This window comes from Cyprinus carpio, chromosome A3 (genome assembly GCF_018340385.1).
Source record: "Cyprinus carpio isolate SPL01 chromosome A3, ASM1834038v1, whole genome shotgun sequence".
In the NCBI taxonomy this organism is placed as follows: domain Eukaryota; kingdom Metazoa; phylum Chordata; class Actinopteri; order Cypriniformes; family Cyprinidae; genus Cyprinus; species Cyprinus carpio.
In genome coordinates, this window is record NC_056574.1 from 16,187,813 (window position 1) to 16,439,752 (window position 251,940).

The 251,940-nt window shown below is 37.3% G+C and overlaps 12 protein-coding genes, 3 long non-coding RNA genes, 1 other non-coding gene and 2 pseudogenes across 30 annotated transcripts; 11 read left to right on the plus strand and 7 right to left on the minus strand.

Moving 5' to 3' along the window:
* Window positions 1–67,612: 67,612 nt before the first annotated feature.
* On the plus strand, window positions 67,613–71,190 carry kdm8 (lysine (K)-specific demethylase 8). The gene is made up of 7 exons (XM_042720703.1): window positions 67,613–68,261; window positions 69,032–69,202; window positions 69,278–69,412; window positions 69,520–69,567; window positions 70,505–70,654; window positions 70,747–70,839; window positions 70,976–71,190. The coding sequence occupies exons 1-7, from the start codon at window positions 67,803–67,805 to the stop codon at window positions 71,138–71,140; spliced, it is 1,221 nt and encodes a 406-aa protein (XP_042576637.1). The 5' UTR covers window positions 67,613–67,802; the 3' UTR covers window positions 71,141–71,190.
* Window positions 71,191–71,811: 621 nt separating this feature from the next.
* Window positions 71,812–75,888, minus strand: nsmce1 (NSE1 homolog, SMC5-SMC6 complex component). Of its 6 annotated transcripts, none has more exons than XM_042720666.1 (8): window positions 75,787–75,888; window positions 74,935–75,073; window positions 74,590–74,711; window positions 74,287–74,364; window positions 73,736–73,882; window positions 73,506–73,622; window positions 72,895–73,021; window positions 71,812–72,188 (listed from the first exon to the last, which is right to left on the minus strand). In XM_042720666.1, exons 2-8 carry the CDS (start codon window positions 75,050–75,052, stop codon window positions 72,091–72,093), a joined length of 807 nt encoding a protein of 268 aa, XP_042576600.1. In that variant the 5' UTR covers window positions 75,053–75,073; window positions 75,787–75,888; the 3' UTR covers window positions 71,812–72,090. The 6 variants fall into 6 exon arrangements, with proteins under 6 accessions (XP_042576600.1, XP_042576627.1, XP_042576617.1 ...); XM_042720693.1 differs by having other exon boundaries at window positions 74,935–75,083; window positions 75,787–75,866; XM_042720683.1 differs by having other exon boundaries at window positions 74,935–75,113; window positions 75,787–75,863.
* Window positions 75,889–81,422: 5,534 nt separating this feature from the next.
* Window positions 81,423–86,221, plus strand: LOC109051533. 2 transcript variants are annotated; one of them, XM_042720717.1, is made up of 11 exons: window positions 81,423–81,678; window positions 81,822–81,880; window positions 81,979–82,054; window positions 82,687–82,813; window positions 82,907–83,067; window positions 83,203–83,363; window positions 83,452–83,608; window positions 83,698–83,791; window positions 83,910–83,976; window positions 84,068–84,153; window positions 84,265–86,221. In XM_042720717.1, exons 3-11 carry the CDS (start codon window positions 81,994–81,996, stop codon window positions 85,031–85,033), a joined length of 1,683 nt encoding a protein of 560 aa, XP_042576651.1. In that variant the 5' UTR covers window positions 81,423–81,678; window positions 81,822–81,880; window positions 81,979–81,993; the 3' UTR covers window positions 85,034–86,221. The 2 variants fall into 2 exon arrangements, with proteins under 2 accessions (XP_042576651.1, XP_042576644.1); XM_042720710.1 differs by lacking the exon at window positions 81,423–81,678 and having other exon boundaries at window positions 81,686–81,880.
* Window positions 86,222–87,527: 1,306 nt separating this feature from the next.
* LOC122136585 lies at window positions 87,528–89,350 on the plus strand. The gene is made up of 3 exons (XR_006154251.1): window positions 87,528–87,613; window positions 87,707–87,848; window positions 89,255–89,350. It is a non-coding gene; the product is annotated as an uncharacterized LOC122136585 (long non-coding RNA).
* A 1,186-nt stretch (window positions 89,351–90,536) lies between these two features.
* On the minus strand, window positions 90,537–92,709 carry LOC122136586. Its single transcript, XR_006154252.1, has 3 exons — window positions 92,482–92,709; window positions 91,742–91,811; window positions 90,537–90,710 (listed from the first exon to the last, which is right to left on the minus strand). It is a non-coding gene; the product is annotated as an uncharacterized LOC122136586 (long non-coding RNA).
* An 8,243-nt stretch (window positions 92,710–100,952) lies between these two features.
* Window positions 100,953–106,075, plus strand: LOC109080519 (annotated as a pseudogene).
* Window positions 106,076–107,170: 1,095 nt separating this feature from the next.
* Window positions 107,171–111,662, minus strand: LOC122138722 (annotated as a pseudogene).
* A 16,751-nt stretch (window positions 111,663–128,413) lies between these two features.
* On the plus strand, window positions 128,414–132,418 carry LOC109051538. Its single transcript, XM_042720729.1, has 11 exons — window positions 128,414–128,671; window positions 128,757–128,784; window positions 128,888–128,963; window positions 129,436–129,562; window positions 129,656–129,816; window positions 129,952–130,112; window positions 130,199–130,355; window positions 130,445–130,538; window positions 130,657–130,723; window positions 130,813–130,898; window positions 131,018–132,418. Exons 3-11 carry the CDS (start codon window positions 128,903–128,905, stop codon window positions 131,784–131,786), a joined length of 1,683 nt encoding a protein of 560 aa, XP_042576663.1. The 5' UTR covers window positions 128,414–128,671; window positions 128,757–128,784; window positions 128,888–128,902; the 3' UTR covers window positions 131,787–132,418.
* LOC109051101 (UNC93-like protein MFSD11) lies at window positions 131,695–147,317 on the minus strand. Of its 2 annotated transcripts, none has more exons than XM_042720744.1 (14): window positions 147,098–147,316; window positions 146,402–146,566; window positions 145,465–145,520; window positions 144,768–144,875; window positions 144,600–144,679; window positions 143,952–144,048; window positions 143,649–143,707; window positions 143,299–143,443; window positions 142,978–143,027; window positions 142,748–142,813; window positions 142,534–142,659; window positions 142,224–142,398; window positions 141,891–142,026; window positions 131,695–132,062 (listed from the first exon to the last, which is right to left on the minus strand). In XM_042720744.1, the coding sequence occupies exons 2-14, from the start codon at window positions 146,555–146,557 to the stop codon at window positions 132,003–132,005; spliced, it is 1,314 nt and encodes a 437-aa protein (XP_042576678.1). In that variant the 5' UTR covers window positions 146,558–146,566; window positions 147,098–147,316; the 3' UTR covers window positions 131,695–132,002. The 2 variants fall into 2 exon arrangements, with proteins under 2 accessions (XP_042576678.1, XP_042576672.1); XM_042720738.1 differs by lacking the exon at window positions 131,695–132,062 and adding an exon at window positions 138,536–140,849 and having other exon boundaries at window positions 147,098–147,317.
* LOC109050927 lies at window positions 134,825–137,838 on the plus strand. Its single transcript, XR_006154253.1, has 3 exons — window positions 134,825–135,235; window positions 137,609–137,735; window positions 137,829–137,838. It is a non-coding gene; the product is annotated as an uncharacterized LOC109050927 (long non-coding RNA).
* Window positions 147,318–150,116: 2,799 nt separating the features above from the next.
* On the plus strand, window positions 150,117–157,864 carry LOC109051090 (ubiquitin domain-containing protein UBFD1-like). 4 transcript variants are annotated; one of them, XM_042720791.1, is made up of 7 exons: window positions 150,117–150,193; window positions 154,694–154,975; window positions 155,724–155,932; window positions 156,047–156,112; window positions 156,372–156,477; window positions 156,556–156,638; window positions 156,815–157,864. In XM_042720791.1, the coding sequence occupies exons 1-7, from the start codon at window positions 150,178–150,180 to the stop codon at window positions 156,923–156,925; spliced, it is 873 nt and encodes a 290-aa protein (XP_042576725.1). In that variant the 5' UTR covers window positions 150,117–150,177; the 3' UTR covers window positions 156,926–157,864. The 4 variants fall into 4 exon arrangements, with proteins under 4 accessions (XP_042576725.1, XP_042576717.1, XP_042576738.1 ...); XM_042720783.1 differs by lacking the exon at window positions 150,117–150,193 and adding an exon at window positions 153,644–153,794; XM_042720804.1 differs by lacking the exon at window positions 150,117–150,193 and adding an exon at window positions 153,790–153,811.
* Window positions 157,865–166,460: 8,596 nt separating this feature from the next.
* Window positions 166,461–183,889, plus strand: mslna (mesothelin a). The gene is made up of 55 exons (XM_042720815.1): window positions 166,461–166,520; window positions 166,735–166,787; window positions 166,943–166,968; window positions 167,230–167,251; window positions 167,378–167,412; window positions 167,528–167,653; window positions 167,751–167,953; window positions 168,043–168,137; window positions 168,247–168,362; window positions 168,463–168,636; window positions 168,757–168,831; window positions 169,132–169,334; window positions 169,962–170,031; window positions 170,289–170,423; window positions 170,507–170,706; window positions 172,351–172,454; window positions 172,618–172,736; window positions 172,841–173,017; window positions 173,218–173,249; window positions 173,349–173,446; window positions 173,551–173,573; window positions 173,685–173,706; window positions 173,789–173,816; window positions 173,904–173,994; window positions 174,104–174,244; window positions 174,335–174,546; window positions 174,639–174,769; window positions 175,002–175,120; window positions 175,201–175,356; window positions 175,446–175,654; window positions 175,757–175,842; window positions 176,040–176,170; window positions 176,252–176,377; window positions 176,473–176,663; window positions 176,757–176,848; window positions 177,161–177,291; window positions 177,400–177,524; window positions 177,609–177,726; window positions 177,814–178,026; window positions 178,174–178,344; window positions 178,427–178,579; window positions 178,830–178,879; window positions 178,980–179,112; window positions 179,210–179,292; window positions 179,405–179,534; window positions 180,034–180,224; window positions 180,369–180,459; window positions 180,720–180,843; window positions 181,404–181,588; window positions 181,675–181,830; window positions 181,929–182,062; window positions 182,434–182,576; window positions 182,748–182,842; window positions 182,965–183,205; window positions 183,352–183,889. Exons 1-55 carry the CDS (start codon window positions 166,513–166,515, stop codon window positions 183,432–183,434), a joined length of 6,579 nt encoding a protein of 2,192 aa, XP_042576749.1. The 5' UTR covers window positions 166,461–166,512; the 3' UTR covers window positions 183,435–183,889.
* Window positions 183,890–194,539: 10,650 nt separating this feature from the next.
* On the plus strand, window positions 194,540–195,993 carry rmi2 (RecQ mediated genome instability 2). The gene is made up of 2 exons (XM_019123998.2): window positions 194,540–194,901; window positions 195,247–195,993. Exons 1-2 carry the CDS (start codon window positions 194,604–194,606, stop codon window positions 195,396–195,398), a joined length of 450 nt encoding a protein of 149 aa, XP_018979543.2. The 5' UTR covers window positions 194,540–194,603; the 3' UTR covers window positions 195,399–195,993.
* LOC109111029 (lipopolysaccharide-induced tumor necrosis factor-alpha factor homolog) lies at window positions 195,437–200,670 on the minus strand. Of its 2 annotated transcripts, none has more exons than XM_042720837.1 (4): window positions 200,542–200,670; window positions 197,126–197,350; window positions 196,090–196,246; window positions 195,437–195,992 (listed from the first exon to the last, which is right to left on the minus strand). In XM_042720837.1, the coding sequence occupies exons 2-4, from the start codon at window positions 197,337–197,339 to the stop codon at window positions 195,884–195,886; spliced, it is 480 nt and encodes a 159-aa protein (XP_042576771.1). In that variant the 5' UTR covers window positions 197,340–197,350; window positions 200,542–200,670; the 3' UTR covers window positions 195,437–195,883. The 2 variants fall into 2 exon arrangements, with proteins under 2 accessions (XP_042576771.1, XP_042576762.1); XM_042720828.1 differs by lacking the exon at window positions 200,542–200,670 and adding an exon at window positions 197,642–197,875.
* A 22-nt stretch (window positions 200,671–200,692) lies between these two features.
* snn (stannin) lies at window positions 200,693–202,404 on the plus strand. Its single transcript, XM_019082953.2, has one exon. It carries the CDS (start codon window positions 200,693–200,695, stop codon window positions 200,954–200,956), a length of 264 nt encoding a protein of 87 aa, XP_018938498.1. The 3' UTR covers window positions 200,957–202,404.
* An 815-nt stretch (window positions 202,405–203,219) lies between these two features.
* On the minus strand, window positions 203,220–222,685 carry zc3h7a (zinc finger CCCH-type containing 7A). 2 transcript variants are annotated; one of them, XM_019082947.2, is made up of 23 exons: window positions 222,543–222,685; window positions 220,147–220,252; window positions 219,798–219,837; window positions 219,511–219,708; window positions 216,105–216,263; window positions 215,947–216,027; window positions 215,727–215,780; window positions 215,612–215,651; window positions 214,338–214,633; window positions 214,008–214,251; window positions 212,749–212,786; window positions 212,491–212,662; window positions 212,218–212,376; window positions 211,929–212,134; window positions 211,497–211,597; window positions 209,116–209,297; window positions 208,963–209,033; window positions 208,746–208,882; window positions 208,341–208,446; window positions 208,107–208,215; window positions 205,129–205,259; window positions 204,196–204,359; window positions 203,220–204,108 (listed from the first exon to the last, which is right to left on the minus strand). In XM_019082947.2, the coding sequence occupies exons 2-23, from the start codon at window positions 220,212–220,214 to the stop codon at window positions 203,919–203,921; spliced, it is 2,946 nt and encodes a 981-aa protein (XP_018938492.1). In that variant the 5' UTR covers window positions 220,215–220,252; window positions 222,543–222,685; the 3' UTR covers window positions 203,220–203,918. The 2 variants fall into 2 exon arrangements, with proteins under 2 accessions (XP_018938492.1, XP_018938493.1); XM_019082948.2 differs by lacking the exon at window positions 222,543–222,685 and adding an exon at window positions 222,335–222,473.
* On the plus strand, window positions 210,595–226,535 carry LOC109065967 (phospholipase A2-like). 3 transcript variants are annotated; one of them, XM_019082950.2, is made up of 5 exons: window positions 210,595–210,861; window positions 223,804–223,982; window positions 225,060–225,228; window positions 225,699–225,805; window positions 226,228–226,535. In XM_019082950.2, exons 2-5 carry the CDS (start codon window positions 223,946–223,948, stop codon window positions 226,374–226,376), a joined length of 462 nt encoding a protein of 153 aa, XP_018938495.1. In that variant the 5' UTR covers window positions 210,595–210,861; window positions 223,804–223,945; the 3' UTR covers window positions 226,377–226,535. The 3 variants fall into 3 exon arrangements, with proteins under 3 accessions (XP_018938495.1, XP_018938496.1, XP_042576817.1); XM_019082951.2 differs by having other exon boundaries at window positions 223,807–223,982; XM_042720883.1 differs by lacking the exon at window positions 210,595–210,861 and having other exon boundaries at window positions 222,728–223,982.
* Window positions 226,536–244,393: 17,858 nt separating this feature from the next.
* On the minus strand, window positions 244,394–244,465 carry trnat-cgu. The gene has a single exon. It is a non-coding gene; the product is annotated as a tRNA-Thr (tRNA).
* Between the last annotated feature and the right edge of the window lie 7,475 nt (window positions 244,466–251,940).

Consider the following 251,940-nt stretch of genomic DNA (forward strand, 5'->3'; position numbering starts at 1 on the left):
GGTGCTTCTGACTCACAGAAATAGTCTAGTTTTAGCACAAAGTCTAATTGAGGTCTGTTTTGAAACATATAATTACTAAAATATTTTTAGGCAAAACACCCCAGGTGGATAGGAATAAAATAATAAATAAATAACACCATACTTTCCAAGTTGATTATATTGTGAATTGCCAACTTGATATATTTTTAAGTTTTAAGAAATGTTTAAATATGTAAATGAGGTATTATCTTATTAAATATGCACTAATTTGCATACATTTCCAGAACAGAAATCTGAACATTGGATAAAACAAGGTTCAACATTCTTATTTCATTTTGCTGACATATTAGAGTCAAAGGTTTTTACAAAAGGGATTGTTGATTTCTCTTTTTACCTTTCATAAATCAGAAAATACTGTCAATAGCCATAAATAAATAAATAAATAAATAAATAAAAACCTATATAGGAAAAAAAATTGTATAAAAACAATCAGCCAAATGATATTAACAAACCCCTTTGTAAATCCTTCAGACAGCTGGCCTAGATTTCTGGCTTGGTGCATTATAAAAAATTATTTTGAGACAACAAATAAAGAACAATTAAAATAAAGACTTAAAAGTGTGTTTTGGATGTCTAGAACAACATGTTATAAATCTAAAAACTTAAAAAAAAAAAAATGTTTTTGCCTGTAATGTCTTCTCTTAATTGAGTTACAGCTAATGGCTGCTTGATAGCAAAGCTACAATAGTTTATTGAAGATCATAACTTAAAGTGAAACAAATGCCAACTAAAATGGCATTTACGTCCCATGTAACATTTTGCTTATTTGTTTATACAAACAAATCATAGTAAAACTGACAATTACTGTCTAAAACATCCAGATTTCTTAATTTTAAACCATGACGTCAAGCACTAATGAAAGGAAAAAAGCTGTAACCTGAAGCAGACAAATACCAAAACAATATGCTCTGTGTTTTTCCCTCTCGCTGGAGTTATTGAGCAAATATTAGGCTGTTGTCAACAGGGATGGTAGGACAAATAGCCTAGTTTCCCACCATTACTATTAGTTGTTGCCCCCTGTGCTTACATTACCAGTGAAATCCATTCCATTTGTTCAGCTTAGTTTGATTCAGCGTGTTACGATTCTAAAAAATGAAATATGCCTTGTATATATTTCAACCATGCATTATATATGTAGAAAAATGTGCCAGGGGCCAAAATCAGGAACAAGGTATAAGGAATGCGGAAAGGTTTTTTTCTCTCTCTCTCTCTCTCTCTCTCTCTCTCTCTCTCTCTCTCTCTCTCTCTCTCTCTCTTTGATGTTTTGCAATATTTCAGTTGTTTAATAAAAGGTTTGTTGAAAAAAAAAAAAAAACTACCAAGCTTTTAATGTCAACCACTTAAGATTAGAGTGAGCTGTAATTTTTCTCACACATTAAACACAAAAGGTTGGTAAAATTCAGAGCACTTATAAGTAAAACATAGTCAAGTATTACCGTCAGCACACCGGAGCAAACATATACAATGTGACAAATATTTATTTGATCCCCCGCTGAGTTTGCCCACTTACAAAAAAAAAATGAAGGGTCTGTAATTTTTATGGTAGGTTTATTTTAATGGATAGAGACAGAATAAAAAAAAAAAAAATCCAGAAAAAAAAAAAAAAAAAAAAAAAAAAAAAAAAAAAAACCTTATATAAAGGTTAGAAATTGATTTGCATTTTAGTGAGTGAAATAAGTATTTGATCCCCAAGCAAAACATGACTTAGTACTTGGTGCAGAAACCCTGGTTGGCAATCACAGAGGCAAGACAGTATTTTGTAGTTGGTCACCAGCTTCATCTCAGGAGGGATTTTGGTCCACTCCTCTTTACAGATCCTCTCTAAATCCTTAAGGTTTCTTGGCTGTTGTTTGGCAACTCGAAGTTTCAGCTCACTCCACAGATTTTCTGTAGGATTGAGGTCTGGAGACTGGCTAGGCTGGCAAGCTCCTCCCATGTATGTCGGGGCTGATTCCTCACCTTTCTCATGATCATCCTTACCCCATGAGGCAAGATCTTGCACGGAGCTTCCATTTCCCAATAATCACACCAACAGTTGTCTCCTTCTTACCAAGCTTCTTGCTGATGGTCTTCTGGCCCATTCAAGCCTTGTGCAGATCTACAATCTTGTCTCTGACATCTTTGACAGCTCTTTGGTCTTGCCCATGGTGGTGGGAGAGGTTGGAATGGAAGATACAGACTGTGTGGACAGGTATATACCTAACGAGCTGACATTAGGAGTAACTTCTTAAAGAGACAGGACTAATCTGTGTTCCGTATGGGCACATAACCAACCTGTGGGAGCCACACTGTAAAAAATAAGTGTCATTTTAACTGTACAATTTTGTAAAAACGCTACAAAAAAAAGTGTTAATAGGTTAACAGTAAGTTCCTGTACTATATACAGGGAAAAACTGTAAAAGATCTAACCAGACATTTCATGTAATTTTACAGTAAAATGCTGTTAATTTTTACAGATTTTAGAAATAAAAAAAGAACAAATCAATGTATAATTTACAGTCAAAAACTGTAAACTGATATTCCCAGAATTCCCTGTGTGACGCTCCACATTTGAAAGTATTTTGTTTAAATAATCATGTTTTTTAATAGTTTTTTTTGTTATCAGTTGTACATTTGGGCTTTATGTTACATCTTCTGCTGTTTAATGAAAGTTTATTGAATTGTTTAAGTATCGTGTGTCACCATGATGGTGTTTTGTGTTTGCATGAATGACTTTGTGCACCTTCTATATATTAATATAAACTTCTGCTTGTGGCGAAGCTACTTGTGATGAACTTCGATTCTTCATGTGGCTTTCTCTTTTACCACCTGCATTATTATGGTGGTTGTCAGTATGTTAAAGGTACAAAACAGATTTTAATAGCAGTGTGCGTTGTTGAATTTACTGGTTTACATTAAAATTTTCTTGTTTGTAAATAACAGTTTTATACTGTAAAATTTACAGTTTTTGGCCGTAATTGTGTTTACAGTTTTTTCTGTATTTTTTACAAAAGTATTCTGGCAACCACAGCTGCCAAAATTATTTTGTAAAAACTACAGACTTTTTTTTACAGTGCAGAATTCTTGCTGGTTGGTAGGGGATCAAATATTTATTTCACTCACTGAAATGCAAATCAATTTCTAAACGTTATATATGTTTTTTTCTGGATTTGTTGGTCAGTATTCTGTCTCTATCCATTAAAATAAACCTACCATAAAAATTACAGACCCTTCATTTCTTTGTAGGTGGGCAAACTTACAAAATCAGCAGGGAATCAAATAAATATTTACCCCACTGTATAGACTCTCAGCCAAAGATCTGTCCAAAATTCTCACACATCTCTAAGACTGCAATGGTGGAATAACAAAAAGTAGATATCCCCTTTGGATGGCACTCATTGAAGGTAATGAGCCTGACAGAAGTGGCTGCTTACTGAGCATGGCTGCTCATGATTACACTGACCCTTTATTGCTCCATCTGACATCATTATCCCCCATCGCCATGGTCAAACTCCACAGTCGCTGCTCCATGTGTGTCCATATCACAGCTTTTCCTCAATTGTGAAGACATTCAATTCAATTCAGTTCAATTCAAGTATATTTGTATAGCGCTTTTCACAATACAAATCATTGCAAAGTAACTTTACAGAAAATTAAGTTTCTACAATATTTAGTAGTAGCTTATCAGTGGTGACTGTCAGTTTGTGTGCATATGGGAGAAATGTAAGGAAAAGTCAATTAAAGACATAATCAAACGGACGATGAACACTATTAACAGCAATTATTATATGATGCAATCAAACTTATAGCAAAATTTGGTAGTTCTGTATGTTGTTTCGGGGTTAGCATCATCTGAGGTCCTCTGAGGGGTTGGCATCATCTCTTTTCAGGTGTTCTGGATCCAGACTGAAGCTTGTGTAAATCCTAGTTACCATGGGATGTAAATCCCGTGGCAAAGCAGAGAAACAAATAGAGACATAATTACCAAAGCTGCTGTTCCAAGCAAGTAAAATTAATTAGTTTAACCCAAGCTAAAGAATAATAATGTGCATTTGATCAGATATAACTGCAGTCCAAAATTATGAGATGCATTATTTGAATGCTTGGCCAAAGAGGTGTGTTTTTAATCTTGATTTAAAGAGAGAAAGTGTGTCTGAAACCCGAACATTATCAGGGAGGCTATTCCAACGTTTGGGTGCCGAATGCGAAAAAGCTCTACCTCCTTTAGTGGACTTTGCTATCCAAGGTACTACCAAAAGTCCAGCGTTTTGTAACCTTAGGAGTGTGATGGATTGCAGCGTGGTAGAAGACTAGTTAGGTACACAGGAGCTAAACCATTAAGGGCCTTATAAGTAAGTAATAATATTTTGTAACTGATACAGAACTTAATAGGTAGCCAGTGCAGAGACTGTAAAATTGGGGCAATATGATCATATTTTCTTGACCTGGTAAGGACTCTAGCTACTGCATTTTGGACTACCTGTAGCTTGTTTAATGAAGATGCAGGACAACCAGCTAGCAGTCCATTACAATAGTCCAGTCTAGAGGTCATGAATGCATGAACTAGCTTTTCTTCATCAGAAACAGGTAACATGTTTTGTAGCTTAGCAATGTTTCTAAGATGGAAGAATATTGTTTTTGTAACATGGGAATTATGATTTTCAAAAGACAAGTTGCTGTCTAATATAACACCCAGATTTTTGACTGTAGGGGAAGTAACAGTACATCCGTCTAGTTGCAAATTGTAATCTACAAGATTCTGTGTACTTTTTGGTCCAATAAGTAATATCTCTGTCTTTTTTTATTGATCATCTTTTACATTTTTAACACACTCTGTTAGCTTAGATAATTTAGAAATCATATATATTCAAAATAACATATATAGTTGAGTATCATCAGTATAACAATGGAAACTAATCCCATATTTTCTAAAAATATTACCAAGGGGCAACATGTATATTGAAAATAGCAGAGGACCTAGGACAGGTCCTTGTGGCACTCCATCTTTTACTGGTGATAGATGAGATGACTCCCCATTTAAATGAACAAAGTGGTAGCGATTGGACAGGCAGGATCTAAACTATCGTAACTCCTGCCCTTGAATACCTGTATAGTTTTGTAATCAATCTATGAGTACAGTATGTCATGATCTATGGTGTCGAACGCGGAACTAAGATCAAGTAAAACTAGCAATGAGATGCAGCCTTGGTCTGACGCAAGAAGCAAGTCATTTGTAATTTTAACAAGTGCAGTTTCTGTGCTATGGTGGGGCCTGAAACCCAAATTTTAGACATAAATGGAAGATTTGAAATGGGTCTGTAATCTGCCAGTTCACTAGAATCTAGTTGTGGTTTCTTAATAAGAGGCTTAATAACTGCCAGCTTGAATGGTTTTGGGATGTGACCCAAAGATAACGACGAGTTAATAATTTTGAGAAGTGGTTCTTCTGCTACAGGTAACAACTCTTCAGTAATTTAGTGGGAACAGGATCTAATAAACATGTTGTTGGTTTAGATGCAGTTTATTTAGCTCTTGCTGTCCTATAGTTGTTAAGCACTGCAGTTTATCTTTGGGTGTGATGGATGAAACTGAAGTATTAGACGCTGTAGAATCTACATTTATTATTGTATTTCTGATGTTATCTATTTTATCAGTGAAGAAATTCATAAAGTCATTATTATTTAACTGTAAGGGAAAATTTAGATTGGGTGGCATCTGGTTATTTGTTAATCTAGCTACTGTGCTAAATAAAAACTTTGGATTATTTTGGTTATTTTCTATGAGTTTGTGGATATGCTCGGCCCTGGCAGTTTTTAGAGCCTGTCTATAGCTGGACATACTGTTTTTTCCACGCAATTCTAAAAACTTCCAAGTTAGTTTTTCTCCATTTGCGCTCAAGACTACGAGTTTCTTTCTTGAGAGAGTGGGTATTACTGTTGTACCATGGCACAGTATGTTTTTCTCTAACCTTTTTCAATTTGATGGGGGCAACAACTTCTAATATATTAGAGAAGATAGTGCCCATGTTGCCAGTCATTTCATCTAGTTCATGTGTATTTATTGATACACAGAGCAGTTGAGATAAATCAGGCAGGTTATTTGCTAATCTGTCTTAGGTGGCTGGAACAATAGTACTGCCTGGACGATAACACAGAGCCATATAGTTAATATCAGTAATTGATTTCTTTCCCAAATTACACTGACTATTCTGAGACATATGGAACTCTAATTTCCGCGATGCAGAAAACACAGTCTGGTTCGTAGAATCCAGTCATAAAAATGGAATTCCTATAGCCTAATGTGGACGGAATAATAAATCATGAATCATTTAGTCGTGACTGTCAATGCTTCGGCTGGTGTGCTCTCTGCGCCTCTGCCAAAAGGCTGATTTATACTTCTGACAACAACACAACCCTTACGAAAATGAACATGATCTTACTATAAATCTAAAGACAATGGTTACTATTGTTAAACCATGGTAACCACAAATTAAAAATTTATTTACAAATAAATACAAATGGTAATCCATTTGCCAAAAAACAAAAACAACAACAAAAACAAAAACATGGTTACTGTACTTTTACTATAATAAAAGCATGGTTAATTTTGCAAGGGAAAAACATGACTCATGTTCAGTATTAGGATTTTTCTATAAAGATATTGTAGTGATGTACTAAATTTGACATGTATGGGCAATTTAGAAAGTATAGTTTTGTTAAATCTTGAGTATTAAAGTCATGAGAGAGAGAGATATCAGGGCAAAATAAAGAAACTGAAAAGAAAAATGGTGAAGGTGCAGTTCAGGAGAGAACTTTCAATTATTTTGAATGTCCCCAACCTAAAGATTTAAACTATTTTTTATGTCAGGTCCATACAAAAAAATAGGGTTGTCCATGTTTCAGAATTTGTTTGTATGAGTTTGAGATTTCCCGGTCTTATATTCTTTCACAGTCCGCCCCTCATGGAAATTAATGGCGCAGACATGCGGTTTCATTTACTACACATAGGGCTACTGATGCTAGCAGTGTTTTCAGAGTCACTTCATGAGCATTGTACTTATTTTGAGAAAACTATCGTCATATCATATACAAAGAGACAGCAATGTTTCAAAAAGACTTCAATGTTTCAGGAGTTTAGTACACAGAATACTGTATTTGAGTTGATGTATATGCTTTTATTTATTATTATTTTTTAATTAACTGTTTTTTCCCCTCCAAACCATGGTTAGATGCAGTGTTTCCTGTAGTTATGCAAATATTTCGTTTCAAAAACAGTATCAGTAAACAATTTCTTATGATTCTAAATCTGCATTGAACTTCAGATCAATCTCAAAGTAAAAGGTGGTACTAAAGTCTGATTTTGTGGTGGATGTGTTCAAATTTGATCATCTTAATTCAAGTGATGAAGGATTTTGAAAGTCTGACAATGTTGAGCACTACTGTAAGGTTAAACCTGCATGGTGTAAATGTTTGAAAATGATTAACAGTTGAAAATAAACATTCATTAGAAATTTAGAAAAGTAATCAAAAGTAATCAGTTACATTAAAGTAATTGAAAAAGTTACACTACTATTACATTTTATATAGGGTAACTTGTAATCTGTAACCTATTACATTTCCAAAGTAACCTTCCCAACACTGTCAACGTGAATGTTAAAATCTCCGACAATTAGCCAGACCAAGAGATACGACAGATTGCTTTTGCATATCTGACAGTGTAACATTAAGCAAAAGTATTTTGAATGATTTTAAACCTGTATCATGTTTTCTGGGTAACATTGAGAATATCACTATATATTATATAAGACATCTCCTGTAACCCAAAACACATTTCTCAAAAATAACAACAACTAACTCAAAATCAAACTCTATATTTAAACACTAATGTGTTTTATCAGAGGAACTTCTGCAACTTTGCAACATAATACTACTGTCATCTAAATAAATAATAGTATGCGGGTAAAACTATACAATCAGTCCTGTAAAAAGTGCACTATTTTGGCTTTGTGCTTAGAGTTTTGTGCTTGTAAAGAGGGAGAGTCATTAGAAGGAAAGTATCTTCACTACTGGGGAAACAATGAGCTTGGATGTGAAAGAACAACATAAACATGAAAGCAAAATACTTGTAAAAAAAAAAATAAAAAAATCCCAAATATGCAACCAAATACAGTAAGAGAAAATGCTTATTTTATCAACCTTAGTTTGCAAGTGACTATTTTCATTGGCTTCCAATTGATTAGCCACAATAGGTAAATAACTAGAAGAATAGCAAAGTGAAGTAAGTTGTAAAACTATTTGTGCTACAAACCAGTATATTTACGATTATGATAAAAGAAAATAATATGATAAGAAATAGCAGTTGGTTAAATCAAGCAGAAGAGACAGGTTTTTTTTTTTTTTTTGGTTAAAATAACTGGAAGCAAATGACACTGGAAGTCTCACACATTCAAGTTACAAATGACCACAACCGCTCTGATATTAAGATGGATAAAGAATGTGAAATTATATTCACTCAGAATCAGTGTCTTGTCCCCTTTTGAACTTAATAAAATTCTCCAAGGTAACATCCTCCCAGTGCACCTCAAGGAAGATTTTCCTGCTCATGTAGATTTCTGTCATATACCATATATCCAGCTTTCTATAGAAAAGGACAACAACATGGTCAACTACAATGGCACAGTCCTCATGAGAGGCAAATGTTCTTTTTGGCCTTGCTTCCCCTCCTCCTCTTTCACTTGTATTCTTTGTAGAATCTGAAAACTGTCTACATAGTTTGCATTCAAAAGGCAACGGAGTAATCTGTGACCTTTTTACATATGAGGACACTCAGGTTGTGACAAAATAGAGAATTTTAATTTTGAATAATAAAAAAATACTTAAAAGGAGTTGTAGTCCATGTCACAACTTTGAGGTCATCTATATGCTAGTTTACTCCTAAAGTTACAGTTATGCTTCAGCAATCATTTAAAATTTTAATTTAGAATATCTGCTATGGTTTCATCTTCACTTCCCCTAAACTGTTAACATATTTTGATGCTAGTAGTGCTACTGATAATTTCTGCTCTACTCTTACTCTCCTTGTCTAGGGCCCTATGAATTCCGTTTTATTTTATTTTCCAAATTCCGTTTTTTCAGTTTTAATATTTCTAGATTCTGTTCTTTTTTTTTCTGTTTTAATTGTTCTCGACTTCTTTTTAATAGTTAAATTAAAGTTTATTAATCAAAATGCATGTCTAATTAATTAAAACCATGAAACATATACATTTTCACATCAATTTAATAAAAGTTTAACAAAAATTACATGTTTAGGGCCCTATGAAATGTTTTATTTTTTCTCACCATATTTTTTATTGTTACCAAATTCTGTGTTTTAGAATGTCTAATTATTTGAATGCATAAAACAACTTAATTTAAATTTTTTTTCTTCTTCTTCTTCTTCTTCTTAAAGTAGCCTTATGATTTTTTTTTTCCCCCTCAGAAATTCTGTGTTTTGTATTTAAATTTGTCTGGTTATCAAATGAAGGCATAAAACATTAATTTCATTTATCTTTTAATTATTGAAAATTAAGCAAACTTTATTTTTTGTCAAACAAAGGGGATTTACTATTAAAATTAGAACATGGAAGAAATGTTGTGTGATTATTCCTTAAAAAATAATCTTTGTTTCATTTTAGTAGTAGTAGTAGTAGTTTAGTCTATTTTTCTACTGAAAAAATAGACTTCAAATCAAACCAGACTTTTATTTTGACGGGTTGCCGTGAATACCTTTACAGTTCTGTGTATGTGATATGACGCTAGTTTTACTCAATTCAAATGGTCAAATGCTCATGAAGTGACTCTCAGAGCAGTTCTGTAGATGTTGTTCGTGTGTTTACGCCCTCATTTAGTGAGGCAGCAGACGCAGTATATGTGTAGAAAATGAAACCGCGCGTCTGTGCCATTCATTAACAGAGACACGCAGAACATGCAGTATTCATATTTAAATAGACTTTTGCGGCTTAATAGTTACAGATATTAGTCCATATCGTGATTTGATTTAAGTGTAATGACCTACTTTTGTTTAAATCATTCAAAATTTGTCAAATTCCATTACATTCTGTGTTAAACTGTGAATTCCGTTTTTATGACTGAATTCTGCGATTCCGTCCGCGTTTTCCACATCACGGAAATCATAGGGCCCTACTTGTCTTCCAGGCCAGCCCGTACCACTCCTTCTGCCCCTTGGTTATCTGATGTTCTCCACGAACATCATTCTAAGCTCAGGGCTGCTGAAAGAATGTGCTGCAAATCCAAAAATCCTACTGATCTTAATGTGTATCAGTCACTCCTCTCTTTCTTCTATGCCTATGTCTCCACTGCTAAAAGGACATACTACCATAACAAAATTAACAATTTGTCTAACTCTTGCATGCTCTTTAAAACATTTTCCTCGCTCCTTTGTCCTCCCCCTCCCCCTCCTGCATCAACTATAAAAGCTGATGACTTTGATACGTTTTTCATTAATAAAATTAAAAACATAAGTGCACAATTTTCCACACCACAATCTATCAAGCACATCTTACCAGCAAGCATACACTCATTCGCATCCTTCTCTTCACTCTCTGAGGCAGAAGTCTCCAAACTCATCCTTTCTAATCATCCTACTACTTGTCTGCTTGATCCTATTCAATCTCATCTCCTTCAAGCCATTTCTCCTGCAGTTGTACATGCACTCACTCACATCATCAAGATATCCCTTCAAACTGGTGTTTTTCCCTCAACATTTAGACAGGCTCGTATAACCCCACCACTTAAGAAACCCACATTTAACCCATCTCATTTAGAGAACTTCAGACCGGTTTCCCTTCTTCCTTTCATTGCAAAAACACTTGAACGAGCTGTGTTTAACCAAGTCTCTGCCTTTTTCACACAGAACAACCTCCTTGACATCGACCAGTCTGGTTTCAGAAGTGGACATTTTACAGAGACTGCTTTGCTCTCAGTTGTTGAAGCCCTAAGACTAGCAAGAGCAGATTCCAGATCTTCAATACTTGCTGGATCTGTCCGCTGCTTTTGATACTGTTATCCACCAGATCCTCCTGTCAACCCTGTTGGCAAAGGGCATCTCAGGAACCGCACTCCAGTGGTTTAAGTCTTACCTATCAGATAGGTCCTTCAAAGTATCTTGGAGAGGTGAGGTGTCCAAGACGCAACATCTAACTACTGGGGTGCCTCAGGGCTCAGTTCTTGGACCACTTCTCTTCTCTGTCTACATGGCATCATTAGGTTCTGTTATTCAGAAACATAGCTTTTCTTATCACTGCTATGCTGATGACACTCAACTCTACCGCTCATTCCACCCTGATGAACCGATGATAGCTGCTCGCATCTCAGCTTTGGGGCAGCTGTGGCCTAATGGTTAGAGAATTGGACTTGTAACCAGAAGGGCGCAGGTTTGAGTCTCGGTGCTGGCAGGAGTTGTAGGTGGGAGGGAGTGAATGAACAGCCCTCTCTTCCACCCTCAATACCCATGGCTGAAGTACCCTTGAGCAAGGCACTGAACCCCCAGTTGTTCCCCGGGCGCTGGATATAGCTGCCCACTGCTCCGGGTGTGTGTTCACGGTGTGTTTACTTCTCACTGCTGTGTGTGTGCACTTGGATGGGTTAAATGCAGAGCACCAATTTCGAGTATGGGTTACCATACTTGACAAATGTCACGACTTTCACTTTCACTTTCAGCTTGTCTAAAAGAAATTTCTTGCTGGATGAAGATACATCACCTTCAACTCAACCTTTCCAAGACAGAACTGCTTGTGGTTCCAGCAAACACATAATTTCATCACAATTTCACCATCCAGTTAGGCACATCAACCATAACTCCTTCAATAACAGCCAGAAACCTTGGAGTTATGATTGATGATCAGCTGACTTTTTCAGACCACATTGCTAAAACTGTCGGGTCCTGCAAATTTGCTTTATTCAACATCAAGAAGATCAGGTCTTTTCTTTCAGAACATGCTCCACAAATCCTTGTTCAAGCTCTTGTTCTGTCCAGGCTGGACTATTGCAATGCTCTCTTGGCAGGTCTCCCAAACAGTTCTATCAAACCTTTACAATTAATCCAGATTGCGGCAGCAAGATCCATTTTTAATGAGCCAAAAATAATGCATGTCACACCTCTGTTTATCAATTTGTACTGGCTACCAATAGCTACTCACGTAAAAATCAAGGCATTGATGTTTGCCTACAAAACCACCATAGGCTCTGCACCCCTTTACCTAAATTCATTACTTCAGACTTATGTGCCCTCTTGAAGCTTGCGTTCTGCAAATGAATGTCGCTTGATTGTGCCATCCCAAAGAAGCACAAATCACTTTTACGGACTTTTAAATGAAATGTTCCCTCCTGGTGGAATGACCTGCCCAACTCAATCCGAGCAGCTGAGTCCTTAGCCATCTTCAAGAATCGGCTAAAAACACATCTCTTCCATCTTTATTTGACCCTCTAACTCTAGCACTCTCTATTCTAATTCTATTCTTAAAATAAAAAAAAACTAACACTAGCTTTCTAATCTTTTTGTATTCTATTTGTTTTCTTTCATTTATTATACAATTAACAAAAGCAAAAAGACCTCTAATACTAGCTTGCTATATTCTTGTTCTATTCTATCTGTTTTCTTTTTATTTATTATATTATTTTAAAAACCCTTGCTACGTGTACTGCGTTAAGCTAACTGAGACTTGTTATAGCACTTGTATATCATTGCTGTTGTGTTGATTTTGATTGCTTCCATTGTCCTCATTTGTAAGTCACTTCGGATAAAAGAGTCTGCTAAATGACTGTAATAATCTAAATGTAAAATTTACAGACATTCTGCAGAGGAAAATAACATTGAAAAACATTGATGACTCATCCTGCACTATAGATTTCTGACCAATGAAATGTTTTTTAAAAAAAAATAATAAAAAAAATAACAACAAGTCTCTTGCCTGAGGCTGATGTAAAAATGGCCAAAAAACATAATTTCTTTACAACTGAAGAAAGAAAGACATGAACATCTTGGATGACAAGGTGGTGAGTACATTATCTGTATATTTTTGTTCTGGAAGTGAACTACTAAGCCTCTCATTAAAATAACTCAACTTGACCCCAAAGATCTAGTTAATTACAGACCGATCTCGAATCTCCCTTTTCTGTCAAAGATACAACAAAAGGTAGTATCCTCACAATTGTATTCCTCCTTAGAGAAAAATGGTATCTATGAGGATTTCTAGTCAGGATTTAAACCATATCATAGTACTGAGACTGCTCTCATTAGAGTTACAAATGACCTGCTCTTATCATCTGATCATGGTAATATCCCTCTACTAGTGCTACTGGATCTTAGCACTGGGTTCGACACTATTGACCACAACATACTTTTGAATAGACTAGAAAACTTTGTTGGCATTAGTGGAAGTGCATTAGCATGGTTCAAACGTACTTATCTGACCACCATAAATTCATAGCAGTGAATGAAGAAGTATCACATCGATCACAAGTGCAGTATGGAGTACCTCAAGGCTCAGTACTAGGGCCGTTAATTTTTATGCTTTACATGTTACCCTTGGGAGATATCATCAGGAAACACAGTGTTAGCTTTCACTGTTATGCTGATGACACTCAGCTCTATATAAAAAACTGGGCAACTATAATTTCCTACTACTAAATTCTGAAAAAACTGAGGTGTTAAATTTCAGACCAAAAACCTCAGCATGTAATAACCTACAACACTGTCTAACCGTTGATGGCTGCTCTGCCAATTCTTTGTCACCAGTTATAAATCTAATTGTGTGCTATATGATAGCAATCTTTCACTTTTGTTACTCCTCCTCTTATCCTTCTGGAGCTCCTCCGTGGGACTTGAGACCAGTGAGTGGTGCAGATGTCGCTCATTTTCATTTATTCCACCGGCCTCGCTCCGTTTCCACGGCTCACGGCCCCGCCCCACTCATCACATAGTCATATACACTTGTATACACAATGTAAATCAGACCTTGCAGTATTTAAAATAACATTAAAGCAATATAGATTTTAGAGATTTTGGGGGTAAAACTGGGCCATTTGGCTGTGACAGTTTGATGGCGAGGATTGAAAAATGGAAGCACTATGTGCTGTTACCAGAGTAGTGCTTTCATTCCTCCAGGGTCGAAACAGCAATTTTTAAAGCCATCGCTTTATTTACAGTACAGTTGCAGAAGTTAAAGATGGCCAGAGAAATCCGCTGCACTGTCCGATAGACAAATAAGAGCACTGCCAGGTGTGAGCTGATAGAACGGCCACAAAATTGTTTTCTCTCTCTTTCTCTTCCCTTCGAGTGGGGAGTTACCTTTACAACTACAAAAAAAACGCTATATATAGCTCCCTCATTTCACTGTGGTTTACTGTAATGAACAGTGCAGTACAACTCACACATGATATAACTTTAACAGCTTGGGAGAAAATACAAAAGCATGTATATTCGTCAGTTTTGGCTAGGCTGATCTACGGGTATTAAGTTTTCCATGAGTGTTAATAAACTGTTAATAAGCCACGAGTCATTGTGTGGGCAGCGATGTTTTTTTTTGTTTTTTTTTTCTCCAGACATGCATTTTAGAGATTCAGACAGTTTTGTAGTTTAATTTGGAAAGGGCTTGATGCCAAATTAAAAGCAGTAATGTTTGTGCAAAGTTTGTGCGGGTGAGCAAAGCTGGTGCTTCCCTTGTTCATTAGGGAAGAAAAACAGAGTATACATCAACTTGACACAAACAGAAGTCTTGTGTTGTGGCATAATTAATCATATCCTGACAGAGTCTCACATTTAATGAGCAATCTAAAATTTTAAATAGCCAATCAAGAAATGCTGCTTAAAAATCCATATTGCAAAAATATATCACAAATGTCAAATAAAAATATATGTAAACTTGATCAAACTTCAAATGTTGGGAGTGAACTTTTGTTTGGGCTAGATTTTGTCAGATGGCAGTTCTATAGTGTATATATATATATATATTAATAAATTTATAAAAATTTATAAAATTAATAAATACATTCACAGATTTATAATATATATTATAAATCTGTGAATGTATTTATTAATTTTTAATATACATTATTTCTTATCAAATGTCAATGACAATTTTGATTAAATGACACACAGTTTGAGAAATAAAAACATTCAACCATAACAGCAATCATACGCTATTCAATGATCAGCAATAGAAATTAATACAACTCTTTATTTTAAGGACCAATTCTCACTATTAATTAGTTGCTTATTAACATGCATATTACTACTAGAATATTGGCTGTTTATTATCAATTACAAATCACACATGACCGTATTTTAGATCACTTAATCCACCCCATACCTAAACTTAGAAACTAATTTACTAACTATTAATAAGCAGCAAATTAGCAGTTTGTTCAGAGAAAACGTCTCTAGGTTACGTATGTAACCCTAGTTCCTCGAGGGAACGAGACGCTGCGTCGAGCGCTTTGGGGAACGCGTCTAGCGTGAGCGACCTCTGAATATCGTGTGAAATCAGTCCAATGAAAGAGCGTGACGTCACGGCGCGGGGTGACGTAAGCGACCAGGAAGCTATAAAAGCACATGCCGCGCAGCTGGCATCAGCTTCGAGTACCAGCAAGCGCCGGCAGGGGTGCCGGGGGGTATGGCTGCAAATCTCCTACTCTCCTCAGAGAGGTAATGGCCAACAGAAAGGCGGTTTTAAGTGTCAGATGTCTGTCTGAAATATCTTGAATAGGCTCAAATGGAGGTCTGCATAAGGCCTCTAGCACCACAACCAAGTCCCACGGGGGGGAATACGGGACCTTACTGGAGGTCTCAGCCTACAGCAGCGCACCGCGGAGGAAAAAGTGTAACTAATGGGTGTCTTCCCAAAGACTGACCATCGAGAAGGGCATGGTAGGCCGCAACAATGGCCGCCAACGTAGACCTTCAACGTGGAGTGGGTCAACCCTGCAGAGAACCTGGCCTGTAGGAACTCCAGAACTGTGTACCGACTGGGGGGTTCAGTTTACTGGGTCTAGCTGGCTGGTTTCTGCACCATGAGGTGAAAAGTTTCCACCTCAGGGCGTACAGTTTCCTCGTTGAGGGAGCTCTGGATTGGAGGAGGGGCTCAACAACCTCGGTTTGAGAGACCGGATGCTATGAACTGCGCCCCCTCAGGGGCCACACCCACAGCTTCCACAGCTCGGGCGAGGGTGAATTATCGTGCCCTGCGCCTGTGAGAGTAGGTCTGTCCTGATCGGTATCGAAATCCCAAGGAGAGCCGTCGAGGAGCGAGACCAGATCTGCGAACCATACTCGGCCCCCGGCCAGAACGGGGCTACTAATAATAGAAGGACCCCGTCCCGGCGTACTCCTCGCCAGAACTCCCGGGAGCAGAGCAATAGGGGGAAATGCGTACAGACGAAGCCTCGGCCAGGTCTGTACCATAGCGTCACAGTCCCAGGGGAGCTGGATGAACTAGAGAGAACCAAAGGGGACATTGTGCTGTCTCCTGAGTTGCAAAGAGGTCCACTTGAGCTCTGCCAAAAAATTCTCCATATCTGCTCCACCAACCTCGGGGTGTGAAGCTTCCATTCCCCGGGCCTCGGCCCCTGCCTCGACAGTATGTCTGCTCCCACATTCAGTTTCCCAGGAATATATACTGCTCTGAGTGAGAGGAGTTTGCCCTGGGACCACACAAGGATCTGGTGCGCAGACCTCCCTGGTGGTTGATGTAAGAGACCACCGATGTGTTGTCGGTGCGCACCAACACATGGTGATCCCTTAGGTCTGGGAGGAAAGTGCTTCAGTGCACGATAAACTGCTAGCATTTCTAGACAATTGATATGCCATGTCAGATGGCGACCCGCTCCACAGACCGCGGGCAGGGTGGCCACTCATGACCGCACCCCAAACCAGTGAGGGAAGCATCCATTCCGTCGCTAGTGTTACACGGCGACCAGGAGCTCCCAGCACTGGGCCCTGATTCAAGAACCAAGGTTTCTTCCACATGTCTAAAGGCACGGAAGCGCCGCGTGACCTTGATAGTTCGAAGTGGATTGCCCCTCGGGGAAAATCCCTTGGTCTTGAGCCACCACTGTAGGGGTCTCATGTACAGCAGGCCAAAAGGTATCACATTGGACGCAGCTGCCATCAGACCCAACAATTTCTGAAATTGTTTGACAGTGAGTGAATGGCCTTTCTTTGACTCTCTCGACTGAGATGAGGATCGACTCGATACGAGCAGGGGAAGCAATCGTGCCTGCATCGTGGTCGAATCCCATACTACGCCTAGATAGGTGGTTCTCTGAACTGGAGAAAGTACAACTCTTCTTGGCGTTCAGTCTCAAACCCAGCTCCCCCATATGTGCGAGAACGACATCTCGATGCCCGAGCCGCAGCCTGCTCTGACTGAGCTAAAATCAACCAATCGTCGTTGTAGTTGAGAATGCGGATGCCCTGCATGCGCAGCGGGGACCAGAGCCGCATCTACACATTTTTGTGAACGTGCGGGGTGAGAGTGCGAGGCCAAAGGGAAGTACTCGATGTTGTAAGCTTCGCCCCCGAAAGCAAACCTCAGAAACTTCCTGTGTTGTGGAAGGATGGATAGTGGGGAAGTATGGCATCTTTGAGATCTATTGTGACAAACCAGTCCTCGGACCTGATCTGCGCTACAACATGCTTGATCGTGAGCATCTTGAACTTCAGTCTCATAACTGATCGATTTAAGACCCGCAGGTCTATGATCGGACGCAACCCCCCATCCTTCTTTGGAACTATGAAATACCGGCTGTAAAATTCGGATTCCCTGTCTTGAGGAGGGACCACCTCGATGGCCTCCTTCTCTAATAGGGCTTTCACTTCTTGTTCCATAACCAGACCCTGCTCGGGGCCGACTATCGTCGGAGTAACCCCGTTGAACATCGGCGGTGCAGAGCCGAACTGAATACGGTAACCTTTCTCTCACCGTGTGCAGGACCCATTGAGATCCATTTGGCAGTAGTTTCCACGCTGGCAAATAATCTACTAAGGGAATCAGTCTCTCGAGACTGACCTCTGGTGTAAGAGGCCCCCGCAGGGGTGGCGAGACGTCTCAGCCCCGATACCGCGACGGGCGGAAGATACTGAGAATGATGCTCGCTGGGGACCGCTGCGCCCTGGAACACTGGCAGGGTTGGGCAGACCGGCCCCCCAGAGGGCGCTGAGGCGAGACGGGCACCGTGTAATTGCACCGCTCTACCCCAGCAGAGGCTGCCCTCTGAAGCCCTGGCTCTCTGGCGTCAGGGCTTCTTGGCCGAGGCCTTCTTAGCATCAATAACTGCCCTCAAATCTTGTTTGGGCCTCGAAGACCTCGGCCGAGAGCGCTCTACTTTTGAGCCTCTCGGTATGAGGAGCTAGGGTGCGGCTGGGGCATCTCCTACTCAGATGCCCCGAGGGAGCGACGAGGGAGGAATTTATGGATGTTTGCGAGCCTCCTGAAACCTGTCGAACGACAAGGGCTGGATCGGGGCGTCCATAAGGCAGACCCTGTCCCGCTCTTTCATTTCTGACAGGGTCAACCACAATGCCTCTCCGCAGCCACCATAGCTGCCATGGACTCCCAATCGCTCGGGCGGTCTCCTTGGTGGCGCGGAGGGAGAGATCAGCGGTCCTTCTGAGCTCAGTAATGTCATCGGACTTGATCTCCTCTCCCTCATCAAGCTCCTTCAGCAGGGTCAGCCTGGTACGCCTGTAACACCGCCATGGTGTGCAGACACGCACCAGCCTGACCTGCTGCCGCATACCCTTTGCCCACCAAAGCCGAAGTTTGTTCTGAGCGGCTTGGAGGGCAATGCCGGGGCCTTCAGAGACGATGCCGTACCGGGGGACAGATAGCTCGCGAGCGTTGTTCCACCCGGGGCATCGCTCTGTAGCCGCGCTCTGCAATCCCCAACATTGCCGTAGTAATCTGAAGAGGGGATATACAGGCGGGCTGAGAATGGCCTCTTCCACGATCTAGCGATCTCTTCATGTAGATCGGGAAAGAAAAAAAAGGAAGGCCCCGGCAAGGAGGTGGTTGACTCGCCCGCAGAAAAGCGTTCGTCGAGCTTGCTTTTCTGCGGTTCGGTTGTTTTCTCGGCGGGGCCAGTCAAGACTCAACTTGGCCACCGCACGAGTCACCACCTCCAAGAGCTCCTCATACCTAGGCGAGTGGGGTGGCGAATCCCTGTCGACAGACTCCACATCGACCTCCTCGGAGGGAAGAGAGGCGGAGAGTGTCGATCCCTCTCCCTGGGTGGAAGGAACCGCAGAGCGTGCTTCCGACTCCAGAGATTGGGCGCCGGGATCTGGCAGAAGTGGAAGGAGATAGGGACTCGCCCGTCTCCATTCCCTCTGTCAGATCCACTTGCGAACCCCACGAGTGCAGCTGCCATTCTGCCTCGGCAGAAGCGGGGCCAGCACCGCGGGGAACGCTGGCGAAGGCTCCCTCCTCAAAGAGAGCCCTCCGGGAACGAAGCAGCCGCACCGACATCCTCTCTTGCGGACAGTCGGCCCCCTCGAGAGCCGACTCGGCATGCTTCGAACCCAGGCAGACCACGCACAGACTGTGTGTATCCCCGCTCGTAATGTAGCGCGGGCAGGGAGGAACACACAGCCTGAAACGCTGGAACGGATTCGCCTTTGGAATGTTTAGATTTCGCCTTGCACTTGGACATTGCTTGGAGCTCTACTGGACAGACAACAGTAAATAAGACTCACAAGACAAAATGACATGCACACACAGAGCGCTTGCTGGAGACGCGAAGCTGATGCCAGCCGGCGCGTGGCATGTGCTTTTATAGCTTCCTGGTCGCTTACGTCACCCCGCCCGTGACGTCACGCTCTTCCATTGGACTGATTTCACACGATATTCAGAGTCGCTCACGCTAGACGCGTTCCCCCAAAGCGCTCGTGGTCGAACTGCACATGAGAGAGAAACTCTTAGTTAATAGTGAATATGTGTTCCCTATTCTAAAGTGTTACCAACAATTCATACAATTCTTTGTGCGAACCAACCTTTGTGCGAAACGTCTGCTGGTCTAACTGCACATGAGAGAGAAGTAAATTTTGATTGCGAAGAGACTCTGTGGAATTGATTTTGTTGTCGTGAAGTGTTAAGATTAACTGGCCAGCTTAGGCAGACAGAATGATTGACACAAATCTGAAGACAATTCCCCGGGGTGAATCGTTGAGAGAGCATGGAGGCAGAGGGGAGAACAGTGTTTACTGGATTGTGCGCCTTGATGGATTTACGGTTTTGAGAAGAGAAAGGGCTGAAAAGCCATATAGCCCAATGAGATGCACATCCACTCAAGCCTCACAGACAACCTGCCAGCTATCATAGCATCCCCGACACTTGTCTGGTGGCATGACGAACGCTTAAAGCCGCCTGCTCACAGGACCCGTGCAGATTCAGCAAAGGCTTCTTGAAATGCTGTCTGGGAAACTGAAGCAGTCTGGACATTTCCATGGGCAGTAATGGGAGACAGGTGTCATCGGAGAGATTCCCTTTACAATGAGTTGTTAAACTCAAAAAAAGTGACCATTAAAGAATTTGTTCCACTCGGGAATTTATATCTGGCTCCATATTATTAACTAAATAAATCCTTCCTGGCAGGTCAGTGTTCTGCTAAACCTGGATGCAAAACAAATCCCTTAAATAAAGTAATATCCAGCATGTTACCAATGGGAATCTCAAACCAGTAACTCAGTCTGAGTTTTTATTGGATGTAAAATGAGGTCATATGATTAAATCAATCTCCATCCATCCAACCATCATGAACATTCTCAGAACTTGAGTAAGGTTTTCTCAAAGTTATGAACAAACATTCCTCCAGTAATATTATGAGAACGTTTGTTCAAAGTTATCTGGTCTTTAATAACATTTCCAAAATGTTAGCACAAAAACATTGATTTATACATCATTCACTGACTGTTTTTCTGAAACATGTTAGTTGGACGTTCATCTAACTTTTTGGAAACGTTAATACTAGTTTCAAATGGTTCAGAAAACATTAAAAAGTAACTTTCCCATAATACTTGCAAAATGATAAAACCGAACATTCCCTGAATGTTTCCTCTAATGTTCACATAACCAAGGAAAAACATTTTGTGTGTGCCTGTGTGTGTACATGTTTTTCTATACTGGTGGGGACTTAAACCTGATTACACACCAACTCATGGGGACTTTTGGCACCGTGGAGACCTAAATTGAGTTCCCCGAGGGTACAGAAGCTTATAAATCATACAGAATGAGATTTGAGATTGTAAAAATGCACAAAGATTTCTGTGAGGGGTAGGATTAGGTGTAGGGTTGGTGTAGGGCTATATATTCCTTGGTTTGTACAGTATAAAAACCATTACACCTATGGGGAGTCCCTATAAGGATAGTAAACCAGACATGTGTGAAAAATTTATATTTTGAATGTTCAGAGATAAATAAAATTACAGTTGTCAATTGTATTAATTTAATTACATAATATTTTTCATTTTTTCCAGCTTTTTCCTATCAATTCAAGCCAAGTGAACAATGAAGTTAATTACATGCAAAGCACTGTTTTTTTTCAAATAAATGAATAAACAGTGCCACCACATGTGTTACGATGTACATTTGCGCATGTGAACACGTTTTTGCTCAGATAAAAGTTATATTCTAACATTGTACAGCTTGAGGGGAAAGGAAGAGACAGCAACTGACAAGACAACACAAACATCATCAATGGGGCCTCTGGAGAACTGAGGGCACCCCCTCCCTCCGGGTGCTGCCACTACGTCTCTGAGACTCACTCCCAGCAAATAAAAATGTCTTGGACTGCAACCACATTAACAGGGATGGAGGGGACAGATAGTAGACACATAAAAAGAATGAACCACCCTAGAGCAAGCAGGCGGGGAACGGCAGACCATAAGCACAAAACTTGGTGCAAACATTGTTTTGGCAGGCGTCTGAGCAGAGGGAGCAGGGGTTGGACTCTGTGCAAAACACCTCGGAGGAGGCAGAGATGATCACAAAGACAGAAACGACTGCATCAGTGAACTTTTTCAGCAGATCCTCCATGTATCAATGTATTGATGTCTTTGTGTGGTGCATGGGCGTTAGCGGCCAAGACTATTAACTCAGTGAAAGCTACAAATAGCAGAGCAATTGACGGGTCTCCAAATGACTGAGAAGATAAACAGATGCACTCATGCAGAGCACATAAAATGGCAGCTCTGTATCTCAAACCATTATTTTCACAACAACAACTGGGTAATAATTATGGAGATAATGCTAGAAAGCACATAGCCTGGTTTATTCAGTTTTAGACCTTTTATTCATAAAAGATCATCCTATTTTTAACTTCAAAGTGATGTTCCTTCATATATTATTAAATATCGTAGCTATATCAACTACTATATAGCAACATCACTCAGATAGTCTTTAAGGAATTTTATAAGGAATAGTTCACTTTCAAATAAAAATTTCCTGATAATTTATTCACCCACGTGTCATCCAAGATGTTCATGTCTTTCTTTATTCAGTTGAAAAGAAATTAAGATTTTTGAGGAAAACATCCCAGGATTTGTGTCCATATAGTGGACTTCAACGGTTACCAAACGGCTGAAGGTCCAAATTGCAGTTTCAAAGCAGCTTCAATGAGCTCTACATGATCCCAGCCAAGGAATAAGTGTCTTATCTAGCAAAACCATCTGTCATTTTCTTAAAAAAATAAACATTTATACACTTTTTAACCACAAATGCTTGCCCCTGCTGGTAGATCCTGTAACTACACAATCAGGCTGTAAAAAGTTTAGAGTCAGTGAGATTTTTTGTTTATGTTTTTATTTATCAAGCATACAGTACATTAAATCAATTAACACTGATCATTATGACAAAATAGTTATATTTTAAATAAATGCTGTTCTTTTGAAATTTCTATTGATAACAGAATCCTAAAAAACATATCACAGTTTACACAAAAAATATAAAGCAGCACTAGTGTTTTCAACATCGATAATAATCAGAAATGTTTGTTGAGCAGCAAATCAGCATATTAGAATGATTTCTGAAGGATCATGTGACACTGAAGACTGGAATAATGGTGCTGAAAAATTAGCTTTGCATCACAAGTATAAATTACATTTTGAAACATATTCAAATAGAAAACAGTTATTTTAAATTGGAATAATATTTCACAATGTTACTGTTTTACTGTATTTTTGATCAAATAAATGCAGCCTTGGTGCAGAGTCTTATGTCAAAATCATTGATAAATCTTACCACCTGTATTCAGATGGGAACATTTTATAAAAACTTTAAAATATTAATATTAATGTGTTAATAATTGTATTATTAATTACTACTACTACTACTTATAATAATAAGTATTATTATTATTATATAAAATAATAAGTTTTTCTATCTTATTTTCATTTTATTTTAATTATTTTTCTTATTTCTATACATTATTTTAGTGATACACTTTTTTCTTGTAAAACCATTTGTGAGAACTGTTCTAAAGGTTCAATATGCATAAGGTCTGACTGACTTGCACAGAAAAAAAAAGCTGCTTGCAGACAGACAGGCGGCATGTAATTTTTGACTCTCATTGCTTGAGTTCTCCTCTCTTCACCCTCCCCACCCTCGTGCTCAGGAGTACATTCAGTAATGTTTTGTTATTCCCTTCGGTGCAGCAAGCCAGAAAATATGTCATTGTTCATCGTTAAATGACACTTGACTTCTGCCACAGTGTAGTTTGCCTCGTCTTCTTTATTAATATTTTGTCAGGTAGTGGCCGCCTTTCTTTCATATTGCCTTTTTGTCAAGCGCAGCAACAGACACCTGCATTTCTGGAAATGAGTTATGCAAATAGAATGCTGCAACACACCAATACGTGGACAGCAACGTGAACGAGTCCATCGTGTGTAGCAATAAAGAGCGACTGACAAAGAGAAAGGGTCAGCCATTGGTAATGCCCAAGCTGAAAGAGAATGTGCAAATGAATCATGCCTCTCCTCCGCTCCTCCCCTAAAGATAGTAATCTACTGTAAATCAATAAGCACCCATACCAGTTACACGTCTCCACGCTGACACAGCTTAATTACCGGCCAGGTCTGGTATTAAATCACACCAAATGAGATCAAATAAATAAGTTTAAGTGCCGCTGTCCAGGGGTCTCTGTCAAAATCGGCAAGTGCAAATGAGTTGCAAATTTATGGAGATACAACAAGCTCTGGAGGAACATCCTGCACTGGGGTTGACAAATTGAAAAGGGGGGAATGCCTAGAAACCATGTTTCTTGCTGCCAAATAAGACCGTTAATCTGCACAGACTCTCTCAGGCTGCTTAATTCACTATAAAACCTATAAAACTATATTGTTTTGCACTCACACTCCTCTGAGTTTAATTTCGAGATCTCAGATGACAGCCAATACAACAGGCTGTGTTTTCCCTCAGCAGGCTGATAGCTTTCCATCAACTGGTCAACGTGCAATAAAAACGGTATTTATAAATGAGAATACACTCTGTCTGTCTCACTGGGATTTCTTGATGCTTCTGGCACCTTACAGTGGAATATGGACTATTTCCTGGGAGAAGATTTTAAGTTCATGTCCATATCTTCTTCTTCACGTCTGGTGTGCGTTAAGAGCGATTACTGGGAATTTATAAAACGCTCTCAAATCTGCGTTCCACCATGATAGAACGCCTGTTGACAATTTGATTTAGATTTTTTGCTCCATGGATCCTGAGCATGAAGTTTGTCAAGCAAGCCGCAAACTCATTTGCAGAACTCTTCATTGATTTTATTCATCCACACATTGGGAAATGATTTGTGGGCACTTCAGATGCTTTAAAAAAGGAGTTTAGATATTGTTTTTCAAGGAGTTGCACCAGTGTTTCTGCTACTGAAAGCTTTATTGGGTCATTGCGTTGTCTCTCTAGTGCACATTTAAGCAGCATGTGCTGTACTGAAAAGGGAGTGAATCTCTACAGTAATAAAACATCAATGGTACTCCCATTTTGGACTGCCACCGATGAAAGTTACACGCTGTTGTAGACCTTAAGCTGAACAGTCATTCACAGTTTCGTCAGCAGTAAAGTGGGGTAAGCTTTGCCACAGACTACGTATTACCTATGTAATCATATGAAATATCTTTACAATTTAAAAATAACTGTTCTATGTTAATATATTTTAAAATTTAATTTATTCCTGTGATATAAAGCTGAATTTTTCAGTCTCATTACTCCAGTCTTCAGTATCACATGATCCTTCAGAAATCATTCTAATAGGCTGATGTGCTGATCAAGAAACATTTATTATTATCATTATAGTTGAAACTGTGATACTTTTTTCAGGATTCTTAGATGAGTAGAAAAATAGCATTTATTCAAAATTGGCCTTTTTTCCCCTTTTTTTGTAAAAGTCTTTATTGTCACTTTTGATCAATTTAAAGGGGTCATCTGATGCTGCTAAAAAGAACATTATTTAGTGTATTCAGTGTAATGAAATGTGTTTATGCGGTTTAAGGTTAGAAAAACACATTATTTTCCACAAACTGTACATTATTGTTTATCATCTATGCCCCGCCTTTCTGTAACGCATCATTATTTACAAAGCTCATCGGTCTGAAAAGCGAGGTGTGCTCTGATTGGCCAGCTATCCAGTGCATTGAAATTAGCCAAATGCCTCAAGCGTGTGACGGAAATGTTACGCCCCTTACTATACTGTGATGCGTGTCCCGGTCAGAACACCAGCACGACCAGACAAAAAAAATAAAACCCATTACAAACTAGCCATTTGTTGCATCCAGTGGGTACATGATTTCGGTTATAATGAATTATACTGTGTTTATACGCGTTGTGTTGCATCGTGCTGCGTAAACATAAAACCATGTCTGCATTTGTGATCGGAGAAACAACAAACAACAAGCGTTACTATACACCAGCGGTTCTCAAATCCAGTCCTCACGCCCTCCAGCTCTGCATATTTTGCATGTCTCTCTTTGTTAACACACCTAATTCAGATAATCAGCTCGTTAGAAGTGAGCTCCGTGCATGAACTGTATTCCCATTGACATGGTCCCTACACAGTGTTCATTGCTCCCTACTCCCTGAGCAGGGGAAATCTGTTGAAGTTTACTTCACTTCGGAACTTTCATTCATGGATTTGCGCTGCACAACTTCTTCACACACAGACAAGAGTGACATCATATAGCTTGGTAAATAAATACAATTTAAGTTCACGTCTCACACACTTCAATACACTTTGAATGGAACATGTATGTTCGCTTCAAACTGGAATCATGGCAGAATATCCTGTGATGTTCACTTCGCAGGGCACTTATGTTTGAATAGAACAAATGTCTAAAGCCATAAGAGAAACATACAAAATGTGCAGAGCAGGGGGGCGCGAGGACCGAAATTGAGAACCACTGCTCTACACTGCTCAAAACTCACATTTGAATCATCAGTGTCAAATCCTTTACATATGTAAACATAACGTACTTACAGACTGTGAGTCAGAATGGCCCGCATTGTAGTCTTCTCTCCCAGGATCAGGAAACAGTCCTCCATAAAATGTGCAGCACACATCTGAATATTTGGGTTGGACTGTTCTGGAACAGTGTTGTAAATTCAACTTAACCACTGATTTCTAGTTGTGTCCTCTTTTGGAAGGCCAAACAAAGTAGTTTTGTTTTCACAATGAAACACACAGCATCTCCACGACATGGTGCCGGTGGCAACAGTGAGAATCAAAGTTACGCAATCTTTCTTTGCGTGAACATTTGGGCAGTGTTATGCAAATCTTCCCACATCGTGAAGTAGATATGTGGGGGCATTTGAGGAGGGTGTGGACAAGTCTTAACTTTTATGAAGAATATCTCTTTGGGTTTGAGACTTTAGTCTTTGCAACTTTACAGATCATCTTTATGCACAAAGAGCCTTTAACACTCCAAAGAGAAAGGAAAACATGAAATCGCATCATATGACCGCTTTTTAATATTTTAATATGTTTTTGTTGAATAAAAGTAATAATTGAAAAAAAAAGAAATCTTACTGGCCCCAAACTTTTCAACGTTAGTTTCAAAATGTTCACTGTGATCAATGTCATTGTATTTTCTTGAATCGGCACAGTATCTGTAGCATCCTAATCACAGTTGATTAGTAATGTACACAGCTAACCTGCTGACACATCTTACCTCTCTCTACCCTGTACCTGTAATTAGTAGTCAAGTGTATGCTCTGACTCACACTGACAGTCAACACCTGAACACATGGACTCTGGAGTAGCTATGTTTAAAGAATTATTTGTGGTAGCTAAAGTGACAAAGGAAACTTGCTAAGGGATACAATGATTCATCTTCCTCCTGAAGACAGAAGGACCGAACAGCTGTTTCCTCTCGGGAGGCTGGAGCCTGAAGTCCCATGCGGAAATCGCACAGCTTTTTGTAGGCTTAAATCACAAACAATAAGACCAGTAATCCACTGTCAGTGGACAAATGACCCCAGCCCCAGAGAAGTGCATTTACAGCTTTACTGACCGCAACTCTTCTAACCTAAAATACTTGACCTGAATTAAAAAATGCAGTCATTGCTCTCCACTCACTATTCTTTTCATGCCAACTTTCCATCGGCCCTTCATACATAACAATTATGAAACACTTGCTGTGGGGTATTATCCAGCAGACACAAATAAAGTATACCAAAAGTGCTTTCATCTGCCCTGTGGGTCATTAAAAGCACCTAAGGAAATGCCTCTGCCGTTCCCTCATTTATCCGTTAATCCGCTTTAATTAATTTCGTTTCATTTACCTTGGTTAGCAGGAATCAATAGCACAGGTTACACTTAATTTGACAAATGTTCTTTCTCTTAATCCCACAGTGCCTTAATGGATTTGTGAGGGTCTTTCCGTAAAGTGTGCTGTGTTCTTAATGAGTTGGGCCATCGATCCACCCAAACTTCCAAAAATTTGCAAGCCTCTCATTTTGCTGCTATGGGCATAATCAAAGGCATGGTAGGAACATGGCCAACTTAAGAAAATAAACAAATGGCCCAAAAAAAGTTGTCTAGGTCCTTTTTAACAGTGCCATTATAAAGAATATAAGTTCATACCCCACAGCCTTGTTTTCATCCATATTAAGTTCAAAATGGCATCTAACCTGATTAAGTTCTACAGAGATCGTGCCAAAAGAGACTAATAAAGGTTCTTTATTGGCATTGATGGTTCCATGAAGAACCTTTAATATCCATGGTACCTTTTCATTGCACAAATGGTTCTACAAGGCCAATTCACATTGCACTGACAGACACAAACCAACGCGGACAGCCAACAGAGTACAGTAGGTCACTGCTCAGATGTTCCAAGACCAACAAACGACAATTCAACATGTTCAATCGTCGAAAACATGCCCTGACCAATGCCAACAGGAGTAACACACTGTTCCAGTAAAACTCGACAAATGTGTCTTGCCATTTGTCGATGTCAGTCGGGTGCAGTGTGAATTGGCCTTTATAGTGCAAAAAAGTTCTTTATATTTTAAAATGTGCACACCAAGAAAAAAAGATAGTTCTTACTTACTAAAGGTTCTTTGAGGAACCAAAATGGTTCTTCTGTGGCATCACAGCGAAAACTCCCTTTTGGAAGGCTTTAAGTGTATATGAGCGGGTTCGCCATGACTCAAAAAAGTCATATTTATTATGGTGGGGAAGAAAATGGCATATAAAATGAGAACTGTGATATGAGGAAATAATGTTATTTAGATTATATTACCAGCCTTCCACGCAATGACATTTTCTTAACACCAAATTTTGCATATTATTTTCAAGGTCCTATGACTCACTGCTTTAATCACTTAAAATTATAATCTCAGAGTTGTCTTCTGCCTCCTTGCAATATGTCTCTACCGACTTCCAAACCAAACCTACACTCTTAGGCATCATCTCGGGTCCTTTCTCTTATAACAAAGAAGCACCTGCGCCTCAAACACACCTGTTTCACATGCTAATTTACAGCAGAAGTTTCATGGCTGTTGGTGTACAGATCAAGAGTGTGGGATGTGATGATTCCTTGAAAGTCAAGAGTGTTATTTTAAAAAGCATTGAATTTTCATTATCATAAATAGTAGAAGTATGTTGCTGTTGTATTGTTTTTATTCTCATTTTAAGATAAAAAAAATTATACACACTATCATTCAAAAGTTTGTTATAAGCCTTTTTGTTGTTGTTGTGGTTTTACTATTTTTTAAATGGATAAATAAATAAATACTATTTATGTAAGGGAAAATATAGTTAAAACAGTAATGTTGTGAAATATTATTGCAATTTAAAATAACCCTTTTCTTTTTGAATATATTTTCATATGTAATTTATTTCTGTGATAGCAAAGATGAATTTTCAGCCGCCTTTACTCTAGTCTTCAGTGACAATATGCTGATTTGGTACTCAAAACAATATCAATATTAAAAACAATTGTGCTGCTTTTTAGAAAACATATGAAAACTTATGAATAGAAAGTGTTAAAGAACATTTATGTGAAATATCCATTTTTGTTTACTGTCACTGATCCCATTTCCCTTTTCAGTTATTATTTTGGGGACAAAAAAATTATACATTAATAATTAATTAATAATTAGTATTATTAATAACTATTAGCTTGTGTTGTCCTCCTCCTCTAAAACCATAAAAATCTAAAACTAAAAGAAAGCACAAACCAGACCACATTAAATAAAACAGGTTATAAAACTAACATGTTGCAGGTACTTTAAAATCTACATAGAAAATAAAAACATCTGAGTTAATAAAGAGATGCTGAACATGTTGTTTGGCTCTTGACGTAACTTGCCCTTTTCATAACAAGAGAAAAATCCCCTTTTTGCGTGTGCGTTTCAAATAGAAGGAAATCTTTGGTTGTATATGTTCAGTGCTCACAGTTATACATGGTTTTCTCAAGACTTAAAAAGCCAGTCCCAAAGGTTTCAATTAGGAAAGTGTGAGGCATCCTAGTGTATTCATTCTAATAGTAAAGACTGATCTCCTGAGTGTTGGATAAGGGCGTTGCTGGTAGTATTGCTCTCTGTCTAACTCGGGTTAATTGGGTTCGTCTTAGCTTTTGCCAAAGAGAACAGTGAGGGAGCAGGAAAAATCCCCTTATTGTGAGCTGAAGTTGTTATCCAAGTGTGGAATTCAAATGTGTATTTGTCAGTTCCAGATCCATGCCTTAATATTCCATGTAGGTTTAAAGAAGTGTCAGATACTCAACCCTGATTGTAGAGCTACTTGTTGAAGGCCCTCTTGACCATTCTTGGACTTCATTATTTCTCTGTGTGAGTACACAAAAGCAGGGGCTTAGCCCAGCACAGACCCTTAAGGAATGGAACTTTAAAACCCAGCAGAGTAATGTCTTAAAGTTTTTACAAGGAGATTTCGAAGTATCAGCCTATCCCTGGTCCTGTGGAGTCGCAAAATTTTACAGCTATCCACGAGTCTATCCAGAAGCACTCTAGGTATTCTAGGAACTTGTTTAAGCATAGTAATCCATGTGACCCAGCCCTACAAATTACCATCAATTGATGTAAAAGCAACTATTGTACAATACATGGACCATCAATCTGAATTTATTTCCTGCCACAAACAATGCAAAGCAGGAAGAGGTGGATGGGCAGAAATAAAGAAAAACATTTCATATTTATTGTTGGAATAATAAACAGTTTGGTGCACTGAAGCCTGAATTTTGGCGTGCTCAAATCATAAAAGCATCTGCATGCACCACTCAACAAACATTGGTAATCTCTCAAAATCATTTCAAAGCACATAGTCTGAAATAACTATGTCAAAAGTCTGATTTTAAGCAATGGAAATACAGATGTATTTCTGTGCAAGGATGGCTCATATTACAGCTAGTTGTACCTCAGCTTCAGCACACACACTGAACACACACTGACACTTCATTCATTTTTTACACCTCATTCAGCAACCTGGTAATCAAACAGGAATTTGCACCTGGTAGCACTCATAAAAAGTAAATTAAAGCCCGGCTGAGTTTATTTTTAATATTACCATAATTGCAGCAAACAATGACATGCAAATAATGAAGTTCCATTGATCAGTTAACAAGACACATCACTATGTTATATCTTGCACTTTATTTATGCCTCATAAAAGTGTGTATTGTACAGGATTGCTCAGTTTATTGCTTTAAAAAAGCTGCAATGTAACAGGTAACAGTTTTTTTTTGTTTGTTTGTTTTTTTCATATTGCGATGAACACCCGAGTGTAATATATTATTGAAAAACAAGAAATGTGGGGCGGGACTTCTGTGCATCGGTTGTTGTTTGGATTTTGAGATGTGAGGACTTAACACAAAAATGGAGGCAGATGAACACAAGTTTGCAGGTGCGGATTTAGGCTTAAATGATATTGAAAATAGAAAAGGTGGATTTTCATTTCATGCTGACATTTAGACCAGTTCAGTTAAAATTGTAATATTGTAGATGATTTAATAATAAGATTAGCCTATCCATGATAAAGGCAAATCTCATAAAAAAAATAAATAAATAAAATAAAATATAAATGTGCAAAGTTTGTGTACTGTTTGTGTTCATATTGGTTTCATATGGTTGGTTTTGAAAAACTTTAATACCTTTTAAGCAAAAGTGTCATTCGAGTAAAAAATAACATTTCTTATGTGTCAGACATACATACATGCACAAACACATAACCAATATAAATATAAAATATATATTATAATACAGTATGATTAAAATATGTATATATAAAAATGCAGCTTATATATGATGGCTTTTCACTGGCAGTCATAGGTTTCTGAATCATTAATAAGCAATGAAGAAGTTTTGTTCAAATATTTTTTTCTAAGAAATAATAATACCAATACCGAATTAGTTTTTATTATTAAGAACTTCGTACTTTTAATAAAATTTCTTTATTCATTATAATTTTAGGACAGTTGTATCATCTTGATTTTCTTTTTATTAAAAACATGGTCATGATATGCTGTATGTATTTTCAAGTCATTGTGTGTATAAATTGCACTGATAATGTATTTTAATATTAATCATAATAAATTTATTTGGTTTTATTTTTGGGTGGACTGTCCCTTTAATACTACAAGTGCTTTCAAAAGCAACTCAAAAAAAAAAAATTTGACAACACTTCAAATTCCGCTATAAAAAGAAACCTAAAAACATCTCCTTATAGAAATGTTTTTACGTCGAGTTGCACTGTGAAATGACACTGGCCCTGTTAAGCATACAGTGTTTACCATTGGAAGGGAATGAAAGACAACCTATTGAGCAATGGTAGTTATTTTGGTGATAGCACAGCAATGATTATTCAAGCCTTAGGAATCCCTCCTTAGATAGATGAACCACAAATGAGAAGCATACCACAGAGACTAAGACTTCTCACAAAACACTAAAAACATAGAGGCAGACAACAACATCCATGTTAAAACGGAAGTCAAATGCATATCAACGGAACAACGTCTCGACAGGTAGATTACCATATGGATCACGGAAAACAAACAGCCGCTTTCGCAACCAAAGGAATGACCTGACTTCCATCTTGAATACATTCTCTTGATTAGTATGGGGCAGAGGCTGTTAGGGTTTTTGGCCGGAGCTGAATTAAATGTAGATGGGAGGGTGTGGAGATGCTCCAGTCTGAATAACTGCAGATGCCAAAAAGAGGCAGACAGAGAGGGAGGCATATAATCTAAGTCATTATCAGACCTAAATGGACAGAATGTGCAACCATCTCAAACGAACAAAGTGATTTCACAGATCGCTGGTGCCCTTTTCTGGGGATGGCAAATAAATGCTGCCACTATATATTTTTCCCCCCACTGTGTAAGTTCTCCGTAGTGCAGTTATACAGAGAGCAGTGACCTCCCATCAGGGAGACCCAATCATCTCGCACCGCACCTAAATGGAGTTCAGTGATGGAGGTTGTGCTGATGAAATACTGAGTGTAGCTTTCTTTACCAATAAAGGGATCGTCCTGTAGGGTGATGGTACAGGTGATAATGGGATGTGCATCTAGTGCTCAGTGCGTCAACAAACTTGGCTGAAGATATAATGACTTTAGATGAGGTGAGGTTGTGAGGTTATGGGAATAGATCACACAAAAAAAAAAATTGTGTTATCATTTACTCACATTCATGCTATTCCAAACCCATATGAATTGGTTTATTCTGTGGAACACAAAATGATAAATTTTTAATAATGTGCCGGCTGCTCTTTTCCATGCAGATACAATGGTTCAAAACTGATGCTAAAATATAATAAAATTAGTCCATATGATTCATGCAATACATAACTTGTATACAGCTTTGTATGGCTGAAATCATGTTAATATTTTATTATTTACCCATAATCAACCCCTCCAGTGGGCCCTGCACTCTACCGATTAGTCACAGAGTCAGTTGAATGACCAACAAATCATTCTGTTATGTGAACTGGATCAACAGATTCACTGAAAACAAAAAACAAAAATAATAATAATATTAAAAGCAATAAGAAGAAGAAGAAGAAAAAGAAGAAGAAGAAGAATTGTAAAAAATAAAAAATCCTACTTGAAGATTTTCTTTACAAATAAGACAGACTTTGCAACTTCTGAACACACCAAGGTATATAGTTATATTCATATATTATATATATATATATATATATATATATATATATATATATATATATATATATATATATATATATATATATATATATATATATATATGCCATTAGCCCAGTACAGTCAATTACTTAAACACACCTATGATACAAACATCCAGAGTACATAATCACTAGCTCTTAATGTTTTTCTTCTAACATTTTTTCAATGTTTTGGTGGCAAATTTAATTTTTTTTCTGTGTACTGCAATATAGAGTCTTAAAAACTGATCTGACTGTACTGATACCTTCATTAAAAATTTAAATTAAAAACTGAAAGTTTCTAATACCCTTTTGTCCACATAAAAGTAATAATAATAATAATAATAAAAAGAAAAAACAAACAAACAAAAAAACAGAGATGTTGGTACACGGATGTCTGAAGGGATTTCTACTAGTATTATCACTGCCAGTAATTACAGACTCTGATTGTAAAGAAACATCAAACCAGCCCACCTTATTATAAAGCATTAATGAGTATTCACAGTAATATGTAATTCAGCTGATTATATTATCACAGATATGAATGTTGATGAGAACAAATTTAATATGCTCCTACACCACATCTAATCTGCCATGATTAAGCTTTATTAGAATGTAAAATGAGCACAGATGATCATATATAACATTTTCCAGGGCAAATTAAATCTATTCTTTTGTAAATAAATTGGCAATATATTTTGCCTTATGCTTAAAATTGTGAATGTCCTTCAAAACATATGGTCACGGTTAATGATGTTATTGGGTCACTCTGTATTGGTTTGAAGTGAATAAAGGGTTATACAGTCATTCACTTTGCTATGTAGCAACATTGTGTTTCTTTGCACTAAGTATTGATTTTTTTTCCTGACATCATTTTTTAAAGTGGTTTCTGATCCCCTTTTGTTTTTAGAGCCCCATGTCTCAAAGCTTTCAAAAATTGCTAAATGCTTTGAACTTTTTTCTAGTTAGAGTCTGACATGTCTACAATGGCAAAACAAAATGTCCATGTAGAATTCCACACCTTCAACAGATGCTTCCAATGGTGGATGATTCATCGATGGGGTCCGAACAACCGTTGTTATCCAAGAGGAATAATGTTTGTGAACCCCTTTTAGCCTAAACATGAAAACATAAGTTAAAGTTAAATTTGTGAAAATGTACTTGATAAGAATGACAGAAAAATCGCTGTGGAGCCACAAACATTTCACTAGTGATTATACTGATCTCTTATGTCAAACGCAGGAAACAGATCAATTTATGTCACGTTTATCATATTATATTATAGTATAGTATATAAGAGCACGGCTATAATTTGGCCGCAATTTAGTTACTTAACGAGTTACTTATCTTGAGGCCACGAGTTACTTATCTTGAGGCCACGAGTTAGTATCTTGAGGCCACGAGTTACTTATCTTGAGGCCATGAGTTAGTATCTTGAGCCACGAGTTACTTATCTTGAGCCACGAGTTACTTATCTTGAGGCCACGAGTTAGTATCTTGAGGCCACGAGTTACTATCTTGAGGCCACGAGTTAGTATCTTGAGGCCACGAGTTAGTATCTTGAGGATTAATGATCTTTATAAAGTAAATATAAGAATAATTTTATATTGTAGTAATATTCAAGATGAACACTCACCAGACTGACCAACGCTATCTTATGGCAATTCGTACATATTTTACGAGGTGGCTAATTCGTACGAATTCGTACGACCTCACTCGTATGATTTCATACGATTTGGCTAGACCCCAGTGACGGGTAGGTTTAGGGGCGGGGTTAAGGTGTAGGTCATTCGTACAAATTCATACGAATGTGCAACTTGTAAAATACATACGATTTGGCAAAAATCGTATGAATTTGTACGAGTGTGGTCGTACGAATTCGTATGAATTAGCCACCTTGTGAAATATGTACGAATTGCCGTGAGATCGGGCTGGACTGACGTAACTTTACTTGATTATGCATACATCAATTTTATAAAAATCATGTTAAAATGTATGAAATATGATAAATCAGTCTATTGAGGAATGTTTATTTGTTCATCTCTCAATCATCACTCTATTGCATTGAATCATATATTTTGCCCCACACCATTAAAACTACAGAGCTTTGATCATGAAACATTTAAATATCATCTAAGACATTATTAGAGTGACAACTGATATTTCTATGCATTTTGAGTAGTCAGTAGACAAGAGCCATAAAAGCCTGAAGTATCAATTAGGATCCTCAGAAAACCTTATTCCATTAGTCAGACTTTACACTTACTTTATTTGAAATCCACAGCTAATTTCAATATCAGTGTCAAAGGAGAAGATACTTTTTTTCCCCAATATGATGTAGTTCTGTCAGACTGACTGCCAAAGCTTGACCCATGGGATGAGAGGTATAAAGAAGATTTTCTCTGATGCACGGCAAATCTCAAGGTTTAAAAAGAGAGCAGAAAATTGCTCAGTGGGCCATAATTGCACAGTGATGTAATGTCTATAGTCCAGCAAAAGTGATGACTCATACCAGCTGAGCATTTAAAGAGCAGACTAATGCCTTGCAAATTAGTAGGCAAGTCTAATGATAAAAAATGGGTTTTTCTATAAGAAATGATCCAAGGCACACGTGTGCCTTCTTTTTCTGGTGCCGAGTGTCACTTCAGTCCTCATTTTCCTTCAGCTTTACTGGAAATGATTGGATTAGCCATACACATTTCATCTCCAGCGTGTTCACATTCCACCGCAATTAGTCATTCTGAACAGACAGGCAGCAGAATAAAGCCACTGAGCCACAGTCATCACAGCCACTCTTATCACACGAGTCACACCAGTTAGGAGAAATTTGCAGGGCTGGAGGTCCTGCTTAGCCTCAGACTAAATGGAAGACAAAAGCTTTTAGCTGTCATGACAATTAGATGGAGTCTCAGAGCTGAGTAGGTTTTGATTGCCTGAAGTTATTAGCTCGTTGTAATTAAGTTTGCATTATTCTCTCCCGACAGCAGTTTTGCTTCAACAGTAGTCTGTCCTCTGCAAGTACAGCCGATGCATGGACCAAATCCCCTTCTTTTTATTTTTTAGTATTATTCATTTGACCCTTTTGATCCTGGAAAAAACATACACTTCAAATAAATACAGTAATAAACAGTTGATGTGAAGAAAGCTAGATGGAAAAGGTCAAGTCTTGTTCAATAGCATGACCTGAAAAAGAAAATGTTTGACATTCATTGACCATTAAACTACTTTGATATTTTTGTTTTGCCATGTCTGTTCCAGAATAGTGCACTTACTGTTCCCTAGTGTGCATTATGGAAAATATAGTAAATATGTTGTAGTGTCTGTCCCCTCTCCTGCTGGAAATATGTATAAAGCTGATGGGTACTGTAGCTCTGGGGAGTGTGTGTCATGTTTCTCAATAACACACAGAGCAAGATTAACTTGTTTTGTGTTCCACAGAAGAAAATCACACAGGTTTGGAAAGACATGAGTGTGAATAAATGATTGCAATAATTTCATTTTTGGGTTAACTGTCCTTTTAAGCCTTGATATTTATGCTGGTGATGAAAATAAATCAAAGTGCTTCGGTGGAATCCAGCAGTACTTTCTTTGAAGTCTATTTCTGTCATAACTGAAACATTCAGGTATGTGATGTGCAGTTGTGACTTCTGTAGACATACTCCCCATGATAAGCCACATGAAAAAAGCCTGATGTTTATACTTAAAATGATACAATAAATAAATAAATAAAAAGTAAACTTAATTCATTACATTCTCTGAAAACAAGTCTTAATATTTTATCAAATGTTGCTCAAAATAAATGTACCTTGTTTCTTTAATTGTTTCAATATTTTTACCAGAAAATAAAGCAAAATACAAACTAAAAGAAGTTAAGAAAAACAAACAAAAAAATACTTTTCATAAAATTACATGATATAATTATAGTTACTATTTATAACAAGTTATGGAATACTGCTGATGATGAAAATAAAGTGCTTCAGACAAAAACAGTTAAAGTAATTTTGTTGTTTAAGTCCTTTTGGGGGGGGGGATTTGTGATTCTTGTATAAATATTCATATGCCCCATGAAAAAGACTGAAATGCATTTTTTCTAACATTTTAAGCGTAAATCTAGCTAAATCTATTGAGGCTCATGCTTAAAAAAAGAAAAAAAATTCCAGTGGCATGAGAAAAAAAATGTCTTAAAACAAGTTTTAATATATTTTATGCAATTTTGCTTCTTAAATAACAAATGTAATATAATCAGTTACTATTTACAATGAATTACGGTATATTGTGATGCATTACCTTAAAAATTTATGTTTTTAAAATGTAACTGTTCTCACACAATATTTTGCTACAGTAGAAAAAATGATACATATTTCTGACTTAAAATCTTACTTATTCTTTTTCCATATTTCTGTATTCTCTTTTCTCTGTATTCTTCCAATAAAGGCAGCAGAACAAACCTTGCTCTCAAGGACACTGCGACTCAGAAAGGCAGCACTTATAACAACAGCCACCTCCAAAGTCTGCCTTTCCCTGAAGCAGCAGCGAGCAAGGTGGGTTTTCAGGGATACTTTGTTCTTTCACAATCACAAGACGGGGCAACTTCGACTGGATACCTTACCAGTCACAAACTCGCCTCTAGGAGAGCGTCAGCCCCCAGGTAGAGTTGTGCAGGTGGGAACAGAATATGTCAGTGCCTAGATCATACTAATGCAAGCCACCCTATGTCCCCTCATTCCTCCAAGGGTGAAAAGCAATACTCGTCTGCAGTATAAAAAGAGAGTCGCAGGATAACAGAATAACTCCTCTGTGGTTATCACATCGGTGCCTCCACACACTTGAAGCAATAGGGACGCAGGTTTCCTTCAATCAAAAGCACAATTCCACAGCTGGATAGACATCAGTTAATTCACATAGTCAAAACGTTAACAGGTGACCCCAAAACACCTTTATTGTTAACATCTTTTTGAAAAGCATACTTTGAAGTGCCCAAGATGGTGCTCTGCATTATTATTCATGCTTGTTGTTTGGGTAGACGCATGACCTGTAGCTACTGCACAGAACTGCTTTGCGGTGAGTGTCAACAATAAACATTTGAGCGTTGCTTTGCAACTTCAAAGCCACTGAAAGACTCAGTACACAGCCCCCATCCCCTAAAGAGTTCATTTGAATTTCGCCTGCTTCTCTTTTAACTGCAACACAACAAAAAGCTTACCAGAGCTCTATATTTGTAATTCAGAGGCTTTTTGTTCAGGGAGAATGAGAACAATTGTTGCAAACACTAATTATTGGGATTCTTTCCTTTTTTGCAGAATTTTCCATTTTATTTTTTCTTAATTGATGCATAACTTTAAAAAGACCATGCTCAGCATGGGTTTGTTTATCGTATATAATGATTTGCATTATGTGAATTGTTCCCTCTTCTATTTTACAGTAATTGCAGACTGTGCTTTTATGCATTTTTTTTAAACTTCTTCTACTTGTTCTGTCAATGTTCATTTCATTTTATTTATTTACTCATGCACAAATAAACACAACAAGAGTTGACCCCTGTGCTGCACAAAAGAGGAAAGGTAAAATAAAAATAATAATTAATAAATATAATACACTAAAACATAAGTTCAGATGACACCAAGAATCATAATGAATTAAATGCAAGAGTAAAATGATGAGACTGTAACTTAGATTGAAATCATATACAGAAGATGCGGTTCTTACAGATAAGGGAAGACAATTCCATAACCTAGGACCGGCCACTGTAAATACACAGTCACCTTTCAACTTCAATCTTGATCTTGAATATGACAGACTAATACTGTATGAGGATTGCAAACATCTAGCAGACCTGTTCACATTAACAAGACCTGACAATAAGTTCTGACACACAAAGCTGAAGACTCTGCAAGACAGATATTGCCTGTTGGGTTAAAAATGGAATTCAAGATATTAAACAAAGTCCTAGGACAATTGGTGTTTTTGGAATTTATCACAGAAAAATAGTTAGACTTGGCAACTTTCACAGCTTTTTGATACGTTAGTAAAAACTCCCGTAAGATTTCTTAGGATACTTGGATTTTATCCTTTTTCGTATTTTTGGACAGTAATGTTGATCCAGGATCAACAAAAGATGTTGATCCAGGAACATGTCTTGGCAAAATCACTGACTTGACTTGGAAATAACGGCGACCATTACTGCTTAGCCATGGTTCAACTTTGTTTTTTGTTTGTTTGTTTTTTTCATTCTCAATGGGGCAACGATATCTAAAACACTGGTGCAAAAGGAATTAAACATGTTAAGAACCTCATCCACATTTAAGGTATTAGAAAGATAGTCCAAAGTGAGCAAATGACAAGCCTCGTTGAATGCTATAGAAAAATCATCTACAGAGGTTGGACCAAATAGGCCAACACATGACCATTTTGCAGGTCTAATGATTCCAGTAGAATGACAAGAAATATCAACAGTAAACATAAAATGTTTATAATCTGAAAAACTCAAATGAGAATATGGCCATGAGCATTTGTTGGTCCTGTCACCCACTGACAAAAAACACATGCATCTCATGAGTTCATCAGATCCAATGAAAAAAGTTGAACTTCAAAGCTTGTGAAAGTGTCCATTTCTATTATTCGGCAACAGAAGTTGTTTTTAAAAACAGATGCCAGTCCTCCACCCCGGCCAGACAAATGGGGAGAATTTAAAAAAAGTATAACTAAGAGGAGTAAGTTCTGAGAAAGGACTACTAATCACCAACAGAGAGCCAAGTCTCAGTCACAAATAAAAAGTTTATAAAGTCATTTAAAATAAAGGTCTTGTTTCCCAGCGATCTGGAATTAACTAAAGCCATTATTATTAAAGATGAGTCACTAACAATTTGCGAGACAGAATGTGATGCCCTACACAGTGGACAAAGATGATGGTAATCCACCCCACCGCACCGTAAACGAGGTGAGCAACGCTGAAGAAGCTGCATTGACGAGTCCATTTACAGAAGAATGATCAATTGATAAGGCAATTCCAGAGAACACCATGAGATGTAAAGGCTGCGATCCAGCTATGCCCAAGAAGCATCCAGACAAGGTTGACAAACCAGTTGAGAAGCCAGGCAGGATCTCAGCCTAACAGCAATGCCTCCCCACTTTCCTGCCCTCCTACGCCATTTCCTCCAGGAAAAGCACACAGCACATGGTGCAACCATACAGGTATATTCATCGGACCCGTCCCATCCTTATTGGAGCAAAGCGCTATAGTAGATCTTATATTAAGCAGTATCTGACGATCATATATTAATAGTGTAGCAACATTTTGACTTAAAGATTAAAGACAGAATATGTATAAAACAAAGAAGGCGGAGAAACAGACAGCATGCTGATGACATTGGTGCCATCTTTTCTCATATCAAACATATTTCCCATCAAACATTGCACATGAATGGCCAACAATGTGTTTATGGCACCGAAGGATCAAGGATCACACTGACAGGTTAAATTCCAGCAGTAGAACCCAACGTGGCCGGTTCATTTCATGGTTGAACACCAGTAGCTCCCACCAGCCTGCTGTTCCCCTTTTTTCAGAGGTCTTTGCCATTTAAATAACAGCTTTTCTTTGAACAAATCTGACAAATTCTGCTTATAGATGGCTGGCATAATGTAAATGTATTTTCACAGTCACATTCTGACTGTAGGGAACCAAGAGTTCATTCGAACAAATTTAGAGATTCAGAGCAGAGGTGGAGAAAAAGGCCAAGCAAATTACCCTACTTACCCTTGACTGCTCCAATGTCTTGTTAGCACTAATGAAACAGATTTTAAAGGTCACACTAGCCACACACATCATCTGTTCTCACCAAATACTGTAAGTACACTTCAGTCTTTGAATTTCAAACCTGCTGTTTGATCAACTATTATCAAATGACTGAGTGGCCTAGTGAAAACGTCACAAGCAGCTTCCTCTGAGCAGCTAAAAGAAAGAAAGGTTAAATATCCAATTTCACTTCGTTGGTTTTTCCTCACAGAAAGTAAATATACATGGTGAAATTGCTCCTGATGTGTTCGACAGAATAAGAGATTGTATTCGAAAAGGAATATAGTGTTTCTGGGGAGGGGGGGAAATCATTTCAATTAAAGAATTCATTCAAGTCACCCTGGCTATATAGGCTGTAAAATTGTATGCATGGGCCAAAACTTTCCCCTTCTCGATTGATCTAACAATTATATTTGTATGGCTCAGAAACAGTGGGAATGTAATAAGCTTTCTTCTAATATCACTGGAATGACCCTTCATGCTAGATGAGCATTTTGAAACACTCAGATCCATGGCATAGTTGGGAGAACGGGCTTTTATGGAATAAAACGCTGTGACTCGTCTTCCATAAACAGAGCATATCTTTGTGTCAGTGCACTAATAACTTTCGGCAATGCGCTCATGCTATGTAATGGGCTGGGGAAGAAATGATTAAGTGCATTCTCTTTCATTTCTCCTAGCTCCGCCTCTCCAAACCACCAAGTCAAATGAGCCCGATGATTTATAATTGATGACAGCTCACTGTCTATGGGTGAGAGGGTTTTCATTAATATCACAATGAAGCCATCTTCCAGCTCTCCTCGATTGTCTTCAGATCCCACAGAGACCAGATGTACTGTATAGCGGCAGACTGCACTGCCCTCTCTTCACAGCTTCTGCAAGTAAGTGTTGTTGCCATTTGCCATCTTCATCAAATCATTATCATTAAAGATATATCAGAGATTAATATTTCAGAGAATTACGTAAATGCTCTCTGAGTGATGCGGAAAAAGTTATGGGAGAATATTGAAAAGCACCAGACAGAACTAAGAAAACCTTTGAATTTCATTATCCAAGATGGGAAGCACAGTGTCTTGGCTTTCATTATAAGACACGCTGCGTCAAGTGAGTTGAGTAGCACCAGGCTATTCAGTTAAGAAGGCATCCCAGGGTTTTTTGGGAGAGGCCTAATGTCACTCCAGATATATCTTCCAAGTACAGATGGAGGAATCTATCCCTTTCCACAGATCCATTGGCAAGAATTTTGAAGCAACTTCAGCATGGGTCTCCCTTGCATTTTTGCATAGGCAGATTACTTTCTTATCATTATCTCTAAACCAAACCCTTTAATAAAGAAAAAAGACAGCACGTGTAAGGCACTTTGGCGCAAACACATACAGTATATAACTGCTGGTTTAAACAGCAATTACACCACAAGGACTGGAAAGAAAAGTGCATATTTGTGCAGGACATTAGCAGAGCTCACATTCTCTCTGTGGCAAGGACAAGATAAGTAGCCCTGCCATGGTGTACTGTCAACAGGGTAAGTGTGAATGATGACCACAGCAGCGCCCGGCTTAGGAACATCTCCTTCACCCCTGGCTCTGTCCCCTTCGCTGAGCTCTGAGATACCAGAGCACTGGCCTCATTTGGATGCTGGCTTCCTTTTCAACTCCCTGTACCATTGCTCACCACAAAAGCAGCACACAGATCCAATGACAGCATGCCGCCACACATGCAGTTTTTATTCTGAGCAACAAAGCACTCCGCCATCTGCAGTAATACCAGTTGTTATCCATATGCAGAAGTTTAGCACTTGACATGGCCAAGCATGCCACATATTTTAACATATACAACTTGTCTTTACTCTATTATGAGTCTTTTACTTCATTACACGATGTTTGGTACTAGTTGGCATAAAATGAACATTTTGCAAATGCGTGTTATTGATTTCGTGAACTAATCATCCATGGATGCGTTTCATTTTTAAGGGTTTTTTTTTTTTTTTTTGGACCTCAAAATTGAATCACTGTCATAACTCAATCTTCCTAGGAAACAACTAGTGATGCATGCTAGACTTCTCCAGTCCACATGAAATGGAAATAGTCTTTTCCTTTTGTGATATATATCCAAGTGAAATGGCTTTTTGAACTAGAAAAATTTTAGGAAGCGGCACTTGACTGTCCATCTGGAATTAGTAGAATCGTTAGATCAGTTATTTGCTAATTGCTGCTAATTCATGTGAGCTGGAGGGAAGGCACTGCTCTTGCGCTAGAGAACACATCATGAGAGAAGTGAAGTCAAGTTATTGCTTATGAGGACACATGCAATTAAAAAAATTATCTATTATTTATAATAAACACTTCAAAATTCCATTAAAAAATAAAAATCATCAGACAAATGTTGATATCACCATAACCTCCGACTCCACAATAGAGTGGGGGAACTATGACATCAGAATCCGAAAGAGTAATTCACCGCGGGTTCCTTCGAGATTTTCCTATGGGGTTTTATAATGGGGTTTTTCAATTAATTAGTAAAATAAAGCCTGTAATAAACATAACTTGACGATACTTTTACATTTAATTCTACAACATAAATTACATGCATCCATACTGAAGAGACAAATTTTGAAGCAGTTATGTTAATTTTTGAAAACGTATGTTTTTAATAAGTAACTAGATAAGAATGTTTGAGCTGTGAGTGTGTGCAGTTTACATTGTAAAACAAAACATAAATGTATTGTCAAGTTATGTTTAATGGATTTTGAGTGCACGGAAAGAAAACCGAATCCTCAAGTGCCTCGATACAAAGACATAATATATGTATTTATTATATTAATATGGAGCAGTATTACGTTTTAAAGGTCAAAAAAATTTTACATTTTATGAGCAAATGATTGCAGGGTCCAGTCAGCTATTGGCTTTCAATCAACTATGTTCAGATTCAGAGAAAACTGGGTGTGAAAAATTTACAACAAATCTTTAAAGCCATTTTTTCAGTTCCAGTGTTGGCAAAATTACTGCATTTTGCCTCTGTCACTCAGTACGGAGGTCTTATTAGAAGTGATTTGAAAGTTAGACTTCATGAACTCAAGAAAGGCTCAGGCTCTCGCTGCCCATAATTTGATCCAATTAAAAAGCTTTGATGAGGAAGCCTCCTTCAACTGTCATTGAAGGAAGATAATGGTTTGGATTTCTGATTATGGCTCAGCAATTCATTTATGGCAAGCAGGGGCAAATCATATTTAACGGTGTCTTAAACTGAAGTTTTTTGGAGAGGAGGAGGTATTATATTTATTCATTTTTTTCCTACAAAACTCATGGACAGCATTAGCTGCAACACAATAATGAAGCACCTCGCCCCCGAAACAATCAATGAGTACAGAGGGAGACAGATGGACTGTTTCACAACATGATCACACCTATCTCAACAGCTCAAATTAGACCCATCACACTTAGTCCTCCTCTGTGGACGTATCTTCAGCAACAAAGCATGTCTAATTCGGAAAGGAAAAACAAAAAGAGAGCAAAACGTTTAAATGAGCCGGAAAACATAATGCATCTGCCCAAGCCCAAGCCTCTTTAATGGGAGTCCATTGACTCCAATATGAATGTAGGATTTATGTGGCCATTTATGTATGCTGAGTTACAGCTGAAGGAGCATGGCCCTGTTCTATTACATGAGTTAACACTTCTGCAGAGATCACCTGAGACCTGCCTGACGCTTTCCCTTCCCGTGCTCACTCTCGCACTCCCTCCTATTCCTCTGTTCTGGAGTGTGCTAAATGCCTGACAAGATGATCACATTATCCATGGCAATTTAAAGGGGTCATATAGCGTTGCTAAAAAAAAACATTATTTTGTGTATTTGGTGTAATGAAATGTGTTTTATGTGGTTGTGGTTTAAGGTTCAAAAAACATTATTTTCCACATACTGTACATTATTGTTTCTCCTCTATGCACCGCCTTTCTGAAACACATCGATTTTTACAAAACTCATCGGTCTGAAAAGCGAGGTGTGCTCTGATTAGCCAGCTATCCAGTGTGTTGTGATTGACTGAATACCTCAAGTATGTGACGGAAATGTTACGCCCCTTACCATACTGTGATGTCATGTCCCGGTGCGACAAGACAAAAACAATAAAAAGAGGCATTTGTTGCATCCAGTGGGGACATAATTACTGGTTATAATGACTTATACTGTCTTTTTAAGCATTGCGTTGCGTATCGCGCCGTGTAAACATTAAACCAAGTCTGCATTTGTGATCGGAGAAACGACAAAGAACAAGTGCTACTCTACACTGCTCAAAACTCACATTTGAATCATCAGTGGCAAATACTTTAAATATGAAATCTTACTTACAGGCTGTGAGTCAGAACAGACGGCATTGTAGGCTACTCCTCCAGGATCAGGAAACAGTCCTCTGTAAAATGCAATGCACACATCTGTATATTTGGGTTGAACTGTTCTGGAACAGTGTTTTAAATGCAACTTAACCACTGATTTCTAGTTTTGTCCTCTTTTGGAAGGCCAAACAAAGAAGTTTCGCTTTCACAACGAAACACACAGCATCTCCACAACATGGCGGTGGCAATACTACAGCGAGAATCAAAATTACGCCTTCTTTCTTTGTGTAAACATTTGGGCGGTGTTATGCAAATCTTCCCACACAGTGACGTAACTTTTATAAAGAATATCTCTTCGGGTTTGAGACCTTAGTCTTTGTAACTTTAGAGATCTTATCTATTCACGAACAGCTTGTAACACTCCAAAAAGAAAGGAAAACTTGAAATCGCATCATATGACCCCTTTAAATCAGATAGACACTGGCAGGTTAAGGATTATCAGACGATGCAGTGCAGGAAGGCCTTACACTAACACCATATTCTAATATGGGTGATAAAAAGACAATTAAACCCTGGGCAGAGGGGTGCTTTAAGCAAGGAATTCTTTTAGGTGAAAAACAAAAGTTTAACGAGGTAGTTTCGTTCAGCTATTATAACTGTATATGAAATTTCTGGGCATATAGAATCATATTTTAAAGAGGGGGAAGTCCTTGAATAAAAGGATGAATTAAATATGATCAGGATGACAGACAGAGCAAGTTCAGATTCACTGTTTGCTAAAGAGCGGAAACTGGACTTCTAGGTCAGGTTTACTCCAAATATACAGCGCACAGACACTCTCTAGCTTGAGTTCCTGATGGTCACAACAGGTATAGATTTTAACCTATGCAATAACCATAAAATTTAAAAAAAATAAATAAATAAATAAAACAATTTATAATGCTATCATTGACGGTCTATAGAGTGCAACAGTGCCCTCCACTTTTTCAGTGGCTTTGGTTCTGCAAGTACTTTTGTTGAAAAATTATAAGCCATGAACCAAACCAATCAGCTACAGGGTGAACAACAACACAAAAAACTATTATAAGAAAAAAAATGAAAAAAAAAAAAAACTGGCAAAAATAATAAAGATAGAACACTGTGTACTTAACAAAATGAAAAAAAAGTTTATTTAAAGGATTAGTTCACTTTCAGAATAAAAATTTCCTCACCCACATGTCATGCAAGATGTTCATGTCTTTCTTTCTTCAGTCGCAAAGAAATTAAGGTTTATGAGGATAACATTCCAGGATTTTTCTTCATTTAGTAGACTTCAATGTGACTCGGGTTGAACGTCCAAATTACAGTTCCTATGCAGGTTCAAAGGGCTCTACACCATCCCAGTCAAGGAATAACAGTCTTATCTAGCGAAATAACAATCGGTCATTTTCTAAAAAAAAAAATACAAAAAATTATATACTGTTTAAACACAAATGCTTGTCTTGCACTAGTTCCGCAAGTGGGGAAGTCCGTAACTCCACAAGTGGGGAGTCGTGGCCTAATGGTTAGAGTTGGAGTTGTGTGTTCACTGCTGTGTGTGTGCACTTTGGATGGGATAAATGCAGAGCACTAATTCCGAGTATGGGTCACCACATTTGACAACATGTCATGTCACTTAAAAAGTGAAAAAGTGACATGACATACAGCCAAGTATGGTGACCCATCCTCAGAATTCATGCTCTGCATTTAATCCATCCAAGTGCACACACACAGCAGTGAACACACACCCAGAGCAGTGGGCAGCCATTTATGCAGCGGCACCCGGGGAGCACTTGGGGGTTCAGTGCCTTGCTTAAGGGTACCTCAGTCGTGCTATTGCCGACCCAAGGCTCGAACCCACAAACTTAGGGTTAGTAGTCAAACTCTCTAACCACTAGGCCACGACTTCCCCAAGTCCTTTCACTTTACCTTTTCACTTTCACTTCCGCAATGCTCGTCTGCAAATTCATGCATTATTTAATCACGTTGGAAAGATCACGCACGGTTAGCTCTTTGTCTGTGTACTCCGGTTCAAAAAGGTAGGGTAGGGTGAAAAACTCAATCTCATTTTCTCCTCCAACTTCAAAATCATTCAACATTGTTGTTTCACCTTTTTTTGTAAAGGGCTTTTGACTTTCTTTGCACGTTTGCTTTGTAAACACTGGGCCGGTACTTCCACCTACGTTATGCTTTTTTTTTTTAGAAAATGACAGATTATTTCGCTTGATAAGACCCTTCCTCAGCTGGAATCGCGTAGAGCCCTTTGAAGTTGTTCTGAAACTGCAATTTGGACCTTCAACCGTTTTGTAACTGTTGAAGTCCACTATATGGACAAAAATCCTGGAATGTTTTCCACAAAAAAAAAACTTAATTTCTTAGCAGAATGAAGAAAGAAAGACATGAACATCTTGGATGACATGGGGGTGAGTAAATTACCAGGATATTTTTTTATTCTGGAAGTGAACTAATCCTTCAAAGATGGTGTTTATATTGAAACAATATGTAATGTTTATTGCAAAAATTTTAAGTAATTTAAATCAAGTAGTTTAAATAAATATGTAAAATTAATAGGGTTTTTCATCCAGAACCACATTGTTGCACTCTATAGGCACTTGGTTTAAAGTTCAAATCACCCTGGCCGCGTCACCGAGTTTGCAGACACACAGACAAATGCAGATGAGTAAAGTTCCCTGCAGTCATGGCCTAATGGATAGCGAGTCGGACTTGTAACCCAAAGGTCATGGGTTTGAGTCTTAGGTCCGGCAGGGATTGTAGGTGGGGGGAGTGAATAATCAGTGCTCTCTCCACCCTCAATACCACAACTGAGGTGAGACCCTTGAGCAAGGAACCATACCCACAACTGCTCCCTGGGTGCCACAGCATTGGCTGCCCACTGCTCTGTGTGTGTGTGTGTGTTTGTTCACTGCTGACTGCTGTGTGTGTGCACTTGGATGGGTAAAATGCAGAGCACAAATTTCTAGTATGGGATGCCACACGTCATGTCCTTTCCTTTCCTTTTAATGAAACACGGAACTAATAATGATGGTGGCCATGGAAACTAAAGAGTGGTGGGAAATCAAAACAAAGGAAGAAATGAGGGTATACAAACTAAAAGTCTTAGAACAGAACTAAACTGAATATAATGATGACATGCTGTACATTCAGATTATCAAAATTCATAAAAGACATTTTCCTGTGCATGATTCTAATGTTTGGTGACACTTTAGAATAAAGTCTCATTAGTTAACATTATGAACTAACAATATGCATTTTTAGAAAATGTATTAACCTTTCTTTGCAAAAGTATTGTTCACTGCAAGTCCATGGTTAACTAATGTTAACAAATGAAACCTTATTGTAAAGTGTTTCTAAATTTTTTATTTTTTTTATATCTATATATATATATATTTATATATATATATTTTTTTTTTTTTTTTTTTTTTTAAAACCCTCTAACATAAAATAAGAATGTTAGAACAAACAATGTAGACTGACTTAGAAAAAACAAAGCTGAAAAAAAAAATGCTGGTTTTTACAACATTTCATAATGAAGACTTAACTTCATAAAAAGTGTAGTATAAAAGTTTTTCTTCATTTGTAAGCTAAGGCAGCCAGAATAATATTGTTTGTTGTTTTTTTCTACATTCAGAGGCAAGTCACCAAAAAAAGGAGTCTGTGTTGGCAAAGCAAAAACTAAATTTAAACTGCAGTAGTGGTAACAAGCCAACTTATACCCGTATCCACATACAGTAAGTTGTATAAAATAAACCTCCCAAATGACAAGATCGCTGTATCAAGATGGTTTTGACTTAATGGCATGGCATTGTTAGAAAATTCATCAAAGGTACTCACTTGATTCACAATCCAACCACTGACAGAGAGTTTTGGATCTACACGACTTCATCTCTATGATGAAGGAATGCTGAAGGAGCATTGTCAATTCAAGAAAGAAAGCAAATGATAGTAGTGGAATCTCCTAAGGACCCACTCAGACATGTAGGCCAAGAGTCGACCAGACCAGGGCTTCAGCCCATCAGACGAGGCCTGCAGATCCCTAATAGGGCTCAAGGAAACAGAAGACATCTTTCCTGGCTTCTGACCTCAAACACACTGCCAAGCCTTGGAACCTCCTTCCATTGGAGGCCGTGGTAGCAGATTGTTTCAATTACCACAATCCTCATGTACCGAAGTCCCCACTGACACTGGCTGCATCCATGTGCTCGAAAGGGATCTGGAAAGCAACAAGTGGCACCAGAGCACTAGAGGTCAACACTTGCCTACAACACCAATTTATATTCTGTTTGAACCCAGAAATCTTGCCAATCTCGTTGACATCCCCCAACACTCTCAGATTTTCCTTAGATCAAATGTCTAACCATAAGCATTTTTTTGTGGTTCTAAATTGATCTCTAAATGTATAGTGAAATAATTTCACCCACATCTGTGAGCACATCAATCTAAACCAGATACATTTTTGTTCTTATTTTTAGCTTCATGGGCATGGAATGCCAGACCATATATCTATGTGAACTGGCTTGGAGAATTGTCTATTCCTATCATAGATGTAGATTTCGTTATAGAATTTCATGAATTATTGAGTTATCCCTATATTTCTAGTAATTAATAGAAACAGTCTACTGTCTATAGTTTATGTTTTATATTGACATTTCCATTTAAAATAATATGTTCAGTATATTTTTTAATAAAATTCCAGCATATTCAAGTTTGAACACTTAAATTGTGCATTTTGTTCAAATTTTGGACCAAAAAAATGCATTTACACTACCATTCAAAAGTTTAGTCAAATATTTTTGGTTCAAAAGTAAAAAAAAAAAAAAAAATAATAATAATAATAATAATAATAATAATAATAATAATAATAATAATAATAATAATAATGTTTAATAATGTTTCTTTAGTAGCAAGTCAGCAAATTAGAATGATTTCTAAAGGATCATGTGACACTGAAGACTGGAGTAATGATGCTGAAAATTCAGCTTTGACATCACAAGAATAAATTACAATATTAAACATATTCAAATACAAAAAAGTGATTCTGAATTGTAATATTATTTCACAATATTACAGTTTTCACAGTATCAAATAGAAACAACCTTGATGAGAATAAGGGAAAAAGAAAATCTTGCCTTTCACTGACCTTTGAACAGGAGTATATATATATATATATATATATATATATATATATATATATATATATATATATATATATATATATATATATTTATATATATTCACTTTTACTTATATTTAATAAGTAAATGAACACATTAATTTTATAGTTATAGATGTCCCTATATAGTAACCAAAACTACGTGCTTTATTTCTACTTTTAAAATCATCACATATCCCGAGAATCATGCAACTAATTGCAGGCCACGGTTGACAAATTGACTAATTGTTCAAGGCCCTTAGTTGGTGGATTTCTTATAGCAACAGTGCAGGGATGGTGCAGGAGTCATGTAATTGACAGGTCATAGTGCATCTCTCAGAGAACAAGAGATCTCAATGGGCTCTTTTGTTAAGTGGGGGGGGTTACCTTTCCCCAGCCCATTAGATCTCAAAATGGGTTAGCCCAGTGCTGATAACTTGCCACAGATGATACAGTGTCTACAGTATGTCAGAAAGCTTCTCTGGATGAAGGCATAGCTCCCTGTACACCACAGATGCACATGGAAGATGTATGACTGTGCTTTAATGAAGGCAAGAAGGGAGCGTCAACCTCTAAGGAAGCATCTCTATTGCGCAGGTGGGGCGGTTATTGTGCCCCTGAGTGTGTGACGGCATTTCTGGTGCCTGAGGACAGGCTGCGATGCTACATAAAGTTCAGGAAACCTATTCTACCATTATGACCGTCAAACAGGGTGTGAAATAGGAACATGGAGTTCTTCCACTGTGGAATTGAATCGTTTAATGCAGCATTACTGTACAGAAAAACATTTGACAAGCCAAATTCACTTCACCGCGAACAGGAGTTGTTAATATACTGTATCAATAATATACCATTATTTGTGCCTTTGAGGGAAATGGATTGAAGTTATAGTAACAAAAGAAAACACAATCGTTTGTGATTTAATTGCTTCCTCTTCTATTTTCAGTTCAAGGAAAAACACTGACACAGATTCTTAAGCAATCAATATAATTCTTGTGGTGCCTGATGTCTAATTTCCATTGTTTCTCTGAGAAGGTGTTACGAGAGCTCCTTTGATAAGCATCTTTGATGTGCTTGTGAAGACAGAATGGAGTCATGTTTCTTTTTGAGATATGCTGTCGTCAAGGTTTAAAGACAATAATCTTTGACACATTCTGAGATGGCCACTGTAGATTTAAGTGATGGCAAACTGTCCAAGTTAAACATTGTAAAACACTGAGGTTTTGTTTTTCTGTGTCTGTCGAAAGAAAAAAGACATTGTTTGCATTCAAAATAGCTGGAGAGGTTTGATCATGACAGTTTTCAGGCCTGTGTTCCTTAAAGTTAAACAGTATATTGACAATGAAAGTGGTGACATTTGCCAAGTATGGTAACCCATACTCGGAATTGGTGCTCTGCATTTAACCCATCCAAGTGCACACACACAGCAGTGAGAAGTGAACACACCGTGAACACACACCCGGAGCAGTGGGCAGCTATATCCAGCACCCGGGGAGCAACTGGGGGTTCAGTGCCTTACTCAAGGGCACTTCAGCCATGGGTATTGAGGGTGGAAGAGAGCGCTGTTTATTCACTCCCTCCCACCTACAACTCCTGCCAGCATCAAGACTCGAACCTGCAACCTTCCGGTTACAAGTCCAACTCTCTAACCATTAGGCCACAGCTGCCCCCAATGGGAGAAATGACAGGGTTTATGCATAATCAAAAATAGGTTCACCTGAGATAACTTGGCAGGTGAGGCACCACTTTTTTGTGTTTATAGCAGTATTATTATAGCATCTATGAAATACTATTACAGTTTTTGTTAATATTTTGAATTTTATTTGTATTTTCTATTATCATTATTTTGTATTCTATTTGGGGTTAGGGTTTATTTAGTTTTAGGTATTTTAGTACTTTCAATTGAGACTAAACACAAATTAGAAACGTTGCCTTGGCAGCTAGCTAAAAAAATAAGTTCGAAAACCACAAATACAGCTACCTATGAGTTCACCTGCAGACTCTAAACTGGTCTGAAACATGTACTAGAAGACATTTAAGACCATTCCAGTGTTTCTATAAGAAAATAAGGTTTGTGCAGTCAGTGAAAATGGACATTTTCAAAATATCACTTAAAAAAAATAGCTAAAATCTAAGCAATGCCATCGTTTTAGATCATAAAGCAAACTATTAACATGATAGAAAGTACAAATCTGTCACTCCACTGGTGTCAAAGAATCAATCAGCTAAACTATTCCATAGACTGACAGCACACAGTGCCAATGGGAATGTTCATCAGCAGATAATAGAAAACAATTAAATAGCCGAGCTGTGAGGTTGGAGGTAGTATAAGGAGCTTATGGGGAAATGTGATCCTTCAGCCAGTTCACTTATAATTCTTCAGCTTAATTTCTGACTTTCCTTGATGTCCATTCAGAATGAGGCTAACCTCCAAACACAATGGTATTAGTAAGCCTCGTTGATAAAGAGGTAGAACTGTTTGTCTGTTTGCAGTGGACTTCAAATAAGACGCCTAGTGTGCAAGAATGTTATAATAAAAATATCGTGGTGGTGTGATTCAAAATGTGCTTTTTTTAAAGTAGTTCGTTGTTAAAGTGTTAAATGTAAGTGTTTGTCAGTGTGCAAAGTTTTAATTATAAACATTTAAGGCATGCATTATCATATAATTAGCATACAATTAACAGTATACATTTGAATATACAAAAATAGTTATAATAATCATTATGACTAAAATCATCATAACTGAAGAACTGCACCTTCAGACACGTTAAGATAATCTACTAACCCCATTTTCAAGTTTTAATTTTATTACTGTTCTAATTACTATTCAAAACTTCACCTTAAGGTGAAATGTTAACATTAATAGTCATAAAAACAGATTTTTTTTTCTTGTATTGATCTTGCACATATCGAACTTGTACAGATCTTGTATTGGCAAAATGTCTCTAAGTGTGGAAATAAGTCTCCTAAACGTAAATGTGAGAACAACGAATACAGAACTGAACAATGTACAATTAATTTTTTATATGCACACTGATACAGATCATTTCAGACATTTATAACAAACATCCCTCTATCGTACATTAGAAACATGTAGCAATCACATCTGTTTGAAGTGATCAAAGATTAATTTTCTAGAATTAGCTCACCATAAGGGTACAAGTCATCTACTTTGATGAAGAAGAAAAGACTTTCAAACTCAAGGCATATCTAAATGAATGATGTTGGTGCATCATCATCAAAGCTGAACTACAACCAAAAGAGCTCACTGTTTACTACTCGTATTGTTTATTATTCTCATCTTTTATCTATCCAGCAAGTTGTTATTTTTGACAGATTTCATTACCTTTTTCTTTTCTTGTTTCCTTGTTTCATTGATCACCAATTGGTAACTATGAAGTTTTAATAAATATTTTCTTACACTATAAGTCCACATCACAACTATAGCAACACCGACACAGAGAAACAACATCATTAGAATCATTTTCACAAAGATCTTTTATAGCTGATGAATGATAAAAATATTGATAGCCGATCAGAATTCGTACAACAAAAAGTTTGAGCATTAAAAGTGGCAGAGGACAAAACCGCAGCCTGCAACAGTGTTATCATTCGTTGACTACAATATAGTTATATTTATTATAGTTCTTGGTTATGAAACGGTCGTAACCCTTTAAACAACCCACTTTACCAGGATCTAGGATCACTTTTGTCTACACCGAAAAAAGGAAATAGTTGTAGAAATCACTACATTTCACAAACAATTACAAAAAATCTGCAAGTAACACATTGAATTAAACATGGAATTTTGAAGTAGAAAGATTATAAAACATACTCCGATAATCAGTTTTCTTTACAACTTTGGAAAATCATTTTTACAGTGTAGTACAGATAAGTACTACAATAATCCATAATAATTGTACAATATGATCAACTGAAAACAACTTAATGTTTGTGTGAAAGTTGAACACTACAATTCTCCACAATGCAAAGCCTATTTAATTTAAACAACTATTTAAACCACTGCGTGCAGTCAATCAAATCATTCAACCAGCCAATCAATTTTTGTTGCTCATTTCAAATGTATCTTGTCCAGTTGCTTTGTTTTCATCCTGAATAAAGCTACATAATTTTAAACGCTTCAGTGAACATGAGAACATGACACTTGGAGAGGTGTACTTGGACGTATAACACTAGGAGCTGAGTTTAAATGATCTGGTGGGATTCAGCGCCATTACTCCAGCAGTCTACTGACACATGAGTCAAGCACAACTAATAAGATTCAACTGTGCTCGGGGTCCAATCGAGACTTGGCTTCATCCGACAGAACTCATGACAGCCGGAATTGCACCTACGTACACAATAATGTCGCACGGCTGAAGAGTAGAACAAGTGGCCTAGAACAGTGTTTGCTGGAAAATTTGTCTGTTCTGTCACAGAGCATCTTCCTCATGTGGCCGTGATGTGACCAGGCAGCTGGCAGCGGCAGAAAGCGAGGCAGGTCACAGGTGCCAGAAGAATTATCAATCTCTCACTCCCACGGCAAACAAGCACAAACGCTTCCCCTCCCACGTGCAGCCTGAAGACGGGAAAGGCATCCACCCCAGGCATGAGATTCTTGTGCTGGAGAAGAGCACAGGCTCTGTGTTGCAAGTGAAGGTTACTGCTGACCCAGTTGGAAAATGGGCATGTGTCCCAAGGTCACACGCCCACACACCCAAAAGGTTTTGTTTGTTCGCAAACTGCCAAAAGCCATCTTTTGCACTCCTTATGCCAGGTGTGTACTAGAAAGGGAGTTCTCCGGGAGGGAATGTAAGCAACTGCTGGCTCAGTCGGAGTTACATAACAAAGTCTTGTGGGACATACGCACGTATAATGAATGTTGGCGTTATTTGTGAATTCTGTTGAACTGAAGTGGAACAACGGCATGACGCACTACGCTATTATTGCTCCTGCATCGATGCATTTATAATGCTCAGTGGAAAGGCCACCTTACACCAAGGACGATAACGATATAGTTACGTTATGTATAGTCCAAATTACGTTATGTATAGTCCATCTAACAACTGTAAAAATTGACCAAAACACTCATTTATAAAGAGAGCTGCCGACCAAAGTTTATGTAAATATTAAAATGTTATGCAAATGTGGATGGAGGAACTGACCTATCAGAGTGAAGACAGTGGGGGTCATGTGATCCATCTGCTGACTGATACTGTGGTCAAGTTTTTTGTTTGTTTGTTTGTTTGTTTTTTGATTTCATGTATGTATTGAAGCATGTAAAACGTGACTGAGATTGTGTTGCACGTGGACCCAGAGAGATAGAATTTGTACTTGCGATGCAGATAGACGCAATAGCATCTGAAAAGCACATTATTTTGTATTTGTACTTGGAGCAATCAGAGGGTGATGTTCACTGCCACTGGATTCAGTGTGACAGAAAATCAAAATAGTTGAAAACAGACTTCATACATGTGAAAAATGATAAGGAGCCATCCGCCATGAACATGTGGGTAAAATGGAAGATCCTTTTCCATTCTGCTCACATTTTCTAATGCAGTGCTGAGCCACAGGGTCTGGTGACATTGCTGCCACACTACTGCCCTCTGCTGGTCACATGTGTGTATCATGCTGAGAGTTGCACCAAACTCTATTAACAGTTTTGTCCTAAAACCACCCTTTGAAAGAAAAAAATAACAAAACAAATCAGAACAGCTTTGTTTTTGTTTCTCATTATTGATATCATCTTTCATTCCATAGCAAAGAATCAGTTCATTTACCACAATGAAAATTATAGTGGATCATTACATTTCCAACAAAATTGAAAATAGGAGAAAGAACTGACTTATTAGAAACAAGCTATACTGCAATAACTCATTGTTCTCACTGCTAGGAAATAACTGTGCGTGTAGCAGTGGTACTGAAGACAGTTAATTTCGAGAAAGTTAATTTAATGGGTTTGTGTACACACAACTTTTCTAATGATACCAGCCCAAACAGGAAGAATGCATGGATAAAAACTTATTCTAAACACAGTAAGGGAAAGTAAGGCCTTAGTAATGACATGTACTGAGTTAAGTCAACTATTACAGTCAATAGTTTAGTTCACACCAACGCAAATGTTTGATACAAGAATTCAGACAGATTTTTACATAAGATTAGTCCATTCAGACCAATGAGTAAAGGCAGATAGGCTGAATGAAAATGCAATTTCACTCCATGGCAGTAGGTGGCGCTTGCAAAAAAGCAGAAAATACCCCAGGGCATCTTCAATTTCTGACACTTGTAACAGAGAAGAAAGGGGTATTACTGGGGTATTTATACTCTTAAGCGCCACATGCTGTCAAAGACTGAATGTGTTTTCAATCAGTTTGTCTGCCGTTCGCAGTTTTGTATTCACTGTGGTGTTTATCAAACAACAACGAATACAAGAGTATGGAGACTAAAGCCGCTTCCTCTGATATTTAATGTTGCTTAGCAGTTGGGGTGTTCATGGCATACTTCACAACCATTAAAAAAGTTTGTGCAATATACATGTGTGTAGTATGAATGTAATCAATATGTACTAAATTCACCATGTTGTCATTGTCATGTGACCTATCAGTGTTAATGCATGCATTAATGCATGGCTTCAATGCCATTCACAAACCCTCTCCCATGGGAAAGTAAAGTGTCAACTGGATGTGCACTTCAAAATCTCGCCAAAAATTTAATATCATCCGGGTCCTTTTTGCCTACTGTTTTATAAATATTGTGAATTCGACATACTCCTCCTCACTTACTGTTTTTCACCTAGCAGGGAAGTATGCGATTTCAGATGCAGCCAAGATGTTATCACCCTGATTTTTTGCACTAAGCATTTGTCTTGGTGAGAACAGGCCTTAAGTCACCTATTAAAGCTTGCTGACCCAACATGAGGGAAGTGGACTCCATACAGAGAGCACTCTGTCACTGTGAAGCACCATTAAAGCTCTCTTAAACCGTTCCTTCCCCCCAGTGTCTCATGGGATTTTCCCTGCTGTTACTCTGAGTGTGCATGAAATCCCCCTGCTGCTCTGCCATTAGGATTGGCCACAGTCCCGTCAGTCTCATGAGTCAGTGGGTTCATGAGTTCATGACTTCCTCTATACAGTGAGCAACTGCTACAGATACATACTGTCAAACTACCACTCTCAATCTCACCTTCACATTATTCAGAGTCTGAATAATCTCTGAAGCATTTCCAAACCTTAAACATCTGAGACAATATTTAGACTTCAATAGAACTGAGAACCCAACTCTCTTGAATGATGAAAACCTTTACCTCTTGGAAATGTTCCAGATCTTTCCTCTTTATGCATCCTCTGTTGTGTCTTCTGACAATGGCCCTGAGAGTCAAAAGTCACTCATACTCATTGCATCTTGATTCAAAGGAGACATTCCGATGGGAGCGCAGGCAGAGGGGGTTTATTCCATAGGACTATCCTGAAACAGCTGTTTTACCTCTAATTAAAGGAATGTAGCAGGTGTCACCTGCACCCCAGCAGTGTGGGGGCACACCTGGTTGAATTAATTTGATCCAAAGTGGTTCAGACACGGCTGCCTGTGCTCTGGTCTGGCATTCAGATACTCAACACATATTAGGCTACTGAAACTGAGCACCTACTTAGCTGGAGTTGCAAAAGTGCCCCATGTAACAGCAAAAAGAGGCCTCTATCCTAACACTGACCCTTGGGACTCTGTTTAGAGAGGTATTGGGGAGGAGAAGCCTGTTTATATCAAGAAGGTATGAAGAGAGCTATCTATCTGCCATTTATCTCAATAAAATTTAGTGTAAAAAATTAATTTAAAAGTATACACTTTGTAATCATTTTGGTTTCATGTGGTTTTAGCATACGAAAATATAGGCCTTGTATTGTGAATGTATCTGCTAGTGTTAAGTAGACTAGACTCATGAATGCTATTTACTCATTTAAAGCTTTCCTTTTTGTTATTTCACAGTGCGTTTAACTTTAGGACCTTCATTTGTCACCTCTGCAGGGCATCTCCCATGTCCATTAGAAACAACGGTAGAAGTTTGCAACCCTTAACCGTTAATAGTTTTTACGCATTCATAAATTGCCTTCAAGATGCACAGGGGCACTGCAGTGGTCATTATTTACATTGACAGGCCACAGCCTGGAAGAAGCACCAGGATGCATTCCAACATAGTGGAATGGATCCCATCAAACATCTCAAAAAACCTGTAAGCATATCGACCTTCTTTTGTAGAGGACTAGACAAAAAATAAAATAAAAAAGTCAATTCTGCAACGTGATTAGGATTATTGATGTGCTGGTGTTGTTTTGTCATTGCGTGTGCACTTTGGTGTTAACATCTGCCAGGTATGTACGCTATGTCAATTTGTCTGAAATGCAGCCTGAGGAAATGCTGTGCATTCTAGTGCACTGGTTTCTTTTGTGCCACAATAATGCATTAATTTCATGAGTCAACAGGCTATGACTGGCGGCTTATGTAGAACTAAACAGTGTTTAATTGGATTCTGATCTGCAGCAACACAACTGCAGGGCTCTTTGCCTTTTTCCCCCCTTTTGCTTTTTTTCCAGAGCACCTAGAGCATGATGGAGGCGATTACTTCCCCCCTCTGGTGGCTTGGTGACTTGGTATTGTGAGCCTGGGGGAAGGTGCTGTTTACGGTCACACTTCACATTGCCCTGATGCCCTGGAAAAGAGCCTGGCAGCAGAGCTAATGCTGCTAATGCTGTCGGCTGCTGCATTGGCACTGTGGAGGCCAACTAGGTGTCATGCTGGGATTAACCTTAAATTGATTACGACACAGAGATCATCTGCTGGCTGACTGACATGCTAAGGACACAGTTCATTTCCCAATCCATGAGTGAAATCTCTAATAAAAATCAGGGTAAGTTTTCAACATTCAAGAGTCTTTCTACCTGTAATCATTAACCACATGTATACAAATCTACACCAATTTATGGATGAATATTTGATATTTAATATATTTCCAATCAAAAGAATCAAAAAGACCCGATTTGATTTCTAATGTTTAAAACAAGAAATAAACTCATGTAAATATAAGTGGAAAAAATATTTTTTTGTAAATAAAACAAAAAATAGAAAATATTACTTTAGTCTTTGTACTTCAAAATTTCACGATTAATTAAATGTTACTTGCCATTTCTTAGAAACTCAGAAATTGCTAGTATATTTCACAATTAATTAAACAGTAAATCCCATACCATTCTTTTTATTTCAGTGTAGTTACCTATATATTTTATTAAAATATCTGAATAAATACTGAAACAGTCATGAATAAAAAATAAAAAAAAACCTTTAATGATGCAGTTTTAGGAGACTTAATGGCCAAGTAAAATTGCATTAAAATCATGGCAATGCTCACAATGCTGCTTTACTTTAGATGAATTTAATATCACAAAAATATTGTTACATCACCCAACCCTATAATCCATACAAACCCTTAGTTACACCATAAAAAAATTCTATATCTTTTTATGCATAGGTCTATTTTCCTCTTTTAGTTTTCCTTTGTTCTCTGCAAATATCCACAATACCCATTACCCAACATTTGCCAGCCTGCAAGTATTTTCCCCTCAAAGAATAATACATTTTTGATGCTGTTATGACTAAGGTTAAGGTTAGGTGTAGTACAAATACATTAGATGCAATCCCCATATGCAGTTGATTGCTTATATACCTCACACGTATATCTACAAAATTCAGTGCAGCAATATTTCATACTCATATATACAATTGATACATTACAACAGGCCCACTACATAGCAAAAGCCATGAATTTATAACAGCACTCTTGTATTTTTCTTCACACTGCATGCTGCAAATGAAGCGGTAATTAGTCTCCAATAATGTCAGTATCCATTCCATTAATGACCTCTTCAAACTCATTGCAAAAGCCTCTTTTTATGAAATATGTTCATCTTCAGCAAAAAATTTGGAGCCAACTACACCACTCCAAGAGGCCAAACTGTGGCCTGCCCTGCTGGATGAGGCTGAAGCACAGGAAGGTGAAGTGCTGAAGTGTTCTCTGGAAAACGGCCAGCAGGTAATGTGAGTGTTGACAGCCTACGGACAGGCATCATCATCATCATCAGGCCCCCGACCTTCAACATAACCCCTCCCCTTCCTCCCCACAGTGTGCGCCGCATTTGAATAATACATTCTCCTCTCCAGCCGAGACAATCCAACCTCCTCCTAGCCAAGGCCAAACAAGTACAGTGTCTGCTCCACAGTACCATTCATGTATACTTCAGACCCCAATACAAAGCACAAACGAGGTCACATTTGTCAGCAAATGCACTGAAAGCAATGTACTTTTTCTCAGTAATGTCAACTATGATTATTTCATCACTTCCCATTGCCAAATGCTGCACACTTCCTATTGCAGAGTGAATGTTGTAACATTATTTTTGCAATCTAGAAGAACTATCTACCCTGGAAATTTAAATATAATATAGTTACACAAGTGCTTGACACAAATGTTAAGAATGACTAGAATGTTTTAAACAAAATGTCAGCTATGTATAATACCTGCAAAACAGGTCTGGAAAAGATCGCGTGATCTTAGAACGCACTTTGCAGTTTACAGGGGAAAAAATATGAGTGAAAACATCTTTTTCTTTTCCAAAAAGATATTTTTAGAAAATATCTTTTTCGAAACTAACAATACATTGGAATTTTTGTTTTCTGTTTATTTTAAATGAGGTATCTGCATCCTTGCTACCAAAAAATAATGGACAATGTAATAATTCATTATATTTTTTGGCATTAAATATTAAATTATTTTTATTTATTTATTTATTTATTTATTTTGGCATTAAATATGAAATTATTTTATTTTATTTTATTTTATTTTATTTTATTTTATTTTATTTTATTTTATTTTTATTTATTTATTTTTTGATGCCATAAAATGCAATGAAATGCCGTAAAATCTGATTTAAAGTTTATAAAAATTAGGGAATGCTTAATTCCTTTTAACAGGAAAAATCATGCAATGAAACATTTGCATACAAAATTTGGGACAGATAAATTGGCTGGGTTTTGATTAGTAAAACTGGTTTTGTTTAGTTTTTTTTTTTTCTCTCTCTCTGAAATGAATTGAATACCAATGCAAAATATATTTGTTTTTTGTTTTTTTAAATAATGTCATATGGTCAAGGCCTCTACAGTTAGACAGGTCAAAATATGCAATTTAATGTTAGCTAATTTTTCTTTACTTTTATGTAACATAGTAATACCAAAAAGATGAAGAAAAAATCAATGTGTACAGTATTCATGAAAAATATCTTTAAGACGCTAAGAAGTCTTTCATGCAATTCTTAGTCCAGTCCACAGATCTACAGAATCAAGAATTCTTTTCACTTCATCATGAGTAAATGAAAGCTATAGTAACAAATGCCTTTGAACAAAAACATCACCCATAAATCACCAAGCCTCAAACTAAACGTTGTATTGCACAGCAGCATTAAAACTACAATCAATAATTTATTCTGTTTTAAATTTTAGTATATATTATCACACATAATTCACATCACACGCTGACCTTGTTTCCAATCACAGAATCGATCTTCAAGAGACAGACCTTATCAAGGTTGTTTGATTGATTCAAAACGCAGGTCTGTTCACGCTGCATGAATTTTCAGATTTAGGCAAGCCACTTAATTACTGGAAAAAATGCATAAGGGGATAACAATCAATAACAATCTATATATTTGAGCCTAAATTTAAATATGAAAAATATGAATATCCTAATTTTAATACAAAGGTGCATGCAATGTCACCAAAATAGCAAGGAATAGAAAGTCACGATCATGTGACGTGATGAGTCTGTCACTATGCCCGAAGTTCACCTTTTATCCAGTATTAGAACTTTAGATGTACTTGGACTGAGCTCAAGCTGTGTAGCCCTTACTCAGAAGCAAAGGCTTTCTGTCTAACAAAAAGACACAGTGGGACCACAAAAGCACTTCTGCATATTAACCTAAGGCCTCCTCCCTGCCATTTAGAATTTTCTGAAGTGTTTCAGTGAGCAGATACTGGCTTACATCTGCAATGTGACAGACTTCTCTTTCATTTTATCATTACTTTTGTCGTAAGAAACTGCTGTCACAGAAATATGTACATTCATTTTTGATACATTATCAGAGTTTGACAAATTATATGATACCAGGTTGATACCATGTTTTTGGACATATTCTACCATTCAAAAGTTAAGGATTGGTAAGATTGTTTTATTGTTTTTGAAGGAAGTTTCTACTATTATTTCTTGAAATCTAAAATACAGTAAGAACAGAACTATTGTGACACAGCAGCATTTTACATTTACTGTTCCTAACAGCACTTTAAATGTGGATTCATCCATCCATAACACTCTTTTTTTATATCTTTTTAAGTGAGTTATTTTTCCATCTAACCCCTTTCTTCGAGCGACAGATGTGGCTTTTTCTTTGAAACTCCATCTAAAGTGCCAGTGTCTGAGAATGTTCTCTGATGAAGATGAAGATGGTGTTTAGTGTGTGTTGTTCAAAGCAACTTCCAGCTGAGCATCAGTAAGCGGTCTGCCTTCCAAAATATAGATTCTTATACTCATTGTTGTGCATCTAGGCTGACCATATTTATTTCTGTGCTAGTTAGATCAAGATTGCTTTTTTCTTTTGTATGGAACAGCCATCTCTCAACAGAACAACAGACTGATGAGTTTCTAAAGAACAAGTTTCTTTTTAGTCTATTTTAAAATCTAAATCTGGCTTGCAGGTGACTTGCAAGAAACTCAATACTCCAGCGCTGAAAAAAAAAAAAACACATTTTACTGCAATTTGCATGCTTCATTAAGTCACATTTTCAACTGTGCCAATAATAAAAAAGGTTTCTCCAGAACCAAATTAGCATATAAGAATGATTAGAGTGAAAAGTTTTTCTAGTAACCTGTAGTAATGGATGCTGAAAATGGGATTTTGCCATCACAGAATTTTTAAATGTATAAAGAAAACAATTACTTCAAATTGTAATAATAATTCAGAATAATTCATTATTAGTAGCACTTTTAAGGGGGTATAGTTTTGATCAATTAAATGCTACCTTGGTGAACAGAAGTACTGAAGACATAAAAATGTCCAATTCCAAACATAACTGTACCAAGTTACTAAAATCCGGGTCGTTTCCAGGCATAAATAGGCAGTTGTCAAGGGTGCCACCAGCTGCAGGAGGTGCCAAGACTTAAAGGTGCTGTATGTAAGTTTTTGACTTTACTTAAGCATAAAAATACCATAATATGTTTGCAGATATTTAAGAAACATGCTAAGTTAACATACTTGTTTATCTGAAAAACAATGCTACAGTCAGTTCTTCTCCTTTGAAAGTGGTCGTTCTGGGCCGGAATGTCAGTCTCTGTTTTGGTTTGTGAAACCCGCCCAATGACAGTTTACACAATTGTATTCTGGCACCCGGGTTGCCAGTTTGCGGAAAACACAGCATATTTCATTTCATTCATTGTCAAGTGAGCTCGTTCCTTTTGGTGTCGTCAATCTGGCAACCTGCGTGTGTGTCAAGTCTGAGGAGGCGTGGCTGGGTGAAAAAAAAATATTTTGAATTTGGACTGCAATACCTAGTTCACCCACTCGGTGTCAATCCTACATACAGCACCTTTAATGCCTCTGTTTGCATAATAACATGGCAAAAGTTAATGTTAAGTATATTTAAGCAACTGAATATTAGCATAAGAATAACAGAATTTTTTACATGTTATCAGAAAAAATGTGATCAGAAATCCAAATAGGTATTGTTTTGATAAAAACGAACGATGGCATCAGCAAAATAAGGACAGTGTTGGTTAGCATGACCAAAAAAAAAAGGAACCCTTCTACAGAAAACATGTCAAAACTCAACTCGTTTCTCATCGTGATCTTTGATAACCCGCTGACCTTCAAACACCACTGCAAAGACAGCTCAATCATGCATGTTTGCACTGTACAACATCAGAAAGATTGGGCCGTTCTTAATGAAGCATGCTGCACAACTTTGCATCTAGTCCCTTGTCATTTCTAGGCCAGACTATAGCAGTGCTGTTCTGGCTGGACTTCCATCATATGCAATGAAACTTCTATAAATGATCCAGAATGCAGCAGCATGACTGGTCTTCAACAAGCCCAAAAGAGCCCACATCAAACATCTCTTTATCTCACTGCAATGGCTACAGGATACAGCTCACATCAAGTTCAAGACATTGATGCTTGCATACCGAACAGCCACATGCTCCACACTCTCCTACTTCTACTCACTCTTATGAACCTGAGGTCAGAAAATGAGCAACACCTTTCGATACAATCTCAGACATGCAAAAAACACATTGCAGAACGTTATCACTCACTGTTCCTTGCTGGTTGAATGATCTTCCCACCCACGTCTGGAATGCCAGCTGAAAGTGTTTTCTTTTATGCTTTCACATTTTCTTAATTCCTCCCTGATCTAGCTTGTACTTTTCTGAACAATGTTGGAAACATTGCATTAATATCGCTTATTGCCTCTTTATGATAAGTAAGTCACTTCGGACAAAAGTGTCTGCTAAATGAATAAACATGTATGTTAATGTAAAGTGTTCTAGTAACATAAAATCTAAAGGTCATATTCTTACATTTCTCATATGAAATATTTTGAATAATTATATCATTAACCTTAAATGCATTACTTGCTTTCTAGATGTATTATATCCCAAAATTGTAACATAACTGTAAATAGCATATTGGGAATGTCATTCATCATCAGAATTCTAGAGCAAGATTTACTAAATTCATAGTTGTTCAACATAAGGGCATTAATATGTAATATTTATGTTTTCATTCATTTTATTTAGAATGTTAAGTCAATTAAACCATTTAATATATGCTTGGACTGGGACTAATCAATAAGGCATCAATAGGGATAAGATTCCAAAATGGTCAGAAATGGCCTTGACTAAAACAGTTTTGTAATGAACATGATGACATGCTGCATTGTTAAAAGTATGCAATATGTTGAGAATTCCTCAGCATGTTTATTCAGTGTATAGTACATAACAAACACAAAGTAACAACAGCAGTGTTCACCACCATTAAAATCTCATGTAAAAACCTCACTGTGCCCCCCTTAAACACACTCCTTCACAGATCATCTAGCTGCGCAAAAATCTGTTTCTTCAACAGCTGGCTCTTTTCCACAGAGCAGTCTGCTCAATGGCCATGGGAGAAATCAAGGGTAAATTAAAAACCAAACAAATGCTGTCATTTAAGTAACACGCAAAACAGATTATCGCAACAAAGAGTGTCCTTCCCAATTCTAGCGGTCAATATTTGCTCCATATTAAATCCTTTAACACGTCTACAGCGATGCTGATCCAAAAGATACAGCTGTATTACATGTGCAGCGACCAATCAAGTGACCTAGTTTGTAAACAGGCTTGCTGACTCAGCAGCAGAAGGTTATGAACACATCAGCAGAACACAGAGATAATCACTGTTTTCATTATATTATGTGCGGCAACATTTTTATTTATTATTTTTCTTGGGAAATGTAAATATTTCTTGAGGCTTATGGTTTCAGATCATTGTTTAGCCCTTCACAGTGCTCCTCATGAAAGCCAGGAACAAGGAATGAATTATTTAGTAGCTTTTTGTCTTTTACCTAATACATCACAGGGTTATCAAAAGGTCATATCTGTGGTACATATGGAAAATAGGCCTCAGATAAATAAACTATAGTTCTTATGGAAAATATACAAAAGATGCCCTCATTACACGCATTGGACACATTTCAAGCATGTACTTGAAACAACCAGGACTCTGTAATAAAAGTGACAATATAATTATCATTCATCTGTTAGTCATCATTAATAATCATGCGACAAATTCATTGTCAATTTACTGTCTAGAACCTGCAGGCCTAATGGAGCAGTGAGCAATAAAGGCCACAGGTTTCCTCCTAATTTGGGGCAATAATGGGAACAGTATATTCATGATGTTTCAGAAGAGAAACAGATATTCTATGCTAACAAAAAATCAACTAATTACAGAAATGAACAGAAATTACAGGTGGCAGCGTTGTGAGCTTTATAGAACTTCCCCCATCTAAATGTTATTTCTTTGGTCAAACCGTCGTTCTTTTTTTACCACTCAAGAGTTTTTTAGACTTGTTTTCCTGTTGCTTATAGGAAGTTGGATATTTGTCTTACAAAAATGCATCTTTTCGCTTAGGCCTTTATTATTCTGATTGGCTAACAATTTTCTTTAGTTTTATTTCAGAAGAGTTTTACAGCTATATCTTTCAGATTGAGCCTTAAAGGGATAGTTCACCTTCAGTTGCTGGTCCCCATTGACTTGCATAGTGTTTCTTTTTTTTTTTAACCCAACTGAAGGTGAACTCTACATATAACAGATCTTTCTATTTCTGCAAAAAAAAAATTGTTAAGACATACTGACATTTTATATATATATATAACAAATACTTTCATATTGTGTGTACACCACTTACGCAATGAAATGACTGACAACAAGGTAATGCGTTCCGGGGCGGAACGTTATATATCTTCTGTGTTTCTAGCCGGACATTAAAAGCTGGCACTACTGCCTTTCGCTTTTCTTTTTACATTAGTTGCACATTTCTTACGTAATTGACGCTAGCTGTTTATTATTTATTATAACAATTATGACGTGTACTATATACTATATTGGTATTTCAATACCTTGAGCAGATCGTCCATCAGAAACAAGTGATCTGCAAAAGTCTCTTCTGCTCATGGCTCCAGTCTGGACTGATGTTCGAGCTGTTTTGCCCTCGACAGTGTGTGAATTCCCGCTTCACTTCAGCGAGAAGATTGAACTGAGTGTGTTGAAGGTTCTCGAGCTGGCTAGAGATGAGGTGTACAGTGAAGCAGACTGTCCAGCTGCTGCTCAAAGAGCTCAGGTCATCATCGATTACTCCTGGGAGAAGCTCAACACTGGGACATGGAGAGATGTGGACAAGGAGTGGAGGAGAGTTTACTCTTTTGGCTGCTTGTTCAAAGTCTTAAGTTTATGTCATGGGAATCCATCTCAATATGATATCCAAGAGGCCATTAAAACATGTGACATGGGTCTGTTAATGGGAGCAGCAGTCATGGACAACATTCTGCAAAGGCTTGTTGGTGTCTTAAGAAATAAAATGAAAACGAAGAGTCCAAACAGAGCACAAAGGAGTGAAGAACCCTGTTCAAAGGTGAAGTCAACAGCATGAAGAATTTGTGACAGCTTGTGTACAGATATATCATGGTTTTTAAAATGTGCTTTCCCTGCTGTGAAGTTAATTAAAATTGTTATTTTAGAAATATTTAGATGCTATTATAGTATGTATAAATATTTTGAAGTAGCTTTAATTTTTATATTTTCATTTAAATTTTCTTTCAAGTTTTAAGGAAATTTATGTTTGTAAATTTTATTGTATATACGTTTATATATACTTACCTTTGAATGTGTTGTTACCTTTGAATACTCCAACATTTTTTTTTTTTTTTTTTTGTGCATTTTATGTTATTATTTTCAAAAACAAGCATTTAATGAAATTGTTGTCTTGGAATTATTATAATCAGTGTATAATTATAATAATGACATAATTTTCAGCTATTATTGTGAATTTTCTTTGTAAAGAAAACATAACATTTGAAAAAAAATAGGTGATTTTTTTTTATTAAAACAAGATTAATAATTAGTTTTAATTTAAAAAAAATACATGTAAAATTATAGATTTACAAATATATTATTTAAATAATATTATTTAAAATTATAAAACTTAATTTTTGTGTTTGTTGGGATCAGTGAGATTGATTGATTGATTGATTGATTGATAAGGTTTGGCCTGTGATTGTTTATTATCAATTGTTGATTCAGGAACACGTCGTAATTTACTAAATCATGCCATGCTCTTTAAAACCTTGTTCTAATAGCTTACTCAGCTGAACATTATTTACTTATTAAGCTTATCTAAAACAGAAAGTAAAACTGGACTGTGTCTCCGAGCCTGTAATAAACCCTGCACAAGCAGTGCCTAGGATTCATTGTCCATCCCTGGAGCGCTTCAGATCAGACTTCCTGGATCCTCAGAAGCCTGTGATAATAGAGGGAATAACTGACCACTGGCCAGCCTTCGCAGAGCATCCATGGAGGTACTGATAAAAATGTATTATTAGATTTTATCTTCTGAAACGTCTGTAAACAACCCTACTGTACACTCTCTCTAAGATAGACTACTTGCGAACTATCGCTGGCTGCCGGACGGTACCTATTGAAGTGGGATCCAAGTACACTGATGAAGAGTGGTCACAAAAACTCATTACAGTGAATGACTTCATAGACCGTTACATTATAGGAACAGTAAGAATCATTTCAGTTTCACTTCATTGTAAGACACAGTGTTTTTGTTTTGTTTTCCTAGAGAAGCTGTAAACTGTCTATAATTATTTTTGGTGGTTTTCTTATAGGCGGAGGATGGAGTGGGATATCTGGCTCAGCATCAGTTGTTTGATCAGGTCAGTTGCATTTCTTTATGGTGCTACTAGAGGACCAGTATCTGAATACTTTTCCTTTAAAGGAATAGTTTGCCCAAAAATGAAAATTTGCCCTGAACAATGGATCCTCTGCAGTGAATGGGTGCCGTCAGAGCGAGAATCCAAACAGCTGATAAAAACCTCACCATAATTCACAAGGTTATAATATAATATAAAATATAAACAACTCCAGTCCATCAATTAATATCTTGTGATGTTAAAATCTATGTGTTTGTAAGAAATCCAGACATTTTTAACCATGGTTATGGTTTAATAATAATAATAATGCTAATCCATAATAACACTTCCTCCAGTGAAAAAGTCCATCCCCATTGTCCTCTCACATCAAAATCCATACTGTTTTTCACTTATAAACGGTGCTCGATCTATGCAGATTTCTCACCTGATTCAGACAAGATGACTTTTTCATTGAAGAAATCAATATTATCAATTTCTTCAATATTATGGATTGATTTTAGCCAGAAGTATCAGTTTGTAGTTAAAATCATCTTATTGATGAATTTATTACAAACACAAACATTTGGATTATTTACATTACTTGTGGATTATTGTGATGTTTTTAGCAGCTGTTTGGACTCTCATACTGACGGCACCCATTCACTGCTGATGATCCATTTGTGAGCAAGTCACGCATTGTTAAATTTCTACAAATCTGTTCTGATTAAGAAGCGAACTCATCTACATCTTGGATGGCCTGAGGGCGAGTCATTCTTCAGCAAGTTTTAATTTTTGGTCACAATATTTCCTTAATTTTCTCGTAATACTGTTAGTAAAGTGCAAAGATTTTGTAATTTTTAGTTTGCGCTATAGCAGTTTTCTTAGACATGGTATTATACTAATGGATGTAGCATCATGCAAAACCAATAACCGTAACATTGGCTGTTATTCATCCTGAAAGGTTCCAGAGCTGAAAGAAGATATTCGCATCCCAGACTATTGTTGTCTTGGAGAGGGGGATGAGGATGACATTACAATTAATGCCTGGTTCGGGCCTGGAGGGACTGTCTCCCCTCTCCATCAGGATCCTCAACAGAATTTTTTGGCACAGGTAAACAAGAGACATGGTTCATTTGGCATTTGAAAGGCAAGGCTTTTGTTCCCCACGTTTCAATGCATTCTGGTTTTGTTTTTGGATGTCAGGTGGTTGGAAGGAAATACATCCGGCTCTACAGCCCAGATGAAACAAAATATCTCTATCCACATCAGTCGCAGCTACTGCACAACACCAGTCAGGTAGTAGAAGACCGAGTTTATAACAGCAGGCTTCATGTTCTTAAAGTGTTCTTAAATAATCAAATAGTCTAAAGCTGTTTTATATCTTAAAAAACAAAAAACAAAAAAAAACATAAGTTTGTTTTCCCACCACCAGGTGGAAGTGGAGAATGCAGACCTGGTGAAGTTCCCAGACTTCTCTAAAGCCTCATATCAGGAGTGTGTTCTCCAGCCCAGAGATGTCCTCTTCATCCCTCAACAGCACTGGCATTATGTGCGCTCCCTAGAGCTCAGCTTTTCTGTCAGTTTTTGGTGGTCCTAATTTGTAGAGAATAAACCGACATGCCCAGTGTGTGCTGTCAAGTCTTTGAACATTGTCTTTACTTGTACAAATGCCAAATATGTTATCAGTTTTAGGCTCAATGTTATACACATATAAATGTATTATTTATTGTAACTGACTATAACTCTAAATCATAGGATAAATTTATATATTATTTATACATTCTGTAAAAGTTCAGCCAGAAGGGGCTTCTTGCCCAAGGTAGGAGTTCATCTTACCCCAGTATAATTTTGAATAATTTTACATTTTGTTGTATCAACTAGAGCAACTGTTTCTATTTATTTCCATTAATAACACATTGGCTGATGCATCATCATATTCAAGCTATATATTTAACAGTACATGTATTTCTGTGTAATTTGCGCTCATGGTTTTGGTTTGCTTGCCTCATGTGCTACCAGTTCAGCTACAGGAACAGTATGTAGGGAACTAAATTAAATGGTTAACCACATTTAGTTGCAACACTTTGAAATTTACTGATAACTTGAAGTGATCCTTTTTTTTTTTAAGATTTTGCTTTGAAAAAAAATTTCGAAGGAAAACTTTTGTTGATTTTTATTTTGTTGATTTTGATTGCTTCCATTGAACTCATTTGTAAGTCGCTTTGGATAAAAGTCTCTGCTAAATGACAATGTAAATGAAGAGAGATATTTGAACAGTTTCTCAATTTTTATTTTTGTCTTAGCAACTGTACAAAATGCTAAAATTCAAAAGAGACAGCAAATGTTTCCATACAAGAGCAAATACATTTTATTTGTATAAACTGATCTTGAATCAGAATTCCAACAAAAATAATGTCAAATTGAAAATGAACCCTATCCAATAACAATTCTTTATAAATAGAAAATGCATGTGAAAAACTTTTAGACAGTTGAACAATCCTCATTAATGGTCAAAAGGCCAGCTGCAGCGATGATTCAGCAGGCAGATTACGACCTTCTTGACCGCCGTGATGGCGTGGGAGCAGTGTTCTCTTTGGATGACGAAGGCAGATTTTGCGAACTCTGTGACTGGGATTGTGGTATTTCTGCAAAGTAGGAAAAGAAACATAAAAACATTGGAATGTAAAACCCTTTTAAGTAAACAACTAACAAATTGTTCCAATTAGATCTATCAGTGGAGCCATGTTAATGAAGAACAGTTAACCAACCAATGCCTGAATCAGACAAATCTACAGTGAGATGGGAACATGACTTGGACATTAGCATTGAAGGGGAAACATGGGGTGAACTGTGTAAGGATGGTGCTACATCATACTGGAACTCTAGATACAGAATAATTCAACTTAACTTCCTTCACCAACTGTATATCAAACCATCAAAACTTCATAAGTTTAATAAAAAAAGTCACCTCTTTGCTTTAGATGTGGTGTGGAGAAAGTAACTTTTTCCCTTCCACATGGACCTGCCATTAAGTTCAGGAATTGTGGTAAAAAGTATTTAATTTTGGAGTTTGGAGTCTGATATCCATGGAGTCAATTTTCCAACAAACCCAGAAGTATGTTTACTGGGTAATTACTCCAATACTAGGCAATACTTCAATAGACCGGACGGATTCTCTTTTCGAGTGAGGTCTTACACTGTAACAATTATGATATCCCGTATCATCCCATTCTATTGTATTTTTTTTTTTGTCTTGTGCACAAAGTTATGTAAGATTTGTGTTTTGTGTATTTATGTTATAGTTCAAAAGCAAAAATAAATTATTGAAAAAGAAAAAGGAAAACTGTTCACCTGGAATCTCGTGAGGCCAGAATTCACTGCATTCCGGGCAACGAGGGTCACTGCGTGCTCTAAAATATCTAGCAACGCACGGGAGATGCACCTTGATTCCACAAATTGGGTTTTCACACATCTGGCACTAAATGTAAAAGAAAAGTTCTTGTTTGCAGTTTCCTCTGTTTGAAAATGCTATCAGGTAACCTCTATAACCAAGGCAATTCTATAGAAATAACATTTCAATACATGTAACATAAGTGAGGCTGATGATACACAGGGCAACTTTTTTTGAGCAAAGTTGCTTGGGCACTTTCCCATTGAGAATGGGTAACAAATTTCTATCTGGATACTCTGAATCGGTCGTGTGCCCTGTGTCCCATCTGGTTGTATGTTGGCAGCAACATTGTTTAAAAAGTTGCCCCATCATCAGCCTGATAAAAATTCAGCTGATCAACTATTAAACAAGCTAAACAGAAAACAACACGGGGGTGATGAAATGATTACTTTTTGGTGAGTTATTCCTTTAAAATTCCTTCTTGCATTTCAAACTAAATGATGGCGATCTAAATCCTGGATTTCCGTAATAAATAAAACTTTACAACCTTTACTCATGTTCATGTCTTTACCTGCAGGGCAATGTTGTGGCACACATGACACACTTTGATGAGGTCTTGGTAGATTGTGCGCATATACTGTTCCATCTCCACAATGCAGCGCACACTTAGAGTGTATTCACCGTCTTTCTAAAGCAGCCAAATAAAAAAATATTGAACTGCTTTTGGAGGTAGTGACTGGTGAGTTGTATATAATTTAACTTAGTCCAATATATGGGAAAAGTCAATTTTAAAATGAATACCTCATTTAACCATTTGTCCTGGACGAATTTGCTTAAGACATGCTCCGTTTCTTTTTTCTTCAGTTTCTTTGTCTGGAGGCTGTCGGCACAATTTAAAATATCGGTGGAGGAGGCAGAACCACTCTCAGAGTCTACAATCAGATCCATCTGAACACAGAGACAAAAAGAGATATGAAAAAAAAAACACCATGACATGAAACTGAGAATAGTCTTTTAAACTCTCATATTCTCAGGACAAATGAGACTCATGAAACTCATCACCAAACAAAAAAACACATTGTGGCTCATCCAGGCAACGAAAACAAAGGAAGCACACATGGCTTTGAATGTTTGATGGGATGTGTTCAAAAAAGACATAAAAGATTATAATTGTTTGTGAGATGTTAGTTTAAGCACCTTGTTTGTCTAGACATGTGACTTTGATGCAAATCTGCTAACATTTGATGACTAATTAATACAGAAAACCAACTAATTTCAATGGGTTTACATACTTTTTCTTGCCACTGTCAGTATGTGTGTGTGTGTGTGTGTGTGTGTGAATCAACATATACCGTTTTTCTGAATAATTCCAGTTCATTATCTGCATAATCAGATGCCATTCTAGTTATGTCCGTCTCTGTCACGTTTACCTGAAAAACAAACACAAGTATTTATTTCTGTTTTGACTTTTAAAAAAATCACATCAAGCACATAAATGTCATACAATGCTAATGTTATTCTTAACAAATAATATATAAAACAAAAAAAAAATACATAATATCAAATACAGAAATTTAACAGACATCAGCAAAAAAAAAAAAAAAAAAAAGGAAGAAGAAATCTCTCCATAGATGTGCATGCAGATTTCAACTAACCAAAGCATAATACTCGAGTCCATCCTCTTCAGACATGCCTTTCCTGATGTGCATAAACAAGGACTGCAGATGAGCGTTGATGAGATTAATGAAATCATCTAATCGGTCTGCCACATAGTGTGCTAGAAAGACAAGATAGATGCTTAATTCAAATAGGACACCTATATACAACTGATCTACAATTTCCAGGTCTGAGACATAGAAGTAATAAATCTAAAGAAAGAATAAATAGATTTGCTTTTTAACTTCGTTTTATTACATTTTGCATTCAGAGCAAAATAAAAACTATGAACACATTATCCAACTGAATTTTGGCTAAATTGCAGTCAGTGGTTTTCTTCATACCTCCGTGGGTCTCACAGCAGTGTTTGTGTAGTGCTGCAGCCTGAGATGCACTGATGATGCCATTGCTCATCATGGTCTGCAAGAAGCGCTTGTGACTGTCTCCCATTGGTGGGGACATTCTGCTTAATGTCCTCTTGAGCTGCAAAAGACTGTATTGAATGTACAGCACTCTCTCCCACCTTCAATTTAAACAATATATAATATCTTAATTACACGTTCAATTTAAACAATATATAATATTAAAATAGTAAATAGTAAAGGTTAACTATAGTTAAAACAATGCCTTGTTGAATCATAAATTAGCTGATACACATTTAGGGCGTTCATATATTGAATCTGGTGCATGTGTTAAAGAACCATTCACTAGGGTGACCATAAGTCCTCTTCTTTCTAGACATGTCTGGCAGGTATTTCTAAATTACCTTACTTCGTTTCCCTATCATTTTCATACTTGTTGAAGGATATGACTGAAAAGCAGTTTGACCAATAGCGTGCAGACATTGTACCTAATCGACCAATCGTGGCGTGCGAGTAGGTGGGATCAACAGAGGACGGTCAAAGCAACGCAAATACGCGTAACTTACATATAATGTAGATATTACGTCAATATGAAAACAAAGGCAAAACCCAGACAATATTTTTTCCAGTGAACATGCAAACTTGCGGTTGAATTACCGGACGAATTTACAGATATACCGCAAACCACAAGCTAAGTTGCACAACATCCTCAATACGACATGCTAACTTACTTTAGCCTGCGTTTGTCAGAGTAATCAGAGACCGACATCCGTCTTTGACCGAAACAGGTGTGTATTAAATACATATTGTGAAAAAGTGCTGCTTCTCACATACCCGTTTTCAATGTACCTCGCCGAGATGTCAATTCGTGCAACGTTCGCGCGTTCCCTCTAGAAACAGTACTTCCGGTCACGTGATCCATTCAGGCGTTTCTTGTAGAAAAACGCTTGTATATATTTTTAATATATTAATATATAGTATATAAGCTATTAATATATATTAGAATTTAATTAATACTTAGTAACAATATTAATAGTTGCGATGCTTAATAGGCCTTAAAAAAAAAAAAATTATTCCTTCCTAAAATATGAAATAGCCAACTTTATTTAGCTGGAAGCAACAGTTTAAAGTTAAAAAATGTCTTGGATGTTGGCTATTTATGTATGTATTTGTTTAATTTGCATTAATGTGTGTGATTTACTTGTGGATTATTGTGATGTTTTTATCAGCTGTTTGGACTCTTCTTCTCTCATTCGTCACCAGTACACGGTTGGCACTTGATAAAAGTGATTATATCAAAACCCATGTGTAAGGCATTTACAGCAAACACCATTACGTTTTTAAAATGTTTTGTGTTTGCTGGGATATTGCCTGGAGGCCATGCTGTATTGTGAAACTCGCCATCTGTTTTCAACCACAAGGCATCTCTAAGCAGAACCCGAGCGGAATGGAGGATGGAAGTAACATATTTCTCCTGTACAACTCACATAGAGAGAGAGAGAGGGGGGGGGGGGGGGGGGGGGGGGGTCTGCTGAATGAATAATAAACCCACTTATAAAAATTACAAACCCCTAACCTTAAGTAATGGTGTAATGTGATATAATTTAAACAATGCTCATTCCTCCAAAACAGAGAAAAACATCTTTCACAAACATTTAAAATGATTAGTGTATATAATGAGTGGGGTTATCATAGCACAATTCCCACCCAGACCACACTAATCTTCAAACCCTGGCTACAGCCGTGGTGCATTCCATTCCCCCAATATGTTTCTCCTTTTCACAGTCTGGCAGAAATGATGCGTGGTTCCAAAATACATGGTCACATGACAGTAAAAGTGTACAGTTGCCAAGATGCAGGGGGTGGGTCAACTTACCCACCGGCTCAACTTACCCCACTCTCCCCTACTTCCATTAAAGATGAGACAGAAGCAGGCTCAGAGAGTGAGGGAGAGCACAATTACATTAAACACTGGGAATCTCAAACACAACAACAAAGTAAAGTACACTATGGCAGACTAGTTTTAAGTAACATAAAAAACTGAGAGCCACTTTGTTTAGGTACAGATTCAGTGGACACATGATGACTCAGTGGACAGGAAAACATGACTGCCACAGGAAAAGAGGCTGTGTCCACACTGAATCCAGACAAAATCGAGACAGAGCTGCACTTTCTCGCAGAATGCACAAAATACTCACAAATTCAGTAAAACTTTTATCATGCATTTATAGATATACACACTGAAAAAAATGTTTCATTTATCCAAACAAAAAAAATTAGGGTAATGATTCACATCTATATTTTTAACTAACCCTAAGGGCAGGTTATTTATTTTTCATTGGCTCAAGTTAAAAAATATAGATCATTACCCTAATTTTTTTTAAGTGGATGAATGAAAAAAAAAATCCAGTGTAATGCTTTTTTAAGCTTTAATGTATTTCTTATTGTTTATTGTATTACTCTTAATTTCTGTTTTTGTTCTTTTCTTTATATTAATTTGTACTACTCCTTTCTTGCACTAAATACAAATTTACAAATATCAAATGTGTGTCATGCCAATTAACACCTAAACTGTGAAACTGTGTGTGTGTGTGTGTGTGTGTGTGTGTGTGTGTGTGTGTGCGAATGAACTCAATCAACCTACACATACATCCAACACACAAGAGAGACAAACAGAGCAGGAGAGAGAGAAAGCCCCGACTGTGTTCTCACTGCACAGAGGGACTCATAGAGGACGAACTACACTTCCTCACACACTGCAGCAAATATAAACACATTAGAGACACTTATTTTACCCAAATAGCTCAAATTGTGCCTGAATTCCAGCAAGCGAGCCACATAGACAAACTCTGTTATATTTTGGAAGAGAAAGAAAAGTGTATCCACCTAGCAGCGCAGTATGTATCCTCCTGCCATATTATGGGGGACAATGGCTAAACCCCCTTTTCTTTATTAATGCTCTCTGTAAATATTTACCATGTATTTTTTATTTTTACAATAAATATTTTTACAATAAATTTGTGTGTGTGTGTGTGTGTTGTGTGTGTATTATGTGATAATAAATGTACAATATGGCCATGAATAAGTTTCTCTCTCTCTCTCTCTCTCTCTCTCTTGCTGCTTTGGCAACATTCTGCTGTTCCACAGTCATGCCAATAAAGCTCATTTGAATTGAATTGAATTGAATTGAAGAGAGAGAGAGAGAGAGAGAGAGAGAGAGAGAGAGAGACCATGGCTTATTCTGTTTTTAAAATAAACCTCTCTCTGTCTTGTCTGCCATACTGAAAATGTGTTGAAGAAATGTACAAATAAATAATATAATATTTTGATATATTTTCTTTTTTAGATTGGGATAGGCTATTAATTTTGACATGGAACTGACATAAGTACAGAGGAACTGAAACTGCGTAAAAAGTGTCTCTGAAATGCACTCTCATTTTGCGGTTCCTTTTGCGAGCCTTGTATAATGATCCCCTTTGCGTTTGACTGACTCATAAATAACACGTTATAACGAAGATTATTCTTGCTTGGTTATATTTGACTTGGAAACGGAGGGTTTTCCGTGGAATTCCGGTGTGGTGTTTGAGCAGGCTAGAGATCAGTGTGAGCGCGCGTCTGTGAGGAACAATACCGTCAGACCTGGGGCATAACAGTCAAACCTTAAGAAAACTACAATCATGACATTCCAGAAAAGACTCAGATCCCAGGGAACACATCACATATTGACGTTAGGAACTAATCATAACACCCACATCACACTACAATACCTGGGTTTGAAAATCACATCCACAGGTAACTTTAATTCTGCAGTGAAAGAACTGAGAGATAAAACACACAGTGCCTTTTATGCCATAAAATGACAATGCCAATACAGATCCCTGTAAGAATTTGGCGGAAAATATTAGAATCTCTCATCGAGCTGATTGCCCTCTATGGCAGTGAGTTTTGGGGTCCAGCACTGACAAATCCAAATCTAGAACTTAGCAAATGGAACAATCATCCAATTGAGACCCTACATGCAGAATTCTGTAAAAATATTCTACATGTCCACTGAAACACAACAAATAATGCATGCAGGGCAGAAATAGGCAAATATCCACTAATTATAAAAATACAGAAAAGGGCTCAGTGATCCGACTCATAAAGCCCTGCATAAAGCATAGTTTCCTGCCCGCTCCACAGCATCACTCACAATCTGTGTGCCGCTCTCTTTGGAGATTGGAGACCACAGCCTGAAGGTCGTTGCATTACCAGGTAGATGCATTATGATCCACATTACAGTCAGTGTTTGATCCGCTGAATTAGTAATTAGTTGGTAGTTTGTTTGCAAAAGAAAAAAAAACATCATGATATTCTCTGTCAGAAACGTTATCAACGCTATCAAAACAATAATACTAGTGCAGAGATCTGTAAAACAAGTATGTTACGTCTATGCTATTTCATATTGTAGTTAAATTTTCACAAAGTCGTGCCAACAACATTCATAAGGGCACTAGATAAAGTTATCATCTATAAAGCAATGGTTATTAATGAAAACTATAACAGTAATAGGCCTATGTATTGCTGAATGAATAATAAACCACTTATAAAATTACAAACCCCTAACCTTAAGTAATGGTGTAATGTGATATAATTTAACAATGCTCATTCCTCCAAAACAGAGAAAACATCTTTCACAAACATTTAAAATGATTAGTGTATATAATGAGTGGGGTTATCATAGCACAATTCCCACCCAGACCACACAAATTTTCAAACCCTGGCTACGGCCGTGGTGCATTCCATTCCCCCAATGTGTTTCTCTTTTACACAGTCTGGCAGAAATGATGCGTGGTTCCAAAATACATGGTCTCATGACAGTAAAAGTGTACAGTTGCCAAGATGCAGGGGGTAGGTCAACTTACCCACTGGCTCAACTTACCCCACTCTCCCCTACTTCCATTGAAGATGAGACAGAAGCAGGCTCAGAGAGTGAGGGAGAGCACAATTACATTAAACACTGGGAATCTCAAACACAACAACAAAGTAAAGTACACTATGGCAGACTAGTTTTAAGTAACATAAAAAACTGAGAGCCACTTTGTTTAGGTACAGATTCAGTGGACACATGATGACTCAGTGGACAGGAAAACATGACTGCCACAGGAAAAGAGGCTGTGTCCACACTGAATCCAGACAAAATCGAGACAGAGCTGCACTTTCTCGCAGAATGCACAAAATACTCACAAATTCAGGAAAACTTTTATCATACATTTATAGATATACACACTGAAAAAAATGTTTCATTCATCCAAACAAGAAAATTTAGGGTAATGATTCACATCTATATTTTTTAACTACCCCTAAGGGCAAGTTATTTCTTTTTCATTGGCTCAAGTTAAAAATATAGATGTGAATTATTACCCTAAATTTTTTTAGCTGGATGAAAAAAAAAAACAAATTCCAGTGTAATGCTCTTTTAAGCTTTAATGTATTTCTTATTGTTTATTGTATTACTCTTAATTTCTGTTTTTGTTCTTTTCTTTATATTAATTTGTACTACTCCTTTCTTGCACTGGCAATACAAATTTACAAAAATCAAATGTGTGTCATGCCAATTAACACCTAAACTGTGAAACTGTCTGTGTGTGTGTGTGTGTGTGTGTGTGTGTGTGTGTGGAGAGAGAGAGAGAGAGAGAGAGAGACAAACAGAGCTGGAGAGAGAGAAAGCCCCGACTGTGTTCTCACTGCACAGAGGGACTCATAGAGGACGAACTACACTTCCTCACACACTGCAGCAAATATAAACACATTAGAGACACTTTTTTTTACCCAAATAGCTCAAATTGTGCCTGAATTCCAGCAAGCGAGCCACATAGACAAACTCTGTTATATTTTGGGAGAGAAAGAAAAGTGTATCCACCTAGCAGCGCAGTATGTATCCTCCTGCCATATTATGGGGGACAATGGCTAAACCCCCTTTTCTTTTCAGTGCTCTCTGTAAATATTTACCATGTATTTACTATTGTTTTTGTTTTTGTTTTGTGTGTGTGTGTGTGTGTGTGTGTGTGTGTGTGTGTGTGTGTGTGTGTGTGTAATAAAATACAAAAAAAGTCAAATAAGGACATAAAAAATTTTCTCTCTCTCTCTCTCTCTCTCTTGCTGCTTTGGCAACAATCTGCTGTTCCACAGACATACAAATAAAGATAAATTGAATTGAATTGAATTGAATTGAATAGAGAGAGAGGGAGAGAGAGAGAGAGAGAGAGAGAGAGAGAGAGAGAGAGAGAGACCATGGCTTATTCTGTTTTTAAAATAAACCTCTCTGTCTTGTCTGCCATACTGAAAATGTGTTGAAGAAATGTACAAATAAATAATATAACATTATGATATATTTTCTTTTTTAGAATGGGATAGGCTATTAATTTTGACATGGAACTGACATAAGTACAGAGGAACTGAAACTGCGTAAAAAGTGTCTCTGAAATGCACTCTCATTTTGCGGTTCCTTTTGCGAGCTTTGTATAATGATCCCCTTTGCGTTTGACTGACTCATAAATAACACGTTATAACGAAGATTATTCTTGCTTGTTTATCTTTGACGTGGAAACGGAGGGTTTTCCGTGGAATTCCGGTGTGGTGTTTGAGCAGGCTAGAGATCAGTGTGAGCGCGCGTCTGTGAGGAACAGCGGAGGCTCGAGCAGGACGGGAGTCAGTGGAACGACGGAACTGCTGCGTGTATTCCAGGAAAGTTCGAAACGCCCTTTTTCACGAGTTCCATTTTGCGAATAGGGAAGCATATGCTCATATGAATATGAAGCTGGATTAAACTACTTGCTGTGTGTGGTTGTGACTGAAACCGTATTTAACTGTTTAATTTGCCTTTACAGTGGTTAGTAGCCTAAACTCGGTTTCTTACAGGCAACGCACTGTAAAATACAGTCTAAAGGTATGAAAACGTTTCGTCTATATTTTGCGAGGAATAGTTTTAGTTTGTAACGTGTAATTGTTTGGAGATGTATGAGATGATATTTGTTTTTGTTATAGGACGTAGGCTACAAGATGTTTTCCACATTTAAGTGTCAGATCTTCCTCACACTCATCTGTATTGCATTGTGTTACGGTAAGTGTTTGTAGTTGTTTTTTTCTCTTTATGTATAACGTTACTTAGATATAAAATCTCTATATTTATATGCTGATGCCACTCTCACAATTGTGTGAAGACAAATGAGCTTCAGTAGAAGTATAGTTACAGGCAGGGGCACTGGACTGGGGGTAAAACCAGTACTGATTACCAGGGCCCCAAAGGAAGAGAGGGCCCTTGAAAAGTCTGGAATATATTTTATTTTACCTGGATATTTTCATGAGGGCCCATAAAGACTGCCTATGCATAGGGCCCAGGATCTTGTGCAACGCCCCTGGTTACAGGAAGGTGTTACAAACTTCCCCATCGGCTTAGACATGATATTTTTATTCATTTGTTCGTTAATTTCTTTATTTAAAACATGTTGATGAAAAGCTGACGTGGGTGTTTTTTTTTTTTTTTGTATAAATTAAAGAACGTGCTGATTTAGACGACACCAGTTCTGTCGAATATTTTACTTTTACTTTCATACCTCAAAATTTTGTAATGTGGCTCCTTTTTTTACACCATGTTTTACTGTAATAACTACTGTTATTTTTACAAAACAACTGTTTACATTGGTCATGTGTGATATAATTTGCTTTTTATTCAAAACTTTAAAATCACTGTAGAGCCCACCAAGGAGGACTTGAAGTGTTTTAATGACTATGAGACAGAAATGAAATGCAGTCTCTCCTCTGAGCGTCTCCAAAGCTGCTCTGGACACAAACTCAACATCACACATCCTGTATTCAATACGTGAGTGTTTGTACAGGCCTGTAGTTCCTCTATAACTAAATATTCTGCTGTTCATTTAGCAATCAGTTGACACAAATATCTCTTGAATGGCAGGTTTGAAAAGTATACATGCATCTTTGAGAGAAATCATTACAGTGACAATTGTGAGTGCAACGTTACAGTGGAAGGGTTTGTTGCAACAGAGATCTTCAATACTACACTTCTGGAAGGATCAAATGTTTTATTATACAAAACATTCATGACTTCAGACTTCAGTGAGTATAAATGTTGTTTATAAGTTCTTGCTAATATTTTTCCTTATTATTTCATGGATAAAGTAGGATTTGCATGCTCTTCAGTTTCATCCAGCCTTATCTGACACATTTACATATGTTTTCTATTTTCTGTAGTCAAACCTAAAAGTCCAGTCTTATCAGTGCAGAAGACTGAAAATGGAAACTTTAATGTAACTTGGGATGACCAGTATGAAAAACATGGTTTGGTAGCAGGAAATTTTTTTGAAGGCTTGAGAATAAATCTGACCTATGGCATCAAAGGAGGACACAAAGATGTAGGGAAGACGGTATATGATATATAGATAATATGAACCATATTATCTATATATTAATGCATATATATTTATAAATATGTTCATACAGATATCCAAGACAGTGCCGAACACTGTGAGATCCTATGAGATTGTGGCCAAAAATCTCCTGCCAAATACCAACTACATTCTGACAGCAACAATGAGCACTGACTATAATGATCATAGTATACCTAGTGACCAGAGCGCAACAGTTGAGTTCACCACCTGTAAGTCTATCTAGATTGTCTCAAATTCATTATTGCATGTGTGTTAATAGTCTTAAATAATGCTGATCAATCTACTGCATGTTTTACAGCCTCATCCCCAACTGAAATAGCCAAAATAATTATTCCATCTCTCTGTGTTGGTTTAATCGTCATCATTAGTATTATCTTCATCTGCATTTTGAGGCGAGTTCTCTGTTTTGTGGTTTTCCATCATTCGATAACAAAACATTTGACATTTATGCTCTTCCTTCATGCATCCTTGAAAAATTCAGTTCTGACACACTTAACTTCTTCATTACAGAATGAAGACGAATTGGTGGGACAAAGTCTCCAAGCCAAAAATAGATGGCAATCTTGGAGAGGAGAAGGTGGGAGAAAGATCCTGCAATAACCTTCAATAATGTTTATATTTCATCATAATGTGGATCAAAATAATATTTTTTTTCTCATGTTTAATAGGGTCATATTTTGCCTCCATCTGTTACAAAGTTCTCTCCAATCCAAGCAGAGATTCCAACACTGGACCTTCAGGAGGATAAGAAATTGTATGTTTGCTTGTTTGTTCTTTTTTTCCCCCAAAACATCAGAAACACATGACAGACTGGCGTCATTCTAATTCTGATTAATAATGACACAACATGTTTGTCTCTCTACAGGATCTCAGCATTATCAGTAGATACATACAATGAAAAAAGTTCCCACAGTGTTGAGTCAGCGCCTGTGGATTATGGCCAGGCTGGCCCTGATAGCACCACCAACATTGCATTACGAGTTGTGGATGCCTTGGATAAGTTGTTTGAATCGCATCCAATCCCAAACAACAGATCACTGTTCCCCCCCAACAATCCGGTTGCTATGGGCATGTCATACAAGAGTGTTAACGGTATCAGTTCCTCAAGAGAACACAACCGTGCAAACCGAGATTCGGGCAATTGCTCTGGCTCATCTGTTTTCAGCAATAAGTCATATTTGGAATCATCCACTGATGATTCTGTATTCCTGGATACAAGAGATATCCAGTTTAACGCTCCCACTAATGATACTCTGGAAAGCCCATATCAGGACTTCAGTCTTTTGGAAAAGGGAAATGATCCAGATGTTTGTGTGAACCTTTCAAAAGGTGTTGGTGCTGATGAGAAATCCATCATGAAAAATCTCATCACCAGCACAAATCCACTCTATCCTCCTCTGATTCTGGATGATGGCAATGTCACACCAAGTGATGAAGGATATCAGGCTTTTCAAGGCTTAACAAAGAGCACAGAAGGACAGTGGAGCACAAACATCAGTATTGAACAAGCCCTTAATGCATGTGGAGCTTTGAAATTCCCACACAGCACCGGCCAAGATCCCACATCTGTGCAGCAAAGTTCTTTGCATTTCTCATCCGTTATTCCAATGGACAATTCATATCAGTGTGTTTAACTGGGCTGTAAAAACAAAAGATAAGTGCATGCCCGAAACCTTTCATTCTTTTTTGCCTGCAATGTCTACAGTTACAATGAATTATTAATCTGAAAATATGACCAGTAATAAGGACTATGCGAACTTTGTTCATTGTTTGTACAGACTTAAAGCCAAGGCCTTGAATTTAGGTTTTGCTAGCTACTTCTGCAATATTATGTTGAAAAATGCCTCAAAAGGATTCTCCACCCATTACAATGATCTCATTTTGTCCCAGATGACTTTCGTTCTTCTGAGGAACACAAACACAGATTTTTAGAAGAATAATCCATCTCAGTGAGTCCATATAATGCAAGTATATGTTAGTAAACGATCAGAGAATATTCATTTTTTTAGGTGGAGAATCCCTTTAAATGCTTGTTGAGATCATATACAGTTACTATTCTTGTTATTCATACGTATTTATAATCTTTTATTTTACACACAGTGCCATAAGTGACACCAAGTCAAATTTGCAAAGGCAAATTTTAAAGGCATGATAACAATACAGTTCTTATTCGATTTAATAATGCTGTGAAAACAAATGATGGGTTTTTTTACATTTTAACTTTTGATCTCTACAGTATTACCAGTAATAAGAAACTTTGTTTAATAACTAAATCCAGGATCCACTCTTACAACAATAAGGGGTTATACAGTGACTTAAATTCTCTTGGAAGTCATGCATTATTTTTCTTGGCATTGACATTTTTATTACATTATACGACATTTGCTAATGGCATTATTAGAGGGTCTATACTTGCTGTCTCAGTCTGTGAATAGAACTTGTATTTTTCTATAGGATGTTGTTTCAACAAAAAAAAAGATATGTTTGTATATATGATACATTTAAATGTAGATGACACTTTTCTTTATTGTTTTGCTATCGTCAACAACAAAATGGTTTCCTCTTCAAAGACTCCACTCAGCACGTTCAGTTCATAAACAGTTATTGTCAGCCTGTGTACAGTTACTATGCTGTCAAACAGATAATTGGTACGTGCAAGAAACAATTTATTATTTTTGTATGTAATCATTATATCATTATACACTTACACAATGGCATTCTAACAAAAAAGAAAGCACTTCTCAAAAAGAGCAATGTAAATGTACGCCCTTGTTTTTACCTTTCTAAAATAAAACCTCAGAATGTTGAAACAGAGTCTGCAACCGAAGGCCTTCAGGGGAATTTCTTTTGTTTTATGCTGTGTGCCATGAAGGGTTTTTTTTTTAATGAACCAGGAAGCTAATTTGTATTTCCATGGAACGTGACGTCATACACTGAAGTGCATGTTGAGACATTTACACTTTATTAACGAATGATGATTTACGCAGGTATGTCTGAACAAGGGACAGCTTTGTTCTCTAGAAAGTGGTACTGTAATACAATGCGATATGAATGACATACGCAGCATTTATAGATTAGTCATTTGGATGATTGCAGCGCCATCTGCTGGGCGTTTGTGTGAAGTCACGACAACTGAAATGACATCAGACATTTCTACTGGTTTCTGTTGTTGCCCCATAATTGCCTAATCTCACTTATAAAGAAGAACTTCTCTAAACGCGGGAAGCACCAAAAAAGGTCAGTCCTGCTGTCCCAAATAACGAAACTTAGTCCCGCATGTTCTGCTATGTGTAGGGTTTAAACAGCTATAACTGGTCATTTTGTGTTTTTGTGAGTGAAACCGTATGTTTACTTTGGAAATCTTTCAGCTTTCTTCTTTCTACAGCACTATCACGATGTTTTCCACAGTTCTTCTGAGTCAGATCATCATCACACTGTTCTGCCAGGCACTTTGTTGTGGCTTTAAAACACAGTCTCTAAACCCTGAAAACATAGCGTGTGTATGTATGTATGTATTTATATATGTCACAGATGTGTCAAATGTAACTGTCACGTGTGTGTTCCTGTTTGTCATTATTTGTTATTAGTTATCCTCGTCACCTGTCTGCCCCTCGTTATCTGCCCTATTTGAGTTCGAGGCTGTTCTGTTCTCCCTTGTCTGGAATCGTTCATGTCATCCTCGCCACGTGTGTGTTTCTGTTTCCTTTTGATTATTAAATTATGGTAAAATTCTCCTACGTCTCCTCGCTCCTTTGCTCCTCGCTCCTACACAGCAGCAGTTCCGTGACAGTAACTCTACACACCGTTCTTTTCTATGTAGCCTCATGTTTGTGGCTCCCAATGATGAAAATGTTGTGAAATAGTATGCATCAAATTAAACTAGAAAACCTGATGATTCAGATAACAATTCATTGATTTGATCACAAAATAATAATCCAGACATAAATTGTTACTTGATCTTCTCCAAATTAATTTTGGCCCATGGATCCTTCATACATTTTACACAGTGTTTCAGTGTTAAACCACTTTTACTTTTCCAAAGCAAACTTCTGCTGTGCTCATTTGTGATAGTGATTTCACCCAGTCTTTTATTTTCCAATCACTGTAGAGCCCACAAAGGAGGACTTGACAGAAATGAAATGCAGTCTCTCCTCTGAGCGTCTCCAAAGCTGCTCTGGACACAAACTCAACATCACACATCTTGTATTCGATATGTGAGTGTTTGTACAGGCCTGTAGTTCCTCTATAACTAAATATACTGCTGTTCATTTAGCAATCAGTTGACACAAATATCTCTTGAATTGCAGGTTTGAAAAGTATACATGCATCTTTGAGAGAAATCATCACAGTGACAATTGTGAGTGCAACATTACAGTGGAAGGGTTTGTTGCAACAGAGATCTTCAATACTACACTTCTGGAAAGATCAAATGTTTGACTACAGACTTCAGTGAGTATAAATGTTGTCTATAAGCTCCTGTTAATCCCTCTCCATGCGATTTGTAGAATTTGCATGCTTTTTAGTTCTAAAATTATAATATATGGTCGGCGTGATTTTGCCAAGTAAGACATGTTCCGGGATCAACATCTTTTGTTGATCCTGGATCAACATTACTGTTAAAAAATACAGACTTAACCCAATCCCTACCCCAAAACATAATCTTACCCATAATTTATTCCTAAAATCAGAGGGAAATGATAGCTGATTAACAAGGATGCAGAAGCACCTAATCCTGATTGTAAGCCTAAAACTGAAATTTCCTGAAAAGTTTTCTCTCAGTTCTGATTGGTTGATTGGAATGACATTCCTGGATCAACAAGGATGATTGAAAATCATGCTCAACATATATATATATATATATATATATATATATATATATATATATATATATATATATATATATTAGTGATGGGAAGTTCGGATCATTTTACAGACTCAGACCTTTGAGTCTCATTCAGCAAAATGAGTGAATCTTTTTGAGTCATTTTGTTCATTTTATCAAGATATAATTAAAATGTTACATGTTACACTACATACAATACAAAACAATACCACACTACAAACAATACAAAACTATAATGCTATAAGAATCAGAAAAGATTCATTTATTGTTTACCTGATTCTTCAGTATGATTAGATCACCTCACAGCTAGTAATGGGCCGTTCTTGAACGATTTATTCATTTTGAACGAATCTTTAATGTGACTCGGGAAGAAAAAGTCATCACAGGGAGTGGATCGTTCAGTCGCGCATGCACAATATTCTATAGGTGCTGTACTGGTACTAGTAGTTCTGTTTCAGTCAATGCAGTCTGAGCCGGAAAGAGAATTGATTAGTTCATCTATCAAGTCCTCGCATTTGGCGGTGTGTTCCAAACGGGATATATCACCCTCCGAAGGGCACTTTGGAGTGAAAACAATCATGGCCGCCATATTGAGAGGTTGTACCAAACCGAAGTGCTCAAAACTGGCCACTTCAAAGAACCCTTCGGAATGAAGGATTTCGAAGGGTACAGCTGATGGACACTTCGGGCTCCCATGATCCTTTGCGCAGATTCTTTCAATGATGCACGTGGAACACACAACACTATTATACATTATTTATTTAACACACATACTTATTTACATTTCAAATTTGCACATATCATACCTGTACATAATTGTCTATATTATATATTTTGTTTTTGCTTTTTTGTACATTGTCTATTTTGTATATTTTTATATTATTATTTTATGTGTCCTGTCTTGTCACTGTCATTCTGTTGCACTGTGGAGCTTCTGTCACTAAAACAAATTCCTCGTAGTATGTGTAAACATACCTGGCAATAAAGCTCATTCTGATTCTGATGATGACAGCGCCTCCGTGTGGCCACGTGATAATGACGCAGAAGGGCATTTCAAGAAACTGTTGTTTGGTCCCTTACACCCTTCAACCCTTCGAAGCTCTCACTCCGGAGGGTATGAAGGGATTAGGGCATAGGGATGAGCCCTTCCGAATGGAACGCAGGGTGAGTCGTTCCTTCATCACGTGACAGCCCCATAAGCTTTAACCATAGACTGTATAAAAGGCTTTAATCTATTGTTCATTCTTTTTTCACCAGACGTGACAGCATTGGATATTCATTATCATCATTATTATAATTATTATTTACTCTTACACATACTGCGTTTATGGTCTCAAATAGTAGATTTTTACTTCTTACAGTTTATAAATGTGTGAATTTCTGTCATGATGGTTATTTTCCATACACTGAATGTTGTAACAATAACGAGTTGGTTATTATTAAGTCTCTTTCCGTCTTTGACTGCATAGGTTAACGCTTATGGGTCTGTCACGTGATGAATGAACGACTCGAAAAACCCGAAGACTCGAGAGATGAACTAATCAATTCTCTTTCCGGCACAGACTGCATTGACTGAAACAGAACTACTAGTACCAGTACAGCACACTGTTAACTATTTTCTTGTATTTTTACAGTACAGTACTGGCAGCACGGTTGCCAGCAAGTTACTGTATTATGTTTTACAGTAATTATACTGTAATTCAATTTACAGTACACAATGCCAGTACTGTAATTGTACAAAACAGTATTTGACTGTATTTTCACAACATTTTCTCATTTTAGTCTGCTTCTGCTGTAATTAATAATACGGTATTGTACTGCAATATCTATATTGATTCATTACTGCTAAATATTACTATAATTTTCAAAATAATTACTAATAATGTTAATATTATAATTATAATATGTAGTTATTACAGTATATAAAATCTATAGGAAGTAATATTATAATTATACTTCAGAATACCTGTGCAAAGCAAAAGACAACTCAAACAATGTTCTTGTCAAAAATGTTTTATTCAAAAATTAAACTGTTAAAACCATTTCATTTAAAACCATTGCATGTTCAGTGCATCAGCAATTTACAGGTATTAATGGCGTTTAAAGGATTAGTTGACCCAAAAATGTAAATTCTGGCATCATTTACTCGGCCTCATGTTGTTCCAAGCCTGTATGAATTTCTTCCTTCTGTTAAACACAAAAGAAGATAATTAAAAGATGTTAGTAACCAGTAACTGTTGCACACATGATTTAAATACAATACAAAAGCGAAATGCAGAAAGAAATTCACTTGCCTCTGAACAAGCTCTAAAGTACAAGCAGCAGACTCCTGGTACTCGATGTTGAAATGTAGTAGCTTGCAAACAGCACTGCAAAGGTGGTTATAAATTTGTCACTGCTGTCCAGTGTCAAGAGAACGTTTCCCTCAATGGATAGCATTCACCTGGATGCTGTCATAATTGAATGTCCTGAAAATAAAAGAACAAAATGTTAATTACCTACAATGTTTTATTTCAAAACATCATTATCAACAAAGTCCATAAATTAACTCCATTCTTAAATGGTGCAATTTACACATGACTGTTTGTACACATTCATCGAGTATATGTATGTGCAGTGAATAAAATGTTGTCTGTGAATAAAAAAACTTATGTTGATACAGCTGTGTGTGTGAGAGTGAGTGTTTGTGTGTAAGAGTGAGTGTGTATGAGTATGTTTCTGTGTATGTGTGAGTGGGTGTATGACTATATGTGTGTGTTTATATTAGTAAGTTTGTGTGTATGTGAATATGTGAGTGAGAGGGTGTATGCGTGTGAATGTGTATGTGTGAGTGTATATGAATGTGTAGCTGTACAACCATCTGTAAGTATGTACAGTATATGTACGTGTTTGCATGTGTGAGTGAGATAGTGTATGAGTGAATATAAGTGTGTATGTGTGAGTGTCTGTGAGAATGTGTCAGTGTGTTTATATGAATATATGTATATATGTATGTGTGTGTATATGTGTGTGTAGTTGTACAAACATCTGTTAGTACAGTATATGTGTGTATGAGTATGTTTGTGTGTGTGTGAGTGTATATGAGAGTAGCTGTACAAAACATCTGTGAGTGTGAATACTGTTTGATTATATTTGTGAGTATGTGTAAGTAAGTGGGTGTATGATAGTGAATATGAGCTTGTATGTGTGAGTGTTTATGAGAGTGTTTATGAGTATGCATATGTGTGAGTGTTTGTATGAGTATGTATGTGAATGTGTGAGTGTGTGGGTGAATGAGCATGTATGTGTGAGTGTCTGTGAGAGTGTGTGAGTAGGTATGTGTGTGTGTATGTATATATATTAGTATCTTTGAGAGTGTCTGAGTTTGTGTGAGTGAGTGTACAAAGTGCATGAGTATGTATGTTAGTGTGTTCCTGTGTGTATGATATGTATTAGTGTGTGTGTGTGTGTGTGTGTGTGTACATAAATAATAAATTGTAGTGAAAAACCACATACTTACCAAGAATAATGAGCCTGGGTGTGTCTGGTATCACCTGCTGTGCCTCAATGTCTGCCTGGGTTGCCCTGACCTAAACATATTAAAACAACATGAATCAAAGTACAGAATATGAATTAACTACTATACATAAAACATGAGTATAAGGAGTACAACTCGTTAAATATCGTCAGTGATCATTTTCTCTCTTAAAATACTTTTCCACTGCATATTTATTATTTGAATGAGAAGATTCTGCTTCTAAAAAAAATGTAAAGGTTTTTTTTTTTTTTGACTAATAGATGTATATTGACTCTAATGAAGTTAATTTATACCTTTATACATATTTTTAATTAAATATTATTTGTCATTGCAATCACAACGCTACAGCACTGGGTCTTCCGCCTAAATTAAATGCAATCTATTGAAGCCCAAATAACCTATTTATGTTGCAAATGAAAGTTAAGTATTTTTAAGCCTTGTTTTGACGATTTTTTTTTTTTTTTTTTCAACAACTTATTCAAATTGGTATTGACCGCGACGCACTGCAGCCGTCATCCGGGAAACAGTCATCTATTATAATACTCTAATTTCTTGGTGACAAACTCAAATCGAACACAATGCAAAGGATCCCTACAGCGACATATTAGTTATTATATGATCCTACCAGACTCCATTAGCAAATGCAGTAATTTTACCTCACAGGCCATCGTAAAACACACTAACGATACATTCAAATTCGACAGAAACAAAATAAAACTCACATTAACCATCTTGATTTGTCTTTTCATCGTTTCAACAATCACTAGGTCTGGTTTGGTCGAAATAAATCAGGTGTAATTCACCGAGTTAGATTAAATTGACGGGACAAGCAGGGAAACATCGGGTAACGCTAACATTAGACGAGTTAACTCTGTAACGGTGTTTTTGCAACGTTCGCCGGCTAAACGTCCACTGTCATTTCAAACTAAAAGATATGTTCACTATAGGGTAAAATCCTAAAACCTAATGATAAATTTTTTAAGTAACTCACCAAACTTCCAGATTTCCACCGAGAAGAGAATATCCGTGAGTGAGCTGCTGCAGTTGTGTTGTGACGTCTTCTGTCAGGTGACGCGCTGTTTACAGCAATTCTGTATTATTGCCTGGCATATTACAGCCAAGTTACAGCTTGGTTACAGCAACACTAAAATATTCTGCAAAATGTTCCCGCTCAAACCATATTACCCAGAATGCAATGCAAATTACAGTATATTACTGTAATATAAAAATGCAGTATAGGGCTTGGGAGTCGTGACGTCATTACTTGGCGTGGCCGCCATGCTGATGGCCTCCTTTACTGCTACTCGGACTACTGCGCAGTGTTTAGACATACTCCCTCTCAGCCGTGTGTCTTAATTTGATTAATTAAAAAATCTATTTCAACCATGGTAAACCGTTGCTGTACTGTGGGGTGTAAAAGCGCAACACATAATCGCCCTTTGAAAAAAAAATGGATTAACTTGCCACTGCTTTCCTGCTTGGAGGCGCGACCACGGAGACCAAGTGAGGTATAATATCTGAATATTAATTTATATAGCTTAAGTAAACACTGAAAATAAGGGAAATTTCCTGGGCTACTCATCCAAAAAACCGGAAAATTTCTACATCTTTCTGTTGCTGTCCCTCTGCTGACAGCAAAAATTCGTACTACAAAACAGCTGCATTAACTAAGCGAGATTGTGAAGCTATGTCTAACGTGACTTTGCTTACATTGGTGTGAAATCCTGCTCTCACAACAACCACGCTGTTATCTTAAAAAGGCCAATATCACGCTAAGGTTGCTTTCAAGTAACGTTAAGCAAAACGATGGTTTAAAAATATCTGTTTTGCTGGAAGGGCAACTGTGTAGCAACAGGACACAACAGTCCGATGGAAGGGCTAACGGGATATTTTACAGGAAAATACTACAACGGGAAGACAGCGGGAAAAGAGCTCAAATACATGAGAACCCCGGAAAAAAAACGGGAGGGTTGACAGCTACTAACTAAACTTTTGAAACACATAAGTTAGTTAAAAGTACATGTGAATGGTTGTTAGCACTAACGGTTACTAAACTAGCAACTAGGCGGAGTGCAGTTTACCTTTGTCCGGATTACTGTATACTGTTTGCCGGCTTTATGATCTGCAGCTCCTTAACCCATCCATTTGTGAACTGCACATGAGACTCCAATGACTTGTAGCTTCGGAACTGTTCTGAAGTGTAGGCGCTCACAAAACAAAAAAAGGTAGCCGAAGATATCTGTAATGCAAAAGTGCGGCAGCAACTCGTCGTCGGTGCTCTCCACTCTTTGTTGGGATTTTCATATTGATCCAAACCGTTAATAGTGCCGATTTTGTCCACATACCGATCCCTGGCATCCCTATTTAGCGTATCCCTGTAAATCCCACAACCTTTTCGCGATTTTAACATATTTTTTCTTTCTCCCAACTCTGTTTCTTCTCGTTCGACTTGCTGTGTGTTTACATTCACGACGCCATCAACATGGCCGCCACGTCCCAGAATGCAACGCGGCGCCCAAGCCCTAATAGGTTTTTACAGTAATGTGCTGCTAAATCTACAGCGACATTTAACACCTATAGATTATTGCGCATGCGCGACTGAACGAATCACTCCCCAAAACTACTCGTTCTTCCCAAAATAAACCAATCATCCAAGAACGACCCATTACTAGAGAGAGACCATAAGCATATGGCTCATTCTTATATTAAAATAAACGTCTGTCTTGTCTGCCATACTGAAAATGTGTTGGAGAAATGTACAAATAAATAATATAGTCTAATACAACATTTTAATATATTTTCTATTTTAGATTGGGGTAGGCTGTTAATTTTGACATGGAACATTAAGTTTGACATGAAATGTATCAAAATTCAGTGAGAGTAATGCTTAAAGCAAAACACCTGGTTATGAAAATTACATTAGAGAACATAATAATAATAATAAAATAATACATTTTCTGGGTTGGCATGACAAGCCAGATTAAAATGCAAAAATAATCAAATATAAGTGTAAAAATGTTGAAACAGATTTAAGCAACATCAAAGTGAGGGCAAAAATCTGAAACACACGAGACAGGGTTCACAAGAATGAGACTAGACAAGATTTTTACACTATTTTAAGAAATCTTAACTGAGGAAAAACATGCCTGAAAAAATAGTCTGCAGGTGCATTTGAAATATTGCAATAAATGCCATCTCAGTTCTGCTTTCTCAGTATGAATTATAATATGCAATAACAGACAATACTCAAGCACTGTAAAATATTTTGCAACAAACCCTGACTGACTTCTCTTTCGTATGATTTCATGAGTCTCTTCAGAATCTATAGAATTGTACTTGCAGGCTATGCGTTTTCCTATCTGAACTTTTTCCACACTGTTCATAAAAAAAGAACAGTTATTTCTAGTGCAACCATAATCAAAGTAGGCTACTCTCTCAATATTCAAATCAAAGCGCAAAAAGAAACCCAAATATTCTTCAATCATGATACAGAGCTAAGAGATGGTTATAACTACACATCAGCCTATGCAGCCTAATTTGCATGCATCAGGGAGCCGCAGCAGCTCTCAAACTGCTGGTATTGAAACCTTTTTAGTTTTGCTTTCAATTTCGCAAACAGGAACGGATGTGCTGAGCTTGCATTGCATTCCACACAATTTGTCAGACACTTACAGTGCATGTCCACGAACGTTTTTAATTAATTCCTGTGGAATTACAGCTTCAGAGAACGCTCCAGCTCAGCTGTGCTGTGCTGTTGCAATCTCCACCATCATCTCGCCTTGCTCCCGTGATTGCTGTCTGAACTCCTGACACTCCTGGTGGCCACGGGGGCCATATGCAACCGCTTATATCGCTTATTAGTTAGAACAGGTGTCCTGACATTTTATCCTACCCGTCACATTTTCCTACCAGGGTATACTGCGCATGCGCACATCAATATAGAGATCGCTAAGACATGTGACCAACTGGGCGGCAACGTCATCAGAACGCAAAGAATTATGGGTATGTTTCTCCAGTTTACCTGGGCTGGCATAGCAGGCTAGTGTTCTGGCATGAAAATAATGAAAAATTAGCGTGAAAAACAGAATATAATCGTACAAAATGCAGCGGACTAAAGAAAACATTGTCAGACCATACCGCCTAAAACTAAATCCTAATGCAAAGACGAGATATGACGAGAAAAAAAAGGGAATCAAAGGACTGGATCCTTACGAGCAGAGCGACTGGTCAAGGGACGTCAAACTGTTGCCCAACTTCCAGCAACCATATATTTACAACTACACGAAACTAAGTGTTAGTGCATACACACACGAAGTTTTCTATGGACTTTTTATAATGTAAATGTATTCATTTAAATGTATTTACATGTTAAATATGTAAAGAAACTGAAATTAAGTTGGATTGTTACTACTATTTAAGTTATGTACTTGTGTTTGCAACCAAAGAACACTGATTTTGCACAATTATTCCTTAATACAGATAAAGGAGCCAGAATTTCATTCAGTCTTTGTGTATTTTATTTACAGACATGGCTAAAAATCATTACATGTGAGAAGAGACATTACAAAATCTTTTGGAAAACAATAAACATTTACATATTAGATGTGAGCATGGTATATAATTCTCCAAAAGGGCTTGAACCGGTCTTCGTTCCTATCACCTAACTAAGTACGACCAAGGTACAGAGAAGGGGTCCAGTCAGGATCACACTCCAACATTTAATAGGCAGGTTTGCCTGCAAACACAGTCACCAAATAAATTGCTATGTAGCCTAGATGTACAACATTTAAAACTGATTAACGTTACGCTTTAGTACGTTGGTAACTTAAGCTCATCTTCTAGCCATTTCATGCTACTTAACAGTTAACATTGGCCTAACGTCAAATCTAATGGTCTGGTTGAGTCAAACAAAACACACTGGTTATTTGCCCACAACATATCATTTACAGAGAGTAATTGTAACTTACCTTTGTGAAAATGTTTTGAACACACCTTCGTGTGGAGTGTTATCGAAGGTAATCTTGGGCTCCTTACTGCTGCTAACGTTATCCATGCCATTCGTCAACTTTTTGTCACCTCTGAAACATGGCTTGTACTATTATTTTTCCACGCTGGAAAACGAATAAAAGGATATTCCGTTCTTAAGCTTTACGCCACTTCTATCGTGAGAACGACTATTCCAGTTTATAACAGCGTTCTTCCCTCCATGCATAGAAGTCTGGCGCGTTATGTTTGTGCCGCGGTTTCCCAAAATGCTTTGCGTTCACCACTGGGAATACGTCATGATGACGACACATTAGCAATCTCTATTGCGTCCTTTTTCTCATGCTGAACAACAACATTTAATGTATATTACTGTAAGGGTAGGTTTAGGGTTTGGGTAGGTGTAGACTTTAATAAAAACACAATCTAATACGTAGAAAAAATTATTTATTGTTGGTTTCCTGTAGCTGTATCTCTTCTAGCTACAACCCCGAATATAACACATAATTAGGGCACGAGCACCGGTGGTGCAAGGACTCTCTTGGAATTGCTCCATTTATTATTATTCTTCCGCTTCTTCTCCGAAATGAAATGCATTTTTGAGAGCCTAAACATGCTCCAAAACTCACGAAACTTTGCGCACACATCAGAACTGGCGAAAATTTACATCTGATATAGGTTTCAGAAGTGGGTGTGGCAAAATAGCTCGATAGTGCCACCTGTAAAATTTCAACGGAATGCGCCTAAAGTTAGGTTTCACGTACATGCATGAAAATCGGTACACATGTGTAACACAACATTACCTACAAAAAAGTCTCTTGGTACAAAATCCAAAACCCAACAGGAAGTATGTTATTTTGAATTTCCTGTACAATTTTTGTGCAGTTTTTGCCATTTCCATGCCTCGTACTCTGACGAACTACTCCTACAGTTTTAATCGGATCATCTTCAGATTTGGTGAGGGACATCATAAGACCAGAGAATGTCTAATATGGCCAGAAGTTTCACTCTCACTACACTTCCGCCTCTGAACTGGTTGCAGTTCCACTCTGATTCCATATGAGGGCGCTCACAGGACGAGTGCAGAATGAATGGAGGTCAATGGCGGTATACCCCCTCAAAATCCACTTTTCTCAGGATATAATTTTTTGTCTAATAATTTGAATGTTGTATTCGAAAGGAGATGCAAAGAAATTACACATTGCTGGGTGTTAGATTATTAAGAGTCACTTATTTGCTTTAAAAAGTCTTTTAAAATATCAATGACGTCATACGTTATACGTTCATTAGCAGAATGCTAGCGTGTTATGGGCAACAACAACACAACCTGTAAGAAATCGAAAGGACATAAGTACTCGTTCATTCAACTTTCGACCTATAACCCATGTTGAACTTGCAAAACCTACAATCAGATCTGAGATTTCTCAACGGCAATCGGGTGAAAAGGACAAATTTAGCCGTCTAGCCCCATAGACTCCCATTCATTTTGCACTCATGGCGATCGCCCCCAGTGGAACTCTGGTGGAACTGCAACCAAAATTCGGTACAATAGGACTTAATAGGGAGTGGGAAGGCTCTCCGTAGACGGGCTCTGATAAGACCTTTGTGATGTTAAATTGCAAAGCTTTTGAGTTTTCATCAAGGGGTGTGTCCCTGGCGGCCTGACAAAGTTTGATGTTTCGCCATGAAACAGGAAGTTGCTGTAACTCAGGCAAGCAATGTCCGATTTGCCCCAGACTTCAGATGTTTGATAGGTGTTCTGTCCTGAATAAACAACCAGGCCCAAATTCAGTTATAGTCATAGCTCCACCTGCTGGTAACAGGAAGTGACATTGTTAACACTGTTATGGACTCCTAGCAACATATTAAAAAGTGTCAGCAAGTGCTAAATACTCTGGCAACATGCTAGAAACATACTAAAACATGCTAGCAGAACGTTGCTAAGTGCTAAAGCATGCTACTAATGCAGTGAAAAATACAATGAAACAGGAATTTGCCTCAACTCAGGCATGTAATCCAAACTTCACACGTTTGACAAGAGTCCTGTCTTGAACACATCAACATGCCCGTATTCAGTTATAGTCATAGCGCCATCTGCTGGCAGCAGGAAGTGTCATGTTTAACACTGTTATGGACTCCTAGCAACATATTAAAAAGTGTCAGCAAGTGCTAAATACTCTGGCAACATGCTAGAAACATACTAAAACATGCTAGCAGAATGTTGCTAAGTGCTAAAGCATGCTATTAATGCAGTGAAACAGGGAGTTACTGTAATTCAGGCATGCAGTGTCCAATCTGCCCCAAACTTCACAAGTTTGATTAGAGTCCTGACTTGAAGACATCTACATGTTCATATTTGATTATAGCTATAGCGCCACCCATTGGCAACAGGAAGTGACATGTTTTACACTGTTATGCACAATTAGCAAAAAAAATAAATAAAAATAAGCCATTGTGTGCTAAACATGCTAGAGATATTCTCAAACATGCTAACAACATTTACTAAAAGCTAAAGCATGCTATTAATACTATGAAACAGGAAGTTGTTGTAACTCAGACAAGAAATTTCCGATCTGCCCCTAACTTCATACGTTTGACAAGAGTCCTGTCCTGAACACATCAACATGCCCATATTCAGTTGTAGTCATAGCGCCAACTGCTGGCAACAGGAAGTGTCATGTTTAACACTGTTATGGACTCCTAGCAACATATTAAAAAGTGTCAGCAAGTGCTAAATACTCTGGCAACATGCTAGAAGCATGCTAAAACCATAGACAGTAAAAGAAATGGACACAGCGACCCCGTTGGATTCAACGGAGACAAGTGAAGTCAATTAGAAGCACGCACTTCCTGGGGGTCGAGACTCAAACTGAGCTTGATGATGTAAATGTCACGTGAGCAACCTGTCTGACAATTGTAAGTCTTCTAATCGCTGTGCCAAGAGAAATCTGAATCACCCACCAAATCTTGCAGACGTTGTTGAATAATTTTGTCCCGTTGCTTTTATGGCCTCTCTATGGGCTTCTCCCTTGACTTCATGCCTCCATGTACCCCCGATAGCCTCATAGACAGTAAAAGATTGCCTGCGAGCTTCTCCTCCTGTCCATACAGTAATTTCTCTACTGTGCGACAGAGAGTCGCAGGTTATGATGCAATCGTTAGCCTATTTTTACAAAAACTGCTTCTACAGGGCCGTAACGTAAGATACAAGGTAATGGGGCCTTTTATACATTTTCGTGTTTCTTTCGAAATAATGAATGGACAAATGGAGTCTTTAAACGCCTCAGATGTAAAGTTATTCGCTGTCAAAGTGACGCCAAAATGAATGGGAGTCAATGGAATGCTAACAGCAGGTGGGGGTCCGCTAGCCAATGGCGGCGCCCAGGGATGCTTCAATAAAATATGAAACCCTGCCCCCTGGCTAAAACATGCTAGCAACACTTAGCTCAGTGTTAAAGCATGCTACTAATGCAATGAATGAGGAAGTTGCTGTAACTCAGGCAAGCAATTTCTGAACTGCCCCAAACTTCACGAGTTTGATTAGAGTCCTGGCCTGACCATATCTACATATTCATATTTGGTTATCGTTATAGCGCCACCTACTGGCAACAGGAAGTGACATGTTTTACACTGGTGTGCATTATTAGCAACACAGTAAAATATGCCATTGTGTGCTAAACATGCTAAAAATATTCTCAAATGTGCTAGCAACACTTAGTAAGGGCTAAAGCATGCTATTAATTCTATGAAACAGGAAGTTGTTGTAACTCATACATACAATGCCCAATCTGACCCAAACATTACTCGTTTTATAAGAGTCCTGGCCTGAGCATAACTAAAGGTCAATATTCAATTATAAATATAGTGCCACCTGCTGGCAACAGGAAATTTCTTGTTTTACACTAACTTAAACATGCAATGTCCAATCTGCCCAAAACTTCACATGTTTGGTAAGAGTCCTGGTCTGAGGACATCTACATGTCAATATCCAGTTATACTCATAGCGCCACCAACTGGCAGCAGGAAGTTTGGCACATATAAGGGAATTTGATGCATTTATCCAACATTAACCACTTTAAAAGCATACTGCCTACTGTTCGCTGTTTCCCAACAGCCACTGGGTGACGGTGAGCCCGGGTGCGAGGGCTCTTTCATCGCTGCTTGCAGCTTTAATTACTGTATTTGCATTACTGTAATGGTAGGCTTAGAGTTGTGGTAGGTGTAGACGTTAATAATCCATAACTTTACAGTAGCATTTTTCGTTGTGGAATTGTGCTACCCATTGTTTTAATGAGAGGCAGCAAAATCTGACAGGGTAGGACACCGGCACTGATAAGTACAGAGGAACTGAAACTGCATAAAAGTTTCTCTGAAATGCAGTCTCATTTCGCGTTTCCTTTTGCGAGCCTTGTGTAATGATCCCCTTTGCGTTTGACTGATTCATAAATAACACGTTATACCGAAGATTATTCTTGCTTGTTTATCTTTGACGTGGAAACGGAGGGTTTTCCGTGAAATTCCGGTGTGGTGTTTGAGCAGGCTAGAGATCAGTGTGAGGCTCGAGCAGGACGGGAGTCAGTGGAACGACGGAACTGCTGCGTGTATTCCAGGAAAGTTCGAAACGCCCTTTTTCGCGAGTTCCATTTTGCGAATAGGGAAGCATATGCTAATATGAATATGAATCTGGATTAAACTACTTGCTGTGTGTGGTTGTGACTGAAACCGTATTTAACTGTTTAATTTGCCTATAGAGTGGTTAGCAGCCTAAACTCGGTTTTTACAGGCAACGTACTGTAAAATAGTGTGAAAAGTGACGTGACATTCAGCCAAGTATGGTGACCCATACTCAGAATTAGTGCTCTGCATTTAACCCATCCGAAGTGCACACACACAGAGCAGTGAACACACACACACACTGTGAACACACACCCGGAGCAGTGGGCAGCCATTTTATGCTGCGGCGCCCGGGGAGCAGTTGGGGGTTCGATGCCTTGCTCAAGGGCACCTAAGTCGTGGTATTGAAGGTGGAGAGAGAACTGTACATGCACTCCCCCCACCCACAATTCCTGCCGGCCCGAGACTCGAACTCACAACCCTTCGATTGGGAGTCCGACTCTCTAACCATTAGGCCACGACTCCCCCAACACAGTCTAAAGGTATGAAAACGTAACATTTTGTCTATATTTTGCGAGGAATCGTTTTAGTTTGTAACGTGTAATTGTTTGGAGATGTATGAGATGATATTCGTTTTTGTTATAGAACGTAGGCTACAAGATGTTTTCCACATTTAAGTGTCAGATCTTCCTCACACTCATCTGTATTGCATTGTGTTACGGTAAGTGTTTGTTGTTGTTTTTTTTCTCTTTATGTATAACGTTACTTAGATATAAAATCTCCGTATTTATATGCTGATGCCACTCTCACAATTGTGTGAAATGTAGGACTGTTCTTTTTTGGAGCTTCAGTATTAGTATAGTTACAGGAAGGTGTTCCAAACTTCCCCATCGGCTCAGACATGATATTTCTATTAGTTTTTATTCATTTGTTTGTTAATTTATTTATTTAAAACATGTTGATAAAAAACTGATGTGGGTGTTTTTTATTATATAAATTAAAGAACGTGCTGATTTAGACAACACCAGTTCTTTTTACTTTCATACCTCAAAATTTTGTCATGTGGCTCCTTTTTTACACCATGTTTTACTGTAATAACTACTGTATTTTTACAAAACAACTGTTTACTTTGGTCATGTGTGATATAATTTGCTTTTTTTCCCTTTAAAATCTCTGTAGAGCCCACCAAGGAGGACTTGAAGTGTTTTAATGACTTTGAGACAGAAATGAAATGCAGTCTCTCCTCTGAGCGTCTCCAAAACTGCTCTGGACACAAACTCAACATCACACATCCTGTATCCAATATGTGAGTGTTTGTACAGGCCTGTAGTTCCTCTATAACTAAATATACTGCTGTTCATTTAGCAATCAGTTGACACAAATATCTCTTAAATTGCAGGTTTGAAAAGTATACATGCATCTTTGAGAGAAATCATCACAGTGACAATTGTGAGTGCAACATTACAGTGGAAGGGTTTGTTTTAACAGAGATCTTCAATACTACACTTCTGGAAGGATCAAATGTTTTATTATACAAAACATTTGTGACTTCAGACTTCAGTGAGTATTAATGTTGTTTATAAGTTCCTGCTCATATTTTCCTTATTATTTTGTGGATAAAGTAGAATTTGCATGCTCTTCAGTTTCATCCAGCCTTATCTGACACATTTACATATGTTTTCTATTTTCTGTAGTCAAACCTAAAAGTCCAGTCTTATCAGTGCAAAAGTTTGAAAATGGAAACTTTAATGTAACTTGGGATGACCAGTATGAAAAACATTTTTTTGAAAGCTTGAGAATAAATCTGACCTATGGCATCAAAGGAGGACATAAAAATGTAAGGAAGATGATATATGATATATAGATAATACGAACCATATGTGTATATTAATGCGTATATATATATATATATATATATATATATATATATATATATATATATATATATATATATATTCATTCATACAGATATCCAAGACAGTGCCGAACACTGTGAGATCCTATGAGATTGTGGCCAAAAATCTCCTGCCAAATACCAACTACATTCTGACAGCAACAATGAGCACTGACTATAATAATCATAGTATACCTAGTGACCAGAGCGCAACAGTTGAGTTCACCACCTGTAAGTCTATTTAGATTGTCTCAAATTCATTATTGCATGTGTGTTAATAGTCTTAAATAATCCTGATCAATCTACTGCATGTTTTACAGCCTCATCCCCAACTGAAATAGCCAAAATAATTATTCCATCTCTCTGTGTTGGTTTAATCGTCATCATTTGTATTATATTCATCTGCATTTTGAGGCGAGTTCTCTGTTTTGTGTTTTTCCATCATTCGATAACAAAACATTTGACATTTATGCTCTTCCTTCATGCATCCTTGAAAAATTCAGTTCTGACACACTTAACTTCTTCATTACAGAATGACGAACGAATTGGTGGGACAAAGTCTCCAAGCCAAAAATAGATGGCAATCTTGGAGAGGAAAAGGTGGGAGAAAGATCCTGCAATAACCTTCAATAATGTTTATATTTCATCATAATGTGGATCAAAATAAACGCCTAATTTTTTTTTTTTCTCATGTTTAATAGGGTCATATTTTGCCTCCATCTGTTACAAAGTTCTCTCCAATCCAAGCAGAGATTCCAACACTGGACCTTCAGGAGGATAAGAAATTGTATGTTTGCTTGTTTGTTCTTTTTTTTTCCCCAAAACGTCAGAAACACATGACAGACTGGCGTCATTCTAATTCTGATTAATAATGACACAACATGTTTGTCTCTCTACAGGATCTCAGCATTATCAGTGGATACATACAATGAAAAAGTTGAGTCAGCGCCTGTGGATTATGGCCAGGCTGCCCCTGATAGCACCACCAACATTGCATTACGAGTTGTGGATGCCTTGGATAAGTTGTTTGAATCGCATCCAATCCCAAACAACAGATCACTGTCCCCCCCCAACAATCCGGTTGCTATGAGCACGTCATACAAGAGTGTTAACGGTATCAGTTCCTCAAGAGAACACAACCGTGCAAACCGAGATTCGGGCAATTGCTCTGGCTTATTGGGTTTCAGCAATAAGTCATATTTGGAATCAGCCACTGATGATTCTGTATTCCTGGATACAAGAGATATCCAGTTTAACGCTCCCACTAATGATACTCTGGAAAGCCCATATCAGGACTTCAGTCTTTTGGAAAAGGGAAATGATCCAGATGTTTGTGTGAACCCTTCAAAAGGTGTTGGTGCTGATGAGAAATCCATCATGAAAAATCTCATCACCAGCACAAATCCACTCTATCCTCCTCTGATTCTGGATGATGGCAATGTCACACCAAGTGATGAAGGATATCAGGCTTTTCAAGGCTTAACAAAGAGCACAGAAGGACAGTAGAGCACAAACATCAGTATTGAACAAGCCCTTAATGCATGTGGAGCTTTGAAATTCCCCCACAGCACCGGCCAAGATCCCACATCTGTGGAGCAAAGTTCTTTGCATTTCTCATCCGTTATTCCAATGGACAATTCATATCAGTGTGTTTAACTGGGCTGTAAAAACAAAAGATAAGTGCATGCCCGAAACCTTTCATTCTTTTTTGCATGCAATGTCTACAGTTACAATTTATTAATCTGAAAATATGACCAGTAATAAGGACTATGCGAACTTTGTTCATTGTTTGTACAGACTTAAAGCCAAGGCCTTGAATTTAGGTTTTGCTAGCTACTGTACTTCTGCAATAAGATGTTGAAAAATTCCTTAAAAGGATACTCCACCCATTACAATGATCTCATTTTGTCCCAGATGACTTTCGTTCTTCTGAGGAACACAAACACAGATTTTTAGAAGAATAATCCATCTCAGTGAGTCCATATAATGCAAGTATATGTTAGTAAACATTTTTTTAAGTGGAGAATCCCTTTAAATGCTTGTTGAGATCATATACAGTAACTATTCTTGTTATTCATACATATTTATATTCTTTTATTTTACACACAGTCCCATAAGTGACACCAAGTCAAATTTTAAAGGCATGATAACAATACAGTTCTTATTCAGTTTAATAATGCTGTGAAAACAAATGATGGGTATTTTTACATTTTAACTTTTGATCTCTACAGTATTACCAGTAATAAGAAACTTATTACTGGTAATTAGTTTAATAACTAAATCCAGCATCCACTCTTTCAACAATAAGGGGTTATACAGTGACTTAAATTCTCTTGGAAGTCATGCATTATTTTTCTTGGCATTGACATTTTTATTACATTATACGACATTTGCTAATGGCATTATTAGAGGGTCTATACTTGCTGTCTCAGTCTGTGAATAGAACTTGTATTTTTCTATAGGATGTTGTTTCTACAAAAAAGATATGTTTGTATATATGATACATTTAGATGTAAATGACGCTGTTGTCTTTATTGTTTTGCTATCATCAACAACAAAATGGTTTACCTTTCAAAGACTCCACTCAGCATGTTCAGTTCATAAACAGTTATTGTCAGCCTGTGTACAGTTACTATGCTGTCTAACAGATAACTGGTACATGCATGAAATATTTCATTATTTTTGTATGTAATCATTATATGTAAACTTACACAATGGCATTCTAACAAAAAAGAAAGCACTTCTCAAAAAGAGCAATGTAAATGTACGCCCTTGTTTTTACCTTTCTAAAATAAAACCTCAGAATGTTGAAACAGAGTCTGCAACCGAAGGCCTTCAGGGGAATTTCTTTTGTTTTATGCTGTGTGCCTTGAAGGTTTTTTTTTTTTTTTTTTTTTTTTGTTCTTTAATGAACCAGGAAGCTAATTTGTATTTCCATGGAAGGTGACGTCATACACTGAAGTGCATGTTGACATTTACACTTTATTAACGAATGCTGATTTACGCAGGTATGTCTGAACAAGGGACAGCTTTGTTCTCTAGAAAGTGGTACAGTAATACAATGCGATATGAATGACATACGCAGCATTTATAGATTAGTCATTTGGATGATTGCAGCGCCATCTGCTGGGCGTTTGTGTGAAGTCACGACAACTGAAATGACATCAGACATTTCTACTGGTTTTCAACAATATCACAATTTTACACATTCGTGATATAAATTAACCTTGGTAATAGTAACCAGTATGGGATAATGGGGAAAATGTTTTTTCCTCTCACATCCCACAGACTAACGTTAGTAGACATGATGTAACATGTTAGGTGTAATGAGTAGAAAATAATAATAATAAAATATAAAAGTCAAAATTTAGAGTTCCTGATGTTGAAAGAAGAACTTCTCTAAACGCGGGAAGCACCAAAAAATGTCAGTCCTGCTGTCCCAAAATAACGAAACGTTAGGTTATTGACGTAACCCCGGTTCTCTGATAACATGAGTGAGGTATCTCACTATGGGACCGCCTCAGGGCGTGGCCAATCGCGGAAGCACTTATAACACCACGTCTGCCAACCATGGCAGACCAATCGCTGCAGCGATCAGGGAGTCCTGCCTCCCTGTATATAAACCGCAGCTACCTGCCATTTCGTCATTCTCCGCATATCTCTTCTCCGTGCAGGATAGGCAAGAAGGGCAATGTTTGTGAGATACCTCACTCATGTTATCAGAGAACCGGGGTTACGTCAGTAACCTAACGTTCTCTTTCTAACATTCGTTCAGTATCTCACTACGGGATATAGACAACTCCCGTATTGCCGATATGCTGACGAAGCAGACTAAGAAAGGCTGTGTAATTATCTGAATCATAGCTCCCGATTGAGGTGAAAACAGAATAATATGAGGAACTCGTCCTTTAGTAAAAATTGCATTATACCACCTGACTACTCACTCCCAGAACAGAATGGGCCAGAGAGGGCTCTGTCACATCCAGTCTATAGAAACGAGCAAATGTGTGCGGAGAAGACCAGCTGGCTGCCGCGCAAATTTCCTGAATAGAGATGCCTCTAAACAGGGCCCAGGAAGTAGCCATGCCTCTAGTAGAGTGTGCTCGTAGTCCTTTTGGGGGCTCCAAATTCGAATTATTGTAACATAATACGATAGCCTCCACAGGCGTTGACGGGAGATAGGTCTTCCTCTGTAAGAGTCAGCCCAAGAGACAAACAGTTGATTGCTCTTACGAATTGTATGTGTTCTCTGAACATACATATGCAGAGTACGAACAGGACATAAACTGTGTAACCTCTCCCTCCTCTGGGGATGCAAAGGGTGGTGGATGAAAAGCTAGCAGGTCCACTGATTGAACTGCACCAGCGTGATCAAACACTTTGGGTACGAACGCCGGGTTATTTCTAAAAGTGACTTTTTGCACACCCGGAGCGAACATCATACATGAGGAGTGAACTGATAAAGCATGTAGTTCACTCACCCTTTTTGCTGTAGTGAGAGCGAGTAACAGAGCCGTCTTTAGAGCTAGTAGCTTCAAGGCAATTTTATCAATGGGCTCAAAAGGGGCTTTTGAGAGAGCGCGTTCAGAACCACGGACAGGTCCCAGGGCGGGACCAGTGGCTTCGACACTGGGTGTAACCGACATGCACCTCTCATAAATCGACAGACGAGAGGGTGCTGGCCAATAGTACCCGAGTTAACACCCACATGACATGCCGAGATAGCGGACAGATAAACCTTAACCGTAGAAAAGGCTCTGCCCTTATCTAAAAGGTCCTGTAAAAAAAACCAGCACATCCGAAACTGAACACAGGAAAGGAACTATATTCCTATCTGCGCACCAACCCTCAAACACCCTCCATTTGAGATTATATAAAGAGCGCGTTGAGGCAGCCCTCGCGTTCTGAATAGTCTCAATCACTTTCGGAGGTAACCCAGCTGCATTCAGATTTAGCCTCTCACGGGCCAGGCCCAGAGAGCTAGTTTCTGAGGGGAGGGGTGAAATATTTCCCCCCGTGCTTGTGAGAGGAGATCCCTGCGCGCTGGTAACGTCCATGGCTGGTCGTAGAGCAGTTGCGCAATCTCCGCAACCCAAAGTCTCCCCGGCCAGTATGGCGCGATCAGAATCATTACATGCTTTCGTTCCCGAACCCTTCGTAGTGTCGGCTCGATCAGGCTCAACGGAGGGAAAGCGTAAAGTAATACGTCTGGCCACTCGTGGGCTAGAGCATCCACACCCAACGGTGCATCGTTGCCCACCAGAGAGAAGAACAGGGGACATTGCGCGTCTTCGCACGATGCGAAGAGATCTACGGCGGCCTGGCCGAATCTCTGCCACACCATGAGCATAACTTGGGGGTGGAGTCTCCACTCCCCGTACAGAGGATTCCCTCTGGACAGTAAATCCGCTCCCCTGTTCATTATTCCTGGAACATGCGTCGCGCGTAGTGACAGGAGGTTCTTGCTGCTCCACATAATCAGTTCTTTCGCTAACAAGTGAAGCTTGTGAGAACGTACTCCACCCATACGGTTTATGTAGGCTATCACCGTTGTATTGTCTGTCCTGACCAATACATGATGATTCTTGAGAAAATGCACAAAATGTCTCAGAGCTAGTAACACTGTCATTAGTTCTAGAAAATTTATGTGCTTCTCTCTCAGTGCCGGAGACCAAACTCCCCTCACTGTTCTGCCCTCGAACACTGCCCCCCAGCCCGTGAAAGATGCATCTGTTGTCACCACTTTTCTCAATAGTACAGGGCCCAGAGGACATCCTGTCCTGAGAAAAGACGGTGCTCTCCAGTGACAGAGAGCGCTCATGCATTCTGGTGAGACGCGCACTCTGCGGCTGAGACGGCTCGTGGGGCGAATGCCCTGTGACGCTGTCCAGTTCTGAAAATCCCTCATTCTCAGCAGTCCCAGGGGAACCACTGACACTGTTGAGGCCATCAGACCCAGTAGTCGAAGACACATTCCGAAAGAGACTAAACTCCCTCGTTGAAATAGGGAGAGGCAGGTGAGAAATGTTTTGATGCGCTCTTCTGAAAGGAACGCTCGAAACCTCACTGAATTCAACCTGAGACCCAAGTAGACTATTTCCTGTGAAGGAATTAGACAACTCCTCGTTTGGTTTATCTTGAAACCTAATCTCTCCAGATGCGTCACTAGTGTGTGTGTATCGCTCTCTGCTTGATGCGGAGACGGCGCGCAGATGAGCAGATTGTCCAGATATGATGAAACTCTGACTCCTCCATTTCTTAACGGTGTCAGAGCCGCTTCCACACATTTGGTAAATACCCTGGGTGCCAAAGCCATGCCAAAGGGGATCCTCATATACTCGTATGCTGTGCCCTGATAAGCGAACCGCAGATATTTCCTGTGAGCAGGAAAAATATCTATGTGAAAATATGCGTCCTGGAGGTCCACTGAGGTGAACCAATCCCCTTGACGGATACTTTGGCACAAAGTTCTGAGCGAAAGCATTTTGAATTTGTATTTTCTGAGGGGTTTGTTGAGGACCCGTAAATCTAAAATGGGACGGAGACCTCCCCCTCGTTTGGGAATCACAAAAATAACGGGAGTAGAAGCCCGTCTGGCTTTCCTCCGTTGGAATCATTCTTATCACTCCTTTTCTCATTAAAGAGGATATTTCTTCCTCTAAAACCTGAGCTGCTTCCCCTTGGGCCACTGAAATTACCACTCCATTGAACACAGGAGGTTTTACAGCGAATTGAAGTCTTTATCCTCTGTCTATCGTGGTTAAAACCCAGGGATGAACTGCGCATGCGCGCCAGTTCTCCGCTTGAGCAGCGAGTGAGCCCTTCCTGGCTTCGCTCACTAGCGGTGCTGTGGCACCCTCTAGTGGCGAAGGGGGGGAATAACGCTCCGTTGAAGGAGTTATATTCGTTATTCTTTGTGATTGTTTTACTTTTTTGTGATATATTTTTATTTTTATCCCGCTCTGTGCCCTCAGCCCTTGGCTTGGATGCAACAGAGAAAACTTTATTTGTGATGGGATGCTTACGAACTTTTGTCTTTCCTCCCTCAGAACAAACCTCGTAAGTGGAGGGAGAGACAATTCTTTGGGGGGCGCCAGGGGAACATGGGCCATTTTCCATTTTCCCGCGAACACTGGACTTTGAACTGCCCACACGAACGCTTTGCACACTTAAATTCCTTCTCCGTTTCCCTGTGGGAGGGAGAAAGGAATCGTTTTGAAGGGATGGGACAGACCCTAACCCTGAGTGCTGTCTCCAAACCCTTCTTGTTGCCAAACTGATGTCTCAGGTCGACCGCCTCTTTTTGTTCCCCGGAGGGGGGGCCGACCGGTGTTTCGCTGCTGCGGCTGCGAACGATTGTTTCAGTTTCACGAAACCAGGCTTTGACTGAGGGCCCGCGCTTCCCGGCTGTTGTGGCGGAGCAGCACGGGAAGGTTGATAATCCGAATGACCTCCTCTACCTGAAGGCCTGAAATTCGGACGGCTTGGGTGATAAGGACGAGCTGTCGGCTTTCTGGGGAGACAGACCTCGAATGCTTCTCCCTCTTTTTTCCGCAGGTCACATTGCTGACGCATAGCTGTTACCGTCGCGCCGAACATGGCCTTTGGATCGATAGGGGCATCCAAAAACTCCACTTTTTCTTTGTCAGAGAGGCCTGACAAACCCAGCCATAGCGATCTCTCTCCCAACAACCGCTAAGCCCATACTCCGACCGCAGCTTTGAACTGCTCCGCGGGACGTGCGCAGGTTTAAATCTGCAATGACGCATATCTCCTCCCAGAGCGCTGGGTTGGGAGAAAACCGGAGTCCAGCTGACGCCCCATCTCCTCTAATAACTCCGCTTGATAGGCTGTAAGGAGGGACGTCGCGTTCAAAGCACGTACGGCCAGTGCAGAAGATTTATAAATCTTTTGAAAAACGGAGGCCGCGAAGCGCTCTGTTTTCCCTGGCAAAGAGGCCCCAGTTGAAGAGAGCGCTGCTCTGCGGCTCGGATTCAAATTATTCGCCACAGATGATTCTACACAGGGGGGGATCTGCCATCCCCAGATCCTCCATTCCCTGGACATCTAGCCTCGAGAAGCCCTTAACAGGTACTCGGTGGGAAAAAAGGGCTTATCCCAAAACCTCTTCATTTCAGCCACACAAGCCGGGACGGCTGGAATAAACTGCCTCGCTGGAGGGAGACGTGACGGAAGTCTTTTTCCGTCATACAAGTCTCTTTCAGCTCCTTTATCTGCTGGTTGGGATGGCCAGTCGATCGACAGTCTAGCCGCGGCCCTGCGACAGACCTCGAGAAGATCTGTATCCGTCTGCACAGGGGAGGGTGAGCTCTCATCCTGTGCACTCGGCGGACGCGACTGCATCGGGGGAAGAATAGCATCTTCATCGTCGTCATCCTCGTCCTCGAGCATGGTCGTCACAACACTTCGTCATCGTCATCTTCCTCTCCCGCTAACGGATTTTCAAACAGCGGGGGAAGGACGGGTGACACCTTCTCCATCATCTCACCCCAGGAGCTGGAGGCCTGTGGACAATCCATCGGTTCCTCTCTGGGTTGAGCAGAGAGGCATGGGTCCGACTTCCCAGCTACTGCAACGCGAAGCCTTCGCTCTCGGGTTTTGACCGAGAACGTCGCGCAGTGGGGACAGCCCTCGGGGTTGGACAACACTGCCTGAGCGTGTTTAGCACCCAAGCAGGAGATGCAGAGACCGTGTGAATCTTTCGCAGAAATCCACATTCCGCACGCACACGGATGAGGAGGATGGCACGTGACCTCCGGGGCTCTCCGGCTCTTTTGCAGTGGCCATGAAGCCTGCACTCTCTTCGTACGGTAAGCCCACCACAACGTGACAACTAGTACGGAGCTGTGCTGCGACAGAGAGCCTTTTTTTCCTACTTTTTGGTGCGTGGTGAGCGCGCCAAAAACTTGGAAAAAATAAATAGAAAAGCTTAAAGTAGAAAACTCGCCTTAACGCGTTAGTTATCTTACTCTAAGTGGCAAGTCACTCGACAAACGTTACGAATCTATTGCGTTTGGGACGTTACCTTGCGGCTCCGTCGATAAACTGTTAAGCAATAATTCCCAAAAACTGCTGAGGACAGCTTCCGAAATCTTCACAGGGAAGAGAGACGAGAATGATGAAATAGCAGGTAGCTGCGGTTTATATACAGGGAGGCAGGACTCCCTGATCGCTGCAGCGATTGGTCTGCCATGGTTGGCAGATGTGGTGTTATAAGTGCTTCCGCGATCGGCCACGCCCTGAGGCGGTCCCATAGTGAGATACTGAATGAATGTTAGAAAGAGAACTTAGTCCCGCATGTTCTGCTATGTGTAACAGCTATAACTGGTCATTTTGTGTTTTTGTGAGTGAAACCGTATGTTTACTCTGAAAATCTTTCAGCTTTCTTCTTTCTACAGCACTGTCACGATATTTTCCACAGTTCTTCTGAGTCAGATCATCCTCACACTGTTCTGCCAGGCACTTTGTTGTGGCTTTAAAACACAGTCTCTAAACTCTGGAAACATAGCGTGTGTATGTATTTATATATGTCACAGTTGTGTCAAATGTAACTGTCACGTGTGTGTTTCTGTTTGTCATTATTTGGACCCCCCAGTTCCTTTTACCATTATTAGTAATCACCTGTTGTTATTAGTTATCCTCCTCACCTGTATGCCCCTCGTTATCTGCCCTATTTGAGTTCGAGAGTGTTCTGTTCTCCCTTGTCTGGAATTGTTCATGTCATCCTCGCTACGTGTGTGTTTCTGTTTCCTTTTGATTATTAAATTATATTAAACTTCTCCTACGTCTCCTCGCTCCTTTGCTCCTCGCTCCTACACAGCAGCAGTTATGTGACAGTAACTCTATACACCGTTCTTTTCTATGTAGCCTCATGTTTGTGGCTCCCAATGATGAAAATGTTGTGAAATGTTATGCATCAAATTAAACTAGAAAACCTGATGCTTCAGATAACAATTCATTGATTTGATCACAAATCGTCCCCTTGGAATTATAAGGTTCTATCTGCGTTCTGAGCAGTTTTGAGATATTGAGCTTTAAAATTTTTGCATTCCATTCGACTGTGTAGAAAGAACATTTTTATTTTCTAAATAAAAAGTTCCAAAATGTACACAACTTAAAAAATAACATTACATAATGTAAAAAAGAACATGTGAATAACTAAATTTTGACAAAAATGTCAGATCGAACCTTATAATTCCAAGGGGACGAAATAATAATCCAGACATGAATTGTTACTTGGTCTCCTCCAAATAATTTTGGGCCATGGATCCTTCATACATTTTACACAGTGTTTCAGTGTTAAACCACTTTTACTTTTCCAAAGCAAACTTCTGCTGTGGTCATTTGTGATAGTGATTTCACCCAGTCTTTATTTTTCCAATCACTGTAGAGCCCACAAAGGAGGACTTGACAGAAATGAAATGCAGTCTCTCCTCTGAGCATCTCCAAAGCTGCTCTGGACACGAGCTCAACATCACACATCTTGTATTCGATACGTGAGTGTTTGTACAGGCCTGTAGTTCCTCTATAACTAAATATTCTGCTGTTCATTTAGCAATCAGTTGACACAAATATCTCTTGAATTGCAGGTTTGAAAAGTATACATGCAACTTTGAGAGAAATCATCACAGTGACAATTGTGAGTGCAACGTTACAGTGGAAGGGTTTGTTGCAACAGAGATCTTCAATACTACACTTCTGGAAGGATCAAATGTTTGACTACAGACTTCAGTGAGTATAAATGTTGTCTATAAGCTCCTGTTAATCCTTCTCTATGAGATTTGTAGAATTTGCATGCTTTTTAGTTCTAAAATTATAATATGGTCGGCGTGATTTTGCCAAGTAAGACATGTTCCGGGATCAACATTACTGTTAAAAAATACAGACTTAACCCAATCCCTACCCCAAAACATAATCTTACCCATAATTTATTTCTAAAATCAGAGGGAAATGATAGCTGATTAACAAGGATGCAGAAGCACCTAATCCTGATTGTAAGCCTAAAACTGAAATTTCCTGAAAAGTTTTCTCTCAATTCTGATTGGTTGATTGGAATGCCATTCCTGGATCAACAAGGATGATTGAAAATCACGCTCACCATATATATATATGGATGGGAAGTTTGGATCATTTTACAGACTCAGACCTCTGAGTCTCGTTCAGCAAAATGAGTGAATCTTTTTGAGTCATTTTGGTTCATTTTATCAAAATATAATTAAAATGTTACATGTTACACTACATACAATACAAAAACAATACCACACTACAAACAATACAAAACTATAATGCTATAAGAATCAGAAAAGATTCATTTATTGTTTACCTGGTTCTTCAGTATGATTAGCTCACCTCACCTTTTATCTGACAAGTCTTCGGGTTTGAGTCGTTCTTTCATCACGTGACAGCCCCATAAGCCCATAAGCCCCATAAGCTTTAATTGATTTGAGTCGTTCTTTCATCACGTCACAGCTAGTGATGGGTCGTTCTTGAACGATTCATTCATTTTGAACGAATCTAGCCCTTCCGAATGGAACGCAGGGTGAGTCGTTCCTTCATCACGTGACAGCCCCATAAGCTTTAACCATAGACTGTATAAAAGGCTTTAATTCGTTCTTTTTTCACCAGACGTGACAGCATTGGATATTCATTATGATCATTATTATAATTATTAATTACTCTTACACATACTGTGTTTCTGGTCTCAAATAGTAATTTTTACTTCTTACAGTTTATAAATGTGTGAATTTCTGTCATGATGGTTATTTTCCATACACTGAATGTTGTAACAAAGGTAATAACGAGTTGGTTATTATTAAGTCTCTTTCCGAATTAAACTGCATAGGTTAAAGGCTTATTGGGTCTGTCACGTGATGAATGAACGACTCGAAAAACCCGAAGACTCGAGAGATGAACTAATCAATTCTCTTCCCGGCTCAGACTGCATTGACTGAAACAGAACCTAGAAAACCTGATGATTCAGATAACAATTCATTGATTTGATCACAAATCGTCCCCTTGGAATTATAATGGTTCTATCTGCGTTCTGAGCAGTTTTGAGATATTGAGCTTTAAAATTTTTGCATTCCATTCGACTGTGTAGAAAGAACATTTTTATTTTTGTCTAAATAAAAAAGTTCCAAAATGTACACAACTTAAAAAATAACATTACATAATGTAAAAAAGAACATGTGAATAACTAAATTTTGACAAAAATGTCAGATCGAACCTTATAATTCCAAGGGGACGAAATAATAATCCAGACATGAATTGTTACTTGGTCTCCTCCAAATTAATTTTGGCCCATGGATCCTTCATACATTTTACACAGTGTTTCAGTGTTAAACCACTTTTACTTTTCCAAAGCAAACTTCTGCTGTGGTCATTTGTGATAGTGATTTCACCCAGTCTTTTATTTTCCAATCACTGTAGAGCCCACAAAGGAGGACTTGACAGAAATGAAATGCAGTCTCTCCTCTGAGCATCTCCAAAGCTGCTCTGGACACGAGCTCAACATCACACATCTTGTATTCGATACGTGAGTGTTTGTACAGGCCTGTAGTTCCTCTATAACTAAATATTCTGCTGTTCATTTAGCAATCAGTTGGACACAAATATCTCTTGAATTGCAGGTTTGAAAAGTATACATGCAACTTTGAGAGAAATCATCACAGTGACAATTGTGAGTGCAACGTTACAGTGGAAGGGTTTGTTGCAACAGAGATCTTCAATACTACACTTCTGGAAGGATCAAATGTTTGGACTACAGACTTCAGTGAGTATAAATGTTGTCTATAAGCTCCTGTTAATCCTTCTCTATGAGATTTGTAGAATTTGCATGCTTTTTAGTTCTAAAATTATAATATGGTCGGCGTGATTTTGCCAATTAAGACATGTTCCGGGGATCAACATTACTGTTAAAAAATACAGACTTAACCCAATCCCTACCCCAAAAACATAATAGCACCCATAATTTATTTCTAAAATCAGAGGGAAATGATAGCTGATTAACCAGGATGCAGAAGCACCTAATCCTGATTGTAAGCCTAAACTGAAAAATTTCCTGAAAAGTTTTCTCTCAATTCTGATTGGTTGATTGGAATGCCATTCCTGGATCAACAAGGATGATTGAAAATCACGCTCACCATATATATATATGGATGGGAAGTTTGGATCATTTTACAGACTCAGACCTCTGAGTCTCGTTCAGCAAAATGAGTGAATCTTTTTGAGTCATTTTGTTCATTTTATCAAAATATAATTAAAATGTTACATGTTACACTACATACAATACAAAACAATACCACACTACAAACAATACAAAACTATAATGCTATAAGAATCAGAAAAGATTCATTTATTGTTTACCTGATTCTTCAGTATGATTAGATCACCTCACCTTTTATCTGACAAGTCTTCGGGTTTGAGTCGTTCTTTCATCACGTGACAGCCCCATAAGCCCATAAGCCCCATAAGCTTTAATTGATTTGAGTCGTTCTTCTTTCATCACGTCACAGCTAGTGATGGGTCGTTCTTGAAAGATTCATTCATTTTGAACGAATCTAGCCCTTCCGAATGGAACGCAGGGTGAGTCGTTCCTTCATCACGTGACAGCCCCATAAGCTTTAACCATAGACTGTATAAAAGGCTTTAATTCGTTCTTTTTTCACCAGACGTGACAGCATTGGATATTCATTATGATCATTATTATAATTATTAATTACTCTTACACATACTGTGTTTCTGGTCTCAAATAGTAATTTTTACTTCTTACAGTTTATAAATGTGTGAATTTCTGTCATGATGGTTATTTTCCATACACTGAATGTTGTAACAAAGGTAATAACGAGTTGGTTATTATTAAGTCTCTTTCCGAATTAAACTGCATAGGTTAAAGCTTATGGGTCTGTCACGTGATGAATGAACGACTCGAAAAACCCGAAGACTCGAGAGATGAACTAATCAATCCTCTTTCCGGCACAGACTGCATTGACTGAAACAGAACTACTAGTACCAGTACAGCACCTATAGATTATTGCGCATGCGCGACTGAACGAATCACTCCCCAAAACTACTCGTTCTTCCCAAAATAAACCAATTGTTCAAGAACGACCCATTACTAGAGAGACCATAAGCATATGGCTCATTCTTATTTTAAAATAAACGTCTGTCTTGTCTGCCATACTGAAAATGTGTTGGAGAAATGTACAAATAAATAATATAGTCTAATACAACATTTTAATATATTTTCTATTTTAGATTGGGATAGGCTGTTAATTTTGACATGGAACATTAAGTTTGACATGGAGTTTAACGATTGCTTAAGAGAAATGTATCAAAATTCAGTGAGAGTAATGCTTAAAGCAAAACACCTGGTTATGAAAAAAAAATAATAAAAAAAAAAAAAAAAAAAAAAAAAAAAAAAAAAGAATAATAATAATAATAATAATAATAATAATAATAATAATAATAATAATAATAATAAAAGAATAATAAATTTTCTGGGTTGGCATGACAGGCCAGATTAAAATGCAAAAATAATCAAATATAAGTGTAAAAATGTTGAAACAGATTTAAGCAACATCAAAGTGAGGGCAAAAATCTGAAACGAGACACAGACAGGGTTCACAAGAATGAGACTAGACAAGATTTCTACACTATTTTAAGAAATCTTAACTGATGAAAAACATGCCTGAAAAAATAGTCTGCAGGTGCATTTGAAATCTTGCAATAAATGCCATCTCAGTTCTGCTTTCTCAGTATGAATTATAATATGCAATAACAGACAATACTCAAGCACTGACTTCTTTTTCGTATGATTTCATGAGTCTCTTTAATTAATTCCTATGGAAGTACAGCTTCAGAGAACGCTCCAGCTCAGCTGTGCTATGCTGTTGCAATCTCCACCATCATCTCGCCTTGCTCCCGTGATTGCTGTCTGAACTCCTGACACTCCTGGTGGCCACGGGGGCCCTATGCAAACGCTTATATCGCTTATTAGGTAGAACAGGTGTCCTGACATTTTATCCTACCCATCACATTTTCCTACTAGGGTATACTGCGCATGCGCACATCAATATTGAGTCCTTTTTCTCATGCTGAACAACAACATTTAATGTATATGCATTACTGTAAGAGTAGGTTTAGGGTTTGGGTAGGTGTAGACTTTAATAAAAACACAATCTAAAAGGTAGAAAAAATAATTTATTGTTGGTTTCCTGTAGCTGTATCCCTTCTAGCTACAACCCCGAATATAACACATAATTACTGTATTTGCATTACTGTAATGGTAGGTTTAGAGTTGTGGTAGGTGTAGACCAGGGATCTCCAACCCTGCTCCTGGAGAGCTACCATCCTGCAGACTTCAGTTCCAACCCTGCTCCAACACACCTGTCCAGTGGCGGACTGGGACAGTAAATCAGGCCGGGAATTCGACTTCACCCCAGGCCACCTCTGTTGGTGCAGTCACCACCACCCAATTCATGTGTCCACCAGACTGCTAAACTTGTAGGCTAACCCTGTTAGTAAATGTAACAGGTAGACTACCATACATAATATGAACGGATAAATAAATAAACCCTCAAAAACTCACTAGGAAAACACCATCTATATCATCTTTCCCTGAATCCCTCTCTCTCTCACTCTGCACATCTAGTTTCTCTGCAATATGAAATAAGCACTTTCAATAATCTATATTAATTGTGCAGCCATCAATTGTATGTCCCCGTGATCACAGTCCTACTACTGATGATCTTATAAATCATAAAAGCACATATTGTTCTAAGAGTATAGCCAGCATGTTTAGTTTTGCTTATAGCTTAAACTTTACTGGAAGGTTCCTGCTCTGACTCAAAAGGTGCACTATCCACCCCCTTTTGTTTAACAGCAGGAGCACTTGGAGCACTAGTGCTACTGTTGCTTCCTTCGTCACCTTCAAAATAAATAAATAAACATTGTAGACTAGACTACATATTGTAGGCTAGAAATGGAAAATCAAAATTTCTGGTCAAATTTGGCACTAAAAAAAATACTGTGTCCCCATATGTAAAACAGTGTGATAGTTTGTCATAAAGATGCTCTTTTAAAACTTCATCATAAAACATCATTATATATATTTGTAATTTTTTTTTTAGAATATTTTATATCTATTGTAAGTCTCTTTGGATGAAAGCGTCCGTCTGCCAAATGATTACGTAAATATAAGGGGTGGAACAGTTCAACTTTTTCACGGTTAGGTTTGTTTCACAGTATGTGCTATGTTTATGGAAAAACGATACTTTCAAAAAATATATATTTTATCATATTATTAAGAATATTCTAACTACAAGCAACAGCACAAATAAATACAATAGAGTAAAGCTACAAATAAAATAAACTGACTTTCAGGGTTTTTTAGGTAGGCATAGCATAGTTTTTAGGTACATAAATTGAATAAAGTAATCAAATGTAAAACAGCATTGCATTTTGGACTACAAATTAAAGATAAATCTTTATTAAAGTTACAAAAGCTTTTCAATCAAGAGCAGTGAGTGATTTCTTTGTTGTTGCTGTTCGATTAATATAAAGACTGTCACTTTAAAAGAATGCACTGATCCAGTATTCGTATTCGTATTGAACAAGAGTGAATGGTTTGGCCACGGGGTTTTTTTTTTTTTTTTTCGCTGTTGTTGTAATGTCTGGGAAGCCAGAATGTTCATCCATCAACAGAAACATATATTAACTGAACCCTGTTTGTTTTACGTGTTATTTATAGTAAACCATATTACAGATGCTTTGTCAGATTTAAGTTGAACAGCGTTTCCAGCGCGTGCCGAACCGTGTGTGGAGAACCGAACAGTTCGATTTTTTCAGTGAACCGTCCCCCCCCCCTAGTAAATATAATGTAAATGTAATGCTGACCGACCTGCTCCCTTACTGGTGAACATGGCTGGGATTTTGCATCAACTTAATGCGTCCTTGACAAAGCCAATTAGGCAGTGCTTCGCTGATCCCGCTCTACTCCTCCTTTGCTTTTACGCTCCGTTTTTTGCACGGTTTTCTAAGATGAAGCCTGCCTCTGGATATAGCCAATTAGGCAGTGCTTCGCTGATGTTGGGTCATGTGGTGGTATAATGTTCACTCCGCGATCGCCTGATTCGTAGATTCATAAATCCGTCAATTAATTCGCAGTTGCATCCCAGCCTATTGCACGCAGGGGCGGATTTAGTGAATTGGGGGCCCCAGGCAAATATAGGAATGGGGCCCTATACATTTGCACACATTTACCTAGATCAACCCTCGAGGTCCTTTTTTGTCGTGATGCTTGCTGCTGCACAATGGTGCCAGATTGTTGTGTCCAATGTTTTCTACATTTTTTATGTACATGTTCTAATGGGATTCTTTAATTTACATTTATTCATTTAGCAGATACTTTTATTATTTCATGTTGTAGACCACGAAATAGCAATTGATTTACCCGTTTTTTTTAGTTTTAACATAAAACAAAATAAATTATAAAATGATAAACCCTCACAACTGAAACTTTATATTTCTGGGATGAGTCAGAAGTATAAATTATTATATTATTTAAAACAGATTTATGTGAGTGAATATTCGCATTGGTCTGAACAAAAACTGCAGACTGGATTATTGAAAATGCACATTCATTCTCTGCCAGTAGGAGGTGCTTTTGGAGTCAGAAATATAGTGGTTTCCCCGGTAACAGCTCTAAACAAAACAGCTCAGCTCATAAATGGTACTTTATCAGGTAAAATGAAAATGTGAGTTACCAGCGTAAGCCTACATTTTATTTTAGTCATTTTAACTTAGGGCTGTCAATCAATTAAAATATATAAATCACAATTAATGGCATGATTGTCATGAGTTAACTTGTGAATAATCGCAACTTAATTGCACATTTTTATCTGTTCTAAATGTACCTTAAATTAATATTTTCCCCATGGTTTCACAGACAAGGCTTAAGCTAGTCCCAGACTAAAATGCATGTTTGAGCTGTCTCAACTGAAAATATCTTGCTCTGTCATATCTTAAAACTCATTGTTCTGTGTCAATATGCACACCTGTAACACTTTCTTTTAAGGCATTTTTGTAATGCAAAAATTAATTTATGCAATAAATGTTTATTATTAGTGAAACCACTTAACAGAGCATGAAGAGTAGACATGTTTCATAGGTCATAGAGGTTTTTCAAAGAACTTGTTCATGTCTATTAGACACATGAAAAAAAAAAAAAAAAGAAATACTAGCTTCCTATTACTTCTCTTTCTTTGCACTGAGCACTTTACACAAACCTGTTTGCATTTTCGCATGACAGGGCAGCTCACTTCTGAACATGCAAAATGTACATTTATTATTTATTTTTACATTTGTTTGCCTCTCTGTGCCACATACTGTATTTTGATGCAGCTAAATTCTCAAAACTGAAATAGTGACTGAAACGCGACCCATTAAGACTAACCAGCTCTCCCTTCCGAGAAGTTAATCTACACAAAAATATATAATCGTGCCGTCGTCTGATAAAAATCAAATAGGCTACAGAATAGCTTGAAGACAATAGCTGTGCTGTGATTTCAGCTATACTTATATGTAAAATTAGAGAAGCAACATATCAGTGTTTTAAACTGAAAGCGCAGCTCCTTTCAGCCGCGCGCTGAACGCAGAGAGAGAAGTGTGTGCGCGCTGGAAAAGAGGGACCTCGCGCTCGTGCGGCAGTCAGCTTTAGATGCATAAAATTTTATTTTGCTACAAGCTGGATACACAAGAAGCACGTTCAACTCGGACGCGCAGACGATTGTCGTGCATAAACACCGTAAACAGCAACCGTTCTCGTGTCCGCGCTTAATGCGCATCTCCTATATGAAAAGCATTAGGGGGCCCTTGGCTTTTGGGGGCCCAAGGCAGTCGCCTACCTTTGCCTAATGGGTAAGTCCGCCCCTGATTGCACGTCAGCCTGCTCGACTGCACAGCGGCAGCCGGCATGCCAGAATGACCATCAGGCCACCGGGAAATGTCCCGGTGCTCCCGATGGCCAGTCCGCCCCTGCGACCTGTCTGTAATTATCAAGTAGCCCTGAACACCTTAATCCTGGTTCAGGTGTGTTTGATTGGGGTTGGAGCTGAAATCTGCAGGACAGTAGCTCTCCAGGAGCAGGGTTGGAGACCCCTGGTGTAGACGTTAATAATCCATAACTTTACAGTAGCATTTTTCGTTGTGGAATTGTGCTACCCATTGTTTTAATGGGAGGCAGCAAAATCTGACAGGGTAGGACACCGGCACTAAGTATGGCGAGTGGAATGTGACAGGATTACCTGCCGAAGTCGACAGTCGTGTACTTTTGCGTGTCAGAAGGGTACGTCGCCTCAACAGACGCGTGATAAGTACGCCGCCTCAACAGACGCGTGATAAGTACGCCGCCTCAACAGACGCCACCTCCACAGACTGTGACACCAAATACCTCAAATAGAGTTAAATTAAATAATTTTTTGGTTTTACATTATTTTACTACAAATTATACACCATCAACAGAGCTGAAAATTAGTTGTATTTTCACAATAACATCAACATAAATTCACATTCATTAATTATTAAACATTATTCTGATATGTACCATTCTGAGGTTTTACTTTTGATATATTGGTTATGTTAATAATTTTACTTAACACTCTGGTATGGTTCTCACAGTTGTCCTGTTTGCCGAGTCATGTCGACCATAAAATGTGCATATCAACCATTGAGCTAAATAATTTTGGTCAAGAGAAGGTAATGAAAAGGTATTTTAAGAAGTGTATTAAAAATTCAGGTGCATTTTGAAACACTTTAAATTGGGCTGTCACTAACGATTATTTTGTTAAATGAGCAATCTACTGATTATTTCTTTTTATGTAATACAGAAAAGACTTGAAATAGTTGCTTAAACTGTAAATCTTTAAAAGTATACTTAAAATATCTGTAACGACGAGGCAATAATTGGTTTAAAATAAAACATTAAAAGCGAGTAATCATATGGTTTCACTGAACACTGTTAAAATACATAAAGGAATGTTCATCTAAACAATTAATGTATGTACAATATGTATTATAAAAATGCCTACAGAGGGCGCCAGCAGCCCAAGTGATTGAGCAAGTTTGCATATTTAGATCTATATTGATGTAATCTTGTGTTGGCGTTATATATATATATATATATATATATATAAATGTGTTTTCAACATTGCACTTTATTAATGAACAGGTGACCTGAATCAGGTGTGTTTAATTAAGGAGACACGCATATTGTCCAGTGATGGGGGTCCTCCAGGAATGTCCTTAAGAACCATTGTGCTGTCTGCATACATCTACAAAATAACAAGAATGTGTTTGCTAATAAATTATATATTGTAGTTTACTTCATATCTCTGTTCTCACACATAATAGGCTACTATTTGTCTATTCTTTTTTTTTTTTTTAAGTTCTATGCTTCAGAGATAAATTGTGTTACTATGTATATTGATGTGCTTAATAAATTTAATTAAGACAACTGTTTGGCAAATGCAGGTGTGTTTGACTAGGGTTGGAGCTAATTCTGCATGCCAGGTGCACTCCATTCATTGCTTATCCCTAGGCCTGGTTCCTAGTCCTGGTCATGTGGACCCTCTGCTATGCACATTTTGCATGTCTCTCTTATTTAACACTCCTGATTCAGTTCATTAGCTTGGTAAAAGAGAGCTCCGTGAACTGAACTGAGTGTGTAAGATAAGGGAGATATAAAAATTAAAGACAAATGGGGTCTTCCAGACTTTTACTAGTGATAGATCCAAAAGCTAACATTTCTCATTGGATGGTGGGTTTATCAGAACAAGAGGCATGGGTAACTGGAATGTGTGAGGGTACACAGACATGGAGGCATTATATTGGCATTGTACAGAGACGCACACTGCCATCAAGATAACATCTTTCATGAGAAGTCCATGGTTATTAGACCAAGACACTGCCAGCTCTCATTCTGCATGTGCTACAGCAGCACGGTAGACAGAGTGAATGTTCAGTTCAGATCTGTCTCCTTTATTGAACATGTATGACCCATCATGAAAAGGACATTCAGGCAATGATGACCACAGACTGATGAGCAGCTGAAGAAGAAACAATTATTATCCTCGATTTACAAACAATTGAACATTGAAATTAAAAGGAAAGTTGATGTGACACAGTGTGAAACGTGTTTCTGTCCCAGATATCTTATATTTACAGATTAGTATTTAGTCAGTGAAAACATTGAAATTTTTTTTTTGCACTTTTGTCAATCAAATAAACATTAAATATGGGTTTGTATTTAATCCTATCGAGGTGTTTTATGTCTTGAGGTCTATAAAAGTTAAAAAAATTTAATGATTAATATACATTTCAAAGAGTTCTATGTACTGTAATTATAAACTATACTGTCAGTTTACCATAGTTATCCAAATTAAGTAAATCATTCGCGTTTTTTTTTTCAATTCATAAGAATAAAAACTTCTTATATTTGGGTTAAAATCAATCCCATGGCGTCATCTAGTGGACAACATTAATATCACAGCCTTAGCGTCCCAAATATGATAAATTAAACCTAAGCATGTTTGCTTAGAACGACTTTGTTCTCGATGCCATTTAATGTTAAAGATCGAATGTCTAATGAATATCTATTATAAATACAACTTTATTTCTGTTAAAATTACTCTTTTATGTCGAGATCACAAGGAAACAAGAAAGAAATGTGATTCAAACAGAAATCATGCATATCCTCTGTGTTTCCGTACTTTTTGTAGCATCCAAGCAAACTAAACATTGATGTGAACATTGAAGTTACTTCACTTCAACACCAACTTAACAGCTAAACAGAATTTATCAAACATAAAATACTCTATTATGCAGTAATTATTATGCACTATTACCACTTTTTGGGAAATATCTAAATAACAGTAATAACCTGTTACAAATACATCCAGTGTAATGCAAATTTTACATTTCGTGTAAGACGACGTACATTGACACGACGTATATATCAGGCGTCATGTGAGGCGACGTACATTGAGACGATGTATATATCAGGCGTCATATGAGGCGACGTATATTGAGACGACGTATATATCAGGCGTCATATGAGGCGACGTATATTGAGACGACGTATATATCAGGCGTCATATGAGGCGACGTATATTGAGACGACGTATATATCAGGCGTCATCTAAGGCTACGTACCTAGTTCAGACGAATATCGCAAGCCGTTTTAGCATTTAAAACTTGGTTTGACTATCCATAAATATAATTTCGGATAGTCACAATTCTAATTCGGATAGTCATAATTATAATTCGACTAGTCACAGTGACAATTAGAGATATCTGCAATTATAATTGCACTAGTAAAAAATCGGATTAAAGATATCTCTAAATACATTATGACTAGTCAAAACTCCATTTAAGATATCTGTAATTACTTTATAGATATCTTCAATAGACGCGTCATACATCCACAAATGTAATTAGAGATATCTCTAATTCAGTTTCGACTAGTCACAATTATAGTTTAAGATATCTGAATTGCAATTGCTCCTAGTCGAAATGCTGTTGTGTGACGTCAGAATAAATTTACTCAGCTCCTCCCCGCCTACTCCTCTAACTGCTAACAACATAATAAAAATCTGCTTTTGTTGTCACGGAGAGAAAAGCTACCGGATGAAGTGGTTCGTGGATTATTAAATAAATCTAGATGCAGCCTTGTGTGGTAAAAGGCCTCCAGCGTGCATGTAGCGCTGTGTTTTAACTGAATCATGTTGCAAAACAGACCAAATGCAGTACAATGTTCAATAAAGGCAGAAAATCACAAACTGCTCGTCTGAATTTATTTATTATATATTTAGACAATGAAAAACAATGTTTATTTATTTATTTATTTATTTATTTATTTAAAGAAAGATAGGCCTACCTTTAAAAAAATGAAGGTAGGCCTAATTTGCAGATTTTATCTTACCATTCAGATATATATATATAACTGAGATAAAAAGTAGCTATTTCTTTATTTCTTTATTAATTAATTTATTAATTAATTTCTTTATGTAGTGGCGGAAACGAGCTTCCATAAATAGCCCACAAGGTGGGAGTATTGTAATGTATTTTAGCAAGAGGTCCATGATGATGATATTCTGCTGTGTTTCAGTGATGAGCGCCAATGTATTCTTTTATGCAGCGGCTATTTGCACTAGGTGTAAATAGCATATTTTCTTAGCGTTATTTTTTTTAACGATGTGCCATTTACACTAAGTGCAAATAATTATAGATTATATTTACACTATGTTAAAATAGTAAGATTTTCTGCTATTTATACTACTTATTTCAAATAATGGCAATTATCTGCACCTCAGTATTGTAGTACATTATAAAACAGTACACAATAATAACTTGGTGAGTGTAAATTATCATTTTAATTCAATTTTTTAAATAGATGCAACCTTACTGGGACAATAAAGCCCTCCCTACACCTACCCTAGCCCTACCAAATATTTATTTTCAACCTTTTAATTATTTCCTTAATTTTTATTGAAAATAAATGCCTTTCCGATACGATATGAGATTTGAAAAAGGACAAAAATATTTGGCAAAAGGCGGACGCGAACTCGGGTCGATTGCGTCAAAAAGCACACACTTTAACTACTAATCCATTTCAACTGATACTGAGTCTGCGTTATGAGTATTGACCATTCAAATCACATGTTGGTGGGCGATAGTGTAACTAGCCTCTGACAACAAGGCAGGATTGCACTTAGTGTAAATACACACTGATTCTTTTAACATTATATTAAATGTTGCAACGGCTGACATGTGTTGGTTTGTAAATAAAGACTAACAAAATTTAATCCACAGCACACACGTCTCAACATTACGATATAAAACAGGTTCAAAAGCCTATTTAAGTCCTCTCTGTATAGCCTACCACTTTTACACATGCTTCAGCTACATTTTTATTTCCATACTTTTGAATTACTTCTGTATAAAACAGTTTAAAATCACCCAAAGACGCAGGACTTTTATTATACAACTCTTAGACAAAACTGCGGATGACAACAGTTTCCAAGCCTGGATTGGTTAAATAAAACGTATAAGGTGGAGCTCAACAAAGGTGTATTTGCATGCACATTGTAGATATCTATAAACGTATTTTGACTAGTCAAATTGTTAATTCCAGATATCTACATTGCAATTACGCCTAGTCACAAAGCTAAATGCAGATATCTCTAAATATAGTTCTTCCTAGTCAAAAATCTGATTTGGATATCCATAATTAAATTGCAGATATCTTTAAATGGGTTTTGAATAGTCATAATTCCAATTCAAGATATCTTTAAATATGATTTGCCTAGTCAAAATTCCAATTCAAGATATCTACAACTGTAATTTGACTAGTCATAAATGAATTGCAGATATCTACAAATGTATTTTGGATATCTTTACAATTTTTGAATTAAAGATATCTTAAATTGTTTTTGACTAGTCAAATCATATTTAAAGATATCTTGAATTGGGATTACGACTCGTCAAAACTCATTTGAAGATATCTCTAATTGAATTATCACTAGTCAAATTGTAGTTTGAGATATCTTTAATTAGAGTTTTGACTAGGCAAATCATGTTTAAAGATATCTTGAATTGGAATTACGACTCGTCAAAACTAATTTGAAGATATCTGCAAATATTTTTCAATGGAAGCCAATGGAAGATTATGACTAGTCGTAATAGCATTGTAGATATCTGGAATGTGTATTGTGACTAGTCAAAATTACATTGTAGATATCTTCAATGCATATTACGGCTAGTCATAATCACATTGTAGATATCTTAATTCCAATTACGATGAGTCATAATTGCAATATAGATATCTGGAATTACAATTGTGACTATCCGAAATTATATTTATGGATAGTCAAAAACAAGTTTTAAATGTTAAAACGGCTTGCGATAGACGTACTTAGTACACGTACTATTTTTGATAAATTTCTTACGTACGCCGTCGTCACGTCGCCGCCTATGATTGGTTCCAACAGTGACGTCGCCGTGACATCGCCGCGGGTCTGTCGTCTGCCCTCCCATTCAATCCCATTCAAAAATGGACACGGATTGACGGCGACGGAAGGGTCGACTGCTCCTTCTCCTTCTCCTGCTAAGCCTTAGATCTGTCAGAATCCACCCTTCATAGTGGTGTTTGAGCAGGCTAGAGATCAGTGTGAGCGCGTGTCTGTGAGGAACAGCGGAGGCTCGAGCAGGACGGGAGTCAGTGGAACGACGGAACTGCTGCGTGTATTCCAGGAAAGTTCGAAACGCCCTTTTTCGCGAGTTCCATTTTGCGAATAGGGAAGCATATGCTCATATGAATATGAAGCTGGATTAAACTACTTGCTGTGTGTGGTTGTGACTGAAACCGTATTTTACTGTGTTTAATTTGCCTATAGAGCGGTTAGTAGCCTAAACTCGTTTTTTTTACAGGCAACGTACTGTAAAATACAGTCTAAAGGTATGGAAACGTAACATTTCGTCTATATTTTGGGAAGAATCGTTTTACTTTGTAACGTGTAATTGTTTGGAGGTGTATGAGATGATATTTGTTTTTGTTATAGAACGTAGGCTACAAGATGTTTTCCACATTTAAGAGTCAGATCTTCCTCACACTCATCTGTATTGCATTGTGTTACGGTAAGTGTTTGTAGTTGTTTTTTTCTATATGTATAACGTTACTTAGATATAAAATCTCCATATTTATATGCTGATGCCACTCTCACAATTGTGTGAAATGTAGCACTGTTCTTTTTTGGAGCTTCAGTAGAAGTATAGTTACAGGAAGGTGTTACAAACTTCCCCATCGGCTCAGACATGATATTTCTAGTTTTTATTCATTTGTTCGTTAATTTATTTATTTAAAACATGTTGATAAAAAGCTGACGTGGGTGTTTTTTATTATATAAATTAAAGAACGTGCTGATTTAGACGACACCAGTTCTGTCGATTTTTTTACTTTTACTTTCATACCTCAAAATTTTGTCATGTGGCTCCTTTTTTACACCATGTTTTGCTGTAATAACTACTGTTATTTTTACAAAACAACTGTTTACTTTAGTCATGTGTGATATAATTTGCTTTTTTTTTTTTACTTTAAAAATCACTGTAGAGCCCACCAAGGAAGACTTGAAGTGTTTTAATGACTATGAGACAGAAATGAAATGCAGTCTCTCCTCTGAACGTCTCCAAAGCTGCTCTGGACACAAACTCAACATCACACATCCTGTATTCGATACGTGAGTGTTTGTACAGGCCTGTAGTTCCTCTATAACTAAATATACTGCTGTTTATTTAGCAATCAGTTGACACAAATATCTCTTAAATTGCAGGTTTGAAAAGTATACATGCATCTTTGAGAGAAATCATCACAGTGACAATTGTGAGTGCAACATTACAGTGGAAGGGTTTGTTGCAACAGAGATCTTCAATACTACACTTCTGGAAGGATCAAATGTTTTATTATACAAAACATTCATGACTTCAGACTTCAGTGAGTATAAATGTTGTTTATAAGTTCTTGTTAATATTTTTCCTTATTATTTTGTGGATAAAGTAGAATTTGCATGCTCTTCAGTTTCATCCAGCCTTATCTGACACATTTACATATGTTTTCCATTTTCTATAGTCAAACCTAAAAGTCCAGTCTTGTCAGTGCAAAAGATTGAAAATGGAAACTTTAATGTAACTTGGGATGACCAGTATGAAAAAAATGATTTGGTAGCAGGAATCTTTTTTGAAGGCTTGAGAATAAATCTGACCTATGGCATCAAAGGAGGACACAAAAATGTAAGGAAGGCGATATATGATATATAGATAATATTAAAATTAATCTGTATATTAATGCATATATATTTATATATATGTTCATACAGATATCCAAGACAGTGCCGAACACTGTGAGATCCTATGAGATTGTGGCCAAAAATCTCCTGCCAAATACCAACTACATTCTGACAGCAACAATGAGCACTGACTATAATGATCATAGTATACCTAGTGACCAGAGCGCAACAGTTGAGTTCACCACCTGTAAGTCTATCTAGATTGTTTCAAATTCATTATTGCATGTGTGTTAATAGTCTTAAATAATGCTGATCAATCTACTGCATGTTTTACAGCCTCATCCCCAACTGAAATAGCCAAAATAATTATTCCATCTCTCTGTGTTGGTTTAATCGTCATCATTAGTATTATCTTCATCTGCATTTTGAGGCGAGTTCTCTGTTTTGTGGTTTTCCATCATTCGATAACAAAACATTTGACATTTATGCTCATTCTTCATGCATCCTTGACAAATTCAGTTCTGACACACTTAACTTCTTCATTACAGAATGAAGACGAATTGGTGGGACAAAGTCTCCAAGCCAAAAATAGATGGCAATCTTGGAGAGGAAAAGGTGGGAGAAAGATCCTGCAATAACCTTCAATAATGTTAATATTTCATCATAATGTGGATCAAAATATTTTTTTCTCTCATGTTTAATAGGGTCATATTTTGCCTCCATCTGTTACAAAGTTCTCTCCAATCCAAGCAGAGATTCCAACACTGGACCTTCAGGAGGATAAGAAATTGTATGTTTTTATGTTCGCTTGTTTGTTCTTTTTTTCCCCCAAAACATCAGAAACACATGACAGACTGGGGTCATTCTAATTCTGATTAATAATGACACAACATGTTTGTCTCTCTACAGGATCTTAGCATTATCAGTGGATACATACAATGAAAAAAGTTCCCACAGTGTTGAGTCAGCGCCTGTGGATTATGGCCAGGCTGGCCCTGATAGCACCACCAACATTGCATTACGAGTTGTGGATGCCTTGGATAAGTTGTTTGAATCGCATCCAATCCCAAACAACAGATCACTGTTCCCCCCCAACAATCCGGTTGCTATGAGCACGTCATACAAGAGTGTTAACGGCATCAGTTCCTCAAGAGAACACAACCGTGCAAACCGAGATTCGGGCAATTGCTCTGGCTCATCTGTTTTCAGCAATAAGTCATATTTGGAATCATCCACTGATGATTCTGTATTCCTGGATACAAGAGATATCCAGTTTAACGCTCCCACTAATGATACTCTGGAAAGCCCATATCAGGACTTCAGTCTTTTGGAAAAGGGAAATGATCCAGATGTTTGTGTGAACCTTTCAAATGGTGTTGGTGCTGATGAGAAATCCATCATGAAAAATCTCATCACCAGCACAAATCCACTCTATCCTCCTCTGATTCTGGATGATGGCAATGTCACACCAAGTGATGAAGGATATCAGGCTTTTCAAGGCTTAACAAAGAGCACAGAAGGACAGTGGAGCACAAACATCAGTATTGAACAAGCCCTTAATGCATGTGGAGCTTTGAAATTCCCCCACAGCACCGGCCAAGATCCCACATCTGTGCACCAAAGTTCTTTGCATTTCTCATCCATTATTCCAATGGACAATTCATATCAGTGTGTTTAACTGGGCTGTAAAAACAAAAGATAAGTGCATGCCCGAAACCTTTCATTCTTTTTTGCATGCAATGTCTACAGTTACAATGAATTATTAATCTGAAAATATGACCAGTAATAAGGACTATGTAAACTTTGTTCATTGTTTGTACAGACTTAAAGCCAAGGCCTTGAATTTAGGTTTTGCTAGCTACTGTACTTCTGCAATAAGATGTTGAAAAATGCCTTAAAAGGATACTCCACCAATTACAATGATCTCATGCTGTCCCAGATGACTTTCGTTCTTCTGTGGAACACAAACACAGATTTTTGACATTAAGTCAAATTTGCAAAGACATGATAACAATACAGTTCTTATTCGGTTTAATAATGCTGTGAAAACAAATGATGGGTATTTTTTCATTTTAACTTTTGATCTGTATAATAAGAAATTTTGTTTAATAACTAAATCAAGGATCCACTCTTTCAACAATAAGGGGTTATACAGTGACTTAAATTCTCTTGGAAGTCATGCATTATTTTTCTTGGCATTGACATTTTTATTACATTATACGACATTTGCTAATGGCATTATTAGAGGGTCTATACTTGCTGTCTCAGTCTGTGAATAGAACTTGTATTTTTCTATAGGATGTTGTTTCAGCAAAAAAGATATGTTTGTATATATGATACATTTAAATGTAGATGACACTTTTCTTTATTGTTTTGCTATCATCAACAACAAAATGGTTTACCTTTCAAAGACTCCACTCAGCTCGTTCAGTTCATAAACAGTTATTGCCAGCCTGTGTACAGTTACTGTGCTGTCAAACTGGTATGATTGGTTCGTGCATGAAATATTTCATTATTTTTGTATGTAATCATTATATCATTATACACTTACACAATGGCATTCTAACAAAAAAGAAAGCACTTCTCAAAAAGAGCAATGTAAATGTATGCCCTTGTTTTTACCTAAAATAAAACCTCAGAATTTTGAAATAGAGTCTGCAACCGAAGGCCTTCAGGGGAATTTCTTTTGTTTTATGCTGTGTGCCAAGAAGGTTTTTTTTTTTTTTTTTTTTTTTTTTTAATGAACCAGGAAGCTCATTTGTATTTCCATGGAACGTGACGTCATACACTGAAGTGCATGTTGAGACATTTACACTTTATTAACGAATGATGATTTACGCAGGTATGTCTGAACAAGGGACAGCTTTGTTCTCTAGAAAGTGGTACAGTAATACAATGCGATATGAATGACACGCAGCATTTATAGATTAGTCATTTGGATGATTGCAGCGCCATCTGCTGGGCGTTTGTGTGACGACACGACAACTGAAATGACATCAGACATTTCTATTGGTTTCTGTTGTTGCCCCATAATTGCCTAATCTCACTTATAAAGAAGAACTTCTCTAAACGCGGGAAGCCCCAAAAAAAAGGTCAGTCCTGCTGTCCCAAATAACGAAACTTAGTCCCGCATGTTCTGCTATGTGTAGGGTTTAAACAGCTATAACTGGTCATTTTGTGTTTTTGTGAAACCGTGTGTTTACTTTGAAAATCTTTCAGCTTTCTTCTTTTTACAGCACTGTCACGATGTTTTCCACAGTTCTTCTGAGTCAGATCATCATCACACTGTTCTGCCAGGCACTTTGTTGTGGCTTTAAAACAGTCTCTAAACTCTGAAAACATAGTGTGTGTATGTATGCATGTATGTGTATTTATATGTCACAGTTGTGTCAAATGTAACTGTCACGTGTGTTCCTGTTTGTCATTATTTGTTTGTGGCTCCCAATGATGAAAATGTTGTGAAATGTTATGCATCAAATTAAACTAGAAAACCTGATGATTCAGATAACAATCTATTGATGTGATCAAAAATAATAATCCAGACATAATCCAGTGTTTCAGTGTTAAACCACTTTTACTTTTCCAAAGCAAACTTCTGCTGTGGTCATTTGTGATAGTGATTTCACCCAGTCTTTTATTTTCCAATCACTGTAGAGCCCATCAAGGAGGACTTGAAGTGTTTTAATGACTTTGAGACAGAAATGAAATGCAGTCTCTCCTCTGAACGTCTCCAAAGCTGCTCTGGACACAAACTCAGCATCACACATCCTGTATTCAATATGTGAGTGTTTGTACAGGCCTGTAGTTCCTCTATAACTAAATATATTGTTGTTCATTTAGCAATCAGTTGACACAAATATCTCTTGAATTGCAGGTTTGAAAAGTAGGCTATACATGCATCTTTGAGAGAAATCATCACACTGACAATTGTGAGTGCAACATTACAGTGCAAACGTTTGTTGCAACAGAGATCTTCAATACTACACTTCTGGAAGGATCAAATGTTTGACTACAGACTTCAGTGAGTATAAATGTTGTCTATAAACTCCTGTTAATCCCTCTCCATGAGATTTGTAGGATTTACATGCTTTTTAGATCTAAAATTATAATATAGCCTATAGAGAGACCATAAGCATATGGCTTATTCTGTTTTTAAAATAAACCTCTGTCTGTCTTGTCTGCCATACTGAAAATGTGTTGAAGAAATGTACAAATAAAAAATATAATATTTTTATATATTTTCTATTTTAGATTGGGATAGGCTATCAATTTTGGAATGGAACTGACATAAGTACAGAGGAACTGAAACTGCTGCGTGTATTCCAGGAAAGTTCGAAACGCCCTTTTTCGCGAGTTCCATTTTGCGAATAGGGAAGCATATGCTCATATGAATATGTAGCTGGATTAAACTACTTGCTGTGTGTTGCTGTGACTGAAACCGTATTTAACTGTTTAATTTGCCTATAGAGTGGTTAGTAGCCTAACCTCGGTTTCTTACAGGCAACGTACTGTAAAATATAGTCTAACGGTATGGAAACGTAACATTTCGTCTATATTTTGCGAGGAATAGTTTTAGTTTGTAACGTGTAATTGTTTGGAGATGTATGAGATGATATTTGTTTTTGTTATAGAACGTAGGCTACAAGATGTTTTCCACATTTAAGTGTCAGATCTTCCTCACACTCATCTGTATTGCATTGTGTTACGGTAAGTGTTTGTAGTTGTTTTTTCTCTCTATGTATAACGTTACTTCAGTGCTCGAATTGAGGGGGGGGGGGGATCCGGCACCCCCATAAGAAGAAAAAATAGACTTGGGGGGGTCCTTCAGATATTTTTATTTGAGTAAAAATGATAATGGCAAATGTGATTAAATTCATGCAATGGATTTGTTAACTTTAGTGAATTAATTATTTACAATAATTTATATTAAGTTTGTTTATGGGTTAGTTGTCAAACGCCCCGCCCCGGGTCTAAAGACCGCTAAGCGCAGGACATCGTTGACATGACTGCTTGATTTGCGCCGCTCCGGTGAAGCTAACTTCAGCTAAAAAAAAAATGGAGAATAATAAACCTCCACTCGCAGTCGGGAAGAGCAAGCTTCTTGGTTCTTACTGACTTTTTTGAGGGGTAATTTTCTCTCTATATATATCTTTCCACTCTATGTATCAATTCCATGGTGAGGCTTTTGTATTCCTTGCGTACATTATTATTAGACCTGGTTCTGGGGTGCTAGAGATCTCGATGAAGATGACAGCTTTTTAGTAATTATAAAGGGAGTGCTCGTTGTGCGGTTTCTGTGCTATATATAATCCATTCAGAACTGTATAAAACTTGTTTTCATGCTGCTAAGACCAACGGCCACATACACTGCAAAGTTTCGAGAATTCCATCGGCATATAAATGCGGGATTCACTCTTGAAATAGCTATGAGTGACATATTGATAGCCACAGTTAGTTCCTGAATAAAACAGACTTTTGGACTTAAATGGCTGAATAGTCTGCGGACTGACAGACTCACTCATAACAGTCCCTTGCTGCCACCTACTGGACGTGACTATGTAAACTGCACTGAAATCAGTGAAAAATCCCCACAACACTAACACACAGACTGACAGCCAGTCTCGTCACAATTTATATTTTTAATATCTAATAAACTAGTTTCTTGCATTTAAACAAGCCTTTTGGAACAAACATTATTGTCACAAAGTGTCAATCATCCAGTTGTTCTCTATGTTGGACGTACATTAAACTGTTCAAAAGTCATTTTTTGTTCACCAAGCCTGCATTGATTTGATCCAAAATACAGTAAAAACAATAATATCATGATATATTATTACAATTTAAAATAACAATAATACAATAGTAAACAATTTTCAGCATCATTACTCCAGTCTTCAGTGTCACACGATCTTCAGAAATCATTCTAATATACTGATTTGCTGCTCAAGAAACATTTCTGATTATTATCAATGTTGAAAACAGTTTTTTTTTCTTTTCAGGATTAATAGAAAGTTCAAAAGAACAACATTTATCTGAAATAGATATAATTTGTAACATTATACACTACTAAAAGAAACATTTCAAAAGTTTGGGGTTAGTAAGAATTTAAATGATTTATTTCTTTTTTGGGTGTAAAGAAATTAAAGAAATGAATACTTTTAAACATAAAATTAAAATTAAAAAAATCAAAAGTAAAAACAAATAAAATTAAAAAAATACAAAATTTCATATAAAAGATAAACTCTTTAACTTTCAACTCACAACACAAAGAGTCCTGAACACAATTTGTACACAACTGTTTTCAACATTGGTTTATGTCTTCACCCACTGGTTCCTGAAATTACCTTGAGAGCTGTTATGGATAAATGAGTTGACTTTTGAGAATCTCCTGGACATATGTTAAACTTATGAACTATTATAAAGACTATCCTGTTTGCCCAGTTGTCTTGCACTCTTTGAATAATACCTGATCTAATCTCTATAGTATCATTACAGCCTGATAGCATTTTTCCATCCTTTTGCTACTGTTTAAGTAATAAAAATGTCCTTAAACAGGTCCACTTGAAGTTACTGACTGCTTCTTTATCACTGCTTTCTGAGACATTATGAAATAATTATCCCTGTGCCACTGCTGAATCTGAATACCATTCATTGAGTCTGAAAGTCATCTGAATATTTTCTACTGTTTTTGAGAAATTTCAATGTATTTTGATGTCACATGCTCTTCAAGTGCCTTATATGTAGTCCCCTGGTATATTTGCCATAGTTGCCCTTTTGGGTCTGCTGCTTTGTCACCCTCTAAATCCAGTATTAGTTGGAGTAAGCCATTTAAAAGAAGAATAGTAGCTTAATCTCTCTTTGTTATGCAACATTGTACTGATTATTCTTTATTAACACACAAGCCTGTTATTTTATGTAAGCCTGTTTTTAATAAATAGTATATAGTTATGCATATTATGATCAAATGTATTGTGTATTTAAATTGTATATTGTTAGACTAACCCCCACCCCAACCAAAAAAAAAAAAAAAATTTACTTATGGTGGTCCCCCCATAAGACTTGATTCAATTTGAGCACTGCGTTACTTAGATATAAAATCTCCATATTTATATGCTGATGCCACTCTCACAATTGTGTGAAATGTAGCACTGTTCTTTTTTGGAGCTTCAGTAGAAGTATAGTTACAGGAAGGTGTTACAAACTTCCCCATCAGCTCAGACATGATATTTCATTTGTTCGTTTATTTATTTAAAACATGTTGATTAAAAAGCTGATGTGGGTGTTTTTTTTAATAGATTAAAGAACGTGCTGATTTAGACGACACCAGTTCTGTCGAATTTTTTACTTTTACTTTCATACCTCAAAATTTTTTTATGTGGCTCCTTTTTTACACCATGTTTTGCTGTAATAACTACTGTTATTTTTACAAAACAACTGTTTACATTGGTCATGTGTGATATAATTTGCTTTTTTTTTTTTTTACTTTAAAAATCACTGTAGAGCCCACCAAGGAAGACTTGAAGTGTTTTAATGACTATGAGACAGAAATGAAATGCAGTCTCTCCTCTAAACGTCTCCAAAGCTGCTCTGGACACAAACTCAACATCACACATCCTGTATCCAATACGTGAGTGTTTGTACAGGCCTGTAGTTCCTCTATAACTAAATATACTGCTGTTCATTTAGCAATCAGTTGACACAAATATCTCTTGAATGGCAGATTTGAAAAGTATACATGCATCTTTGAGAGAAATCATCACAGTGACAATTGTGAGTGCAACATTACAGTGGAAGGGTTTGTTGCAACAGAGATCTTCAATACTACACTTCTGGAAGGATCAAATGTTTTAATATACAAAACATTCATGACCTCAGACTTCAGTGAGTATAAATGTTGTTTATAAGTTCTTGTTAATATTTTTCCTTATTATTTTGTGGATAAAGTAGAATTTGCATGCTCTTCGGTTTCATCCAGCCTTATCTGACACATTTACATATGTTTTCTATTTTCTGTAGTCAAACCTAAAAGTCCAGTCTTATCAGTGCAGAAGATTGAAAATGGAAACTTTAATGTAACTTGGGATGACCAGTATGAAAAAAATGGAATTTTTTTTGAAGCCTTGAGAATAAATCTGACCTATGGCATCAAAGGAGGACACAAAAATGTAAGGAAGACGATATATGATATTTAGATAATATGAACCATATTAATCTGTATATTAATGCATATATATTTATATATATGTTCATACAGATATCCAAGACAGTGCCGAACACTGTGAGATCCTATGAGATTGTGGCCAAAAATCTCCTGCCAAATACCAACTACATTCTGACAGCAACAATGAGCACTGACTATAATGATCATAGTATACCTAGTGACCAGAGCGCAACAGTTGAGTTCACCACCTGTAAGTCTATCTAGATTGTCTCAAATTCATTATTGCATGTGTGTTAATAGTCTTAAATAATCCTGATCAACCTACTGCATGTTTTACAGCCTTTTATTGTTTGATGCACACTGAGAGTTACATTTGTTAATGTAAAATGCAAAGTTAATATTACAATTTTTATTATTATTGCCATGTCAGTCTTGTATTTTTCCACCATTTTATTTTTTCCACAAAAAAAAATATACTGTATGTATTAAACATTGTTGTGGATGACACTTTTTGTTATTTTTTTATTTTTTGTTAGAATAAAGTGACACAATAGATGTTTAAATTCAGAGGCATCAAAATTTACATCAACAAAAGAAAAAAGTACTGGAAATCCCAAAATGTTAATTATTTATATTTTGATGATTTTTTTTTCCTTCACAAAGTGAAGGGCTTCCTTTTCACGCTTCTTTTTCTCAGGCAGATCAAATTCAAGAAGTTCTTGAAATTCATTACACTAATGTGAGATTCAGTACTGTGGTAATAACCGCTGAATATGTCTTATGCAAGCACTAAACTATAATGTGGAAAAATAATAATCAAAAGACAGTAAAAATACTATAAATAGTAACACATTATAATAATAATAATTCTTTATTGAAATGCCTTAAAATGTCAAATCAAACCTAAAAGGACGGGATGTTTCATACTGACTATCAATTACCAAATTCAAAAATCCGATTTTTGCACAAATAGGCTAAATCTAAACACAAATTTTTACAATGTGAAACACATAAATTATTGCATAGCTGCAATCTATGAAATGTATGCCTTAAATTGGCTAGAGTGTAGCAGGGGTGTAGTACAAATGTAAAAATTACACATTAAAACATACAAAACAGACTGAACTATATCATGTATTATGCATAAGATATTTGTGTAATGTTCGGCAACATTTTATGCTATGTAAAATGTTATGTAAAACTTGCTTCAATCATTATTCATTCAGTTACCTATATTTAGTGAAAGCCAGATTTACTAAACAAATAATCTCATGTTAACTTTATGCCTAGAGAGCTGTTGCTTCAGATAAAAAACTGGTTTCCAACAAACAGCATTTTTGTGATGTGTGAACACAAGAAGACATTTGATATGAAGATGACGATTGTGTAAACATTGTTTAAACCAGTTCTGACTGTCTCGTGACATAGAATCCTCATGACATCACTGTCTGGCTATCTATGAGTAATACTTTCAGTATCTGAACCAGCTTATCTGGTTTATCAACTTAACAAAGCTTCACAATAAAGAACACAGAGTGTATATAAAGTATAAAATCATTTTAGAAAAGAAAACTTAAAGCGAAATTGACATGTCTTTAGCCTTTTAGAGTTACAGATCCTATAAAAATCACAGTTATATAGCAGGACCCTGAGAGAAATGCTTTCTTAACTGAAATGATACAGCTCCACTGTGTGTAGACAATTCAGACTTCTTTCAAAAACATAAACATCTTAATGATAACAAAATTTTGACTATAAGTTGCATGGTGTATACTGGTGTATATGTATATGAATTTAGAGGTTAATTACCGAGCCATCATCTGATCGTCACCAACATCATTTTACATGAAATTTAAAGGTGCACTCAGTATTTGTCCTCATTATGTATTTGTTTAACACATAGTACACATAAAGAGATGCTAATACGTAATAAAAATCTGTTATATTTTACATGGAGCAGGTCCAATGATCACATGACCTGTGGAATACTAGTTTTATCTTGCTAACTCAGCTGTTATCCGACACCTTCGCTCACAAAATAACTAAGTCAAGTGAATTTCTACAACAGAATCAGTGAGATTCAAGACCCTTTGCGTTTATGTAATACTGCAACTACGCCACTAGGTATCAGTATAAGAACACTGCCACGTCAGTCAACACAACATAAGAGTGCACCTTTAAAATATTGAAATATCATTTTTAAGTAATACAATACTAAATCGTAATGCAATTCCAGCTAACAATTTTCTATCATAGCATGTAAATAAAAAAATCTGTATTTTTAAGGTTCCAAAAGTCCTGCAATAACAATAGCTCTTTCGCATAAATCCCGAGTAGTGTTTTATACTACCAACTTCATCTTAATTACAACAAACAAATAGTGCAAGTAGTACACTTACTGAAATGTCTCCTGAGAAAGATCCCAACCTAATACTCCTGTATGTCAGCTGACATATTCTGCATCCTCTCCACCATGAAAAAACACAACGTTCCTGTGAATCCCATGATGACCATCACGAGGAGCTGCCAGGTCAGTAGAATATAACCACTGTAGAAGAACGCCACAGCTGCAAACATAGACTGAGAGAGGGACTGAATTATTGACACACTGAATCCAATTCATACTGAATACACTTCACCTTATTAATTGGCCACTGGAACTTGAAATGCATTTTATTCATCAAGAAAGTTATGGGGTAAACTCTATCTGCTGAAGTTAAGGGAAAAATAAAAAGCTTTTAATAAAGCACAGTATTATTTTACACCTTATTTTAGTCTCTAAGTGCTGATCAGATATTCTACTGACATAAACCAGCAGTTCTCAAATTCTCAAAACACCACGTCTAATCATATCAGACTAAGTACCATCATCCATGCAAGTGGCCTATACTGTAAGAATGTCGGCTATGCATTAGTCTACTGATCAGTGATTAGATCCATAAAGATACATATATACAGACACGCAATTGTGTGTAAATGTTATTTTTTACTGACATTTTTTTCTTGGTATATGTCATTTATTTATAATATAACACTCAAACACATACTTTTCTTAAAAGAAGTGTCTTATGCTCACCAAGGTAGAATTTATTTGATTAGTAAAAACAGTAATGTTGTGAAATATTATTACAATTTAAAAATAACTGGTTTTTTTTTTCTATTTTAATTTATTTTAAAATGTAATTCATTCCTGTGATGTCAAAGAATTTTCAGCAGCATTACTCCAGTCTTGAGTGTCACATGATACATCAGAAATCATTCTAATATGCTGATTTACTGCACAACAAGCATTTCTTTTTATTATCAATGTTGAAAACAGTTGTACTGCTAAATATTTTTATAAAAATTGCTACATTTCTTCAGGGTTCTTTGATGAATAGACAGTTTAAAAGAACAGCGTTTATTTGAGGTAGAAATCTTTTGTAACATAAGTGTCTTTACTGTCACTCAAATCAAAAATATTTATGAATTAAAAAAAAAAAATCTTCCTTACACATTTTCTATGACTTCATATTTTATGAGAAGTTTTATGCAAGGAAACTGGCCTGTGTCTCCTTTGGTTCAATAACATAGCAGGCTATCAAGCAAAATTAAATTTAAATAAATACAGACTGTTGTTACCTGTATGAATTTGAATATAGCAAAGGCTGGTGCACTCTGCTCAGCAAACGCCCGGCCCAGAATGCTGTAGAGCTGAGTATTGAAACAGCTGTCCCCAAGACCCAGTAAGAAGCTACACAGCAGGGCGATGGACAAGCTGTGAATAAATAAACACAGCGCCGTCAACAATGCAACACTCCAATCTTTAGGAAACAAAATGTAGCTAAGCAGATGATCCAAACCGTTTATATTGCATTCAATTAATATGTTTTTCTTTTATCAATTAATGCATTTCCTGCCAGTTTTTGGATTTGTTTCAAATTATTTTGCAGAATAAATTATTTATTATTATACCTTGGTACCAAATATGGCTTATGTTGTGAGCTTGTTTGGAAAACCACAGGTGCATCATCTGGTATGTTGAGGAATATCAAATAGAAGGCAACAAAGTGCACAACCATCCCTAAGAAGACAACTGAAGTGCGCCTGAAACGGTTATTCTTCAATACAAGGCCGAACAATCCTCCCCCTGCAAACAAGAGACAACATCTTATCAAGCTCCAATCCTATTAAAGTATCTGCCCAGCTTGTCTTTAGATGTCCATACTACTAAAATGCAAGAGTAATCAAAGTAGATGCTTCTGCAAACTGAAAGTGCATTGACCGACTATTTCTCCGATTCCCACCACAATGCCTGAAATGCCAATTAAGCCTTTTGCTACATCGCCAAAGTGTGTCGTAGCTCCAATGCAGGTTCCATAAACGCCACTGTAAAACGACAGCTCCAAACCTTCAATGAAACAGCAGCAATCAAAACATATTCATCATGCTCGAATGCTCATGGCATTAATGGCTGTTTCCTTTAGTGATGTCCTTACCACTGTATGCCATGCAGAAACTTAATAACAAAATGGTTTTTGTTTTGAAGATTTCCAAAATCGTCTCTAAAGGGGAAAAAACACAATAAAAAACACAATGGGTTTAAATAAAAAAAAACAATTAACTGATGAGCCACTACGATTTGTATAATTACTCTTTGAATAATTATTTAATAAAATAACTTAAATAAATAGCAGATCATGTTACAAATTAAGCCATATGAACTTACTAAACTGTGTTTTAGTTTCCGTCACAGCAGATGTTGCTCTTTGTTTATATCTAAAATTACACAACAAATTATATCAGCGTCCAATGAGAATTCAAACAAGTATAAGCAAGTAGCAATCATCATAATATTCCAACAAAAATGTATGAATTTATAGCTGGGGTTTTCATGGAGCCAAGTATTTTTTTTTAAGTATTCTTCTGAATTTCTGGCCAGATTTGGAAGCAGAATAAAAATCGTTATTGTTGGATCTGTGAAAGGATATTTTACACTTTTTTTGTTTGTGGAAATTCTCATTCTCAAATGATCATGATTCATCATTACTTCAGTCTTGCCGATAACAGATACTGGCCCTCCTCTTCAGAGAGAATCTCTTCCTGCTGACAGACCTTCCTCAATGCAAGAAAACTTAGTGTCCCGAGTGCTGAGATAACCAGCAGAGCAGTAAACATAATCTTTCTGTCTTTATCTGTGGGTAAAATATGTGACAGAAAAAAAATGTAAAAAATAAATAAATAAATAAATAAATACATACATTTATGCTTAAATTTTTAAATATTTTTTGTCATTTGAGAGTTAGTATATAGTTAGCAGAGATTAAATAAATGCAGCTTAAGTTATATAAAAGAGTGAAAACAATCAAGTTGCTTCTATCAAAATATGATTTTTCAAACCTGTAATTTCAGTTTTTCCTTTCCAATCAAAATAAACGTATAGATTTCCAAACAACATACTGGAAAGCAAACACAAACAGAATTGTTCATACAGGAATCATGTATTTGGTAAGTGGTTAGCTCTTGATGGTTTTACTGATTTGGTTAGTAAGTTTGCATAACTCCTCCAATATGACTTTTTTTCTTCAGTTAAACACAAAAGGAGAGCTTAGAAAGAATGTCAAAGCTGCCATATTTCATAAAATGAAGCAACATAAATAATATAAACATTATATTAAACTAATAATATAATGTCTTCCTGACCTGCACTGCAGTAAAGCCCAAAACAATCCTGTGTTCCTGTTGATGGTGGAAGCATCAGAGTTCTCCACTAGAAAGTGCCCTTGAGCTGTCCAAAGCACTGTGGATAGAAAAAAGGCAGGTTGCACCAATTAGAATGATTAAAAACTGAATTAATGCACTACTTTATTATAAACCGCTCTAAACAAATAAGTAATTAAAACCTTAAACTATCATTTAAACTATCGCCTGCGATTCATTTTGACTGACCATATTTGATTTACCAGTGTAACAAAACAATGCAAATATAGCACCTTTTTTGAGTGACAACTATAACCTGCCTCTACCGTATTGCTTAAGTGGGTGAAGGAATTTTAAAAATGTGAAACATCTACTTCCGTAGTAGTGTGTACTGTACATAAAAGACTAACCACACCGACTGAGAAAATTTTGCAGCACTGCATACAAGTTTTGTATTTAATTAGAATTTTTTAATTTATTTATTTGGTTAAAGGAATTCAGGAACTCATCTGAATCTTGGTCTGAGGGTGATAATTAACTAAATATTTTTGGGGGGAACTATTCAATCATTTATTAGCTGGCAGGTGATGAAATATTTGATGAAGTGAAATACACTAAGAGTGTGATTGTGTGTTTTAAATATCTACTTACTGGCTGCTCCAATGCCAATTACTACTGATGTGAAATAAAAGGACCATGTGGATGGAATGATGAATGCAGCTATATAACCACTGAAAAACACACAGAAGTGAACAACAGAGAAAACGCTGACATGATGACTACAAGATGAACAGTCACAAAGAAAGCTGGGATACTTGCCTATACAGAACTCCACTCAAGAACATGGTAAATTGTGGTCCAATTATTGTAACGATAATGGGGGCTAACACATTACAGAATGAAAAAACTCCATATATTATTCCAAGGCTGTGAAAAGATAAAATATAGAAAAGATATTGAATATCCCATTTCAAACATATTTTCATAATATCTACACCTAGAGTTTATTTTAACTTTAATTAGAAAATGTGATATCATTTGTTAGCCTCTACTTATCTTGTCATATTGCACTGTGAAATAATGCACCGTTTGCATTTCTTTGTCACAATTACAAACTCACCAGTGTTCAACTGACTAAAATTGCAAATTAACATTTCATTGCTACCTTAAACTTTAAGTCAAACTGCCAACCTATACAGTGATGAGTTCTTCACACTTTTTCAACCACTTTAATCACTAGTAGTTACAATAATTTAATTACTGATGAAGAAAACCAAATTAAAGCTATGATTAAATCAGTCAGGCTCATTAAATCAAGTAAAATGACATAATGATATGTTAATTTAGACAGAAACAAATATTTTTTACCACAAAATATTTAATCAAAATAATATATAATAATATAATATATTTTGTAAACTTTTTTTATAGTGCAATGTATCATATTTACATATCCATCATAAAGCTCTAAGTTATGAAAATGAGATGTAGAAAAGATGAAGGACTGAGATCTTACCTATGGTAGCCGCTTCCAGTGAAGTTAGTGCTATTCAAGCTTTTCACCACTGTTTGCTAAAAGGAAATAAACAAACGTTTTGCTTTTGAACTATATAGCCCTCTAAAGTGACAAATATATATTTTTTGTAATGTTAAATAAATACTTCATGTTGTCAACATGAAGTCCTTAAAAACTGCATGCATTAAAAAAGAGAATGATAAAAAAAATGCTTTTTAAGAGTTGTACATGAAGCATGTTTCACTGCAAGACATGTTGATATGTCAACTACCTTTAAGTCATTGTGAATATTTTAAAGATGATTCATTTTGCACTACAACTTTCAACACATAGATCAACCTTATAGAATGTGTTTTGAATCTTATGATATGACATCCTTTCATGGTTAAACTGAGTTTGTGGGTTTTGTGTGGGGTGACTGTGAAGTTAACATGAGTCCACCGTGACATGTGAATTTGTTCCTCCCATTAGTCATGCAGTATAGTTCACTGACTGATGGGGAAAATCAAAAACACGAGATGCGCCTGACTCAGATTTAATACCTCAACAATATACTGTTTTCATCACTGTTCCTAACTGAAAAAGTGAATGTCGTTTTTCACAAAAAAAAAACAAAAAAACAATTGCCTTTCACCATGAAATTGTTACTGCAATAAAACTATGATTATACTATGACTTTATGTCTAAAGGACATTTTATCAGGGTAAAATAACTTTAGCTTTTGCTCTATTTTGGTAGAAACTGTTGCTAATTAAAAACTTAAGACTGCTGCAAACTTTGAAGACTTGCGATTCTTAAGTTCTGGCATAAGTACTGCTATAATTTCAGACAAAATAAACATTTCAAACAAACACACAGCAGCATAATGAAGCATGCCACCCTACCATCCTTCTCAGTCTATAGTCATAGCATCCAATAAGAATGAAACACAACTTACTTCGATATTACCACAGGTGGTGAAGGCTGTAAAAATTAGTAAAAATCCTATTCCCAAAATAACAACATTATATGTCCTGATATCCGCCATCCTCAGCTCGATTAAATCCTCAAGTTTCAGCCAGTGTGTCTTGGTCCATGTAAATAAAACCAGCATCCAAGCAAATTGTTAGAAAACAAACCAAGTAGGCCTAGTTGAGCAATTTGATATCTACAGCACGTGTATTACACTATTTGCATTGCATTATATCCATAACAGTAGCTCTAGTTAAACGTTAGCGAATACAAGTTGGTGGTCACAGAAGTGCACGCGATCGTGACCATCAAGCATGAGATGAAAGTTATTGCCTGGAATGCAAAATCCATGTGATGGTTTCCGTGGCAACTACTTCATGGCGAGGGGATGCTGTAATTTGGTTTTATATTTCGGTATTTTATTTAATAAATACCTAAATATAATATATATTATATATAATATATTAATATATATAGCCTATATGTACCGTTTGCAGCTTGGATTTATTGTGTAAAAAATGCTGATTCTAGTAATTTGATAAATTCTCTATATCGTTGGGCTATTAATACATTTTAAGTTTAATGAGCGACCACATAACCTTTAATTACTCAGTTATTCCAGTTTAGCTACAGCACTGTGCTAGTTACACATGCTGTAGATAACACCACTGCAAAAACTTACCCTATTCACAAAGCCAAACTTTAACACGCAGCTGTTGCTGTTGCTGCATCCGTCACGCTAGATCTTTAAATTCAGCAGCCTTCACTTCATGAACATTAAGATGTGCGTGAAAGTGTATCTATACTTGTTTAAATATTGCTTTCAAATGTTGTCGATTGAGTAAGCGCTGAAAGATCACGTACCGACACCTCAAGGTAGGGTAAGTTTACGCGTAGATCATCCCTAGATCTGTATGCAATATCCATATGGCTATGGCAAGCCTTTTTTGCTTAAAATATTCCCAGCGTTACTCGTCGCAATTGCATTTTTACTACTAAGAATTTAATTACAGAGCTCTACAATTAAATTCTTACTAGTAAAATTACAATTAGAGAGCTATCTAATTCAATTCTTACTTGTTATAATTATGATTAGAGAGCTCTCTAGTTTCAGTTATTATTAGTAAGAATTCCAATTAAAGTTCTCTAATGATTATTTATTAGTCATATGTCTCCATTGACTTCCATTCATTTTTAATAACAGAGCTGAATTCTTACTTGTAAAAATTACAATTAGAGAGCTCTCTAATTAAACTTTTACTAGTAAGAATGTAACTGTAGAGCTCTGTAATTAAATTTTTACTAGTAAAATGCAATTATGACGAGTAACGCTGGGAATATTTTAAGCTAAAACGGCTTGCCATACACCGAGCGCAAGTCAATCACTATTATTTGGAAATCACCATAAGTTGACAGGATACGTCACATCTGGGATCCTCGTTATGCTCTTTTCTTTGTGAATTGCAACAAAATATACAACATTTACAAGCAAAAAGACAATAGCCTAAACAAAATATTCTAAGAGGGTGAAAATACATGAAATTCTGTTATTATTGTATCACACACACCAGAAGAGTCTTATAAGTAATTTTGAGGTTGTTTTTGTTGTTGTTGTTTTAAGAATAAACAAATTTCTTAAAATTTATTTTAAATTAAAATTTATGAATGTCTACTTTTGCAAGGAATAAAAATTATGAAAAAGAGTTTATTTTTGAAGTTACTAAAACATTTTGCTAATATGGATATCTGGGGATAAATTCCTGTTTACAAAATTACAAAAGTCATTGCTTTGCAACAGACACAATTCTAAAATAAATGAGCACGTGTGTTGACAAAGGAGAAACTGGGTGTAAAATACTGTCATTAAACTTAATAGTTTAATGGATAGTTTATATAGTTTATGAATAAGAAACTACAACAGAAGGGCAGAATAATAATAAAAAAAATTATTATTATTTTGTCGAATAACTCATAATTCTGTCCATTCTGTATCACTGAATTTATGGTTACAAAAAGTTTCTTTTTTATTTATTATTAATTTTTTTATTATTATTGTTAACATTTTGCCAGTAACATTTGACCTTTAAAAACATAGTGTAGAAAAGCTCATCTAAAGATTATATCTCAATTCACAGATGATTCAATACCTTATTTAAAATCCGGTATGTTTTAACTGCTTTTTTGTTTCTTTTTACTTTACAGAGGGATTCAGCAAAACGTTTTAATTAAGAGCAAAATGCAATAAAATTTGGTTTAGAAGCTGTAACTTTACACTTATGAATATGACCTTTTCCAAGCAAGCACATGATTTTAATAGCATTATTTAAAAGAGCAGATCCAGTGTTACAAAACAAAAACAGGACCATTTATTCTGTGATTGTAACTGTACGTGTCTTCAAATGAAGGGTGCCAGACGAAAATCCAAAAGAAGTAGGTTTTAATGATAACATTGGCGAAGAATAAACACATACATTACTTAACGTTACGTTACTTTAAGGACCGACAACCTTGAACTAAAGAGACCGGGTTTATAAAGACAAAGGAAGTAATCAGAAGAACAAAAACAGGTGGGGAGTAATCAATTAACTAAACAAGAAAAGGAACATGACCAAATAAGGAAACTCAAATAGAACAGGAGAACAGAAGTCCATAACTGTGACATTACTCCCACCTCCCGGAAGGCTCGTCCCGAGCCATAACACCGGGCAGTGGGGTGGACGCCCTGGAGGCTGGAGCGGACACTGGAGCTGACTGGGGTTCAGGGGCCTCCTTCCTCCCTGGGCTCGACGGGGAATCAGAAGCCCTCCCTGCATGGGCTCAACTGGGAATCAGGAGCCCTCCCTGGGCTTAACGGAGTTTTTATATAGGATGTATTGATCATTCCATACAATGCATTTGTGAGGTGAAAATTTGGGTTTAAAAGCTAGTTTCCAATAATCCAGTGCTTGCTTGTGAAAATATGATAAATGGAAAGGTAACTTATAACCGTTAAAATTACAACTTAGTAAAAACTTTTAACCAAACAAAACATTTAAATAATAAGTATGAAATGAAAAACCATGGGAGCATTTCCTCCAAGCATACATTGTTTGACCCAGTTGACTTTAAACACATTCTTTTGTCCACATATAATGATAAAACCAGGTAAACCATTCTTGAGATTCCTTCCACTTTTGAAAGAAATGTCCTTCCTTGTATAGTTAAGTACTTTTGAATCCATCTGTTAAAAATGTTTTTTAGTTTTCTGTAGCTTAGGGGTAAAGTTGTTGAATGATGAGGAGTAAAAGTTTCTATAAAAAATTATACATGTATAAATGTATAATTTGGCTGTCAGAATTAAGAGTGTTAATTCTCTTAAAAATATATATATATTTTTTTATTTTATTTTATTATTTTTTTTTAAGAGAGAGACCACAATTTTTCTCTAAATTAAAAAAAACAATTGGACTTTTTTCACCATATTCAAGCCATTTAGCTCTTGATCTTATAAAGGCTCCTCTTGCTCTTTCTATGTAGAGTTTATCAAGATTCTCTTGTAAATCATTAAGATTTATTAATTCCTTCTTGTTAAGCAGTGGTTTTTTGAGGAGGTCATTAATTTTGCTTAATGTGTTATTATGAAATTTGTACTTTCTTTTTGGCCTGTTCTTTGGCCTGTCTCTGTTCTTTAAAATCGCAAAGTCACTACGGGAAGCCGCTCAGCTCATACCCTGACAGCACGCTCTTACCCAGAAGCCTTTCCTCATATTGTACACAATCATCATGGCGGCGCAGGATGGTAGGTAGCATGAAAATGTACTTAAATGCCATTTACACAGTCTTTGAAGTGTTATTTATAGGCGCATTGCATCAGTTCCAGTTATTTGACACTTGCATTACACTGAACGGACGTTCTTTTAACTTGTCAGGGTGAAATAATAGCTAGATATCCTGTGATTAGCCATGTTGAAAACTTCGGCTGTGTCACAAAATCCAGTGAATTGTCTGCATAGACACCAGTCTGAGGGAAGCTGAAACGTTTAAACGTTTCTGGAACTTTCGATTAACGTTTACAGGCATCGCAGAAGCGTTTGGAACGTCACCGTCCCACCTGTGGGACGCTTGGCGCTCTTTTTTTTGTTGTCCTTTTTCTCTATAAAATCTTTTAGTAATCATCATAAATTATATATCATTTGAAAGCTTAGAAGCTCAAGATTCATCCTGTGAAAACCATTTTGAAATCGGACATTGTGTTACCATGGAAATCCTACTTTAAAATCTTATGGCGGTCTCCTCCCCTTTAGTGGGCAGTGTCAAGTGTCATATTACAAAATGCATTACGGTCTTTTAGAATCAAAACTTTTTATAATCTTGGCAACAAAACATATCATTGGAAAGGTCTGAGTCTCAGGATTCCATATTTGGTGGTTATTTTGAGAATTGAAGTAAAATTGACAGAGAAATCTAGGGAAAAATTCATTAAACAAAATTCAAAGGAGTTTTGATGGCTCCCAGTGGCTGTTTGTGGTATGACGCCCTAAATAAAATCTCACAGGAACCTCAATTTTTTTCATATCAACTTCAAATTTGGAACATAAATAATTTAGACACAAGGCTTTAATTTTATACCAATTTTAGAGTAAAACCTGTTATGTAAAATATTTATAATAAATAAAATAAAATAAAATTAATATAGCGCATTTTATTTACAGTACATTTAAACTTCTATAACTTTTTGATACTTAAACTTTTTTTAAAAATTCCACTTTTTCCAAAATCTGCTAATTTTCTTCTTTAAAAAGAGACCAACCTTAGGTCTATATTCCAAAGTGTTCATAAAATACAACAATTTAAGTCTGGATAGTGCACTTTAATGCCTATTTTAAAAATGGGGGGTGACAGTTAAGGGGTTAAACGAATGTTCCAATCGAACCAATAGCACCCACAGATGCTGTCTAGAAAGACGGAAACTGAATTTTGAGACACATTCTTGATATGAGCTTGCGAATATTAGCACAGCTGGCTGGCTAAGTTACAGACGAGTCAGTTGTGTACGATTACAACACAGGCTCTATCGAGTCGCTCATGGTTACAGTTACTGATCTTAGTTCAACAGTTGGGCACAAATGAGCATAAGGGGAATTTACTAGATGTTTCGGCGCCTCTCTAGATGGACCTGGCACTGGAGCGAGCTCTGGGGCTGGAGCCAACACTGGAGCGAGCTCTGGGGCTGGACCTGGCACTGGAGCGAGCTCTGGGGCTGGAGCCAACACTGGAGCAAGCTCTGGGGCTGGAGCCGACACTGGAGCAAGCTCTGGGGCTGGAGCCGACACTGGAGCTGACTGGGGTTCAGGGGCCTCCTTCGTCCCTGGGCTCGACGGGGAATCAGAAGCCCTCCCTGGGCTCAACGGGCAATCAGGAGCCCTCCCTGGGCTTAACGGAAGATCAGGAGCCCTCCCTGGGCTTAACGGGGGTTCAGGAGCCCTTCCAGGGCTTGACGGGGAATCAGGAACCCTCCTTGGGCTTAATGGGGGATCGGGAGCCACTGCTGGGCTTAAGTCAGGAACAGGAGCCTCTTCTGGGCATAACAGGAGATCAGGAGCCTCTTCTGGGCATAACTCATGAACAGCAGCCTCTTCTGGGCTTAATAGGAGATAGGAAGCCCATCCTGGGCTGAACTGGGGATCGGGAGCCCATCCAGGGCTGAACTGGGGATCGGGAGCCCATCCTGGGCTTAACTGGGGATTGGGACTTGACAGAACCAGTGGAGACACAGGAGATTCAAGGCTGGGCAGAACCAGCGAAGACACAGGAGATTCAAGGCTGGGTGGAACCAGCGGAGACACAGGAGACTTAAGAGGTAAAGAAGGTTCAGGGAAGTGCCCTAGAGGGAAATCTGGGGAGAGGATGGGTGCGGAGAAACTTGGGGGTAATGCCATGTCCAGGATATTACAGCAGGGGGCTGGCAATGGAGGGTGCTCTGGAGGAGAGGGCGATTAAACAAATATGGCTTGCCATAGGAGTCACCGGCGCTCGTGTCTTCGGTGCGGCAAAAGTGGGGATCGTGGAGTGTGGCACTGGCTTCGTTGAACGCGGCGGCCTTGACCTCGCCACAGGTTGCCGCATTGACGGACTGAGGGAGACAGCTGAGTTCGGTAAAGAAGATAAAGATGGATAAATCCATTTCCATGAAGACACTGCTTTAGGGGCAGTACTACTTATAGAGAGCAATATTCTTCTGATATGAATATTATTGCATTTCTTATCTAACAAGTCAATACCACCTATAATTAATCGAGGAATGTCTTCCTTTAAAGAAGAGTATTGTAAGGATGATTCAATAAGCTGTAGAAGTTTAGGCGAAATACCATTGATCAGACTAATCAGAGTCCCATCCGTGTTTATAAATTTTGAAATAAAGATTATATTATTTTCTATACATTCTTTAATAAAAATCCTCCTGTTTTTATATAGGATGTATTGTTCATTCCATACAATGCATTTGTGACGTGAAAAATTGGGTTTATAAGCTAGTTTCAAATAATCCATTGCTTGCTTGTGAAAATATGATAAATGGAAAGGTAACTTATAACAGTTAAAATTACAACTTAGTAAAAACTTTAAACCAACACAACGGTTAAATAATAAGTATGAAATTAAAAACCATGGGAGCATTTCCTCCAAGCATACATTGTTTGACCCAGTTGACTTTAAACACATTCTTTTATCCACATATAACGATAAAACCAGGTAAACCATTCTTGAGATTCCTTCCACTTTTGAAAGCAATGTCCTTCCTTGTATAGTTAAGTACCTTTGAATCCATCTGTTAAAAATGTTTTTTAGTTTTCTGTAGCTTAGGGGTAAAGTTGTTGAATGATGAGGAGTAAAGGTTTTTATAAAAAAATTATACATGTATAAATGTATAATTTGGCTGTCAGAATTAAGAGTGTTAATTCTCTTAAAAATATATATATATATTTTATTTTATTATTTTTTTTAAGAGAGAGACCACGATTTTTCTCTAAATTAAAAAAAAAATTGGACTTTTTTCACCATATTCAAGCCATTTAGATCTTGATCTTATAAAGGCTCCTCTTGCTCTTTCTATGTAGAGTTTATCAAGATTCTCTTGTAAATCATTAAGATTTATTAATTCCTTCTCGTTAAGCAGTGGTTTTTTGAGAAGGTCATTAATTTTGCTTAATGTGTTATTATGAAATTTGTACTCTCTTTTTGGCCTGTTCTTTGGTTAAAAAAGTTCCTTGTTACGTTTCATACACCAAATTTTAAAATCGCAAAGTCACTACGGGAAGCCGCTCAGCTCATACGCTGACAGCACGCTCTTACCCAGAAGCCTTTCCTCATATTGTACACAATCATCATGGCGGCGCAGGATGGTAGGTAGCGTGAAAATGTACTTAAATGCCATTTACACAGTCTTTGAAGTGTTATTTATAGGCGCATTGCATCAGTTCCAGTTATTTGACACTTGCATTACACTGAACGGACGTTCTTTTAACTTGTCAGGGTGAAATAATAGCTAGATATCCTGTGATTAGCCATATTGAAAACTTCGGCTGTGTCACAAAATCCAGTGAGTTGTCTACATAGACAGCATTCTGAGGGAAGCTGAAACGTTTAAACGTTTCTGGAACTTTCGATTAACGTTTACAGGCATCGCAGAAGCGTTTGGAACGTTTAAACGAATGTTCCAATCGAACCAATAGCACCCACAGATGCTGTCTAGAAAGACTGAAACAGAATTTTGAGACACATTCTTGATATGAGCTTGCGAATATTAGCACAGCGGGCTGGCTAAGTTACCGACGAGTCAGTTGTGTACGATTACAACACAGGCTTTATCGAGTCGCTCATGGTTACAGTTACTGATCTTAGTTCAACAGTTGGGCACAAATGAGCATAAGGGGAATTTACTAGATATTTCTGCGCCTCTGGACAGCAGCTAGTCAGTTAGCTTTTAAAATCTTTGTACTAGAGACGGTCTAGTTAGGACTATTTCATAAGTAAAACATACTAGTGGGAATCTAGAATAAACACATGAATTCAGCATTTATCTAAAATTGAGAGAGTTACCTAGTATCCTCAAAGGTGTTAATATTAGCTATGTATCTTATCGGTTATAAAATATTGTCCCTTGAGGATTTATTTGTTTTAATTTAATGCTTTAATACTACAGTTTGAAATTGTCATATTAGTACTGTAAAACAGGTCAACACTAAATGTCTTCATCAATACGATTTAAAAAATCTTTCTCATCTGATAATTGTTCCCACAGGAAGTGAGGTAGTAGGAATGGAGGCTGAGGTCACACAGAAGGTACCAGAAGTGTTATGTGAAGCTGCTGGACAAGAAGATGTAGCAGGGACTGATCAAGCGTCTTTCGCCGATGGTGAAAGCACATCGGCTCAGTCTGCTACTGTCAGCAACGGAGAGGAAAGTGAGGAGGGGAAAGAGATGGTGGAAGTGAAAATCATTTGGAACAAAAACAAATATGACCTTAAAATTCCTTTAGATGGCACCGGTGCTAAACTGAAGGAGAAGATTCACACCCTCACTGGTAATTTGCATGAAAGTTGTGGTTGATGTATGCTTTATGGAACAAATGAAATTGTTCTTCGTTTTCTCATTCTCATCATCTCATGTCATTTAAACCTGCATGACTTTGTGTTCTACAGAGATCATACAGGTGAGACCTTGGAGAATGTGCCTGTTTGTTCTCGTTTGTGGATCATGGAAAATTAGAGATAAACTAATTAAACATTTGGACACATGCAACATCTACTTATATAGCGCCTAATGCAATACAGATTATTTCAAAGCTGCTTCACATTAATAAACAGGAAAATAACTGGTAATAATGTAAAATTCATCCATTTATGAAGCAAATTCAATTCCAGCTATAAAGCAGGTTTACAGAAGACAATAGAGACTGTCATCATCCATTATCCAATTAAAAAACAATTCCATGTAAAGATATATTTATATATTTTTATATTTTATAAGATATAGAATTGTTCTTTGAAACTGATTTCAAAAATCTGATTATATATATATATATATATATATATATATATATATATATATATATATATATATATATATATATAAATATATAAAGAATCAGATTTTTGAAATCAGTTTCAAAGAACAATTACATTTTGTGTCAGTTTGAATTTTCTAATAAAGAAAAGCAGTCAACATAGTGAGACCTTATAATGTTACATAATATGGAACCACCATATTATATCAGGATTGAAGTTACTGAAGACAAATGCTTTTTTGTGTGTGTTTTGAATGGTTATCAGGTCTTCCACCTGCTATGCAGAAAGTGATGTACAAAGGACTGCTACCAGAGGACAAGACGCTTCGAGAGATCAAAGTTACAAATGGTGCAAAGATTATGGTGGTTGGATCCACAATAAATGATGTACTAGCTGTAAATACACCAAAAGAAGTTATTCAGCAAGAGGTTAAAGCTGAAGAGAACAAAAAGGAGCCATTGTGCAGGCAAAAGGTGGGTGGGAAACCTATTTGCATAATGTGAACTCTAGCAAGCTATGATGTATAAATGTATCTATGTAATTAAATTTGATAAATGTACTTGTGGATACTTTTTTTTTCTTCTCAGCAACATAGAAAAGTTTTGGACAAAGGAAAACCAGAAGATGTCATGCCATCTGTAAAAGGAGCTAAGGTAAGCAAAACCTGTGAGGCATAGGGTATGATTAGACTGTACCAGATCATTACACGCATGCCATACAAAATACATTTTATATATAAATACACACACAGTGAGTGTGTGTGTGTGTGTGTGTGTGTGTGTGTGTGTTTTGCTGTACAGCATCATGTGTGTGGTGGTTTAGTGATCATGTCCTTCATTTCCACAGAAATGAACAGAATAAATTCATTTTCCGCTCTAATGACATCCAAGTGATCTCTTATTTGTTAAACAGGAGCGTCTGCCAACAGTGCCTTTATCAGGAATGTACAACAAATCTGGCGGAAAAGTACGACTCACATTTAAACTGGAACAGGATCAGTTGTGGATCGGAACAAAAGGTGATTTCATCATTTAATTAAACATTCATCCCTGTTACACGATTTACGCTTATCTTGATTTTTTTTCCCGGCCTACAGAGAGAACAGAAAAAATCCCGATGGGTTCCATCAAAAATGTTGTGACTGAGCCAATAGAGGGTCACGAGGACTATCATATGATGGTATGTGTTTATCTCAACAAACAGAATTTTAAACGTAATAATATTAATGATAATTGTAAATATATAATTTTTTATTTTTTTATGGTGCTGCTGTAAAACAAAAATGCTGCAGAAAATGGTCAAATCATGTGTATATCTATATAAATAAATATGTTTTTGTTTGTTTGTCACCCTAGGCATTTCAGCTGGGTCCGACAGAAGCCTCACAATATTGGGTCTACTGGGTGCCTGCACAGTTTGTTGATGCAATCAAAGACACAGTTCTCGGAAAATGGCAGTATTTTTAACGTGCCTCTATAGACACTGAAGAATTGGGATTGAGAGCAAATGAGTGAAAACATTAACTGGAGCCAACACAATAATCTGAAGAACCGATTTTTCTGAAGTATGTCCAGAGCAAACCGAAGGATTGCTGTTGGACAAAATATTTTGGGGGTTTTAAGTGCACTAAGTGTCAGCATCCCGTTTTTCAAACTGTTTCACAACTCGTGTTTTTTTTTTTATTATTATTATTTTTTTTAAAGCAATCCCAAGCATAAACAGAAAATTGTACAGAACTTGCATATACAATTCTCGTAGGTATTCTGAAAGAAATAAAAATTATTTAAGGAAAATGATCAATGCAGTAGAAAGATTTTATCTAGTATATTTCTCAGTTTAGCTTACAACTCAAGCAAACATGCCAAAGTCAACAGATCACAGTTGTTAATTTTACAATCAGCTTTTATCATTGCACAGATTATAGTTTACATGTAAAATAGCAACGATGTAATACTCCGCTATGGTGTTAATCCAGGTTCAAAGAGCATTGTTGCATTTTATGTAGTTAAAAAAAATTCAGCATTTTCCTCCACACTTAATTGCACATGGAGAGCTTGTCTCATTCTGTCTTGACAGCAGGAGCCTTGTTGCAGAATTACAAAGCCTAAAGCCAAGAGTACAGTTGCTCATCCTCTGTGCTTTCAACCACATCATACTTCGACAAAGGCAATATCTTCTTAATATTTTATTGTTAAATGCAGCGACATCTCTAGGCCCAAGTCCCTCTCAAATCAGATGTAATATTAGGGAAAACAGTGTTGATGTGCCCTTAATACTCAGTTGTATAACTAAGTTAAGTTGCTGATGAGTGACTATTCTGATCATGCATGTTGTTGTTTTTCAAACATGGTGCTAACCAATGATACACATTTTTAATTCAATAAAGCCCAAAGGAAGGAAGAATCTCAGTGACCTTTCTGTAATAAATGTGCCCATGTACTTACATTTTTCATTTTCAAGCTCTATGTATCAGCTCACAGTTTAAATTCTTCCTAAATCATATATTTCAGTCTCTGTCTAGTTCAATAATGAGAGGAGTAGCTCACCCTAAAATGAAAATTTACTCACCCTCAGGCCATCCAAGATGTAGATTTAGAATTACGTCACTTGCTCACCAGTGAATCCTCTACAGTAAATGGGTGCCATCAGAATGAAAGTCCAATCAGCTGATTAAAAACATCACAATAATCCACAAGTACTCTGCACGCCTCCAGGCCAGTCAACACCATGTGAAGTGAAAAGCTGTATGTTTGTAAGAAACAAATCCAGCATTTTTTTTTTTTTTACTTTAAACCATTACTTCCAGATAAAATTTGAATCCTCTATCAATAATATTGAGGATAACAGGGGATGGACTTTACACCGGAGGAAACATATTTATGGATTATGGACTTGTATTCTAGGAGGAAGTGATGGTTTAAAAGTCAAAACGCTTCAATGATGATTTTTTTTTTCCTTACAAACACACACCTTTATTTTTTTTAACAAGACATTAATTGATGGACTTAATGAGTCGTGTGGATTACTGTTTGGACTCTCATTCTGGCGGCACCCATTCACTATAGAGGAACCATTGGTGAACAAATTATGTAACGCTACATTTCTTTAAATCCGTTCCAAAAAAAAAAAAAAAAAAACCTGTTCCAATGAAGAAACAAACTCATCTACATTCATTTCTGGGTGAACTATTCCTTAATAGTATTAAGTATGGGAAAGTTGGGTAGATGTGTTACCCTCTTAATCTAGTAAACTGTATAAATGCTATTTATAATTATATTTCATATTTAGAAAGAATATAAAGCTGTTTGTGGTTGAACGTTAGCATGTTCTTTAAAATATTATCTGATGGGTAAAGAGTTTCAGTATCATCTAATGGTGATAGTGAGCTTTGCCTCTGAATGGAAATATGAGCATATTACAAAATGTGAAAAAAAACTAGATTCAAATATTCTGAATATCAAACCATTACACAGCTGGTTAATGAATATAAACAAATATAAGCATCTAAGTATATTTTTTTTTTTTTTTTTTTGAGAAGTCATATTTCTATGTATATCATAGTCCTTTTATTTTTCAATTGATACCATCTTGAAATATAATTTCAAGATACATTACTTTTGCCTCTATGTGACAACTTCTTCACAGCCCTCTCTATATCTGTACTGTTGTAGCTATATTTGTTCATCCTCAAATAACTTAAAAGCTCCCATTTTAATTAATTTATTGAAAGGTCCAAATAAGACATATCTCAGATGTATTATTTCAATTGCAATTAAAAAATACATTGAATATGCATTTTGCTACTTGGTTTTATGAGTAGTATAAACAAAAATCTGCTGCTGTCATGCATCACTGGTGTACAGCTTGGGTCAAGAGGAAAAAAGAAACAGGCTTTGATAACTATCATTGAGTTGAGGAATGGAAAATATGCCGTCAGGTATGTAGTAGCGGAACAACAAAACTTAATTATTTTTTAACTTTAGTAACTTAAGAGCTTACCTTCAAACAATCATAACAATAATTAACTTTATATGATTGACAAAAGATTAATGGAGCTGAACATATTTAGTTAGCATACTCTTTATCCAAAGTGATTAATTGAAAAACAAAGTTTAAAACTGAGAAAACTAAATATGAAATGGTGAAAGTGAAAAAGTAGTTCAATAGAAAATACAGAGAGCACCATAAATTTAAGTGAATTCATTTGATGGATTTTTGTAGTCAGCACGAGTACTTTTTGAGCAGTATTGGAAGTTGTTGAAATTCACAAAATCTTTTCTATTAGCCAAATCATAATACCCTTTTCCAAAAGATACACTTTTTTCCTAGGTGTAAACACATTTTAGTTTGCGAATAAATAACTATTGTTCAAAATTCTAATTCAACATTTTTACACAATGTATTAACCACTACAGTAGTTAAAAAATACAGTATTTTTTTTTTAGCTGAAACACTGCTCAAAAACATCAGAACTATGTATTTCCATAAAGTGTTTAAGCAGAATTAACTGTTTACATTACACTTACATTTATTCATTTAGCAGGAACATTTATTACAAACAATTTAATATTTGTTTTACTGTTTCTTTCTTTTTTACTTTGAAAAGGAACCATTTTTACTTGTCAGAAGCAAATTCATAACAGTCATCCTGACTGCAATCCTTTTTTTTATTACAGTTCTGTACAGTTTCAGTACAGTTTGATGGAAAACACCGTTGCTGTGTGATGGTGAGGGATATTTGATCCATGTGTATGACAACATATTTATCTTTATAGAACTGTCCAAATGAACTGTGACCATGCGTCACCCCCAGTCTTGAAATATCTTAAACATGCATAACAAGATACACCTGTTTCACACGTAGCAGGACAGCTGATTGTAAAAAAAAGAGGGTAGTCTGTGTTTGTAATGCTCTGAAGAATAAAGATACACTTCCTGAAAACATCTTGTGACCATAACTGGGTGCAGTCATGATGATTACAAAGTTTTGTTGTTGTTTTTGTTGTTTTTTTCATGTCTTTTAATAGACATCTGCACTAATGATAATAAGAAATGTTTCCTAAGCAGCAAATTAGCATAGTAGAGTGACTTCTGAAGGATCATGTGACACTAAAGACTGGGGTAATGACGCTGAAAATTCAGCTTTGACATCACAGGAATAAATTACATTTTAAAATGTATTCAAACAGAAAAGAGTTTGTTTGAAAAACTTGTTTTACAGGATTACTGTTTTTACTATATGTTTGGTCAAACCAAATCCTGGTTGCCATAATAACCCATTCATTACTTGTAAAGGGAGCATGAATAGAAATATCTGATTGAATAAAACAAAAAATACCCACCTTTTTGTTAATCTTGTCTCGCATATCCAAACATGCTTATGTCAGCAGCATATTTTATTTGTTTTATATTTTATTTTTCTGACATGTTGTTATATCTTTCACTTGGATGTTGTAAGTTGCACTGAGTAAATACAGCTGGATAAAACAAAAACTGTGTCCATCTTCATTTCAGGCAGAAAAGCAACAAAATGTGCTGCAAAGCACTTTAGGTAACACTTTTTTTTTAAGGTGTAATTGTTCCACATTACATGTACTTACTATTGTAATAACAAGTAATTATGCATAATTAAATGCAAGTAAACCTAACCCAAACCCTTATCCTAACCATATAGTAAGTACATGTAGTTATTTAATATTACTTGGTACTTAAATGTATAATTACACTGTAACAAGGACACCTTAAAATAAAGTGTATTCTTCAAAGCACAACAAAAGCCTATTAAACAATCATTTAAAATTGATCTTAAAAATTTTATTTATAACAAAGTGCACTTTTTTAAATGTACTTAAGTGTATTATGAAAAGGTCATGAAAGTGTGCATGAAAGTACAGTTACACTAAGTGGCATTTTATTTACTTAATGTTGAAGAATCTGGATCTGGTGGAGAATCTGGAAAATCTCGATAAGAGAGAGGTTTTCTCTGTCCCTGGGTCCCGGGAGGGTACGGAGAGTCATGGACAACACTGGACCACACTCATCCTCCTCTTTCGCCAGCCGGCAGCAGCGGGCAGTTCGAGAGCGTCAATGAAGGCCCAACTCACACACCCTCTGCCAACCTGGTGTGTGAGTTGGGCCTTCACAAAGCAGTTGTACTCCCTGACCGAGGAAACACTCTGTACGGACGCATTGGCACACAGCTGGCCACGGGGCCTTCGCAAACATGCTTTTCCCCCAGTTAGCCTTATTGCACAGACACTGTGCAAAGTCAGGGATGACGAGGAGCGGGTCCTGTAAGTGTGCCGTATTGGCCCACCCGGACCTGGTTCCTGGAACTGATGCGCCTCGTGACAGCCACTCCTTGGCCAATTCCTCTGAGGAAGGATCTACTTACTCAGAGATGGGGCATCCTATGGCACCCATGTCCAGACCTCTGGAAACTTCAAGTCTGGCCCCTGGACGGAACGTGGAGGTTCTAGGTGACCTTCCCCAAGAGGTAGTTGACACCATTACTTCAGCGAGAGCACCGTCTATGAGACACACTTACACTTGGATGTTGAACCTGTTCGTCGAGTGGTGCTCTTCTCACAGAGAAGACCCCTGAAGATGCCCGATCAGAGTTGTGCTTTCTCCTTCCACCCTCAAAGCTATGTCACTGTGATCGCTGCTAACCACGACCCCACAGAAGGGAAGTCACTGGGGAAGCATGACCTGATCATCAGGTTCCTTAGGGGGGCGAGAAGGGCTCACAGCACTACACCCCCCTATACCCTCTTGGGACCTGACTCTAGTGATTACAGCACTACAGCATGGCCCATCTGAGCCTTTGCAGACAGTTGAGCTGAAGTTTCTGTCAATGAAAACTCTGCTCCTGCTTGCACTGGCCTCCATCAAGAGGGTAGGGGACCTGCATGCATTTCGGTCGATGATTCGTGCCTAGAGTTTGGGCCGGCTGACTCCCAGGAAACGCTGAGGCCCCAGCGCAGCTATGTGCCCAAGGTTCCCACTACTCCCTTCAGGGATTAGCTGGGGAGCCTGCAAGCGCTGCCCTTGGAGGAGGCAGACCCAGCCTTAGCTTTGTTGTCCCATCCTAGAATTACGATGCTACATAGTCCGGACACAAAGCTTCAGGACCTCAGAACAGCTCTTTGTCTGTTATGGAGGCCAGCAGAAGGGGAATGCCATCAGTAAGCAGAGGATGGCCCACTGGATAGTGGATGCCATCACCCTGGCTTATCAGGCACAGGGTGTGCCCTGCCCATTCAGATTGCATTCTCACTCTACTAGAAGTGTTGTCTCCTCCTGGGCACTGGCTCGTGGCGCATCACTGATGGTTATTTGTAGAGCTGTGGGCTGGGCTACCCCCAACACATTTACTAGATTCTATAGCCTTCGTGTGGAGCTGGTATCCTCCTGTGTTCTCACCTCAAACGGGTAGAAGCACTGAGAGGCCCGGCTTCAGGTCGGCTTGCTACAACCACTCCAGAGAGTCCATATCATAGACCCTGTCGAGCTCCTCCATAACCTCGGCAGCCTGACGTGGTGGAACGTTCAGTGCCAGGCCCTCACTCGATGAATCCGTGAGAACCGGTAGAGGGCTGTGTTCCATATGTGTAAAGTCCACGGTATAGCCTCAGAGCCCATGTTTCCCTGGCAGACTTCTGCCATTTCCATAAGGATTTCAATCACATCTAATTTTCCATATGCACCTAAATGGATGTTCATATGTGTATTTGCTTCCAAAACCTCCTTTGGGAAGGATGGGGCTTCCCCAACATTCCTGTTCCAAGTAGAACGGGTAAGTTTTCGCAGTGTTATCCAGTCTTACTGAGTAGGTAGTGCCATAGCAGCAGTAGCTAGTACTCTTGTGGCAAGCCCTGGCCTGTGCAAAAAAGTAGGGGCACAAGAGGCTCCCACAGGACACTGGAAGAGGCAGTATCTGTGGCCTTTTGATAGGGATCCCAATTCGTTGGTCATCCATTGTGACGTAAAGAGTGACCAATTAAAAGGGAATGTCTCGGTTACGTATGGTAACCCTGGTTCCCTGAAGGAGGGAATGGAAATGTCACTTCCCGTCGCCACAGCTCCTGTACCACCGCTTAGCGGCCGGGTCACCGGCTTGGCTCAAAAGCAAAAACCTGAATATGTGTTGCATCTACTGCCTACTTATACTCATGCTGTGATCAGTGGCAGCTGGGTGCAGTAATCACATGTGCATTGGCTCATTTAGTTTACACTCAAAGTAGATTGTTCTCTCTAAGCAAGATCCCAATTTGTCAGCCCAATACGTCTGTCATCTGACATGACGTCTCCATTCCCTCCTTCAGCGAACGAGGGTTACCATATGTAACCGAGACGTTTCTTCTTATTAAAGTCAACCACAAAAACTGCACAGGTTTCATTAACATTTAGTCATTTAGCAGATGCTTTTATCCAATCACCTAAAGTCATAATTCATGCAAACTTGCGCTTGTCAGATGAATGTGAACTTGTGGTTGTCACAGATCCAGAGAAATTCACTTAATTTTACTGATATTTACTGATATTTGTGTGACTCATAAACAGGTACAGGGAAATACATTAACATGTAAAAAGTGAATTCTCCATATGATGATTATAATACACAATGCATTGGTTGCCATAGTTTAACTGAAAAGTGGGTCTTTAAATTAAAAGTAGTCATATAGTTTCTTATTATCCTAAGTTAATGTTCCATTTTAGATGTTTTAGATGCGTGTCTTAGTGCCCTAACATGTCCTTTTGTTTGTTCTGGGCCACTTGCACTCAATGCAACAGAGATTCCAGAGATTTGTAAAATGACTGTGTGGTTTGATGTTATCTACTATCTCTCATTTTGTCTGTCACTGTCAGACAAAAAGTCTTTCAGCAGAAGTGCACGTGTATTGGCTGAAAAAAATCCAGAAAGTCTACTTATGAAGAGATTAGATTTTGATTAGTTTATGAGGATTCATTTTCTCTTCCTAACAGGTCCCATCACAGACTGAGTGAATACACAGTTTCTGGCTATGATATCTTGTCTAATAGTTTCACTGATATTGTCACAGTAGTTTTCAGTTTCCACATTATTACACGCCGTCGTTATGTGTGTGTAATCTGTGGTTGGTTTTTGGTTAAGCTTTGTTCTCAGTTTATCTTGTGCAGGTTGATGTTGTAGAAACACCTGTTCCAGACATTTAATTTGCCACATCACAACATAACATTTCTCCTTCACTGGGCTCAAGAGGCATCAAACAATTCTAGTTTTGTATAAGTTTAAGTGGGTTGCGTCTGAAAGCGGGTTAGACCATTTAAACAGGTTAAGTCTGTTTAATTAATGGTTGTTATACAGTAAGTGGTACCTGCCTTATTCACTTTGAACAACATCCAGATGCCACTGTGTGAGGTCAAGGCTCAGTTAAGCTGCTGACATACAAACATACATTATAGCACTTAATGTAATTATGCACAGTTTATAAACTATTTATTGATGTGACTAAACAGTGTTTAGTTGTTTTACTAGATTGTGTATATGTGTGGGATTGACCTGTTCAACCTCAAAACACATCATATATTAAAGGGAAACACAAAACAAAATATGTGTCATCATTCACTCACCCTTATGTTGTTCCAAAACATGTATGAGTTTCTTTCTTCTGGTTAACACAAAATAATTTGAAGAACGTTGGTAACCAAACAGTTTCTGGTCCCCATTGACTTCCATAGTATATATTTTTCCATACTATGGAAGTCAATGGCTACCAGCAACTGTTTGGTTACCAACATTGTTCAAAATATCTTCTTTTGTGTTCAGCAGAAGAAAGAAACTCATACAGGTTTGGAATCCAACAATCCAATAATTCCTAGATTTATTTTTATAATTTATAATTTTATAAGTGAAGTGAAGTGACATACAGCCAATGCTCTGCATTTAACCCATCCAAAGAGCACACACACACCGTGAACACACACACACACCCACAACAAACACCCATATCAGCTGAAAGCAATTAAATCTCAGTTTTTATTATAGCAGTTGGGGGTTCGGTGCCTTGCTCAAGGGCACCTCAGTCGTGGTATTGCTGGCCCGAGACTCAAACCCACAACCTTAGGGTTAGGAGTCAAACTCTCTAGCCATAAGGAAGAGTTCTAACTCTAAGTCAAACTCTCTAACCACTAGGCCACGACTTCCCCGTAACCACGACTTCCCCGAAGTCACACGAAGTCACATGAAGTCACAAGTGCATCAGGAAAGCTCGGAAAGCTTACATTCAGGGGATGGAAATATTGCCATTACACTGATTTTGTCAGGAGAAAAGCTGATCTGAACACAGATCTGTAAGTTGTGCCATTACTTTACTATGGCATTACATCGCTTGCCCGTCCACATCCCTCTGATCCCGATATAAATTATATTACTATAATTTAAAAAAAATTGTATGGATTTATGTGATTTCTTTTAATAAAATACTTAATGAAATATAATCATTTATGGGTAACAGAGAAATTAATACAACACTTTAAAATCACTATCAATCACCACTGAGTGTTTAATAACTGCAGTCAAATGATGAGGCAGAAATATATTGTTGGTAACATTTTAGAAGAATTTTATGGGGAAGGTACACAATTACAACTTCTGTGGGGCTTAAAGGAAAAGTAATGTAACTAGTAGTGTAACTAATTACTGTTGCCAGAAAATAATAAATAAAGTAATAATATTACTTTTGAAAGGAGTAACTAGTAACGGGAAATGAGCCCAACACTGTTTAGCAGACCCTTTTATCCAAAGTGATAATACACTGTAAAGTTGAATGTTTAAAAGCAAATGTATCAGATAACACACTTTGGTTAAAATTCAAGTAATTTAGGCTACATGTACTTCCTATAGTACATTCCCACCCGCTTGTTTTGCCCCTTCCTAGAAGGAGTTGTTGGTCTTGTTTTGGATTTACTGACGTTTGCAAAGTCAAACATTTTGTTAGCCCACACCCCTTTGATACCTCAGTTAATAGCGCACCTGCTGAGCTGAGCTGACTGACACGCACAGATACTCATGAAGAGGTAAGTGCTCACACGGTCCTTTCACACCTTTCATGGTCGAAAGAACACAAATAAAAATATTATAACTAGAATAATATTTATTATAACTAGAATAGTTCTAATGAGAATAGTTAGATCATTATTTTAATTAATATATCATATTTTAAATAATACATCATTTTTCATGCATTTTTAAAAATAATAATGCTGTGTAATTGTGTCTTGTTGGGATCAGGGGTGTCAGTGTGAAAATGGCGCGCTTTCCACTTTCTGCACTTGTTGCACTAGGTGAGTAAAGTTGTTTTTGTTACTATTCTAATTAATTACCCAGTGTTAGAATTTATATATATATATATATATATATATATATATATATATAGGACAGAGGGAGAGAGATTTTTAAAAAGACACTTTTCATGAGATACACTTATTCTCTTTTATAGGATTGTTCACACTGATAAACGGCCAGGTATTTAACACTTTCTGCACAACATTATTTTACTTATGCTGCTTGTTAAATGTATTCAGTCCTTTCAAATGCAATCATTTTCCTAGTTTTGCTTCAAAATCAAAATAAAGAAGGTTTTTATTTTAAGAGTGTGCTTGGACATCAACTAGTTTTCACAAGTCGACAGAAATAAAACTTGCTTGATTGTGATTATGTATGTTGTATCATTTAACAATGAAATGTTTTATGGATTTGATTTATCTGTTTTCTGTTTCTTCAAAGTGTCGTGTGGACTTTCAAAATGGTGTGTTTCTGAATACATTTGTCACAAAACTTAATTTTTCAGTCTAATTGCTCATATATGTAATTTCTTTCATGTTTTTCTTATATATCTTTTCTTCTTTTTTTTTTTTTACATTTTATTTTACAGGCACAATTTCCAACAATGGTTCATCATGCGCTCCAGTAAGTATTTATTAACAGGTGCAATATGATGTGGGCAATATTATTTTTCACTTTTATTTGAGGAACATTGATAGTATCTTTTATGTTTTGTTTTATTTCCCCATTCCTATTTCAGTTCTCAGAGGCAACGCTCAATAACACTCTCTTCTGCTCCGGGATACAACTTTCAGATTCATCACAGGGAAATCTCAAAAACCTCAAAGCATTTACTGATGCTGCCTTTGATTTGTATACATTGCTGGTACAGTAAATCCGAATATCGACATATTTCAAACCGATTACAATTCATTTTTAAAAGGAAATCACCTATTCAGTGCCTTTTTTAATCTTCCAAACAGAGATCTAAACTTGACGTAAGTCAAGTTGTGAAGAACATCAATCAAGTCAGGACGAATGGCTCAATAGTGGGTTCACTGAGTGATGTGAATTTTGCGAGGCTCTGGTTCCAAGTGAAGCTCAATCCATACCTGTCTTCACTGTCCAAAGACACGCTCTCCTGTCTGAGTCAAAGCAGCCTCACCTGCCAGAGCTTCCAAGCGCTGTGTGTATTTCCCCTCATAAATCAGGCTGTTATTCTCTGTAGTTATTTGTTGTCAAAGAAAATCCACTTAAATCACATGTTTTTTACAGAGTGAAGGATCTAAGCTCGCAGATTGGTCCTGAAAGACAAAGGATGGTGTATCAGAACTTCGTGAAACCTTTTCTGGCAAGAAATACATCTGACGGTAACTGTTTTTGTGCATTCATATTTTAGATGTTCACAACAGGTAAAAGACGAGGTTCTGCCTATGAGTTTGCTTCTTGAGTTGCTTATGTTGAGTTTTTGTTTTAAAGCTGGCTGCGTGAACAGTACAAACACCACTGAGGAATGGCTTCCGCTGAACTTTCAAACATTCTCTGCTAGCGCAAGTCTGGGAGATTTCTCAGCTCTGAACCCAAAGTTTGATGGGGTGAGTGAATTAAACTGGGCAGTTGAATATTTTATGGTGTAAATCAAATCAGAGCATTATTGTTGAGATGATTCATTTGAATCTTTGTGCTTCTTCGCAGCTGCTTGTCCTAGATCAGCTCACCCCAGAGCAGAAAGCTGAGCTGATGTTTCAGCTAGAGGCATCTGCTAAGCTAAATATCGATGCCATCACTAAGATCTTCGGGAACCTCTTGAAGCCGCTTTTTAACACGACACTTAATGTGACTAGTGCCAGCTCAAATGGACCTGATAAGGTTAGATACGAGTTTTGTGTAGGATTTTGGTGATGTAGCTGGACTGGTGCTTATAAATTAGGCCAGTGATGAAGCATGAATGAGGAAGATGATTCTAATTCTGTTCACATTTCTGTGCAGAATCTCAGTGATTTCCTGGTTTCTTTGAGACCATTTGGAAGATTCATCAGATCATGTGTGAACATTGCTCAGACGGTATGTTTTTTCTGGGTACAAATAAACAATTCATAATATGCCTATTTAGGAATGTTAATTTGTTAGTTTTGTTTATTTGTTTATTTTACAAAATAATAACTTAAAATGGCAAATAATTAATCAAATGATTTGTATATATCAAAGACTCCCAAATAAATAACTCAAAGACATGCCATAGCTTTAGATGTCTTTGTTTTTCAGCATCTTGTGCTATGAGCATCACATTTTTAAGATGCCATTAATTAACCTTTTTAATTGAGAGCCGTAATATGTATACCTTAAAAAAATCTTCTTTTTCAGACAAGTGTCAGCAGCATCAGAAACGAAACGATACTGCTTCTGGTGAACTGGACTATGAATTATGACAGCCAAATCTCAAATAATTTCAGCATCAGCAACTTCAGTGATTGGTCCCAATTTGTGGTTGCTCCTGTGATGAAGAAATTTCTGCAAATTAACCAGAGTTTACCAAATAATTTCACAGCAATAACCAACTTTTTATTGTGAGTAAAGTTCCTACCTGCATTCTAAACCAAATTAGAGCTCTGAGAACAAACATTTTTTTTTTTATATTGTAGATAATTTTTTTTATCTCTTTGAAAGGCTGCACATAAAAACTAGCTAAGCATCCCAAAAACATGACAAATTAGTCGAGAAGCAAAATTTCGCAAGATATAAAGACAAAAGTTTTCAGAGTTTACAAAGTTTATTATTATTATTATTTTATCAATAAAAAGTAGCATTAAGTTTATTTTTCTGTACCAATTTCTGGTATTTTTTGTTTATGTTATGTTTTAATAATAAACCCCACTTAATTGTTACCTTAATGCTTAAAACAACAAGAAGAAAAAAACATTCTCCTATTTATTTGATTGAGAAAAATTAACTACACTCTACTTACAATTTTTTTTTCTAAAGTAAATGTACTTTATTTTGAGGATTATTAGATATTTGAAAAAACAAGACAAACATTTACTAATAAACAAGAGTAAATTGCTGATTAAGTCAGTGTTTGTACAGGATTACCATTGAGATAACTGGCACTAAGAATGAACTGCAATAAGAAACTTGTACATAACAGCATATCTGATTTGTTTTAACTAATGCCGTGTTCTTTATACTTTGTTCAGTGCTGCAGAACCTCAAATCACAGAGCCTGTCGACAACTGTAAATTCACCAGCAGTAACAGTTTCTGTCAAGTGAGTCTGTCTTTCACAAACCACAATCTTTCAATCTCAGACATAATTTACCACACCCTGATCAAGTTCAACAAGCCTTCTTGCATGTCACACATCTAAAGAATGTGAAAAATAAAACTACTGCACAATGTGGTTTTGTTCTCATGTGGAAAAACTGGAATTTATGGTACAAGATGTAATTGTCTTGAACTGATCTACAGCCTAGATAACTGTTTCCTGTCTTAATATAAAACTAATGGTAATGTCTTCTGGTGCAGACATCACAGACTGAAGAGAATCTGGCGAAATCGATTAATTGTGTCGCTCAATCAAATCTGATCTTCACTGAGGAAAACCAAAAGCTTCTGATTACTGAGCTCTCCAGGACACTGCAGACACTGACGTCCAAATTGGTAATAATAAAAAAGAAAAAAACTATTTTTGTGCTACATTCAAAGGACTGACCTTTTTGACAAGGCTTTTTTTTTGGTTTCAGATGACAAACTCCTCTCAAAACATCACAGCCTTGTTTGCAGAACTGCCAGCAGAAAGCTTCACATCTGGAAATCTTGATGATGTGGATTTCATGAGATTCTGGTTCCAAATTAAGATGAAGCCCCTTCTACCTCAAATTCCACGTGAATTCCTGTCTTGCTTCAACACACGTGGCTTCAGCTGCCAGGCCTACAGGGCACTGTATGTTCATCACGTTCCCTTCAGCTGATATCTGATAGCTGTTCATTATCTCATTATCAAAAACCTGTTGGTTTGCACCTGATAAGTTAACACTCCAGTCCTGGTTGAGACTGACTTTACTTCCTGGTTGTGTGTAGCTAAAAGAATACATAAAAATTAACAAAAAATAATGAACAAACAAATAAAAAGATTATAGCAATAATAATAATAATAATAATAATAATAATAATAATAATAATAATAATAATAATAATAATAATGACAATAGAAATTATATAATCCATCCAAAAATAAAAATTGACTGAAATCTACTCACCCTACGACCATCCAAGATCAGGGTTGTCAACTCTCACGCTTTTGGCGTGAGTCTCACGCTCTCACGCTGCTTATGTACAGCTCACGCCAAATTGGCAACCCTGCTTGTGAAACAAAGTATCAGCTTTCAAAGTTTTAATACTAAATTTAAAAAAAATGTAGCGCTTTAGTTAAAGCCAGAGCTGTTGAAAAACAGAGTTGTGACACGTTTTCATCTCGTTCATGGAGCTCTCCAAACAAACCAGTGCACAAAACCGTTGAATGTGTTTAAGTAGGATAGACGACAGCTTCATGATACAGGTATTTGCAGCAATATTTTGGTAAACATTACAGCATATTATGCATTGATTATTAAGTCAATGACATTTACAGAATCATCTTTATTCTGGTTTTCTTAACCCTCAGGTATTTCTTATAATGTGACCATACAGCTTAATTATTTTTCAGTTAAATACGTGTTGTTTATTCATATTTTGAGGAGATAATTTGGTACTAAATACTATTTGTGCAAAAATTATGGTCCATTAATGACTTAAAATAGTTGTTTCTAATATTTCTAATACTTCTACTTAGGTATCTGTATGGCTCTTTACTAAAAATATATAGAATACTGCCATATAGGTCATACCCTATGTCATATGTAGGTGAGTTTGTTTCTTCCACAGAACAGATTTGGAGCATTGCATCACTTGCTCACTAATGGATCCTCTGCAGTGAATGGGTGCCGTCAGAATGAGAGTCCAAACAGCTGATAAAAACATCACCACAAGTAATCCACACGACTCCAGTCCATCAATTAACATCATTGTGAAGCAAAAAAGTTGGGTGTTTGTGATAAACAAATCCATCATTGAGACCTATATGAGTCCTGTATCCGTAATATTGCTTTCTCCGATGAACTCATTCACAGCAGAGGATTCATTGGTGAGCAAATGATGTAATGCTAAAATTCTCCAAATTTGTTCTGTAAAAGAAAGAAACTCGTCTTGGATGGGTGAGTGAACTGTCAGTAAATTTAAAATTGTGGGTGAACTATTACTTTAAAGTAACTGTTTGTAGTGTATTTTGCAACTTTGGAGCCCCCTACAGTCAAGTGAGTGAAATTCACTGTCGCAAATATAGCACTGTCATAATTACGGTATCGCTGTATTCGTGCACTATTAGAAGTCAGTGTATCATCAGAATGATTTTGAAACTTGTATTTCAGGGTAAAAAAAAAAAAAAACTTACATACAGTTGCTTTAAATCGACCTATTACAAACAAGGTAGTCATGCGAATACTTTTGTAATCATTACCCTCTTACATCTCTAACTGTTTTATTGCTACAGTTATGTGGAACTAAATAATAATTCTGGACTGATGGATAGTGCAACACAGATGTCTGTCCTCAAGGACTTCATTTTTCCATTCCTGTCGAAACGTCAAAGCACAGGTAGTTGTTACTGATCATTTGGTTTAACAGACTTAAATGCATAATTGGATAATGCAAAATAATTTATTGACGTATAAAATAAGCTCATGCCGTTTAAATGCTTAATCTGTTTTTTTTTTTTTTTTTTTGTTGTTGTTGTTTTTTATTCTGATTTTTTATTCAGGTGTCGACTGCACATTGCCATTTACCAACAGTGTGGACTTCATCCTGCAAAACTTTGGCAGTTTCTCTCCGTTGGTTCAACTTCAGGACTTTTCCAATTTCAGCCGCAATTTTTCAGCTGTAAGTCAGAAATTGTTACTGTCACTGAATATTAAAGACTGACTGAAGACACATATGGAAAAGCTTTCTGAATGCAGGTCAGTGAAGTATCATGTCATTTGCAGGTGGATGCTCTTCCTGTTCTCACAATGGGCCAACTGGTGGAACTGGTGTTCAATCCTCCTGCTAAACCAGAAGACAGAAGAGACATCCTCACAAGAGTCTTTGACTTCCTTCTTCAAGCCCCCAACAGAGACAAACTTAACAACTTCCTCCCGTCTCTTCAGACACAGGCCAGAAAGGTGTTTAATACAACATTACACATAACCTGTGTAGAAATACATTCAGCAACAACAACATTATTATTATTAGTATTGTGTTTTTTTAAAAGAATATTGTTTAAAATATTTGAAATAAAATTCTAAAATTATTGTTGTTGTTTATTTATCAACTTTATTATCAGTCTTTACCACAGTTTCATGATCTCTCTTTTGTCCTGCAGGCCAACTTCAGTTGTGATAACTACAAAGTCATGTAAGTCACTTTTTTTTTAAAGAAGCAAAAGTGATCTGGATGTGTTAGTGTAGAATAAGATCACATCGGTTGTGTTTTTTTTTTCTTTCTCTGAATCAGCTTTGAGAGGATTGATCAGGCATTATCATCAATCGCTCCTAACCAGTCTGAAGCCCTGCTGACGATCAGAGACTCAGTGATGATGATTCCTCCTGATAGTGAGACAATAGCACTTTGCTCTTGAACACATGATCACATCAAAATAATTCAAAGCAAAATCCTCCCAGAATTAAAGTGTGAATTGTATTTCATTTCTCTCTAGATTGCATCGAGAAAGCGAGCACTGTAAGTAATGATGACTAAAAAGATCAAGTTCATAGATTATATGTCTGATTCTCTGTTTCTCACTGTCTACAAAAAAACAATTGTTATAAAAATTTGTTCTCGTTCCTGCAGTGCATAACAACTCCTGTAGATGGTAAGTGGCTGATCATGTCTGACTTGATTTGAGATGTCAGTGATGCTGCTAAAACTCAAAGTCTTTGTTTTGTCTTTTTCAGAGGCGGCTCTCTGTGCAGGTGTCGACAGGTACGCTGTTCTGTCTGCACTCGAATGAGTTAAACACTGAGCTCATGATGGTCTGTTGTAAATGCTTCATGTTCTTCTGGTTTGCAGCGCTGCTTTGAATCAAATCTTGAACAGAACGCCTCAAAATGCAACAGGACTTTGTAACTTCACTGTGTTGCAGTTTGCCTGTCAACCAGTGGTAATGTTACACAGAAGAAAAATACTTTGCTCTTGAGTCAATGCCTCATTATTATTTCTTTATATGTGTCATTGTTTATGTTTTGATAAAAGCTCTTTTGTGCCATCAGCTGTCGCAGTTAAGCTCTCAACAAGTGGCTGACCTTTTGGCTTGCAAACTGTCCAGCAATGTGACAAAAGACACCTGGAAGCTTTTCTTCACCAAAATAGGCACAAATCTTGATGATGCACTGCTGAAAATTTTCAACAACGTATGAAGCTTATTTAATTTAATTTAATTTTTTTTAATTTATTTTTTTATGTGACATATACTGTGACATGTAATGTGTGTTTAATTCTAGACTCCCAGTGCCAGCAATGCGTCTTTGTCCAATGTGCTGGATGTGATTGCTGATGTCCGGATCAATCGCCTTAGTCCTCAGAGACTGAGAGATCCTGCCTTTATTCAGTCATGGTTCCAGGGGCGACTAAATCCCTTCTTACCATCACTATCTCAAAGTCTCCTGTCCTGCCTCAGCACTAAAAACCTCACCTGTGAAACATACCGCACTATGTAAGTTGGTCTTAGTTACATGATATGAAGTGACAATGTAATTTTGCAGGCACTAAAATAAAAAAGTAAATTTGGTGTTTGTCCTCTTTCAGCACTACGACGTTTGTGAATGCACCTCTACGAGATGGACAAGACATTTGCAATCCACTGCAACCCACTCAAAGACAGGATCTGATCTACACAAACTTCATGAAAGCCTTCCTCTCTCGCAGTGACATTAATGGTAGGTATAAAATATTTTTTATTCTCTTCACTGCTTTAAATTCAACTTAAAAGTATGAAAATACTTACAGTATGAAGTTCTCTGCTCAAATATTGTGTATTTCCCTATTTAAAGATCAAGTACCAAATTCTACTTACTTTATCTTTTATTATGGATGAGGAAAAACCCCTGTAAGGTTCATATTGATCTAACATCATGAATTGCAATGTAAATGTTCTTGTTGCTCTTCCAGATCTCGGCTGCCTTAATAACACAGCCAACAGTACGCAGTGGGTCAACAGAAACTTTGGGCCATTCGTTCAGTCAGCTACCCTAAAGGACCTTGAGGCACTGAACAGAAACTTCAGTGCGGTGAGTGCTAAATTATGCAATTTATGCAGAATTCCTCATGGTAAAAAACATTTTGACAGTCGTTTTGTTTGTCGATTTAGATGGAGGTTCTACCTCAACTGAGTCTAAGACAACTATTTGAGCTTTCTGTCAGTACTCGGGTAGTAAATGATCCACAAAGCATCATCAGTGTCATGCAGCAAGTGAAGGATTGCCAGCTTCCTGTTTTCTTTGACCTCTTTTCCCCGAATGTGCAGGTGCGCACAGAACATTCATGCTAAATAACGTTATATAAAAGGTCCAACACATTGCTAATGTTCTAATGATATCATTTTCTCCTGTCCAGAACATCTCTCTCACCCAAGATGTAAAAGCAGCACTGATTAAACAGATATTTGAAAGAGCCAACCTGTCTAATCTAAACATCACAAATCAGGAAGTTGACGTTTGGATCCAGAAGAGATTAAATCCTCTGTTAACCAACCTTTCAGAAAGCCTTGTGTCTCCATTTTTCACCATCCTCAACAAAAGGGACTGCAATATCACTCAATCCACGTAAGAACAATGGACTTTAAAGACAATACATTTACATTTGCAGTGTATTATGCTCATTTATTTGAGTGTAGACATTATATATTGTGTAATTTCAATTTACAGACTGGGGCTCTTAGATGCTGTTCGACCTTCATTACCCAATAACACAAAAAATGCAATCTACAATAGCATTCTTCAATCCTTCATAGGTAATTCTTCATGTTACTGACATAAACATCACATAAAAGTCATTTAAAAAAATCCACCGCCCCTTTGTGGCTGTATAATAAAACAGTCAGATCATAAAAAGAAAGAAAAAAATAATTTTATAAATATCTTGTTTTATTCATATGACATCAACTAAGACACGCCATTTGCTATAGAAAGATCGTTTTTGTTCTTGTAGGGCCACAGCCTCTGAGGTGCTACAGAAACAACAGCTTTATCAAGTTCTTAAACGAAAGCCTGTATGGCTTCGGGCCGCTTCCAAATCTGAACATCTTCCTCTCTCTGATACCACCAACACGGAGATCTGAGGTACGCTGCATATCAGAGCTACAGATCTGATGCTCAGTGCTCAGTGTAGATATGAACTGATGTTTGACTCATGTATTTCAGCTTGTAAACTCCATAGCTCCTTCTGAGCTGGGAAGCTACTTGAGACAGCCGGAAGTGGTGAACAACGGTTCCCAAATCTGTGTGATCTTTAACAACTTTACCAGAACGCCTGAGTTCTTGGATACGGTGACTCTTAAAATAAATCATAAAATGTTAAAAAGCACATTTATGTAGAAAAACTTAAACAGAATAATATTTAAATTCTTTATTTCTTTTTACAGGAAGAGGTTCCAGATGATGTTAAAAGCACCATCCTTCCCTGTGTCTGGCCTCTGGCGTTGACAAGTGACAATGAGACAGAGATTGATCTGTGGTTTAACCGTAGACTGAAGCTGTACTTGAAGTTCCTGAACAAAGATACAATTAGATCAAAAGACACACTGAGCGCATCATGCCAATCATACAAGAAAATGTGAGTGTAAACGGCGGTGCTGAAATTGGTTGGCTCAGAGGTATGAATGCGAAGTCTTCTGTAACTTTTCAAATGCTTTCTCTTTTCTTCTAGGGTCAGTGTCTTAGGCAGCAATTTCACCTTTAATGGTTCTCAGATTACCACTGAGGATGTGTACGCCACCATCAAGACATATCTGACAGCAGGTCAATTAGTCTTCTTTTTCTTCATAAGGATGCTTGTTCTTTGCTTAAGAATGCAATAAATAACTTGAATCCAAGTAATTGATTTTAAGTATGTGCAATTTATAGTGCAACATCTAGTTCTGTTCTGATACATACATATTACTCTGGTATAAATATATATATATATATATATATATATATATATATATATATATATATATATATATATATATATATATATATATATATATATATATATACCCTACTGTTTAAAGGTTTGTGTTAAATACTTTTAAAAACAGAACATTTAATTATGCTTTTATTCAATTTTAGACACTCAAGCAAAATGCTACAACTCCTCTGATGCAAGATTGAATTCAACTGCATGGTTTGTCAACCATATTGGTGTATTCATAACTTTATTGACTCTGGACGATCTCTACTCTTTCGGCCCCGAGAGCACGGTATGAACTGAATCCACTTGCTCATATAGACTGTCAGTACTTACATTATCATACCATGTTTTGTGTTGATGCATATTGTTAACACTCTGTCTGATTTTGTTTTTGCAGATGAAACTCTTCGCTGTGAACCCTGAAAACATAAAGTTGTTCAATCAAAAGGCACTTCCAAAGAACGTCACCAGCCGCTACACTGAACTCATCTTTCTACAAAACAGCAACTTTAATCTTTTTGAGTAAGTTTGAACAGAAACCAGATCAAAATTCTCAGAGCGTTTTCTGAGTTCAGCTTGTTTACCATGTTCTCTGTGCTCCACTAGCTTGCCCTCGTTTTTGCAGTGCGATGCCCCAGTATCGACATTCACTAAACTAAATGAAAATCAAACTAATGTCATTCTTGGAAACTTCAAGACATCTTGCTCCAATGTGGATCCTGCGGTAAGTATTCCATTAAAGCCTACAGTTAAATAATTTCTTTGTGTAAGCATGAGGTTACTGACTGATATTCCTTATACTCATCCTCAGATATCTGCTGCCCTTACGGGAAACATCAAGACCATAGATGCTAGTACTATTACCAGCTTGGGAAGCCAAATTGTTGGCATAACAGCTACACAAATAAACTTAGCACCTCCGTCGGTTCTCATCAGTAGTCTCTCAACGCTGGGCAATACGTCTGGATGGTCCCTCGGACAAGCCAAGGCAATCATAGGAGTGCTTCTCATTGGAGATTTCAAGGTAAAATTTAAGTCGCCAATGGAAGACATTTCCCTTAAAAATTCTTGATATTTTAAAGATACATTTAAGTATGTTGTTTATCAAAATAACATCTTCAGTAGACCTTAAAATCCCACAAAAGGAATGACTTTGTTGACTTTCTGACAGATCAACACTCCCAGCAGTTTGCTGAGTCTTGGATCCCTGATTGGAGGGATTCCTTCAACAGTCCTGACAATCCTTAGTCCGACAGTAATTCTTGAAACATCTAAAAACACAGAATTTGTAAAAAACATACTGGCTGCCCCAGAGATTGTTCAAATGACCTTTGTGAGCCAGGTAGGTGAACAACATTTATGCATATTAAGAGATATTTCAAGTGCAAATGATATATGTTTAAATGTCTTTTTTTTATCTCTAGCTTATCAAAGTGGGATCAACAGCATCTGTCTTAATGGCAAACATTCCCAGTGACTTGGCCATTCAAATTCCAAGAAAGTTCCTGGAGATTACCACCGATGTAAACAAAACAGTTCTGATAGAGTTTAACAAAAAAAAGTGGAAACCTGAGCAGGTACTATAGCAAACTACAATTCAAAAACAAAATAAAGGTTCCAAAAGGGGTTCTCTCAGTGATGACATACAGTAGAAGATCCATTTTTGGTTTTCTCAATGAACCTTTCATTGAACAGTTCTTAAACGAAGATTTTAATAACCTTAAGAACCTTCTTCCACTGTAAAGAACCTTTTGTGCAATGCAAACTTTCCATGATTGTTAAAAATTTCTCATGAAACCATCGATCTAAATCTAAAATTCTTTATAGGCGGTTCTTTTCTTTGATTCTGTGGCAGATGCTTTTGAACAGCCTGATGAGTAAGTATTTGGGCTTTTTTAACTGTTATGTATAAAAATACCTTATGAATATGCACTAAAAGAAACATTTTTAAATTTGTGATTTTGGTTTTGTCTGCAGCCTGTCAGTGGAAGTTTTGCAAGGATTTACTTGCTCACGAGTGCAGTCAATGAACCAAACCAAAGTCAAAGGCCTGATCAGAGCCTGCCGAGGCAGACCAAGCAGATCTAAGGTGATATTGAGCGAGACTCAGGTAAGAGCTGACAAAAATGGTATTCAAAAATGTGATCAGTTGAGCTTAAAGTCAGAACATGAGGAATGAATATGCTTTGTTTCTAATTGTTTCCTAGCTGACTTGCATGTATAACATTATTAGAAAGGAATCGGTTATCGATTTTGAAAACTATCATCCAGATATGTTGCTGTACCTCAAGTAAGTGCTTACCGTCATTTGTTTAAACCACGCTGAGAAATTTTATATATTCCTTTAAAAAGGTGTATTGTTTGCAAAAGTTGTAAAATACTTTGTGTATTGTCCTCTTCAGTTATGAAACACTCAACAAAACCTTCTGCAAGGCATATTTTACTCAAGTCGGCGCTGCAGATCTCTCAGTCTTTTCAAGCACACTGAGTGGAAGAAGGGACATTTTGTTGAATAACGCTATAGATTGCTTGGTAAGTATCACCCAATATAAATCATTTAGGGCCCAGACACACCAAACTAATATCAAAGAACTGCTGGTGACGAAAGGCCACAAAGTTGTATTTGGACATACCGCAAAGACTAGAGTAAACCACCAATAAGCACTTATGCTCTGAGTCTGCGTGAGAAGAAATAACTCTCCATTACAAACCATAAACAAAGTCTCATGACTTTGTTGATTGCTTGGTTTCATCACTTCTGTTTTTCTTCTCATGCACTGGTTTGCTAAACTAAGCAGTCATTCAGAGCGATCTCTCTCACCGACGGGCTCCACCGCTAATTCAGCATGGTAAAAAAAAGCAGACTAGTGGTCCAGCTGGTGCCAGCAGTGCAGAGCACTGTAAGAACTGGGCTGACAGGTGTTCAACGACAGCAGCCATTGGCTGATAGCCGATCGTCAGCTTGGTGTCACAACCTTTAGATATTAGAGTATTTTATTAAAACTGTACATTTTCTTATTTTTTAATTTAGGGCATTAATGGAACAAGCATCAAGAAAGAGGATCTGACAGTGCTGGGCAACTTGGTATGTGCTGTGAGCAGTGATGTCATCAAAAACTCAGACCCAGAAATCCTTGAGAACTTGAAGAACTGCAAAGATCTCTCAGATTCGCAAATATCAGCCATGCAAGAGCTTCTTATGAAGGGAACGTCAAAATATGGGCAAGTTGATTTCTTGATTTAAAAAAAAAAAAAATGAAGTCAACTTATGATTATTCTTATTTTCAGTCCTGATTCTGTGCATTAGTTAAAAAGTGCACTGGTTATGGTTGTGTGGTAATGGAAGATTATGTCTCTACTATTTAGACCAACAAGCAATTGGAATCAGAAAACACTTAATGATCTGGGAATTATGCCTTTGTACTTCTCACAAAGCTTTTGGCAGTCATTCAGAGAGGTACATTACATCTGAACCTCACACACAGTTGAGCTACACTGTAAAAATGTGTTTGTTTTTTACAAGAAAATACTGCTTTAGTCTCTCTACTTCAAATTTTCACGTTTGAATTAATGTGCATTTCTTTGTAATTCTTTGTGAAATTTTCTAGCAATTTCTGAGTGAAAATTGTTTAAAATCCTACACCGAATGTTTCTGAGTGTTACAATGTCTTTAACTAACCTTGTGTTACTTTTAAATGTCCCTCTTGTTTTAAACAGAGTGATTTAGCCAAGTTCTTCAAAACCTTCTTTAAATTTGTGCGTGGACAAAACACACCAAAGCCACAACTGAAAAGGCTGTTTAGAGCAATCATTGTAACCTCATTCAGAGCCAAGAGGGCAGGTATGCCATATTTATCTCATTTTTTTTTATTATTCTCAAATAATTCTCAATCTCTACAATTAAGCAATTTTACACTGTCATTCATGATGTTGTACTGAATACTGAATCAGATGGCCATCATTTGGCCTTAGGCAATGATATTCATCACTACAGTACGATTACGAATATGATATTATTCAATAAAAATAAAATAAAGAGTTAATAGCTACCTTATTTTTTAACATGAAAGTAAACTATTTACTTTGAATGTGTAAGACTTCTGATTCATGAACCACAATAGCTAAATAAATAGAAGAATAACAAAGTACAGTAAATGGTAAAACTATTTGCACTTCAACCAGTGTGTTTATGATAATAAGTCAAAATAAAATGATAACAGATACCAGTTTGCAGTATCAAGCAGCACAACAGAGTGTTTAGTACAGCTAAAATAACTAGATGCAAATGATACCGGAAGCAAAGTAACAATTAAACCACTTTTTATGAAAAAATAAGGTGGTCAGAGTAACTTTTAACCACAAAATTTCCTAAATCATGTAATTCATTTGTTGTCCGAGCAGCTGAATGTACTAAGGGCAGCATCACTAGTCTTACCATCAGGGATGATGCCTTCCCCTTTGGATATGATGAGGTGCAGTTCGGCCTGTGTCTGAGTTCAACCGTGGTGAAGGATAACCTCGCTAGCCTGTGTGAAAAAATTGAGGACAGCGCCTTTCAGAGAATCATTTTGGACAAACTCAAAGAGGTAATATGACATGTATTAAAATCTGATCAAATCTTCCAGGACATCCAGGACAGTTTTAATGTAGAGATGTTGCTCTTGTCCATCAGATACAGCCAAATGGCCTTTCAGAAGATCAGGTCCAGGTGCTGAAGTCCGTGTCCAGGAACGCATCAGTGGATGAAATAAGTAAATGGAACATCACTAAACTTGACACACTGGCAGCGCTCATGAATCCCAATGATGGCGAATGGTCCTCTGCACAGGTGCAGATTTTGACATGAATTTTCAGATGACTCTTTCTTATTTTACAGATGCAAAATAAGATGCAAGTTTTGTGTTAATGTGTTCATTTATCTTTCAGAGCAATCTAATCATTGCCAAATACCTAAACGCCAACAACAATCTGACCGCCACTGAGCTGAATGTAGTGAAAGGACCAAATCTCTGCTCTCTGAATAGCAGCGTGTTGTCAACAATATTGCCTGAAAATATGCAGTAAGGAAAAGTTCCATTACACAAGTCTTCAGTGTCACATGAGCCTTCAGAGAGCTTTCAAATATGCTTGAGAAACATTTATTATTATTGATGCTGAAAACATTTAGCTTAATATTTTGGAAGCCATGAAATTTTGATGAATGGAAAGCTCAAAAGAACAGCATTTATTTGAAATATAAATCTTTTGTAATCTTTCAAATGTCTTTACTGTTACTTTGATCAGTTTAATGCCACCTTGCTGACTAGAAAAAATATCACCGACCCCAAACTTTTGAAAAGAATTGTTTATATATTTTCGGACAGCACATAGTACATATTTGCATGCCATTTAAATGCTTAATCACCAAACTTTTTGTTATGCTCAATAACAGGGAGTCCGAAGCCTTGAATGTGTCAAAATGTTCATCCGAGAACAAGAAGGCACTCTTCACCATCGCTAACAAAGCATTTCCCATTTCCAAAGCAGCCAGTCAACGCATCCTGTCAGCTTTCCAGCTCATTGAAACCTATCTCGGTCAGAACGCCCTTCAAATGTCTTTTCAAGCCCATTGACACCTTGACACATGCACATGCACAATTCAGAATGATGTCCATCATCATGACAATTTTAAAATACCAGCTTTGGTTTGCACACAGATTTAGAGACAGTTCCCATCTAGTATTTGCTTTTTTGTTTGTTTTGTAGGAGGTGCAGATCTAAGCTACATTAGGAGTCTGTCATCATACGGTGTCAGCATGAGCCTGTCCACTTTTATAACTCTGGATCCAAGCGTGATCTCGGTGAGCAAAGAAAAACATTTTGTATTTTATTTTTATTTTATCCATTTATGTTCATCATAGATGCCCTGTTTAATGTTCACATTTGTTCTGATAACACAGCATCCACTTGTTATGTATTACAGAGCCTCAGCATAGCAGAAGTAGTGGGTCTTCTTGGTAACAATTTGCAGGATCTAAAAACATTTGAAAACCAAACAGTCGTGCGAAGCTGGATCTCACTGCAGTTACAGTCAGAGCTGAATAAACTCAATCTCACTCTGACTGGAGGAAGAGCAGAAGACACAACAACTACTGCAACGACTACCACCACTACCACTGTAACAACTAAGGCTACCACTGCCAAAACTACCGCAGGCACTCCAGGTGAGGTGTCACGCACACTGTAAAGATATGTGTTTCAAAAACAAACAAAAAAAAACTGTTCACAGAGTATCTGATTCAGTTTTTAAATGCTGAAGTCTATTAGAAATCATTAATAACCTCTGTTGTTGTCATGTTTATTTTCCTAGGAATTGGACCCAGTGGATTGACAGTTTCCTTCAGCATTTTAATACTTTATCTATTTACCATTATCAAAGTGGAGATTATGTAGCAGCACCGACCCCAAATTAGCCACACTGTAATCATCTTACCAAGATGATATATCTGTGAGACTCTGTAGATGAAGGAATACAGAATATTATAGTCTACTTAATCTGTTTATAATCACATATTTTCTTTGTCATCCTATTATTCACTGATTCATAATATTCCTAAGTGTACATGACAAATTGTCAAAAAAGGAATGTTCCACTAATAGTCAAAACAAAGGATCTGTAGCATTTTGATTGAAATACTTGTTCAATACTGTCTCAAACTATAAAACTTCTATCTTTAAGTGTTTCAGACATTTAGAATCATTATATGAATTCCTTGTGCTTTTCTTGAATATGACATAAAAATGCAATTTGTTCTATGACTGGTACCTTTTTATTTGTGATCATAACAAATAATGTAAAATGTAGTCATACAGAATTTAATAAAAGGTACTCTATGAGGAACAAAACAGCTATTCGATTTGATTCTTTCTTCACAGCTCTTTACAGTAGTTTATAAAGAAACAATGAATCAGAATGTAGGTAGGTGGTTGTAGGGAAGTTTGAACTATTGTGCTGATCAGGAGATTGTGCTCGCCTCAGGGTGTCAGTAAAAACACAGCACAGGATTCAGAACATTCTGACTTTACTGTTGTAAATGTGTGGTACAAATTAGGCAAACTTCAATGATTAATATCAGGAACTCAGGAACACGCATTCATTCTCTTACTCCGCTCGCTGACAGGAGAGGTCGGGAAGTTTCTAGCTCGCCACCTATCGTCCTTTTCCAACGTCATCCATAAAGTGGTCCCTGATTGGTTAGATCTCCTTAACACTGCCGCCCCCAAATATGCGGGACATATTTGTTTCTCAATCTAAGTTAAGAGCCTGTGAGTTTGACATTGGTGTCGTTCTCATCAGCAATCTCTGGTAGGGTAATGAGACGGGTAACAGGCCGTGTATATAGTCGACCCTTAACTTGGACCTCTACAGACCTTACTTGTCCATCTGCTCCAGGGAATGTCCTGACCACTCTCCCGATCAACCAGAGGGCCCGTGGTAGTTGAGGGTCAACCAACATTACGACAGCTCCAACTGCAAGGTTTTTTAGTTTCTGTATGCCATTTGTGTCGCAGTTGGAGGTTAGGCAAGTAGTGTCTCACAAAGCTTGACCAGAAATGATCAGTGAGGATTTGGCTCTGTCTCCATCGGCGTCGTCCTATGAGTTCGTTAGCAGGGTATGTCACTTGAGGTAGAGAGCTGTCTGGCCGCCCCATGAGCAGGAGATTTGGGGTAACCGGGTCCAAATCAGCTACGTTGGAAGAGACATATCCAAGGGGCTTACTATTGAGAATTCCCTCTATCTCAATAAGCACTGTTTGAAGCACTTCTTCTGTCACTGTTTGTGCACCTACTACTGTACGAAGGGCATTTTTAAGGGATCGGATCTCTCTTTCCCAGATGCCACCAAAGTGAGGAGCATTAGGAGGGTTGAAGAGGAATGTGATTTTCTGTTTGGCGAGACGTTGTTGAAGCTCTTGACTACAATTTTTTAGGGCCTCTCTTAGCTCTCTCTCTCCACCCTGGAAGTTAGTGCCCTGGTCAGACAGCAGTTCAGAGGGAGTGCCTCGGCGTGCTATAAATCTTCTCAGAGCCATAAGGAAGGAATCTGTGTCTATAGATGTGAGGAGCTCAATGTGTACACATCGAGTCGTGAGACACTTGAAGATTATACCCCATCTTTTTTCACAGCGTCTGCCTATCTTGATTTGGAAGGGCCCAAAACAATCCATACCAGTGCTGTAAAAGGGAGGTTTGTGGAGTCTCAGACGTGTTGGAGGTAAATCAGCCATTTTAGGGAACTGAGGTTTTGCCTTCCACTTACGACATTCTATGCAGTTGTGTTGGGATTTTCGGATTCCCTCACAACATCTTAGTATCCACACATTTCTCCTCATTTCAGCAAATACCCGTTCCGGTCCGGGGTGACACAACTTACTGTCATAGTCCTGTATGAGTAGTTTAGTTGCCGGATGGTGAGGATCCAGAACTATTGGGTGAATTGTCTGGAGTTCTAGACCTTCAGCCCGACGTAGACGTCCTCCGACCCGTATAAGTTGACTGGATTCATCAAACTCTGGGGCTAAAGTTAGTAAACGGCTTGTAGTGGATACAGGCTTACCAGCTTTTAGTTGTTCATATTCATCTGGGTAGCTGGTTTGTTGAATATTTTGGAAGATGAGACGTTCTGCGGTCACATAGTCTTTAGCTGTAGGTGAGCTGGATTGGTTTGAGTCACTTTGGCTGTGCTGGACTGTGGCTTCAACTAGGTCTTTCCAGGAACTGTACTCACTGGGTTCTAAGGGATTTGACATTCTTGAGACACCACAGAATACACTTTTCCTCTTTTCCATTTCATCCTCAGGGGTTTTAAAGGTTGGCATACCTGGCCACTTGGATTCGGCTTGTAGTAAGAATGGTGGGCCTTGACTCCATCTGTTTGGTGTTGCAAGCTCTATTAGGTGGCGCCCCCTTGTGAGATCATCTGCAGGGTTTCTAGGAGAGTCTACATATCGCCATTCATGTTGGTCAGTTAGGTCTTGAATTTCTGCTATCCTAGTCCCTACAAAGACTTTAAAGGTGCAGGATTCAGATTTTATCCATGAAAGAACTGTGGTCGAATCAGACCACAAGACCACTCGGTTGATATCAATAGTGAGTTTGTTTTCTAGCAACTTGGATAGTTGGGCACCAGTAAGAGCTGCACATAGCTCGAGTCTCGGAACAGTTTGTTTGCGTTTGGGGGCAACTTTGGATCTGGCGATCAGGAATGCAAGCTGAATTTTACCCTCTTCATCTTCAGTTCTGAGGTATGAAACAGAGCCATAAGCTTGTTCTAAAGCATCACAGAAGATATGAATTTGTCTTGTAACATTGGGTTTGTCCATATCTGCTGAAACATAGCACCGTGGAAGTGTAATTTCAGAAAGGATGGGGAGCTCATTCTCCCACTCATTCCAGGCTTTCAATAGGTCTGTTGGCAACATGGGGTCGTCCCAATCTCTTTGTTTGTTCCACAACTGTTGGATCAGAATTTTAGCACGGGAGGTGAAAGGGAGAATGAATCCCAGAGGGTCGTATTGGCTTGCTGTCACCTTATAAATGTGCCGCAGAGTGGGTGTGGTTTTTGGTACTGAGCGGTGTTTGTAACTGAGGATGTCTGCGTCATAATTCCATCTCAAGCCAAGAGTGGATTCATGTGGTTCGACCTTGTCATGTGATAGCCAAAGCTCAATGCTGTCTGAACGAGCCTCTCTAGGAAGGTGATCAATTACATTTGGTATGTTGCAGGCCCACTGACGAATCTCAAACCCACCACTGCTAAGAAGGCCACGTAAACCATCCACCAACTGTCTGGCATCATCCGGGAACCTTACACTCTTGAGGCAGTTGTCTATGTAAAAGTTCCGTTCAACTATTGATCTGAGGGTGTCATCTCTTTTTGCGTGTTCTCCAAAGCATGGCGCTGTACATCATAAATGGCACAGCAAGGGCTGCAGGTTGTGCCAAAGGGTAACACTTGCCACTCATAAATGCTGGGAGGGTTACTGGGTTCAAGATCACGCCAGACAAATCGGAGGAGATGTTTGTCATCAGGCAGTAGGCGGACCTGATGAAACATACCTTTTATATCTCCACTTACTGCAACAGTATGCTCCCTGAAACGCAACAGTACTCCCAAAAGGGAAGGGCTGAGAGTAGGTCCGGCAAGGAGGTAGTGGTTCAGGTTTTGACCCTTGTGTTCAAAGGAGCAGTTGAACACCACACGGTTTTTTCCATTATGTTGAACCATGTGGTGGGGAATAAACCACAATTCTCCTCCAGTGGTCACAGAGTCCATGGTGAGCTTAACTACATAGCCAGAATTCTCCAGTTTCTTGATCTCTTCATTGTACGTAGCTGCCTTCACAGGATCCTTTGCCAGTCGTCGCTCTGTGGGTGCTTCTCAGGTTGGGCATGACGGAGTCCTTCGTGGCATGAAGGTGAGGCATATTAGCTTTCCTTAGCAGCGGTGTTGCATAGCGGTTTACTCCATCTACCATGACTCTGGTGGTTCTGGCTTGTAACAAGTCCATTGCCATCTGATCTTGTTTTGATCGTACAGCCAATCTCTCGTTCTTATGTGGGATGGCATCACCTTGCCAAAGTCTCTCCACATTCCGGAAAAGTTCTTCCATTTGAGGGTTGACAGAGATATGTAAACATTGCTGAGGTGGGATCTGTTGCTCTAGAAAGCGTGTTGGGCCTTGTAATGTCCAACCTAGTCTGGTTCTGATTGCTGCTGGACCTCCAGGGGGCCCGAGAAGTACAGGCTCAATGGGTGTAATCAGGTGGGGATGATCTGCTCCTATTAGAAGAAGGGGACATGCTCTGTGGATGGGCTGCAATGGAATCCTTTTCAGGTGTTGATATTTCTGCTGGAGCATTGAGATGGGGTAGGAGTGCTCAGCCAGACTTAAGTGCTCAGAGGTAAAGGCATTCTGGATTTGGTAGCTCCGTTGAGGCTGTGATATTGAGCGCACCCTAAAGGAAACTGAGGCTCCAATGAGTTTCTTGACATCTTGTCGAATTGTTCTTAATGCTAGGTCCTCTGTCTGTCCCTTAAGTCCTAGTTTCTGAACTGCTGCTGGGAGTAGCATGGTTCTTTTGGATCCATCATCGAGCACTGCGTAGGTGTTTAGGGTTTTATTCTTGTGTTGTAGCACAACAGGAATCACTTTCAGAAGAACATGCTTGGAACCTTCAGGCCTGTCTAGGTACAGGGTTTTATTTGTGGAGCTCACCAAGCAGGTGCCCTCTGTCTGTGATCGGTCGTTCACCTCATGTAGGATTTGAAGGTGTTTCCCATTACATAAGCGACAGGGCTTTTTCAGGGTGCAATTTTTCGCTAAGTGTGACCGCCCACATTTCCAGCAACGGTTGTTGTCTTTGATATGAATCATATCTTCTTTACTGAATTTCTGGAAGGTGGTGCACTGGCTTAGGAAGTGTTCTGTACTGTCACAATATGGGCACAACACCCTACTCTGTTCAAGCCTCTGGCCTGGGTTGGACTGCTTCGAGGGTGACAGTACCTGTGTAGCTGTGTTAGGGGTTTGATCAGCTCCATGAAGAACAGTGGCAAGTCTAGGCTTTACTACTGAGCTAGATTTTGTTTGCACTATTCTACGTCTCTGATCCTTTCTTTGATATAGGTCATCACAATCTTGGCACCAGGATTCAAACTTGAGCCACTCTGCTAAATCCAGTAGAGTGTAGACTGCACCAGACTGTGTCGTCTGAATGTCGTCTGAAGGAGGCACATAAATCTGGGGGAAGTTTAGTGAGCAGGCGGGCTACATGTGAACCACATTGTAATTCCACATTACCTTCAGGACCTAATGTCTTCAGGAGACCCACAAGAGCTTGGATTTGAAGGGCAAACCTATCAAAACTGGCCAAATCTCCAGGCTGAACATCAGGGGCATCCATGACCGCTGCTATTTTAGTTAAGGCTAACTGGTGAGGTCTTCCAAATCTGTCAGTAAGTGCAGTCATAGTGTCTGTGTATGGCCAAGGGGAATTGAGGAATGAGTCTGCAATTAGACGGGCCTCTTCAAATTTCAGATGATCTAAAAGGACCTGATACTTGAATAGCTCAGTTGCATCATCAGGAAGCATATTGTCAAGGGCCAACTTTAGACGAGCGAACTCGCTGGGGTCATGACGGGTGAAATATGGAATCGTTGGTTGTGGGCCCCTGTAGGAAGTCTCTGGACATACAGTGCTCTGAGGCCGCCCCGTGGGAGAAGAATATGGCAGATTATGGGCGGTAGCAGGCTGTGGTCTGGACTTGTAGGCATATGTGTCTGCACCTGGCTTAAATGAACTCTCCCTAAGTGGTGCTTGGGGTCTGCGTGGAGTAGGTTGTGGAATGTAGTGCACTGGACTTGGTGCTGTTACCTCAGGTTGTCTATAAATGGTTCTAGGGAATGGCACTGGAATTGCACTGGTTTGCTGCGGTTGAGGTGCTGGTAAGGCTGACTGCTGCTGCAGCCTCAAATTCTGCATATCTTTGTGGAGGGTCTGTAACTGCCGAATTTCCTCTTTAAGAACCATCTGAGCTTCACGTAGCTGCATATTCTCCCTTTTCAGGTCTTGAACCTCCAACCTGTGTCTAAACGATATGAATGAAGACTCATCCTCTTGTAGCATATGCTCCTCCTCTGCATCACTTTCATAGTGCAGTGTGGTAGACCACTGTCTGTCAACACAGGAATCCGGAGTACTCATGGCTCCAGCTACTGCTTCAGTGATGTAAGGTTGTGAACTTGAAAAGGGAAAGTCACTACGATCAGAGAGTGATATTCTAGGCTTGTCTCTCCTTGTACTTTGTTGTGGCTCCTCTACTTGTACATTTGAATGCTGCATGGGGCTGGTTATAACTGGATCAGTTGGTTGCATATTACATTGTACCTCATAGTCCCTGAGATAGGCTGGAGGCTGGGTTCTGTGTCGTGGGCGCACACTATTAAAGGAAGGTTGCTCTGACATCCTGTCTCTATGGTAAGCACACATCCGGCTCGAAGGACCACATTGTAGGGAAGTTTGAACTATTGTGCTGATCAGGAGATTGTGCTCGCCTCAGGGTGTCAGTAAAAACACAGCACAGGATTCAGAACATTCTGACTTTACTGTTGTAAATGTGTGTTGTACAAATTAGGCAAACTTCAATGATTAATATCAGGAACCCAGGAACACGCATTCATTCTCTTACTCCGCTCGCTGACAGGAGAGGTCGGGAAGTTTCTAGCTCGCCACCTATCGTCCTTTTCCAACGTCATCCATAAAGTGGTCCCTGATTGGTTAGATCTCCTTAACAGTGGTATTATAGGCACTGATCTATCTATCTATATATATATATATATATATATATATATACATATATATATATATATATATATAGGTGCTGGTCATATAATTAGAATATCATCAAAAAGTTGATTTATTTCACTAATTCCATTAAAAAAGTTAAACTTTTATATTATATTCATTCATTACACACAGACTGATATATTTCAAATGTTTATTTCTTTTAATTTTGATGATTATAACTGGCAACTAAGGAAAATCCCAAATTCAGTATCTCAGAAAATTAGAATATTGTGTAAAGGTTCAATATTGAAGACACCTGGTGCCACACTCTAATTAGCTAATTAACTCAAAACCCCTGCAAAGCCTTTAAATGGTCTCTCAGTCTAGTTCTGTAGGCTACACAATCATGAGGAAGACTGCTGACTTGACAGTTGTCCAAAAGACGACCACTGACACCTTGCACAAGGAGGGCAAGACACAAAAGGTCATTGCAAAAGAGACTGGTTGTTCACAGAGGTCTGTGTAGTGGTGGGCTGGTCGAGGCTTCGTGAAGCAATGAAACAGTTGAACCAAATGTGCCATATTGTGTCGAAGCTTCGAATCAATCCGACACCCGTCTCAACGGTGACACCTAGTGGTCACTTGCAGGTGTTGATCTGAAACAACCTTGACAACGAGCCATTAAAAAAATTCTAATATGTGAAGCTTGTAACCTGTAGGCTTCTCACTGTGCATAATGTTATTTTGGTCATGAAAAATGATTATTAATAAAAGAAATCAAGCCACAATGTCTCACTTTTTTAGAGATTTTTATTCAAAAATATTAATTTCTCTGCTGTGGAAGGACTTAGCCTGCTTTTTTTTTTTTACAGATAATTTCTCCAGCCTTTGAAAAAAATCCTCTCACAAGGGAAACTTGTTGCTGGCCTGCAAAGATATTTTTTAGCAAGGACATACAAATGAGGAAAGATTACTGTTCTCTCTTTCCAGTAAATTAGGGGATCATGATTTCTGGGCAAAAACACATCATGGAGGTATTGTTTCACTTCCACTGTGGCATCAGCTGTAGCATTGTGTATCATCTGGGTTTCATGGATACGATTATCAAAAAGTTCCCATAAACTGTCCTGTGTTTCTACTGGTGCTGATGTTGATGGTGATGATGATGATGATGGGCCTGATGATGAAAACAGCAATTAGTAACAAATCCTACACTGACGGCATATATGAAGTATATATTATATGAATCAGATAACATAACATAACATAGACTGAAACTGTGGCCTACTGGTTCATTATTTGGAAACCTTCATAAACAAAGTTATGTTATGAACGTTTATGCTCAGTGTGCAGAGAAATATCCAATGGAATGTAGAACTACAACAATTAGGAAAACCAAAATGATGTCTTCACTGGCTGTAGATTAGGTGCTCATATGTAGACCTATAAAATGTATATTCACACAATAGTACATTATATTGACAACATATTATATTATATTCACATTGAAGCTGTTTTTAACATGACTGGCAGTTGTGATTGGGACATTAGGTTGTAGGGCTTAGGTTGACACAGGGCTATGGACTTTCTAAACAGTGTCCCAACAGTTTGTTATTATATTTCAATTATAATTATATTTCAAACAATGCATACCTTAGATGGCCCAGCAGTGTCAGTAGCAGGCCTGGGTACAGGGGGAATGCTACCATCGTCTGCACCCTGCAAAATGGCAGGATGAGTGCTCCTCAAATGGCGCATCATGGATGATGTATTGTTGCAGTAGGCTAGCTGCTGATCACAATACATACATCTCACTTTATTTGGGGTTTCCAAATGGAAATGCTCCCACACCACAGATGTATGGCATCTCTTCTGAGGACCCTCCATTTTTATTGATCTATCTATCTATTTTAATCTATCTATCTATGTATCTATCTACATTAATATATCTATGTATCTATCTATATTAATATATCTATTAATCTGAAGTGGCTTGTGTCTGGCTCTAGCCTATCAGTCAATGTGTAAATTTAAATGTACGCCTAAATATAACTAAACAAATCGCACTATATATGTCACTATATATCACCAAATATCCGCTATCTCAAAATAAAACTCCTCTCACAAAAACCCACGAGGTCAAGATGCGTTGACTTCACTTTTATACAGATGTTCGATTGTGTGGTCTGTACCCGACCATGTCAATCAAGCGCTGATTCGGCAGACCAAGCCACCTGTCGAAACACTTGTGAAACACTTAGAGGCCGTAGTCACGTGACATGGGTGTTTTGAATCACGCTTTGGATCAGTGTTTTGAAACATCTGCGCTTCGGGATCTCGCAAAGCTTCGGAACGTCTGTTTCGCGTCAGCCATCCCTAGCTCTGTGTCCAAGCACATTAATAGAGAGGCGAAGGGAAGGAAAAGATGTGGTAGAAGAAAAGTGTACAAGCAATAGGGATAACCGCACCCTGGAGAGGATTGTGAAACAAAACCCATCCAAAAATGTGGGGGAGATTCACAAAGAGTGGACTGCTGCTGGAGTCAGTGCTTTAAGAACCACTACGCACAGACGTATGCAAGACATGGGTTTCAGCTGTCGCATTCTTTGTGTCAAGCCACTCTTGAACAACAGACAGCGTCAGAAGCTTCTCGCCTGGGCTAAAGACAATAAGGACTGGACTGCTGCTGAGTGGTCCAAAGTTATGTTCTCTGATGAAAGTAAATTTTGCATTTCCTTTTGAAATCAGGGTCCCAGAGTCTGGAGGAAGAGAGGAGAGGCACACAATCCACATTCCTTGAGGTCCAGTGTAAAGTTTCCACAGTCAGTGATGGTTTGGGGTGCCATGTCATCTGCTGGTGCTGGTCCACTGTATTTTCTGAGGTCCAAGGTCAAGGTCCAAGGTCAACGCAGACGTATACCAAGTTTTAGAGCACTTCATGCTTCCTGCTGCTGACCAACTTTATGGAGATGCAGAATTCATTTTCCAACAGGACTTGGCACCTGCACACAGTGCCAAAGCTACCAGTACCTGGTTTAAGGACCATGGTATCCCTGTTCTTAATTGACCAGCAAACTCACCTGACCTTAACCCCATAGAAAATATATGGGGTATTGTGAAGAGGAAGATGAGATATGCCAGACCCAAGAATGCAGAAGAGCTGAAGGCCACTATCAGAGCAACCTGGGCTCTCATAACACCTGAGCAATGCCACAGACTGATCGACTCCATGCAACGCTGCATTGCTGCAGTAATTCAGGCAAAAGGAGCCCCAACTAAGTATTGAGTGCTGTACATGCTCATACTTTTCATGTTCATACTTTTCACTTGGCCAAGATTTCTAAAAATCCTTTCTTTGTATTGGTCTTAAGTTATATTCTAATTTTCTGAGATACTGAATTTGGGATTTTCCTTAGTTGTCAGTTATAATCATCAAAATTAAAAGAAATAAACATTTGAAATATATTAGTCTGTGTGTAATGAATTAATATAATATAAGTTTCACTTTTTGAATGGAATTAGTGAAATAAATCAACTTTTTGATGATATTCTAATTATATGACCAGCACCTTTATGTGTATATATATATGTGTGTGTGTGTGTGTGTGTGTGTGTGTGTGTGTGTGTTTTCTATTATAGATCGGGGATTTTAGGTATATTCCTCCCTACCTTCCTTTAAAATCAAGATGAGCTTGGATAAAATATTTAAAAATATTGAATTATGGTCTCTAAAAAAGAATCAGTTTGTCTGTTAGACAGGAAGGAATTGGCAAGAAAATGTATTTGATGTATAAAATGTTAAAAACGTAAGGTATGAGGATGGGTTTCAGAGCCCATAGGGGATATAAAGACAATTAGGAAAACGATGATTAAAAATCTCCGAAATGAGACCTGCTTATAAATAAGTTGTAATGGCATCTTTGATCTAAACTGGAAAATATATATGGTCCATTCAACAAATCTTTTCTTCACAAAGTAGGCTAATATATACATATATATGTTTAATTCTTTCAAAACATTTACCCTGTCAAACAATTTTTAAAGAACAAATCAAATCTGATCCTTTTGTTTTGACACTTAAAACTCCTCTTCATTTCTTTTCGACAACATTAACTTACGCATTTTGATTTTACTTGTTTCGGTTTCTACAGTAAAATATAATATAATGCGTACCTTTATTTTGAAACAAATCGTCACGTCCGGATCTTTTTTTTTTTTTACTTTTCCCCACGCGTTTGAAAAACATTCCGCGTTTTTAAACAGCCCTGAAGATGATGGGAAGCAGCTTTCTGAGTGCAGACAGAGCTCGCAGTCCTCCAGTGAAAGTGTTGTCCAGCCAGCTGCGTGAAGGGACAGAGTGCCAGACAGCAGGCGGAAGGTCCGAGTATGTTATCAGGCGACTGGGCCCCGGTGAGCAGCGCTCGTTACAGGTGTCCGTGGTCTGGATGCAGGGGACTGTGCTGGAAGTGCAGTCCGATCACAACACCGTGCTCATTCTGGACGAGACCGGGAACTTTGTCGTCAGCGGCATTAACAGCGTGCCGAAAGGAAAACCCTGCCTAAGTACCGGTTAGTAGCTTTTTTTAAGGCGGCTCCTATCATATTTAAGTAGGTTTTCTGAGGACAACTTTTTTTTCTGATGTTCAAGCACATATTTTCACTGGGTCTTTATTGACGAAGAGAAAAAATATACAAAAATGTAATAAAATACACGGTTAGTTTTTCTGTTAGCGTATATATGTTCTATATATGACAAAAACCGCAACTCATGAATATTAAGTCACAAAGTAAATATTTTAAGTATTGGGGTATTCTTCTATTCTTAACTTGTGAATTTGCATTTGCTTGGAGTTCTTAGATTTACAATGAAAACAAAGAGGTGTTTTTTTTTTTTGTTTTTTTTTAAACCCACAGGTAAATATGTCATGGTTATGGGTGTCATCCAGTCACACAGTCCAGAGCCGGTGCTGCGTGCTGTGAAGATGGCAGATCTTTCTGAAAATGCTCTGATTCACAGGAAAAACTGGATCTATGAAGTAGAAGATCTCCAGCAGATTTTACCCTAAATCTTTTGTGTGTTTGTTTGATGAGACTGATGCAGATGTTTTTGTTCTGGTGCAGCATTTATAACATTTGCCAAGCAAACAGAGGGAACAAACAGAAATTGCATTACATATACATGATAGGACTTTTAAGTGCGAAAGCATATACATATTTATTTATATAACACTTTTCTACGTCAGTTTGATTACAAAAATATGAACTTTTGCACTGTAATTATGAATAAATGTTACACATGTCTGAACTAGAATGAAATAAAATTATTTAAAAAAAGATTAAACTTATACGAAGTCAAATCAGTTTACAATGAAAAGACAAGTATGTTTAGGTGTGTGTGTGTGTGTGTGTGTGTGTGTGTGTACGAATACATGTCAGTGTGGCACAGAAAGTGAATTAACTCTGGCTAAAGAATGCATTCAATGGAACATTTTCTCATAATAAATACAGAGTCGGTAAGCTACACAACGCATTCACATGTTCTGCAGCTGCTTCATAATCTCTTGTAGACTCCTAAAACGCTGCTGCAGTTTGGACAGTGGTGCGTCACATCCTTCAGGCTGTCCACACAGAAGGGAATCAGGCAGCAGCCGTAGAAACAACTAGAACATGGGAGACGAGAACAGAACAATCAGGGGAGTGACTTTGTGCAAAAGAAGAAAACCATAAGAGTGTATATTATGTAATACTTCATCTAACCCAAAAATGGTCAGGCCTGCACAAGAGAGCCAAGCTAGTGCTCCTGATGTATACTCCAGGCGAGTTATCACGTTCCGTGTGCATACTGGGCAATGCGCCTGCACTGGAAAACTTCCAAACTTCATACCAGGTTGAACATATACGGTCTGAACAGATACAAGGACAAAAACAAGAAAGCTTAGAAATACTGTGCTACATGTTTACTATTATTCAAAGCCATAGATGTCTTATACATTAACTGTTCAAATATCAGTGTCTTAACAAAAAAGATGTGTTGAAATCAATGTGTATGAATGTAGATTTTAGTCAATGGAAAGTACTTTTTTAAAAAAAAAATTTTTTACAAGAAAAAAAAAAACATTAATATGGTAAATAACTGTGAGGCTAATGGAATAATTTTTATTGAATGCAACTCTTTGTTAAAATATGTAATTTAAGATATATTTGTCAAATTAAAATATTTTATTTTAAATATGATTTATATAAAAGAAAAATTAATTGAATGCAAATGAAGTATATTAAAATATATTTAAAAATTTAATATATTTAATGAATAATTGTCTAAATTATGAATATAATTATTTTTAAATTAAAAAATATATAAATATTGTAATTCCTTTTATAAAAGGAAAAAAAAGAGTTTACATCTATAATTATTATATATAATAAATATTTTGTATTGAAATTAATTTTATTAAATATAATTTCTTATATAAAAAATAAAGCCAGGAGGACAAATGCAAATCTGAACTACATGCAGAGTCTGAGGGGGAAAAAAGACTGAAATATGCTTGGGTTTAACTGGAAAACCCAGATTCAACCAGCTTCTGTTTTTAGCTTGTTCATATTGGTTTTTGTGGTTAATCAACAGCACTACCAGTTGATGGGGAGGAAGTCAAGCAGGTTAGTCTTTAGATATATCTCTACAATATTCGTATCTTTTGAGTGATGTGTACAACCTTTTTCTCATAAATATTTGAGTTTTAAAATATGTGATCGGAAAAAGCCATGGTGGAATAAGAGTAAGTCCCATTACCAACAGGAGTGGTGACAGGTTGACCTTGTTGGGGAGGTGATGGATACATCGGGCTGTAGGCTTGTGCTGGATCCTGAGGTACAGATGTCTTCATATCACCTGGAGCATGGGGCATTGATGGGTACTGTGGGTTTGATACCATTGCCTCCTCATACGATGGAAGAGGCGGGTGTCCCACAAATGCTGATGTTTCTAGTGGGGGTGCGCTTGCCATCGCCTTGAGTGCTTTAAAACATAACAACAAACATAGCTTTTTAGTAAATATACGGTTATTGTTGTAACGTTATTCATAGCCTTGCCCTATTCTTGGCAGGTCCAAACTTCTCTGAGGCAATCATGCTTTTAAATACATGTGAGCTAAACTACAAATACCACGTTCAACCATAGACTGTATAAAGCGCTCAACACACGAGAAATAAAAGTTCTCAACATTGCAAATTAAAATCTCAAAACAATAAAGCAACGCTAGAAATAAAACAAATAAATCGAAAATAACTTGGAATGAATAACACTTACGGTTAGTGTCCTTTATTCAAGAACAGTCACGAGCTGACAAAAAAAGTTCCCTGCTGTTCTGTTACGCACTTGTATTTCCGCAGAGATGGGTGGGCTGAACTCTCTTATAAGATTATCAGACCAAAACCGGACACTTTAGACCGTAAGAGCTGTACATAAAGTCAATACGTAAGTTATATCTCAAGAGATTTAGTAGGAAGCGATTGAGAGGTTTTCCGAGAAATGGGAAGACTTTTAGACGTTCCCTTAAGTTCCGTTTTTTGTCACATGAATAAGCAGCGAGTCTCGTGATAATTTAACTCAGTTCAGCTAGCAACTGCTTAGTTTATGTTTATTATCGTTTATTATTTTCTAGGTTTAACAATCTATATTAAACACCTTGGCTAGCATATGTGCGATTTATTTTTGTTATTGTTTTTTTTTCTTTAATCAAAATCAAACTTTATTTGCAATTGCATGAATATATGAATATATAAAGTATCAGTAGTATAAAATAATAACAATAATAATAATAATAATAATAATAATAATAATAATAATAATAATAATAATAAAAAACGTGCATTTACACGCCCTTTCTCTGAAAGACATGCAAGTAAAAAAAGTAAATAATTTGGTATTTGTGAGTAACGTAAAAATAATTCATTTATATAAATGTATTATTTTTATTATAATGGTGTGGCTGTGTTTTGCATTCTCTATTTTTATTATTTTTACCCAAGGGACTTGGGGGAAAAAATGCACATATTAAAAATGGCTTCTGCAGAATCAGTGCAAAACGTGCGTGTCCTTAGGTGCGGAGATTTAGTAATATGCAGTGTTTCATATTCATAAATAAATAAGTTAATCTCTTTCCATTTGTCTGTGAATGTAGGCTACTACGTCCGCCTGTCTGAGCGCCTCTGGGGCAAGTTCAAGCTCAAACAGGTGCGCAGCGTTTTGCTGCGGGTTCCGGGTTGAACGTCATGTTTCCTGGAAACGGTGTGCAACGGGGTTTGAGCCTAGACTGTATAAAAGGGTTTAAGTTACGTTTTCTCTTGTTTGGTGGGTGTGTCAAAAATGTCAGCCCAATCAGCAGTAACATGTATATAAACCACGTGGTATTAAAGAGACAGCTTGCACAATGTAATTAACATCTAAATAAACTAAATAAAATAAATAATAAGAGCACCTGTATTGATCTGGAACTTCTTTAAGTCTGTCTAAATATCATTTAGTAATTGAATGTCTTCTGGTCCATATCCTTTCCCTTATCACTGATTAATGTAACATAAAAATGCTATACATATTTATATGTTTTGCTATTGTATTATGGAGTGACACTTTCATAAAGTTTTCTATTCTTTTCTGATTATATAGGCTAATTGTAAATATTACAATATCATAGCACAACAACAGTGATCAGCAATAATGATAAGCCTAATACTCAAGGTCATATAGATCATAACACAGTCTCGGAGGTAAGAAGTGGATTATTCTTCACCTGAAATGTTTGCGAGGCACATGTTTGGATCACAATAATTAGGAACCATCATTTCCACAAATCTCTTCACTTGATTGGGATGTTCTCTTTTATTCTGGACGGCAAGAGCAGTGACTGTAACATTGAGCGTATTTTTCAGTATTAAACACATATTTCCACCGATTCCATCAGACTCCGAAAATTCTTCAAAAAGAACACAAAGAATAGTCTTCTCAGCTGCCATAGCTGCAACTCTTGCGTCATCGGAACAGGGTGTTCAACGCACCACCGTTTCCGTTTAAAAAACGTTTTGCACCGTTTTGTCGAGACTGAACGTAGCCCCGGTTGAAACACTATTGCTTTTAGGCTATTTGATTGGATATTTGCCCTTTTCAACCGTGATCTCATTTCCTGTACAGTGACAAGCTATATTTATTTATTTATTTATTCAGCTCTGGTTCAGATGTTGCTGTTTAAGTTATAACACAGAGGCTGGATCACTGGAGGCGGACGGAGTGTTTCTGCAGCTGAGCGTCAACTCTAGCCAATGCACGACATGGTTCGCAAAGTGCACACAAGCGTTATTCTTTGATAAAAAAGCGGCCTAGATTTGGTAAGCTTAAAATGATTTTTTTCCTTCATTTTATATCATTAATTGCCCGGAATAAAACTGTCTCCATTCAGGGCTTGTTTAGATCACATATAAATGGTTTCTGTCTTTCTGTTCGTTCGAAAGCATTGTTTGGGCATAAGAAAAAAAAAACGGCTGGAACGATACTAGCTGCAGTCGTTTTCGTAGATGGTTAGCTCTGTGTTGCACGAACGTCGCGTTATCGCCAGCGGACAGGCCTCGTGCCACTCGCAAGATGGAAAGTCTTGCCAAGATGCCCTTCTCAAATGCGTTGCATAACCTGTGGCTTCATGAAGGGAACCATGTCACGAGCAGTAACGGCTGGTAAAACTGTATGAAACGTTTCTCAAAAATGAGTGAGCGCTGATGAGAGAATCGACGCTCTAGAAACTTTGAATCCAGTGAACCAAAATGATTCACTGTTTTGAAGTGATCGAAACACCACACACACACACACACACACACACACACACAAAACCTTTTTCCAAACTAAATGTTTGATTGGAAGTCTAATCTGTAAAATGCCATTAACAATACCGTTAACAATGAATTGTCTGTATAATATGAAATGTTATTAATTTGTAGCTATTGTTTTGTCTGATTTATGGAGAGCTTGGTTACTCAGGCCACTTAGGAACTAACTATCACACTTGCTTTTTATTATACAAATGTGTCTTTAAAAATGTCCACAAATTTATAAAACTGATCCAAGATCAGGTAAAAGACGCTGGTTCATGTGTTCGCAGAGATTATCAGAGAAATTTCTAAATGGTTATGATGTAATGAAACCTAGATGGCTGAACTCACCTGAGTTTATTGTAGAATCATCCTGATTCTTGTGTCTTTCAGATGTAGCCGCAGCAAAAACCAAAACCTACGAGAACTCTGCAGAACTGCCTCTCCTGGACTTTTTTTTTTTTTTTTAGAAAGGCCTGTGGTTGAACTTCTGATTGACAGGATGTCTATCACGGACCATAGCCCCACCACTGGGGTTGTCACAGTTATTGTGATACTCATTGCCATCGCTGCACTGGGGGCTTTAATTCTTGGTTGTTGGTGCTACTTGCGGCTGCAGCGCATCAGTCAGTCTGAAGACGAGGAAAGCATTGTCGGTGAAGGTGAAACCAAGGAGCCCTTCTTACTGGTCCAGTATTCGGCCAAAGGCCCGCGGGTGGAGCACAAGACCAAGCTCACACCTAACGGCACGGAGAGCCACACCTAAGACCTCTCACCTCCCTTCACAGTGCACATGGGTGTTTGTAGACTCCCGTCAGTCTTAAAGAATTTCAAACCTTACAGTGTCACTCAACACTGAAATGAAACCATTCCACCTTTTAAACAAGCTGAAGAACAAAGACAAACCTAGTGCATGCAGTTGTCTAGTTGCTTTGACTTGATTTTTTATTTATTTTATTTTTTGCCCATTTTGTGGTGGTAGAGCCCTGTTATAATGTGAAATCGACAACTGTCAGAGTTTTGTGCAATGCTGTTTGTAAAGCCGTAACTGAGATCTGAAGCTAAATCAATAATCTCAGAATCAAGATTCTGTTTCTTTAGTGTTTTGACTTTATTTTTCATCCAGAGCTGGCTCTGGTATCAAGAAATTCAACACAAATTTTAATGGACTGATTTCACAACCATGTCAAAGTTTTAGATGGTTTTGAGGCTTTTTATCCAGTTCATTCCATTTACTTTTAAAAATGTAGGTTCCATAAAGAACATTTAACATGCATAGCATCTTTCCATTCCACAAAAGGTTCTTCATAGTGGAAAAAAAGAGGTTATTTTAAGAACTGTTCACTGAAGTGTTTTTGGGGAACAAAAGAAGGCTCTTCTATGGCATCTCTGTGAAAACTCTTTTTGAAGCATTTTTAAGTGTTGAATTGCAATACAAAAAGTGTTTTCCATTACAAATAAGAACTTCAGGATACTATAACTTGCCAAATTATGTAAAATGGCTTTTGAAAGCTCTTACATTATATATAGTCATGTTTAGAATCATAGTTTCATTAGCACCTTTTCTCTTCAGTGTGACAGCGTTTGCTGGTTGTGGTTTAAACCTGCTAGGAAACCACTATAAGAACGAAAGCCAATGACAGAGGTCTTTTTATTCTTGCTGAATTCTATTGTGACCACAGAGGCTTTTATTTTTTTGTGGTTGAGCACATTTTTCCATTATGAGATGTCATTTGAAAGTGTAAATATTATTTTTTTTAGTTGGCTTAATGCACAGATACTGAAATGTCATTGAGTTTTTAACCTTGTCCTTCACAGTATTTTTTTTTTCTTTTTGTGATATCGCAGTGTTTGCTGTTTGTACATGTAAGATGAATGTGAGAGAAATGATTTATTTTTATACAATATTCATGCAAATGTTGTCTATAGAAGCAAAATCAACAGTCAGGCATATAAATGAAGCCTGAAAATGCAGCTAGTGATTTCACTAATATCAGATGTTTAGGGTTCTGTCATACATTTGTTTGTGTATTATGTGCTGTTCGATATAAAGAAAAAAACAAGGACAGATCATGCATGTTAATTTAATCTGCATATTTGAGAAAAAACCACTTTTTATCAGTAAAGTGCTGAGCATATTGCTTCTGTCACTCCAGCCAGTGTGTCTGTCCAGTGTTTGAATGTAATAAACAATAAAATCTGTTACTAGGGAAATGCCTGCTTGTGAGTTTCATGTGCATTTACAACTTTTCTATCCTAATGTAAGAACTCTTGTTAACTCAACATAAGCATTTCTGGACAGTTTTCATGTAACATCACAAGTTAGCCAAGTAAACCACTAGTTTTGGGGTCATAAGTATAATGATGACCTGTTTAATTCAATCATTTAGACCTAATGCAGTCCCCCACAACATAAACAACATATGTGTAAAATAAAAGCAGTAATTTAATGGAATCGCTTGCTGCTAGTGTGTAACAACACAAGGCAGATGGAGACTTTTTAGCTGCATCTAACAAGTTCAGATGAAGGCAAACCACAATATGTGCAGTGCAGAACTGTGAAAGACACACATTTCTAAGCACGTGTGCAGTGCACACTCTATTCACCAGTATTGTTTAAAGGCTAGTTTACCAAATAGTTTTGCATTAGTAAAGTCTTTTATTTGGAAAGATTATAAAATGGCTGATCTTTTACTTTAGTTTAAAAAAAAAAAAAATGGGGTTGTAAGATAAAAAAACAAAACAAAAACAGCAATTGGTGAAATATTACAGTTAAAAGCAACTTTTCTATTTGAATAGATTTTAAAATTCAATTTATTCCTGTGATGCAAGGCTGAAAGTTCAGCATCACGTAATCCTTCAGAAATCATTCTAATATGAATTATTTGAAATCATTGGTAACATTATTTTACTGTCACGTGACTGCTTTGATTAACTAAACATATAGTCACTAGCATATACCAGTTTCATTAGATCAAATAAGCACTTAAATTCAAATAAAATAATAATTTCACGGAATGCACAGCAGATCCAAGCCATAATGCATTTATTAAAATACAGAGATGCAGCTGGCAGGTGTTCGCCTCTTCTGTGTCTCCTCCTAGTGGATAAAACACGTCTTGACATAATTCGCCAACAGTATGCCAGTTCCTCTTTTCAATTTTCATTTAATACACTTATGGCAGTTATACCCTATAGCTTTGCTTTCAGGAACTATGGAAACTGAAAAGATGACGACTTTATTGTGTATACGCAGGTCCATATAGAACACCAACAGGCATTAACACAGCAAGCACACAACATAGTAATTCGCTGTGGATGTAGAACAACAGAGATTCAGGACCCAACATTCCGAAACAAATCGCAGTTAAGAAAAAAAAGGTGGGAATGACACGGGAATCTCAGATGCGCTATTTCTTGCCCTACATATACTGGACTTCAGCTTTGGGTTTCACGAGCAAAAGCCAGTTCCTGAAAGGTGATCGCTGTTTGCTATTTAATAAAAGAAACATAAAAGGCGATGGTGCGTTTATTTTTTAACCGGTGCTAAAAGCAACAAAGCCGTGATTACTCTGAACACAAGGCCAGCTCTGTGCTTTCCGTGAAAACCCAGAAGAAGGATGTCCTCCTCCTCCAAAGAGCCACACCACGCTCGCCCGATTCAATACTGAACTCAAGCCATCAGTTCCAGAACACCCTGCATTAACAGATTCAGACTTATTAAAACATTACTTAATATCTTTAAGCAGAAAACTATATTTGCCAAAGTCATTATCATTTGGTGCTATCAAGTGATCTTTTCTGGCTTTGGCAAGTTTCATCAAAAGGAATTCTCTTCTGTCCTTCCATTCCTTCAGCTCCTCATCTCCATGTGCCAGCTTACAAAGCTCCTCCTCCGTGCAGGTGCCCTTCAGGAACCTGGAGCGAATCGAAACCAATCCGTTAGCGACAACTGTTAACCGTTAATGAGATATGAGTAGCGTTACACATTAGCGCTAGACTGACCGTTCGCAAACTCTGAAGGTTCCTGTGGGGAAGCGATACTGCCAGCAGTTCTGATCGTCTTCAGAGTTGAACACTCGTTCTTTGTGCTTCTCGGAGGTGATATGCTGCTGCCACTGCTTATCACTGTTGCAGTTCTTCCCACACAACCAGCAATGGTTGCCAGCCTGATGAAACAGCATTCAGACGTTATGAAGAATGGATTCATGAAACAATCACTTGAGGAGTTCAGTCACTTTCAGATCGCAAATTTCTGAATCACATTTTTTTATAACGAATTCTATTAGTCATTAAAAACGCTTATTCATGAACATTCAAATAAAGATGAAAACTTCTTAAAATGGCGATGTACTACATAATGTAGCAAATGTCTTGCTGTAATGTACTTGTAAAGTCCTACTTAGGTAAAAGATTTGCTCATGAATATTAATTGCATTTTGTGACATTTGGCCCAGTAGGCCAAACTCCCTGCCTGAAATACAGATGTTGAGTGTGTGCTAATCAGTTGGTGAACTAACATGATTCATGAATATTTATAAAGTTACGACACAATGCTCCCAATAAGGTTACCAGGCAATTCCAGTATGACACAATTAGTATTTCGCTCAGTATACTCTACCTCATCCATTTTAGATACAGGACGTGTTTAGGGTTTAAACAGCTAGAGGGAGCACAACGTACTGGAACACATTGCAGACGTCGAGATAAATTTTTAAGCTGATCTATTTTTACTTGAAACATCAAACTGAAAATAGAGAGACGCAGCAGAACAGAGAAAAACATGCAAACGTGAGATAAAAGAACGTTGAGTGTATGTGCCGTTTTGCAATTTCCTTCCCTACATGTACAGGACACTCCAAGATAGAGCAAGGTTGTGTCAGAGTAAGACGAGCGTGATGATGTGTGGAAATATGGATGCTGCTCAAGTTTCCATACCACTTCCTCAGCATAGTCCGTGGGCATATGAATCTGTTTGCCATTGTCTCGGGTGGCGCTGCTGCTCTCCTCGCTCCAGCCCGGCTTCTGAGACTGCAGCCACATTTCATACAGCTGCTCCATGTCTGCAACTACATACACACAAACATAAACAAAAGGGATGTATGATAAATCCATCATACATCAGTACCTGTAAGTTCAGAATGATCTATATTTTGCCATCCATGATCAGGTAATCCATCTTCTCTGATGGTTTTTCAAAGCAAAATTGGATCAGATCACAATAATCCAGATACAGTTTTTCAGATTACCAAATCTGGATTACTACTGCTCTATGAAGCCTCTAAAGTGGCACGGTGATGGGAAAAATACGAGATCCTGCATTCAACTGCATTCACACAAGAAACTTTGCATTCGCTCACAAATAACTACTTTTGACTGGTTCATCGCTGATGATTGTGCAAATGTATGTGTGTGTGCATATTACATATTACAAATGTTGTATTTTTCAACCAGTTTAAAAGTTTTAGTACATTTCTGTTCCTGAAATCCACCCCTTCTATTAGGATCAGTATAATCCTCATGTTTTTTGGATCAAACTTATCCCAAATGTTACAATAAAGTTTTGAACACAAACTGAATATTTGATCCAGATCAAAACCAAGATTGGATTTTGTGATCTAATGTGTTTTCAGAATCCTTTTTTCCCAAGATTTGAACCCATCCGACAGCTGAAATCTAAACTGAATTACTTGTGAACTACTGGCAATGGATGATTATACGAGTCAATCTTTTGAAGTATTTTAGAACTTAAGGCATAAGCCTAGTCCCAGACTAAAATGTCTGTCTGAGCTGTTTTGTCTCAAGATGCACAACAGTAATGTTTTTTTTTTTTTTCTAATAAAGTTTGTTAAAGATAATTAAATGTCCTAATTGAACTATGGCCTAAACCTGGCTTAGTCTAAGCCCTGACTAGCCGCTTTTCCACTGTCGGGCCTGTGCGAGCCAGGGCTTAAAACGGGCCGGGCAGGGTTAATAGCCTCGACCAGTAGCACGAGTCCAAAATAGCGCTGCATTTCCACCGTCGGGCCAGAAGCTCCGCTGCGCGTCACTAAAACCCACCCTTTACACGCCTCTCAGGAACAACGTCATGCAATCCAATCGTTTCACCAACAAAGAGAAGTTATCAGAAAACTAATCAGAAATAAATCACTGGAACTAGCGCGATCACAAAACAAACACGATAACAGCAGCATTTTGTTTGCATGCTTTGTTAAATATTCAAATTCAAAAGCATCAATGCTTTACTATATGTCAAGGGTGTCAAACTCAGTTCCTGGTCACAGTGCTGCACAGTTTAGATATAACCCTAATTAAACACACCTGATCCAGCTAATCTAATCATTTAGGGTTATTTGAAAACTACATGATATGTGTGCTGGAGCAGGGTTAGAACTAAACTCTGCAGGGCTACGGCCCTCCAGGAACTGAGTTTGACACCTCTGCTATAAGTGATACATTGAGCATAATGAATTAATTTATCAGGCTTGAAAATTTGTCACAGAAATAAATGCATTTCTATTTTATTTATTTATTTTTAACGCAGAAGCGGTATGAAAATAGCCTGCTTATTCAGTCGAGACTGTTTCTGTTTTATCACATTTAAAATGAATGATAATTTCTCTATTTTTATAAAAGCTCCCGAACAAAAACCATTATTATATTTTTATGACATAGGCTACGTGGAGCTAAACTGTCAAGACGAGACTTATGAAAGATAAAATATGTTACTACACGATTGTGATAGAGAATAAGAAGCTGACATCTGATTTCTTCAAGCGGTAGTGTTTACCCATGTTTACTATGGTAACGTTAATACCTAGCGTGCATATTCTTTTGCATCGCTTATAAATATTTCTGCCTTTTATGGTGATTATAATCCACATCGGATAGGATCGAGTTATTTCAAACACTCGCTGCTGACTGAAAGTGAGTTTTGAGCTCAACTTATTTTAAAAAATGTTTAATGCTGGTGTTTCAGCTGTTAACTTTATGAAATGATCCGCGGCGCTGACGCTCTCCAGACGCGGAGAAACTCCGCCTTTGTTCATAACCACTCCTCTAGCCCCAGCTGGCCCGCTTTGGCCCAAGGTTTTCATTGGGCCAAAAAACCCTGGCCGTTGGCCCCGAGGAAGCCCCGACGAGGCACGATCAAGCCCCGGAAGTGACAGTGGAAACGCGACTGGCCCTGGCATGCCCGCTTAAAGCCCGACAGTGGAAATGCGGCTATTGTGAAACCAGGCCAATATTTAGACTTAAAAAAAAAAAAAAAAAAAAAAAAATGCTGTTCTTTTGAACTCAACTTACGGTTTCCACAAACATCTTAAGCAGCACAGCTGTTTTCAAGAGTGATAAGATATGTTTCTTGTGCAGTAAATCAGCATATTAGAATGATTTCTGAAGGATCATGTGAAAATTCAGCTTTGCATCACAGGACTTAAGTTTAAAATAACATTTAAATTAAAATAGAAAATCGAAATTTTAATAATATTCCACAACTTTACAGTTTTTACTGTATTTTTGATTAAAAAAAAAACAAAAAAAAACACAGCCTTGGTGACCATAAAAGACTTCTTTCATAAACACTATGAAATCTTAATGACCACAAGCTAGAACAGTAGTGTATGTATAAGCTCACAGCCATTGGGCTGTTGGTTAATATTGACTGATGCCAACAGAACAGGAAAGTTGTTTAGGAGGAAGAGCAAGTTAGATTATATTTATTAAACATTACTTTAAACAAACAAGCATAGTACATAATAATAATGCTCACTGTACTGATTGTTGTCATCTGAAAACAATGACAAATAAAGCTAAACTAAAGCAAAACTTAAACACTGAACAACGATTCAGACTGAACAGAATGTATAGATTGTCCCTAAAATGTTGTCATGCACTCAAATGCAAAGTGAACTTACTATTGTTATCTTTCATGAAGGTCCATAGATCTCTCTCCTCCGTGCTGTGAGCAAAGGAGCAGTTTCCAATGTACTGACACTTTTTGCCAGCTGCCACATGCAAACAAATCTGCAAACATGCAGGAAAATAAATTATTCAAGAGACAATGGTGATATTTATGAACCATTAATTTCTGCTTGTATTCAAAACAATGGCCAGTTTTTTTTAGCATGAAATAAAAATATTACACTTACTTCAAACTGAGCAGGAATAGGCTTTTTGGTTGGGAGACATCGAACTGTAGTCCACTTTTTCCGTTCAATAGAACTAACCAGAACCACCCGTCTCTCTTTAGACCAACTGGTCAACAGATGGGACAAATTATTAGATATTATCAGAATGCTACACTTAAAAATCGCATGTTCTGTCAATTTATTTAAATGGCATGACTATTTCTACCATGACACAAAGGGACATTTTTGAAGAATTTACTGGTCATTTTCACTTGTAAAATGAAAGTGGATTCAAGTTCTTCTATTCACTTTCATAACCACTTCTCCTTTAGTGTTCCACGAAAAAAAGGTTGTGTGGGTTTGATACAAAATTAGAGTAAATGACGACACGATTTTCATTTTTGGATGCATTTGAGCTGGACTCACGGATGCCGGGCCTTTGCACTGCAGTACTTCTTGTTTTTGTCTGGCTCGCTGACTTGGCCGTTCCTCCAACACTGAGCACATACAAACTGCATCTTCAGGTTAGCTGGACCAAATCTGCGCAGGGCCGGTGGGAGCTCCTATGGGATTGGCAGAATAATGTCACAAGACATCTCTCACAGGTATATACTCTCTATCAGTATGCATGTATAAATTCTACCTGAGCATGAACAGCAGCATCCATATTCCAATATTTCTGTGACTCCTGGACAATACCTTCATGTGTGATACCTGAAACAGACCAACACAACAGTTAAGCGTTTCCTGTCAGCCTTCATGTCAGATAATGTATGAGTCCTGAGCAGCAGCTCACCTTTTTCACTCTGCATCATCCATACTTTGAGCTCGATGAGGCTGTGGGCATAAAAGCAGAAATCCTCTCGCTGGCAGCCATACCGCACCTCATGCCTACACAGATCCATCTGGCAATGAGGGAAGTATGGACGGATTTTGGAGTACCTGATTGTTTTGTCCCTTAAATAGTGAACAAGGCACCTGAGAAATAAAGTGTTAAGTGTTAATTTTACATTACTAAAAAAAAGTCTTACCTAGGGCCAGGCAATATAGACTTTAAATATGGGCAAAAAAAAAAAAATTGCAAATGTCATCACTACATGGCTCTGTAGAAAGATTTATGCAAAAATAATTGTCTCAATAAAAAGAATGACTGCTAAATTCAGGTCAGGTGACAAGGCTGCTAGTCACTTCGAAAAGACGCGCTAGCTGAGAGGAGTTTCGTCTAAAGGAGTTTCACAAAGCTGACTAAAACTGATTGAGGATGGATAATTTCAACGACCTTGATGAACCTGTGATATCGTAAAAGGAAAAAAAGCTGAAATTTTTTCAACGAAACCTTGCTAAAGCAGCATGTTATAGTGGTGAGTGTAAAGCTCCCTGTATTGCGTGTAATCACTACAACAAAGTTTGTCAGGCGTCTACATTGTCAGCCGAGGAGATTACAAAGATTACCCGAGTGTTATCTGCTTTTGCCAAAAAACGACTGTTGGAGTTATCTGCTTTTGCTAAAACACTAACTTTTAATATATATATGTCAAAAGACAAATGCAGAAGGAGAAATGTCGAGGAAAACAAGCCCTCAACCGATGGAACAACAGGAGATTGTTTTTAGAATAAGAAGAATAATTAAACTTATGCGAAAACAGGAAGATTTGAATAAGAAAATTATGAGAATGCTGAAAAAAATGATTGAATTGATAAACTTTAATTTGGAGTTGCAATCTCTCGCAATGATATTAGAGCTTTAAGATTGCAAACAGCCACCACAAAACCTGTAAAGTCTTAAAAGGCAGAAATGAGATATATATTCTGTTAGAGTTTGCTCAACAGTTAAAACTGCCAGGTATGTATGCTTTTTGCTAACTGTATGATGAGTGTACAAGAAAGAGCATTTTGCAACAGCGTTACAGAATGGACCTTCTTTCTTTAAGCTTTGTATTGTGATATGTTTTATCTTATCTTAAGAGAAATGATGCTATTCAAAATAGAAAAACTTACTTTAAATAGCCTACGCCTTAAGATGGTGTAATTGTTTAGATTAAAACTAGAGATAGATTAACTTGCTTGAATGAAAAAGATGCTGCAGTTACTTCATCTGAACCTGTGCCACTGAAAGGTTGTAACTAGGTGAAGGCTCATGCTTCCTGTAACTATGGCAACCTAGATACTTGTGTGTGTGCGCGCACGTGTCGGTGAGTGTGTTCACCAAAAGAGGAACTCGGAAGAGAGAGACGTGTTGGGTTGTGTGACTATAAAACTTGGGGGTTAGATCACATTTACTGCTGCAATTCGGGGTGAAGACTTTACGTTATTTACTTTTATTATTATTTGCTTAGGAGTTCTTGTTTTAATAAAGCGAAACCATTTCCTATGGTGATGTGTTAAACTTCTTTAAAACAAGTCTCTGAGTAATTTATTAAGAGTAAAGTTATCATTTTATTCCTGAACCTGCATTACGAAGTTCCACAGCAGCAAAGACTCAACTGAGCTGATCTGGACTCTGGTGGGAAGAAGCCTCTATTGCATCTGACACATAACAGAGGTAAGATGCGATGTTTATATACTGCATTTGCTTGTGGGAAACAAAAATGTGAATAGAGGGTTTATATATATATACTTTAGCCAGAATAAATATACAACTATATATTAAAAAAAAACATACTTTCAATTAATTTTGTAAGTTACCTGTATTTTTTGTTTTTTTTTTTGCTCTGAAATGGCTTTAATTGGTGAGAAACCATCACATACTTAAATTACCAAACTTTTAAAAGCTTAATAAAATGTAACAATAATAGATCATTTTATTTTAACTTTGATTATAAAGAAAAACTGTTTGAGTTAGTATTTTTATTCTTAACAGCTTATTACTATTTTATGACATCTAAGTACATTATAATAAACAAAAATTATTATTTGTATTAATAATTGATCTTTTTAATAGAACATTATTTACTGAAATAGCTTGTGGAATCAGTCTTCGTCGTAAGACTCTCATACAAGTCATGACAATGTGTGGGTGTGACGCTGACCTACTGACACAACAAAAAGACACTGAATATTTCGCCCAGCCCTGATCTGGCCAGATATAGTCATTAATTCAGACCAACGAAATTCACTGCAAAGCATCAATCTGCACATTTAGTGTCTGGACATGTCTCCACAAGAAGAGATGCTTACTTCTTTTCCTCAAACACATGCTTTGTCACTGGGTGAGAGCATAGACCGGGGATGTCCTTATTGGTTTTGCTGATTATTCGGGGTTTGTGATCAAAGCACACCTACAGACCAAGTCACACATGTTAGGTATTTATACAGCTTCTTTAAACTTTAAACCAACACAAATATCAGCAATGACAAAAAAACAAACAAAAAACAAACAAACAGAGAAACGAAAAATCCATTCCTTTAAAAACCGGTCATTCCAGTTCAATGATGGAATGAGAAGGTGTGTTAAAGACACAGTCAGCTGCTAAAAACTAATCTATAACAGGAAAAAGAGCTTACTCATAAACTTGATTTATTTTAGTCAGCTGACCTTCACGTGTTTCATGGATTAGTTATTAATTCCAGCTACAATAAGCAAGCCATTCAAACAATGGCACACTTTACCTCACAGAGGAACATAAATATCCCATGGTGCTCCTGTAAGATTTTGGGCACTGTCAAATTGATCTTAGGTTTAAACCCATGAGGATCACACAGATTTTCCCTGCAGATGAAGCCTTTGCGTTCTAGCGTCCACACGTCAATTTCCTCTTGGCAATAAGCAAAGGTACAATGGCCAAGATACCTGCATTCTTGTCCCATCGCCACATCTATAAAGCAGATTTTTTGAGTATTTTAGTAAATCTGTGACACCATAAAATAAACCCAACTTAAAGGAGATCACTGCAATTACCTTTGCAAATATAATAAGGCCCCATGTACTGGTTTTTAGTTGGTCTTGGGCGAATAAGCTTCCATGTTATAAGTTCAGAATGTTTGGTTCTTCCCAAAAGCAAATCTTTTTTGCATTTGTGGTCCTCCGGATGGTAAGCATAATCCAGCACTCCAGGTCCTGTAAATACAATCAGGAGACAAAGAAAATTATGTAAAACCACAATGTTTGCATCGTTAAACGTCATACACTGGAATCGCTGCCTAGCAACATTCCTGCATGACTGCCGCTTACCAGTTTTAATGTAGCAAGAGGAACAGGCCTGTTTGAATTCATGGGTATCAGCAAGTGGGTTCTTGGCAAGGTCTAGCTGCGGTGGATAATCCTGCATAAATGTCCCATCGGATGTGCAGAAACCCATGCCGATGGGTGGAATGGTTGGCACTGACATGTCGCTATTACTCAGCTGAAAAAGCAAACAACAGATTAACCAAACAGCAGAGCTGAATGTTCAGGAAAATGTTTATCATATTGATGTAAATTAACTCTTACCGGCATAAAACGATGCTGGCTAAATGGTTTATCTGGTCCTTAAAATTTAAAAAACAAAAACAAAAACAGAAATAAGAAAAAAAAAAAAAAAAAAAAAAAAGAAAACATTTAAGCCCCTTTCACACTGAACGTTGGTGCCGGAAAATTGCCGGATTGCCTTCTGTGTGAACGCAAACACATCCCAGGATTGATTCAAGGAACAATCCCTGGTTGGGGACCTAGTAACGATGCCGGGTTCAGTCCCGGAACGAGCTCTGTGCGAACAAAAGTCAGAACCAATGCCGTAAAGGGTGTAGCGTAGTGATGACACACGTTATCATGCGACTCTTTTACCAGGTGTTTTGAAGGCAGATCAATGTTTACGACGAAAAAATGTGCGCAAACTGTAATGAAGTAGAGATCAGTTAGATCCTCACTATCCCCGCTGAAGCTGAGATCGTTTGCCAGCTTAAGTGAAAGGTAACGTGCCTAGTGCTTTCGACTCGTACATCACACGTCACATCCTGATGTCACGTGTCATTATGCACACACAAATTCTGGGAAATCACTGGCAGTGTGAATGAACCAAAATCTAACGACCTGGGAACAACTGCCGGGACACATTACCCGTGTATTATCTGGAATTTCAGTGTGAAAGGGGCTATAGTAGCAGCAGGGTCCCAAACTAACATTTGTCAAGAGCCAAATTTGATAATTACATTTAAAAAGCACTACACAGCACAACATAGCATCTACAATATAATACATTATTAAAGTTTCAGTGAATGACACAATGACCCATGCAATTCATCACTAATATTCCAAGAAATGTGTTCAATAACGTCACACTGCTGGGTAATATGGCTGGTACATTATCTTAATTCACTCAGCATTTTTAGGTGAGGCAAATGGCAAATTTTGGACCCTGGTTGCAAGTATGTTGAGACAGCTAAAGTCCAAAGTATACTTCTGTATTGATACATCCACTTGTAGTGTATGTGTACAGCTTTTTTAACATGTACGCCATTTGAGAACATGTGGAGAGGCGCTCGACACATATACACTAAAAAGTTACATTTTTGTCCACTGCACTTTTTCTCTGCCATTAAAATGTCTTTGTACTATTTTATACTAGATTTCAACACGGCCATCTATTGTTGTTGCGTCTCCAGTAGTTCATTGAATAGGTGAATATTGCATTACACTCACTGTATGCATCCCCTAGCATATGTACAAAAACCAAAGTATACTTTGGGATTAAGATGAGATGAGCAACGCACCTGTCGTAGACTCTGAAATTGACAAACTATCCAATGAATCCAGAGGTGATGAAAATGTGTCCAGGCCAAGAGAATACGATGAAATTGGCTTGTGATACAATGCGGGCAAACTAACTGTGCACTGTGGAGAGATACTCAAAAACGGATGGCCCAAGTGGGAAGGCATGAGCAAAGAACTCTGTATCGAACTACTGACGGCAATACTGGTTGGTAAAGGAATAGGTCCCTCCACTGTGGGAATATCCTGGGTGAAAAGAAAAGACAAACATTAACATGATCTCTTGTATGCATTCAAAACACAAGCAGAAATGTGGTCCTCCTCAAGCTTACCAAAGAAGACTCAGGAGGACTTGCTCTGTCCAACAGCTCATCCAGATCATCCCCGATAATATCTGTATCATAGTCCAAGCGGGTGTCTGGTACTGTGTAAGAGTCATTAGGCCTGGTTCCATTAACCAGAGGCATATGTATGGGCATGGGAACAGGCTCTGGATTATTGGTCTCAACCGGGACGACCGATGGTGAGATGACACCGACAAGAGGCTTAGACTCTACTTCTTCCATCTCGCTTACTGTAGAACACACTGGTACCGGGCCGCCCACACCCTCCATATACTGGCCCACTTCTACGGAGACAAGGAGGCATTAATGAGCTGACTTATTTAAAGATGTATTATATACATTGTAGGGCTGGGTGATGTCTATCAAATTGTCATCGGACAATGTCTAAAGTGAAACATCGCGATGGACGATGACGTCGGGGAGGGGGAATGTTTGGCATCAGAAGTGTCCACACACATCATCCATGTGCAGCCCAAACACCCACGATCTGACCAACATGTTCTAGCCTATTTAATATAATTTAATTTAAAAAATAATAATTCGCATTTTGTTTCGAAATGTTTTTTTTGTGGGCGAGGTCATGGGGAATCACGATGTCGTCTTAACATCATGATGTCTGTCAGCCATCAGCAACGGATGATGGCATCGTCTATCAGACCAACCCTAAAACATTAGCGTTCAGAAGTCTGTAAGATTTTTTCAAATGCTTTTGAAAGAAGCCTCTTACCAAGGCTGTATTTATTTGATCAAAAATACAGTAAAAACAGCAAAATTGTTAAATATTACAAAATAAAATCAATGTAATTTATTTCTGTGGTTGCAAAGCTGAATTTTCAGCAGCCATTATTCCAGTCTTAAAGGGGTCATATGATGCGATTTAAATTTTTTCTTTCTCTTTGGAGTGTTACAAGCTCTTGGTGAATAAAGAAGATCTGTGAAGTTGCAAAGACTAAAGTCTCAAATCCAAAGAGATATTCTTTACAAAATTTAAGAGTTAACCACTCCTACCTAAAACGGCTCGTTCTAACATGCCCCCAACATGTCTACATCACCGAGGATGAGGACTGTTTCCTGGGAGAGTAGCCTACAATGCCGGTGTCTGTTTCTATAAAGTGGGGCAAATATTTCAAATATCAACATCGTTTGGCAAAATTCACTTAGTGCACCTTTAACTTCCTTTTTTATTGATTTTTTTTAAATTATGGACACCTACACTTTTAAACAGTAATATACATTACTCATGGTAGTATACACTGACTTACCCATTTCAATATCCTCTACGGAGGCAGAGCTCGGAGAATGCTGTTAAAAAATAAAGCAGCTCAGTAGGGTTGCTGAAATGAATTATTTTAAACAAACACATATCCAGCATCTTACCTTATCATTACCCGCTCCTGACAAACTTGAACAGGGCAAAACATTTAAGGCAGGCTGATTTCAGGAAGAAAAAAGAAAAAAGACTGGTCAGGGACAAATAATTACAGATTATGAGCTTTATTTTCCCTGGCACACTTAGAACCAATTATTCTAAATAAATACTTTTTTTCCCCAATTAGCTAGAAAGTAGACGCATCCCTATTTATTTTTTATTTTTTACCTTGCTTCTGACATAAGCCTTACGGATTTTCAATCCCAACATTTTGGCAAGCTCCTGGGTCATTTCAATCACACGAGTATCCTGCAAGGCAAATGAAATATGAAGAACCAAGGAATGCAAAAAGGACTGATTAAAAGCTAAAAGTAAAGTGCTCTGACCTGAGGCACTGCCATGGAGCATTTAGCAACCACCTCGTAAGCCTCTTGATGTCTTCCCATTTCTTTTAGGCATCGAGCTTTCCGGTAAAGTGCTCTATAGTTGCTTTCATTGAGTTGAAGAGCTTTTTCAGAGTCCTCTAGAGCTTGATCGTGCAGTCCCTGCATCAATAACCACAAACACATCACAGTGAATTAAACAACCGATGTAAGCGGTCATCAAACACTGCTTACTTGTATAATTCCATTCAAAAGCTTGGGTTTTACTATTTTTGGAAGCATTCTCTTATGCTCAGCAAGGCTGCATCAGGGTTTCCCATACATTGATTTATTTGTGGCGGCCTGCCACAATATCCACGTTGACCACCACAAATAACCACCGCCCCCTGCCATCAGCTCCCGCGTCTCACACACACGAGCGCGAATTTAGCACTATATTTTGCAACTTTCAGACCCTTTTAGCAACTTTTTCCATAAAAGGTACATACTGACAAACCTAGTGACTTTTTTATAGAGGTGTCACGATGTACCGGTATTGATGATAACCGTGATATTCAAACCAACAATTATCGATATCATGTTAATTTAGTGTGTGACGATATACCGGCATTAGCGATAACCACAATATTTAAAATGAACAGTTCTCTTATGATAACAACACATGTAAATACTCCAGCGCCAGTACCTGGTTGAGCTCCCAGGTGGCAGTATTGTGCCTTAACGCTGACACCTGTCACACAAGACGACGACGCAGTGCTTGCAGCTACTCTGAGGAGAGCCGGGTTCGTCAGAGTAAGTTGTCATTATTTTACTAGTCAAAGAATGGGAAATGTTATATTAACCTGTTAACAGCGGTTTTCTGTGTTCATATATTTAAGTAAAGGGTGATTATTTTAATAAGTACTGCGTTTTCTTTACTCGTCTTATTTTTGTATTTGCAATCATTATGGCCTGTGTGTGATAACACTTTATTTCTTTGTTCAAATCTACTAACAGTTACATGATTAAAACTGATCTTGAAAAACTGAGCGACCACATTGCTACATTAAACTGTAAAATGTTAAGTTGGTTGCAGTGCCATGAACTTAATGCCTCATCTGCAGTCATTCTTCGATAAGGTTCATTAGTTATAATATATAATAAATAAATAATAATGAACATTATTTCCACAGCATTTATTAATCTTAGTTCATGTTAATTTCAGCATATACTAATGCATTATTAAAATCACAAGTTGTGTTTGTAAACATTAATGCACTGTGTGAACTAACATGAACGACTCTATTTTTAATAACATTAACAAAGATTAAAATAAATTGTGTAATAAATGTATTGTTCATTGTTCATTCATGTTAGTTAATACATTAATGTTAACAAATGACATCTTATTGTAAAGTGTTACCATTAATATTTATTCATCATACTGCTGAACTTGACAGTATTTTCTCTCTTGTTATTTCATAGGAGCTTCAAAGAAGATGGAGAAAGACATATCATTATTCACATCCTTTATCAGTGTCCTTATGTTCGTTGGGTGAAAAAGAAAACCTCAGTAAACAAAGTAAAAAATAATTTGACTGATATCTTTTCCACCTCCAAGGTTTCTGTAGATATCTCAATATATCGATATTGTGAATTCTTATGGCCACAATAACCGTGATAGGAAAAATATAATATCTTGACAGGCCTACTGCAATATATTTTAAAATTTAATTTATTCTTGAGTTGGTAAAGCTGAATTTTCAGCACCATTACTCCAGTCTTCAGAGTCATATGATCTAGAGGTGCACGATAAATATCGGCCGATAATTAATGCTTATCTCGTAGGGATGGCTTGATACCATAATTTTGGCTTCGGTACTATACCAGAAAGTAATACCTCGGTATCGATACTAAATCGATACCACGGGTAGCAAATAACCAGCCTCAAAAAATAAGTGAACTGAAAACACTATTAAAAATAAAAATAAAAATGGAGGATAATAAAAGTGAATTATCATCATTTATAGTATTTAACAATCTTGGTTAATGTTTGGTATGTGTTTAATGCATAAAGTAATGTTTACATACTAAACATGTATTAGTAGCCTACATTTATCTTTTATAAATAATCATTGACCTAGATATATAAGTGCTGTAATGCTGTTGATGAGTTATAACAATTTTTTTTTTTTTCAAGTGTTATTCTAACAGTCAAAGTAATATTCAAACTCACGTTATTATTTCTCTCTCCCTCAGAATGTTTTTTAGATTTCAGACTCAGATAGGCAAAGAAAAAGCTTAAAATATAAATCTCTCTCTCTGTCTCTCTTGGCTGCTTCATGTTAGCGGTCAACAATGTGGCAGAAACTTTCCCTTCATATTATTGATACTAAAATTAATATAGCAAAACTGCCAAAATGTGACTAAAATGTCACTGGTTCTAGCGTCACATGTCTGAGCTTTCCTGTTTACTGTGTTACATCTTATGTTTGTGCGTTGATCAGTTGTGAATAAAAGTTCAAATTAAGTCTGAATTTATGAATGATGCACTAACCTGTCAATCTCTTAATTCTCTGAAAAATCAGGATGAGCACACGATTGAGCAAGTTAGCAAGATTTGATGTGCTGAATCCTGTGGTCAGTTCGTTCACCTTTATCATCTGTTTTGTATGTAAAGTAATGCCATATTTCACTTCTACTGCTCTCTGGATTTATTAGTTGCGGGCGCGTTAATAGAGTTTCATCTGTTTGATCCGTTACGTTGTTCTTCAGGTTTACTGGTTTTGCATCAATTTGGGAAGCACTGCTTCCTACAGGTGAACTTCGGAACAGCAGCGCATGAAATACCGAATTGAACAAAATTATGATATGGTACCGTTTGAAATATAATAGATACCGGTATTTTTCCAGTACCGGTATACCGCACATCCCTATTATCTCGTCAGTAAAGCCGGATATCTAATCAGCTGTAAATTCCATCAGGCGCGTGATTGCACATAGAGCAGCTGTTACTACACAGAGCCATTGTTAACTGACAAGCTGCGCAAATCAACGCTGATAATGATCACGCACCTGATGGAATTTCCCGCTGATTAGATATCCGGCTTTACTGACAAGATGAGCATTAATTATCGGCCGATATTTATCGTGCACCCCTAATATGATCCATCAGAAATCATTCTGATATGCTGATTTGATGCTCAAGAAACATTTCTTATTGCTATCAATGTTTAAAAACTGCTTAATATTTTTTGTGGAAACTGTGATACATGCTTGTAGGACCCTTCAATTAATAAAAAGTTGAAAGAACAACATTTGAAATAGAAAATTTTTGTAAAATTATAAATCCCTTTGCGGTCATTTTTGATAAATTTAATGCATCCTTGCTGAATAAAAGTTGCACATCCATTTGAATGCGGATTCTTACAATGTTCAAGTAGGATGCAGCACGGTTCGCATAAAGCTTCTCTTTCAGGTCTTGAGAGATGATGATGTCCTCTGATTCTGCATACTCCGCTATGTTTAAGGCCTCTGTGTATAATTCAACAGATCGCGTCCATTCGCCTTCAAGGAACACGTCATTTCCCTCACCAAACAGATTCCTCACCAAACTCTGGATGAACACCTAGAGGAACGAATCGATTCATAATATAAACATATAATCCACAACTTGTGTTCAGTGCTGGATTGATTGTGAGTGGAAACCACACATACCTCATACTGCTCTTGAGGGCCAGGAAAAGGCAGGGTAGACCTACGATTAAGAAAACAATTTGAACCCATTAAAACACAAGTGCAAAGGACGTGAGCGATGACAGATTTGTGGGGAAACATGTCATGAATTAGTGAGGTTGGGTGACAAAGCAGTGTCTAATTTGCATTCCTGAAAATGTTTGAACTGCAACCAAATTCTTTTCATAGGACAGAAATAAAACATAAGTGGATGAAGTCAGTCTGAAACTATTTATCTGTTTCCCTCTATGACACAAACTAAAGCCACTTGAGTCATCTCTTCATGATCAAAACTTGCTGATGTTTACAGGTTTACATACGGAACACTTACTGAATGAACTGCAAGCCCTTCTGAATGTCCTGCCACCGGCTGCTTCGGTCCTGGCCTGTGGCTGACATCTTCCTATTCGCGTGTAGGACTTTACTGCTGTCAACACCTATGATTTATACAAATATATAGGCCTCCAGAAATCAGACAGACACATTGACTTGACACAGATTTTCCTAAGTATCACATATTGACACGTGTCATATTGCGAAATAGGAATAGGAAAGTACTGGAAAAGTATTTGTGTTCTGCTCTCTGTAATTATTTTTTTTTTTTTAAAGCAATGTTTTCTCAACAGTGATGGGATGCTCGACTTTTATATGCGCAACCTGGTTCTTCAGAACAGTTCGTTTCAAAGAACCAATTCGGCGATTGAACCAGGGTTCCTACACATTTTCCATCCAAAATTCCATACTTCTCCAGACTCAAATTACCAAACCTCTCAGTAGATTTTCAGACCATATTTAACAAATGGTTCAGAGGGAATTCTTTTCAGCTTTATATTTGGTATAGTCACATGTAAATATTTATATCTTCTCTTATTGATTTTCTCAAAGTGCATACAGAGCCCCTAAAAAAACCCCACAGACTTTTGCACGCACACAAGAAACTTTTTCGTGCCTTCAAGAAAATATTGACATGTGCATGGGAAATTTTTTGTGCTTACGCATTACAATTTCTAGTTTTATATATACTATAACTTATTTCCTTTGTGTGTCACTGCTGTCTTACTATGAAGAAAATGAGAACATGTATGCACATGAATTAATAGAGATATCTTTTCTCAAAATGTGGCTTTCTTTAGGGTACTTACCTCTAATATCAAGGCCTAATGTCTAATTTAATGCATCCTTCGTGGAGGCGGAGAAACAATGACATGAAATGGGCTGATGGCAAAACAGCTGTGTGCATTATCCTATTTGCCAAGTTCAAGGGTGAAAAAAAAAAAAACTGTACTGTAAAAGTGTTCAAAATGTGGCTCTATTTAGGGCAGTATGTCATATTTCAAGGCCTTAAGTCTGCTTTAACGCATAGTCTACTCTGTGGTGGCCAAAAAAATAAATAAATAAAACTCAAAATGGGCTGATGGTGCACTAAGTGGCCCAGTTTGCATCACCCTATATACTAAGTTTATTGGTTTCTCATGCACACACAAAAGTCTGTATATTTTTTGCAAAGATCCTTTTAGAGGCTCTATAATACAGTGCTAAGAACATCCTCAGAAGAAACCCAAGATGCTTATTCAATCAGTTGTGTTTGACAATCACTAAAGTATCACTAAACAGTTGCCATGAAAACACAGTTCTTATATAAGTATATTTTCATTAAATTCTTAGTTTTCTAATATAGAACACTACATATGGGCAAAAGACTGGAAATGCAAATATTTTTTCCCCATACTTTTTCAATGACTCAAATCAAATTCCATATATTTCCAAACTGCGTAGGAACCCTGTTGAACGATGACGCAAAAACATTACATATTATACGCTCAAATACACATTTGATAACACACGGTACTGATTATCTGATCTTTTGTTAGTTTCTTGCAACAATAATTTAACTTAGACAAACCCAAGTAACTTAAATCTAAATATAAAGTATTTAAAAATGTAAAAATGTTGAAATTAATTCACATATATGGACTATTCTAAAAAAAGGTTCCATCCATCGGTTCTCGGCCTATTAACTTACAAGCCCGACTCACTTCAGGGATTTGGCGAGAAGTCGTTCTGTTCGGTTTTGCAAACGGATTTATTAAAGTCATCCAGCTGAAAAGAACGATCCACTCCCAAACCGGACACCGCTGTATTGCATTTCTGACAACACGCGGTAAAACCAGTAAGGAGTACAGTATAAAATAACATACTTCCTTAACTTTGGTCCCCTTGGCGGCCGTCAAGGGAAAATCACCGAAAAGTGGCGTCTCATATCGGTTGATGTAACTTAACGTTAGCCAGAGAAACTTCTCGAATAGTTCTTAAAGAAAGAGATAAAGAAACGCAAACTTTGTCTCAAACTGAAGTGAGCCGGGGTGCCTAGCGTTTGTTTGAACGGACACTCGACGCACTGTCTACAAAGCCAGCTCGCTCGTTATTGAAACACAGACACTGTATAGCCAAATATTTTCACAAACTGCCTATGCCAGTGGGCTTTTTTTATGCTGCAAGATTGGTATCAAGACTCTGACCTGTTTATCCGTGAAACCAGGAACACGTAGGTCTTGTGTGCGAGACAAATGGTTGGTCAAGCAAACTCTTGTGTGAACAGTCGCTAGGTAAACTAGCATGATAGCATTTTTACCGCGCACCTCTGCCCACCCACATCAGTTTAACAGCGACCACGCGAGCATATGTACGCGGAAAAATGTATGTGCTACTACCCTAAAACACACTCACCTGAAGTAGATCAGTGTTCAGCGGGGGAGAGAGCGCTCCATACAATCGCTAATGTTTTAATGTGTTCGTCAGTCCTGTGTCTTCTGTGGGCAACGTGATCTTCGTGACGTGATGTCTTGTTCACTTTTTCAGTAAGTGGCTGAAGATGGTTACAGCGCCCTCTTCAGACGTACTCGAAAACACCTGCGGTCGTTGTCAAACTGATGGCATGCTTAAATATACAATTGTATATATATTTTCTCTATGGGATTTTAACATTAATTTAACTTGCAATTAAGTAACTATGTACATATGTAAATACAATAGGCATATTCTTTAACAGTGAAATGAACAACAGTAAATTAATGCGTCTTGTTTGACGTTGAATAGGCTAATAGTAGCTATTACTGTGTTATTGCTATGCACATTAAAGTAGTGCAAAAAAAAAAAAAATTCAAATACAAGTAAAACACCTGTAAAACAAAATAAAACAAAGAAATATTCCTAAAAATGTCTTCTTATTCCACAAATTGCTTCTGCAGTCAGTGGTCTATTTTTATGGTTTTTTTAAACTTGCCTCTGCTTTGAAAAATAAAATGGATATTGAATCTGCCTTTTGCACAAATTACCCAATAAAGAATGCATTGGAATCAATAGTTTTATGATGTTGACCTTGTATTCTAATGTATTTTTCAAAATTGGCCAAATGTGAGAGTTGCAAGTTAATGCAAGTTCATCTGAATGTGAATCGTTTTTTTTTTTCAATAACACATGGATGATGAATTTCTTGGATGAACGTTCTATTCTGGAATGTAATGCTTTTCATGCCGTTTTAAAGCAGTTTTCAATATATACTGTCGTAAGTACTTCCTCAAATTTCTATGCAATGCTAAAAGTGGAAATTATGTCAATGTGTTGACATTTAAAAATGTTTAACTCTCATCTTTTTTTTTTTCCAAACAGTAAATCAACACAGATTAACCGATTACTTGGAATAAGTTTTGCAAGTTTTGTTTTTTTTTACTTTGAAAAAAATTGAGTGTATAAAGTCTAAATCAGTTTATGAATAGTTCATTTACAGATGCAGGAGAGAGTAAATAGTGGCATGCTGGCGTGTTCGATCATGACCTCCCAGTTGGCAGCTTATCCAGCTCAAGCTGTTTGTATGGAAAAGCCAACCAGCCATCATAGGGCGGTCCCGAGTTGAACACCCAAGCAGTCATCAGAGGGGGTACATTATCCAACATTCCCAGACTTTAACTTTTAATGTAATTTTAACCAGCAGCCTCCAGGAGAGAGAGAGTGTGCGTGGATTACAGTAGGATTGATGTCCTGAGATTATTCAGCATCTAAATAAAACCCAGCACTGAGGAACTCAGTTTATCTGACACTGAGCAGAGACTGGACTGTTACCTGTGAGCACAATGACTGCGCTGTTTCACACATTCCTGCTATTTACAGGTGAGGCTGCTCACATCTCATTTAACTATTCATTCTCACACTGCTTTCTTATATCACATCCACATTTATTATTAAATAAGTTAGACTGGGTTGCTACTAGACACAGTGTTTGTGTGTGTGTGTGTGTGTGTGTGTGTGTGCGTGCGTGTGTGTGTGTGTGTGTGTGTGTGTGTGTGTGTTTGTGTGAATAGGCTATATATAGTTAATTTATATAATTTTTTATTTAAAAAAACAATTACAAATATTTGTCAATAGGTACTTTGAGTAATGCATTTATTATTATTATTATAAATACATTTATTTTTAAAATGCATGCATTTAGTAGCTTTTAACAATTATTTGAAATGCTTTAAAAAACTTTTTGACAATATATAATCAAACTATGAATAAGTTTATTTTAAAGTTTAAACCTAAGCTTGCTTTTTTTATTATTAATAATAATATTTATGTAACTGAGGGCAGAGAGGGAAGAAATAGGCTGAAAAAAAAACTTTTTGAAAATATTTTCACTGAGAAATTGCAACAAAGAAATGGCAAGTATACAATATTAAACATAATATTTTGAAGTAGAAAGACTGATTTTTTTGCAAAACAAATTTTTGAGCACATCATTTTATTTACACCTTAGAAAAAGATTTTTTACAGCGGTAAAAAAAAATTAAAAAAAATGAAAAAGCAGATCATAAAAAAAATATGCTTATGTTACGACTAAGAGTAAATCACTTGTCATTTAGACCCTTAAGAAATCCCACACAACTGGAATCTAACACTTCACCAGTGGAATCTGACACTGCACTGGTGAAAAAATGGCCCTATTCTTTCAAGTGGAAACTCTGGACAATAGATTTGAAGTTGTTTCATAAGTCTTACAGACAGTTTCAATAAATGACTATAAATGTAAAATTTTGGGGGATATGGTAACATAACATCATAGCTTTATATATGAGACTATGGGAAAGTGTTTTAAAAGTATATAGCAGAAAATGTTGAATGTCTACTATATGAATAAATATAAATGTAAAGAAAAATTGGTTACATTTTAATCAACCCCTGCGTTCACCGTTTTACTCTTTTCAGTCAGTATGGCTTCCCTGCAGCCACAGAGGTCTTCACGGAGCAAAAGGGGTTTGCTGGAACTAGCTGGCATGATCAAGTGCAGCACGGGACGATCAGCTTTAAGTTACGTAAAGTATGGATGTTACTGTGGTCTTGGGGGTAAAGGGTGGCCCCGAGACAGAGCAGACTGGTAAGACACCACATCACTTACAAATACCTGGTTAGATTTGCTCTTATTAAATTTACCCCATGCATCTTGGTCAAAGTATGTCCATTTCTGTGGCATTCCCTCAGACATCCGGAAAGGGCTTACACCCAGCTCTCCCACACACAAAATTACAATTTCCCTTAACCACAGTTATTGCCACTCCCAGTCAAAGAGCTCTTTGGGAGTGGACAGCGGGTTGAACACAAATAACTGCTGATATTATTACATCACATTCTACCGAGGGATTGCTCAATCTAATCTTACAGAGTCAGCAGTTTATCTGGCTGACATTTTCAGCGGCCCTCCATTTATGAGATCACGTTGTATTTCTGCAAGTCTTCTTGAATTATATGTTACATAATGAGAAAACAATTCAAAACCAGACAGAACTGGGCTAGGTCCTCTGTGCCATTTCATTACAGATAATCTCAAGGTCATTTGTTCTTTTTTAGGTGTTGCCACAAACATGACTGCTGTTATGAGGATGCAGAATTTGCAGGCTGTCAGACGAAAACGGACAGGTATCAGTGGACGTGTGAAGAAGAGGAGGCTGACTGTGGTATGATGTGTTATTTAGATATTAAACCGGCATATTTACATTCTTTTTGAATCACATTTTACATTATAAAAGCCTGGGGTCAAAATAGGAAAGAAAAAAGTCAGTAAAGCTTAGGGGAAAGTGAACTTGTGGAAAAATATGACTATGAACGTTTTGTTTGGACTTTTCCTTGAGCTTCAAGAAGTAGTAGTAATACAGGCTATGTATTATAACAGATGGAAGACTTCAGGCTAAAAAGAGGCAGTGTTTTTAACCAAACCAAAAGATATTTTAGCACCATAACATGCTATAGGAAACACGGTATATTGTTGAAGAAGCATAAAGTGATGGTTTTAATGCATGGTTAAAATATGGTTTCCTTCACTGTATGCAAACTACTCATTTTACACAGCCAACAATTTACATTTATGTCTTCAACGCAGACAAGCTTAATGACAGATGTGCGAAAATCCTTTGCCGGTGTGACAGGGAAGCAGCCAGATGCTTTCGAGAGGCACCATACAACCAAAAATATGCTCTGTGGCCAGATTTCCTCTGTGGATATGTTCATCCTACCTGCAACATCTACTAATGTCATTTACTAAACATTTGGTAGACAAATCTTTTTGAGCTTGTATTGTATGTTTGATGTTTATTACAGACTTTATTCTGTTCAAATGATTTCCATTTTCTACATATTTTGTATTTTATATTTGCATAGCTGGCTTTCAAAAGTGAATGGATTAAAATATGTGCAAAATAATCACAGTATTGCTCATTTTTTAGATATGGCTATATTCAGTCATGACATCAGAGCGTTTTCTGAATGGCACTGCAGGGGAGCGTGGGGCTAGTTATTTATTTATTAAAGTGAATGTGTCAAAAACAATTAGTAGAGTACTGTCAGGACCTCTGCATGCAGACACAATACACAAAATAGCTGTAACACATACAGGATTGGCACTTCCTGAGAAACACTGTGCCTTTGATGTTCTGATTGTATGGACCATTTGGTTCACACCTTTACAGACAGAAGAAGTTTATTGCATCTGGGGCACAGTCAACTTAAATGAATCTGATGTTCACACCATCTTATAAATGCAACTGACATAATCTTTCAATAGTCCATTTACTGGCTTTTTTAATCAAAATTCACTCAAAAATAATAATTATTTGTTTATGCCAAAATAATAAGTTTATTATAAAATATCAAAATGTTATCAAACATCAAACTACAGCCCTGGTAAGATGAAAGAATGAATGAATGAATGATCACAGATTTCATATCGGTTGTGCACTTTACAGACAACAGGCAACACTTCACTTAACCGGGGGGCCAGGGCCAAATAGGGGGCCTCAAACTTCCATAGTGTGCTTAAAGCAACTGTAAGTTTTTTATTATTATTATTTAAATATTTATAATTATTTTTTTTATTTTTTTTTAAATCAGTTTCAAAATCATTCTGATGATACACTGACTCATAATAAGGCCAATATTGTTGGTTTCTTTCCCACACTCTGCCCCAAACGTATGTTGGAGTATGTAAGTCTGGTAAGCGTGTACAGGCATGCTGATTTACTGCAGCAACCAATACACATCTACAGTGATCCAAAACAGTAATATATCAACAACATGGAATTAGATTTAACTGTTGGGGGCTCCAAAGTCGCAAAAAACACAAAACTACAAACAGCTGCTTTAGGAAAGGGGTCTCCACACTCCACACTGCTGGGGTCCTGCAGAGTTTAGCTTCAACAGCAATTAAACACATCTGAATCAGCGAATCGGGGTCTTACCAGGCATGCTAGAAACTTCCAGGCAGGAGTGTTGAGGCAATTTGGAGCTAAACTCTGCAGGACAGTGGCCCTCCACGACCGAGTGTGGACATCCCTGCTTTAGGCTGACTTAAAACAAGTCAAAACAACTTCACATGAAGATATTTCTTATTTGAATCCCCCTCATTATGTATATTTCATATATATTTCAAATATATTTTTACCACAGTAGGGTGATTTCTAAAGCTGGAAAAAAATGTTAATGTTAATGGGATACTCCACCCCAAAATGGAAATTTTTTCATTAATCACTTACCCCCGTGTCGTTCCAAACCCATAAAAGCTCCATTCGTCTTTTGAACACAATTTAAGGTATTTTGGATGAAAACCTGGAGGCTTGAGACTGTCCCATAGACTGCCAAGTAAAAAACAGTGTCAAGGTCCATAAAAGGTATGAAAGTCGTCGTCAGAATAGTCCATCTGCCATCAGACGTGCAATCTGGGTTATATGACATGATGGGAACACATTTTTGTAAGCAAAAAAATAAATAAAAAAACAACGACTTAATTCAACAATTCCTTTGTCTACGGTCTTCTCTGTGTCTCTTCATATCACTGTATGCTCTTCTGTGTCATCCGCACCACAAGGATGCACTGTTTTCTTTCAAATCAAAGCTAAATACATGTAGAAACAGCGCATCCTTGTGGTGTGGCTGATACAGAAGAGCATAGAGCATATGCTGATCTGGAGACACACAGAGGAGACTTGACAAAGGAATTGTTGAATAAAGTCGTTTGGGGTGGAGTATCCCTTTAATTAATAAAATCCTCATGTGCGTTTTTATAATGAAAGCAAATTTCTAGTTGTCAAGCTCTAAAATATTTAATCAGGTAGAAATGACAAATATATATATATATAAATATAATCCTTATCCAGTAAATCACAAACAACAACAAAAAGGCAGTGATCTTTTGAATATGGTTGTGGACAATGTGAAAACAGTTTAAATATAATAAAACTTCATGTAATTAATCTGAATACTTTCAAACTCTTATAACTTTGTAAGTCCCAAAGGAAAGATAGAAAGTTTTAATACACAGTTTATGCCTAGACTAATGTAGCATTAAAAAGGTAGCCTATTACTCAGCATAGAAACAGAACATGATGAATGGATCATTCTGGAGCTTTGAATATGACCATAGCTGGTCTGGTTTGCAATTTCCTTTACCTAAAATGAATGTGTTAACATCCAGGGAATGATGGGAATTCTGAAGCTGGCAAAGATTATGTTGTCTTTTCTAAGCCAAGGAGGAAATCTAGCTCCCACCCACCTCGTGTCCTTAAAAGTCTCCTCATAAATGGTGTGCGTCCTTTCTCAAGGTCTAATGCTTATCCTCACTCACATTCTCAGCATTACACAGAAATGACATCAGGTTCATTAATAGAGCTTGTTGTCTTTTATATGAAGGTAAGAGCTGAATGAACCTAGACATCGGTCTGCTGGATGCATGAAATCAACCACTAGGTGGCATCATACCATCAGTTTTTATTTACACACGAACCACAGAAAATAATAGGCCTTTGTTCGTTTTCACTTTATTGTTTCAGAGCAATCAGCGTTATTTTAAAATATACAACATAATATAAAAACTATTTTAATTATATATTTTATAAATGCATTACTTTTTAAACGACATCCATGTCAGGCCCAGACAATGACTAAAGTCGTTCATGCATACCCTTACCAAAAAGTAGTATACTTCAAGTTTATTTTATTAAGTATACTTAAGTAAAGTTCAAGTATATTTAGACGTTTTGTAAGTATAAGTCAAGTATACTTAAATGTCATTTTAAGTATATTTCTGAGAAGTACATAAAGCCCATTTCTGAGAAGTACATAAAAAGTAAACTAAAAGCATACTTTCCTATTTTTAGTTTAAAAGAGGTATACTAATAGCACACTTGAATAAACTTCTTTTTCGTAAGGGTAGCCTTAATGCTAATAGTGAATATTGTTTTTTAAAGATAGCCTAGGCCTATTTCCTATATGTATTTTTGGTCTTATCAATACTAGCTCTATTCAAGACCTTACAAAGCCTGGTGTACCAAATCATTAATAGACAAAGAATACACAGTGCTTACATATAGATATTCCACTGTCTGCGCACATCTGCACACTGTCTGTATATCAGTTGTGTTGGCTCATATGTAGGCTAGATGATAATAACACCGGCATGGTAAATCATGCTAATCTGTCTTTTGTTTTTCTGTGGTGCTTGCTAAAGGATTTAAATGATCATAACTGGCCTTTGTATCCCATAGTTCACTCCTTACATGGGACTCTCATGTGAAGTTCCTCACGGTCTGTTGTCAGGCAGGGTGAAGCTATCTGAAACAGGAGAAGATCTGCCCAACAGCCACAGCCAAGGACTGAGATCTAAATATCTAGGGCAAGTTCTACAAACACTCATTCAATTGTGTCCTCCCATCAGCGGTTAATAAGCGATGAAGTTATGGAAGTCATATGCCTCTGCAGTCACATGGAAGGAGGGGAAGAAGAGGGTTCTTATTTTCATGTCTGCATGTCTGCTTGTTTACTTCCTCCGAGAGCATCTTGAAATTGTAGACAATGCTCTAACTTGTTGGACTATTTAACTCCTGGCGCATGGGAATTTCTTTATCTATCGCCATGAAGTGCATCTGGTTGCTGGAAGCTGAAAAACAAAACAACTGTAACTTCAATCCTTCTGTACTGTAGGTCAAGGGAAAACATAAAACTAATGATGGAAAGGAATATATCAACATGCTTAATCTTATAAATCATGACACCTTCACATTTCTACTTGGATGGATATGGATATTTGTTAATCAATTTAAGATTGTTTGCATGCAGTCCAAAACTATGTACGATGGTATTTTTGATCAATTTTACTCATTAAGTCATTAAGTTGAACTCATTCAGTTTAATCATTTTTGGGGGGCATTTTAAGGCACCCCTAAATACAATATAATATCAATGTTTTAGATGCAAATATACATTTCATCTCTTAATTATGCTAAATGATGCTTTTCTCTCAATTTACAGAGTCATCTTTCTGCAGTGTATTAAAATGTGTTTTTGAGGGCTTCTGTACAAGTTCCCAGAACAACACAAGACAAAGGTAACATGTAAACATGATCATGAATTCTGAGTACAATTGTGCAATTGTCCCAAACACCTGGACTCAATTGATTGTTAAGTGGAAAACTAGAAAGAAATATCACAAGTTGCACCTTTAAACACCTTTAACAAGTAGCTGCTGGGAAAAGGGAACAGGAAGGTCTCCAGTGGTTTCTTCTGAACATTTAAAGGAATCCAGTGATCACAATAACCAAAGGTTTTGTTAGTAGCAATGCCTTCAAACACAGAAGATAAATGGAACATTTAGAAACATCCATGCAGTACACAGAATGCAAGTGGTGACCAACTTGCTCTCTGTCTTTAAGATGGTAAATAAAAGTTGTAACATTACTAGTTTCACCAGGGGTATAATTGCTTCTCTTCAGCAAGTACTGTATAATCTTGTTCCCATGTGTAATCCAGCAGCCTAGATGATCACCTTCATAATAGCAAGCCTTATAATTACTTTCAAGGTTTAATGGCCTGCACTCGAACAGCTCTACAAGTTGTATCAGCGGGTTTATTTGGAGCTTGGCATTAGCTCATCCAAAAAAAAAATAAAAAATAAAAAACCATTCCACATGTCTTTCCAGAAAAGGGCTTTAAACTCCACTTTTGGCTGTGTAAAAAGCATTATGATCACATGATAAGGCTGACCATGGCTTAATTGGTGTAACTTGATAGCATATTGCTGTGGCTTCACACCCTGATACATGGATTTAATTGAAGTCTCTGGAGATCAGCTAACATATGGAGCTCCTCTCACTGTCTCCTACCTGGCAACTGGAGCAAGGAAAGAATCTCTGGCCTTTTTTTTTTTTAACAGCGCTATGAGTGTAGATGGTGTTGTATCAGCTCAGCTGACCTGTAGTCTCATGACATTAGATACCATTTCTGGTTTTCTGTGACTAAAGTCAACATTTCAAGTATGATTGTATTTTTTCATGGGTTTTTCAATCCATTTTGTTTGCCACAAAAGTTCTTTACTAAAACACTAGAAAGCTTGAAGTAGCATTCAGAACTGATTTTGCTGACAAACTGAATCTGTCACAACAGGAGGAGTGAATTGTTGTTGATTTTTTTTTAACTGAGATTTTTTAGTCCACAAATGAATTCATACGGTTTTGTTCTTTTGAATAAAGCATTTTGGAATAATAATATATCTATATGTATCTATTACAGTTTTATTTTACACAATCGCCTTGGCGTTAATATCAGAACCTTGATGTCATTTTTTCTAATATCTACACTCTTTACTCTTTACCATTGCTTAGATACAATACATAAACCTAAGATCATTTGTTTATTGAACTAAATTCACTTGTTTTCACAACATCCAAGTCTTACCATTTCAAAATGCACTTTACACCAAGATGACTGTTTATTCATTTCGTTGCAATGGTCTAGCTGAGTAAAGTTTTATGGAAACAATATTCCATGTTTAGATCATGAAAGTTTCAGGATAAGGAGATTGATTATGTGGAACGTGAACCATTTGGATTACATACTTCATCATCATTCTTTTTCAGACACTTTTTCTATGGTCCCATGTACCGCTTTTCCAAACATTTTGTTTTGATTGTTTTGCCTTTTATATTAAGCCAGTTACAAGTTAAGGCAGAAATACTGCAGTTAACGTTTTACTGTGCTGTTGTGTTTTTTATTTTTTGTAGTTATTATTTTTTATGATTTGATGTATTTCATCAATACTGTAAATACGGCAGTATTTAATAATCAATGTGTTGAATGAGATGGACAGACAACTAGATGAGTAGATGGGTATGTGAAAATGACATGGATCTGTGATCGATACTTTCTTTTGATTTGACTGATGAAAGAAATGTCTGGACTTGTAGCATACAGTAAATCATTTTTCTCAAATGGGCTGTTTCTCTGGGAGCAGAGACGCAAGTCATAACCTGTCTCATCTGTTTCAGTCTAAAAACTCTTCCCTGGCCTTGTCATATAAACATGTAAATGAAAGAAAGGGAAGCGGTACCACTGATCCATAACTGCCCTCTGTCTTTACAGATGTTGCACACACTGTCATGTAATTTATGTGCATCTTGTCCTTCACTTTGAAACTATAAATCCATTCGGTGGGCAGAAACACTGAGGATGTAACTCAGAAATAAAAGCCGTGTGTACTGGCTTCCTTTCTCATTTCCCCTTGAAAAAGGCCCAAGACACAGCAGCCACAAGAGCAAACAGGAAGTAAATCTTCAAGGACTACCACTTGGGAATCATCGTAGCGAGTTCCCCCAAAACCCAAAGGCATACAACTGCTCCTCGCTGCGAACGCAGACAAGAAAAATGTCAGCTGTGAGACAAACATGCTAACAAATGAATATCAGATGACTGCCCGCCACCTTAATGCATGAAGCTGGGCTCAGCTTTAATTCAGAATAGACATTCATTCATTTGGTTTGGCTGTGGGGGGGTGGCATGTGGTTTCAGTTAAGAGCTGAACTGCTAGGGAGCTTCGTCTAATGTGTGTGTGTCTCTCTCTTGCTTCTCCCTGACCCCATGACTCATGACAGCATGGCTATGCTCCTCTCCCACACAACAGGAGCATTACAGATACAAAGAATGCAGACTAATGGTTTGCCACGCGGTAATACCCCTGCAGGAAGAGGATGCATGGATCATAAAATTTAAGTCTTGCAAGGCATTCATCGACAATAGAGCCAGTCAGCATTTTCCCTCACCCCCTCTGATCTCTTAAATAGATCAAGGGAACAAAAATACCTCTCAATAGATAACTTGCACTGTAGTTGACATGTGCTTCTTTGTGTAATATTGGGAGGTGTGGAGCTCGATCCAGATGTCATTTTCACCACTGCATTATGAGATGTTTTTAAAAGAATAGTTCAAGTTAAAGGAATAGTCCATCCAAAAATGAAAAATCATTTACTCAGTGCCTCATGTCTTATCCGTATGACTTTCTGTCTTATTTAGAACATAAAAATGTTTTAGTTTTAGTGGCCATTGACTTATATTGTAAGGGCAAAAATAAGCAATGAGATATTTCTCAAGATGTCTTATGTTCCCTATGCAGGGGGTGGTAATCAACATGTCATGAATTCTGTAGATTGTACTGAACCTGGAATACTCCATAAATATCGATATTGCATTCATAATCCATTGTGAATAAAATTTACTGCACACTCTTTAAAATAACGTTTCTTTATTGGCAAACATAGTCCTATGAAAAAGTTCTTCACACTAAGAAAAAAACAATTTTTAAGAACTGTTCACTAAAAGGTTATTCAGGAATCCAAAAAATGGTTCTTATATGCCCCCGCTGTGAAAACTCCCTTTTGGAACCTTGATTTTTAAAAGTGCTGAGAAATAAGATGTTTGCAGCAGCAGTCAGAAGCCAATTTACTGTGTCAGAGGAGCATGTAGCCATTGTGTGATGAGCTTGTGATAACCACAAAGACAGTGTAGAAAGCCAAAGAGCATGATCCATTACTGAGCCCACTGGCAAATCAAAACAACAAAACCAGCACTGTCAGGTCTGTAATCTCTTTTAAATGTGCACCAGATGGCAAGACAACTTTGATAGCATGTTTGGTGAGAGATAATTATTTTGTAAACCCAGGTCTTTAAAGTTTTGTACTGTTAATCGTCATGAAATCTCTACTGTGGTGGTAAACTATCTACTTTTGGGATTGCTAACAACAGTGGTCAGCAAACAAGACAATAAAAACACAGAGAACATGCATCACTATGCAGTAATGCTGTTAACAGTGGCAAAGCTGTTAGTTCAGCTGTTTCTCAGTAGCGAGATGTCACAATTTTCAAAGTTACATAGATTTAGCAAAGCTGTTTTGGTTAAGTAATGTGTAGCATTATGTACTAAAATTCTAAATTTGACAAAATTTCCGCAGTACAGATGTGTGTACAGACTTCAGTATTTGCTGATGTGCTGTTTAGAATCAGAATTTGAAAATTTTTAATTTAGAATCAGAAGTCTGATTCAGGAAAAAACAACCCTTACAAATAAATTAATTTCAGTCGGTCTGAAAGACTGAAGTTATCAGTTTAAGTTTGAATCAGTCAGAGTAGTTCTAGTGTACATTCGTCTGAATCATCTGGGTGGTTCCTCCAAATGGCTCCTCTCCACTCAACCTCACTCTGCACCGTTTACAGTAAAGGCCTGTTAACACCAAGGTTGATAGCTATAACAATAGCTATAAAGTTTTAATAATCTTACTAATTCTCCAAGTCCACACAACAACTATAACGTTAAAGGGATACTCCACCCCAAAATGAACATTTTGTCATTAATCACTTACCCCCATGTCGTTCCAAACCCGTAAAAGCTTTGTTCATCTTAAAATATTTTGGATGAAAACCAGGAGGTTTAAGACTGTACCATTGACTGCCAAGTAAAATACACTGTCAAGGTCCAGAAAAGTATGAAAAGCATCGTCAGAATAGTCCATCTGCCTTCAGTGGTTCAACCGTAACCTTATGAAGCGACGAGAATACATTTTGTACGCGAATAAAACAAAAATAATGACTTTAACAATTTTTCTCCTCTGTCTCTCTCTACATCACTGTAGTGCCATTTTGGAGAAATTGAGCTGAACACAGGCAGCATACGCTCTTCTGCGTCAGCCGCACCACAAGGATACGTTTTCTACGTGTATTTATGCTTTGATTTGAAAAGAAAACAGTGCATCCTTGTGTCACTGCTGACACTGAAAAAAAGTGACTGTGTTCAGCTTACATTCTCCGAAATGGCGCTACGGTGATGCGGAGAGACACAAAGGAGAAAAGAATTGTTGAATAAAGTCGTTATTTTTGTTTCAGGGTGCTTTCACACTTGGTTCGCTTGCCTGGTTCGAACCAGAGTTCGATAGCTCCCCCCTCCCCCTGCCCCCGCTGGACTGCATTCATATTATTTTATTTGGTTCCAAACCATGGTTTGTTTGCGTCATCAAGCCAGCAGCTGTTTACCCCGTTGGTTAGTAACGACAGTGCAGGAGAAAGCAGCAAATGCATAACATTGCTCTCTGCACTTTTATATATTTATGTTTTTGAACCGTTTGTTTTGTTTACAAAGCTTCGGTACATAACGGCACTCACGTCTGTCTTACAAATGTACTGCAAATGATCTAAAGAACACTGAAGGCGAACAGAAATTAGATATACAGCTCTCTGTTTGCAGCGTGTCAGTCACGCTCGTAAGGAAAGTGAGTAAAACACACACACAAACACACATTTTAATCAAATACGCCATTAATAGCGGTTCACTTCCGCGATTTGTATGATTTGTACAATTGCATTCACATCAGCAATGAACCGTACCGGAGTTCACAAGAACCGTACCCCAGACCACCTTTTTTAAGTGGACTCAGGTACGGTTCGCGGCTGCGCACCCGAGTTCGGAAGACAGTGTTCACATCATCCAAACAAACCGACCTCTGACGTCAATCGAACCCGGGTGCACACCAAAAGTGCTAGTGTGAAAGCACCCTTATTCATGTACAAAAAGTATTGTCGTCGCTTCATAACGTTATGGTAGAATCACTGATGGCATATGGACTATTCTGACGATGCTTTTCATACTTTTCTGGACCTTAACAGTGTATTTTATTTGGCAGTCTATGGGACAGTCACAAGCCTCCCGGTTTTCATCCAAAATATCCTTAATTGTGTTCCTGAAGACGAATGAAGGTTTTACGGGTTTGGAACAACATGGGGGTAAGTGATTAATGACAAAATTTTCATTTTGGGATGGAGCATCCCTTTAATGACACAGAGGAGTGATATGGTGGCAAACTCCCCAGCTGAAGAACAATAAGAACATTTTCAGCCAATCAGAAAGTAAAGAGTTCAAGCATTTAAAGTAGCAGGTCATCCAAAAATTTAAATTCTGTCCTCATTTACTCATCCTCATGTCTATGGAAGTCAATGGCTACAGTTAACTGTTTGGTTACCAACATTCTTCAAAATATCTTCTTTTGTGTTCCACAGATGAAAGAAACTCATACAGGTTTGGAAGTATATTAGCATTTTAATTTTTGGGTGAACTCTCTTTAAAGCAGCAGATGACAAAACTGCAGCTCACGCTTATAATAAACATACTGTTATTGACCATAAATGTGGTAGACCGGCGTCTTCTACTGTAGTGCCATACGTTTCACGTTTTTTAAAGAGATCCCACATTCTTTTCCATTCATCAGTGCTGGATTCAGATACTATCAGATCTCTGCATTCAGATACTATCATGCGTTTTTAAAGGCAAAACCGTGTGATCAGCCCCTTATGGCTATCCTTAAGAAGTCAGAAATAGCTGTCAAATTGGACAGATACTAAAGCACTTCTCATAAGCTAAGCAGATGAAGACAACAGTGCAGCATTTAAATGACATTTCTGATGATTGACATCACAGAGTTTACCTGTATTTTGGTGCTTAATGGTATTTTAAGGGTAAAACAGAAGGAAATATGTTGATTATGTGAACAGCAGATATAAGTAATTTACTGGAAAAGTGAGTTTGACAATTTAAAGGTGATTTAGCTAGTTTAATGTGTAAAAATGGCTATTTTATCTCAGAGGTCAAACATTATCTCTGAGAGTGAAAATAGGCAGAAATGGTCAAAACTAAAAAAATAAGTGTACAAATTAAAGCAGACTCAAGAGTGTCTATTGTGTTCTGTTTAAAAAGTTCAAGAATTAATATTAGCCTATCTGTATAAAATTGTGTATCTTGTTTAAAATGTGAACTTTTCTTCATGTGTTGTAGCTGATGCACCACAGTTTCTCACACGGGATCAGTTTCTTCCTGTCTACTTTTGTAAAATATGTTTAAAATGATGTCCACTCATGAAGACTGCAGTCATTTCAGCGGCCAAAAAAAAGCTATTTTATTTTACACTGAGCAGACTGCCTCACGGGGTCATGATCAAGATCATATGACTAGCTGAATACTACATGATTTATCTTGGTAACCCCCCCATTACCAGACAGTGGACACATTCGCTCAGAGAATAAATGAATCATGTCTACTGCGAACAGATAAATTCCAAAGTGGCAAAAAAAAAAAAAAAAAAACTATTGCTTTCACATACACAGCATCTGCAGGTTGAAGACTTATAATTCTATATATATTCTGTGGGGTATAACACAGGATTTAAACAATATAAACAACACATTTTTTTAAACAAAAGGATTCCAACCTTTTGTTTAAGGATATCTAAGAGATACCAGATACACCAGTTACCAATATTTGAAATGATCAGCAAAATGACATTGAAGTGAAATTGAAAAGCTTGGATTGATCTGTCTCAGATATAGATAGATATACTCTCATGCCAGAAGCAGCAAGGTGATTTTTACGCGCTCTAAAGATATGCACCCTGTTTTCTGTTCAAACTTTCTGTTGATTTCTAAATATAACTGTAGGGCAAGAACATATTCCTCTTGCATTGCGCAAGGGCAAAACAGTCACGTGTGACTTTCTTATATATCTTACCCTGCTGACACCTGTGAGAATCATTGCATGGGATGGTGTTTCTACAAACCCGTTGGTGCACCAGCAGAAGAATTATTGCATGGTTACGTCTTGACGTTTAAGATACACCTATTGGCATTTACAAGCACTGTAACGAGCACTGTAGCCATATTTAATGGTGTGATATTTCCTACCCTGCAAATTAAGTGTTTCTTCTTGTTTATGAAAGGTCTTTTTATGAAGAAAGCGGCACGCATGAATTACTTCTCTAATTATGGCTGCTGATTGAGGGCCTTTGCAATGCACTGTATGAACTGTATAAAAAAAAGGCCTATTGTGAGCCATATTGATGATTTGGTTGTTTACATTAGTTTTTAAACTGTAATAAAATGCATTCTCAGCTCATCATTTCTAGACAAGTTTATTTCCCAATGGATTCAGTTCAATTTGTCTAAACCTTACAATGCCTGCTATTTTGTTAACAAACTCACTGTACTGATTTAGACTGACATAAATTATAATGAAAATATGAAAATACATTTTTAAATTATATTCTTTCTCTATAGCCTATCACATGTAATAATAATAATCATTATTAATCCATTCATTTAAATACATCGAAAGCACTGAAATTAGGCATGTGATGTTTACAAAACAATTTTTATTTGGTATGAGCCTACAGTTTTACCCCAAGGAAAGGGTGAAAGATGTAGATTACAGAAGAGAGAAACCCTTTTTGCTGCCTGTTTCCAAAGTAACTTTTTTTCGTTTGATCCATCAAGAGGTTCACTTATTTGAGCAAACGATAAGATCTTTTAATCAGTTTTTGATCTTTTAAAATTAAGCTAACATAACGGCTTAGTTTATAATTAGATGCAATGGGATCTTCTTATGTTATCAAATAATGTACGCTGACAGTAATGACAACTTCATACAAAAAAAAACTAACTTACCTGCTAACTGCTATTTGTGTACAATAAATAAAACAAACCCAAACATCGGAAGAGCTGGAGAGATTTCAAACATCACCTTCTCAACAGTGGAGCCTCTGGAGTGAATGGGTGCCGTCAGAATGAGAGTCCAAACAGCTAATAAAAACATCATCAATAATCCACACGACTTCAGTCCATCAAAAAAAAAAAAAAAATAATTGACCTGTGAAAAGCTGTGTGTTTGTAAGAAAAATCTTTCATATATTTTTAGCTTGATCTATGCCTATTTCTTTCCTGATTTAGACGAAATAACTTTTTCACCGGAGAAAGCAAAATAATGGATAAAGGACCCATATTTTAGCCGGAAGCAACAGTCTTAATGGTGGATTTGTTTATTAAAAATACGCAGCTTGTGGATTATTGTGATGTTTTTATCAGCTGTTTAAAGTCTCATTCTGACGGCACCATGACAAAGTTTCTCTAAATCAGTTTCAGTGAAAATACAAACTCATCTACATCTTGAATCAGAGTAAATACATTTTTGATGAGCGTGAGGACTCTCTTTGTCAGGGCAAGATTCTACACGGGGGTTTTTGACAACACAAACCATTTCATGTAAAACTGTTAATGTGAACTGCCAACTCAGCACAAATGGCTCTCCAGTGCATTTTTTAAAACTGATTCAGAGGCCTTAATGACGTCAAAAGGAACAATAAGCAAGTCACTTAGGAAGAAATACAATACTATGCTTTAGAGAGTCAAAACATTTTAAGTGTGAACTTGTTTGGCGTTTTTAAGATCTCGTATTTTAAAAAAAGTGTTCTTTGAAAGTGGCTGGAAAGCATGTGTTGCTCATACTGTTTGCTTTCTAATTAATATAAAAAAAAATTAACATATACAAATGTGTGTCCCTAAAATCTATTACAGTACAGGCATCACAACTCTGTCATGTGAAGTGAGTTCAGTGAGGAAGGATGAACTGTTGGCTGTGTGGGGTGTCAATAATTACTTTCCCATCTGAAACTCTCCCTTCTCCTATTACCATGAGTAGCCATAACAGAGCCACAGAACAGAGAAAGCACCCAGCTAATTCCAGCAGGACGTGTGCCCAGAGATTTTAAAGACGTACAAGCCAGAATGCAAGCCAAAATGCCTGCAAATGTATTGTTACTATAGTGAATCTGAACCATAGGCCATTTAATTTTATTAAAGATGGCTAAAAATAAATCACAGAGTATGTGAAAGTTTACTACTCAGTAATCTCAAGTATTCCACTTTTGCAAGTCATAACAAAACTAACATGTGGCATTAGGCTCATCACATTCTTGGAATCACATCCTGTTCCCTCGACTAGCAATAGACCCCTTGTTCTTATAATAACATGGCATGATATGTTTTAGAGTGCACTAAAAGATCACCAAGATACATTAATGATACGTTTCTATGGCTGTTCCTGCTGTTTTTAATGATCATTCCTTTTGTTGTTGCCCCGTATTGTTTACATAAAGCACATAGCAGTGTATAATACTCCAGTCTTCATTCATTCTTGTCAGTGATAGCTTTGGGCAGTGTCTCATAATTAAATCATGATTGACGTGAATGGCCTCTGTAGAGTGTCAAACTCCTATATAACCATTTATGAACAGCATTCTTTATAACGACAGACAAATGATTTCCATAGAGCTGCGAATTTACTCGGACTGTAGAAATTCCTTTGGTGCTTGTCTGTTCTGTCTGTGTGAGCGGCCCCTCAGGGGATGGGCCCATTCTATATATTTCAGCAAGAAGATCAAACTGTGCCTGACATAAAATGGAGTCTGAGAATGAAACCAGATTGTTTCCACCATCAGCTGGATGACAGAATGCTTGAGTAGATGCAGCAGATGCTTAAGGCATTTAGTGAGCTGTCTTTGGTGCAGCACAACATAACTGAGCACCAAACATAATGTGCGATATTCCCAAATGAATGGGACTGGTGGTATTAGCAGTGTCCATTCAATGTAACATACGTAAGTGTAGGCAGACTGTGGAGGTCAGTCCTTGGAACACACAACTCTTTTCGATTGCCAAAAGCAAAATTCATCTGCAATAATAGCAGACTACGCATTCATAGTATCTAAAATATAAATGGTGATCAGTGCAAGAGCAATAAGGATTTTTAGGGGCATTATGATGGTGAAACTGAAACACAAGTGCCCCCAAAAGCCCCTCATTCTCCCTGCAGCATTACATTTAGACTAGCGTAATTTCAGATCATATGCTTTTGCAACAGTCTGTGTTGATTTTGTGACTACACTGGTTCCATGAAGAACCTTTAACATTCGCACTGGAAAAGGGTTCTTTAGATTATTAAAATCTTCTTTGCCTTAAGAAATGAATGGTTCTTTTAAGAATTGTTCACTGGAAACCAAAAATTGTTCTTTCATGCAATCGCTGTGGAAACTCCCTTATGGAAGTGGTATAGTGTGAACAAGTTTATACACAACTTTTATGCAATAAAACCATTTGCCTCACAATCGGGTACAAACATGTCATAATGATGTAATCATATTAAATTAAGTACCTGATACAGTTGTTTGAGAAATAACTACTTTAAGTTTAACTATGTACTCTTGTCACGCTGTTAGAGTGAGTCCCAGAAGCGGGACTTTGCGGGCCAGTTGGATTGAGATAAATACTCATCTTGCCCCCAAAGTCCCGTCACTGAAATCACAATGCATATATATACTCAAACACAGACAGATAAGAATATTATGACTAAATCTATTTACCAGAATTATGACTAAAGCATTAATTTCCTCTGTAATTTGATATACATATGACTAATATTAACCAAACATTTGTTTTTGTTTTTCAACTAAGCACATAACTTCTATTATCTTATAGCCATATAGGCATTATTTTGACACACTCATCTCTGACCGATGACAGAATTCTTCCTGATTGTTACACTGAAACATATGTTTTTTTCTGTGAAACTGCTTTGTATTGTGAAAAGTGTTATTTACATAAACTTGAATATGGCAAATGCCATGCATGCTCATTAATTTGACATTTGTAGGCTTGTTTCTAAGACATTTGATCACAAATCACAGCAAGTGACCTTCTTCAGCCATGTCTCCAAGTGAAAAATGTTACATGTATGCATGCACTAACATAATACAATGGGTACAAAATCGATCACTAACTTTTCAAGCGTATGATTTGAGGATGACGTTAGATAGCTTTATTAAAACGCTATCCGACCTATTACGGGCTTTTGTTAGGAGACATAGGCGTCAGTTGAGTCCCAGACAGTGTGTTCGACTCCCCAGAGAGTTCAGGTACTCTCTCAGACACAATCTGTCTGCTTCTGTCGGGAAGCAACATCAACGAAAAGGAGTAATATGCACCTAAAATGGCATGCTATTGCTTTAAAAGACACATCTCTATACGTCCCTGTTAAATTCGAACGCAAATTCCTATTGTAAGGGTTCGAAGAATGTCTATTATGACATCATCAGTGGAATGAATAAGTATTCTGACCCAATTCCGATCACACCTGCCACTGAAAACACGCGCAAACGCATATCGATGTAAGTAATATAGCTTGAAACTTACCTCGAATGTATAAAACAGCACTGTGGGACTGAAAGAAACATCTGGCTGATCTGAATGAGATCTTGTTTCTTTAAGTGCACGCTATACGTGCTCCTGCTGGTGAGATGAGCAAGCGTCTAGAGCAGCAGACTGACTCTGTGCATGTTAAGATCTCTCTGCTCGTTCATTGCTTCATGGTCACGCTACTAGGTAAAGCAGGGGCCGTGCAGGGGGAGATGCCATTTTCAGCAACACACGCCAATTGTGCGCTAAATTCCTTGCTGACAGTCTCCAGTCTATTAATGATCATCAATGTGTGGCTGATCATCCTGCTGCCCGATGCTTTTCCTTTGCTTTAAAAGGGTGCAAGTTAAACACGTGGAACTGGATATGGAGCTGGCAGTTTCTATTTTCCTAGAAGTCATTTCCAAATATAGAAACTAGGAAGGGATGTTCTTAGAAACCCCCGAGTCGTTATGGCCGAGTTTACTTGTTTTGTCAGCTAAATCGCTAAGTGTTCGTGTTAGTTGAACGGAAGACCTAAATTACATTAATGATGCAACTGTATATGTATATGCAGATGTCGCTCTTGTTCTGCGCTGAACGTCACAGATACGTCAGTCTTTGAATAAGTGAAAACGTGATTTATTAATCTGCAATCAAACCTGTAGGATTACAGCATTGATTTATTGCTCTTTGTCGCCCTCTGTTGCTGAGATTTTGACGTTCCTTTTTGCTAAAGATGAAGATACCGTGACGTCACACACAGGCAACCTTCCGGGTTCCTCGGATAAGATGCTGCTGCTGATTCCATGTGTACCGTATATATAAGCATATTAACGACTTATTTGTCATACTTACCGTTTTATAATAAATATTTAATTCATTGTGCATTTGAATTTGAACATACTCACCAGACCCACACAATTTAAGATACAATTTCACCACATTATAAGTAGATATTCATTAGATCTAATCGCAGCTTTTTTTCTTCTTTCTTTTTTTGTATGCAGCTCAGTCAGTCGTTTGGATCTACGGATAATGTCGGAAATAACCTCTCGAATTTAAAATTATCTAAATTTTATATATATATATATATATATATATATATATATATATATATATATATATATATATATATATATATATATATATATATATATATATATATAGGACACTGATGAGTGTTTCAGACTCTCACATTTAAAAATGCAAATCAAAATACGGGAACAGTCCGGAAGTGGCGCTGCAACAAATCTTAGAAGGAAATGCAAAAAACGAGTGTTCTACGGGCTGCAGGATTCTAGAGGTATTATAGCACACATTTTTAGGCTACTGGGTTATTTTAGGTAAACTAATGCACCCAATCAACCATACAACGTTCACTGCCTATAAGTGAGAGTCCTCATGATGTATGATATGATATGATGATATACTCCCACTGTCCTGGAAGTTCCAGCCAGCTCCAGCACAACTGGACGAAATCTTAAAGTGATTAGAAGACCTGGTTGTGGAGTGTTTGTTAAGTTGATGACCCCTGGTCTAGACAAATCTTATTATGCCCATTTCTGAGGTTATTTCGTTTTTGAAGTAATCCGTGAACGCGTTAAGGGGCTGTACAACAATGAGGTAAACCCGTTTTGTCCATCAAGTCCATATATTATGAGCCTATGTTGGACTGGTTTGGACTTAAAAGGCACGGACGGGGTTCGAACCCGCGATCTTCGGTTTACGAGACCGACGCCTTACCACTTGGCCACCGCGCCTGCGCTCTGAGGCACAGTTCTCTGTCTTATATTCCGAACATCACTCAGTTTCCAGTATCTGTCCTGAGAATCCATGAGAGGATACTCGCATCACAAACTGCATTTAGCGTCTACGTGCAATTTTCAGTTCAAACACAAACCTACCCGTGAATGTTCAGGTTTCATGAGAACAATACTACCGCTGGAAACATCACATCACATCTGCTCTTCTCTGTAATGTCGAGTGAGAGCAAGCATAGCATCCATAAGAGAAATGCATGTGAATTGTATGTTTTAACGCTGTCCGTGGATTGTATGAAGTGGAAATATGTCGCTTTTAACATAAAATGGTAATTTTCGATCACTTTAGCCCAGAAGAAAACTGGTTCTTCTTATTAGTGATTCGTTCGTCTGTTAGAGTCGACTGTAAGGAAATTGTTTGGGACAATAACAAAACTATGCTGTGACATGTTGAAATTATAAACGATAGACTTTTGACATATACTTATACAAACAGAAAGGTAGTATTTCACATTTGTTTTCTTCTGGAAACAATCACTGTTTTGAATCAGCTTATTATAGTAAATTGTCCGAGTGAACCGATTCGCTAAAATGCATCGGACTTCCAAGGGCTCAGTGCGCATCTAGTTCATTCTCTTTACAAGTGATTCGTTACCTCCACCAGGGGAGGCTGTTGAATCGTGGCTTTACTTATGATAAAAGCTTAGTGGAGAGTTTGTTTGGTGCTCTGTCATGACTGCCATGCCCATACTATAAATTGAGGCTCTGGAGCTTCTGTCTAGACCTGATAATGTATGTGAAAAGTAGTGGAAGGATTTTTAATGCAGTTTTGTGTAACCTACCTGGGTCAAAATATCTGCATGGAATATAACCCGATTCTTATGATTATATCTCTAAAACAATAATATTTTTTTAAAAACAGAAAAAATACTATAGTGTTAAAAAAAATAATGAGTTTTGCATGATCATCTTAATCAGAACCCAAATCTGTTCATCATAGCTTTAAATTCTATTCACAGAATCTTTGTGGCTGTGGCCGCAACTCACTCAGAATTATATAAATATAATTGGAACCCCAGCCTGACTCGGCTGTGAAAATAAATCCGATTTTTTTTTATCCTTTTGATCTTTGATTTAAAAAAAAAAAAAATAATAATTCTAACCTGTCACTGAAACAAAAATAAAAAAATAAAAATGGGGGGAAATCTTATCATGAAATAAACGTTTTTCTCCAATACACGTTGGCCACAATTATTGGCCCCTTTTATTCAATACTTTTTGCAGCCTCCATTTGCAAAGGTTACAGCTCTGAGTCTTCACCTATGATGTCTGATGAGTTTGGAGAACAGCTGACAAGAGATCAGAGACCATTCCTTCATCCAGAATCACTCCAGATCCTTCAGATTCCCAGCTCCATGTCTGTGCTTCTCCTCTTTAGTTCACCACACTCATTTTCTATAGGGTTCAGGTCAGGGGACTGGGATGGCCATGGCAGAAACTTTGTTGTGCTCAGTGACCCATTTTTGTGTTGATTTAGATTTTTATTTTGGATCATTGTCCTGAATGAAGATCCAACCAAGGCCCATTGTAAGATTCTTAAAAGAGGCAGTCAGGTTTTGATTTTTTTATATGATAGAATCCATGATGCCATGTGTCTAAACACGATTTCCAGGACCTCTGAAAGACCTCCTTAGGCTTTCTGACCCCAAGACTCTCCTCCTCACGTGCATTAAGACAATATAGACACATTTCCTCTTCAAGGCAGATTCCTCACATCTACAGTTGATCGGAACGTCTTAATTATTGCCTTGATGGTGGAAATGGGAATTTTTCAGTACTTCAGCTACTTTCTTACAGTCACTTTTGCTGCACATCTGAACTGTGTTCTTTGGTTTTTCTCATTGTGATGGATGATTAGGGGAATCTGGACTTTGTAATACCTGATATTTCTACTCTTGTGAAACAGAAGGTCGGCTGGACAGTTTCATGTCACCCTGGTGTTCTAAAAATGTGAATACAAATGGGAATATACTTAAGTAATATTTTACTCAGAATTTCTAGGAGTAAGAATAATTGTGGCCAACATGTATTGGAGAAAAATGTTTATTTCATAATGTGATCCCCCACTTTCAATTGTTTTACCTAAATAGATTTTTGTGAATTTTTTTGACCTTTCAAAAGGTCAAGCAATCCATAATTATTTTTACAGCCTTCTTTCAGCCTTCTTTGCTAATAATTCTGACCACAACTATATATTTATATATATATATATATATATATATATATATATATATATATATATATATATATATCATAATATATAGATTTTTCTTCATATATGTATATATATGAAGAGTTCAGACGCATAAGCCTTCAAGTGCCATCTGAAATTTTCATCTAAAATTTGCATTTTTATTAAGTTCCTGTGTTCAGGTTCAGTAATTTTACTCAAATGGCAATGTATAGGTCCTTTTCTATGCTATTAAAGTTATCTGAACATAGATATATGATAAAAATGCTCATTTTAGAAGAAAACTTCAGATGGCTTTTGCATATATATATATATATAAGATAACCCTATGTGTTATGAGTCCCAACCTTGCTTTCATACACTAACCTTTCTTGCACATAAATACTGCATGATCATTATTTTGCACACACTTAAGGGCCAGACCATTTCACACCAGTCATTTTACATTTTTGTATTATGTGTATGAGTATGTGAATACGTGGTCTCTTTTCTTTTATAAATGATCTCCACAGTGAATTCCATATTCTTTTCTATAAGTCAAAAAAAAAAAAAATTTAAATGTAGATTTTGAAGAATATGCATTAGCTAGATTGTGTCCTTCCAGAAGTATGCCATTTGCATTTTCCGTTCAGCTCAGTCAAGCTCATAAATTTGTATTAGAAATCTAATTTCTCCCTCCCTAAATACAACTGCATAAATCTGCAGTATTTGTTATTCATCCATTCCAGTAGACTGCATCTAAACAGGGGGAAGAGCTACACTGGATTTTGTGTTGGTTTTGTGGTATTTGTCAAAAGGTTCTATGTGGGTCAATTGTTCTTCTAGTTTGTTCTCGCTGAACTCATTGTATACTTTGCAGCCTCTATGTCTGAATCCATAAATAAACCCTCATATTTTGTATTTATGTTGCTGCTTCCTATATGTGGTTGCCTGCACTGCGGTTCTTACACCTCTGCATGTAATTGTAGGGTAAAAAAAAGCGGTTTTGAGTAGCACAGATGGTTTGGTCAGATGCACTCCTTATATCTCTCTGTCCTTTAATCTTCTCTTGTTTTGTGTGCGCTCTTTCGTGGCAGGCCCGGGCTCCAATCTTACAGCCTGAGGGGAGGAATAAACAAGAGTCTCTGGGAGAGACAGCCAGAGGTGGGAGGGGGAGAGCTGTACAAAGATGGGGGTGGGAATGCAAGAAGAGCTCATTTTTGTTGCTGAAACCTGAGCGTGCTGAGCTCTTGACTGAGATTTCAGAGCGAATAGGAAAGGCACTGTACAGGCAAGGGGCATATTTTGAATAATGCTCTGTAAGTGATATATTTTCAAAGCGCTGTGTGATATCTGCCCATATGGATAGTGTTTGTGCTGCTTTTGATGTATATTAGTGTAGACAAAGATGAAAAAGGTATATATAATGATATTCGTTCATATTTCAAACAGTTCATAATTTAATATGCATAATGTCAGAAAGAGATATGAGACCATTTTTCACAAATGTAAAGAAAGACATCTGATCATATATTATATATATGTGTGTGTGTGTGTGTGTGTGTGTGTATACACACACACACACACACACACACACACACACACAAATTGCTATAGGTGAGCAAATATTTAATGTCTATTAATATAAATATTAATATAAATATTATTATAATAGTTGGGATTTTAAACAGTGTTGATTATAGCATTCAAACTTTTACCAGAGCTTCTGGGTATGCAGTATTTAAGTAGATCTTAGAAAGTGCTTCCTGTTATTAAAAAAAAAAAAAAGGAAAACGGAAACAATGGTAATAAGTAGCACATAAAACAAAGATGGGAATTCATGTTATTCACATAGCAACATTAGTATTTTTTGTTTAGTGGTATTATAAACATAACATTATTTTGTTTACTTGGTGTGTCAAAAAACATATTTTTGGAATTTTTATTTTTCAATTTTGTATGCTTTATTTGCATGTTCTTCTTTCTAAGAACACACATAGCTATTAACATTTTGCTATATTATACTTCTCTTCATTTTCATTTTAATTAACTAAAATTAAGAATAAAAATGAATGGATAGTTTTGTCACATTTATTTTGTGCGTTCGTACTAAAATATGACAACCCTAACCCTAACCCTAACCCTAACATGCAGATTTGCGAATCCCATACTATCTCTTTGAAATTTATGAGGTGGGATTTGATTTGTGTTCATCAAATATCAAAATCAGCACACTATGTCTCATCTTATCTTAAGCCAGCAGTGAGTTTGTGTCATTGGGGGATGGAGCAATCTTTGAGGTGATGGATTTTATTGTTATGCGGAATTGATTCAGTCCTCTGAACACCTTTGCTCTCCGCTGATCTTCAAATCAATGCAGCACCGCAATCGTATAACCATCCCTGAGTCTCAATATCCCTTAATGAGGCATTTTTATTCATGCAACAGTCGACTAAAAAGTCTGTTCATACCGTCTTGGTGAGAACAGGGAATTCTAGGTGAGGCAGTTCACTGTTTGAGGTGAGAAAAGCCTTTCTCGGAAGCTCTTGCAAGACAGTTCTGATTGGTGATTCTGAGGATAAAATGACAGACGGTCTGCATTACAAAGGAAAATAGATTTCAGCATGTGACGTGCAGTCCTCAAGGAAGATGATAGAGATCTAGAACTGATGATTCTGTTGATTTATCATTGGCTGTTGTCATTTTTATTTGAATTTAATATCCTTTTTTTCTGGAGCAGTTCAGCCAGTGTACGTTTGATTTTAAAATGTAGTGCCAGTGGGTACGCTAATGTTAGCTCTATTTTAGAGCTGTAACATTAAAGTGATTTGAACTGTTAGCTGCCCTTATTTTACCAGCAAGAAACTGAATACTCTATTGACACACCTTCAAAGCCTCAGGATATTTCACTCTGTTTTTGCTGACACTTTTAAGCCACTCCTCTTGACATTTCCAGTCTGTTTCAGTCCTTGAAATTGATACCCTACTATTATTTGACACTTTTCTGTCTTCTTATCTGTTTAATCAGTCATCTTGAGCTCACAACATCAGTTAGGTCTACATTTAAGATCTTGTTAATTACATGTATCACAATCATTTTGTGTCAAGGAGTGGCGGTAAAAATGGTTTAATCTCTTGTATTATTATTGTATGAATAATACATCAGTCTGCACTATAATGACCTATACATCGACCTCAGCTACAGTATGGCTAAGTATTGTTTGTTTATGAGCCAAACAAAAGTATTTTGAATCTCCCCTGGTGCATAAGGTTGTTTTGCTCTATATGTGGTGTGCTGTATTTTAATGATGTGCTTCCCTTGTTTATTATGTGCCCTTTCACTGCTGAAGGGGAAAAGCGAACTGACTATCTTTCATCAGCAAAAGACAGTCCCACTGCAGCAACTGCCAGTACTTTGATTAAAATACTTCATCTATTTACTTAATACTTCCACTCATAATATTATTTTAAAGCTAGTTTGGCTGGTTGGTTTGTTATTTACCTATTGTAACCGGGCTACTTATTTTGGAAATTATTTTACTTGTGTTGTGAAATGAAAAACGACTAGCTATTCTAGCAATGCTGTTGCTATTGGGCTGAAATAGCTCTTATTAGTTGACTAAAATAACTATACTAGACATTCTTTGATGACCTAGATAGTCCTGACGAAAACAAATGTTATCCTCTGGGTTTTAACTTTTTTTTTTTCAGTGAGCATATTTGATATTATCAAAGTAATTAGAATTTTTATAGTAGCATTATTATAACATTATAGCATGTTGCATTTGTGTTTTTAGATACCTGCTAAAAAGTGTGGTCTAAAAACAAAGGTGAATTTAAAGGTACAGTGCCATTCAAAATTTTGGGGTCGGTAAGGTTTTTAATATGTTTTTGAAAGAAGTCTCTTATTCAAGGCTGCAAATATTTGATCAAAAATACAGTAAAAAAAAAACAGTAATATTGTGAAATATTATAAGCTGTTTTCTATTTAAATACATTTTTAAAATGTAATTTATTTCTGTAATGGTAAAGCTGAATTTTCAGCTGCAGTTTCTCCAGTCTTCAGTATCACACAATCCTTCAGAAACCATTCTATTATGCTGATTTATAAATTTTATCAATGTTAAAAATAGTTGTGCTGCTTAATATTTGTGTGGAAATTGAGATACTTTTTTCAGGATTTTTTGATGAACAGAAAGATTTAAAGAACATGTATTTGAAATTAAAATCTTTTGCAAAATTAATTTGTTTGCTGTCACTTTTGATCCATTTAACGCATTCTTGCTGAATAAAAGTATTAATTTCTTTCAAAAAATATCTTCCTGAACCCTAACTTTTAAAGGATAGTGTATTTTAAAAGAACTGCATTATTTATTTATTCTAAGTGTATTAAATGCATCTATTATATTAATACTTCTTCCAGTTACAGTATCTATAGTTGTGCTCCTTCTATAAAAGAAGTGTCTCTTTAAATATGTAAAATAATAGCTAAAACAGCTTTAGTTTTTAAATGGCTAGTTTCTACTGTAGGTTTTCTTTTTTTGTGATAAACAATGAGACTGACTCATTAAACATAATGTATTTGTGGTCTCCCTCCCTCAGTCAATAACCCCCCCCCCAAACATATGAGCCTGTGCAGGGTACTGAGGGGCCACTGAGACTAATGGCCAGCTGCTATTTTCTAGTGACTTTCTTTTCTCACTAGTCACATCGCTGTTCTTGAACGTGTGGCGTGCGGAATCAAAACGGTCTTTTCAATAAGAGTCCACCGCTAGCCGACGCGAGCCTAAAGACAGCATGATGTGAAGTCCTGAAAACAAGACAAAGTGTGTGTGGTAAATTTGTTTGAGAGTGGCGGCGCCAATGCAAATGCAAGTGGCAGGCAATACCAAGGATCCTCGCCAGGCTGGTTTGAATGGAAAATCGGTCATTGTGGGAAGGGTTTGCTGGGTCTGACCCTGGCTGCTACTAGACAAGCAAGTGTGAAATCCGTATGAAAGGTAAGCAGCTGATAACATTACCCAACAAAGGCAATATCATCTTTCGCGTTCTCTATGTTTTCCTTTCCAGCACTCTCATCTGCCTACACCAATTTTGTTAATCTTGCCTCGCCATGTATATTTCTGCATTTTTCCCATCGTTGGTCTGTTGTTGTTTTCTTGTGATGAATGAAATGCTCCCAAACATCAAATAGCATTGGCGTGAAGCACTGAAATCTGTGCATAGCTGTTTGAAAAGGACCGCT

Bases quoted from the DNA above. Each gene is read 5' to 3' on its own strand.
- kdm8 (XM_042720703.1), top strand. From the start codon at position 67,803: ATGGCTCCAGTCTGGACTGATGTTCGAGCTGTTTTGCCCTCGACAGTG. The intron at 69,203-69,277 runs AGGTACTGATAA...TACACTCTCTCT, and splicing joins CCTTCGCAGAGCATCCATGG to AAGATAGACTACTTGCGAAC. The intron at 70,840-70,975 runs GTAGTAGAAGAC...TCCCACCACCAG, and splicing joins TACTGCACAACACCAGTCAG to GTGGAAGTGGAGAATGCAGA.
- nsmce1 (XM_019068467.2), bottom strand. From the start codon at position 75,721: ATGTCGGTCTCTGATTACTCTGACAAACGCAGGCTAAA. The intron at 75,114-75,683 runs GTAAGTTAGCAT...TTTAAATTGAAG, and splicing joins TCTGACAAACGCAGGCTAAA to GTGGGAGAGAGTGCTGTACA. The intron at 72,189-72,894 runs GTGAACAGTTTT...CCTACTTTGCAG, and splicing joins CTGGCCTCACGAGATTCCAG to AAATACCACAATCCCAGTCA.
- LOC109051533 (XM_042720717.1), top strand. From the start codon at position 81,994: ATGTTTTCCACATTTAAGTGTCAGATCTTCCTCACACTCATCTGTATT. The intron at 83,068-83,202 runs GTGAGTATAAAT...TATTTTCTGTAG, and splicing joins ATTCATGACTTCAGACTTCA to TCAAACCTAAAAGTCCAGTC. The intron at 83,792-83,909 runs GCGAGTTCTCTG...TCTTCATTACAG, and splicing joins ATCTTCATCTGCATTTTGAG to AATGAAGACGAATTGGTGGG.
- LOC109051538 (XM_042720729.1), top strand. From the start codon at position 128,903: ATGTTTTCCACATTTAAGAGTCAGATCTTCCTCACACTCATCTGTATT. The intron at 130,539-130,656 runs GCGAGTTCTCTG...TCTTCATTACAG, and splicing joins ATCTTCATCTGCATTTTGAG to AATGAAGACGAATTGGTGGG. The intron at 130,724-130,812 runs GTGGGAGAAAGA...CATGTTTAATAG, and splicing joins GCAATCTTGGAGAGGAAAAG to GGTCATATTTTGCCTCCATC.
- LOC109051101 (XM_042720738.1), bottom strand. From the start codon at position 146,557: ATGCTGGTTTTATTTACATGGACCAAGACACACTGGCTGAAACTTGAG. The intron at 145,521-146,401 runs GTAAGTTGTGTT...ATTTCCTTTTAG, and splicing joins CCACCTGTGGTAATATCGAA to CAAACAGTGGTGAAAAGCTT. The intron at 142,660-142,747 runs GTAAGGACATCA...GTTTCATTGAAG, and splicing joins TTTCTGCATGGCATACAGTG to GTTTGGAGCTGTCGTTTTAC.
- LOC109051090 (XM_042720791.1), top strand. The intron at 154,976-155,723 runs GTAATTTGCATG...AATGGTTATCAG, and splicing joins GAAGATTCACACCCTCACTG to GTCTTCCACCTGCTATGCAG. The intron at 156,113-156,371 runs GTAAGCAAAACC...TTTGTTAAACAG, and splicing joins CATCTGTAAAAGGAGCTAAG to GAGCGTCTGCCAACAGTGCC.
- mslna (XM_042720815.1), top strand. The intron at 173,250-173,348 runs GTAAGTCACTTT...TCTCTGAATCAG, and splicing joins TGTGATAACTACAAAGTCAT to CTTTGAGAGGATTGATCAGG. The intron at 180,844-181,403 runs GTATGCCATATT...TTGTCCGAGCAG, and splicing joins ATTCAGAGCCAAGAGGGCAG to CTGAATGTACTAAGGGCAGC.
- rmi2 (XM_019123998.2), top strand. From the start codon at position 194,604: ATGATGGGAAGCAGCTTTCTGAGTGCAGACAGAGCTCGCAGTCCTCCA. The intron at 194,902-195,246 runs GTTAGTAGCTTT...TTAAACCCACAG, and splicing joins AAAACCCTGCCTAAGTACCG to GTAAATATGTCATGGTTATG.
- LOC109111029 (XM_042720837.1), bottom strand. From the start codon at position 197,339: ATGGCAAGCGCACCCCCACTAGAAACATCAGCATTTGTGGGACACCCG. The intron at 196,247-197,125 runs GTAATGGGACTT...TTTTTGTCCTTG, and splicing joins ACCTGTCACCACTCCTGTTG to TATCTGTTCAGACCGTATAT. The intron at 195,993-196,089 runs GTTAGATGAAGT...CCCATGTTCTAG, and splicing joins GCAGGCCTGACCATTTTTGG to TTGTTTCTACGGCTGCTGCC.
- snn (XM_019082953.2), top strand. From the start codon at position 200,693: ATGTCTATCACGGACCATAGCCCCACCACTGGGGTTGTCACAGTTATT.
- zc3h7a (XM_019082947.2), bottom strand. From the start codon at position 220,214: ATGTCAGCCACAGGCCAGGACCGAAGCAGCCGGTGGCAGGACATTCAG. The intron at 212,787-214,007 runs GTGCGTTGCTCA...TTAAATTTTAAG, and splicing joins AATTTCAGAGTCTACGACAG to GACCAGATAAACCATTTAGC. The intron at 211,598-211,928 runs GTAAAGTGTGCC...CTTGGTCTGTAG, and splicing joins TATTTATGTTCCTCTGTGAG to GTGTGCTTTGATCACAAACC.
- LOC109065967 (XM_019082950.2), top strand. From the start codon at position 223,946: ATGACTGCGCTGTTTCACACATTCCTGCTATTTACAG. The intron at 223,983-225,059 runs GTGAGGCTGCTC...TACTCTTTTCAG, and splicing joins CACATTCCTGCTATTTACAG to TCAGTATGGCTTCCCTGCAG. The intron at 225,229-225,698 runs GTAAGACACCAC...GTTCTTTTTTAG, and splicing joins CCCCGAGACAGAGCAGACTG to GTGTTGCCACAAACATGACT.